The sequence below is a fragment of the Oncorhynchus tshawytscha genome, linkage group LG02, assembly GCF_018296145.1.
Source record: "Oncorhynchus tshawytscha isolate Ot180627B linkage group LG02, Otsh_v2.0, whole genome shotgun sequence".
In the NCBI taxonomy this organism is placed as follows: Eukaryota; Metazoa; Chordata; class Actinopteri; order Salmoniformes; family Salmonidae; genus Oncorhynchus; species Oncorhynchus tshawytscha.
Genome location: NC_056430.1, coordinates 19,375,622 through 19,663,979, shown reverse-complemented (window position 1 = coordinate 19,663,979; position 288,358 = coordinate 19,375,622). Strand labels below are relative to the sequence as shown.

General features: G+C 43.0%; 5 protein-coding genes and 1 long non-coding RNA gene across 18 annotated transcripts in view; 1 reads left to right on the top strand and 5 right to left on the bottom strand.

Moving 5' to 3' along the window:
• Nucleotides 1–56,975: 56,975 nt before the first annotated feature.
• On the bottom strand, nt 56,976–72,617 carry LOC112220106 (ADP-ribosylation factor-like protein 8B-A). The gene is made up of 7 exons (XM_024381760.2): nt 72,346–72,617; nt 61,791–61,871; nt 61,584–61,657; nt 59,704–59,797; nt 59,057–59,124; nt 58,519–58,589; nt 56,976–58,311 (listed from the first exon to the last, which is right to left on the bottom strand). The coding sequence occupies exons 1-7, from the start codon at nt 72,466–72,468 to the stop codon at nt 58,271–58,273; spliced, it is 552 nt and encodes a 183-aa protein (XP_024237528.1). The 5' UTR covers nt 72,469–72,617; the 3' UTR covers nt 56,976–58,270.
• A 3,860-nt stretch (nt 72,618–76,477) lies between these two features.
• On the bottom strand, nt 76,478–80,296 carry LOC112220123 (class E basic helix-loop-helix protein 40-like). The gene is given in 6 exon segments (XM_024381772.2): nt 76,478–77,787; nt 77,790–78,611; nt 78,851–78,962; nt 79,439–79,546; nt 79,687–79,750; nt 79,887–80,296. Coding segments are annotated over 6 exon segments (1,215 nt in total). The 5' UTR covers nt 79,964–80,296; the 3' UTR covers nt 76,478–77,755.
• A 10,635-nt stretch (nt 80,297–90,931) lies between these two features.
• On the bottom strand, nt 90,932–234,644 carry LOC112220132 (inositol 1,4,5-trisphosphate receptor type 1-like). Of its 11 annotated transcripts, none has more exons than XM_042331591.1 (62): nt 234,458–234,644; nt 224,290–224,403; nt 215,533–215,603; nt 205,099–205,214; nt 204,774–204,860; nt 203,509–203,667; nt 201,653–201,751; nt 201,085–201,168; nt 200,828–200,974; nt 200,308–200,403; nt 199,994–200,038; nt 199,855–199,884; nt 197,257–197,411; nt 189,470–189,569; nt 189,219–189,379; nt 188,531–188,672; nt 188,264–188,422; nt 187,949–188,121; nt 187,403–187,522; nt 186,977–187,171; nt 186,557–186,808; nt 186,305–186,446; nt 186,036–186,189; nt 185,621–185,811; nt 185,298–185,430; nt 185,053–185,107; nt 184,757–184,922; nt 184,250–184,414; nt 184,071–184,142; nt 183,821–183,958; nt 183,499–183,624; nt 183,188–183,388; nt 182,780–183,031; nt 180,953–181,078; nt 179,698–179,826; nt 175,257–175,377; nt 174,829–175,013; nt 172,215–172,363; nt 171,132–171,243; nt 170,483–170,518; nt 164,712–164,753; nt 163,710–163,757; nt 162,519–162,648; nt 157,679–157,866; nt 151,685–151,874; nt 151,122–151,387; nt 149,339–149,539; nt 148,851–148,961; nt 142,385–142,480; nt 142,139–142,276; nt 141,487–141,585; nt 140,786–141,020; nt 125,541–125,663; nt 119,617–119,792; nt 118,981–119,145; nt 113,620–113,809; nt 113,300–113,392; nt 111,281–111,429; nt 110,879–111,044; nt 109,574–109,734; nt 95,865–96,026; nt 90,932–94,506 (listed from the first exon to the last, which is right to left on the bottom strand). In XM_042331591.1, exons 2-62 carry the CDS (start codon nt 224,379–224,381, stop codon nt 94,417–94,419), a joined length of 8,355 nt encoding a protein of 2,784 aa, XP_042187525.1. In that variant the 5' UTR covers nt 224,382–224,403; nt 234,458–234,644; the 3' UTR covers nt 90,932–94,416. The 11 variants fall into 11 exon arrangements, with proteins under 11 accessions (XP_042187525.1, XP_042187526.1, XP_042187529.1 ...); XM_042331592.1 differs by having other exon boundaries at nt 140,807–141,020; XM_042331595.1 differs by having other exon boundaries at nt 140,828–141,020.
• Nucleotides 198,732–258,434, top strand: LOC112220148. Its single transcript, XR_002948839.2, has 3 exons — nt 198,732–198,766; nt 201,155–201,203; nt 256,995–258,434. It is a non-coding gene; the product is annotated as an uncharacterized LOC112220148 (long non-coding RNA).
• Nucleotides 250,024–253,643, bottom strand: setmar (SET domain and mariner transposase fusion gene). Of its 2 annotated transcripts, none has more exons than XM_024381798.1 (2): nt 253,472–253,643; nt 250,024–250,941 (listed from the first exon to the last, which is right to left on the bottom strand). In XM_024381798.1, exons 1-2 carry the CDS (start codon nt 253,574–253,576, stop codon nt 250,132–250,134), a joined length of 915 nt encoding a protein of 304 aa, XP_024237566.1. In that variant the 5' UTR covers nt 253,577–253,643; the 3' UTR covers nt 250,024–250,131. The 2 variants fall into 2 exon arrangements, with proteins under 2 accessions (XP_024237566.1, XP_024237574.1); XM_024381806.2 differs by having other exon boundaries at nt 253,507–253,624.
• Nucleotides 258,435–285,327: 26,893 nt separating the features above from the next.
• The window catches only part of LOC112220153 (leucine-rich repeat neuronal protein 1), an 11,049-nt gene continuing 8,018 nt past the window's right edge, over nt 285,328–288,358 (bottom strand). For both annotated transcript variants that reach the window (XM_024381828.2, XM_024381837.2), the window contains exon 2: nt 285,328–287,850. In XM_024381828.2, the coding sequence (XP_024237596.1) occupies nt 285,441–287,603 (2,163 nt within the window). In that variant the 5' untranslated portion in view covers nt 287,604–287,850 and the 3' untranslated portion in view covers nt 285,328–285,440. The remainder of the gene's footprint in view (nt 287,851–288,358) is intronic.

The following is a 288,358-nucleotide window of genomic DNA, read 5'->3' as shown; positions in this document are numbered from 1 at the left end:
GCTTTCCACCTGGCTACCCCTACCCTGGCCAACATCTCAGCACCCCTGCAGCAACTTGTCCAACCCCCCGCCCCCGCTTCTCCTTCATGTTCTGAAAGATCTGCAAAATCTGTATCCCTACATATCAGCTGGGCTAGACAATCTGGACCTTCTCTTTCTAAGATGATCTGCTGAAATTGTTGCTACCCCTATTATTAGCCTATTCAACCTCTCTTTCGTGTCGTCTGAGATCCCCAAAGATTGGAAAGCTCGAAAGCCAAGTTAATAAACAGATCACCAACCATTTCGAATCCCACCGTACCTTCTCCACTATGCAATCTGGTTTCCGAGCTGGTCGTGGGTGCACCTCAGCCACGCTCAAGGTCCTACACGATATCATAACTGCCATCGATAAGAGACTGTACTGTGCAGCCGTCTTCATCAAACTGGCTAAGGCTTTCGACTCTGTCAATCACCGCATTCTTATCGGCAGACTCAATAGCCTTGGTTTCTCAAATGACTGCCTCGCCTGGTTCACCAACTTCTTCTCAGATAGAGTTCAGTGTGTAAAATCGGAGGGCCTGTTCTCCGGACCTCTGGCAGTCTCTATGGGGGTGCCACAGGGTTCAATTCTCGGGCTGACTCTTTTCTCTGTATATATCAATGATGTCGCTCTAGCTGCTGGTGATTCTCTGATCCACCTCTATGCAGACGACACCATTCTGTTTACATCTGGCCCTTCTTTGGACACTGAGCTAACAAACCTCCAAACGAGCTTCAATGCCATACAGCACTCCTTCCGTGGCCTGAAATAGCTGCCAGTTTTTCTGCGCATGTTCTGAGAACATGCCATGGAGTACCATTCGGCCCTGCAGGACAGTTTTAAAGCTCACACATGTAAATGTCCACACACTATCAGGTTGGTAATCCAACAGAAGTAGGCTACAGGTGATTCCTCTCACTAAGAAGACCTCACACTGTTTCTGTACAGTCAGAGGTTTTTTTCCCCCGTATGAGCATCAGTCCAGAGCAGTATCTGTTTCAGGCCAACCTTCCAGAATGTCCTGCTGCTCTTCTGTAATGAGAGAATGTTGCGATTTAAAAAAATCTTTGTCAGCAATTACCATTTTGTCCTCAAGCAGATAATGACCTCTCTCTATCTGCTGCGCCTCAGCGAGAGGGAGTGGCTGGCTGATGAATAAAGGGGTTTGTTCGGAGCAGGCAGTGTCATACAGAGAGTCTCTTTGTGTACATGGGGGAGTGTGGTGGGTTCAGACCGCTGAGAGACATACAGGTAGGTCTGAGGAGATGAAGTGGGAAACGATGACCTGGATGATACCACTCAACCTCTGGGAGGGAGGGGGATGTCAGATCATTCATAAAGAACCCTCAAATTCAACTCTGGACCTCAAAGCCAGTTCCGGTGCTTTTTTTCATTGTTCCCCTCTAATCAGGGACTGATTTAGACCCGAGACATCAGGTGTGTGCAATTGATTCTCAGGTAGAACAGAAAACAAGTAGGCTCCAGATCTTGTAGGGTAAGACTTAATCATTTTTGTTGTATTTGGTCTTTATTAGGATCCCCATTAGCAGCTTCAAAAGCATCAGCTACTCTTCCTTGGGTCTACATGAAACATTACATAATACATAGTACAGAACATTATTAGTCAAGGACTGAACTACAACAAGGTCAAATGTCACACACATCCTACACATCAGTATATACACACAATATCTACTGTAGGTTAAATACATAGTATAATACAAATTACAATACAATATATATAAAATGAGCTGTGTGTCTTCACATTCCCCTTTGTGCAGTAAGGTGTTCTTTTATCTGTTTTTTGAAACTGATTTTATTGCTAGCTTGAGTTACCTGAGGTGCCAGAGAGTTCCAAGTAGTCATGGCTCTATTTAATACTGTGCATTTCCCAGCCTCTGTTGTGGACCTGGGAACTGTGAAGAGACCTCTGGTTGCATGTATTGTGTTGTACCGATGAATGTCCGAACTGTGTGCCAACTGCTTGAACAGACAGTTCAATACCTTGCACAAAGACCAATAGTGGTGCAGTTTGTTCAGGACCAACTGCAATTTACCTATGTCCTTCTTTGCCGCACATGACCACACAGCTGGGCAGTAGTCCAGGTGTGACAAAACTAGGGCCTCTATGGAGCATATAATCATGGAGATGGTCCGGGAGTAACACTGCTTCAGTAACACTGAAACATGCATGAGAGCATCAGCTGTTCCAGAAGACAAAACGTATTCCCACTCAGGAGACTGAAAAGATTTGGCATGTGTCCTCAGATCCTCAAAAAGTTCTACAGCTGCACCATCTAGAGCTTCCTGGTTGCATCACTGCCTGGTTTTGCAACTGCTCGGCCTCCGACCGCAAGGCACTACAGACGGTAGTGCGCACGGCCCAGTACATCACTGGGGCCAAGCTTCCTGTCATCCAGGACCTCTATACCAGGCGGTGTCAGAGGAAGCCCCTAAAAATTGTCAAAGCCACCGTAGTCATAGACGGTTCTCTCTGCTACCGTACGGCAAGCAGTACCAGAGCGCCAAGTCTAGATTCAAAATGCTTCTCAACAGCTTATACCCTCAAGCCATAAGACACCTGGACATCTAATCAAATGGCAACCCAGACTATGTGCATTGCCCCCTCCTCTCTCTCTTTTACGCTGCTGCTATTCTCTGTTTATTATCTTTGCATAGTCCCTTTAACTCTACCTACAAGTATGTACATATTACCTCAATTACCTCGACTACCGGCGCCCCCACACATTGACGCTGTACCGATGCTCCCTGAATATAGCCTTGCTATTGTTATTATTGTTATTATATTTCTTATTTTTTACTTATCTATTTTTTTACACATTTTTCTTAAACTGCATTGTTGTTAAGGGCTTGTAAAGTAAGCATTTCACCTGTTGTATCCAGCGCTTGTGACAAATACAATTTAATTTGATTTGAGATCTAGTATAGTTTGAAATGTCATTGGAACAACCATTCCATGTGTAATAGTTTTATGATCAAAGTACTCCATTTGACCCCATCAAGCAAGGTTAAAACTCAACCCTGAGGAGTAACAAAGAGTATTCCATCTGCTATGAGATACTGAAATGTGAAGTTATAGCTTCTCATCTCTTGAAGAGCGCATGTGTACGTCTGTGGTTACTGATTGAGATGTAGACTGGCAGCAGCTTAGTCCATCCTCCTGATTCAAACCTCCTCCCAGAGCCAGCAGAGCAGAAAATGAGTACACTGATTGATTTAGAGGAGGAGGCTTGTCAATCTGCTTGTCGGAAGCTTCCATCCATCACCAGCAAAGACGAAACAGCCTTACTCACAGTCCAGAGGGAGATGGTCAAACAGTAAGCATAAAATGTATATTTGGGATCTTTACATGCTTTCAAATCATTGCATTACATACTTAGATGTATTGATACACTACTTTTTTGGGGGGGGTATGCTTAACAAAAATATAAACGCAACCGGTAGGGTGTTGATTCCATGTTTCCTGAGCTGAAATATGATCCCAGAAATGTTCTATATGCACAAAAAGCTTATTTCTCTCAAATTGTATGCGCACATTTGTTTACATCCCTGTTTCTCTTTTGCCAATATAATCCATCCACCTGACAGCTGTAGCATATCAGACGCTAATTAAACAGCATGATCATTAGACAGGGGTACCTTGTGCTGGGGACAATCAAAGGCCACTCTAAAATGTGCAGATCAGATTTATGTCCCTTTATTTTCTTTGTTGAATTCTATGATGTATTTTGACCTAAATTGCTTTTGTTTTAAAGATGAGTATTAAATTACATGGCCTCTAAAGGCACATTTAAAAGTGTCCCATACAATATGGGGATCTGCTGTACCTATGTTATGTCTGAAAAAGTCTGTTATAAATTCTTCTGTCTAGATTAAAAACAAGTTGTCATCCAATAGGCTTTGATTACATTTCCAATATCCTCGCCCATGTGGAATTTCTGTAAGAGTAATGTATATTACAATTATTTGATGGTCCAACCGCATTCTGTCCCCTACCAACATTTTTTTTAAACTTTTGTTGCTAGCGAGAATGACATAAGAAAGTCGTTAAGACGACTAGCTTGATTTAGCCTCTGCCCTGTACTGTATATCTCACTAGGTCAGAAGATTTAAGCCTCCATATATCCACTAGTTCCAATATTGCAATGAACACGAGGGGAGACAGAGCTGGTTTCAAGCGCAGGGTGCAGCAGGTGTTTATTGAAAGGACCACAGGAGAAGGCAGGTAGCTTGGTCAAGGTGCAGGCAGAAGGTTATACACAGGGGGTCCAAAAATGGCAACAGTACAGGCAGGGACAAGGCTAGTAACGTAGTCCAGGAGATCAGGCGATAGGTAGGTAACAGGAAATCCGATAGGCTAAAGTACAGGCAAAAGGTGTTGTTAGTGAGTCATGTAAAAACTATCATACACGGCAGGAGTAAATCACAGAAAATCAGAGTTCCGAAAGACGTATGTCAAAAAACAATACCTCACAGTGATGGGGTGCAAAGAACTGAACTAAAGTGTGTGAAATGACATACAGGTGGGAGAACAGGTAATTCGAATTCAGGTGATTGGGATCTGGAGAGTGCGCTGCTTTCAGGGGGCAGGGGGTCTAGGTGTTTGAAGGTGTGAGTTTGAAGCAGATTATACAATACCCTCCACGGGCGGTTCTTGATAGCCTAGGGGGGCCTCCACCGGGGGCGTGGAGTTGGGTAGTCAGGACGGTTACGGTGGAAAGCCAGGATCATGGCTAGGTCGAGGATGTCATGGACGGGGACCCAGGGCCATTCTTCGGATCCGTACCCCTCCCAATCCACCAGGTAATGGATGCGATCACACAGGCGCTTGGAGTCAATGACGGCTTGGACAGAATAAGCCGGTGTACCCCCGACATCAAACGGAGGGGGTGCGCCACAGAACGATGGAGAGGGCTGTACCTCATAGGCTTGAGAAGGGACACATCGAAGGATGAAGAGATCCAGAAGGCTCGCCATACCCTGGAGACGAACTGGGGTCCCTGATCCAAAATTATGACTTCCAGGATCCCATACAGACGAAACACCTGTTGGAACATGCACTCAGTCATTTCCATGGCATTAGGTAGATGCGGAAGGGGGATGAGTCTGCACATCTTGGAGAACCAGTCCACTACCACTAAAACAGTTGTGAAGCCTGAAGAGTCCGGCAGATCAGTGAGGAAATCCATGGCGATGTGGGACCATGGCCTGTGTGATGTAGGTAAAGGCTCGAGCTTACAAGTAGGTAGTTGGCGAGGGCTCTTTGTCCAAGCACAGATAGGACAGGAAAGAACGTAATCTCGGACATCGGCTGTTAGGGATGATCACCAGAATTTGCGTGTCAGTAGCGCTGTGGTCCAGGTGATTCCGGGATAGCCAGAACTCAGCGAGGTATGGCACCACTGCATTAGTTGGGATCTGATGGACGCAGGAATGTAGGTCTTGTCTGCAGGAGCATCGGGAGGTGTTGGGTCGTGGTGTAGGGACTCTTGGATGGATGCTTGGATTTTCCACTGTATGGGTCCCCTGACACAAGCCGGAGGCAGGATGGGCTCGGGAGCTGGGTTAGAGGAAGGGGCGTCAAATAGATGGGAAAAGGAAACAGCCTTCACATTTCTTGCCGGGCAAGTAGGTGATGGTGAAGTTGAAGCGGGTAAAGAAGAGTGCCCAGCGAGTCTGGGGTTGAGCCTCTTAACACTTCTGAAGTATTCCAAATTGCGGTGATCGGTAAGGACAAGGAATGGGTGATGAGCTCCCTCTAACCAGTGGCGCCACTCTTCTATAGCCAGCTTAATGGCGAGGAGCGCTTGGTATCCGACATCAGAGTTCCTCTCAGCGGGTGACAGTTTCTTGGAAAAGAGCCACATGGGTGTAATTTGGGAGATGTCCCAACCCGCTGAGAGAGAACCACTTCCACGCCGACCTCGGATGCATCCACCTCCAGAACAAAAGGAAGGGTAGGATCTGGCTGCCTAAGGATGGGTGCAGAGGTGAAGAGGCATTTCAAGGTCTCAAATGCAGTAAGTGCGGTGTTGGTCAATTGGAGGGTACGGGTTTTTTGACTGATGAGAGCTGAGAGAGAGGAGTGGTTGTGCTGCTGCAGTTTCAGATGCACCGGCAGTAGTAGTTGGAGAATCATAGGAAATGTTGTAGTTCCTTTACAGTGGTAGGTTTGTGCCAGTTAAGCACGGCCGTGACTTTGCCTTTGTCCATGTTGACCCCTCCTGGTGTCAGCACGAACTCTAGGAAGGTTACCGTAGTAACGTGAAAGGCGCTCTTCTCGGCCTTGACATAAAGATGGTGGTCCTGTAACCATTACAGGACCTGTTGCACATGCTGTACTTGTTCTGCAAGGAGTGAGGGCATATCAATATATTGTCAATGTACACGATGAGGAACTGGTTGATCATGTGCTGGAAAACTTAATAATAATACAATAATTTGCCCCCTCTCTGATTGTCCAAGTATGACCCCCTCCCCATGGGTTACTGCAGCTAGTGTTGGCTGCACTGCCACTTCCTGGGTGGGGGTACTCCAGTGTAATTCACACCGGCTAGGTACGAGGTCATCAAGGTTCTCATTAGCAGCTTTGAGAAATTCCTTGTATATTATGCTCATTCATCCAGGGTCTTTGGTTTTGTTGGACCAAACCTGCCAGGCAGGCTCAGATTCTTGAGTGGCGGGGAGTGTCTTGGCTGCTTATAGGGTAGTTGTAGTAGGCCTATAAAACAGATAAGGATTTCCCTTTAGTGTGTGGGTTGCTCAGGAGGGTGTCTAGGGTATAGGGTTAGAGACTGTTTCATCATGATAGGACCATAAATAAAAACACAACACTTGTAATTTATTGATACACACTTGGTTCAATCTCTGTGGTTCAGAAAAGAAGATCTGATGTTTTGGCAAAGGGATCCTGGTCTACTCTGCACCACATTGACTGGTCCCAGGGGCAACCTTTCTGCCTGGCACCAGACTCCCCAGGAGCTCCAGCCTACTCATGCAGGACTGCCAGCCTGTAAGGAACCCTTTGTTCTCCCAGACGTCCACACTGTGCCTGCTCTTGAAGGCAGATGCCAACTGCTCTGCTCTTGACAAAGTTAATTCTCTCTTGGAAGAGGCAGAATAACAACAACCTCTGCTGCTGCCTTTTTCTTCTTCATCTTCTTCATATTCTTAATCTTAATCTTCTTATTCATCTTCTTCATCGTTATTTTCAACATCATCTTCATCATGAAGATCTGAGCCTACCAGACGAGCTAAATGCTTGTTATGCTCGCTTCGAGGCAAGCAACACTGAAGCATGTATGAGAGCACAAGCTGTTCCGGACAACTGTGTGATAATGCTTTTGGTAGCCGATGTGAGCAAGACCTTTAAACAGGTCAACATTCACAAAGCCGTGGGGCCAGACGGCTTACCAGGACGTGTACTCAAAGCATGCGCAGACCAACAGGTAAGTGTCTTCACTGACATTTTCAACCTCTCCCTGACCAAGTCTGTAATACCTACTTGTTTCAAGCAAACCACCATAGTTCCTGTGCCCAAAGAAGCGAAGGTAACCTGCCTAAATGATTACCGCCCTGTAGCACTCACGTTGGTAGCCATGAAGTGCTTTGAAAGGCTGGTCATGGCTCACATCTACAGCATCATCCCAGATACCCTAGACACACTCCAATTCGCATACCGCCCCAACAGATTCACAGATGACGCAATCTCAATCACACTCCACACTGCCCTTTCCCACGTGGACAAAAGGAACACCTATGTGAGAATGCTGTTCATTGACTACAGCTCAGCGTTCAACGCCATAGTGCCCACAAAACCCATCACTAAGCTAAGAACCCTGGGACTAAACACCTCCCGCTGCAACTGGATCCAGGATTTCCTGACAGGCCGCCCCCAGGTGGTAAGGGTAGGCAACAACACGTCCGTCACACTGATCCTCAACACTGGGGACCCTCAGGGATACATGCTCAGTCCCCTTCTGTACTCCCTGTTCACTGCGTGGCCAAACACGACTCCAACACCATCATTAAGTTGGCTGACAACACAACAGTGGTAGGTCTTATTACCAACAATGATGAGACAGCTTAGAGGGAGGTGGTCAGAGACCTCATTAACATCGATGGGGCTGTAGTGGAGCGGGTCGAGAGTTTCTAGTTCCTTGGTGTCCACATCACCAATGAACTATCATGGTCCAAACACACTAAGACAAATGTGAAGAGCGCACAACAACACCTTTTTTCCCCTCAGGAGACTGAAAAGACTTGGCATGGGTCCCCAGATCCTCAAATAATTCTACAGATGCACCATCGAGAGCATCCTGAACGGTTGTATCACCGCATGGTATGGAAACTGCTCGACATCTGACCGTAAGGCGCAGCGGAGGGTAATGCGTACGGCCCAGTACATCACTGGGGCCAAGCTTCCTGCCATCCAGAACCTATATTGTCAAAGACTTCAGTCACCCAAGTCATAAACTGTTTGTTCTCTCTGTTACCGCAGTGAGCGCCAAGTCTAGGACCAAAAGGCTTCTAAACAGCTTCTAACCCCAAACCATAAGACTGCTGAACAACAAATCAAATGGCCACCCGGACTATTTACATTGACATCCCCCCGCCTCCCCATTTGTTTTTACACTGCTGCTACTCACTGTTTATTATCTATGCATAGTCAATTTACCCCTTCCTACATTTACAAATTACCTCGACTAACCTGTACCTTCGCACATTGACTCGGTACCAGAACCCCCTGTGTATAGCCTTGTTATTGTTATTTTATTGTGTCACTTTTTATAATTTTTTACTTCAGTTTATTTGGTAAATATTTTCTTAACTCTTTCTTGAACTACATTGTTGGTTAAGGGCTTGTAAGTAAGCATTTCACTGTATTCGGTGCATGTGACAAATAAAGTTTTATTTCATTTCATTTGAAGACACAGCAGCCCCTCATGCCATATTGATGAAAGTTTCCGCCCAGACAGCATATAGACTTTCTCTGGCTCCTTTGAAGACTATCAGAATCTCTTGTTTTTCTCATAAACCTATCAGGAAAAGAGAAAGATGAAAAACATATTTCCCCCCTGAGGTTTTCAAAGACATCAGAGATATGTGCACGCGTTTTCTCTGACTGAGTTGTGGTTTATAACCCTGAGATGCTTTCACGTGGTGAGGATGTCTCTCGATCTCGCAGAGACAGGAATATTGGAATAAAGGAATACTGCATAAAATGATCAAACAGCGCTGTTTCAACTCTGATGGGAGAGTCTTGCAGTGAGCTGTCCACTTGTCCAAACTCTGAAGTCAGAGGGAAAGGCAAAAATCTTAGCCTTTTATGTTCTCCTACCGAGACTGACTGAGAGCAAAGTTCTCTGTCTCAGTCTCACCCTTCATCTTTGGCCAAAAGGAATATGTCTCGGGTCTCAGACTGTGTTAGTAACTCAGCAAGCAATGTGTCGGGAGATGTTATTGGGCAGTGCAGAAATACAGATTCTGTAGTTGTTCTTCAGCTTGCAAACACATAAATTGTAAAACATAATCCATCCATAGCAACCCTTCCAACTCCTTTCATAGCAACATTTTCAACTCCTTCCATAGCAACATTTCCAATTCCATCCATAGCATCCTTTCCAACTCCTTCCATTGCAACCTTTCCAACTCCTTCCAACCTCTACTGTCTTCTCGTCTTCTCTCCTCTCTTCCTACTTCTCTCTCCCTTATTCCTCTGCTCTCCCTTCTCTTATAAACATAAGATGAGTCAGTCACTCTCCAGCTTATAAACCTCACTCAATGGTAAAGCATCTCTCTCAGCAGACCACATGTTTATACCCTAACCTGCAGCCCATACTTCTCCACTTCAGAGGACTGGGCTCTGGAGTCAATAACTAATCTGGGATTCCCATAGTGGGCGGAGAAAGGAGTGTGGCTGCTCCTCTGCCTCTTCCCTCTGTGACCACCAGCCTCCCAGATCACTTACCCCAGAAACCTTACCCCAGCCAGGCTAGCGGCCTCAGTAAGGGCTTGATTTATTCTATTTGATCTGAGAGAGACAAATTGCAGGAAATGCATCAAGGGGGAAATGGTATTGCAGCCAAATTATGATGCATGCAAATAGCAAGGATCTGTTTCACCTATCCTTGTGCTTGTCTCCACCCCCCTCCAGGTGTTGCCCAACTTCCCCATTATCCCCTGTGTATTTATAGCTGTGTTCTCTGTCTGTCTGTTGCCAGTTCGTCTTGTTTGTTCAAGCCTACCAGCATTTTGTCTCAGTTCCAGTTTTTTCCCAGTCTCTCTTTTTCTCGTCCTCCTGATTTTTGACCTTTGCCTGTCCAGACCCTTTACCCGCCCGCCTGACCACTGCCTCTCTGACCCTGAGCCTACCTGCCGTCCTGTACCATTGCTCCACCTCTCGATTACCGACCTCTGCCTGACCTGACCCTGAGCCTACCTGCCGTCCTGTACCATTGCTCCACCTCTCGATTACCGACCTCTGCCTGACCTGACCCTGAGCCTACCTGCCATCCTGTTTCATTGCTCCACCTCTGGATTACCGACCTCTGCCTGACCTGACCCTGAGCTTACCTGCCATCCTGTACCATTGCTCCACCTCTGGATTACCGACCTCTGCCTGACCTGACCCTGAGCCTACCTGCCATCCTGTACCATTTGCTCCACCTCTGGATTACCGACCTCTGCCTGACCTGACCCTGAGCCTACCTGCTGTTCTGTATCTTGGCCTCTGCTCTGGATTATCGACCCCTGCCTGCCTTGACCTGTCGTTTGCCTGCCCCTGTGGTTATAGTAAACATTGTTACTTCACACAGTCTGCACTTGGGCCTTATCTTGATTCCTGAAATACTATTTGTGTGTCTTTTCTATACATCAAAATGGACTATAAAGAGCTTTTGCTTTATAACTGCATCTTTCTTATTGAGGACAACCATGGGGAGAAGTTCAGGAACAAGCCAAAGATGAATGTATGATACATGGCACTATTAAATGATTATACAGTAATAAGGCATTGATATCAAAATGAGTTATCTATCTATTGTTCCAAGATGGCGTAGCAGTGCAGATGTTGTTTGTCGTTCTCTTGTGTAAATGTTTTATTTTTTGTATTTTTTGTATATATTTCAATATCTTGTCAATCTCTTTTTCAATTTTTTAAATTAAATATACCTTCCGGCAACTCGCCTCACCCAATGTGATACGGATCTGCTATTTTTAGACCTTATAGCCAGAACCTCCATCAAAGGCTAGCCATCAGAAGCTAACCTTCTAATTAGCTACTAGCTATTTAGTAATCGTTAGCCACTGCTAGCTGCCTTTACCTTTAGCACAAACACCACCTGCTTTTAGACTGTATAATACTTGCCAGCCTGCATATTGTACTGTTTTTCTCCACTACCACACCGGATTCCTGCCGTAATCCCTGGACCATTACTCCAGATCATCGCAGCTAGCTAGCTGCCACCGAGTGGCCCAGCCCTGAAGCTAGCCTTGAGCCAAGCCCATCTCCCGGCCTGCTCAGTTGACCCTATGATCACTCGGCTACACAGCTGATGCCTCCCGGACTCTTCACTAACACGACTAGAATCCACTACACCACCAGATTCCTGCCGTAAGATCCTTTTCCAAGGCCTTTGCATCAGATCATCGCTGCTAGCTAGTTGCTACCGAGTGGCTAAAGTGGCTAAATCCCTTGTCCCGAAGCTAGCACCAGTTAGCCGTGAGCCAAGCGCATTTCCCAGCTTGCAAACAAAATTTCTCCAGCTACAATACATATTTTGCCAACTGGCCGGGACCCTTTGTTGACAAGGAGCCCCGCCGTTCCAACACGACTGGTCTGCCAATGTAATTCCATCCGTTGTGCCCTCAACTAACCTTTGCCGGACGTCGGAACAGACGCTTCTACTAGCCCCGGCCTGCTAACTTTTATTTTTAACGCTGTGTCTCCCGCTTGCTAGCATAGTAACGACTACCTGGTGGCTTCCTTGTTTCATCTATTGCTGTTCACTGGACCCTATGATCACTTGGCTACATAGCTGATGCCTGCTGGACTGTTCTGATATCTGAAGATATCCCTCTAGTGCTGTGGGGGCTGTGCTTTGGCAAAGTGGGTGGGGTTATATCCTTCCTGTTTGGCCCTGTCCGGGGGTGTCCTCGGATGGGGCCACAGTGTCTCCTGACCCCTCCTGTCTCAGCCTCCAGTATTTATGCTGCAGTAGTTTATGTGTCGGGGGGCTAAGGTCAGTTTGTTATGTCTGGAGTACTTCTCCTGTCCTATTCAGTGTCCTGTGTGAATTTAAGTGTGCTCTCTCTAATTCTCTCTTTCTCTCTTTCTCTCTCGGAGGACCTGAGCCCTAGGACCATGCCTCAGGACTACCTGACATGATGACTCCTTGCTGTCCCCAGTCCACCTGGCCGTGTTGCTGCTCCAGTTTCAACTGTTCTACCTTATTATTATTGGACCATGCTGGTCATTTATGAACATTTGAACATCTTGGCCATGTTCTGTTATAATATCCACCCGGCACAGCCAGAAGAGGACTGGCCACCCCACATAGCCTGGTTCCTCTCTAGGTTTCTTCCTAGGTTTTGGCCTTTCTAGGTAGTTTTTCCTAGCCACCGTGCTTGTACACCTGCATTGCTTGCTGTTTGGGGTTTTAGGCTGGGTTTCTGTACAGCACTTTGAGATATCAGCTGATGTACGAAGGGCTATATAAATACATTTTATTTGATTTTGATTTGATTCTTTAATCACGGTACTCCAATTTGTTTATTTTGTTTATCTGATGGCCCCAACCTTGAAATCAGGCCCTGTGTGTAGTTAACTGAACCTCTGCCCATTCATCACCATTTTACCTGTTGTTGTTGTCTTAGCTGATTAGCTGTTGTTGTCTTACCCATTGTTGTCTTAGCTAGCTCTCTCAATCAACACCTGTGATTGTTTTATGCCTCGCTTTATGTCTCTCTCTAATGTCAATATGCCTTGTATACTGTGGTTTAGGATAGTTATCATTGTTTTAGTTCAGAACCTCAGAACCTCTTTTGTCCCACCTCCCACACATGCGGTGACCTCACCCAGCATAACTAGTGTGTCCAGAGATGTAGCCTCTCTTATCGTCACTTTACCTCCACTGTACTCGCACCCTACCATACCCCTGTCTGCGCATTATGCCCTGAATCTATCCAACCATGCCCAGAAATCTGCTCCTTTTATTTTCTGTCCTCAACGCACTAGACAACCAAATTTGATAGCCTTTAGCCGTACCCTCATCCTACTCCTCCTCTGTTCTTCGGGTGATATGGAGGTTAACCCAGGCCCTGCGTGTCCCCAGGCGCTCTCATTTGTTGACTTCTGTAACCGTAAAAGCCTTGGTTTCATGTATGTTAACATCAGAAGTCTCCTCCATAAGTTTGTTTTACTCACTGCTTTAGCACACTCCACCAGCCCTGATGTCCTTGCCATGTCTGAATTCTGGCTTAGGAAGGCCACCAACAATTCTGAGATTTCCATCCCCAACTACAACATTTTCCATCAAGATAGAACTGCCAAAGGGGGTGGAGTTTCAATCTACTGCAGTGATAGCCTGCAAATTTCTGTCATACTATCCAGGTCTATGCCCAAACAGTTCGAGCTTCTAATTAAAAAAAAAAGATCTCTCCAGAAATAAGTCTCTCACTGTTGCCGCCTGTTATACACCCCCCTCAGCTCCCAGCTGTGCCCTGGACACCATATGTGAATTGATTGCCCCCATCTATTGCCCCCATCTATCTTCAGAGTTTGTTCTGTTAGGTGACCTAAACCGGGATATGCTTAACACCCAGGCAGTCCTACAATCTAAACTAGATGCCCTCAATCTCATATAAATTATCAAGGAACCCACCAGGTACAACCCTAACTCCGTAAACATGGGCACCCTCATAGATATTATCCTGACCAACTGGCTCTCCAAATACAACTCTGCTGTTTTCAATCAGGATCTCAGCGATCACTGCCTCATTGCCAACATCCGCTATGGGTCTGCGGTCAAACGACCACCCTTCATCACAGTCAAACGCTCCCTGAAACACTTCTGCGAGCAGGCCTCTCTAATCGACCTGGCCCGGGTATCCTGGAAGGATATTGTCCTCATCCAGTCAGTATAGGATGCCTGGTCGTTCTTTAAAAGTAATTTATTCACCATCTTAAATAAGCCTGCCCCTTTCAAACAATGTAGAACTAAGAACAGATATAGCCCTTGGTCCCTTTCAGATTTGACTGCCCTCGAACAGCACAAAAACATCCTGTGGCAGACTGCACTAGCATTGAATAGATATACAACAGTCAGTTAGGAAAGTAAAAGCTAGCTTTTTCAATCAGAAATTTGCATCCTGTAGCTCTAACTCCAAAAGGTTTTGGGACACTAAAGTTCATGTAGAATAAGAGCACCTCCCCCCAGCTGCCCACTGCAGAGGCTAGGAAACACTGTCACCACCAATAAATCCACGATGATCGAGAATTTCAAGAAGCATTTCTCTACGGCTGGCCATGCTTTCCTCCTGGCTACACCAACCCCGACCAACAGCTCCACAGACCCCGCAGCTACTTGCCCAAGCCACCCCAGCTTCTCCTTCACCCAAATACAGATATCAGATGTTCTGAAAGAGCTGCAAAACCTGGGCCCGTACAAATCAGCTGGGCTAGACAATCTGGACCCTCTCCTTCTAAAATTACCCGCCGCTATTTTTAGAACCCCTATTACCAGTCTGTTCAACCTCTCTTTCATTTCGTCTGAGATCCCTAAAGATTGGAAAGCTGCCACGGTCATCCTCCTCTTTAAAGGGGGTGACACTCTAGGCCCAAACTGTTATAGACCTATATCCATCCTGCCCTGCCTTTCTAAAGTCTTCGAAAGCCAAGTTAATAAACAGATCATTGACCATTTTGAATCCCACCATACCTTCTCCACTGTGAAATCTGGTTTCCGAGCTGGTCATGAGTGCACCTCAGCCACGCTCAAGGTACTAAATGATATCATAACAGCCACCGATAAAAGACAGTGCTGTGTAGCCGTCTTCATCGACCTGGCAAAGGCTTTTGACTCTGTCAATCACCTTATTCTTATCGGCAGACTCAATAGCCTTTGCTTCTCAAATGACTGCCTCGCCTGGTTCACCAACTACTTCTCAGATAGATTTCAGTGTGTAAAATCGGAGGGCCTCCAAACAAGCTTCAACGTCATAGAACACTCCTTCCGTGGCCTCCAACTGCTCTTAAATGCTAGTAAAACTAAATGCATGCTCTTCAACCGATCGCTGCCTGCACCCTCCTGCCTGAATAGCATCACTACTCTGGGCGGTTCTGACCTAGAATATGTGGACAACTACAAATATCTAGGTGTCTGGCTATACTGTAAACTCTCCTTCCAGACTCATATTAAACATCTCCAATACAAAATTAAATCTAGAATTGGCTTCCTATTTCGCAAACAAAGCCTCCTTCACTCACGCTGCCAAACATACCCTCGTAAAACTGGCTATCTTACCGATCCTCGACTTCGGTGATGCCCTTTACAAAATAGCCTCCAACACTCTACTCAGCAAACTGGATGCAGTCTATCACAGTGCCATCCGTTTTGTCACCAAAGCCCCATATACCACCCACCACCGCAACCTGTATGCTCTCATTGGCTGGCCCTCCCTACATATTCGTTGCCAGACCCACTGGCTTCAGGCTCTCATCTATAAGTCTTTGCTAGGTAAAGCTTATCCCAGCTCACTGGTCACCACAACAACACCCACCCGTAGCACGTGCTCCAGCAGGTATATCTCACTGGTCAACCCCAAAGCCAACACCTCCTTTGGCCGCCTTTCCTTACAGTTCTCTGCTGCTAATGACTGGAACGAAAAAAATTGCAGAAGTAGTAGACTTATATCTCCCTCGCTCAATTTAAGCATCAGCTATCTGAGAAGCTTACCTATTGCTGCAGCTGTACACAACCTATCTGTAAATAGCCCATGCAATCTACCTACCTCATCCCCATATTGTTTTTATTGACTTTTTTGCTCTTTTGCACACCAGTATTTCTACTTGCACATCATCTGCACATCTATCACTGCAGTGTTAATTTGCTAAATTGTAATTACTTCGCAACTATGGCCTATTTATTACCTTACCGCCTCACGCCATTTGCACACACTGTATATATACTTTTCCTATTGTGTTATTGACTGCACGTTTGTTTATTCCATGTGTAAAGCTGTGTTGTTGTTTGTTTCGCACTGCTTGGCTTTATCTTGGCTAGGTCGCAGTTGTAAATGAGAACTTGTTCTTAACTGGCCTACCTGGTTAAATAAAGGTGAATAAATAAAAAATGCAAACTTTTTTTCGCTCTGCTGGCAAGGTTCCCAATGCTCCCTGCAGCTTCTCGCCCAGAGCATAGCAATCATAGATAAACACTTTTCAGTTATATTGCTACTGACATGGAGCTCTTCCATAGAATTGACAGTATCGGGCAGGGGAGATGACTGTGTGTTGGTCTGTTTGAGACCTCTCTTAGCATCAGGGGTGAGCGCTGAGAGGTTCACAAGCACATCCAAGTGCCGAGATTCCTTCACCCTGAGGGTTCTCATCTGGTCTCCGTATGGGCTCTGATTCTGGGTGGGGCACTAAACCAACTGACTCACACCCAGGAACCCTTGGGAGGGTCTCCTTGGCAACAACTGTGATTGACAGTGGTACTATATGCTACGTACTTATATGATCATAACAGCAATATTAGTTTGGAATGCAACGAAAATTATAAATCACCTTAATCGTAATCCCAATTTAATCAATAAAGTGTTTGGGTAGAGAGAAAATCCCAATACAGAAAAAAATCCTGATTACCATTTTGGTCAGTGTTAAAAGTTAAAAGGGGAAACAAAGAGCCTTGAGGGAGTAGATTTTGGTACCAAACCTGACCTCTACATTACACCCTGTAACTGGATTAACTAGAGAGGGATTCCTCAATGCATCATGGACAACACCCTAATAATCCCTGTACGAGGCCAGAGGATTTATCATTCAAACAATGATTGCAGTTTTTACTGTTTCGCTGAAGGACACCTTACAGAATCTGTAATGATGTCAATATGCCTAATAACTTGGTATAATATCCTTCTTGACTGTTATTGAGACTGAGTGGGACCTGTTCGTACACTGTGGGACCTGTTCGTACACGCCTCCGCAAACCCTGCCTATGGTTTGGCTCTGCTCTAACCTGAGCTGAACGCTGCACACAGAGAAAAGTCTCAGCTAAATCCATGCCTGACAGAGGAGCCACAGGAGAAGATTGTCCTACAGGCCAAAGCCAATCATTTGCCAACCTGAGTCACTCAGCATAGCACTCAAAAATCTCTGAAGAGGTCATAGAGAGACATTACCTAGGTGCAACACACTTTCATCGCCATCCATCACTCTGGACTTCCTGAAAACATGCCACTTTGATACAGCTACGACCAAAAGTTACTTTTTGTAGCTGGGCTAGCATTTTCGCTAACCCTTTTCCCAACCTTAACCTAATTCTCCTAAACTGCTACGTTAAGTATCCTAACCTGCTACGAAAAAGTCACTTTGGTCGTAGCTGTATTGAAGTGGCTTGTTTTTTGAGAATCTCCCATCGCTCACTGCCTGCTTGAATCCCGTTGTGATACAACAGTATACGCCAAGTTAGTCTCCATCCTAGCTTGCCTCATTGTGTGAAAGCTTCAGTATAAAAACTGTGAGTCTTTTATATGATGCCAGTAATTGCTTACCATGCTGGCAAAGTCTCAGAGAATCCATTTGAAACTCCCTATTTATACAGACAAAGCAAATATTCTATGACCATCTCTGTTTAGTCTATAACAGTGGTGTACTAAAAAATACATGAAGGGGGTTGATGAAGGCAATGTCGTAGATATGGAACTGTATAGATTTTTGGGGGGAAGGAACATGGTGCTCAGTCTTGTGTGAGCAGCCTGTGTCTGTGTTAGGGAGTCAGCTCAGCCGGAAGAGACGGGCGTGTTGGAGGACCTGAAAAGCTTTTTGCAGCTAGAAGCATGTTTTCTTTTGGACTGGGGACTTTCACTGCAGATATCTGTCAGCAGGAAGAGGTCAGTACCATCCCTGAAGACCCTTGGGACTGCAGTCTGTAGGCAAGATGGACGGGAAATTAAACATAGGGTTTGTGGGTAGATGCGCGCACAGGCACGCAAATGCGGCACAACACAGAAACAGGAAAAGTTCAGTGATCAATTAAAGGTATTTTCTCTAAATAAAGTTGAGATAATTTCAAAAAACATATCAAATTTCTCTCCACAAGTCCAACAAAACACTTCCATTATTTCATAGAATAGGTGAGGCAAAATTCGAACAATTTTATATGAATCACCCCAAAAAAAACAGCTTGATAAGTTCAAAGAGATTTTATTTTGTATCATTAACTTGAAAAGTACAGTATTTCATTGATCTTGTGTGTGTATGTGTGTCTGCGGACGAGTTTCACTAAACTTGTGGGGACCAGAAGTCCCCACAAAAATAGTAAACCAACAAAAATTTGACCAACTGAGAACATTTTGTTCGTCCCCACAAGGTCAAATGTTATTTCTAGGGGGTTTAGGGTTAAGGTTAGAATTAGCGTTAGAATTAGGTTTAGGGATAGGAGTGAGGGTTAGGTTTAGTCTTAAGGTTAGGTTTTGGGGTTAGGGTAGGGGTTAGAGTTAGGGTTAGGGGTTAGGGAAAATAGGATTTTGAACGGGACTGAATTGTGTCCCCACAACGTTAGTTGTACAAGACTGTGTGTGTGTGTGTGTGTGTGTGTGTGTGTGTGTGTGTGTGTGTGTGTGTGTGTGTGTGTGTGTGTGTGTGTGTGTGTGTGTGTGTGCGTGCGTGCGTGTGCGTGCAACTGTGCGTGTGTCTGGAATCTATTTTTGCAGGCCCAACTTAGTCATGCTTGGCACCAGTTCCTCACCAATTCCAATCCTTTTTCTGCTCTGAGTTTAAGGCTAAATAAAGGAAAATTGCACTGCATGGCCCTGTAGAAAAAGCTTTTCTGAAAACAGGTCCTGTTCAATGCTCCACTCCAGAGTGTAATCACAGGTTACAGGGGACAAACAAAGCCATATTTCATACACCAATAGTTACAACTACATCCATATTCACAACAGTCCAGTGCTCTCAGAGATCATGTGTCAATGCTGTGCAGCAATGCTCTCCAGGCTCACTCCATGGTTTGAGAAAAAAAATGCCATGTCTTCCCATACAAATTTACTGCAACAATTCAATAACATGCAAAATTAAGGAAGAATTACATACAGCATAAAACCAAGAAGAACCGCAACCGAGTAAGATTTCAATGATAATTGCCTGTCATGGAAGCCAGCTCTTCCAAGCAGTTCATCTCTGTTCCAACTTCAGATGTTGCTACTGTAAGATGTTGTTTGGTGCAGAGTAGTTCCTCATTATCTGAGCTAAAAAAGTAAGACAAGAAGATAAATGTTTGGTCAATAATGTAAACAAATCATAATGCTAACGCATGAAAACAGCTGGTGTAATTGGCTCCAGACCCTGGGTACTTGACCTTTTGGTGGCCATGTAGCACATACTGAGTAAACAAAGGGAAGAGGCAGGCAGGCAGGCAGGCAGGCAGGCAGGCAGGCAGGCAGACAGACAGACAGACAGACAGACAGACAGACAGACAGACAGACAGACAGACAGACAGACAGACAGACAGACAGACAGACAGACAGACAGACAGACAGACAGACAGACAGACAGACAGACAGACAGACAGACAGACAGACAGACAGGCAGGCAGGCAGGCAGACAGACAGACAGACATTAATTCAGTCAGGGGATATTGCTGAGACTATTCCAGTTCAACTCTGTCAGAAGATACTAGTCTCCTGTATAAACCCCAGTCTGTAACAGACTAGACTCTCATAAACCATAACCAAAATCAACACTATCGTTTCAGCTAATATCCAACTCCAGGGACAACTGACATATAAGTAGGGCAATTCAATTTGTTGTAAAGGTCATGGGAAGTGCATGCTGATTCATGGTATATCTTGTTCTAATAAAGACAAACATGTAGGCTATACACCTTAGAAAAAAACGTAGGCTTGAGCCATCCAGATCATTCTGACGTCTTGAAGGACCCCATGGCTAAACCCACCATGATTTAGCTGAGAAACACATAAAACATAAATAAAAAACACACACACAAGGAATGTGGTGGCCTCTTAAAAATGGGTCAGAATCTTCAGTTTCCCGAGTTCCATGTTGACAAGGAGCCCAGAGCACAGAGAGGTGACCAACAGGCCGAAGCTTCAATGGACTCAGGCAGCAGGATACGACTAACCATTACAGAGGATGAATCAAATCACATTGTATTTGTCTCATGCTTAGTAAACAACAGGTGTAGACTAACAGTTACATGCTTACTTACAGGTTTTTTCCCAACAACGCAGAGTTGAAGATAAAAAATATAAAATAAAAATATAAATAGTGATACAAGGAATAAATACACAGTGAATAACAAAAAAACAAGTAAAGATAACATGGCGATGCACAGGGAGTACCAGTACCGAGTCAATTTGCAGGGGTATGAGGTAATTGAGGTAGCTATGTACATATAGGAAGAGGTAAAGTGACTAAGCAACAGGATAGATAATAGACATGTGGCAGCAGTCTATAGTATGTGTGTGTGTGTGTGTGTGTGTACCATCAGTATGCGTGTGTTATGTGTGTGGGCATATGTAGTAGTGTGTGTTGGAGTGTCAGTGTAAGTATGTGGGTATATGTGGGTATCATCCAGTGTGTGCATAGTGTCAGTGCAAGAGAGTTAGTGCAGAAAAGGGTCAATGCAGGTAGTCTGGGCGGCCTGTCTCCACAAGAGGGCGAAAGGGGGATTAGCCCCCTAAGTGGAAACTTGTATCGCCAATGTTCTGTCTCAGCACAATGGACAGCGCGCCGCAGTGTTTGTATGGGGGCTATGGAAAGCCACTGGGGTGCTAAGGTATGTCTCACTTAGGTTTCCATAAAAAGTGTGGAAAAAACACTTCTCATCTGTGGTAGGCGAAGTGAATAACATGATATGCCTCCGCCTGTAATATTTGATTTGGATTTATGAAGGCGTGTTCAAGTTTACAGTTGAAGCTGCTTCACTCAACTCTGCCTCACGCCCCACCACTACAGATGTTAGTTAGTGACTTAGCTAGATGTTAAAAGCGTTAGTGTTATTATCCTTAGCCTATTTAGCTAGCTCGAACCAGCTAATCTGCCACTGCCATGATGGATTTCAGAAATTGGCTTCGCCAAAGTATCCAAACGAAGACAAAAGGGGAAGGAGAGCAATGAGCAGCAGCAGCAGCATCAAACCACAGAGGCCGAAGCCAAGCCCAGTATCGAAGATGCTGCCGAGCTCCAACTAGCTCCGTGTGCAGAGCCTACCCACCCTTCCACAGGCGCTGCCAGGAAAATGGCTCCACAGTCCTACCCTAGCTGCAGATTCTTTTGTCTAAAAACGTTCACTGCAGATGCAGCATTTCGAATCGCTGAGCACGCATCAAGCAAAGAGTACTTAATTAAAATGCACTGTACTTTGGAAAGAAAAACAAGTTTGAAGTGCTATGTGAACATCGGTGTTAACATAATGTCTATACAGTACCAGTCAAAAGTTTGGACACACCTACTCATTCAAGGGTTTTTCTTTATTTTTACTATTTTCTACATGGCAGAATAATAGTGAAGACATCAAAACTATGATATAACACAGTTGTGTTGTGACAAGGTAAGGGTGGTATACAGAAGATAGCCCTATTTGGTAAAAGACCAAGTCCATATTATGGCAAGAACCCTTGAATGAGTAGGTGTTGTCACGTTGGTATGAAGAGACTCAGGAGACAGGCGCTGGAATAAGTAAAAGTTTTTTTTATTATACCCCAAATTACGGCATGCCGTGTAAAGACATGGGGACTAAGACCAAACAAACACGTACACAAAACACAGGGTTGAAACCCAAACAAAAGAGCAAGGAGTACCTCCAATACATACACAAGCGCACAATGATTAACACATGGGATGAGACCCGTAATCATCTGCGCAATCCACAAGGGCACGATAGCCCAAAACACACAGCACAGGTACACACACGCATCAACGGACATTGTAACAATAATGGACAGCATCATGGGGAACAAAGGCCACATATATACAAATACAATAAGTGGGAATAGGGGCCAGGTGTGCGCAATGAAGGATCCAGAGGGATCCGTGACAGGTGTGTCCAAACTTTTGACTGGTACTGTACATACATACATACATTACATTACATTACATTACATACATACATACATACATACATACATACATACATACATACATACATACATACATACATACATACATACATACATACATACATGTACACTCCGGACTCCGACATTGCTCGTCCTAAGGCTGCTAGTCCTAAGATTTGTGTGTATTGTTAGATTTTACTGCACTGTTGGAGTTAGGAACACAAGCCTTTCACTACACCTGCAATAACATCTGCTAAATATGTGTATGCTACCAATAAAACTTGATTCAATTTAATGAGTTCACTGTTTCAAACCAGCAACCACTGAGGGAGATAAGGCACGATAGAGTCAAGAGGGAAAGGGGGCATGGAACACACAGTTGAAGTCATTAAAACTCGTTTTTCAACCACTCCACAAATGTCTTGTTAATAAACTATAGTTTTGGCAAGTCGGTTAGTACTTCTACTTTGTGCATGACACAAGTAATGTTTCCACCAATTGTTTACAGACAGATTATTTCACTTATTATTCACTACATCACAATTCCAGTGGGTCAGAAATGTACATACACAAAGTTGACTGTGCCTTTAAACAGCTTGGAAAATTCCAGAAAATTATGTCATGGCTTTAGAAGCTTCTGATAGGCTAATTGACATCATTTGAGTCAATTGGAGGTGTACCTGTGGATGTATTTCAAGGCCTACCTTCAAACTCAGTGCCTCTTTGCTTGACATCATGGGAAAATCAAAAGAAATCAGCCAAGACCTCAGAAAATAAATTGTAGACCTCCACAAGTCTGGTTCATCCTTGGGAGCAATTTCCAAACGCCTGAAGGTACCACGTTCATCTGTGCAAACAATAGTAGGCAAGTATAAAAATCATGGGACCACGCAACCGTCATACCGCTGAGGAAGGAGACATATTCTGTGTCCTAGAGATGAACGTACTTTGGTGAGAAAAGTGAAAATCAATCCCAGAACAACAGCAAAGGACCTTGTGAAGATGCTGGAGGAAACAGGTATAAAAGTATCTATATCCACAGTAAAACGAGTCTTATATCAACATAACCTGAAAGGCCGCTCAGCAAGGAAGAAGCCACTGCTCCAAAACCGCATAAAAAAGCCAGACTATGGTTTGCAACTGCAAATTGGGACAAAGATCGTACTTTTTGGAGAAATGTCCTCTGGTCTGATGAAACAAAAATAGAACTGTTTGGCCATAATGACCATCGTTATGTTTGAAGGAAAAAGGGGAGGCTTGTTAGCAGAAGAACACCATCCCAACCGTGAACCGCAGGGGTGGCAGCGTCATGTTGTGGGGGTGCTTTGCTGCAGGAGGGACTGGTGCACTTCACAAAATAGATGGTATCATGAGGTAGGAAAATTATGTGGATATATTTAAGCAACATCTCAAGACATCAGTCAGGAAGTTAAAGCTTGGTTGCAAATGGGTCTTCCAAATGGACAATGACCCAAGCATACTTCCAAAGTTGTGGCAAAACAGCTTAAGGACATTAAGGACAACAAAGTCAAGGTATTGGCGTGGCCATCACAAAGCCCTGACCTCAATCCTATAGAAAATTTGTTGGCAGACCTGAACAAGTGTGTGCGAGCAAGGAGGCCTACAAACCTGACTCAGTTACACCAGCTCTGTCAGGAGGAATGGGCCAAAATTCACCCAACTTATTGTGGGAAGCTTATGGAAGGCTTCCCAAAACGTTTGACCCAAGTTAAACAATTTAAAGGCAATGCTAGCAAATACTAATTGAGTGTATGTAAACTTCTGACCCTAACTGGGAATGTGATGAAAGAAATAACGCTGAAATAAATCACTCTCTACTATTATTCTGACATTTTGCATTCCTAAACTAAAGTGGTGATCCTGACTGACCTAAGACATGGGAATTTTAGTTTTAATTGTACTGATTAAATGTCCGAAATGGTGAAAAACAGAGTTTAAATGTAGTTGACTAAGGTGTATGTACATTTCTGACTTCATCTGTAGCTATACCCAGGGGAGTCATATGGGTTTTTACATTGGAATTATTTTGAATTCTGCTTATAGCATGCTGTACCACAATAAACATAAAAGTTTAAATGATGACAACATTGAGTGGTTTTGACCAAGAAGTGAGAAGTTGGTGCAGAATCTCCATTATGCTCTATCAGCACCATGGACAACACCCCATACACTAAAACAAGCCGTTTAAAACCTGTGCTGGCTATGGAAGTCTGCCCCTGAACAGGCAGATAACCCACTGTTCCTAGGCCGTCATTGAAAATAAGAATTTGTTCTTAACTGACTTGCCTAGTTAAATAAAGGTAAAATAAAATAAAAAATATGCCAGTCCTGTAGCTTAGCATCCACTTCATCGGACCACTTCCATGTCGGACCACTGGTACTTCCTGTTTGAGTTTTTGCTTGTAAGCAATATGCAGGAGGATAGAGTTATGGTATGATTTGCCACAGGGAGAGTGAGGGAGATGCCTTGTATGCATTTCTGTGTGTGGAGTAAAGGTGATCAAGAGTTTTGCTGCCTCTATTTGCACAGGTGACATGCTGGTAAAAATGAGGTAAAACACATTTCAGTTTCCCTGCATTAAAATCACTGACCACGAGAAATGCCGCCTCTGGATGTGCATTCCTTGTTTGCTTATGCCTGTATACAGCTAGTTGAGTGAGGTCTTATTAGTGCCAGCATCAGTTTGTGGTGGTAAATAGATAGAAGAAAGCCTGCTCCTGTTATTCCTCATGATTTATACCTCAGCAGCTGTCCTGGTGCCATATAGCCCCCATGAACCCAGTCACAAACAAAGAGCCAACCACCTCTTCTGTAACGTGACTCTGTGGTAACAAAATCACCCCAAGCATTACCTCCAGATGAACAGGATAGAGGGGAGCAGGTGGGTATCCAGCCAGACCACATACTGGAACAAGAACAGGGTATGGTGTATGTGCCCCAAGGTCTGATCACCCATGTGCCAACCACCAAGGTTGAAAACCTGATACAATTATTTGTTGCCAACAACAACTCACAGAGATACTCTTAAAAAATGTTTCTATCTAGAACCTAAAAGGGTTATTCGGCAGTCCCCATTGGATAATCCTTTGAAGAACCCTTGTTGGTTCAAGGTAGAACCCTTTTGTTTCCAAGTAAAATTGTTTTGGTTCCATGTAGAACCCTTTCCACAGAGGGTTCTACCTGGAAACCAAAATGGTTCTACCTGGAACCAAAAAGGGTTTTACCTGGAACCAAAAATGGTTCTCCTATGGGGACAGCCGAAGAATCCTTTTGGAACACTTTTTTCTAAAAGTGTAGTTCACAGAGATCTGCTGTAGAATTATGGAGACCTCATTTCCTTCAGTACATTGAGCGGTTCTACATTCTTCAGAGAAAATAAGATAATATTACAGTGGATTAAGTTCACTGTACTTGCCAATTCACACAAGGTACTGCAGTGTAATAGAGGAGTTTGATGCCATATCTATGGGTCCTCTGTTGATTGTGTACTTGGGCTTGTGAGATTGTGAGAACATGAAAATATCAACACCTCAAGGATTACACAAATGTCAAAATAAAACCAATATACCATTTCTTTAAGCCTATGCTACTATTTCAAATTCCCAGAATATTGTGAAACTTTGCCCGCAGCACTGTTGTGCTGTCTCTACACATCCAGACGTTCCTGTCTGTCGGCCCACATAACTAATTTGATAATACCACAAGCATGTATTAGTATGTGACTTTAGCTGTTTAAACCACTACTCATACATCATTATCAGGAGTTTACTTAAAAAGGAGGTTTGAGGGCTTCTGTTCTAGACTAAATCTCATTCAATAAACACACAGAGCTGTGTCATGACTGTAGCTATGATATCAAATCGCAAGCGCACACAAACACACAGGGTTGGGTAGGTTACTTTCTATATGTAATCTGTTGCAGTAACAAGTTACCTGTTAAATTGTAATCAGTAAGGTAACTTTTGGATTACCCAAACTCAGTGACATAATCTGACTACTTTCAGTTACTTTTGGACTACTTTACCCTTACAGTTTTTCTCAGTCGCTTTGGTGCATTTTTCACATCATCCCTAACATGTGCAAAATAACAAGTGCATTTCTCAGAACAATTTGTACAAACTGCAATATACAATAGATATGTTTCTAAAGCTAGTCAGTCACTAAAAATCCTTAGTACATCTCTCAAAAGTAAATATTCATGCCAATGATCATGGCAGTGTCATCATAATGATAAGTCATGCAGTCATTGTTCACGAACAAGGTCGTCAAAATGTTTAGGCATGTTGTCAATGTAACTGTGTACTTTGACAGTATTACCTGATGTAAACTTAGGCTACAGTTTGGATGACAGTTACTGTATTGAAAATGCACAAGGCTGCACTTCTATGGCATATATCAATTTTAACAGTACTATTTACATATTACTGTATGTGGGTTATTGATTGAAAGAGACTGGACAACCCAAGGGGCACAAAGGAAAAAAAACGAAATTAGAAAGAAACACAGGAAACCACCCCTAAGGCACAACTTTGCCCGCAGCACTGTTGTGCTGTCTCTACACATCCAGACGTTCCTGTCTGTCGGCCCACATATTCTCATCCACATCACACCGGATATTTTCCCTTCCAATGCAACGTGGAAAGAACCTTTTGGAATGCCTTATCCATCCTCTGCAGGCGTCTACTGTGATGTCCTCACATGCTGCATCCATTGCAGCCAGCAGGGTCATCTGTGTTTGTGGCTGACGATCGTACACCTTCCACCTCCATGCTGAAAAGAACTCCTCAATTGGGTTAAGGAATGGTGAATAAGGTGGGAGGAATTCTATGAGCATCCTCGGGTGGGTCACAAACCATTGCCTTATGATGTTTGATCGATGGAAACTCACATTATCACAAATGACCACATACTGTATACAGTATACTGCTTATATACAGTAACAGTGCACTGCACATTGGTGGACATACCTGTTCTCTCTTCGAAACATTTGAACTATTGAGGACACGGTTGATCTCCCAATATTCGGCTGCACCCTTCGACCCGCCTCAGCCATTGTAAGGCCATGATTGACAACATGGTCTACAATAATGGCCCTTATGTCATCAGATATGTGCCTATGTTCTCTTCTGCCTCTTCCTCTGTTTTGCCTTCTATCACACATCCTTGCTCCTCTTCTTCCTCCTCTTGGCTATTGACCCTGTTCGTTTCCTGGTCCATCCATTATTGGAAAATTGCAACTCTGTGTTGTGGTCTGTCTATATATGCTTGCCAATTGATTCTTCATGAGATGCACCTTTGAGCAATTTAGACAACTGGTTGATTGTTGGTTGAACTAACACTGTACATTCCTTCATGAGTGAGGGTCAATTTCACCTGCACGATTCATCAATTCACGTTTTTGTACAAAAGGTCTAATAGAAATGTGTAAAACTATGCTTGACAGTTTATGACAAATAGTTCAACAATTTTCCATGTAATGGCTTATGCAAGGAACTAATGCCTAGATGTTTTGAGGGGTAAGACTATTCAACAGAGAACCATCTACTATATTTTGATCAACATGACATGAGCAATTGATAATGTGGGAAAAAGCTGACACTTGTACATTATCAATTGCAATTTGTTCAAAGGAATAAGAAATTGCTCTAATGATGTGCACAAGTCACTATATGATTTGGAATTTGTACAAGTAGTATCAAGAATTGCACTTTTGATCTAAGAAATGCACCAAAGCGACTGAGAAAAACTGTAAGAGGCATTAGAAGAAGACAAAATGGATCCATCAAAGCATTTGGTGTGTCATCTAATGGTCTCTGACTTGTGGTCAGACTCGCTCAGGTGGAACAAACTTGCATCTTTTTTCAAAGCTGAATTGAATGTCATTGAGAAAACAAAGGTGTCAATGTATTTTTTTGAAAACATCCTTTCTGAATTTAAAAGTAATCCAAGAAGTAATCATCTAGTTTTTCAAAAGTATTTGTAATCTGATTCCAATCATTTAGCTGGTAATGTAACTAATTAACGTTTGTTTGTCATCAGATTACATGTAAAGATTACATGTAAAGATCAGATTACATGTAATTAGTTACTCCTCTGCATACACGCATGCACGCACACACACACACATGCACACACACATTCCAGAGCCCCACAGCAGAGGGACAAACAGTAAAGGGCAGGCAGCTCCAGTAATCAGTATTATGAATATACTAGCCAGCCAGGCCCTTGGGTCTACTTACTCTCCCTGCTACACCTGGTCTGGTTACATCTCTCTCCATAGTAGCCTTTGGAGACGCTGGGATATTCTTGTCCATGTTCCCCATGCTGGACCCTCACCAGCCTTCCGGAACCAACCTCCTCTCCCTCCTCTCTCCCAACCACATCACATCTATAACTCACTTCCCTGACAGCCCAGCCTCACTCCCAGGGCTGACAGGGCTGAGGCCCAGAGTTCAACCCCTGGGAAATGTATGGTTATCCGTGTTGTGAGGGCACGTGCCTGTCTGAGTTGTTTATGTGGAAACTGCAAACTGAGGGGTCTGAGGGGATCAACACACAACTTAACGCTCCGTGTCACAACACCAGCTTTCTCAGAAACACTTGCGTAACATCGGGTGTTTTTCTTTTTCAGCGGACAAAAAATAGCTGATAAAGTGCTATTTATTCAGGGAATCAGGTTGAGGTGTCAGGCGCACGCTACATAAAGAGATCTTTGGCAGTGTGAGGTGATGCTACTTGACACTAATTAGTTAGAGAAGCTGCAGGATCAGGAGGAGTGGAGTGAAGTCTGCAGGATTTCAAAGGCATACCTCTGAAAGTGGAGGCAAGACTGAGTGGAAAGCACTACACCACAGCTCCATTATAACTACAGGAAAGGGGTCTTCTTGGAACAAATTCCTTTGCTGTCCCACGTTTCTCTGTTTTATGTTAAATGTGACTCATGGGCCTTTCTCTCTCTCTTTCTCTCTGAAATTGGCTTATATGGCTACTGGAACCCTGGTAGATAATTGAGAAAAATGTGATTACCTCGATACAGTGAGTAACGCCGAGCCACTCGCAGATTCCCTTCTCTGCTCTAGTGAGCAGCAGACTGTTTCTATAAATGTGTGGAGGTTTTTGGGATATGCTCCAGTACAGTGAAAAGAAAATGAGAGTGAGGTCAACCTTCAATGAAGGATGTCTGGTGGGAGCATGGGAATTCCAGCCTTGGAAAAAAGATGGCTGACTGTACAGCCACCTCTGGACTAATTAGACTCGACCAAACCTTCAAATTTACAAACTTCACAATTGCTTTAGTCTGCTGCCTCGTTTCTGACTGCGAAGGCAGAGAGTTTCACCCTCTGCCTTGCGAATGCATAAACAGCACTGATATTGTCATAACCCAGCCTCTGTGAGGTAAGAGTCTATAACGGACAGCCTGGGCGGCTCGGCTCAATAGTTCCCAGTGATAGCACCACGACAGCTGCTGCCAGTACAGTATGACATCGGCCCCAGACGCCGTTGTCATAGTAGCAGGATAGAGGGGGAAAATATCCCTCTATCCCACCCTAGCTCCACTATTAAGCGGGTGAGGAGCGCCAACTTGCGAGGATTATGGGAGTGCCAATCTGTAAGCTTTGAACACTCCAGGTTTTCTGATCCTTGAACCCCTTCCAAAGATATACTGACGGGAGATTGATTTGCCAGTTGCCAGCTCTACCTGTGATCAGCATACAGTATACACACCCATAGATAAGAACATACAGTAGATCTAATTTCTTATTACCAAGGCTAAAAGTGTCATTCCTACTGAACAGCACATTATATGGGGTACATTTAGAATGACTCATCGAGGGCTTAACAAAAATCTATGTGCAGACTAGGGCTGTTACAGTGACGTATTAACGCGACACCGGTGGTCATGATGGCAGACAATTAATTAGGCTTCACCAAGCGCTGATGCTGCTGATGGTCATTAGTAGCCTACAAAACGTGTTAACTGCCTGGTACTCAGTACTCTATTGTCCCTCTAATCACACTGACATCAATGCAAATGTATCGAAAATCTAATCAAACACTTCATGAGAGCCTATGAGCTCGTGTTGCGCAACATTTCTATGGGGTATGCGTTTGTGTGAGAAAACAGAGTTTTGCTGGATTCTAATGAAGAGAGGAGGATCCCATCAGCTTTCTATAGGCTAGGCCTACTATTGATCAACTTTCCTAATGTTAAGCACATTGCTTCGCTTTACAACAGGAGTATAGCCTACCTGGCTGGCATGAAAATGAACCACGGGAAAAGCATCCTCCATTCGCTATTTGAGTGCATAGTCGACAGATTTCTTTTCCCCATGTTCCAAGACAGGTGCATGATAATGGTCCATTTTAAATCAAAACTCATTTCACACATATATTATATAGTGTATGTAAAGACAACATTCAATTAAGATTCTGATGGGTGACAATATTAGCCTATCACTTGGATTATGTACTTTCACTTGTGAATCAAAGGAAATAAAATAGTTTGTCACATGCTCCGAATACAACAGTTGTAGACCTTACTGTGAAATGCTTACTTACAAGCCTAGCCAACAATGCAGTTCAAGAAAGAGTCAAGAAAATATTTTCTAAATAAAGTAAAGTAAAAATAGTAAAATAAAAATATAAAGTAACACAATAAAAATAACAATAACGACGCTCGATACAGGGGGTACTGGTACAGAGTCAATGTAAATAGTCCGGGTGGCCATTTGATTAATTGTTCAGCAGTCTTATGGCTTGGGGGTAGAAGCTGTTAGAACAGCTGAATACTCCCCTATGCCATTGTGTCGAAGACACCATTCCCCCTCTGGGTCTCTCCTTGCCTCTGACGCATTAACACCAACAGTACACATCTATCTCTTTCCCTCTCCTCTGTCATGAAGTTTAAACCTCTCTCTCTGTTTTTGGGGTACTCACTTGCAAATATTTAACGTTAGTAGCTTACTATAAAATGCAATGTTCGCATTGCAGTCCGTCAAATCAAAAAGTTAAGAAATATGATAATTTGATGCTCTCATTTTTAAAGCCTGCTCAGGGTTTACGTTATCTGGCACCTCGTTGTCCAAATTGTATCTGACTTGGTCCAGTGATGGAGCACCTGCATTCAGCTGAGTAGAGCACAGCAGGTTAAGATTGAGGTGGTGCCGTTTAAAATTCAGCTGAAATAGAAACAGTGTGACTACTCGTGTTTTGGTTCATTTGGGAAAAATAGTGAGGGTGGGTGGGTCCAAGGAGTCTTTATTGTCATGTTCCCCATCAGACTCATGTTTTCTCTTGAAGGCACAGCCTAACCAAACCACATGATGAGAGTGCAGTGAATCCTCCCAAGGGAGAGGAGCATTACAGCCTTCACAACTGGCAACCGGTTCATTTTTATGTCACTTCTTAAAAGGAAAATAAATTGAGGAGGGAGGTGCATGGAAACATGAACATTTGTTAACCTTTCCACGAAAAGACTACTGATCAAGATCTATCAATCTTTTAAAATTCCTAGAATGGGATGTTTGGGAAGGAGTGATGTTCAGTCCAGTGTGAACCCTCTGCCTTTCCATCTTCTTTCCATTTTGGGATGTTTTCTGGGGGTTTCATAATGCCTTTGTGGGAACAGTCTATAGGCCTAACACTTTGCTGGCTCATCCCTATTATTCCTCATGTGAAATTAAAAATAGTTTATATTTAGGGTTTCACTGACTGTTATCCCACCACATGCAGAGTCATTGCTGGTGAAGGTACTGTATTTTATGTGCATCCAGACATGTCTTTATTTACAGGCACTGTTATTGTTGCTGCTGTGATGGTAGCTAGCTACTCACTGTAAGTACCTTTGCTACATTTGCTCTAATTATGGGGTCATTTTTTGCCAGGATCCAAATGGCAGTGATTGCTTCTGTTTAGTAAATAACATGTTCCAAAGTTGTTAAATCATTATTTTGGGATTAGAGGTTTCAAATCCCAACCCTGACAGGCATTTGCAAACACCTCCTTCATGTCCCGACATGGGCCGTAATCGGGGGCTAATCACTATGTGTGGATAACACATGATTCAAATGGAGAGTCATGGCACACACATCCTCTTTACTGCTCCACCACACCCCATAAAAGACACATGGTTACCTGGACATTCACCATGTAACAGACAGGTCTAACGTGGTAAAAAACGAGGTAAGCTTTATGCGACAGCTTTTTGAGTGTGAACCCTTCACACCTTTTTATTTATGTCCATTTTGGAGAGAAAGTTGTTGACATGTCAAAAAGCAATAATTCTAATAATTGGACTTAGAAAAGAGTAACCTTTCCTGAGCCATTTTATTATTAATCGTTGTTTCAGATAGCTCCCCTGTGTCTGCATTTACACTTTCAGCTTTCCTGCTTCTGAGTCTCTCTGCCCCTCAAATTCCATTAGAAGTCATAACTTTAGCTCCAGGGGCTCTGATCAAATGGGAAAGGTAATGCATTTTCCAGCTTTTTCAAAGTTCCAATGTACCTCATATTTACATATAGATTGAGTATTTGTCGTAGAGTCTGTGTTTAAAGTACTGTAGTCCATTTGATTGGACCATGTTGGATTTATAAATATTGAATGAAAATATGATGTAGGGAGTGTAATTCTTTGAACATTTGTGTAAACATGGAGTGTTGGATAGAATTAGAATGCAGGATCATGGATGTCTCCACTGCTGAAGTGATTCTACAACTTTATTGAGTGTGATGTGGTCAATCTTGGATGTGTGCCACACTTACTGTACTTTCATGTCCTTTTTTGATCATCTTAATTCCAAGAGAATGTTATTTTTTTTGTTATCAGTTTCTTGTAGCCTACACATAATAGAAAACTAAAAGAAAGAGCCAATTAGCCATCCAGACAGTTAACTTATAGAAATGCAAATATCAGGTTGTCCACCTCTGTCTAGAGCTCCTTGGAGACCAGCTCTTCATTAGAGGGAGCCAGGGACTAAGTCGCACACAGTATATCCATGGGTGTAGGATTTTCTTTTTGTAATAGACCTCCCTAATGACATGTCTTTTTACTCCTATAATAGCTACTAAGGCACCTCCAGCGTCTGATGTCACTGTACAATCTCCCTAGATGTTTGATCTATGTGTTTCTGACGAAGATCATGAAAAGAAGCACTGGAGGGGGAAATAAAACCACTGGCTCCTTTATCCCGCTATAAAGAACACGTTGAGGCCATAGTGAGTCAGTCATCCATGTTCTATTACAGGCTCAAAATGGCCAGAATCAAAGCACTTTCTTCTGAAACTCATCAGTCTATTTTTGTTCTGACAAATGAAGGCTTTTCCATGCGAGAAATTGCCAAGAAACTGAAGATCTCGTACAACGTTGTGTACTACTCCCTTCACAGAACCGTGCAAACTGGCTCTAACCAGAATAGAAAGAGGTGTGGGAGGCCCCGGTGCACAATTGAGCAAGAGGACAAATACATTAGAGTGTCTAGTTTGAGAAACAGACACCTCACAAGTTTTTGCCCCCTCCTTATAATACTGATTCAACTGTGTCACGTTTGAGGGCTTTCTTGCATGCAAGGCCCACTTAAAGTCCCCCCACGGCATTTCGACAGGATTGAGATCTGGGCTTTGACTCGGGCACATTCCATAACCCTCCATTTCTTCTTATTGAGCCGTTCTGTTGTAGCTTTGCTTGTGTGTGGATCATTGTCCTGTTCCAAGATCCATGTTCGTTCAGCTTCAGCTTTATGACAGATGGCCTCACATTCTTCTCAAGAATTCTCTGGTACAATACGGAATTCATGGTTGAGTCAATGATGGTAAGTTGGCCAGGCCCTGAGGCAGAAAAGCAGCCCCAAACCATAAGGCCACCGCCTCCATGCGTTATGGTTGGTATGAGGTTATTCTGTTCAAAGATAGTGTTTCGTTTTCAACAAACATGGCATCTGGCATTGCAGCCAAACAACTCCACCTTTGACTCATCTGTCCAGAGCACATTGTTCCAGTAGTTTTGTACTTACCCAGGTGTTGTCTGGTAAATGTCAGTCTTGTCTTGATATACTCTTTTGAGAGCAGAGGCTTCTTCCTTCCTGACCAAACATGTAGGCCAGTTGACTCATGTACTGACATTGATTATGGCAAGAGAGGCCTGCAGATCCCTTGATGTTACCCTGGGGTTCTTAGAGACTTCTATGAGCATCTTTCGGTCAGCTCTTGGGTTGAATTTGGTGGGACCCACCTGTCCTAGGTAGATTACCAGTGGTCTGCAATTTTCTCCATTTGTGGATGATCTGTCGGAAAGTGTAATGATGTACTTCGAAATGCTTGGAAATGGATTTGTAACCCCTCCCTGACTCATGGGCAACAACAATCTTTCTTCTGAGGGCCTCGGATAGGTATTTTGATCTTGGCATGATGTTTATTTATTTTTTATTTTTTATTTAAATAGGCCATGATGGCAAAGTAATTACAATATAGCAATTAAACACTGGAATGGTAGGATGTGCAGAAGATGAATCTGCAAGTTGAGATACTGGGGTGCAAAGGAGCAAGATAAACAAATAAATAAATAAATACAGTATGGGGATGAGGTAGATTGGATGGGCTATTTACAGATGAGCTATGTACAGGTGCAGTGATCTATGAGCTGCTCTGACAGCTGGTGCTTAAAGCTAGTGAGGGAGGTAAGAGTATCCAGCTTCAGGGATTTTTTCAGTTCGTTCCAGTCATTGGCAGCAGAGAACTGGAAGGAGAGGCGGCCAAAGGAAGAATTGGCTTTGGGGGTGACCAATGAGATATACCTGCTGGAGCGCGTGCTACGGGTGGGTGCTGCTATGGTGTCCAGTGAGCTGAGATAAGGCGGGGCTTTACCTAGCAGAGACTTGTAGATGACCTGGAGCCAGTGGATTTGGCGACGAGTATGAAGGGAGGGCCAGCCAACGAGATCATACAGGTTGCAGTGGTGGGTAGTATATGGGGCTTTGGTGACAAAACGGATGGCACTGTGATAGACTGCATCCAATTTGTTGAGTAGAGTGTTAGAGGCTATTTTGTAAATGACATCGCCAAAGTTGAGGATTGGTAGGATGGTCAGTTTTACGAGGGTATTTTTGGCAGCATGAGTGAAGGATGCTTTGTTGCGCAATAGGAAGCCGATTCTAGATTTCATTTTGGATTGGAGATGTTTAAGAGTTTACAGTCTAACCAGACACCTAGATATGTGTAGTTGTCCACATATTCTAAGTCAGAACCGTCCAGAGTAGTGATGCTGGATGGGCGGGCAGCGATCGGTTGAAGATCATGCATTTAGTTTTACTTGCATTTAAGAGCAGTTGGAGGCCACAGAAGGAGAGTTGTATGGCATTGAAGCTCATCTGGAGGTTAGTTAACACAGTGTCCAATGAAGGGCCAGAGGTATACAGAATGGTGTCGTCTGCGTAGATCAAACAATCACCTGCAGCGAGAGCGACATCAGTGATGTATACAGAGAAGAGAGTTGGCCCGAGAATTGAACCCTGTGGCACCCCCATAGAGACTGCCAGAGGTCTGGACAACAGGCCCTCCGATTTGACACACTGAACTCTATCTGAGAAGTAGTTGGTGAACCAAAAGAGGCAATCATTTGAGAAACCAAGGCTGTTGAGTCTGCCAATAAGAATGTTGTGATTGACAGAGTCAAAAGCCTTAGCCAGGTCGGTGAATATGGCTGCACAGTAATGTCTCTTATCAATGGCGGTTATGATATCGTTTAGGACCTTGAGCGTGGCTGAGGTGCACCCATGGCAGCTCTGAAACCAGATTGCATAGCGGAGAAGGTACGGTGAGATTCGAAATGGTCGGTAATCTGTTTGTTAACTTGACTTTCAAAGACCTTGGAAAGGCAGGGTAGAATAGATATAGATCTGTTTGGGCAGTTTGGGTCTTGAGTGTCTCCCCCTTTGAAGAGGGGAATGACTGCGGCAGCTTTCCAATCTATGGGAATCTCAGACGATACGAAAGAGAGGTTGAACAGATTGGTAATAGGGGTTGCAATAATTTCGTCAGATCATTTTAGAAACAGAGGGTCCAGATCGAGCCCAGCTGATTTGTAGGGGTCCAGATTTTGCAGCTCTTTAACAACATCAGCTCTCTGGATTTGGGTGAATGAGAAGTGGGGGAGGTTTGGGCGAGTTGCTGTGGGGAGCGCAGGGCTGTTGACTGGGGTAGGGGTAGCCAGGTGGAAAGCACGGCCAGCTGTAGAAAAATGCGTATTGAAATTCTCAATTATTGTGGATTTATCGGTAGAGACAGTGTTTCCTAGCCTCAGTGCTGTTGGCAGCTGGGAGGAGGTGTTCTTATTCTCCATGGACTTTACAGTGTCCCAGAACGTTTTTGAGTGTTGAGTGATGTGTTACCACACACCCATGTGGTTAATACCAAACCAGACAAAGTTTCTAATTTTATGGAAGGCTGGACCTTCCCAAGTTACTCTCTAATGATTTTCTAATCATTTGTACCTGATTCTAATGTTAGCCATTTTATGTGGCTGGCCCACTCAAGGACATTCAGAGACTTATTCCGAAGCCACTCCTGCATTGTCTTGGTTGTGTGCTTAGGGTCCTGTTTTACAGATGAAACTCAGAGATCCTGAGCGCTCTGGAGCAGGTTTTCATCAAGGACCTCTCTGTACTTTACTCTGTTCATCTTTCTCTTGATCCTGACTAGTCACCAGTCCCTGCCACTGAAAAACATCCCCACAGCATGATTCTGCCACCACCATGCTTCACCGTAGGGATGGTGCCAGGTTTCCTTCAGACGTGATGCTTGGCATTCAGGACAAATAGTTCAATCTTGGTTTCATCAGACCAGATAATCTTGTTTCTCATAGTCAGAGTCCTTTAGGTGCCTTTTGGTAAACTCCAAGTGGGCTGTCACGTGCCTTTTACGGAGGAGTGGTTTCCGTCTGGCCACTCTACCATAAAGTTCCAGTTGGTGGAGTGCTGCAGAGATGGTTGTCCTTCTGGAAGGTTCTCCCATCTCCACAGAGGAACTCTGGAGCTCTGTCAGAGTAACCATCGGGTTCTTGGTCACCACCCTGACAAAGGCCCTTCTCCCCCAATTGCTCAGTTTGGCAAGGCAGCCAGCTCTAGGAAGAGTGTTGGTGGTTCCAAACTTCTTCCATTTAAGAATGATGCAGGACACTGTGTTCTTTGGGACCTTCAATGCTGCAGACATTTTTTGGTACCTTTCCCCAGATCTGTGCTTCGACACAATCCTGTCTTGGAGCTCTACCGACAATTCCTTTGTCCTCATGGCTTGGTTTTTGCTCTGACAACTGTGAGACCTTATATAGACATGGGTGTGCCTTTCCAGATCACGTCCAATCAATAGAATTTACCACAGTTGGACTTCAATCAAGTTGTAGAAACATCTCAAGGATGATGAATAGAAACAAGATGCACCTGAGCTCAATTTTGAGTCTCATAGCAAAGGGTCTGAATATTTATGTAAATAAGGTATTTCAGTTGTTTATTTTTAATACATTTGCAAAAATTCCTAAAACCTGTTTTCGCATTGTCATTATGTTGAATTGTGTGTAGATTTATAAGGAATAAAAAAAAATGTAATAAGGCTGTAACGTAACAAAATGTGGAAAAAGTGAATGGGTCTGAATGCTTTCCGAATGCATTGTAAGTGTGATATTTCAGTAGTTATTTGTTTAAATAAATTTGCTCAATATTTTTCGAATGCACTGTATCCCAACCAAAAGCCATGGTTTACAGGCAACATCCGCACTGAGCTAAAGGCTAGAGCTGCCGCTTTCAAGGAGCGGGACACTAATCCGGAAACTTATATGAAATGCCGCTATGACCTCTGATGAGCCATCAAACATGCAAAGCGTCAATACAGGACTAAGATCGAATCCAGCCTCGAGTTGCCGAATGCTCCGAGACTAACAGGCGAGTTAAATGCCTTCTACGCTCACTTTGAGGCAAGCATCACTGAACCATGTGTGAGAGCACTAGCAGTTCCAGACGACTGTGTTATCTGGCTTTCCGTAGCTGATTTGAGTAAGCCCTTTAAACAGGTTGACATTCACAAGGCCTCGGTGCCAGACAGATTACCAGGACGCTTAATCAGAGTATGTGCTGACCAGCTGCCGGTTGTTTTCACTGGCATTTTCAACCTCTCCTTGACCCAGTCTGTAATAACTAGACATTTTAAGCAGACCACCATCATCCCTGTGCCCAAGAACGCCAAGGTAACCCTTGTCAAAGACTCCAGCCACCCAAGTCACAGACTGTTTTCTACGCTTCCGTGCGGCAAGCGATACCGATGCACCAAGTCCATAAGACTACTAAATATACTGAACAAGAATATAAATGCAACATGTAAAGTGTTGGTGCCATCTTTTATAAGCTGAAATAAAAGATCCCAGAAATGTTCCATACACACAAAAAGCTTATTACTCAAGTTGAGGGAGCATGCAATTGGCATGCTGACTGCAGGAATGTCCACCAGAGCTGTTGCCAGAGAATGAAATGTTAATTTCTCTACCATAAGCCACTTCCAATGTCGTTTTAGAGAATTCTACGTCCAACTGGCCTCACAACCACAGACCATGTGTAACCACACCAGCCCACGACCTCTACATCTAACTTCTTCACCTGTGGAATCACCAGACCAGCCACCATGAAAGCTGATGAAACTGATGAGTATTTATGTCTGTAAAACTCTTTCTTGTTGGCTGGGTCTGGCTCCCAAGTGGGTGGGCCTATGCCCTCCCAGGCCCACCCAGTCATGTGAAATCCATAGATTAGGGCCTAATGAATTCATTTTAATTTACTGATTTCCTTATATGAACTCAGCAAAATCATTAAAATCGTTCCATGTTGCGTTTATATTTTTGTTCAGTACAGTTAACTAAATAGCTACCCGAACTATCTGCACTGACCCTTTTTGCACTAACTATTTTGACTCATTACATTCGCTGCTGCTACTGTTTATCTATCCTGTTGCCTAGTCATTTACCCCTACCTATGTACATATCTACCTCCATTACCTCGTACCCCTGCACATCGACTTGGTACTGGTACCCTGAGTATATAGCCAAGTTATCATTTCTCATTGTGTTTTTATTCCGTGTGTTATTATTATAATATTTTTTTTCTCTGCATTGTTGGGAAGGGCCCATATGTAATCATTTCACTGTTAGTCTTGTAAGTTCCCCGGCAAGTTAACCAAATAGTGTCGCTCAAATAGAAGGGGGAACTTACAAAGCGTTACTGACCAACAACCAAAACAAAGCAGTTTTTAGGAGGGGTTCTGAAAGACACTCATGGGGGTGTCCACTGAAAGTTGACTAGCAACAACAACTGGAACCTAAAAGACACCCACCATGAGTGCCCACTAAAAAACAAAATAAAAACCCACACCAAAGTTAAAGACAGGAAGCAAACCAAAAAGGTGGAGCATAGTGAAATGAGACAAATAAATTATTTTTTTAACTCCTTTTTTCTCCCCAATTACAATCTTGTCTTATCGCTGCAACTCCCCAACAGGCTCGGGAGGCGAAGGTCAAGTCATGCATCCTCTGAAAACATGACCCGCCAAACCGTGCTTCTTAATTAACACCCGCCCACTTAACCCGGAAGCCAGTCGTTTAATCTATCATATTGTGTCTGGCTCTGCCAAAAGGAACAGAGGTGTGCTCAGTGGCAGTGAACTCATAGCTATTCTAAACACACAGATATTGAGTTTCATTGAGTGTGCTCTTTCCCCCTCACCTCATACTCATATTCATGCTTTAAATCGTGTATTGGGTGAGAGGTAAATGGTCCGTTCATTTAAGTTTCACCAAATTGGTGGCAGAGGTTTCCAAGAGGCAGTTTTTCTTTGGCAGGTTCAAGTTGATGCTTTTCTCAAGCACATTTTCCAGTCATTAATTCTGTGGCAGTGTTGCATGAAGGATTCTCTATTCAACTGCCTCCATAAGTTCATGTATAATTAGAGTTCAACTTCAACAAGATTTGACCAAGGAAAGTATATAGTGTACTGTATTCTACGACATGAAAAGTGTGTGCTGTACACACAATCTAAATCATTTTTACGGATGGGTTACTTCCCAAAGGATAAGGTGTGTGTTGCTGTGTACCTGTGAAGATTGCCATATGACCTGTCCAGTGGTTGCCATGGTGAGTGCTGTGCTGTGAGGTCGTTGTTTATGGGGTGAGTGTGTCTACGGTCTACGTGTCTTTCAACAGATAGGGATATAGTAACAGTGATTAACCATGACTAGAATGCTATTGTCTAGGCATAAAGCACACACAGCCTGAGGGTAACACATCTATTTTTGTGGAGGAACGTGAACCTGAGGCCACACAGAGCACAGCTCTCTATCCCCAGCCCCAGGTGCTACTTAGTGCATCATGGATTAATAATATGCTGTCCTCTGATGACACAGAGCAGATGCCAGCTACAGGACCTCTGAAAGACAGTATTACTGTATGCATCAGCAGTTTAGTTTAGTTTATTAATTCGACCATTTAAAAAAAAAAAACAAGCACACATAAAACTTAAAAGCCATACATGCACATTAATAAAATCATTGAGGATAACACACAATAAAGTCTGGGACTTATTTCCATTGTGGTCCTCTTGAGACAAGATGGCTATACAAGATCGAACACAGTATGGCAGTGAAATAATAAAACAAAAACAGAGAAGAACATCTATCTCATCATTCCAGTTACATCATAGGGGTTATTCATATGGGCACAGAGGACATCAAACATATGTTTACTTTATTTTTAAAGCTGCCCAGAGAGGACGTTGTTTTTATAGGCAGAGGCAACTCATTCCATTCTGAGGCTCCAGTATACAAGAAAGTCCCTTTCCCAACATTACTTCTGAACCTGTATGTACACAGCACCTGTATGTACACAGCACAACCACAGTACCTGATCTGGTGCTGATCTGGTGCTGTGATTGTGTGCATCCCTAACACGAGGAAATCACTTAAATATCTGGGCGCAGGACCATAAATACTCCTGTAAACCAAACCTAGTCTAATCTGGGACACCCTAGCCTCAACAGGCAGCCAGTTTAGTTCCTGAAAGCAGCACCTGCCTATGTGAGTACGTGGACTCACCTTCAATACCACCCTGATCAACTTGTTCTGGGCTATCTGGAGCTTCCCCTTCATAAGTTTAGATAAGCCCCCAAACCAGGAAGTACTAGCATAGTCAAAATGTCATTGAATGAGGGCAGTAGCTAGCACTTTCATGGAGTCCTTATCAAGCAGCTTGGACTTTCGAGACAAAAACTTAGTCCTGGCATTAACCTTCCCTAGCACCTTATTGGCCATGCTCACACCTCCCAAGCTTCCATCAAGGATACATCCCAAGTAGCTAACAGAGGTTTTAGTATTCAGCACCTCACCCCCCAACTCCACTCTGATCTCAGACAACCTACACAATTTAGGTCTGGATCCAAAAATAATTGCTTCAGTTTTCCCTAAGTGCAGAGATAGCTTATTATCTCCTAGCCATTTGCTAATGTTAGTAAGCTCTGTGCTAAGTATGCTCTCCAACAGAGTTTTACTTTTGTGAGACAGCAGAAGTGTAGAGTCATCCGCATAAAGAAAAAGACAGCAAGAACAAGAATCTTTAATTTCATTAATATACAATAAAAAAATATATTTCAAGCAGCTCTCAACACACCGCCTTGTACAGTATCAGAAACATTAAACAGGCACTGTAAACATATGAATCTGATTACAGCATTACGTAAAGACAAACAATGATTCATTTCCCATTAGAAATTGTTTAAAATGCCATACTGAAGGATTGTTTCAATAAGTAATATGTGAAGCATAGTGACATTTTACAAACCAACCGTTTTATTTACCCCCTTTAGATATATTACTGATTGAATTCTACTGCTCCCTCTAACAGAGGGAAATGATTCACCCCTCTCTTCTCTGAACGTCTTTCTCCAGCTAGCCAGAGGTGGATCACATAAAACATTATTTTTGTCAGGTACACCTCAAAAGGACTAATGTTAAGTAAACCAAGATAAATAAATGATTCCTTGTTCTTCTTAGAGCAGTTGTATTTCCCTTGGAATGGTTTCTCAGACCAGATAAGTTCATGGCCTCTGTGGAACAGAGTGAGGCCAGAGACAGATGGAGAGGTTGCCCTATCTGGAGGTTCCCACCTCCCATTGAAGTGCCCATTTCACCAGCTGAGATACAGAACCAGTCATAAGTTTGGACACACCTACTCATTCAAGGGTTTTTCTTTATTTTTACTATGTTCTACGTTTGTAGCATAATAGTGAATAAATCAAAATTATGAAATAGCACATATGGAATCATGTAGTAACCAAGAAAGTGTTAAACAAATGAAAATATATTTTATATTTGAGATTCTTTTAAGTAGCAACCCTTTGCCTTGATGACAGGTTTGCACACTAGTGGCATTATCTCAACCTGCTTCATGAGGTAGTCACCTGGAATACATTTTAATTAACAGCTGTCTTTTCTGTCAGTTGTTGAGACAGTTGTTGAGTGTGCAGCAATGGCTAACACTAATGATGATTGTAATTATCTGAACAGAGACAAGAGGGACTCATTTGTAGCCCAACACAATCCAAATCCAGATGTACAATCAGTAAATCAAAGTGTTTGCAAACTAGTATCGATTTTGCTCTCATGTAAATAAGTGCATATGGAAGGTGTGGGCGTTTACAGGTAATAAAAATATATTAATAAGAGTAAACCGCTGATTGGCCAGCTCATAATCCTCAGGAGGATGACATCATTAAAAAGAGGACCGAGCACGCCTCCATTCTCATAGACTGGGCTGCAGTGGAGCAGGTTGAGAGCTTCAAGTTCCTTGGTGTCCAAATCACTAACAAACTAACATGGTCCATGCACACCAAGACAGTCATGAAGAGGCCACGACAAAACCTATTCCCCCTCAGGAGACTGAAAAGATTTGGCATGGGTCCTCAGATCCTCAAAATGTTCTACAGCTGCACCATCGAGAGCATTGACTGGTTGCATCACTGCCTGGTATGGCAACTGCTCGGCCTCCGACCGCAAGGCACTACAGAGGGTAGTGCGAACGCCATAGTACATCACTGGAGCCAAGCTTCCTACCATCCAGGACCTCTATACCAGGCGGTGTCAGAGGAAGGCCCTAAAAATGGTCAGACTCCAGCCACCCTAGTCATAGACTGTTCTCTCTGCTACCGCACAGCAAGCGGTACCGGAGCGCCAAGTCAAGGTCCAAGAGACTTCTAAACAGCTTCTACTCCTGAACATCTAGTCAAATGGCTACCCAGACTATGTGCAGTGCCTCCCCCTCTCATTACACCACTGCTACTCTCTGTTGTCATCTATGCAGTCACTTTAATAACTCTACCTACATGTACATGCTACCTCAACTAACCGGTGCCACTGCACATTGACTCTGTTTCGGTACCCCCCTTGCTATTTTACTGATGCTCTTTAATTACTTGTTACTTTTATCTCTTATTCTTATCCATATTGTTTTTAAACTGCATTGTTGGTTAGGGCCTTGTAAGTAAGCATTTAACTGTAAGGGTCTACACCTGTTTGTTTTGGCATGTGACTAATAAAATTTGATTTGATCATCCTCTCTGAGAAAATAGCAAGCAATTTTCAAATTGTCTGTTTGAGATACAAGTTTGAGGTGGGGTGTTTGAAAAATAGAGATTTTCACTGGACAGTTACTTTAAATGCTTCCTTATTTCTTTCCACGGCATCTTCCACTGAAATCCCCTAAATCATTATGAAAGCATGGTTACACTTGAGTTAGTCCCACTCCGTTAGATTTACTGACAAGTCCTATTCAGAGTGGTGTCTGCTCTCTGCCAAATACAGAACAGTATGGTGAGGATACAGTACAGTACTCCTGTGACATCACAAAACAGATCCTGGTAACTGCTCCAAAACCCTATCTCCCATACATTCTGACTAATATGTTGGTCAGCGTGTCAAAACACGACTATGTTCTGTATCTGCCTTACACCATTCTGTTGGTTTGGCCGGGAAGGAGGGAGGGCCAGTGTGTGAGCGAGATTGAGTTTGCGCCTGCGCTATTGCCTCCTTTGTGGCTCAGTTCTCTATCTAACCTGATTTGGACAGTATGCTTTCAATAGTGTGCACTCTCTGAAGGAGAGAGATTTATGCCCCCTTCCTCTGGATCTGGGGCCACTGGGAGATGCAGAGAAAAGGAATGATCCACTTCCTGTGATCATCACAAGGGGGGATGTGGAGATGTTACACAATACATCATGAGGACTAAATCTGTTCCATACATTGGTACTGTAACTTCCACCTCTGCTTTGGCAGAAAATGTACTGTACTGTATGTCAGGGTGGAGGTGAAGATGGAAGGATTGAGGATACAACAGAGTGTAAGTATATGGGGCAGAGGTACACTGGGAGGGATAGGGCTGCTCATAGTTTAAAATGTGCTTTGTGTTTTCCAGGCAGAGTTGATTATTACTGCGTACAGTACAGTATGAAGAGTGAAATTGTGTCTTGTTAATTTCATTGGGTCATTTATGATAATAAAAAAAAACTGAATAGTTGTTTTCATTTAACTGAGAGTTGAGAGGTGCTCCTCTGCTTGCTGCTCCTAATGATAGATTTGGAGCTGAGCAGGGACATGAAGTCTTTATACAGCACAAAGTCCTGATTACATTTAGCTAAACATATTTTAATATAGTCAAATCACATTTTATTTGTCACATGCTTTGTAAACAACAGGTGTAGACTAACAGTGAAATGCTTACTTGCGGGTCTTTTCCCAACAATGCAGAGAGAAACCCCCCCCAGAAATAATAGATAAATAATAACATGAGGAATAAATACACAATGAGTAATGATAACTTTGCTATATACACTTCTGTATACACTTTAATACATTAACATCTAGACACACTATTCCATTTACTATGCTCTAATTTCTGAGTGTGCTGTGTATTTATGGAATCGTTTGCTGGGCGATTCTTTGTAGAGGTGAAAACCCAAAACAGATGTGGACAGTTGGTCATGTGCCTGCTGGTTATATAACCATGAATTTTATTAATTTAACCTTTTTTAACTAGGCAAGTCAGTTAAAATAACAAATTCTTATTTACAATGACGGCCTACCCCGGCAAAACTGGGCCAATTGTGCGCCGCCCTATGGGACTCCCAATCACGGCCGGATGTGATGCAGCCTGGATCGAACCAGATACTGCAGTGAAGCCTCTTGCACTGAGATGCAGTGTCTTAGACCACTGCACCACTCAGGAATTCCAGCCAGTTCAGGCGAAATAAACTCATCACATTAATATGACAAATGATCTTTCTTCATGAAGCATACATAAGACAAGACATCAAAGGCCAAACAACCTTGTAAAAACATCTGCCACAGAAGTGTATCTTTCAACTTGCTCCTTCATCATCGTCATCATCATCGTCAGGACCAAGTGACTTTCCAGAGACAAAGACTGTACTCATTGAAATTCAGTAAGGTGAGAGGAGTTCATTTAGTCATCTTAGAAACTAATATGTTTATAGATATTAGGATTTAGATTTAGGAAGGACTGTAGGTTACATACACATCTATTCTAAGATACAGTTTTGCAATTGCCTGAAGACTCAAACGGAATTCTTCCGCTGCTCTATCTATAGCTACATACTTCAGTTTGAGATGGCCATCATTGAAGTCGTTTGTGGTGATGTCAAAATAAGGGGTGTTGTACAAAACAAAGTGATCAGTAATTAAATTATCTCTAACCAATCAGAGTATCAAAGCCATGGACACATTTTCTAAATGTTACTTTACCCAGGTGTGTTTTGGCTCTGGACCAACCCATCTGTTTCTGGCACCAATCAGATGGTCTAGAACATATTTCCATTCAGTAAATCGTAGGGGATGGACTCAGATCCAGACTCATTGCAGAGAAGAAACTAATGTCTGATGACGTGGCATGGCGTTTGGGTAGCCAGGCAAGTATTGCCAGGGAAACAAAGTTCTAAGCAGGCCAAGTATTTGCTTTATTAAGATGAGAAGGGATCAAAGGGTTCATTCATTTGCCCGAGGCTCTGTTATGTGTTTGAACTTGAAGGTGTCTGCTTTCATTTGTCTCCCATTTCAGAGACACTGTTTTAATCTTGATGTCAATGAGCCAAGATTAGAGCCTTTTATGTTCTCTGCATATATCATCTTTTTCGTAGCTTTGTGCTATGATCATAATGATCAAAGTTGAACTCAAACTTGTATTTTTTCAAAGTCACATATTTAGTATAATTCAACGCTCTGTGTGCATCAACTGTTCTTTATTGGTAATGAAGAAGTCATGATAATGTAACACCTCCATGCTGCCACCTTTCACCATTCTCTCTTCCACAGCATCTTGAGACTGAGGCAGTGTCTTGATGTGTCTGTCCACAAACAGTCCCATGTGACCTGGCAGAATGCCCTGCTGCTGCCGCAGTGCCACCCTCTACCAAGGTGACCTGTCACCACAGGCTTTTACGCAGGCCTAATGGGCCAAATGTTGCCCAGGGGAGCTGTAAATGTGTTAACACCATGCCCACTGGACACACTGACAGTGTGCCTCATGGGGTCTGATTACTGCCACCACCACCTGTTACTTATGGCCTATAATCACTGTCTGTCCCTGGCCACCGCCGTGGCTCTGCAGCCCCAGCCTCCAGGACTCTCACAGTCATCTTAGTGGCATTATAATGAATAGCCAGAGGATTTCAAAGCTAAATGATTTCATTTACTTAAAAACAAAGGTTAATGAACTCTTGTTATGTATAGCAGCTAATTATAACTATATTAGTAAGTAATGTATATTTAGAAAACTGATTTGGGAAGCCATGGGAGGATTTCCTGTATAGTGGGTGTGTTATTTATTATCAAAGAGTCAAATACCTGTACGTTAAGCTGCATGTCACTTTTGATTATTTATAATGATGGTTAATAGTTAAATCTCTGCTTTTCCCCTGTAGTTCAAAGTCAGTCCCCTCTTAAATTAGCAAATAATCTGATTGTACTTTCTGTTGAGAGCATATAATTTCATCTTTCTGTCATAGTGTGTGTGTTTGGGTTTGTGGAAGAGATAAGAGATTGATCTTGCAATCAATTCTCTCTCTCTCTAATATTATGTCCACTGGCGATCGTCATGCAAATAACTGCCAGTCTCACGGTATTTGACCGTTAATTTACAAACATGTTTAGCATCTCCTGGCTTCCACACATAGCGTACAAGCCACTGAATCAGACCATTGGAACATCTACATTTTAAAAAGTTAATATGTAGGCTGTATTAAATAAATCAATTTAATACAGCCTACACATCACAATAAATCCAATATTTATTTTAGACAGTTTTAAAGAAACTAAATAACATGTAGTCTATTTCAGAATAACAGAATAGCATACTCGGAGTTGTCCTTATGTTAGGCCCTGATATGGCTATGGCTGTGGGCTACACCTGTTCATTTAGCAGACAAGATTTGATTAGACTTCGGTGACATAATTTTTGAAATTATTTTATAGTATGAAGAATACAACTGAACATAGCTTAATAACATAGAAAGGATATTTTCTCCAAATGATTTCAAAGGAAGTGCGCACATGCGGCTATTCTGTGTTGAGCGGTAAACAAAGAAACTGGTCCTCCTTTAAGCTTAATTTAGTTATTTATTCAACTTTAGTTGTGATACAAACATTGGGCAATATATTTGACTTTTAATACATTCTATGGCTGCATGATGGGACTTTAATGATGATTTGAAAAAAGTCACAAGCTGCACACACTTCATCTGTCTCTCATTCACAATTTGACAAGCACTTGATAATATTCTAAACAGGCCTCAAATTTCCCAGCAGCATCCCCCTTGTGTGGCTGTAATGCCCCCGAAAATAATTGATGCCTTTTGCGGCCAATGTGGCTGTTGTGCCCTTGGGTTGAATATAATAATTATAAATCACTTCTCCCGGCTTACCTCGCTCCGAAGAACCTCTCACTCACATGGCTCCTTCAGATGTAGCCAATGCCGGTCACGTGATTGGTCCATCTCACAGGCATTTCAGCGAAGAAGTAGGCTACAAGTGAATGAAGACATACACATCAAATCACATTTTATTGGTCACATACACATGGTTAGCAGATGTTATTGTAAGTGTAGTGAAATGCTTGTGCTTCTAGTTCCGGCAGTGCAGCAATATCTAACATGTACTGTAATCTAACAATTCCGCAACTACCTAATACACACAAATCTAAGTAAAGGAATAGAATACGAATATATACATACAAATATATGGATGAGCAATGACAGAGCGGCATAGGCAAGATGGGGAGAAAAAGTATTTGATGCACTGCCGATTTTGCAGGTTTTCCTACTTACAAAGCATGTAGAGGTCTGTAATTTTTATCATAGGTACACTTCAACTGTGAGAGACTGAATCTAAAAAAATCCAAAAAATCCAGAAAATCACATTGTATGATTTAAGTAATTAATTTGTATTTTATTGCATGACATAAGTATTTGATCACCTACCAACCAATAAGAATTCCGGCTCTCACAGACCTGTTAGTTTTCCTTTAAGAAGCCCTCCTGTTCTCCACTCATTACCTGTATTAACTGCACCCGTTTGAACTCGTTACCTGTATAAAATACACCTGTCCACACACTCAATCAAACAGACTCCAACCTCTCCACAATGGCCAAGACCAGAGAGCTGTGTAAGGACATCAGGGATAAAATTGTAGACTTGCACAAGGCTGGGATGGGCTACAGGACAGTAGGCAAGCAGCTTGGTGAGAAGGCAACAACTGTTGGCGCAATTATTAGAAAATGGAAGAAGTTCAAGATGATGGTCAATCACCCTCGGTCTGGGGCTCCATGCAAGATCTCACCTCATGGGAAATCAATGATCATGAGGTGAGGGTGAGGTGAGGGATCAGCCCAGAACTACACGGCAGGACCTGGTCAATGACCTGAAGAGAGCTGGGACCACAGTCTCAAAGAAAACCATTAGAACACACTACGCCATCAAGCCAGCGCATGTCCAGGCCCGACTGAAGTTTGCCAATGACCATCTGGATGATCCAGAGGAGGAATGGGAGAAGGTAATGTGGTCTGATGAGACAAAAATATAGTTTTTTGGTCTAAACTCCACTCGCCGTGTTTGGAGGAAGAAGAAGGATGAGTACAACCCCAAGAACAAACGTGAAGCATGGAGGTGGAAACATCATTCTTTGGGGATGCTTTTCTGCAAAGGGGACAGGACGACTGCACCGTGTTGAGCGGAGGATAGATGGGGCCATGTATCGCGAGATCTTGGCCAACAAACTCCTTCCCTCAGTAAGAGCATTGAAGATGGGTCGTGGCTCGGTTTTCCAGCATGACAACGACCCGAAACACACAGCCAGGGCAACTAAGGAGAGGCTCCGTAAGAAGCATCTCAAGGTCCTGGTGTGGCCTAGCCAGTCTCCAGACCTAAACCCAATAGAAAATATTTGGAGGGAGCTGAAAGTCCGTATTGCCCAGCGACAGCCCCGAAACCTGAAGGATCTGGAGAAGGTCTGTATGGAGGAGTGGGCCAAAATCCCTGCTGCAGTGTGTGCAAACCTGGTCAAGAACTACAGGAAACGTATGATCTCTGTAATTGCAAACAAAGGTTTCTGTACCAAATATTAAGTTCTGCTTTTCTGATGTATCAAATACTTATGTCATGCAATAAAATGCTAATTAATTACTTAAAAATCATACAATGTGATTTTCTCAATTTTTGTTTTAGATTTCATCTCTCACAGTTGAAGTGTACCTATGATAAAAATTACAGACCTCTACATGCTTTGTAAGTAGGAAAACCTGCAAAATTGGCAGTGTTTCAAATGCTTGTTCTCCCCACTGTACATATGAGATGAGTAATGCAATATATGTAAACATTATTCAAGTGAAATAGATACAAACCTTGTCAAACATATAGGCCTATCGCATAGGCTACATGAGGTGTGCAACTATGATTTGAAAAGTCACAAAAAAAGGCATGCGCTATTCCTTGTCTCACTGCACAAGCTGAGTATCACCCAAGTCAGACTGTTCTCTCTGCTACCTATAAGCCTTTCTTACTGAAAAAAACTAAACTGTAGATGTGGAGGCACAAAAAAAAGCTGTTCTTGCTGAAAATCCCCCTCTAGATGTGGAGAGACAGTTAGCAGGGAAGTTAAGCACCAAGATTAGAGTTGTGAGACTGTGACCTCTCCTTTTCACAGACTAGGAGTGAAATGGATCACAAGGCAAAATAAAAATATTTTGTTACACTGCCTGGAGGTCAAGTTCACGCATCCATATAGGTCAGGAAATGTGACTGACTTTCTTCTTATCCAAAACATGATACACAGAAACCGGTGTACTTAAACAAAGATTCCCATGTCTTTAAGGATAAGGTTTAGTGATAAGCCCTCTGAGTATCTCCTCATTCAGAAGCATTGCATGATGAATTGCTCCTGTCCAGGGGCCTCAATTATAAAAATGTTCTTGGATTTATACTTGAACTTAGTCGTAAGATATTTTCCGACGGTGTGCTTAACTTCTTATGGCTGCAATCCCGTTAACGGGAGCGATATGACATCAGCCAGTGAAAGTGCAAGGCATCAAATTCAAACGAACAGAAATCGCATAATTAAAATTCCTCAAACATACATGTCTCATAACGTTTCAAGGTAGGCTTGTTGTTAATCCCACCAGTGTCCGATTTCAAATAGGATTTACGGCGAAAGCACCGCAAACGATTATGTTAGGTCACCACATAGCCACAGAAAAACACAGCCATTTTTTCCAGCAAAGGATTTTCCAGACAGAGTCACAAAGCCAATACATGTGTGTTTTGTTTGATAAAGTTCATATTTATCAAAATATGAGTTTACATTGGCGCGTTACATTCACTAAGTTCCAAAAACATCCAGTGATTTTGCATAGCCACATCATTTAACAGAAATACTCATCATAAATATAGATGATAATACAAGTTATACACACGGAATTATAGATATACCTCTCCTTAATGCAACCACTGTGTCAGATTTCAAAAAAACTTTACGGAAAATTAAACCCATGCAATAATCTGAGACAGCGCTCAGAAGTAAACGTGACCATAGCCGCAATGATGGCGTCAACATAAACAAGAAATTACATGATAAATATTCCCTTACCTTTGATGATCTACATCAGAAAGCACTCCAGGAATCCCAGGTCCACAATAAATGTTTGTTTTGTTTGATAATGTCCGTTATTTATGTCCAAATACCTTCTTTTGTTAGCGTGTTTGGTATACATATCCAAGCGCTCATTCTGGTCAGCGTTACATCGGACAAAAACGTCAAAAAGTTACATTACAGGACGAAGAAACATTTCAAACTAAGTACAGAATCAATCATTAGGATGTTTTTAACATATAGCTTCAATAAAGTTAAAACCGGAGTATTCCTTCTTGTCTTCCTGAGCAATGGAACGCAAGTGGGTACCATGAGGAATAAGCGTGATCAGAAAATGGCTAACTGCCAGACACCTGATAAATTCTGCTATCATTCACTCCCACAACACTATAGAAGTCTCATTAAAAGTTATATTGATGGGTGACATCTAGTGGAAGCCCTAGGCAGTGCAACATCATTAATTTCTCAAGGGGATTTCATTGGGGACTCTGGTGAATACATACAAAGCTCAGATTTCTCACTTCCTGTTTTGATTTCTCCTCGGGATTTTGCCTGCCATATGAGTTCTGTTATACTCACAGACATCATTCAAACAGCTTTAGAAACTTCAGAGTGTTTCCTATCCAATACTAATAGTAATATGCATATATTAGCAACTGAGACTGAGGAGCAGGCCATTTACTTTGGGCAACTTATTCATCCAAGCTACTCAATACTGACCCCCAGCCATAAGAAGTTTTTAAGTTAAATTCCTAAAAGATACTGAGCATAAAACACCTTGCTTATACAAGTTCTAAGAAGCCTATTTGTAACTTACGCACCTGTGATCTATAAATCTCAAATGAAGTTAACATTTACGTCACCTGCACTTCAGCAGTCCATTGGTGCACTCCACAACCGACCTTGTTCTGCCGTGTGCCAAATAGTAGCGCATTTCCTCTGCTGTTCGGGGATCGGCAAAGGGAGTGAGAAGCCACGTTTTCAGTGGATAGCCCGTCACCTAATAGGGTAAAAACGTTACAAATGTTACATTATTTTGCAGAGAAGCCACCCGCCTTCACTCTTAGCAGCTTCAAAACGCAGGCCTACTCTGCTGTGGCGCAGAATGAAAGAGTCGTGCGTAGACCCTGGCCACTTGGAGCATACATTGAGTAGTTGCATACGGGCATCGCAGATGATCTGAACATTCAATGAATGGAAATTCATCCTGTTAACATATTCATGTTCATTTACAGACGGTGCACTTAAGGCAATATGTGTATGGGAAATTAAATGAGCGGACAAACTCACCTGTTCCTCGGCTGTAAATGGGAAACTAATGTATCTCGTGGACAATACATGTAGAATTGCCTCGATTACTTGTGGCAGGATGCGGCAGAGATATACCCAACCTGTCACTAATTTCGCTCTGGAATGTCCCAATAGCGAGGAATACCAGAGTGGACAGTAGGCGACTTGGACAGATACGGGCAGTGGCGGTTCTAGCTTGTATGGCTCCCTCAACACCCCCAACACAAATAAATAAGCATAACATTTAAAACTATATAAATAGAAATATACGACTCAAATATCAAAAATAAGTAACAAAAGCAAATATAAACAAATGGTAGTGTATAAACTCAGCAAAAAAAATGTATGTTCCTTTTTCAGGACCCTGTCTTTCAAAGATAATTCGTAAAAATCCAAATAACTTCACAGATCTTCAATGTAAAGGGTATAAACACGGTTTCCCATGCTTGTTCCATGAATCACAAACAATTAATGAACATGCACCTGTGGAACATTCGTTTAGACACTAACTTCAGACGGTAGGCAATAAAGGTCACAGTTATGAAAACTTAGAACACTAAAGAGGCCTTTCTACTGAAAAATTCCAAAAGAAAGATGCCCAGGGTCCCTGCTCATCTGTGTGAATGTGCCTTAGATATGCTGCAAGGAGGCATGAGGACTGCAGATGTGGCCAGGGCAATAAATTGCAATGTCCGTACTGTGAGACGCCTAAAACAGTGCTACGGGGAGAAAGAAAAGACAGCTGACCGTCCTCGCAGTGGCAGACCACGTGTAACAACACCTGCACAGGATCAGTTCATCCGAACATCACACCTGCGGGACAGTTACAGGATGGCAACAACAACTGCCCGAGTTACACCAGGAACGCACAATCCCTCCATCAGTGCTCAGACTGTCCGCAATAGGCTGAGAGAGGCAGGACTGTGGGCTTGTAGGCCTGTTGTAAGGCAGGACCTCACCAGACATCACCGTCAACAACGTCGCCTATGGCAACAAACCCACCGTCACTGGACCAGACAGGACTGGCAGAAAGTGCTCTTCACTGACGAGTCCCGGTTTTGAGTCACACTCTCTACAACGCTCATGGACCTTGTCACTAAACACCTAAATCCATCCACACATTAACTACTGCTTATGCGTACAATAAAACCCAGCAGCTGTTCATTTAAAAGCCGTGTTTAAGAAATTAAATTAAGTTAAGTCTGGTCTTTGAACTACTCTGGGCTTTTCTCTAAAGGGTCTGTACCTTACAGCTGTGAGAACAGGAATCACTTCGTTTCCCCCTACACTTATTCCCATTGTTATGGTAGGAGTTTTATTTCAATATTTTATATGACAGTGAATTTACACACCAAAACCAATGCATTGTGGACTCTCAATTTGTCGTAGCCTTTTATTGTCGTAGCCTTTTATTGAAATATGCAGTAATGTAACGATCAGATAAGGCAGGATGTTTAGGTTGTGTCAAGCCAATATGTCAGATTGCTTCACATTTCTGGGAGATAAACCTTTTTTTGGTACATTTTCCAACAAGTTCACTGGAGATGGAGATACTGTACACCAGATACAGTGGGGGAAACAAGTATTTGATGCACTGCCGATTTTGCAGGTTTTCCTACTTACAAAGCATGTAGAGGTCTGTACTTTTTATCATAGGTACACTTCAACTGTGAGAGATGGAATCTAAAACAAAAATCCAGAAAATCACATTGTATGATTTTAAGTAATTAATTTGCATGTTATTGCATGACATAAGTATTTGATCACCTACCAACCAGTAAGAATTCTGGCTCTCACAGACCTGTTAGTTTTTCTTTAAGAAGCCCTCCTGTTCTCCACTCATTACCTGTATTAACTGCACCTGCTTGAACTCGTTACCTTTGGTCTGATGAGTCCAAATGTGCGATTTTTGGTTCCAACTGCCATGTCTTTGTGAGATGCAGACTAGATGAACAGATGATCTCCTCATGTGTGGTTCCCACCGTGAAGCATGGAGGTAGAGGTATGATGGTGTGCGAGTGCATAGCTGGTGACACTGTCTGTGATTTAATTCAAATGCAAGGCACACTTAACCTGCATGGCTACCACAGCATTCTGCAACGATACGCCATCCCATCTGGTTTGCCCTTAGTGGGACTATCATTTGATTTTCAACAGGACAATGACCCAAAACACACCAGCAAGTGCTCAGCATATGTGGGAAACCCTTCAAGACTGTTGGAAAAGACTGTCGGACAGCAAAGCTGTCATCAAGGCTACTTTGAAGAATATAACATATTTTGATTTGTTTAACACTTTTTTCCATTTACTACATGATTCCTTGTGTTATTTCATAGTTTTGATGTCTTCACTATTATTCTACAATGTAGAAAATAGTAAAAATAAAGAAAAACCCTTGAATGAGTAGGTGTCCAAACTTTTGACTGGTAATGTACATAGATAAATTCACCACAGAGTGACTGTAAAGTCTTTTTGACCCACAAATACAGATGTAGGATCTCAATTTGATCACACCTGCACCGCAGGAAATGCAGATGAGCTTTGTGATTCACATAAATTAACTGAATTACCTGCACTAACACACAATTGTATTCACAGTATTCCACTTTTCATGTAGCCTCCTTTTGACCAGCTAATAACTGCCTAACCACAGATCAAGCCATCTAACCACCGACCTAGCCTTAACACTGATCAAGCAACATTTTTAAAATGTTTTATTTAACCAGGCAAGTCAGTCAAGAACAAATTCTTATTTACAATGACACCCTAGGAACAATTGGTTAACTGCCTTGCTCAGGGGCAGATTTTTTCCTTGTTCAGCTCGGGGATTCGATTTAGCAACCTTTCAGTTACTGGCCCAACACTCTAACCGCTGGGCTTACCTACCGCCCTAAGCTAACATAATGGACTAAACTTCCAAATCCTGTTGCTGCAGGCTTAGAAGGCTTCAATAATATTTCAAGAGAAGGAAGTAGCTTACAAGTTTAGGCTGTGGCAGGGTTTCTCAAACTCGGGTCCTGCCCCCCCCCCCCTCCCTAGCACTACACAGCTGATTCAAATGACCAACTCATCAAGCTTTGATTATTTGAATGAGCTGGGTGGCATTAGGGCAGGACCGTGTTTGGGAAAACCTGGACTATGGTCCCATGACTTGCTCCCTCTGCTTCCAGCTTCCACAGTACGTTGCTTCCCTCTTGTGGACAGAAATCTAATGACTGCCAACATCAGCAAGGCATTTATCTGGGAATGCATTCCCAGCGCTAAATAGCGTAAGTAAATAGAACCTTAAAAAATTACGAGTATTTTATTAAGCAGTCACAGAAGAAAATGCAATAAACACATACAAGAGCATTCACCGGAATACAAATCTTAGTTTCTTATTTTTCTGCAGCTGAATCGATCGGTTTTGCACACAGATACAAATTCACATTGGGGGGGGGGGGAAGTTTGGTGCAACAGCGATATGGTGTCATTCTTCCATAAAATGTCTGGGACAGCAAACATAGGATTAGAGGTAACACGCTTTAACCACCCAATTCTGCAAAAATACATGGTTTACCTGGCCCCCACTTTCAGTATATCTACTAGACCACTATCATTACAAGTATACAAAGAGTGATGCCCCAATACAAAACAACAGAATGTGAGATACTATACTGAGGACATCCTCAAGCAAACTAGATGAGGTGCAGAATAGCTAGTACAGTACAAGCAGCAACGCAGGGATATTTTAGTATTGAAAGCACTTCACATTTGAGTGCAGTGAACAATTTACTGTCAAGGGACAGAATAGAATCTGGTGGTGGGGCATGGCCATGGCCAAATGTACAGTAGCACCGACATTTAGGCCCTCTAAAGCAAATTTCCTGAAATTCCCAAAATGTTAGTTCTCAAAGCTGAACTTATTTTTAAATCTATAGGTCCATTATCTTTTATATATACACTTTGGATCTAGTTTTAGTTTGTTTACACAGAAATAAATGTCCGTAAAACATTTAGGCGGCCAGCACAAGACCTTTCTATTCAGAAAAGAATACTAGTGTGTCATAAGGTCACAATTGGAGAACATTTCAAGAAATAATTGTCTACTCACTGTAGAACTGACATTGACTTTAATATAACATGTGAAACTAAGACAGGTGACATCTTGTGGCTTGCAGCATTTTCCTTGGATCAGTAAGGCTTCACAAAATACATAATTATTCAAGCAAAAGCTTAGAGATGACAAAGCATCCATGTAAAACTCTCTCAGACAACAGATGAGGGAGACTGATCATCATTGTGAGGAATTGAGTGACATCATCTGCCATAACCTCCTCCATGAGTAACACTGGCTGGCTTTCTGATCAATTTAATTATATGACCCTCTGTGGGCTTGATATTCAAGAGTAACCAATGAGACAGACACTCAAAAAGCAGTTACAATCTGAAAAGTATCATCATTATTCATCTTTCACAAAATGTGGCGAACTTCCAGTTTTTCTGCTTCCCCTTCAAATCAAGCTACATTTCATCCTATTTACATCAATGACTTTTCATTATTGAAGCATATTTACACAAGTGCATTAAATAACGTGGGATTCTACAGAGTTGAATGAACATGTCCAGAGACAACTAAGTAAATGACGTGGGTCAAAACATTCATTATGTACAGCATATCTGTATGGTGTGATGATCATCTTCTTGCATGAAAAGCTAATTTGCTCCAGAAATCAAAGAGATTTTGCAGAAGGCACTTAAAACTCTGCAGACCCCTTTTAGGATTGAGCTCAAGACTACAGCATTCCATACAGTCTTACTTTCCATGTCATGTAAACCGTAAGCCACTTCATAAAATACATCATTAAATATGTCCATTGACCAGCAAATCAATTAACGTACAATATATATATATATATCACAGTGTGTCAGGATATAAAGGCATTCACACATGCGACGTGTTTTGGCAAAAACCTTAATTATAATCAAACAATATTACATTGACACCAAATGGGGACATTGAACTGGAGTAGATACTGAATGAAGAGACTGGATTCCACCACCTAAATACAGAGTCAAACTGATATGATGCCAGTGGGCTGGGAGGTCATGAGACTCCCTGAACCCAGTTAGTAGCGTTAAAACCAAAGGATGGACACAAACCCGTAGAACTTCTCCACTGAAAACAGGTATGATGAGTAGGTACTCTCCGCTGTCCTTCATCACTGTATTGTGACAACTGAACGACTAAGCAGTGTAAGCAGTGGTTGGTGTTGTGGTGGTGAATTGAAGACTACACAAACGGTGCAGAATGTGGTGGTGGGTTGAGAGTAGACAGGGCGGTAGAGAACCACTTCAGAGGCAGCAAGGAGGACACAGAAGCAGGCTGGACCTACACTCTCAGCTCCTTCAAGACTTGGAATGCTGGATTAACCACTGCAGAGTGATATCTGAAGATGGGATAAAACTTTGTCACATTATTGCGGAGATAATTAAAAATCACAAAACAGAAGACAGACACCATGTATTACAAAGAGAGGACAAAAACATTAAAAGAATGAGCATAAGCACAGTACTCCATCTTAATTGAATTCGAAATGCAGAAACTGATCATTGGTAGTGGCTGTGTGAATTGCCTCCCTCATACTACTACTCACCTATGTTGTCCTTCTCTTTGCAGGAAACAGAGTAACAACAGATTTCTCTGTCCTGGATGGCTGACAAATTCCTGTAGAGAGTTAAATCAGTAAGTGCTTTGGTTCCTTCTACTTTTGGGGTGCTTTTGTTTTTGTTGTTGCGCGCACCCCCCTTGATTGTATACAGGATAAAAGTGTCTTCTAGGTGAATTAAATATACAGTAAATGTCCTTTTATCACCTTCCAATGATGTGAGTAATAGTCCTTCTAAACCATGCCAAGATAAAAAGGCATTTAAGGACCTGGCAGGGTATTTCTCTCTTCAACCTCGCATCAACCAGCCATCCATAAAAACGTACTCAAGATAAATGGTTAGCAAGAAATGGGCTACAAAAGTTCAAATGTGCATTGGAGTCATGGCCATTTCATTACCCCTGGGAAGATTACCCTGTCAAGATCACATACAAATGAAGGATATATAGGTTAACAGGTCTGTCCTCATTTTGACCAATATGACAAATGGATCATTCAAGGAACAGGGAGAAACAGAGTATCTTACAATTTTTCGATGAGTTGCTTCTCGTCAAGCGCACTGGGAAGATCTCTCTTGTTACCAAGCACTAGAACCTGAGGAGAGAAGAGCGGTCAGTGGGTGTATGGAGACAGAGCAGGCTTTATGACCATCTCTCTCTGTGACTCAGATTTCTCAGCAGAGCCAATCCCACTGGGCTGCCCTTCCCTGTTACTGCAGATGCATCACACCTTCTGGACAGATAATCTATACGTTTTGCATTACCTCTTTGCTATTACAGAACCTTCTCTGTTGGTGGAAAAAGATAACCCCTATATGGCAAGCTGGACGGCAACAGAGTCAGCATGACAAACATTGTCCTGTCAGTTGGCAAGCTGCTGGGCTGGAATCTGAAATCTAATAAAAAAATCTTGGCTGGGTACAAAATTGAGCACTTCCAATGCCACTTAGCCTGAGTAACTTAAACCATTAGTGGCCGTAATTGCCAATCAGGAGTGATGATCAAATGCATCTGATTGGAGTCATTGGACGTTCCTGGGGATGTATGGCATGGGTCAAGGTCAACCAAGATGTGCTGAACATTGGGTCTGAAGAACTCAAGGAAGATAAGTGTCACTGACTGGCCACTTATTGGGATTGATATAGCATTAGATTTGACTGAATAACTGACTTACAGGGATGCCTTGTAGCTGAGGCTTGTCTAACAGGTTGTGGAGCTCATTCCTGGAGGCCTCTACCTTCTCACGGTCTGCTGCATCCACCATGTAACTGGAGAAAAAGACAATGCTCAGACGGAGGTTTTTCAAAACATTCAGTCTAGTAGATCCATATGCAAATGGACACAAAACATATATAAAACTCAAAGTTGAAAGGCATTCAGTAGCATTGCATTTTCTCACTGATCACCATCGTCATAGGGAATGAATCCAGACTTCCAGCGAAAAAGAGGCTGTAGCTTCAACTAGACTATATTTGAACTTAACTGAATAAAAATACAAACGCAACATGCAATGATTTTACTGAGTTACAGTTCATAAAATAAATCAGTCAATTGAAATAAATTCATTAGGCCCTAATCTATGGAATTCACATGACTGGGCAGGGGCGCAACCATGGGCGGTCCAGGGAGGGCATAGGCCTACCCACCTGGGAGCCAGGCAAACCCAATCAGAATATTTCCCCCATAAAAAGGACTTTATTACAGACAAATACTCCTCAGTTGCATCAGCTGTCTTGGTGGCTGGCCTCAGATGATTCCGCAGGTGAAGAAGACGATTTGGAGGTCCTGGGCTTGCATGGCGACACGTGGTCTGCGGTTGTGAGGCCGGTTGGACGTACTGCCAAATTCTCTAAAACAACATTGTGGCGGCGTATGGTTGAAATATCAACATATAAGTTCTCTGGCAACGTCTCCGATGGACATCCCTGCAGTCAGCATGTCAATTGCATGTTCCCTCAAAACATCTGTGGTATTGTGTGACAAAACTGCACATTTTAGAGTTGCCTTTTATTGTCCACAGCACAAGGTGCACCTATGTAATGATAATGTTTAATCAGCTTCTTGATATGCTACACCTGTCAGGGGGATGATGTAAACAAATGTGTCAAATCTGGGAGAAATAAGCTTTTTGTACATATGGGAAATTTCTGGGATCTTTTATTTCAGCTCATGAAACACGGGACAAACACTTTACATGTTGCATTTATATTTTTTTATTAAGTACAGTGGGGCAAAAAAGTATTTATTTTACTACTTATTTTCCACCATAATTTGCAAATAAATTCATTAAAAATCCTACAATGTGATTTCTGGATATTTTTTCTCATTTTGTCTGTCATAGTTGAAGTGTACCTATGATGGGGCGGCAGGGTAGCCTAGTGGTTAGAGTGTTGGACTAGTAACCGAAAGGTTGCAAGTTCAAATCCCTGAACTGACAAGGTACAAATCTGTCGTTCTGCCCCTGAACAGGCAGTTAACCCACTGTTCCTAGGCAGTCATTGAAAATAAGAATTTGTTCTTAACTGACTTGCCTAGTAAAATATGAAACTTTTTTGCCCCACTGTATAAATATCCAATGCCATTTTGCAAATATTGTTGAAAACTACTTCTAAGATATTAGCCACATGGAGTAAAGACTTAAAAGCACAAAAAAGACAGTTGACAAAAAACATGAAAATGCCATCTCGTATTGCTGCAGCAAGGAAAATGGTGGAGAAGAACAGTCAGACGGCCGAGTTCTAAACTAAATGCATCCTGAAAAGATAATAATTATCTCCTGAACCCAGCGTGATTGCTAAAGTAGACCATAAAAGAGCATATCTTTATGCAGCTCTAAGTGTTTTTGGTTCAAATTACAACAGGAACCACAGCGTTTGAGAGGGTAGGAGCCTGCATTTCAGAGCCAAGGGCATATAATGAGACCGGGTAGAGACATTGGTGAGAGGAAACAGTCCTGGCATTGACACACACTGACCACAGCAAACGTTGATACAGAATAGCATGTTATGGTTAGAGTGGAGCCGCAAGGTGGCTTACTCTGGTCCAGATACTTACACAATGGCATTGACTCCTCGGCAGTACCTCTCCCACATGCTTCTGAAGCGAGGCTGTCCACCTATGTCCCAGATCTGCACAGTAGACACAATACAGACAGACAGTAGGTCAATGTGGACACTGCACAGACACTCATCTTTCCCTACCGTTCCCGGGGAGATGCACAGCAGACAGCAATTAGAGCAGAGTTCAATGGCAAACCTTTACCTTAATCGTCACGTTGCCTTTGGTAACCTTCCGCATGTTGAAGCCGACTGTGGGAATCATGTCTTCACTAAACTGACCAGACTGTGAGAAACCAAAACAAGGAAAAGTGAACTAAGGACATGAGGAATGCTTTATCGGCTATATGGACATTTAGCACACAAAGCTAGACACAAGCATTTGGCTACACATTGAGCAGCAATTTGAAAAGTACCATAATGTATTATTGCAGATTTGGGGGATAGTTGGTGGCCAGGCTTGAGCCTGGAACATTTGAAGGACGTTTGCCAACAAAATTCACTACCGATTATGGTATCAACGACTCCATAAAATGTAGGTATGGTCAGTTAAAGGTCACAGAAATGTAAAGGGGTATGATTGTCTACGATATTGTCTCTACATTGAGGCTATTATAAGGCAAAAGAAATTAAAGATTACAACCCTTTTTGGGATGCTCTATATAATGTCATTGTCAGTTGCATGACCATTTTTCCAAAATGCCCTCTTAAAAACAACATTGGCTATGCCTAGAATTTCAAATATTCCAGACACTGAAAATATGTAACATTTTAGAACACACAAAATTACACTTAAAATTGAATTTAAAAAAATATTCTGGGAACATAAGCTTATCAAAATTGCTGAAGGGTTTGGACTTTCAGATGTGAGAACTAAAACAGGAAGAAAGTGACACACTGAGGTTCAACCAAGTTCCCCCCCCAAAATGAGGCCCATTAACATCTGGTTCTATTATGGTGCCTTCCTTGCCACCTGGTCAAATGACACATTCACTTCACAGTTCCCTCTTAGTGCAGGAGGGAGTTCACAAGCACCATCTTGCAAAAATGTAACACCAACAGATTGAGAGGGGTATCCCATGTCTGCTCCAAAGGGGATTGTAGGAATGAGCTCTAGAAAAGCAAAAGTCCAATGACAGGCATCATTGCCATCAGTATAGTTTTATACAAACACTTGAGTAGCAAGGCAAACAGAGGGATTTCAAGAACATACACAAAAAATTGCATTAGAGCTGTGTGGCTGGTGTCGCCCTGCTGACTACGGGGTGGGTGAGAGCGCAGCTTTGTCCAGCTCCAGACCACATCCAGGCCACCTGACCATAACGAAGTGAAAAAGTGCTGCATTCTTGTGATGAATACAAGCATGAGGAAACTATTCCAATCTGCTATTGCAAAGCCTCTTTGGTAATTATCCTCTTCTACTCAGACTAGAGTATCCAATAATTACTGTAAAGGACATTCTTAAGTCAAGCGCAATACCCTAGATGCAGTTGCACCCCTAAAAACTAAAAACATTTCTCATAAGAAACTAGCTCCCTGGTACACAGAAAATACCCGAGCTCTGAAGCAAGCTTCCAGAAAATTGGAACGGAAATGGCGCCACACCAAACTGGAAGTCTTCCGACTAGCTTGGAAAGACAGTACCGTGCAGTACCGAAGAGCCCTTACTGCTGCTCGATCATCCTATTTTTCTAACTTAATTGAGGAAAATAAGAACAATCCAAAATTCCTTTTTGATACTGTCGCAAAGCTAACTAAAAAGCAGCATTCCCCAAGAGAGGATGGCTTTCACTTTAGCAGTGATAAATTCATGAATTTCTTTGAGGAAAAGATCATGATTATTAGAAAGCAAATTACGGACTCCTCTTTAAATCTGCGTATTCCTTCAAAGGTCAGTTGTCCTGAGTCTGCACAACTCTGCCAGGACCTAGGATCAAGAGAGACGCTCAAGTGTTTTAGGACTATATCGCTTAACACAATGATGACAATAATCATGGCCTCTAAACCTTCAAGCTGCATACTGGACCCTATTCCAACTAAACTACTGAAAGAGCTGCTTCCTGTGCTTGGCCCTCCTATGTTGAACATAATAAATGGCTCTCTATCCACCGGATGTGTACCAAACTCACTAAAAGTGGCAGTAATAAAGCCTCTCTTGAAAAAGCCAAACCTTGACCCAGAAAATATAAAAAACTAATCGGCCTTTATCGAATCTTCCATTCCTCTCAAAAATTTTAGAAAAGGCTGTTGCGCAGCAACTCACTGCCTTCCTGAAGACAAACAATGTATACGAAATGCTTCAGTCTGGTTTTAGACCCCATCATAGCACTTGTGAAGGTGGTAAATGACCTTTTAATGGCATCAGACCGAAGCTCTGCATCTGTCCTCGTGCTCCTAGTCCTTAGTGCTGCTTTTGATACCATCGATCACTACATTCTTTTGGAGAGATTGGAAACCCAAATTGGTCTACACGGACAAGTTCTGGCCTGGTTTAGATCTTATCTGTCGGAAATATATCAGTTTGTCTCTGTGAATGGTTTGTCCTCTGACAAATCAAATGTAAATTTCGGTGTTCCTCAAGGTTCCGTTTTAGGACCACTATTGTTTTCACTATATATTTTACCTCTTGGGGATGTCATTCGAAAACATAATGTTAACTTTCCCTGCTATGCAGATGACACACAGCTGTACATTTCAATGAAACATGGTGAAGCCCCAAAATTGCCCTCGCAAGAAGCATGTGTTTCAGACATAAGGAAGTGGATGGCTGCAAACTTTCTACTTTTAAACTCGGGACAAAACAGAGATGCTTGTTCTAGGTCCCAAGAAACAAAGAGATCTTCTGTTGAATCTGACAATTAATCTTAATGGTTGTACAGTCGTCTCAAATAAAACTTGAAGGACCTGGGCGTTATTCTGGACCATGATCTCTCTTTTGAAGAACATAGCAAGACCATTTCAAGGACAGCTTTTTTCCATCTACGTAACATTGCAAAAATCTGAAACTTTCTGTCCAAAAATGATGCAGAAAAATTAATCCATGCTTTTGTCACTTCTAGGTTAAACTACTGCAATGCTCTACTTTCCGGCTACCCGGATAAAGCACTAAATAAACTTCAGTTAGTGCTAAATATGGCTGCTAGAACCCTGACTAGAACCCAAAAATTTGATCATATTACTCCAGTGCTAGCCTCCCTACACTGGCTTCCTGTCAAAGCAAGGGCTGATTTCAAGGTTTTACTGCTAACCTACAAAACATTACATGGGCTTGCTCCTACCTATCTCTCTGATTAGGTCCTGCCGTACATACCTACACGTACGCTACGGTCACAAGACGCAGGCCTCCCAATTGTCCCTAGAATTTCTAAGCAAACAGCTGGAGGCAGGGCTTTCTCCTATAGAGCTCCATTTTTATGGAACGGTCTGCCTACCCATGTGAGAGACGCAAACTCGGTCTCAACCTTTAAGTCTTTACTGAAGACTCATCTCTTCAGTGGGTCATATGAGAGTGTAGTCTGGCCCAGGAGTGGGAAGGTGAACGGAAAGGCTCTGGAGCAACGAACCGCCCTTGCTGTCTCTGCCTGGCCGGTTCCCCTCTTTCCACTGGGATTGTCTGCCTCTAACCCTATTACAGGGGCTGAGTCACTCCTGACCCCTCCTGTCTCAGCCTCCAGTATTTATGCTGCAGTAGTTTGTGTGTCGGGGGGCTAGGGTCAGTTTGTTATATATGGATTACTTCTCCGGTCCTATTCACTGTCCTGTGTTAATTTAAGTATGCTCTCTAATAGAGGTCGACCGATTAATCGTAATGACCGATTAATTGGGGCCGGTTTCATGTTTTCATAACAATCGGAAATCTGCATTTTTGGCCATTTAAAAAAAAAAAACTTTATTGAACTAGGCAAGTCAGTTAAGAACACATTCTTATTTTCAATGACAGCCTAGGAACGGTGGGTTAACTGCCTTGTTCAGGGGCAGAACGACAGATTTTTACCTTGTCAGCTCCGGGATTCAATCTTGCAACCTTACGGTTAACTAGTCCAACGCTCTAACCACCAGCCTCACATTTCACTCCACGAGGAGTCTGACGGTTACGCAAATGCAGTAGAAGCCAAGGTAAGTTGCTAGCTAGCATTAAACTTATCTTATAAAAACAATCATAATCACTAGTTAACTACACATGGTTGATGATATTACTAGTGTGTCCTGCGTTGCATATAATCGATGCAACGCAGGGGGATGATTTAACAAAAGCGCATTTGCGAAAAAACACAATCGTTGCACGACTGTACCTAACCATAAACACCAATGCTTTTCTTAAAATCAATACACAGAAGTATAGATTTTTAAACCTGCATATTTAGCTAAAAGAAAGCCAGGTTAGCAGGCAATATTAACCGGGTAAAATTGTATCACTTTTCTTGCGTTCATTGCACGCAGAATCAGGGTATATGCAACAGTTTGGGCAGCCTGGCTCATTGCGAACTAATTTGTCAGAATTTTACGTAATTATGACATAACATTGAAGGTTGTACAACGTAACAGGAATATTTCAACTTAGCGATGCCACCAGTCAGATAAACGGTTCCGTATTTCACTGACAAACGTTTTGTTTTCGAAATGATAGTTTCCGGATACGACCATATTAAAGACCAAAATCTCGTATTTCTGTGTGTTATTATGTTATAATTAAGTCTATGATTTGATATCGCAGTCTGACTGAGTGATGGTAGGCAGGAGCAGACTCGTAAGCATGCATTCAAACAGCACTTGTGCGTTTTGCCAGCAGCTCTTCACAAGCACAGCACTGTTTATGACTTCAAGCTTATCAACTCCTGAGATTAGGCTGGTGTAACCGATGTGAAATGGCTAGCTAGTTAGGGGGGTGCGCGCTAATAGCGTTTCAAACATCACTCGCTCTGAAACTTGGAGTGGTTGTTCCCCTTGATCTGCAAGGGTAACGCTGCTTTGAGGATCGCTGTTGTCGATGTGTTCCTGGTTCGAGCCAGGTAGGGGCGAGGAGAGGGACGGAAGCTATACTGTTACACTGGCAATATTAAAGTGGCTATAAGAACATCCAATAGTCAAAGTTATATGAAATACAAATGGTATTGTAATGACCTGACTTGATCATAAAGGAACAATTGTCCAGACAGAGGTTTGAGTTTACGAATTGACGGTTTATTAACCCAACTTTACACAGGCTACTGTTTGGCCGTAGCCCATGCCAAATAAATGAAAGATAACCCACAAGCCAACCGTGACCTTCTCTTGTGAAGGCCAGACACAATGCTCCATCCCGCTGCCCAACCCCCCTCCGCCAGGATGCCCGGCATCAGACCATTCCAGGCATTCCCGTGATTGGCAGATAGCAGGTTGATTAGCATGTCAGACCCCGCGAACACTGGGTACTGGTAAGTACAACACAACCACCTACTAGCCTAACACATAACACACAGTTGTCTGTGCGGGTCGCTACAGTACAGAGAGAAATAGTCCTATAAATACTATATTAACTACAACCTAAAACCTCTTAACTTCGAATATTGAAGTCTCATGTTAAAAGGAACCACCAATTATCACACGTTCTCATGTTCTGAGCAAGGAACATAAACGTTAGCTTTTTTACATGGCACATATTGCATTTTTACTTTCTTCTCTGACACTTTGTTTTTGCATTATTTAAACGTTTCATTATTTATTTGAGGCTAAATTGATTTTTATTGATGTATTATATTAAGTTAAAATAAGCATTCATTCAGTATTGTTGTAATTGCCATTATTACAAATAAAAGCATTTTTAAAATTGGCCGATTAAAATCGGTATCGGCTTTTTTTTTTGGTCCTCCAATAAATCGGTATCGGCGTTGAAAAATCATAATCGGTTGACCTCTACTCTCTAATTGTCTCTTTCGGAGGAGGAGGACCTGAGCACTAGGACCATGCCTTAGGACTACCTAGCCTGATGACTCCTTGCTGTCCCCAGTCAACCTGGTCGTGTTGCTGTTCCAATTTCAACTGTTCTGCCTGCAGCTATGAAACAGAGCTGCTGTTTTCAACTCTCTAGAAACAGCAGGAGCGGTAGAGATACTTTGAATGATCGGCTATGAAAAGCTAACTGACATTTACTCCTGAGGTGCTGACCTGTTGCACCCTCGACAACCACTGTGATTATTATTATTTGACCCTGCTGGTCATCTATGAACATTTGAACATCTTGGTCATGTTCTGTTATAATCTCCACCCGGCAAAGCCAGAAGAGGACTGGCCACCCCTCATGCCCTGGTTCCTCTCTAGGTTTCTTCCTAGGTTTTGGCCTTTCTAGGGAGTTTTTCCTAGCCACTGTGCTTCTACACCTGCATTGCTTGCTGTTTGGGGTTTTAGGCTGGGTTTCTGTACAGCTCTTTGAGATATCAGCTGATGTACGAAGGGCTTTCTAAATAAATTTGATTTGATAATGGACACCAGTGGAGGCTGCTTAGAAGAGGACGGCTCATAATAATAATACGTTTGATACATTTGACACAATCCCAATCTTTCTGCTCCAGTCATTACCACAAGCCTGTCCTTCCCATCTAAGGTGCCACCAACCTGTGATGGACACACACACACACTACATGACCAAAAGTATATGGACACCTGCTCATTGAACATCTCATTCCAAAATCATGGGCATTAACATGGATTTGGTCCACCCTTTGCTGCTATAACAGCCGCCACTCTTCTGGTAAGGTGAGGTTGGGCACTGATGTTGGGCAATTAGGCCTGGCTCGCAGTTGGCATTCCAATTGATTTAAAGGTGTCCGATGGTGAGGGCTCTGTGCAGGCCAGTGAAGTTCTTCCACACGGATCTCGACAAACCCTTTCTGTATGGACCTCACTTTATGCACAGCGGCATTGACATGCTGAAAAAGGAAAGGGCCTTCCCCAAACTGTTGCCACGAAGTTTGAAGCACAGAATCGTCTAGAATGTCATTGTATGCTTTAGATTTCCCTTCACTGAAACTAAGGGGCCAGGCTATTATTCCTACTCCACCAAACTTTACCGTTGTCACTATGCAGTCGGGCAAGTAGCATCCTCCTGGCATTCGCCAAACCCTGATTCATCTGTCCGACCACCAGATGGCGAGGTGTGATTCATCACTCAAGAGAACGTGTTTCCACTGCTCCAGAGTCCAATGTCGGCAAGCTTTACACCACTCGAGCTGAACCTTTTTCATGAAGCTCACAACAAACAGTTATTGTGCTGACGTTGCTTCCAGAGGCAGTTTGGAACTCTGTAGTGAGTGTTGCAACCAAGGTCAGAGGATTTTTACGCACTATGTGCTTCAGCACTCCTGTTCTGTGAGCTTGTGTGTCCTACCACTTCGCGGCTGAGCCGTTGTTGCTCTTAGACGTTTCCACTTCACAATAACACTTACATTTGACCAGGGGAACTGTAGCAGGGCAGAAATTTGACAAACTGACTTATTGGAAAGGTGGCATCCTATGACAGTGCCCTGTTGAAAATCATTGAGCTCTTAAATAAGGCTGTTCTACTACCGATGTTTGACTATGGAGATTGCATGGCGGTGTGCTTGATTTTATACACCCGTCAGCAATGGGTGTGGCTGAAATAGCCAAATCCACTAATTTGAAGGGGTGTCCACATACTTTATATACACATACATACAGTGGGGAGAACAAGTATTTGATAACCTGCAAAATCAGCAGTGTTTCCTACTTACAAAGCATGTAGAGGTCTGTAATTTTTTATCATATGTACACTTCAACTGTGAGACGGAATCGAAAACAAAAATCCAGATAATCATGTTGTATGATTTGTAAGTAATTAATTTGCATTTTATTGCATGACATAAGTATTTGATGCATCAGAAAAGCAGAACTTAATATTTGGTACAGAAACCTTTGTTTGTAATTACAGAGATCAAATGTTTCCTGTAGTTCTTGACCAGGTTTGCACACACTGCAGCAGGGATTTTGGCCCACTCCTCCATACAGACCTTCTCCAGATCCTTCAGGTTTCGGGGCTGTCGCTGGGCAATATGGACTTTCAGCTCCCTCCAAAGATTTTCTATTGGGTTCAGGTCTGGAGACTGGCCAGGCCACTCCAGGACCTTGAGATGCTTCTTACTTGCCCTGGCTGTGTGTTTCGGGTCGTTGTCATGCTGGAAGACACAGCCACGACCCATCTTCAATGCTCTTACTGAGGGAAGGAGGTTGTTGGCCAAGATCTCACGATACATGGCCCCATCCATCCTCCCCTCAATACGGTGCAATCGTCCTGTTCCCTTTGCAGAAAAGCATCCACCTCCATGCTTCACGGTTGGGATGGTGTTATTGGGGTTGTACTCATCCTGCTTCCTCCAAACACAGCGAGTGGAGTTTAGACCAAAAAGCTCTATTTTTGTCACACCAGACCACATGACCTCCCATTCCTCCTCTGGATCATCCAGATGGTCAAACTTCAGACGGGCCTGGACATGCGCTGGCTTGAGCAGGGGGACCTTGCGTGCGCTGCAGGATTTTAATCCATGACAGCGTAGTGTGTTACTAATGGTTTTCTTTGAGACTGTGGTCCCAGCTCTCTTCAGGTCATTGACCAGGTCCTGCCGTGTAGTTCTGGGCTGATCCCTCACCTTCCTCATGATTATTGATGCCCCACGAGGTGAGATCTTGCATGGAGCCCCAGACCGAGGGTGATTGACCATCATCTTGAACTTCTTCCATTTTCTAATAATTGCACCAACAGTTGTTGCCTTCTCCCCAAGCTGCTTGCCTATTGTCCTGTAGCCCATCCCAGCCTTGTGCAGGTCTACAATTTTATCCCCGATGTCCTTATACAGCTCTCTGGTCTTGGCCATTGTGGAGAGGTTGGAGTGTTTGATTGAGTGTGTGGACAGGTTTCTTTTATACAGGTAACAAGTTCAAACAGGTGCAGTTAATAGAGGTAATGAGTGGGGTACAGGAGGGCTTCTTAAAGAAAAACTAACAGGTCTGTGAGAGCTGGAATTCTTATTGGTTGGTAGGTGATCAAATACTTATGTCATGCAATAAAATGCAAATTAATTACTTAAAAATCATACAATGTGATTTTCTGGATTTTTGTTTTAGATTCCGTCTCTCACAGTTGAAGTGTACCTATGATAAAAATTACAGACCGCTACATGCTTTGTAAGCAGGAAAACCTGCAAAATCGGCAGTGTATCAAATACTTGTTCTCCCCACTGTATGTATGTATGTATGTATATATATAAATAAGTGTATGGATTGGCTAAATTTATTTTGGGGGGACTGTAACTGTACTCTGCATGTGGTAGAACGCCAACATTGTGGAACAATTAGGGAAAACAAAGGACCTGCTTTCCTTGTGCAACACTATTAGTCCTTCTAAATGACTTGGCAAATCAGGCCCAAAATTATACATGCCTGCCTGTCTACAAGTATATTGCCAAAGAGCAAATATGGACATTGGGACACATTTGATAAGGCTTGTGGAGAGGGAAATGTAGCCTAATCAGCAGTAGGTCAGCTGAACACAGCCATGGTCTGAGAAAGTGAACCAACTCCACGTTCTTAAATACCCTTAAGTACTATGTAGTGTGCACTTTTAAAACAGTAGCCTAGATAGGATGTTAATCTGGTCTCGGAGTTCTCTTTGTAAACTGTGCAATTCTTATAGGCCTAACTGTTGATGTTATGTTTCCATGTGTCTTGTATCAGTGCAGGGAGGCAGTCACTCCCCTTGATATGAATGAAACCTGACTCTTCATCTCACTTGGATGATGTAATAACAGCAGAAGGCTGCCAGAAAAAAACTAAAGTTGGATTGTACAGTTTGGAGTAAAGAATTTTTGCTAGCCTCGTGATTCAGCTCTCAGAAGTAGGGCCTAGCCTATAGCTAGCTAGCTAGCTACTTTCAAATCAAATCAACTTTGTGGTTTAGGCCAAAACAAAGGACTGTGGGTTTAATCATTTCAAATGGTCACACTTCGTTACAACTTGAGTGATGTTGACTGTCCATTTAACGTGTTGACAAAGACAGATTAACGGTTTGTTATGCTTTAGCCATGCTAACTAGCTAGCCAACATTAGCTGACTGCAGAAACAAAAAAGGTGATGCCCCTCAGCTTGCTAACGTTACATATTAACTCCAGCGTTGCCATATGAGAGTTAGATAAATTAATTAACGGATTTGACTTTAGAATACGTGTGACATAGCTAACGTTAGTTACATGATAAAGTAGCCTTATTTATGGCTAAAGTTAGCCAGTCATGATGCTTACTAACTACTAACGTTATAACTGTGACCGATTAAACTGAACTCCAACGTCACATCAAAGACTACTAAATGTCAGCACAAAAATAGCCCAATTACTCACATTCTTTGGGCGCAGAAATCTGTAAAAACATATATAAAACGTATATTTATTTTACGTCCGAGTTACAGTCCGCTCACAGTAGTCGCCACTCAACTCCATCGTAAATCGTGGAGTTGAGTCGGCTACTTGCTAGCTAGCTAGCTGATGACACTGCAGAGCACCTGTACTTACTGCTATGCTAGCATAGCATTATGTTAGCAAACAGTGTATCAGCTCAGATGGTAGCTAACCAACTCAACTAAGCACACAGGTTCCTTACATACTAGCTAGCTGGGCTAGACAGTCCAGCGGCTCGTGGTCTCTTCCTATCCAACACCAGCATGTCAATACGAAAAGAATATATTAATGTGGTGTGGTAATTAAATCCTTATTACTTACTGATATCACATTGACAAAGGTGGTTTTCCCGGAGTACTGAAGTCCAACTAACGTGAGCTCCATCTCTTCTTTCCAGAAGAGAGACCTAAACCAGTCCAAAAGTCTGTTAATTAGCGCCAGCATCTTGATGAGTGCCACTGAACACAAAAGTAGTACAGCAAGACCAGTAACTTCTATTCATAGAGATCCTATTAATTCCTAATGATATGGTTCTATCTGCCTCCAGACAGCTGTTCCGTTCGGCCAAACAAAAGTATGTCTACAGGAAGTAGCATACCCGCTGTCATATGACCATGACGGCTGTGTCTCGAGACTCAATCAACATTACGTGTAGGTCTTATTTTTCACCACAAGATGGCGAGTTAGTATTGTTATTTAGAAAATCTGACATCAAGGGTCACTGTGGTGATCATGATTGAGCGTCTCGTTTAATTATTCATTCTCAGAGGATAGGCTACTGTCTTCTTCTGTATTTTATGAAATTGTGTATGCAGAGCTCCCTTGTAATAAAGAGACGGGTCTCAATGGTGACTCCCTGATTTAAATACCTGGTCACGGGTGCACCTCAGCCACGCTCAAGGTACTAAACAATATCATAACCGCCATCGATAAAAGACATCATCGACCTGGCCAAGGCTTTCGACTTTGTCAATCACCGTATTCTTATCGGCAGAGTCAATAGCCTTGGTTTTTCTAATGACTGCTTCGCCTAGTTCACCAACTACTTTGCAGACAGAGTTCAGTGTGTCAAATCGGAGGGCATGTTGTCCGGACCTCTGGTAGTCTCTATGGGGGTACCACAGGGTTCAATTCTCGGGCCGACTCTCTTCTCTGTATATATCAATGATGTCGCTCTTGCTGCGGGCGATTCCCTGATCCACCTCTACGCAGACGACACCATTCTATTTACTTCTGGCCCTTCCTTGGACACTGTGCTATCTAACATCCAAACGAGCTTCAATGCCATACAACACTCCTTCCATGGCCTCCAACTGCTCTTAAACGCTAGTAAAACCAAATACATGCTTTTCAAACTTTCGCTGCCCGCACCTGCCCACCCGACTAGCATCACCACTCTGGACGGTTCCGACCTAGAATATGTGGACAACTATAAATACCTAGGTGTCTGGCTAGACTGTAAACTCATATTAAACATCTCCAATCAAAAATCAAATCTAGAATCGTCTTTCTATGTCGCAACAAAGCCTCCTTCACAAACCCTGACAGACGTACCCTAGTAAAACTGACTATCCTACCGATCCTTGACTTTGGCTATGTCATCTACAAAATAGCTTCCAACACTCTCCTCAGCAAACTGGATGCAGTCTATCACAGTGCAGTCCGTTTTGTTACCAAATCACCTTATACCACCCACCACTGCGACCTGTGTGCTCTAGTTGGCTGGCCCTCGCTACATATTCGTCGCCAGACCCACTGGCTCCAGGTCATCTATAAGTCTATGCTAGGTAAAGCTCCGCCTTATCTCAGATCACTGGTCACGATAACAACACCCACCCGTAGCACACATTCCAACAGGTATTTCTCACTGATCATCCCCAAAACCAACACCTCATTTGGCCGCATTTCCTTCCAGGTCTCTGCTGCCAGTGACTGGAACGAATTGTAAAGATCGCTGAAGTTGGAGACTTTTATTTCCCTCACCAACTTTAAACATCAACTATCTGAGCAGCTAACCGATCGCTGCAGCTGTACATAGTCCATCTGTAAATAGCCCACCCAATCTACCTACCTCATCCCCACACTGTTTTTATTTTATTTACTTTTCTGCTCTTTTGCACATCAGTATCTCTACTTGCACATCATCATCTGCTCATTTATCACTCCATTGTTAATCTGCTAAATTGTAATTATTTGCTCCCATGGCCTATTTATTGCCTACCTTCTCATGCCTTTTGCACACACTGTATATAGACTTTATTTTTTCTACTGTGTCATTGACTTGTTTATTGTTTTATTGGCATGTTTATTGTTTACTCCATGTGTAACTCTGTGTTGTTGTCTGTGTCACACTGCTTTACTTTATCTTGGCCAGGTCACAGTTGCTAATGAGAACTTGTTCTCAACTAGCCTACCTGGTTAAATAAAGGTGAAATAAATAAAATAAAACATAAAGGTAAATAAGTCCTGACATTTCTGCATTTAAATTATTATAGATTGTATTGTCACTTTTCTATTATTTTATTTGGTCCTATACAACTGTTGCAGGATAACTTGTAGTGTATTTGAGATTTAAAAAGGCTTCTAAAGTTTGCAATTTCCACTTAGAAATTTTAGACTTGATTTTACTTTTCCGGAAAATGTATCAACTGCTACAAAAATGTCCATTAACTATAATCCACATAATAATTCACAATTCCTGTTGCGGCAAGATTATTTTCTTTCTGTAGGAGATGAGCTCAAACTAATATCCTACATCTATATCTATTAGGCAATATGCATTTAGGCCTATACTAGTTTAATATAGCCACTTATTAACCTTTTTTATTGCTGTTGTACTATTTGTTTTTTTGTAATTTCTTTTTCACAATTTTTTTCTATTTTTATTTTTGTAACTTGCTTCTATTATTTTAAAACCCTTATAGGGACTGGATAATTTTTGTTTTTGTTTGTTTTTTATTCTAAAAATATATATGTTTAGCTCGCATAAAAATGGCAAAAACAAATGTAGACATTAATAAATGCATTTCTATAGCTTCCAAAAAATGGTTTAAAAGAGCACCCGTCAGTCATCTAGCGTATAAATAAATCCTTGGGAGAAACGTGCCTCATGTTCACAGCGGCGCTTGCCATGACCTACAGTCTTTTCATGGTGGGGCAGCCATTAATGATATGTTAAACAGATAGCCTATTTCACTATTCAGGTTGACCAGCATTTGCAATGAATTATCTATGTGTGCTGTAAGGTCCCGCTGCCTATGCAACTACAAGTAGCCTTTAGCAGCCCATAATGTAAACAAATATATATAGAATACATTAATATAGCTAGATCCATCACACTTGTTATGCACATTTGTTCAGTTTGGTGCTGGAAGATAGGCTATGCTTTATGCCAGTATGAGATTATTGCTGTGTCTTCCATTGTTATTCTTTAATAGTCAACTGTACTGCACTGAAAATACAGTTAATGCATTAACGGTGGGACAGGTAAACAGATATGATAAACTGGTAGCCTATTGCACTATTCAGATTGACCAGCATTAGCAATGGGAACTGCAATTCGACTTCAACAAGTATAGTAGCCTATAATGTCTCCATATCACTTGTTATGCACATTGTCCAGATCTTGTCCAGTTTGGTGCTGGAAGATTATGCTTCTCTGGGGTTATTTGACGGAGGCTATGCTACCTATCTTTTTGCTTTAGGAATAGGCCCACATGCTGTAGGAAAAAAAGGCTATAGGCCTAAAACAGGTAGGCCTATATTGGTTATGTTGGTTAGTTCTTATTTTCTGATGATTAGGCATATGCCTATATAAAACGTTTTCACAGAACTTTTCCTCTAACTGATAAAACTTACAATCACTCAAAATATTATTGAATATATGCTTGACTAGGCTATCCTTAATATGATGAAGACTAATCAATTTTTTTCTATCAATCAATCCACTAGTTCCAAAAATGTCAGGTAGTCATACTATAATATCCTATCAGTCTGGTATAGAATCCCTATCAAGTTGTGTCGTGTGGAACATGATATTGTAAATGTATAGTTACCTACAGCAACCTGCTTAAATCCAAGTCTTCTTTTTTTTCATGTCTTCTTGATTTAGGTCTACAATAGCAAATGCCATATATGCTGGTCCATTTTTATCCTAGTGGGTCTGTCTAACTTTTATTGTTTTGTTGTTGCACAAAATGATAATTATCTATCTAATAATGGGGGCCCGAGGAAAAAAATGGGATGTTGTGGGGGGCCTCTAGGAAAAAATAGGCCGGTGTGTCAGAAAATGCCAGAGCCGATTTCTAGTCCCAGTCTGCCCCTGACTGCTGCTTTATGGATTATGTGAGTGTTAATGTTATGTAAGCATGTGATGTTATGATGAGAAGCAAGGTTGGGTTGCATTGCTGTGCAACATGCTAGTGTTCTACCAAGATTCAGACCCAAACTCTTATTTCCACCGAAGAAAACTTTATGTAAACAATACTTTATAGACAAAATATGTACAACAAGCAACCTTCTGTTATGTCCCAAAATGAAAATCCCAAGTACCTTATCCTATACAAAACTAACATTTTGCTGTAGCATTACATTCATTCTCCTCTCTTTGCCACAGCCTCAATAATTGATACAAATACATTTCAGCATCTGCCATAATTTGTCTGCTTTAAGCAAAATCAAGCATGAACTACGGTCAGGCCAGAAATTGACCAGACCCGAAATGAATAATGAGCATGATGCAAATCAGGTTTAGCACAATGCTATGTACATGTTCTCTTGGCAAACAGCAAAATGGCCATCTAAAATTCCCTCCCTCTAGTTACAATGCAAATACACTCTATAGGTCATGTATCAAAAATAGAGATGTACAAGTAGTATAACAAAATAATTACAAGACATTACCTCACAAGAACTACTTACACGAATGGTAGTGACTTACAAACTCAAAACTAAAATGCATAACTGAATGCATCATTCCTCTATTTACACGAGTGACACATATCAGGTCCGGTGACACCATCCTGACTTTTTCTAAAGAATAAAATCCAGTGGAGTCCATTTAGCTGCAATGTAGCGTACACTTGGTGGGTGAAGAGGGAGCAATGGATTTTGTGACAACCCTGGTCAACATAAACCAGAGACGTATTTGGTAGCGTTCTGGTCTAAAGGCGGGTCCTTTGCAGTTACAGATGCAGAAAATGTGGATCCTCCGGTCGCACGTCTAAAACACATAGAACCTCAAGCAGTATCTACAGGGGTTTTGTTAAATTCTTACAATCAATACAGACCGGTGTGTGTGCAAAGGGCAGGTCTGAATGGCTGGGGGCTGTGCTGTCTGCTCATCACAGTCAGGGTTTAACTCTGACATTCAACACAAGTGCAGGGAAGCCATCCCCACAGTCCTTCTCTTAACCACTTTTGTCATGTCCTTGTGTTGACCAGCTCTTCACAGTGACTCAGAGCTTTGCAACAGGTCATCTGTGATCCATAGGGTCAGAGATTCAGTTCTAACTGGCTCCAAGGTTGATCTGTGGGCTGGTTTGGAGGGTTGTGGCCACTGGGTTTGTGCGTGACAGTTGTTGTTTGCTCTCAAAGGGAGAGTGTGGGCTGCTGTTGCTGAGGGAGACAAACTGGTGCTCTCGTGTTTGTCCTTGCTAACCTGGACGCCTTCCGGCAGGCGATCCGTTCAACCCCAAACATTCATAGAGCAGGGTGCAAACACAAAAGTGTATCAGTCTTTGGATTCCAAGTTCATGGGGGGGCTTGTTTTAAAGCTTGAAGGAGGGCTGGTGAGTCCATGGGTGCTTGGTAGAGTGTCGGGGAACCTGCCCTGGGAGACATTACTAAGTTTTGAGGTATTTTCTCTGGAGACAAGCTGGCTGCTGAGACATTCATGCCCGGGTACAAAAAGGGCATGCCCCCTGGGAACCAGCACTTCTCCATCATGGGCCACGATGCAGCTGCTTGGGGGATGAGGTAGAAGGGCACGCAGAGGGGGGTCTGGTGTTGGGAGAAGGTCATGTAGCTGTGATGGCTGCTAACCACCTGCCCAGAGGAAGACTCGTCCTCTGAGTAGTCAGATTTTAACCTCTTGGCCTGGGGCTCAGCACCCTCCTGCTTGACGCCACCTCCTGCCAACCTCTCAGCCAGAGCATATTTGAGCTCTTCCTCCTTGCTGTAGTAGCTTGAGCGTTGGGCTTTGAGGTCCCGTTTCTCATGTTCCCCTCCATAGCCGCTGTCAGTGTCTGTGTCATTGCCACTCTGCTCTCCATGTCCATGGGGGTATGTCCTTTGAATGACAGACACAAAGTTCTTGGGGTGACCCTCCTTGCCCTTAGGCATCTGACCAGCAGGCTTCTCCATGCTATCGATGGGTTTGTGGGTGGGCTCTTCGGACCGGGGGCTGAATGGACCCTGGAGCACCTCTGATGCTACTTTGTGGAGGTGGCTGATCATTTCAGAGGGGGTCAGGGGGTCTCTGCTGCTCCCCTGGTTAGCCAGGTACTGGAGGACCTCCTTAGCACAGACATGGAAGCCAGAGTGGAACATCTCCTCACTGTTCTCTGAGCTAACACTGCTCTGATCCCCTGAGAGAAACAAAGTAATATCAGATATTAGGTTCATATTTAATAATGCTACAGTTTTGGCAATGAAACAGGTTACTTGTTTTATTTCTTTTTTAATGGGAAAGATACAATTTTAGCTTTGATTGAGCAGCATCGTCTCGATGGTATGGCCTGTCAATAATAAATAATACTATTGATTGGGGGGAAAGAGTGTAGCCCATAATAAAATGAAACAGTGTAACTCAAGGTATCAAACTTACTGATTTGCAATGCAATGATTTTCTGCTGCTGCTGTTCCAGGAGAGTGCTCAGGGCTTTCACATGCTTCAGGGTGAGTTCCAACACCACAGCTTTCTCCAAATGGCCTAGAGTCTAAAACAGGAAGACCTTGATAAGCATGTTGATCTTTCTTATATAACAGTTTTAGCAGCTGAACAGAAGACAAACTGCCACAGGGTAGGGAGGCAGGCAATCTGCACACCACACCAACACAACACAGTACATTTAAGACATAGTTTATCAACATATTGTTTATGTAAATTGTTTTGAAAGGGTTTGAGGCAATATGCATAGGCAGTTAATTAAATTATTATAATTAACCAAACTTTTCAATCTGATAATATGAAATACTATTGATGTAATAATAATAATAAACAAGTTATTTTCATTATGAAAAAAAAAGAATAATATGTTGCCTTTGTCATAACAGGCAACATTTTTGGATTAAGGAATCAGACTAATCAAGGTATTGATTTGGACAACAAATAAATCATGAACAACCAGGTGGCGCTTTTGCATTCCTATTACACAGTCAGTAGTAGTAGGCTACACGTTAAATTAGTACTCACTGTGAGTTTGAGATGTTCTGGCAATAAATCCTTCAGTTGGGCAATGCATTCATTGATTCTGTCACGTCTTTTCTTCTCAATCAATCGGTGGGGTAACTTGTATGTCTCCTGTGGGAGAAAAAAAGTACATTTGTTAGTAGATATGTAAAATGTATTCAATATATTCAATAGGGTATAAGAAATAAGAAATGCCGACAAAAGTGAACCTAATATGTACAAAATGTTTTAAGTAAAGAACATAAGCATACCTTACTGTCTTCCACGCGCTTCATTCCCTTTCGGTGTTTGCACACGTACTTTGGGAAATCTTTTCTATAGGACAAAAATAATAGAAAGTATTGATAAGTCATGCTTATATTGTTTTAAAAAATATATTATTTACATAAGAATACTATTTTGTTTTGCAGTTTTGTAATGCATACATTGTAAGCTGTTTCTGGGGGCTTACCCTTGCATGTCTGCCATCTCCAGCGACTGGTGTTTTGCCATACAAGGAGGAGGTTGCGCACTTGTAATCCTCTCCATTTTGCGTCTTTATGAAATCCAAATATTGGTATCCAAACAATTCAATCTTAAAACTAGGCTTCAGTTGTCTTTCAATATTCAGCTAATACTGTCATCTGAGAGGAAAAAAAGTTTGTTCTTATTGCTAAAAATATTGTTATGTTATTCTATTCAATAGTGAACACTTTTTCTATAAAGAATATTATTTCATCAGGCTATTGCTTTGCAGAGACTGTCAATGTGATGTTGTCACTCTGAGATCCAAGCACAGCAATAGTTCAGATGCTCTACTCCCGGGTAAATGTGTGATAGAGGGGTGGTTTGGTCTACGTGTTAAATAAACCCTGTGACTAGACACGTCTCTCCGTTGGAGAGCTGATCTACCTCCGTCACATGAGCCTCACGTGTTGGACGGTGCTTTCAAGCCATCTAGAGTACAACCCATTTCTATAGTTAAAGAGGATCTGCACGAGAATGGCCCTCCCTCTTATTCTAGCGGGCTGTGTCCCGTGTACCACCATGCCACAGCTATGCTACGAGAACATAAGACAACTCTAGGCAGAACGAGCAAGTATATGTTTACTATATAGGAAGTCGAGCAGAATTCCTTACACACTTAGCCTTATAGACTACCGTTTGTTATTACTGTATGTTCTACATTCCGGCTTCTGTTCCATGTACAGCATTCATATGCATAATATTGACATGGCATATATAAAGTTATTATAGGAAAGTGTCAGAATTAAGATACAATAGATGCATTATCACATTCCTGTTATTCTATAGTCATATGCAGAATAGTGGTTTATAGGGGAGAGAAGGTAAGCTACCCCTTCTATGGCTTAATTTTATTACAATTCAGAATATATCCACAGAACATTTACAGGGAAGAACATATAACTTTTCTTTCGCGTGTAGCTTCACATATTCAACTTGTGTCAGTGTGAGGGTTAAAGCTGCAGGTATCGGTAGAAGCAATAACAACGCGTGTACTCGCCCCTGTTTCGGTTAAAAAACCTGAGGGATGGTGCTGGAGAAATGTAACCAATCTCAAATTCATAGACAGAGCTATTGATGCAAGAACTGACTATCCATTATAACATTACAGTTTTAACCATGTGTTGAGGCTATATAGTGTTTGGTTACATGTACATTGTTTACAAACATGGAGTAAAACAAGCTTATCGTTTGGGTTGTGATGGGGTATTCCACAGTTGAACTAAGCTCATCGGGTATTTATAAGTTGTATTCTTCAAAAATCAATGGGTAGGCCTACATATGTATAAGTATATTAATGCAAAAGTAATGTATATTAATGTATACGTCCAAAAATAGATGTAGCAAATGCAAATTGCCCATTTAAAATAAAAATGTTTGTGAATGTTTTTTTACCTTCATGATGAGAAAATTGTATTTCATATATTTCTCTTTTAAGTATTATCTTTAGTAGATTTTACATTTTAGGTTTAGATAAAGCCTCTATAGGCCTGCCTGTGTCCATGACAATAATTCCCAATAAACCAATCCACCTAACCTAAGAGTAGACTACAGTCAATATGTAAACTATTATATACAACTGTAATGCCCCGTGGGAATAATTATTTGGTGTGGTGCATAGCCTAATGTTTTATTTTCCCCACGCTGCTCTGTATTCCAATAGGCTCAGAGTGGACACGGTTTCCACACATTAATAATTTGAGGGTACACGTGCACCTGCAGATGGATGATTTTGTTGATCGGTGTGTTACCTGCTGCACTGAGCTGTCACGTTGAGCTCCAACATGGCCACGCGAACCGAAACCAGCTCCCTGCCACTGACGTCATACACTTTAGAGCTGAGCGTGCCGGTCTACCTAGTGGCCACACACCACACACATGTATGTTCCCAGCAAGAACAACATATATTTTCATGGCAGATAATTACAAATAGCATAGTAGGCTTACACTGTAGTATGATATGTCTGGACAATATACCTAGATTAGAAGGTTGATAAATAGGGGAGGACTGGCCATCTGACATTTTGGGCAAATACCAGATGGGCTGGTCCATTTTTAGCCCAGTGGGCCTGTCTAACTTTTTTGTTGTTGTTGTTGCTCAAACCGATCATTATCTGGCTAATAATTGGGGAGGGGGGCTCAATGTTAGAAATGCCAGGTTGATTTTTTGGTCCCATGCCAGGGCTGATTTTTTTTTGGTCCCAGTCCACCACTGTAGATAAATATGGAACAGACCAGTTCTCTAATTTGGAATCCATTAGCCTATTCAAAATATTCCATTGTTAATTACAATATGTTTACGGTGCATTCGGAAAGTATTCATATATATATATTTTAAACTAATCAATCTACACACAATGTCCATATTGACAAAGTGAAAACAGGATTTTAGAAATTTAGCAAATTTAATACAAATATTAAACAGAAATACCTGATTTACATAAATATTATGACTCTTTGCTATGAGACTCAAAATTGAGCGCAGGATAATCTGTTTCCATTGATCACCCTTGAGATGTTTCTTCAACTTGATTAGACTAGACCTGTGGTAAAATCAATTGATTGGACATGATTTGGAAAGGCACACACCTGTCTATATAAGGTCCCACAGTCGACAGTGCATGTCTGAGCAAAAACCAAGCCATGAGGTTGAAGGAATTGTCTGTAGAGCTCTAAGACAGGATTGTGTGGAGGCACAGATCTGGGGAAGGGTACCACAACATTTCTGCAGCTTGAAGGTCCCCAAGAACACAGGGGCCTCCATCATTATTTAATGGAAGAAGTTTGGAACCACCAAGACTCTTCCTAAAGCTGGCCGCTGGGCCAAACTGAGCAATTGGGCCTTGGGCCTTGGTCAGGGAGGTGAGAGTTATTCTGTGGAGATGAGGGAACCTTCCAGAAGGACAACCATCTCTGCAGCACTACACCAATCAGGCATTTATGGTAGAGTGGCCAGACAGAAGCAACTCCTCAGTAAAAAGGCACATGACAGCCTGCTTGGAGTTTGCCAAAAGGCACCTAAAGGACTCTCAGACCATGAGAAACAAGATTCTCTGGTCTGATGAAACCAAGATTGAACTCTTTGGGCTGAATGCCAAATGTCACGTCTGCAGGAAAGCTGGCACCATCTCTACGGTGAAGCATGGTGGTGGCAGCATCGTGCTGTGGGGATGGTTTTCAGCGGCAGGGACTGGGAGACAAGTCAGGATTGACGGAAAGATGAACTGAGAAATGTAGAGAGAGATCATTGATGAAAACCTGCTCGAGCACTCAGGTCCTTAGACTGGGGGTGAAGGTTCAACTTCGAACAGGACAAAACCCTAAGCACACAGCCAAGACAATGCAGGAGTGGCTTCGGGACATGTCCTTGAGTGGCCCAGCCAGAGCCCGGACTTGAACCCAATCTAAGATCTCTGTAGAGACCTGAAAATAGCTGTGAAGCAACGCTCCCTCTCCAACCTGACAGAGCTTGAAAGGATTTGCAGAGAAGAATGGGCAAATCTCCCCCAATACAGGTGTGCCAAGCTTGTAGCGTTATACCCAAGAAGACTTTACGCTGTAATGGCTGCCAAAGTTTTATTTGATTTATTTCACCTTTATTTAACCAGGTAGGCTAGTTGAGAACATGTTCTCAATTGCAACTGCGACCTGGCCAAGATAAGGCAAAGCAGTTTGACACATACAACACCGCAGAGTTACACATGGAATAAACAAACATACAATCAATAATACTGTCACGAGTCCGACCGAGGGTGGCTTCCCTTACCGGTCGGGTGGCGCTCGGCGGTCGTCGTCACCAGCCTATTAGCTGCCACTGATTGTCTTTCCTCCCCCTCCTTGTATGTTTATTGGTAGCACCTGTTTGTAAATGATTAGTTGGGCTTTATTAGACAGCCGGCCCGCCTGTTTGTTGTGCGGGATTAATTATTGTGACCTTCGGCTCTGTAGTAGAGGTTTGTGCGTGTTTGTTCCTGGTCGTGTGTTTCAGTTGTACATTTTTCATTCCCCGTGTTTGGGGCCGTTATTATTGTGAGCACCCTGTGGTGCGTTGGTGCATTAAAGAGCACAGCATTGTACTCTCTGTCTCCTGCGTTTGACTCCACACCCACGACACCCGGAGCATTACAGAATCCCGCACCTAAAAAATTGAATGGAGTCAGCAGGAGCAGCAGCCAACCCTCTCCCATCGATGGAGGAACGGGTTCTCCACCACACCACCGTCCTCCATCGGATCGGATCCGCGATGGATCAAGTCATAGAGAGAATGGACCAATGGGAGAGGAGTGGTCTTCTCTCTCCACCTTCGGCACCCCCGGCTCCGGACTCTCCATCTCCCGACTCCAGCACCCTCCGTCTGACGCTCCCGAGGGCTTATGATGGAGCAGCGGCGGGTTGCCAGGGGTTTTTACTCCAGCTGGAGCTATACCTGGCCACCGTCAGACCCACTCCCTCGGGAGCGGAGAGGGTGAGTGTCCTCATCTCCTGCCTCACGGGTCGTGCTCTGGAGTGGGCGAACGCAGTCTGGAATGGCCCAGACTCAGCGCGGGAGCACTACCCAGAGTTTTCCCGCCGCTTCCGTGCCGTGTTTGATCACCCTCCAGAAGGCCGAGCGGTGGGAGAACGACTATTTCATCTCAGGTAGGAGAGGAGGAGCGCCCAGGACTACACGCTGGAGTTCCGGACCTTGGCAGCAGGATCTGGGTGGAACGACAGGGCCCTTATTGACCACTACAGGTGTAGTCTCCGGGAGGACGTCCGCAGGGAGTTAGCGTGTCGGGACACCGCTCTTTCCCTGGATGAGCTGATTGACATGTCCATTTGACTGGACAATCTGCTGGCTGCCCGCGGGCGTTCAGAGAGGGTCCTGTGCGTTCCACCACCCAGCCCCTCCGCTCCCATTCCGATGGAGTTGGGAGGGGCTGTGCCGAGGGGTACCGGAGGAGGAGGCCTTCCCTGCACCAAATGTGGTCGGAGAGGACACACGGCCGATCTGTGCTGGAGGGGTCCGTCTGGGAGTAGAGATGGCAGGCGGAACGCTTCTCGATCACCCCAGGTGAGTCAGCATCAAACTCGCCCAGAACCCCTTGTTGGCCACTTGTTTGTCTTAACTTTTTTCCTTCACTTTTTTCCCTCTTCCCAGCATAGGGCGCTATTCGATTCAGGCGCAGCTGGGAACATTATGGATCGCGTACTCGCCCTGAAGTTAGGGGTTCCGCTGGTACCGATAGATTCTCCTTTTCCCGTGCACTCCCTAGATAGCCGGCCATTAGGGTCAGGGATGGTCAGGGAGACCACGGTTCCACTGGACATGGTGACGCAGGGGAATCATAGGGAGCGTATCAGTCTTTTTATTATTGATTCGCCTGCGTTTCCAGTGGTGCTAGGGATTCCCTGGCTGGCCCGGCACAATCCTAAAATTTCGTGGAGACAGGGGGTTCTCCAGGGGTGCTCAGAGGAGTGTTCTGGAAGATGTTTGGGAGTTTCCATCGGGGCTACGTTTGTGGAGAGTCCAGACCAGGGTTCCACAGTGTGCATTCCCCCCGAGTATGCCGATTTGGCAATCGTTTTCAGTAAAGTGAAAGTGACTAAATTACCACCTTATCGACCGGGAAGGGATTGTACGATAGATCTCCAGGTAAACGCTGCGCTTCCCAAGAGTCACGTGTACCCGTTGTCCCAGGAGTAGACGTTGGCGATGGAGACATATGTCACGGAGTCGCTGGAACAGGGGTACATTCGGCCCTCCATCTCACCCGTCTCCTCGAGTTTCTTTTTTGTGAGGAAAAAGGAGGGAGGTTTGCGTCCGTGTATTGATTAAAGAGGTCTAAACGCCATCACAGTGGGGTATAGTTACCCTCTACCTCTCATCGCTATGGCGGTGGAATCATTTCACGGGAGCGCAGTTCTTCACAAAAAATGGATCTCAGGAGCACGTATAGTCTGGTGCGTATTCGGGAGGGAGACGAGTGGAAAACCGCATTTAGTACCACATCAGGCCACTATGAGTACCTCGTCATGCCGTATGGGTTAAAGAATGCTCCAGCCGTCTTCCAATCCTTTGTAGACGAGATTCTCAGGGACCTGTGCGGGCAGGGAGTGGTTGTTTATATCGATGACATTCTGATCTACTCGGCCACTCACACCGCGCATGTGTCTCTGGTACGCAAGGTGCTTGGTAGACTACTGGAGCATGACCTATATGCCAAGGCTGAGAAATGCGTGTTCTCTAAACGAGCCGTCTCCTTTCTGGGTTATTGCATTTCCACCTCGGGGGTGGTGATGGAGGGCGACCGCATTAGGGCCGTGCGTAATTGGCCGACTCCGACCACGGTAAAGGAGGTGCAGCGGTTTTTGGGTTTTGCCAACTACTACCGGAGGTTTATCCGGGGTTTAGTCCAACCGAGGGTGGCTTCCCTTCCCGGTCGGGTGGCGCTCGGCGCTCGTAGTCACCGGCCTATTAGCTGCCACTGATTGTCTTTCCTCCCCCTCCTTGTATGTTTATTGGTAGCACCTGTTTGTAAATGATTAGTTGGGCTTTATTAGACAGCCTGTTTGTTGTGCGGGATTAATTATTGTGACCTTCGACTCTGTAGTAGAGGAACGTGTTTGTTCCTGGTCGTGTGTTTCAGTTGTACATTTTTCATTCCCCGTGTTTGGGGCCGTTATTATTGTGAGCACCCTGTGGTGCGTTGGTGCATTAAAGAGCACAGCATTGCACTCTCTGTCTTCTGCGTCTGACTCCACAACCACAACACCCAGAGCATTACAAATACAGTAGAAAAATATATATACAGCATGTGCAAATGAGGTAGGATAAGAGAGGTAAGGCAATAAATTGGCCATGGTGGAAAAGTAATTACAATATAGCAATTAAACACTGGAATGGTAGGATGTGCAGAAGATTTTTGCAGTTCGTTCCAGTCATTGGCAGCAGAGAACTGGAAGGAGAGGCAGCCAAAGGAAGAATTGGCTTTGGGGGTGACCAGTGAGATATACCTGCTGGAGTGCGTGCTACGGGTGGGTGCTGCTATGGTGACCAGTGAGCTGAGATAAGGCAGGTCTTTACCTAGCAGAGACATGTAGATGACCTGGAGCCAGTGTATTTGGCGACGAGTATGAAGCGAGGGCCAGCCAACAAGAGCATACAGGTCGCAGTAGTGGGTAGTATATGGGGCTTTGGTGACAAAATGTATGGCACTGTGATAGACTGCATCCAATTTGTTGAGTAGAAAGGTGCTTCAACAAAGTACTGAGCAAAGGGTGAATACTTATGTAAAAGTAATATTTCAGTTTTTATTTTTATAAATGAATAAGTTCTCAAAACCTGTTTTTGCTTTGTCATTATGGGGTATTGTGTGTAGATTGATGAGGGAAAAAACAAAATGTAGCAAAATGTGGTAAAAGTCAAGGGGTCTGAAAACTTTCCAAAGGCACTGTACATACAAATAATGGTGTCTATTGACAGTATGGACAGAATATGAATAGAAAATGTGTGTACAGCAGTATATAGGATGAGCAATGACTAGAGTACAGTACATACCGTTCATATAATACCATTTCATATTTTATTCTATTTGATATACATGAAGTAGGTGAAACTGTTTGTAAACATTATTTAAGTGACCAGTCTCTAAGGGGCAGGGTAGAGTATCAGGTGGTAGCTGGGTAGAACAGTGACTAAGACTAGTAGCTACTGTTTAACAGTCTGATGGCCTGGAGATAGAAGCTGTTTCTCAGTCTCTCTGTCCCAGCTTTGATGCACATTTACTGTCTCTGCCTTGTATATGGTAGTGGGGTGAACAGGCTGTGGCTCGGGTGGCTGATGTTCTTGATGATCTTCATTGCCTTCCTGTGACACTGGGTGCTGTAGATGTCCTGGAGGGCAGGCAGTGTGCCCCTGGTGATACATTGGGCTGACTGCACCACTCTCTGGAGAGCCCTGCAGTTGCGGACGGTGCAGTTGCCATACCAGGCGATGATACAGCCTGACTGGATGCTCTCAATTGTGCATTTGTAGAGGTTTGTAAGGGTCAATAATTTTATCACACCTATCTTTTTGAGAGCAAAAATATATAACTTGTTAAACTAAATCTATTTCTCTGTGCAATTGTATTACCAAAAAAACAGTGCCTTCAGAAAGTATTTATACCCCTTGACTTATTCCACATTTTGTTGTGTTACAGCCTGAATCCAAAATGGATTAAATTGTTTTCCCCCCTCACCCATCTACACAAAGTATAGATGGGTGAGTAATGACAAAGTGAAAACATGTATTTAGAAATGTTTGCAAATTTATTGAAATGAAATACAGAAATATATAATTTACATAAGTAATCACACCCCTGAGTCAATAATTTGTAGAAGCACCTTTCTGGAGAAAATATTCTTTATTCTTTTCAAAATTCAAAGCTCTGTCAAATTGGTTGTTGATCAATGCTAGACAACCATTTTCAAGTCCTGCCATGGATTTTCAAGCAGATTTAAGTCAAAACTGTAACTCTGCCACTCAGGAACATTCACTGTCTTCTTGGTAAGCAACTCCAGTATATATTTGTCCTTGTGTTATACGTTATTGCCCTGCCGAAAGCTGTTTGGTGAAAAGCAGATTGAAGCAGGTTTTCCTCTAGGATTTTGCCTGTGATTAGCTCTACTCTGTTTCTTTTTTAACCTGAAAAACTCCCCAGTCCAAAACAATCACAATCATACACAACTTGATGCAGCTACCACTATACTTGAAAATATGGAGAGTGGTACTCAGTAATGTGCATTCAGGAAAAATAGTTAATTGCTTTGCCACATTTTTTGTACTACTTTAGTGCATTGTTGCAAATAGGATGCATGTTTTGGAATATTAATATTCTATACAGGCTTCCTTCTTTTCACTCTGTCAATTAGGTTAGTATTGTGGAGTAACTACAATGTTGTTGATCCATCCTCAGTTCTCTCCTGTCACAGCCATTTAACTCTGTAACTGTTGTAAAGTCACCATTGACCTCATGGTGAAATCCCTGAGTGGTTGCCTTCCTCTCCGGCAAATGAGTTACGAAGGACACTTGTGTCTTTGTAGTGACTGGGTTAATTGATACACCATCCAAAATGTAATTAATAACTTGTTCAAAGGGATATTCAATGTTTTTTTCCCCCCAATTTACCAATAGGTGCCCTTCTTGGCGAGGCATTGGAAAATCCCCCTGGTCTTTGTAGTTGAATCTGTGTTTGAAATTCACTGCTCGACTGAGGGACCTTACAGATAATTGTATGAGTGGGGTGCAGAGATGAGTCAGTATTATACAACTGTTTTAAACACTATTATTGCACACAGATTGAGTCCATGCAACTTATGTGACTTGTTAACAACATTTTTACCCCTGAGCTTACACTGAACAAAAATATAAACGCAGCATGTAAAGTGTTGGTCCCATGTTTAAAAAAAAGATCCTAAAGATTTTCCATATGCACAAAAAGCTTATTTATCTCAAATATTGGGCAAAAATTGGTTTACATCCCTGTTTGTGAGGATTTCTGCTTTGCCAAGTAGTCCATCCACCTGACAGTGGTGGCATATCAAGAAGCTGATTAAACAGCATGATCATTACACAGGTGCACCTTGGAAAAAAAAAAGAAAAACAATTACAATTTGATATTATGGGGTATTGTGTGTAGGCCAGTGACATTTGAATTCAGGCTGTAACAACAAAATGTAGAAAAAAGTAAATTGGTGTGAATACTTTCTGAAGGCACTGTAGCTCAGTATTTGTATTATTTATTCTATACATAATCTTTTTTTCATTTTTATCAAGGGTGTCAATAATTTGAGGTGACTGTATTTAGTCACAACCATATTCATACTGTATTGCCTTTGCACAGATTACAAGCATTCACTCCATATTCATTTGTCAGTGTTTAGCAGAGGTGTAAAGTACTACTTAAGTTGTTTTTTGTGGTATCTGTACTTTACTATTAACAACTTTTACTTCACTACATTCCCTTAGAAAATAATATACTTTTTACTACATATATTTTTCCTGACACCCAAATGTAGTTGTTACATTTTGAATGCTTAGCAGGACAGGAAAATGGTCAAATTCACACACTTATCAAGAGAACATCCCTGGTCATCCCTACTGTCTCTGATCTGGAGGACTCACTAAACACAAATGCTTTGTCTGTAAATTATGTCTGAGTGTTGGAGTGAACCCCTGGCTGTCCGTAAATAAAAAACAAACAAGAAAATTGTGACATCTGGTTTGCTTAACATAAGGAATGTTAAAGGATTTATACTTTTACTTTTGATTCTGAAGCATATTTTAGCAATAACATTTACTTGCGATACTTAAATCTATTTAAAACCAAAGACTTTAACTCAAGTAATATTTTACTGGGTGTCTTTAACTTGAATAATTTTCTATTAAAGGTATATTCACTTTTACTCAAGTATGATAAATGGGTACTTTTTACACCACTGCTGTTTAATAAACCTTAGGTATGTGGAAAATACTGCAGGAAAGTCCACAGATGAAGCTGGACAATTAAAAGCTCCTTTTGTGCCTTTGTGTTTGGTTACTCGGTAAACTTGCTGATGTTCTCAAGTCTACAGACACGCACAAGTCTATTCATATTTTATTAACATGCTCTGTTTCACTGAATAACTAAATTGAAACCCTGAGAGGATCTGAATCTCCAACACTCTTCTGTGCACCAGCCTATCCGCATATACTATATACTGTGTATAAATTCTTCAATATTTGTGACAATACTTACAAAGAGTTGACGACAAATAAAGTAATATTTCTTTAACAGAAGCAGACACTGCATAAGTAGGTGAAAAATGTGGGGAAGTTACCTCTGACCTTTTCAGCTAGATTTTACAATGGACTACAAGACTGTCCATTTACACAGTGAGCAGAGGGAAACGAGAAGACTGGACTACAGCTTCCCTTCATATGGTAGCCCAGTAGCATACAGTGTAGTGACCAAATTCAGTGGTGGATGTAAAGGAGAATTACATATATTTTATTAGATAATTCTACATTATTTTACAATTCTAACAGTGCTTAAATCTTTAAAATGAGTCCTTTGCACATTCATTTTCAGTAACACTGATTTTAAATTCCACATTACTTTTCTGAAAACATGGGTCCCTATACAAAACAACAAATGGCTTAAGCGACATAGTGCTTAAGCGACATAAGTACAACAATACAAATCAATAAATAATAATATATCAAATAAACAGCAGAATTGAGAACAGAAATCTGCGGTGAATGATAAAACAAAGGAAAAAGATAGTGGCTTTGTCACAAGTAGTAAATCAGAACAAAAAAGGTCTTAAAGGGACAAATGGCACACATGACAGGTGTTATAATTACAAGAGGATAAACCTCAATGACAGATGCTAATAATATGTAGTGCAAGACAATGTGGAAATATGATTAATAAACATAACAGCATGATGACATTTTTACATAATACATTTGTTTGGATGAAGAAAAGCAAGTATCCTAAAAGCTTTAAATGGCAGTTTTATATAAGAAAGCAAATACCATAAAATAGTACAAGATAGGACACAATCTTATTTGCAGAAATGAAACTGAAAACAAGACCTATACTTGCTCTCAGACAATATACTATCTCTATGAAGTGCATTTAAGACTTTTTATGCAACCTTCTGAAAGAAATAAAACAAGTAAAATCAGAAAGGCCAGAACAATGCTTAATCTGTCTGACCAACTGCTATTCTACATGGAGTCATTTTCATATGTGAAGTCCAACAGGTCCCTATTTCATTTAAAAGCAAAATAATACAAAATAAAGCTCCCATGTGGAAAAAAGTTCTGTCCCTATTAAATAAGACATTACTTTAGGAACAACTTAAATTCACACACCAAGGAGATTGCATATTAAAGTAGTGATATTGCACAGGATACAAAAATAAGACATTAAATACTGCTTGCTATACCAGTAGTAAATACAAAAAGATGTTTATTTCCATGTATCCCAGTGCCATTTCACGTCGGACTACATCTTCCTGTGTCCGGTACAGCTCTGCTGCAGGGCCGGCGCCAGAACGAATCAGTTGGACAGGCATTTCATTTCTATAGGCGGACCCATTTTTTTCACCTCTTGCGTGCACGCGCTTGCACAAATTTTGTTGGTGGGTGTTATAATAAATGCCATAGGCAGCTCGTGAGTTTCAAGTTTGGGAAAACTTACAGTTTATCCCGCCATTTCTACCTATCTGCGTATCAGTTATGATTATTTTGTGGAACAGTTTCATTTCCATAATAATGTTTTTGTTTCTCAAAATTATTGTTACGTGGTTAATCATAAAAATCTGAATTAAAATGACACAAATCTAAAAGTAAAAATTCAACCAATGCAAGAGCACCAGCCTTTGCCAAATGGACACATTGATACACCGTGATCCATTGGCGAATGTATAAAATAAACATGAGCTGGCGCACATCCAGAAAACTTATTTTGTGTGGAGGTGCTGACTAATGGCAAATAAACTATACAAATATAGAGAGTCACGCCGAAACGTTGGTGATTTACCCAATAAATTACTGAGAGTTTATATATGGAGTGTGCGACTCCCTTTATTTTTTATAGTTTATAGGCTAAAGAAATTAACACGGAGTTCAGAGATAGCCTATAGGCCAATGCAGCACCTAGGCCAACAACTTCCATCGTCAACTAAGTAAAATACATAGGCCTAAAGCGACAAATAAAAACTGTAGAAAATATGCTGAAGAAAATTCAGGTTATTTCAATCACATTCATCGCTCTACTGTACCTGCCTCTCTTTCTATCTATCTGTCTTGACTTGCTAGTGCAACATTGCATCAACTCAGCAGGTTGGCGTGCTCAGGCGCTCCCTCAACGTTATCAGGGGAGAGAAACCACTCACATGCTCATTGCTTACATGGAGCACTCCAAACAAAATACAATGACAAAACTCCTAAAATGATGGTTATGAAATAAACCAAAACTTGTTTCTCACAAGTGTAGCAGGTTGTGAACTCTGTAAACAATGTTTCCACTCCGAGAATGAGAACAGTAAATGACTGCAGAAATTAATGTAACCAAATAACAGAGATTAACAGTACATTTACTAGGCCTACTGGTTACATGTGTAATGGGGAATTTATCAAAATAAATGATCAAAGGGAAAACCATTCACACAATGAAACAATGAATGTGCAATAATTCACGGGAGACAGCGGAGCATATTCTGGAGAGCTGAGTTCATGCATTCTGGAGAGAAACGCCCATATCTTCGCCACACCCCTCTGTTTCTTGTCTCAACATTTTAAATTATACTCAAGACACAGTATCTTCACACATTTTAGATGTTTTTCCGCTGACAGCCACAATTCAATAATTAGCTAGGCTTATTGCCACGTGCTCTGCCCAAATTGCTGGCTTTCTAAATAGGCATAGGCCTATGCACTTGTGATTTGAAATAATCCACAGCTATCTAAAAAAAAACAAAAAACGAATGATCCTCTGTGGCTAAGTCATGATCTCTGGTAAGTATTTACTATTATTTTATTTAGACAGAAGTCATTATATAATTTTGGCAAAACATCAATTTACTTTAGGGGAAGCTAACAGTACACTGTTTACCCACTAACTTTTCTTTGTAATTCGGGAAGTGGCTGAAACCAGATGTCTGTATATAATGACGAGATGCTCATGTCTCCGCCCTAACAGTGCGAGTCACTGTGGGAATGCAGGCAACAAGCTTAGGTCTGCATATTATGCCCATAGAAACGCATTCAGGACAGATTTGTGGCAAGAGTGAGCCCTGTTTCACCTCTGCCTCTCTGCTGAAACCATCGAGCGAAACAGCATCACTCTGTATTACTACGTGTAGCCCATGTATCTGATGCTGTCTGGCCAGAAAAAGTATGACATGACATACTCCTTTTGTTCAGACAGCATCAGATACATGGTCTACACATACGGAGACAGAGGGGCGCTGTTTCGCTCGGATGCTTTATCTGAGATTGATGCGTCTTTGACTTCTCAGTCAAATAAATCACCAATATTTCAAGGAGGAACGGTAGGGTGGACCAGGCCCCCTACAGCCCGCCCATAACGCCGGCCCTGCTCTGCTGTATTTCAAGTTCACCCAGTAAAGGCCATGTAATGAGAATTCACTTACATTTTTACATAGAAAACATTTGGCACTGATCCCAACTGGACTGGAAAAAGGATGGGTTGCCTGGGCATGGTGAGTGATTTTGTTTGAGTTATACCTTTGTAGGCTAACCTACATATTACAATTATATGACTAGCTAATTCAATGTGCTAAGCTTCACAAACACATTTGGTAGCTACAGTATATATGCAGGATGGGAGGGAGCACTAAGTGAAGACTCTGCAATCTGTTCCCTATTCAAACACAAAGCAGTAGAAGTAGCTCTCCCTGGGTCTTGTGGCTGGGTAGGGGGGGCGTCCTTGCCTCAGCCTCACGCAGTTTGCTGGGGGTTGGCATGTTGAGGATGCTGAGGATGACCCAACAGTCCGATCCTCTGTTTCTGCTTCCTCTGCTCTGTCATCTAGAGGACAACACACAGGACAGATGCTAGGTTATTTACTCATTACTCATTTCCTGTATCTGTACATCTGCTGCTTTTGTAACTTCTATGGGTGGGATATAGGTTGTCTGTGTCTGACACTTACAGTACCTCCAAATAAGCTGCTACTACGTTTCTTGTTCAGAGAAACAAAAGTATAAACTGCCCGTGCCTGCAAATTTTGCACAGCAATGTGCTGAGAGCTTTTGGCTTTGACGGGAGGGTTTCAGGGTTTCATTTGAAACGTATCCTCTATCCTTTCAGAATGTCATCTCCTCTAAGAACAAGTAAACCACAGGAAACAAAAGAAAAGACCAAAAGACCAAAAGAAAAGACCAATAGTGAAACTTTCAAGCCAGGCGCATGAGTAATAATGAAAGATGTTGGCCTTTATGGCAATAGGGACAACAACCATTTTAAATCAATTAAAGTTCTAAAACAAACAAAATAAGTTTAACAAAAAAACTTTTTCTTTGTCATCTTAATATTGCAACGGCAATGCAAATACCCTCATAACAATGCTGTTGGTCATCATGAGTTGAGCATTATAAAGGAAATCATTATAAGATGTCGGGAAGTGCTAGAAAGAGCAGCATTATAGTATTACGATAGAGAGACATAGGGGTGGCCACTGGCTAAACTCAGTTATAGTAGAATGTGACTCTTTATTTGTGCCACAGCAAACTAATTAAGTCCATTTTCATTGGAATGATGTAACAGAGGGAGCTCTTGTTTGGGTCTGTTGTTTGTGAGACGATGTTCTTGTTTGTGTGCCACTTTTGAGTGCCATGGAGCATGCTCATGAATCTTCCGGGTAAGGGGGGGGGGGGCACTGCCCTGACTTCTGGGAAAATAAGACAGTTAAGCACAGTTAAGTTTGAATTTGTCGGTCAACTAAACTCCTAAAGTAACATTTTCAATTTGGTCTATGTTAGTGTACATGTGAAAGAATTTTGAAAAACTAAGTAGACATTAACCAAACAAAGATTTATTTATGGAGATATGTAATCCTGAAAAATCAAGGGGAAAGGGTAGTTGTGTCCTCATCTAAACCATTAGCCATACAACAACCATTTCCTCCTGTCTGGGTCTAGATACCACCCGTATCCTCAAACACTTCTCATTTCATTGAAAGACCAAAATACTATTTTATTTACAAGAAACAGTGTGCCGAGTTTGATGAAATTATTTATGAAAAATGTTATTGAACTGAACAAGGCAAGTTACCATTAAACACACCAAATGCTACACAAAATATATGGAAAATTAAAATTATTTTCATATCAATATCTATACAGACTATGATCAGTTCACTTTATGAGGCTAGATGGCCCCCTCACCTGCTCCTTGAGCTCGGTCAGTTGTCCAGAGAGGTTGGAGACTAGCTTCATGGTGGACTCCAGTTTCTCCTGCAGGCTCCTGATCTCATTCTGCTCCCCGTCCGCATCGCTACATACCAGGGACATGGCCCGCATCCGTGGAAACCAGTCCAGGTTGTGCTCCTGGTGAACAGAGGGAGGAGATATTTTATTCAAGCATGACTAGAACATTTGTTGAAACACTGTAAATAAGGGCAATACATTTTAATTCCGGTCTCTCATCATAATTATAAAAGTTATAGAAAATATTTGGTAACACTTCACATTACTATGCCTTACACTGTAATAAGTACATATTGTAAAAATGGTGGTTTTTTTAAACACTCAGTGTAAAAAACAGTTGTGTCAAGTTGGCTGGATGTCCTTTGGGTGGTGGACCATTCTTGATACACACTGGAAACTGTTGAGCATGAAAAATGCGCCAGCGCTGGAGTTCTTGACACACTCAAACCGGTGCACCTGGCACCGACTACCATACCCCGATCAAAGGCACTTACAGTTGAAGTCGGAAGTTTACATACACCTTAGCCAAATACATTTAAACTCAGATTTTCACAATTGCTGACATTTAATCCTATTAAAAATTCCTCGACTTAGGTCAGTTAGGATCACTACTTTATTTTAAGAATGTGAAATGTCAGAATAATAGTAGAGAGAATTATTTATTTCAGCTTTTATATCTTTCATCACATTCCCAGTGGGTCAGAAGTTTACATACACTCAATTAGTATTTGGTATCATTGCCTTTAAACTGTTTTAACTTGGGTCAAACGTTTCGGGTAGCCTTCCACATGCTTCCCACAATAAATTGGGTAAATTTTGGCCCATTCCTCCTGACAGAGTTGGTGTAACTGAGTCAGGTTTGTAGGCATCCTTGCTCGCATACGCTTTTTCAGTTCTGCCCACAAATGTTCTATGGGATTGAGGTCAGGGCTTTGTGATGGCAACTCCAATACCTTGACTTTGTTGTCCTTAAGCCATTTTGCCACAACTTTGGAAGTATGCTTGGGGTCATTGTCCATTTGGAAGACTCATTTGCGACCAAGCTTTAACTTCCGGACTGAAGTCCTGAGATGTTGCTTCAATATATCCACAATTTTCCTCCCTCATGAAGTAATCTATTTTGTGAAGTTCACCAGTCCCCCCTGCAGCAAAGCACTCCCACAACATGATGCTGCCACCCCCATGCTTCACGGTTGGGATGTTATTCTTTGGCTTGCAAGCCTCCCCCTTTTTCCTCCAAACATAACGATGGTCATTATGGCCAACCAAAAAGTACGATATTTGTCTCCATGTGCAGTTGCAAACCGTAGTCTGGCTTTTTTATGGCGGTTTTGGAGCAGTGGCATCTTCCTTGCTGAGCGGCCTTTCAAGTTATGTCGATATAGGACTCGTTTTACTGTGGATATAGTTAATTTGGTACCTGTTTCCTCCAGCATCTTCACAAGGTCCTTTGCTGCTGTTCTGGGATTGATTTGCACTTTTCACACCAAAGTACGTTCATCTCTAGGAGACAGAACGCATCTACTTCCTGAGCGGTATGATGGCTGCATCGTCGCATGGTATTTATACTTGCATACTATTGTTTGTACAGATGAACGTGGTACATTCAGGCATTTGGAAATTGCTCCCAAGTATGAACCAGACTTGTGGAGGTCTACAATTTTTATCCTGAGGTCTTGGCTGATTTATTTAGATTTTCCCATGAGGTCAAGCAAAGAGGCACGGAGTTTGAAGGTAGGGCTTGAAAGACATCGACAGGTACACCGCCAATTGACTCAAATGATGTCAATTAGCCTATCAGAAGCTTCTAAAGCCATGACATAATTTTCTGGAATTTTCCAAGCTGTTCAAGGGCACAGTCAACTTAGTGAATGTATACTTCTGTCCCACTGGAATGGTGATACAGTGAATTATAATTGAAATAATCTGTCTGTAAACGATTGTTGGAAAAATTACTTGTGTCGTGCACAAAGTAGATGTCCTAACCGACTTGCCAAAACTATAGTTTGTTAACAAGAAATTTGTGGAGTGGTTGAAAAACAAGTTTTAATGACTCCAACCTAAGTGTATGTAAACTTCTGACTTCCACTGTAAATATTTTGTCTTGCCCATTCACGTTCTGGATGGCACACATACACAATCTATGTCTCAATTGTCTCAAGGCTTAAAAATCTTTCTTCAAACGGACTCCTTGCCTTAATCTACACTAATTGAAGTGGACTTAACAGGTGATATCAATAAAGGACCACAGCATTTACCTGGATTCACCTGGTCAGTCTATGTAATGGAAAGAGCAGACGTTCCTAATCTTTTGTATAGTAATTTTATATTGTATATCTAGGGTTGCAAAGAGAGGGTAAATTACTGGAAACTTTTAAGTTTACTTGTAAACTACAAGAATTTTGTTAACTTTCAATGAGCTTTGGGAATTTTATCAGATGACTTCAGATTATCACAAGTCTAATTATATTTGGCCCTCTGTGTGGCCTTAACAGATGTAAAATATATAAAATAAGATGATTTTAAAATATACAATATAATTAAAACATTATCCTAAATATTAACCATCAACTTAGTAAATACCATATGAGGGATTCAGCATTATTTTTTTTAACACATTTATTTATTTTACTATGTCAAAATGTCTATGTTGTAAATGTTTTGGCGCCAAACGTGGCAGTTGTGAAAAAAATCTATAGTTGGAAGAGTTAATAAAAGAAAATACCATTGTTGATTAGATGCTTTTTTTTCATTAATTAGGCCATTTTCTTTTGAACTATATGGTCTATCCACTAGAAAGTCATTGACAATATGGACACAGATTTTTTTTAATGAAAAAAATACTATATATGAACACATTTTTATAAAAGTTAAAATGACCAGAATTACAGAAGATTCCGGTAACTTACTGGTAAATTACTGGTAGCTGTACAACCCTATTAATGTTCAGAATTGATCAAATAAGCTACAATTTAAACATCAATCAAATCTTTACAATTGCTTGCTCAGGGGAAAAAAATATTTTCATACATGTTTTCATTCATTTAATGCAGTACAATTTCTGATGTACACTTATTTTATTTTATTTCACCACTAACATTCTAATACCCTTTGTTTTTGGGGGGGACAAAGCCTTACACATTAACTGTAACTCAAGTGACATCAAATGTATTAGCTAGCTAAGGCTTCACTTGGTATACATATGCTGCTTTGACTTGTGTTTCTCTCAAATAAGCAACTCTTTGTTTCACTCTCCGTGTGCACAAATCAAGTCTATAATACAATGTAATAGAATTACATTTGGGGACTTTCCATACCAGGGAGTTCCAATTTAACTTCCTTAAAAACACAGTCTGGTCTACCATTTGCCTTGTTGAATGTGTGAGGGCCAAACAGAGAACACATCATTTACTTAGAATTAACCATAGAGATCCTATTAAATTACTAGAACCCTCAAAGTTCCAGAAGGGGTTTAAAATGGCACCCATATTGGTCAGGGAGTAATCCAAACCAGTCTAATTGGAATGAATGGCAGTACAGGCATAATCCTGATTTTACTTATGCAGGAATATAAAAGTAAGGCATGTGATGTCAGAAATTATGTAATACAATGATTAGTTTATACGGGTATTATACAACTTTTTGACATAAATACCCTCTAATATATATGTAAACTGACCATAAATGTGGCTCTTTTCCAGTGGTGGAAAAAGTACCCAATTGTCATACTTGAGTAAAAGTAAAAATGCCTTAATAGAAAATGAAAGTCACCAAGTAAAAAACTACTTGAGTAAAAGTCTAAAAGTATTTGGTTTTAAATATACTTAAGTGTCAAAAGTAAATGCAGTTGCTAAAGTGTACTTAAATATCAAAAGTACAAGTATACATCATTTCATATTCCCTATATTAAGCAAAGCAGACGGCCAAATTTTCAAGTTTTTCTTTCTTTCCGGAGAGCCAGAGGCACGCTCCAACTCTGACAAAATGTACAAATGAAGCATGTGTTAAGTGAGTCCGCCAGATCAGAGGCAGTAGGGATGACCAGGGATGTTCTCTTGATAAGTGTGAATTAGACCATTTTCTTGTCCTGCTGAGCATTCAAAGTGTAACAAGTACTTTTGGGTGTTAGTCAAAAATATTAATAGTATTGTAAAGTACAGATACCCCCCAAAACGATTAAAGTAGTACTTTAAAGTATTTTTACTTAATTAGGTTATTTACACCTCTGCTCGTTTCAGGAAACTGGACATATGTCACACGTCACAGGAGAGCCATTTGCAAGTAATTTTTATTTTATTTGATCAAAATGCCGTCTGAAACAGGTAAACTTTCATGTGTCTTAATAACAAATATGTATGCCATTGTTAAATACGAATACAATTGTTCAATTATGAGCCTAGTTGGTTTAGCCACAGAAAAAGTAAGCAACCTTCCTGCTAGCCCTGATTGGCTGAAATAATGAGTGGGCTGGACATGCCAAGAGATGAGTTCGGATTGGTCTGCCATGTAGCATGCTTCTGTCTATTTGAGCTGGTCAGTATGTGTACTGTTGGTAATCCTGTCTAACATGGCTTTTAAAAATATATATTGCATAGTAGAACAGCATAAGTGCTGCTCTCCACTTTCTGGAGGACCGAGTTTTGAAATCAGTGGAATTAGAGTGTGATAAGGAGATGGAGAAAACACCTGTCTCCGAATTACATCTTCAAACTAAGGGCAACCATGGAATCCGTGACAGAGAGGGAGAAGCATCCATCCATGTATAAGGGTAAGATAGTCTAGCTAGCTCCCATTTTCAGATATTACACGTTTCAAATTTAGTCAGAAAGTCGTTTTTATTTCAAGTTAAAAATGTACTGTTAGCTAGCTAGCTAACGTTAGCTGGCTGGCTCGCTTGCTAACGTTACGTGTATGATTTGTGTAGTAATATTATTCATATCTCAGAGTCATTTGCTTTGCTAGTTATAGCCTAATGTTAGCTAGCTAATATTGAACCTGGTTGGTTAGATACCAGCAGATTCATGCAGGGTAGTAACGTCATGAGTTTAGATTATGGTTCATTGTTTAGCTTGCTAGCTACATGTCTTAACATAAGACTCCACTATGCAAGTATCCATTTCAATAGAATGTTTATGATTTCACTGCGACAGATGTTGATAGACGTAGCTGGTAAATTCGCTTTGGGCATCTACTCCGATTTCACAGCACTCTCGCCTGAGTGTGCCAGAGCGCAGAATAACTGACAAATTTATGAACGCTCAACACCCATTGAATATGGCCTGTGTCAGTAAACGTTGGCAAAAAAGCGTAATTCAATTGTTGACAGCAGCACAGCTGCAGTCACCAACGCTCTGGATAACATAAAAACAGCCTAACCAGCCCTGCTAGTGTGAATAAATGGTCAGTGAGCTGTTCTCTCAGCAAGCTAGCCAAAGTTAGCCAGTTAGCTTGGGTGTGTAACTCGGCAACTCTGTCTTCTTGGTAAGCAGCTCCAGTATAGATTTGGCCTTGTGTTTTAGGTTATTGTCCTGTCCTGTTGAAAGATGAATTCATCTCGCAGTGTCTGGTGGAAAGCCGACTGGACCATGTTTTCCTCTAGGATTTTGCCTGTGCTTAGCTCCATTCCCTTTCTTTTTTATCCTGAAAAACTCCCCAGTCCTTAACAATTACAAGCATACCCATAACATAATGCAGCTGCCACTATGCTTGAAAATGTATCTATCCAGCAATAGGTGTCCTTTTTTTGTGAGGCATTGGAAAACCTCCCTGGTCTTTGTGGATAAATCTGTGTTTGAAATTCCCTGCTCGACTGAGGGGCCTCCAGATAATTGTATGTGTGGGGTACAGAGATGAGATAGTCGTTCAAAAATCATGTTAAACACTATTATTGCACTTATTATGTGACTTGTTAAAAACATTTATTTAAGTTATTTAGGCTTGCCATAACAAAGGGGTTAAACACTTATTGACTGAAGACATTTCAGCTTTTCATTTTTAATTGATTTGTAAAAATGTTTAAAAAACATAATTCCACTTTCACATTATGGGATATTGTGTGTAGGCCAGTGACCGAAAATCTGAATTTAATCCAGCTAATTATTAGAATCAGATGCACTAGATTAGGGTTGGAGAGAAAACCTACAGGATGGTAGCTCTCCAGGAACAGGGTTGGAGATCCCTGTGTTAGTGTAATAGGTTTAATTCTGTATAATAGGCTAATTCTATTGATCCCTTTTCCCTTCTTACTCTGCGTTTTACCCTAACAAGTATAACAGTGTCAGATGCTGCTTGTTGTAGTGAAGATGCCTCAGATGCACAGAGGGGATTGGCGAGATCAGGGGGTGTAGAAGAAGTCAGATAACTCTGACAATGACTGGGACTGACGTCAATGGCAGAAGGATTTAGCTGAAATGTCGGGTTGAAGGTGTAAATTGATGGTGCTTGACTCAAGTCTGCAAGTATCTGTGGCCCTCATTATTATTGCGGCCCACCAATCGCTTCTCCGAGGTGCATCCGCATTGTGATTTGAACTATTTAATATTTTTTAAGATTCATGAGTTCATGAAAAGCTCTCTACTTTGATAGACAATTCATTGTATTGAAAGTTACAATAGAGAAAATAGACAAAAAATAGAATAACACTTTTTTTTTTACGCAACCAATCAAATAATCAAGAGGGCAAAAGGGCAGGTTCTTCAGCACCCCTATGCTCTTAGAAAAAAAGGTGCTATCTAGAACCTAAAAGGGTTCTTTGGCAGTCCCCATAGGAGAACCATTTGAAGAACCCTTTTTGGTTCTAGGTAGAACCGTTTTGGGTTCAATGTAGAACCCTTTCCAACGAGGGTTCTACATGGAACCAAAAAGGGTTCTCCTGTGTGGACAGCCAAAGAACCCTTTTGAAACCCTTTTTGTCTATCTGTGCATAAAAGAGAAAATGTACGGGGCTTTTCCGTGTAAAAAACCCCATGAGCACAAACATATGAAGTTCGTAGGAGCACAGTTTGGAGTCAAATGAAACCTAAGTGTATATAAACATTAAGGACACCTCCTAATATTGAGTTGCACCCCCCACCTCCTTTTGTCATGGATAGAGCAGGTGTCCTTAATGTTTTGTACAACCAGTGTTTATTAAGGAATAATAAAAATTAGGAATAAGCAATGGATTTGATTTCTGGCCCAAGAGCTGGAAAAAATGTCTTAGAAAAAATCTAGCAGAAAAAGTCTTAAAAGGTATTATCAACATTTATATTTAGTTTTACAGAAATGATTTGCCTTCTGTAAGTTTAAGAAATATTGCCTAATGTCTTGTCATTCTGTTACCAAAAAGTTGGAATACCTGCTACTGTCCTCCCTTGGCATACTGTTACGTTCAGCTCATAACTGTTTATCTCTCTTTCTGTCGCATGGTGGTCAAAGCAAGCGTGTGAAAACAGTTGAGACAACTTCTCCCTCTCTCTCTCCATTTAATGTCACCTCTCCCGGCTCTTACAGACCCCTACCCATGAGTCCCCTCTCTTTCCATTTACTGTAACCAGCCCTCTCACCCACTGAGCACCGACCGACAACGGAAGTCTATGGACGCTGAAAAGTAGGTGAAATGTGGTCAGTCCAAATGTATACCAATCATAGACATCTGTTTCACAAGTTTGGACAGCACAGTACAGTAGAGCACAGTACAGTACAGTAAACTTGAGTATGGGTCAGTGCAATACAGTAAGGTACTGTAATGTACAGTAAAGAGTTTAATACAGCAGAGCACACTAGAGTAGATTACAGTATAATTTACTGTATTGTACTGAACTCTACTCTTACTGTACTGAACTATACTCTATTGAACTGTATTTTACTGTACTGAACTATACTGTGCTGTGCTGTACTGGGATGTACTCTACTCTGCTGTGCCTTGCTGTACTCTACTCTATTCTGCTCTGCTCTACTGTGAGGTCCAAACTTGTGAAACATAGACGTCTATGATTGGTACAGATTTGATGCGGCCCGGACCAACCAAATTTTGTCTTGTTTGGGGGAGAGCTATTTAGAATAATAGCCAATGTGTAGAATAATACCCAAACATGCAAAGGAGGACAATGCCTCTTTCTACCTTTGTGTACCTATTCAGGATACATCACCATGAAGAATATGACATTCATAATTATGCATTTTTGTATAGTATAGATCACAGACCCATGATGTCATTCTGTTACCATCCATATGTTACCGGGTGTTGATCCACTTCACTTACTGTAGTTCAATAATCAAAATAGATTTTTTCAAACTCAAGGTGTCATATCATAGCTGTTTTTGGAAAATGTGGTCACATAAAAAACTGAGGGAGAATTTACTGTCATTCTGTTACCAAACTGCACTGTTGTTCCAGTAAATGTGTTTCTGTAACATTTTTGGTGGAAATTGTTCGAAGTAGTCCTTGTGCATAGTGTTGTATGGTTTAACTTGGCAATCAATGGTTTTTGTTTGGCATATGTTTAAAGTGAAGTGAGTCTCAGCGTCATTCTGTTACCGTGGAATTGCTCTACTGCACAAGGTCTGCCTAGTGCACACAGTGTACATACAGTTTTACACGTGGAGAGTATGAGTGGCAGCCAGTCACTTTAGAGCCTTGAGACAGTGAAAGGGTTGCTGCAATCATCCAGGCGAGCAGCCAAGGGTCACTCCAAACGCATTCTTTCACCCCTCCATCTCCTCCAGCACTAGGTCACGACATACCAATGTTATTGTGCACTGTCTGAACCTGACCTCAAACAAGCCAAGGCCGTGTGAATGGGTCTGTCTGGAGTTCCCTTCAACAAAAACACAAGTGCGTAGACACGCACACCATACAAAACAGTCACTCCTTTAGCTACATGCATATGCACTCTCTCACCTTACAAAATAGCATTACGCTATCAATTAGCCTTACTACAGACCCAACAGTAAACAGAAGCACAGTGTTGCCTGAACAGGAGGGTGCTGGGGAGCACCTGCACTGTGGCCTGTGTCTGTTGTGAGCACAGCTGCATGGATGGAAAAGTCCCTTGGTTTCAGTGGTGTAGTCTGAGAAGTGGGGGGTGAGAGTGGCGACTGTAGTGGGCCACAGGTTGGTCCTGGATCAGACAAACAGCAGGACAGGGGAATCACACAGAGACATGTACTCATTCTGAGAGGAGGAAAGGAGTGCTGTGTGCATGCTCCAGTTTCTGAACATCCAAAATCACACAGTGCTGCTGTCCCGCATGTTATCAAGTACATTCTGTATTGGATGTCTGCATACTATAATATACTAGAGACGCACCCCCAATAGACACAGTATACTAGTTTCCTATGCTAGCATACTGCTGAATGTAGAATTAGACCCTTGTTTGTCTGCAATCAATTTCAATCAAAAGTGCCAGGCTAATCTTGGACGAGATGGGAGCAGAGACGTAACGTACAGCAAGATTGCTTAATTCTGCCCTTTGCCATCTGTGTCAAGAGTCAGTTTAACAGCCCAGCCCCCCAAACCAGTGTGTTTGGGGGGCTGGGTGTTTACAAGTGAAAACACTTCCAGTAAGTCTCAGACCGCGTGCGGTCAACGCTGACATTAAGTTAATCTTCAAAATGGTTCAATGGAAATGAAAGAAGTGCATTTTTCATTATTAAAACCACAAGGGCCATGACAGAGAAACAGGAAGCTGTGTGGTTTTGACAGCAACAGAAACGTCACAGGCAAGCCACTACATCTACTATTCTTCTATGCAAATTAAAGACACAGTTCACATTTCAAACTAGACCTAACAATCAAATAGTAACAGTGTGCAAAACACAACAAAAAAACTCCTCACTCTCCCTTCTTCTGAAATGACTCTAATGCATTTTCTTATCAATGCGATTCAAAGTTCAAATCAAGATACGGATGCATCTTGGAGCAGTGAGCGTGGGCCTCAAAAATAATGAGGGAAACAGATTCTGGTTGACCGGAGTCAAGCATCATCAATTTACACCTTCAATCCGACATTTCAGCTAAAGCCTTCTGCCATTGACGTCAGTCCCAGTCATTGTCAGAGTTGTCTGACTTCTTTTACACCCCCTGATCTCTTCAATCCCCTCTGTGCATCTGAGGCATCTTCACAACAACAAGCAGAATCTGACACTGTTATGCTTGTTAGGGTAACCAGCAGAGTAAGAAGGGAAAATGGATGAATAGAATTAGCCTATTATACAGTATTAAACCTATTACACTAGAACACAGGGCTCTCCAACCCTGTTCCTGGAGAGCTACCGTCCTGTAGGTTTTCGCATCTGATTCTAATAATTAGCTAGTTGATAAGATGAATCAGGTTAGTTACAACTGGAGTTGGATTGAAAACCTATAAGAGGGTAGCTCTCCAGGAACAGGGTTAGAGAGCCCTGCACTAACTTTGGGTAGCCTACTGGTTAGAGCGTTGGGCCAGTAACCGAAAGGTTGCTAGATCAAATCCCCGAGCTGACAAAGGTAAAAATCTGTCGTTCTGCCCCTGAACAAGGCAGTGTTCCTAGGCCATCATTGTAAATAAGAATTTGTTCTTAACGGTCTTGCCTAGTTAAATAAAAAATGAATGAACATATTTTGAAGTGTATGTCACATGAGAGGCATTTGTCAAAAATGTTTTTTTGGGGGGCAGAAATGCCTTCTGGAACAGGTGAACTTTCATATGCCTTAATAACAAGCTTACAGTAGCACTTTCTATTTTTGATATAGTGTGTGTTTACCAGAGACAGTAATGTGAAGAACAACATGACCTGCACCAAAGTCAGATTAGGATATAGGCCAAGGACAAAATAAAGTTTTTTCCTTGTCCAAGATGGCATAGCAGCAAGACATGTTTGTTTTTGTCCCGTTTTTGTCCCATGTAAATATTCACACTGACAATAATAGCAGACGATATTGCCACATCTTCAATTTAAGCCTACTAGAGAACGTGTGCCCTCAGGCCTGGAGGGAAGCTAAAGTCATTCCGCTACCCAAGAATAGTAAAGCCCCTTTACTGGCTCAAGTAGCCGACCAATCAGCCTGTTACCAACCCTTAGTAAACTTCTGGAAAAAAATGTGTTTCACCAGATACAATGCTATTTTACAGTAAAAAAATTGACAACAGAATTTCAGCATGGTTATAGGAAAGGACACTCAACAAGCACGGCACTTACACAAATGACTGATGATTGGCTGAGAGAAATTGATGATAAAATGATTGTGGGGGCTGTCTTGTTAGACTTCAGTGCAGCTTTTCACATTATTGATCATAGTCTGCTGCTGGAAAAATGTATGTTTTATGGCTTTACACCCCCTGCTATAATGTGTAAAGATGTACTTGTCTAACAGAACACAGACGGTGTTCTTTAATGGAAGCCTTTAAAATATAATCCAGTTGAAATCAGGAATTCCCCAGGGTAGCTGTTTAGGCCCCTTGTTTTTTTCAATTTTTACTAACAACATGCCACTGACTTTGAGTAAAGCCAGAGTTTCTGTGTATGTGGATGACTCAACACTATACACGCCAGCTAATACAGTGACTGAAATGACTGCAACACTCAGCAAAGAGCTGCAGTTAGTTTCAGAGTGGGTGGCAAGGAATAAGTTAGCCCTAAACATTTCTAAAACTAAAAGAATTGTATTTGGAACAAAACACTCACTAAACCCTAAACCTCAACTAAATCTTGTAATAAATCATGTGGAAATTGAGCAAGTTGAGATGACTAAACTGCTTGGAGTAACACTAGATTGTAAACTGTCATGGTCAAAACATATTGATGCAGTAGTAGCTAAGATGGGGATAAGTCTGTCTATAATAAAGTGATACTCTGCCTTCTTAACAACACTATCAGCAAAGCAGGTCCTACAGGCCCTAGTTTTGTCGCACCTAGACTACTGTTCAGGCGTGTGGTCAGGTGCCACAAAAAAGTACTTTGGAAAATTGCAATTGGCTCAGAACAGGGCAGCACGGCTGGCCCTTGGGTGTACACAGAGAGATAATATTAATAACATGCATGTCAATCTCTCCTGGCTCAAAGTGGAGGGGAGATTGACTTCATCACTACTTTTATTTATGAGAGGTATTGACATGTTGAATGCACCGAGCTGTCTGTCTAAACTATATGCAAAGCCCACAAGACATGCCACAAGAGGTCTCTTCACAGTCCCCAAGTCCAGAACAGACTATGGGAGGCACACAGTACTACATGACTACATGGAACTCTATTCCACATCAAGTAACTGACGCAAGCAGTAAAATTAGATTTCTTTTAAAAACAGATCAAAATCACCTTATGGAATAGTAGGGACTGAGAAGCAACACAAACATTGGCACAGACACATGCATACACACACACGATAACCTACGGCACTATACATACACATGGATTTAGTACTGTAGATATGTGGTAGTGGTGGAGTATGGGCCTGTGCCCTACCTTGTGTTGTGAAATCTGTAAATGTATTGTAATGTATAAACTGCCTTAATTTTGCTGGACCCCAGGAAGAGTAGCTGCTGCTTTGGCAGCAACTAATGGGGATCCATAATAAATACAAATACAATACAACTGGACAGTTTTAGCATTTTAGGAAACGATCTCTTGTCATATACCCATAATGTTCCCACAACCTTAAGAAATGTTTTGGGAGCCTTTGAAGAACAGAAAAAATGTGTTCTGGGAACATTCTTGTAAAATATACATGGTTGAATTATCCACACAACTGTATTGTTTTATTGTTTTGGAACATATGTTTTGTGATCTCCCCACAATGTTCCCACCAGACTGTTCCCACAACCTAATGAAACATTCTGTGAACCTTTAAAGAACAGGTGAAATGGGTTCTCGGAACCTTTCTTGCAACATCAGGTGAAAGTTTTACACAAACATTCTATAATTATCAGCACGACTGGTAATTTTGTGTTATGAGAACATTTACCACAACCAAATAAATGTTCTAGGAAATATCCCAGAACCAATTTTGGTTTGCTGGGATGGCTGCTTTCGGGGATTAACACATTTCATGCCAACGGAACATTGTCTGGATCTTAATTCTCCATGCCAATGGAACATTGTCTGGATCTTAATTCTCTATTCACAAAGCTTACAGATGTGATAATACTTTGGAGGGATTCAATGGTCACGAAGGCAGGGATTACACAACACAATGCCACTGCTTTGGGCCAGCTGCCAATTAATGGTAGAAAAACCTGGCCAGCCATAGCAATCAACTCTCCTCGACTCAGGACCCACATATCCCTAGGTTGAGTTAATTTAGATTAGTAGATGGTGGACTGGGCCATCTGCAGCAAAGCTGTGGAGGAGGACCTTTAAAAAGACTACAATGTATTGGCGCTTATGTGGTTTTCTGTTTCTGAACATGTTTTTAGATTTATTCTCGCCATGGAACAGAGATATTTTACTGCATGCCAAAATCTCTCTATCTAGTATAGGAGCTGACCCTCATTCTGAGGAGACACATTTGATCAAAGCTCAGATATGTGAGCGCTTCTGATGAAGTCATGCAGAACTGCCAACTCCCTGTCAGAGATCTATTTATGACCACATACCTGCCTATCTTGATGTGTATCATCAATAATCTCCTTCATAATAAGCTGTTTTGGCTGGTACTTTACAAGTTATAAGATATCTAGGTCATAATACGCGTAGTAGTCTAGTCGTACCCTGATCATCTCAGCGACGTAGCTCTCTGGTCCTGTGTACTCTGTGGAGTCCTTCACCTTGACCAGCACTATGAAAAACAGGTAGTGCCACATGTTGTGCTCCACCTTGATGTGCTCTTCAAATGTCACCGTCTTGTTGTCAAACTTGTCCCTTTCTAGGCCTGCACACAAAGGGACACACAAAAACAAATTGTCAAACACATGCCGGAACATAAATGCACGGCAGTTACTTAATCTGTAAACAAACAAATGCATGTGTGGCAATAATGAGCCATTCATTATCAGTCTGGTGATTGTCTGTGATGACTTTAGTCATGGCAACTATAGCATGGGGAAGTTCTGTCAGAGGGAGAATAGAATAGGGTCTTAAAGCTGGTTCTCAATGTCTTACATTTGTATTTTACTTGCCCATTTATCCTACTTCATCCCACGGGGCCAGCCATACGTAAAATGCATGAAAAAAAATGTATAGGCTAAGGTAACTAAGGCTACATTAACTAATAGCTTGTGTATGCCGATGTGATACAGTTCATTTCCATTGCGTTGCACTTTGGGAGGAGTGTTTCATGGCTGAGTGAGTGTTGCACACTAACATGGTCAAGAACCTGCATGGTAACAGGAGGAAGTTACTCCTCCGCATCGCATCATCCATGACTAACCACTCTGGTTCTGGGAAGAGGAGGTGTTGTGATGTCTATGCTGCTGAGCGGAGCAAAACAGCCCCCATTCTACCACGGGCCAGCTGTGAGGCATGCAACAGTATACACTAGGTGGTTTGAACCCTGAATGCTGATTGGCTGACAGCTGTGGTATATCAGACCGTATACTACGGGTATGACAAAACGTTTATTTTTACTGCTCTAATACGTTGGTAACCAGTTTATAATAGAAATAAGGCACTTCGGGGGTGTGTGATATATGGCCAATATACCACTGCTAAGGGCTTTATCCAGGCAATCCGCTTTGCGTCATGCAAAAGAACAGCCCTTTGCCGTGGTATATTGGCCATATATACCACACCTCCTCGGGCCTTATTGCTTAAGTAACAGCCTCAGACAGACTTACAGTGCAGTCTCAGGTTAGACCACTCATATGTTCATCCTCATCCAACACTCGCTGGACTGCACCACAAGCCTAGTGTTAAATAGCACTACTTTTCATAGACTCTACAGACCAAATCCACTAGTCATTCCAACCCCAGCTCGAATTGCAGCTATCACCATGATAGCTGAGCATCAGCCCACTGAACACTCGCGGTGGACACAGGCCAGAAGAGCCCAGTCAGACCCAGGTAGGCCCACTCACCACAGATGAAGCATGTTGTCTTCAGGACTTCCTCCTTTTTCTGTTTCTCACTCCTGAGGTCAGCAAAGGTGTCGATGATGACTCCAAAGATGAGGTTGAGGACGATGATGATGACGAGGAAGAAGAAAAGTAGGTCATATATCACCCTGCCAGCAAATAGAGGCTCCTAGCAAATACATGAGAGAAAGGAACAGGAATTTGATAACATACACCTGTACATTTCAACAAGTCAACTATCAAAAGACAACTGCAGCTATGAAACATAACTGCAGCAAAATTGTTCCCTGTTCATTAGCAATAATTGAGATTGAGGTGAAGCTAAACTGTGTTGGTTTCTTCCTCTTTCTGGACCTGTGGGAAATGTAAATGGATTGATGGTGTTCAACATGGGCATTTGCATACCTCTTTGGATGGCTTCCGCAGAACATCCCCCACACCACCTCCACTCCTCAGGCCGTGACTCAGGACAGTGACGATACACATGAGGAGGGAGTCACACGACCGCTCCTTGTCCTCAATCACCACCGCCGACGGCTGGGTGGCTATGGCAGCTACAGAGGGACATCAGGGACATTGTGTATATCCACAACAAATCCAATCCTCTAACTCACATCTACATTTCTCATATACAATACCTCATGGCAAATTCTGTCTTGGGGGGGGGACACGACGATTTAGTGAATTAGGACAATGTTGTGTAAACAAAAGCTTAACATCTCACTCCAAATAAACCTGCAAATCAACCCTACCACAGCCTGCTTCTTCCCAGCACAGGAACCACTGAAAATACCAATGTAACCCTCCGAAAACAGTTCTCACAAAACAACAGGTCACCAGACTAGTGTCATTAATTTGGGTGGTGGTGATGGTGGTGGAAGGCTACATGAGGTTTGAACCCAGACACCGTCAGGCCTGACAAGGTCCAGAAAAGGTTGGCTCAGCACATTAAGGCAGCATTGAGGTCATCTTTAATTTGGGCGATTTTTCTAAAGAAGTCAACAGTGTCTGTTAGAATGCCAGGATCCCAATGAGCTGCCCCCGGCACCCTCTCAGAGCGAACCCGTCCTGTGCCTGATGGCAATTAATCCCTAACCTCTCCTCCAACCTCCCTCTGGATCCTGGTCCTCCAGTAGCAGACACACACGGCAAGGCCAAAACCCCTGTGAGCTTCCCCCAGCCCAGCCAAACCCAGCCAGGCCTAAACCCCTGTGCGCTTCCCCCAGCCCCAGCCAAACCCAGCCAGGCATAAACCCCTATGCTTTCCCTAACCCAGCCAAGCCTAAACCCCTGTGCGCTTTCCCTAGCCCAGCCAGGCCTAATCCCCTGTGTGCTTCCCCCAGCCCAGCCAAACCCAGCCAGGCATAAACCCCTATGCTTTCCCTAGCCCAGCCAAACCCAGCCAGGCCTAAACCCCTGGGTCTGTCAGTTGTCTTTTCCTAATGAGCCCTCCCTAGCAAGCTAGTTTATGCTTGTTGCTAGAAATTTCAGTGTGAATTTGAAACTTGAAGGAAGTTGGAACGTGGGAGTTGAGAATCATTCAGTTTTTATCAGACTACAAAATCAACAAATGTGCTTCAGCTGCCCGTCACCCTGGCCTGAAATTAGCTCCACTATCTATCTTTCCCTCTAAGTTACCTCAAGACAGCAGTGGTCGGCACGCGGGACTCGGGAGCAAGGACACTGTACCATGTGTTAAGTTGCAGGTTTGCAGCGCAAACGCTTGCCATTGAGCAGCAGTAGACTGTATCACCGTGCCATCAAGATGTTTACTACCATTACAAGTTATTTATTGTGTAGGCTGCTCAAAATATAATGGAGTATGGAAGAAATTGGCAACGTCAACTACCGCCAGCGATGTAATACAGCTGCCTAGTGAAGCAATTGCTGCCCAGTGGGAAGCACCTCACAACACCGTTGCTGCATTGGTCATTCACACCGGCTTGTCGTAACGTTAGCTAATTGGCATGTCACGGAGAGATCCAGATTCCATAGGGTGACCAATACTACAAGTTATTTCTCCTTTTCCCATTGAAATAAACATCACATTTTCTTTGACAAGTTTTAAGTTGTGCCATGCTGTTGATGCCAGCATAAACTAGCTACCTGGGAACAAAAGGCTTATCAGGACGACTGACTGAACAGAATTCATCGACTCTCCGCTACACAACATATGTCATCAATTTGGGCACCAGGAGTGTCGGTATAGCCTCTCCCAGCCCAGACAAACCCAGCCAGGCCCAACCAAGGCCTAATCCCATGACTGCCTCATAGTACAGATTTCCGTCTGAGTGGAATTGTGGGAAGCGTCTTCTCTGGGGGAGGACTGGCGCAGATGGTCTGTGAGGACACAGGAGAACCCCTTGACACACATGCAAGCCTGTGCGCACACACATATACCCACACTTTTCCTGGAGCACATACCATCCATAACAGCTTCTGTGGAGCAGTTCTCCCCGCTGTCCTTCCGACACACTCCTGCTGACAGAAAATCACCCACCATACTGGCTCCACTCTCTGCAAAATAGGAAAACAAAAGGTCAGGAGGAACACTCGTGCCTTTGTTGGCTCAATATTGTCTATTGTAACGGAGGGACCCTATTTGGCCTTGCAGAGTTATTTCACAGCAGGAAATCTGGTGTAAGTAATTTTAAAATGTGACAATCAGAATGGGGAGGATAGACAGAAGAAGTTGTTATGTTTGGGAACCCCTAAGTGTCATAGTGCCTGCTCTTTGACCTTACCTAGTGTTTTATTAGGTATCCTGTCAATATTGAGGAGGAAGTCATCTTGGAAGAAGATGTAGCCAACGATGGAGAAGAGGTAGACCAGGATGAGAGCCAGCACGGCAGTCAGCAGGATGGAGCGGCCATTACGGGTTACACTCTTGATCACGTTCAGCAGCGTCTCCTCCCTGTACACCAGGTCAAAGAGCTACAGGAGAAACAAACACAGCTTAGTGGGAGACAGGGGAGGGTGAGTGTGTGAGTGAGTGAGATACACTGTCCCAGTCCCATACAACCAGTTGGGTTCTCAGTACATTGTGCAGATAGGAATAAAGAACTCTCTGGGTAGAAGAAAGGCAGAGGTGTATGTTTGATGATTAACTACTCATGGTGTGATTGTGGTAATGTACAGGAACTCAAGTCCTTTTGTTCACCCAACCTAGAATACCTCACAATCAAATGCAGACAGCATTACCTCCCGAGAGAATTCTGTTCGGTCATCGTCAAAGGGTGTATATTCCCCCTCAATCCGATACCACGACGGATCGCAAGAAAGTACACTGGACTATGTGTATATCCTGAAGCCGCAATTATTGAAGCTGGGGACTTCAATAAAGCAAATCTGTAGTTCTTCGAACACATTGCCTGCAGTACTCGCGGTTCAACAACTTTGGGACATTGTTCTCCCTTCCGGGATGGCTACAAGGCCCAGTTCAGTTATGCCCTGTGTAAGGCAATAAAACAGGCAAAACATCAGTACAGACACAAAGCGGAGTTGCAATCAACGGTTCAGACACGAGACATATGTGGCAGGGATACAAAGGGAAAACCAGCAAGGTCGCGGACACCAACATCTTGCTCCTGGACAAGCGAAACACATTCTTCGTCTGCTTTGAGGATAACACAGTGCTGCATTGGTCATTCACACCGGCTTGTCGTAACGTCAGCTAATTGGCATGTCACGGAGAGATCCAGATTCCATAGGGTGACCAATACTACAAGTTATTTCTCCTTTTCCCATTGAAATAAACATCACATTTTCTTTGACAAGTTTTAAGTTGTGCCATGCTGTTGTTGCCAGCATAAACTAGCTACCTGGGAACGAAAGGCTTATCAGGACGACTGACTGAACAGAATCCATCGACTCTCCGCTACACAACATATGTCATCAATTTGGGCACCAGGAGTGTCGGTATAGCCTCTCCCAGCCCAGACAAACCCAGCCAGGCCCAACCAAGGCCTAATCCCATGACTGCCTCATAGTACAGATTTCCGTCTGAGTGGAATTGTGGGAAGCGTCTTCTCTGGGATTGCACGGACACCAACATCTTGCTCCTGGACAAGCAAAACACATTCTTCGTCTGCTTTGAGGATAACACAGTGCTACTGACGCGGGCCATTCCCGAAAACTCTTATTCTCCATGGCTAAAGTAAGACATTTAAACATGTTAACACTTGCAAGGCCATGCCGGCCCAGATGGCATCCTTAGACGCGTCCTCAGAGCATGCGCAGACCAGTTGGCTGTTTATGGATATATTCAATCTCTCCCAATCCCAGTCTGCTGCCCCCACTTGCATCAAGATGTCTACCATTGTTCCTGTACCCAAGAAAGTGAAGGTAACTAAAATACATTATTATCGCCCCGTAGTACTCACAGCTGACATCATGTAATGTTTTGACAGGCTAGTTAAGAATCATATCACCTCCACCTTACCTGACACCCTAGACCCACTGCAATTTGAATACCACCTCAAAACATCCACAGATGACGCAATTGCCATCGCACTGCCCTATCCCATTTTGACAAGAGGAATACTTGTAAGAATGTAAGAATGCTGTTCATTAACTAGAGCTCAGCCTTCAACGCCACAGTACCCTCCAAGTTCATCATTAAGCTCTGGGCCCTGTGTCTGAGCCCCGCCCTGTGCAACTGGGTCATGGACTTCCTGACCGGTCGCCCCCAGGTGGTAAAGGTAGGTAACAAAACCTCCACTATGCTGATTCTCAACACAGGGGCCCCATAAGGGTGCGTCCTCAGCCACCTCCTGAACTTCCTGTTCACCCATGACTGCGTGGCCGTGCACGCCTCCAACTCAATCATCAAGTTTGCAGACGACACAACAGAGGTAAGTTTGATTACCAACAATGACGAGACAGCCTACAGGGAGGACATGTGGGCCATGGTGGAGAGTCGCCAACAAAACGAAGGAGCTGATTGTGGACTTCAGGAGACAGCAGAAGGAGCATGCCCCCATCCACATCGACGGGGCCGCAGTGGAGAAGTTTCTCAGCATACACATCATTGACAATCTGAAACAGTCCACCTACACAGACAGTGTGCTGAAATGGATTGCAACCTCAGGAGGATGTTTTGAGGTGGTATGCATACTCCGGTTTAAGAAATGTTGCTTGGCCCTAATGTAACAGCATTTGCTTCTGTCCCTCTCCTCGCCCCTACCTGGGCTCAAACCAGGGACCCTCTCCACACATAGACAACAGTCACCTTCGAAGCGCCATTACCCATCCCGCCACAAATGCTGAGGCCCTTGCAGAGCAAGGGAAACAACTACTTCAAGTCTCAGAGCGAGTGACATCACCCATTGAAACATTATTAGCGCACACCCCTCTAACTAGCTAGCCATTTCACACCGGTTACACTCACCCCCCTATTGGCCTCCTCCTTTTCCACAGCAACCAGTGATCCAGGTCAACAGCATCAACGTAACCGTATTGCTTTCATCCCCCTCCTCGCCTCTATCAGGGCTCAAACCAGGGACTCTCTGCACACATCAACAACTGCCTCCCATGAAGCCACAAAAGCCAAGTGAAACAACTTCTTCAAGTCTCAGAGCGAGTGACGTCACCGACTGGTGCGCACCCGGCTAACTAGCTAGCAAATTTCACACCGGTTACACTAAGGCCCCCAGACAATTTTACAGAAGCACCATGGAGAGCATCCTGTCGGGATGTATCACCACCTGGTACGGCAATTGCACTGTCCGTAACCGTAGGGCTCTCCAGAGGGTGGTGCGGTCTGCCCAACATATCACCGGGGGCACACTGCCAGCCCCCCAGGACACATACAGCACCCGGTGTCACAGGAAGGCCAAAAAGATCATCAAGGACCTCAGCCACCCAAGCAACGTCCTGTTTACCCCACTATCATCCAGAAGGCAAGGTCAGTACAGGTGCATCAAAGCTGGGGTGAGAGACTGAAAAAGAGCTTCTATCCCAAGGCCATCAGACTGTTAAATAGCCATCACTAGCCGGCCTCCACTACCACCTGGTTACTAAACCCTCCACCTTAGAGTAGAGGCTGCTGCCCTACAGTTGAAGTTGGAAGTTTACATACACTTAGATTGGAGTCATTGAAACACGTTTTTCAACCACTGCACAAATTTCTTGTTAACAAACTGTAGTTTTGCAAGTCGATTAGGACATCAACGTTGTGCATGACACAAGTAATTTTTCCAACAATTGTTTACGGACAGATTATTTCACTTATAAATACAGTGGGTCAGAAGTTCACATACACTAAGTTGACTGTGCCTTTAAAAACCTCTTAGGGAGGCTGCGAATTTTCGCAGCTTTTTGTTAAAAATCGCGCAACATTTCAGCGCCCTGCTACTCATGCCAGGAATATAGTATATGCATATGATTAGTATGTGTGGATAGAAAACACTCAGACATTTCTAAAACTGGTTAAATCACGGCTGTGACTATAACAGAATGTGCGTTTCATCGAAAAGTGCAGGAAAATCTGATCACTGAAAATGGGAAAATATATCCATGCGCCACTTCAACCCATTGTTAAAAGTGACCAACATCAAATGGGGCCGAGGTTGCAATACCTACAGCTTCCACACGATGTCAACAGTCTTGTCATTTGTCTCGGATTTGTTTCTTGGTCAAACCGAAACAAGGCAGCCAATTTATTCCGGTCTCCGACAGGATGTTTTGGTTGAGACATATCCGGACATGATTTCAAGACGTGAAGCTAAAGAATATACATCGCCCCATAATCATTTTGATAGATTATTAACGTTTACTAATACCTAAAGTTGCATTACAAAAGTATTTCGAAGTGTTTTGTGAAAGTTTATCGTCGACTATTTTAATTTTTAAAAATGACGTTGCGTTATCAAACTCAGTTTTTTCCTTGATTACACAGTCTTGATAGATCGATATCTAGGCTATATATGGACCGATTTAATCGAAAAAAGACCCAAATAAATGTTTATGGGACATCTAGGAGTGCCAAGAAAGAAGCTCGTCAAAGGTAATGAATGTTTTATATTTTATTTCTGCGTTTTGGGTAGCGCCGGCTACCGCAAAATCTGTCGTGTTAGGTGACGTTGCAGTATTTTGGGGGTACATGCTATCAGATAATAGCTTCTCATGCTTTCGCCGAAAAGCATTTTACAAATCTGACTTGGTGGATAGATTCACAACGAGTGTAGCTTTAATTCACTACCTTGAATGTGTATTTTAATGAAAGTTTAATGAAATTATGAGTTTTATCAAAAACTATAGGTGGCGCTCTGAAATCCGCTGAGTGTTGTTCCTGCATGGGAACAGCATTCTGCGTCATCCTTAAGAAGTTAAAGCTTGGTCGCAAATGGGTCTTCCAAATGGACAATGACCCCAAGCATACTTCCAAAGTTGTGGCAAAATGTCTTAAGGACAACAAAGTTAAGGTATTCGAGTGGCCACAAAGCAATGACCTCAATCCTATAGAAAATTTGTGGGCAGAACTGAAAAAGCGTGTGCGAACAAGGAGGCCTACAAACCTGACTCAGTTACACCAGCTCTGTCAGGAGGAATGGGCCAAAATTCACCCAAATTATTTTGGGAAGCTTGTGGAAGGCTACCCGAAATGTTTGACCCAAGTTAAACAATTTAAAGGCAATGCTATCCAACACTAATTGAGTGTATGTAAACTTCTGACATATTGGGAATGTAATGAAAGAAATAAAAGCTGAAATAAATCATTCTCCCTACTATTATTCTGACATTTCACATTCTTAAAATAAAGTGGTGATCCTAACTGACCTAAGACAGGGAATTTTTTACTAGGATTTAGTCAGGAATTGTGAAAAACTAAAATGTATTTAAATGTCCGAATTCAACAGTGTATGCACACATACTCCATACTCCGAAATTGCTCGTCCTAATATTTTTATATTTCTTAATTCTATTCTATCTTTTACATTTGTGTGTATTGTTAGATATTTCTTCACTAGGAACACAAGCATTTTGCTACACCCTTAATTAATAACATCTGCTAAATATGTGTATGCAACCAATCAAATTTGAATTGATTTGATTTGAGAGAGTGAGCGAGCGAGAAGGCGAGTGAGTGAGAGTACAGTTTTTACCAGCAGACTGTAGAAGAAAACATGGACGAAGACACCCAGACTACAGATGATCAGGTAGAGGAGGTGGTAGAGAAACTCTACATCCATGATCATGGCCTTGTAGCCCCGTGTGAACGTCCCTCTGTTCCCCACAAAACTCATCAAGAAGATCATCTTATTGCCCACCTGAGGAACAGTGGAAAACATTGAAGGATTGAGTCAAAGAGCAAAACCTTTACCATGTTCATTTAAAAGTACATACTGGCATCTGTAACAACTAAGTAAAGATATTCAGAACCAATAAAGCACAACAGACTAAGACTCAACAAACTTTTGTTATTTTACAGAGACTGGCATATACGTGAAAAACTTGATGTGCAAGAAGCATTGGTCATGCATCCATCCATCCAACAACAACAAATAATAATGTTTTATTGCACATACACTGGATAGGTACAGTGAGTGTTCATTTGGTCTGGTTGACACAAGAGTGCCACAGCTCTGTGGAATCCCACAGTGACATACTACACGCTTCACCTCACATACAGGTTAGGCAAGGACACTGGATAAGGTATTTGAGGGCACAAGAGCTACTGTGACAGGACCATGTGACCACAAACCACACACACACACACACACACACGCACACACTCTTACGTTAAAGGCCCCTAGCAGGAAGAGGGTGGGCTCCAGGCCCACAGAAAAGATGAGGCGGAGGATGGTGGAGGCGATGAGGACCCGGACGCCGTGGGGCTGGGGCAGGATGATGACGATCGCCAGGGACACCAGCATGGCGATCCACAGCAGGGCTGACAGGTGACCATCCAGAGTACCTGGAAGAAGGAGGGGGAGATGAGAGAGGTGAGAAGGGGGGGTAAAGTTAGAGATGGGGCGTGGATAGTGTTGTCCATACAAGATACCTACATGGAATATTCATACAGTGACACATAGGCCTACGGTAGATACAGTTAAAGATATGTTTATATTGAATGTTGAATCAAAAGACAAAAGCAGCCAACACTACAGGCGTCATCCAACTGCTGTAATGATAGATGGCAACGCATTGGGTCGTATTAACAAGCAAACAATCTGTTCTAGACCTGCAGTGCGGGACATCCCTCTGCAGTAATTTCACCTGCTGGACATGCTCAGGCAAAATATCTCCTCTGGGAGACGAGGCAGAGCTCTAGAACTTCACAATGCTGCCGGTTACAACAGAGGTGAAAGTGTGACACATCAGAATGTTGTGGTTCAGTGAAGCTTTAACATGAGCTTAACTGGCACTAACTTGGTGGCTAAGTCCCAGCTCTGTCTGTGCAAAACAAGGACAAAGTCAGTCGGATAACTGTGTTCGTGCATGTGTGTTAAGACGAAAACAATATCGTCGGTTTTGCCGTATTCACTGCTAGGCCCCAGCCAGAGGCCAGTTTTGCCCCGTCTTCTCCTCTCCGTGCAGAGATCACATGACAGGTGCATGTTACATTACTGGGGCAGCTAAAAATACACCTGGCTCCTGAGAAATTCATGAGGGATGGTCTGGGAGTGATCCCAGGTCTGCCGGCTGACAGCCCGCCAGGGAGCTGGACTCCACAGCCAAGCCCAGGAATGTTTTATAGGAGAGTGCATCTGCCGAGCTCTGGGCAAAGCTCAATTCTGTTAACTCACAGGACCTTTAGAGAAACCACCTTTCAGAGACACAGTATTACAGGTGTTATTTCTCTCTAATCTAATCCTATTATTCCTACTTTTTGTTCACCTATCTCTACACCTGCATAATGTAAGCACAAGTCTTTGCATTTCTCCTGCTCTCAAAAATATATTTCAATAAAACCTTAGTTTATTATCTAAATGTCACACTTCCACACAATATACTTAGGAAGTATTGCTAAAAAAGTTGTAAAAGTCTACCAGGCCACTGAAGTTCACTTCTATTTTACAAGCAGCTGGATTGAACATTAACAACGAGCAGCATTAGAGCTGGCATACATCCAGACATACATTAGTATGGACCAATCAGTTGTATGGGCGTTTAAGATTTAATATGAGCAATAATGATATGCAAGCCATGATGGCTGGCTACATTGTTAAGCTGACATCATTTCCCCATTGCACATCAGCAGACGTGCCCTGAGCCCTACAGTTTGATTCTGATGCTATGCTCGATCGCTAGCTTGTACGCACGCACACACAGACACACAGACACACAGACACACAGACACACAGACACACACAAAAGGGACTGCACTGCTTGACCCCAGTTAGACAGAACAATGTAAAGTTTATGTGAGTCACAATGTGGGTCTTCTCTCTGCATCTGCCTTGGAACAATAGAGGCCTTAATGACTGGGGTTGTGGTTTACACACCACCACAGACTAACACTGCTCTCAGGCATGGAGAGGAGAGGCGAGAGAGAGCGAGAGAGAGAGCAAGAGAAAGAATGAGTACTACTTGTATTATGAATTCATCTTTTTCTTTATGTCCACAGAAATATAGATTTCCAAGCACATTCTAATTTCTTCTACTTTGTTGCTGCTTATCGGACATTAATTATTTGACGAGACTGTTGGGAATGATCTAAGAGCTGAGAGGGACCCACCCCAGTCCTTATCGGTTAGATGTCACTTTTCAAGGTAGACCAAACACTGCAGTCTGCGTTCTGGGCATTATGGTTCCTGCCAGGCTCAGGGTAACCAGACCACATGGAGGCAACACATAGTACACACACACAGCCCAATTTACAAACAATAGAGACAGATACTGTACATGGCAGTGGATCCTGACTGAAGGCTCATCAGTGTCAGCGTGAAGACAGGAATCTGGTGACAGGTTCATTAAGTGACTGTGTGTTAACTTAAGCTCAAACCCTGTATCAATAATCAGCTCATGGCCTGTATCCACAAAGCATCTCAGAAAAGGTCCTAGCAATCCTGTTAAAACCTGTTATAAGACTAAATAAACTCCCAGCTCAGAGCAGATTTTAGGATGATTTTAAGACACTGCCCAGACAGGTACTAGGTACTACGTAGCCTAGCAGTTTGAGGAGTTGGGCCACTAACCAAATGGTTGCGGGTTTGAATACCCAAGTCAACACGGTGAAAAATATGTTGATGTGCTCTTGAGCAAAGCACTTAGCCATAATTTGCTCCAAGGGTACTATACTACTATGGCTGACCCTGTAAAACAACATATTCACTGCACCTATCAGGTGTATGTGACAATAAAACATTTTTTATTTGATATTTTTACCGCAAAGGAAAAATTGTGATTACACTCTGGGTTTCAACTTACTGTTAGAGTCAGAATAGTAGAATTTGACATTTAGTTGTGCATCAGCAGTTTTTCTCTTGTTTTGTCAGTCACTGACAGTCACAATTAACCATGTAGGCTAATAATTATTAGATTTGTAAATTTGTCAGTTATCTAAACTTGTGCTAATCATGGCCGAAAATGCAACATTTTATCTCAGCCAATGGCAAAATGTGTAGGACTGCAGAAAACCTTCTTTAAAACTTTTCTCTGCCATGAAGGCTAGAGCCACCCTAATAGCAACACACTGGTCACTCCCATTTAACAACTCTAAATCACTTTGGCACAGTAGGCATCAAGTCACTAAACGTTTAAATAAGCATGTGTATTGTAAATTACTGTTGACATGTAAAGTATGGCAAAGTAGAATCACAATAACTTCATAAAATGGGTGAACAAAAAAGAAAAAAAAAAGAAAAGGGGTGAACCAGTTTTCACTCCATTCACCTTCCCAAACAGCTTGTGGTTGTGTGTATTATGCATTGTAATGCAGCTCCCATCACATTAATGGTCGCTGTGTGTCATTCGTTCAAATATCATGTTTTGTAACAGTCACACATGTAGAATAAACAGAGAACCTGGTGCAACAGAGCCTCTTCAATCTCAGGAGGCTAAAGAAATGTGTCTTGTCACCTAAAACTCTCACACATTTTTACAGATGCACAATTGAAAGCATCCTGTCGGGCTGTATAACCGCCTGGTACGGCAACTGCACTGCCCGCAAATGCAAGGCTCTCCAGAGGGTGGTGCGGTCTGCCCAACGCATTACCGGGGGCAAACTACCCACCCTCCAGGACACCTACCGCACCCGATGTTATAGGAAGGCCAAAAAGATCATCAAGGGCATCAACCACCCGAGCCACTGCCTGTTCACCCCGCTATCATCCAGAAGGTGAGGTCAGTACAGGTGCATCAATGCTGGGACTGAGAGACTGAAAAACAGCTTCTATCTCAATGCCATCAGACTGTTAAACAGCCATCATTAGCACATTAGAGGCTGCTGCCTATAGGCATAGACTAGGAATCACTGTCCACTTTAAGGAATGGAACACTAGTTACTTTAATGTCTACATATCTGGCATTACTCATCTCATATATATATATATATATATATATATATATATATATATATATATATATATACACTGTATTCTATTCTATACTATTCTACACTATCTTAGTCACTTAATGTTTAAATACCTGGCCTTACTCTTCTCATGTGTATATACTGTTTTCTATACTATTCTACGGCATCTCATTCACATAATAATGCTGACATATCTTGCAATACTATGTTCAGGTGAAGTCGGAAGTTTACATACACTTAGGTTGGAGTCATTAAAACTCGTTTTTCAACCACTCCACAAATTTCTTGTTAACATAGTAGTTTTGGCAAGTCGGTTAGGACATCTACTTTGTGCATGACACAAGTAATTTTTCCAACAATTGTTTACAGACAGATTATTTAATTTATAATTCCAGTGGGTCAGAAGTTCGCATACACTAAGTTGACTGTGCCTTTAAACAGCTTGGAAAATTCCAGAAAATGTATGTCATGGCTTTAGAAGCTTCTGATAGACTAATTGACATCATTTGAGTCAATTGGAGGTGTACCTGTGGATGTATTTCAAGGCCTACCTTCAAACTCAGTGCCTCTTAACTTGACATCATGGGAAAATCCAAAGAAATCAGTCAAGAACTAAGAAAAAAAAAATATGTAGACCTCCACAAGTCTTGTTCATCCTTGGGAGCAATTTCCAAATGCCTGAATGTTCATCTGTACAAACAATAGTATGTAAGTATAAACACCATGGGACCACGCAGCCGTCATACCGCTCAGGAAGGAGATGCGTTCTGTCTCCATTAGATGAATCTACTTTGGTGTCAAAAATTGCAAATCAATCCCAGAACAACAGCAAAGGACCTTGTGAATATGCTGGAGGAAACAGGACCAAAAGTATCTATATCCACAGTAAAACGAGTCCTATATCGACATAACCTGAAAGGCCACTCAGCAAGGAAGAAGCCACTGCTCCAAAACCGCCATAAAAAAAGCCAGACTACGGTTTGCAACTGCACATGGGGACAAAGATTGTACTTTTTCCTCTGGTCTGATGAAACAAATATAGAACTGTTTTGCCATTTTTACCATCATTATGTTTGGAGGAAAAAGGTAGAGGCTTGCATGCTGAAGAACGCCATCCCAACCGTGAAGCACGGGGGTGGAAGCATCATGTTGTGGGGGAGCTTTGCTGCAGGAGGGACTGGCGCACTTCACAAAATAGATGGCATCATGAGGGTGGAAAATTATGTGGATACATTGAAGCAAAATCTCAAGACATCAGTCAGGAAGTTAAAGCGTGGTTGCTAATGGGTCTTCCAAATGGACAATGACCCCAAGCATACTTCCAAAGTTGTGGCAAAATGGCATAAGGACAACAAAGTCAAGGTATTGGAGTGGACATCACAAAGCCCTTACCTCAATCCTATAGAAAATGTGTAGGCAGAACTGAAAATGTGTGCGCGAGCAAGGAGGCCTACAAACCCGACTCAGTTACAACAGTTCTGTCAGGAGGAATGGGCCAAAATTCACCCAACTTATTGTGGGAAGCTTGAGGAAGGCTACCCAAAACGTTTGACCCAAGTTAAACAACTTAAAGGCAATGCTAGCAAATACTAACTGAGTGTATGTAAACTTCTGACCCACTGGGAATGTGATGAAAGAAATAACAGTTGAAATAAGTACTTTTCTCTACCATTATTCTGACATTTCTCATTCTTAAAATAAAGTGTTTATCCTATCTATCTACCTAAAACAGGACATTTTTAGTAGGATTAAATCTCAGGAGTTTAAATATATTTGGCCAAGGTGTATGTAAATTTCCAACTTCAACTGTATATACTGTTTTTTTTCTATACTATTCTACTGTATCTTTGTCCGTTCCGCTCTGACATCGCTCATCCATATGTATATAGTCTTAATTCATTCCTACTAAGATTTGTGTGTATTGGGTATATGTTGTTTAATTTGTTCGATATTACTTGTTAGATATTACTGCACTCTCATAGCTAGAAGCAAAATCATTTCGCTACACCCACAATAACATCTGCTAATCACGTGTATGTGACCAATAAAATGTGATTGATTTAATATTACACATACAGAGATCAGCCATTGATTGGCACAGACACCCTGCAAATTACTCAGATAATTAAGAGACGGCAGATGGGGAGGAAAAGGAGGAAGGGGAGGTGGAGGACAGAACTCACTGACCTCTGCGGATTCCTTCCAGAGGGTAGAAGAAGGCCACCAGCAAGTTCATGAGTACAGCCAGGTTGAAGGAGATGCTGCTCCAGAAGGACATGTTGCGAGAGCACCAGTATAGAATGGGCTGGGCTGGAGAGGGGACGAGGAGTGCCAACACACACAGTCAATAGACAGTCAACAGTATCACTTCTACACCAGACAACCACACAGTGCATTCACTACTACAACTACACCACCATCACAATACTGCTGCACTCATCAAACCAAGTCACGATTCAAAGGAGATGCAAATACACATACAGTATCTATTGCACATGTAAACACATTCGGCCTTCTAGGCAGAGTCCCTCTGTCCAATGTCTGTGTTCTTTTCTCCATCTTAATCTTTTCTTTTTATTGGCCAGTCTGAGATATTACTTTTTATTTGCAACTCTGCCTAGAAGGCCAGCATCCCAGAGTTGCCTCTTCACTGTTGACATTGAGACTGGTGTTTTGTGGGAACAATTTAATGAAGCTGCCAGTTGAGGACTTGTGAAGCATCTGTTTCTCAAACTAGACACTCTAATTTACTTGTCCTCTTGCTCAGTTGTGCACCGGGGACTCTCACTCCTCTTTCTATTTTGGTTAGGGCCAGTTTGCGCTGTTCTGTGAAGGGAGTAGTATACAGTGTTGTACAAGATCTTATGTTTCTTGGCAATTTCTCACCTTCCTTTCTCAGAACAAGAATAGACTGATGAGTATCAGAAGAAAGTCTTTGTTTCTGGACCTTTTGAGGCTGTAATCGAACCCACAAATGCTGATGCTCCAGATACTCAATTAGTTTAAAGGACAGTTTTATTGTTTCATTAATCTGTACAACAGTTTTCAGCTGTGCTAACATAATTGCAAAAGGGTTTTCTAATGATCAATTAGCCTTTTAATATTATAAACTTGGATTAGCTAACAACATGCCATTGGAACAAAGGAGTGATGGCTGCTGATAATGTGCCTCTGTAGATATTGGGCCTCTGTACGCCTATGTAGATAAATCTCCACCCGGCACAACGAGAAGAGGACTGGCCACCCCTCATAACCTCGTTTCTTCCTAGTCCTAGGGAGTTTTTCCTAGCCACCGTGCTTCTACCTGCATTGCTTGCAGTTTGGGGTTTTAGGCTGGGTTTCTGTACAGCACTTTGTGACAGATGATATCAGCTGATCAGCTGGCTTTATAAATACATTTGATTGATTGATTGATATTCCATTAAAAGAAAATCAGCTGTTTCCAGCTACAATAGTCATTTACAGCATTAACAATGTCTACACTGTATGTCTGATCAATTTGATGTTATTTTAATTGACAAGAAATGTGCTTTTCTCTCAAAAACAAGGACATTTCTAAGTGACCCCAAACCCGAACGGTAGTGTATATTTTATATGTGAGATTCTCCAAAGTAGCCACCTTTTGCTTTGATGACAGCTTTTCACACTCTTGGCCTTCTCTCAACCGGCTTCATGAGGAATGCTTTTCCAACAGTCTTGAAGGAGTTGCCACATATGCTGAGCACTTGTAGGCTGTTTTTCCTTCACTCTGCGGTCCAACTCATCCCAAACCATCTCAATTGAGTTGAGGTCTGGCAATTGTGGAGGCCAGGTCATCTGATGCAGCACTCCATCATTCTCCTTCTTGGTCAAATAGCCCTTACACTGCCTGGAGGTGTGTTTTGGGTCATTTTCCTGTTGTAAAACAAATGATAGTCCCACTAAGCGCACACCAGATGGGACGGCATATCACTGAAGAATATTGTGGTAGCCATGCTGGTTAAGTTTGCCTTGAATTCTAAATAAATCATAGACAGTGTCACCAGCAAAGCACCCTCACACCATTACACCTACTCCTCCATGCTTCATGGTGGGGACCACACATGCGGAGATCATCTGTTCACCTACTCTGCGTCTCACAAAGACACGGCAGTTGGAAACAAAAATCTCAAATGTTGACTCATCAGACCAAAGGACAGATTACCACCGGTCTAATGTCCATTGCTCATGTTTCTTGGCCCAAGTAAGTCTCTTCTCATTATTGGTGTCCTTTAGTGGTGGTTCCTTTGCAGCAAATCGACAATGAAGGCCTGATTCGCGCAGTCTCCTAACAGTTGATAAGATGTGTCTATTACTTGAACTCAGTGAAGCATTTATTTGGGCTGCAATCTGAGGTGCAGTTAACTCTAAGTTGTTGCCTTGTTTGTGCCAGCTGAAGCATGATACACAGTAGGGCAGTGTTTCCCAAACTCGGTACTGGGGACCCCAATGGGTGCACATTTAGTTTTTTGCCCTAGCACTATACAGTTGATTCTAATAATCAAAGCTTGATGATAATAGTAAATAGTACTACATAGTTACAATAGATACAGTGGGGCAAAAAGTATTTAGTCAGCCACCAATTGTGCAAGTTCTCCCACTTAAAAAGACGAGAGGCCTGTAATTTCCATCATAGGTACACTTCAACTATGACAGACAAAATTAGAAAAAATCATCCAGAAAATCACATTGTAGGATTTTTAATGAATTTATTTGCAAATTATGGTGGAAAATAAGTTTATACTTTTTCACCTCAGAGCAGTGTTTTCATTTTAATGTCTTTAGAAATGTATCAAATTGAGGGTTAATTCTGCATTAAACTTACGTCCAGGTTAGGGTTCACAGTCAGTTTATTAAATAGCGTAAGGGTATGGTCCATTGGGTAATTTGCAAGGGTCAAAAACACACTAAACAGCAAAGCAAAAACATCACCTAAACATCAAAAGGGTGCAAAGCCAATTAGCATGCTTATTTGGTGTATATTAAACCTATTGGGTGATTTTGGAGTGTGTTCAGTACTGTCCAAACCTGGGGATTTGAAATTCAACTCGTAATCTCAACAGTCAACCCTTTTTTCATTTGAAAAGAGGAACTAAGGGTGGGGACTTTTATAAACAGCAGCAACCGCACTCATGCACCAATGAAATAACATGCTCTCTCAGTCGCTGTGCTGCTGATTCATTCAGATAAGACAAGTGTGCCATGTGTGTCAGAGTACAGTCCCCTCTTGCAGTACAGGGCTCACAGAGGGACAGACAGGCAGAAACACGCTCCCATTGAGGAAACAAAGAGTGCAGTCATACAGCGACCGCAGCCTGAAGGGGGATGAAGGGATCAGATGCTAGGCATCAATAAGGAGACGCCCTACTAGATGTGCAACATGGGGTATGTTGGGTGGGTAGACTTGGTGATGAGAGCTCCAACAATTGCACCATGAGTTACTATTGTAGGACAATGCTTATTCAGATAATGACTCTTCCGTCACAGGCTTAGTGTCTGCAAACAGATTCTGAGAGACATCTCATTTTCAAAGCGTCTCATCCTCTACCTCCTCAGAAACTCCTTTCCTCTCTAGCTCTCTTGAATCACTCTCTCCCCCGGTCACTCTAATGGTGTCTGGATCCCATTCTTCAGTAGTTAGGCCTAATCTGGTCATGTCCTACACAAGGGAGCAGTCCTATAGATCGCTCATGTCAGCAGACTACCTACTCTCTCAGTCTGTTCTGCCTCAACCCTTGTGGGCCTGGTGCCAGCAGATGTGTGTGGAGGGAGTATTGACTGCTCCTGTACTGACTGTCTGCTGGATTCTGGACTGACTCTCTCTGGAAGAGACCCACTCAGACTGACCTCCAATCTCATTACACCCTGGGAGAGGATCATTCCCTATTCTCAGAGAAGCTCAGCCTTCTGCCTAGCTATCTATACTCTCCCTCCTTTACCACATGTACTCGGTGAAGTAAACAATCAGAATATATCCCATGTGATTATTTGTGTGTGTATTATTGGCGTAGCACATATCCCAACAACCCCCGCAAGGTGAGGCAGCCAATGGGGGTTGTGGATAGCATATGAACACATCTGAAGCCATGAAAGAAATTGCATAATTTTCTCTCAGCCTTATGGAAAAGTGGAAAATTAGCTCAGAGATTCTTGAAGTTGGGACAATCATTGTTCGGCAGGTAAACTTCTATTTTTTTTTTTTTTAACTAAAAAATATATTTTGTTGCATTATTTGAGTTTAAAATGTACATTTAGGGGAATTTTATAGGGGAAAGATTTGTTTTGGGAAATTTCAAAATACTTTCAATATTATTAATTTCCATGTCGGCTCTATGCCTGGAAATCCCATTGTCATGAGCAAAGGACCCCCCCCAAAATAGCGGAAAAAGTGTTTAAATAGTTTTTTTTACTGATAATAAATGGATATTAACTGAAAAATGATCTTTACATAATTTTTATTTAACCTTTATTTAACTAGGCAAGTCAGTTAAGAACAAATTCTTACTTACAATGTCGGCCTACCCCGGCCAAACCCGGACGACGGCGGGCCAATTGTGCGCCGCCCTACGGGACTCCCAATCACAGCCGGTTGTGGTACAGCCTGGAATCGAACCAGGGTCTGTAGTGACGCCTCTAGCACTCTTATGCAGTTTCTTACAATAGCCCTCTGTAACTTTAAAGAATATTTCTCTCAAAACTGTGATTCCTAAAAGATGTCCCCGGACATTTGTCCCCGGACAACTCCGTCAGGGTCAGCTATACCATAAGGACCCTTATTCATGTCCTCATTACATGTAGCGCAACAATACCACTCATACTCTGGAAAGTTCTCTACTTTTGATAGATTTAAACAAACAATATTGGATTCACCATGGTTACAACCATAAACTGTCAACTCTATCTGCCTGATATATTTGAACCAAAATGAATATTCTATTACATTTAATTTGGTTTTAGAGTAATAAATCAACTATGGAAACCAAAATTGCTACTGTGTATACCACTTGAAAGAAGAAGAAAAATGTCATTTTGTCAACTCCGTCAGAGTGCTGAAAGATCTGATAGAATGGTTATGTTTTTATAAGGGATTTTCAAATTAATAATTTTCCATATTTTACGAATGTTTGTATTAAACAAAAATACAGTGCCTTCAGAAAGTTGTGTTGTGTTACAGCCTGAATTTAAAATTTATTCCATTTAGATTTTATGCCACTGATTTACACACAAAATCCCATAATGTCGAAGTGGAATAATGTTTTGAGAAATGTTTACGAAATAATTAAAAATGAAATACTGAAATGTCTTGAGTCAATAAGTATTCAACCCATTTGTTATGGCAAGCCTAAATAATTTCAGGAGTAAAATAATAAGTTGCAAGGTCTCAATCGGTGTTCAATAATCGTGTGTAACATCATTTTTAAATGATCTCTGTATCCCACACATAGAAATAATTGTAAAGTTCCTCATTTGAGCAGTGAATTTCAAGCACAGATACAACCACAAAGACCAGGGAGTTTTTCCAATGGTTCGCAAAGAAGGGCATCTACTGGTAGATTGGTGTAAAAAAATGTACAAAAATAAAAACGGACATTGAATATCCCTTTGAGCATGGTGCAGTTATTAATTACACTTTGGATGGTGTGTCAATACACCCAGTCACTACAAAGATACAGACGTCCTTCCTAACTCAGTTGCCGGAGAGGAAGGAAACTGCTCAGGAATTTCACCATGAGGTCAATGGTGATTTTAAAACAGAGTTTAATGGCTGTGATAGGAGAAAACTGAGGGGGGGATCAACAACATTGTAGTTACTCCACAATACTAACATAAATGACAGAGTGAAAAGAAGGAAGCCTGTACAGACTACAAATGTTTCAAAACATGCATTATGTTTTCAATTTGTCACTAAGGCAGTGGTCACCAACCTTTTCTGAATCAAGATCACTTTGAGTCAAAATGCAAGCCGAGAGAACTACCGCTCAAAACATGACTTAAAAAAACGTATGCCTATGCAACATTAACCAATTAAAAGCATTTCTCCCTACCTCCACTGAGAAAAGGGGACGGGCATGTGGCGAAACTTAAGTCGCACTGCATTATGTACCAATTCATGTTGTTATTCCTATGACCAGAGACAGTTAAATATTCCAAGATATTAAAAAAGACACAAGCCACTAATAATCAAAGCACTTTGCTATACTCATTCATTGCGGCTGCAGTGCTGGTTGTAGCGTGAGTGTAACCAAGGGGAACGCAATTTTTATGGCTTATAAAAGTGTTGAACAAAGTGTTGATAGGGCTGAATAACAACTTAAACATGAACTTACTCATAACAACAGCAGCTCTTTGCTGTATTTGTTAATTTTCTCTTCAGTCATGGTTTAAAAAGTTTGGAAATCTCACAGTGTAACTTTGCAGTGTGTTAGAGGCTTCTTTTTACAGTCTATGGCATGAAGAAACAGTGCAGACACGGTGATCAGTGCTATCTGATTGGCAAGTGGTAGGCTTACAAGTGCACTTGCTTTGCTTTCTGGGCCTGTTGGGTAGGCGGGGTTCTACCTTCAGACACATGAAATGGTTCAAAATGGGAACACTTTGCCTTCCCGGCACTAGGGCTGCAAAATCAAGTGCACCCACCGCCAACAGAGCGAAACAATGCTTTATCGTTGTTGTTTTTTACAGAAATGTTTGGTCAACTAGGAATACCGGTTGTTGACCACTGCACTGAAGTAAAACTGCAACTTTCATGCTGAATAGAAACTTGTGTTAGGGGCAAATCCAACACAACATGTGTTGTCACTGAGTTCTTCATATTTTCAAGCATGGTGGTGGTTGCCTCATGTTATTGGCATGCTTATTATCGGCAAGGATTAGGGAGTTTTTTAGATAAAAAAATGGAACAGAGCTAATCACAGGTAAAAGCCAAGAGGGAAAAAAATGATAATGGATATTAACTGAAAAATGAGCATATTTTTATTTAACCTTCATTTAACCAGGCAAGTCAGTTATGAACAAATTCTTATTTACAATGACAGCCAACCCTTGCCAAACAAATCAAATCCAATTTTATTTGTCACATACACATGGTTAGCAGATGTTAATGCGAGTGTAGCGAAATGCTTGTGCTTCTAGTGTCATGACTTCTGCCGAAGTCGTTGCCTCTCCTTGTTCGGGCGGTGCTCGGCGTTCGACGTCACCGGTCTTCTAGCCATCATTGATCCTTTTTTCATTTTCCATTGGTTTTGTCTTGTCTTCCCACACACCTGTTGTCAATCCCATTCATTACCTGTTGTGTATTTACCCTCTGTTTCCCCTCATGTCTTTGTCAGAGATTGTTATTGTCAGTGTAGTGTGATTGTTTGTATAGGTGCGCGTCGGGTCCTTGTACCCATGTTTTGTGTTTATGTACATAGAGTGTTATGGAGCATACTCCGTGGACTTTATTAAAAGACTCCATTTTACACTCCATTTGACTCTCCTGCGCCTGACTTCCCTGCCACCTATTACACCTATGCATGACAGAATCTCTGACCCTATATGAAGTCAGCAGGAGAGGACACTATGCCCATGGAGCTGGAGGAACGCGTTCAGGAACAAGCGAGGGAGCTTGACGTTGTCAGCTCCGTATTGGATCACATTGTCATGAAAATGGATCGCTGGGAGAGACAGGGAGTTTCTCCAGCGCCACCACCACCACAACCGGAATCTCCCGTGAACGTTTTTCCCTCTCCGGAATCGAGGATCCATTTATCCCTACCTACGGGATACAACGGAGATACTGCCGGCTGCCAGGGTTTCCTCCTTAAACTGAACTTGTATCTAGCCACGGCCTCCCCAGTACCATCTGACCGTGAGAAGAGTTACGCCCTCGTCTCATGCCTCACCGGGAAAGCCCTGGAATGGGCCAGCGCTGTGTGTAGTAGGGAGGATGCGGCGCTGGACCATTTTGAGGAGTTCACCCGCCAATTCCGGATAGCATTCGATCACCCACCTGAAGGCAAAGCAGAGGGTGAGCTTCTCTATCATCTGAGGCAGGAGACGAGGAGTGCACAGGAGTTTGCTTTGGAGTTTAGGACCTTGGCTGCCGGCGCTGGATGGAGCGACCGGGCTCTGATCGACCATTACCGTTGTAGTCTACGCGAGGACGTCCGTCGGGAGCTGGCCTGTAGAGACACCACCCTCACCTTCGACCAGCTGGTGGACATGTCCATCAAGCTGGACAACATGCTGGCTACTCGTGGACGTCTAGATCGGGGTCTGGTTGTTCCATCCTCCCGCACCCTCTCTCCCGAACCTATGGAATTGGGAGGGATGGTGCGCAGGGAGACCGGAGGGGGTTCCCGCTCGAGCACCATTCAAGGTCGCGGAGAGCACACTGCTGGTCGGTGCCGGGTTGTTTCCTCTGGGAATAGAGAGGGCAGGCAGGGCATTCTGGCGTCACCCCAGGTGAGTAGGCACCATTCTCATCCAGAGCCCTCTGCTGCACTAATGTTTGTCTCTGTCGCTTTTCCTGATTTTTCACCGCATTCCCAGTATAAGGCGCTAGTAGATTCGGGTGCGGCTGGGAATTTCATTAATAAAAGTCTAGCTCATAGTTTAGGGATCCCTATTGTTCCTGTGGATATGCCTTTCCCTATTCATGCCTTAGATAGTCGACCATTAGGGTCAGGGTTTATCAGGGAGGTAACCGCACCTTTGTGTATGATAACGCAGGGGGGTCACAAGGAGAAGATTAGTCTTTTCCTTATTGATTCTCCTGCGTATTCTGTGGTGCTAGGCCTACCCTGGTTAGTTAGTCATAACCCCACTGTTTCTTGGCCACAGAGGGCTCTCACGGGGTGGTCGCGAGAATGCTCAGGTAGGTGTTTTGGGGTTTCCAATGGTGCTACTACGGTGGAAAGTCCAGACCAGGTCTCCACCGTGCGCATTCCCCCCGAATATGCCGATTTGGCTCTCGCCTTCTGTAAAAAGAAGGCGACTCAATTACCACCCCATCGACGGGGGGATTGTGCGATAGATCTCCTGGTAGACGCTGCATATCCCAAGAGTCACGTGTATCCCCTGTCGCAAGCGGAGACGGAGGCTATGGAGACATATGTCTCTGAATCCCTGCATCAGGGGTTCATTCAGCCATCCATTTCACCCGTCTCTTCGAGTTTCTTTTTTGTGAAAAAAAAGGATGGCGGTTTACGCCCGTGCGTTGATTATCGAGGTCTTAATAAAATCACAGTGAAATATAGTTACCCGCTACCTCTGATCAATACGTTTATTGAGTTAATGCACGGGGCACGTTTTTTCACTAAATTGGATCTCAGGAGTGCGTACAATCTGGTGCGAATTAAGAAGGGTGATGAGTGGAAGACGGCATTTAGCACCACCTCAGGTCATTATGAGTACCTGGTCATGCCATATGGGTTGATGAATGCTCCATCAGTTTTCCAATCATTTGCAGATGAGATCTTCAGGGACCTGCACGGGCAGGGTGTAGTGGTGTATATCGATGATATTCTGATATACTCTGCTACACGCGCTGAGCATGTGTCCCTGGTGCGCAGGGTGCTTGGTCGCCTGTTGGAGCATGATCTATATGTCAAGTCTGAGAAATGCTTGTTTTTCCAACAATCCATCTCCTTCCTAGGGCATCGGATTTCCACTTCAGGAGTGGAGATGGAGAGCGACTGCATCACAGCCGTGCGTAATTGGCCGACTCCAACCACGGTAAGGGAGTTGCAGCGTTTTTTGGGGTTTTCCAATTACTACCGGAGGTTTATCCGGGGTTTTGGTCAGGTGGCAGCTCCCATTACCTCACTGCAAAAGGGGGGCCCGGTGCGCTTGCAGTGGTCGGCTGAGGCGAACAGGGCTTTTGAGCACCTGAAGACTCTGTTTACCTCGGTGCCTGTGCTGGCTCATCCGGATCCCTCTTTGCCATTCATAGTGGAGGTGGACGCATCCGAAGCTGGGATAGGAGCAGTGCTCTCTCAGCGTTCGGGTACGCCACTGAAGCTTCGTCCCTGTGCTTTCTTTTCTAAGAAGCTCAGCCCGGCGGAGCGAAACTATGATGTGGGGAACCGAGAGCTGTTAGCTGTCGTAGAAGCCTTGAAGGTGTGGAGGCATTGGCTTGAGGGGGCTAAACACCCTTTTCTCATCTGGACTGACCACCGCAATCTGGGGTACATCCGGCAGGCGAAGTGATTGAATCCTCGCCAGGCAAGGTGGGCCATGTTTTTCACTCGTTTTGTGTTTACTCTTTCTTACAGACCAGGCTCCCAGAACGTTAAGGCAGACGCATTGTCTCGGCTGTATGACACAGAGGAGCGGTCCATGGATCCCACTCCCATACTCCCAGCTTCGTGTCTGGTGGCGCCAGTAGTGTGGGAGCTGGATGCGGACATTGAGCGGGCGTCACGTGCAGAGCCCTCTCCCCCTGAGTGTCCAGCTGGTCGTCTGTACGTTCCGTCTGCTGTCCGCGACCGATTGATATATTGGGCTCACACGTCACCCTCCTCTGGTCATCCTGGAATAGGTCGGACGATGCTGTCTTGAGGGGAGATACAGGTGGCCCACTTTAGCTAAGGAAGTGAGGATTTATGTTTCTTCCTGCTCGGTGTGCGCCCAGTGCAAAGCTCCTAGACACCTGCCCAGAGGTAAGCTACAACCTCTACCCGTTCCTCAACGGCCGTGGTCGCACCTGTCGGTGGATTTTTTGACTGATCTTCCACCTTCACAGGGTTACACCACGATCCTGGTCGTTGTGGATCGGTTTTCTAAGTCCTGTCGTCTCCTCCCTTTGCCCGGTCTCCCTACGGCCTTACAAACTGCAGAGGCCCTGTTTACACACGTTTTCCGGCACTATGGGGTGCCTGAGGATATAGTGTCTGATCGGGGTCCCCAGTTCACATCAAGGGTCTGGAAGGCGTTCATGGAGCGTCTGGGGATCTCGGTTAGTCTTACCTCAGGTTTTCACCCCGAGAGTAATGGGCAGGTGGAGAGAGTTAACCAGGATGTGGGTAGGTTTCTGCGGTCTTATTGCCAGGATCGGCCGGGGGAGTGGGCGAGGTTCGTGCCCTGGGCAGAGATGGCTCAGAACTCGCTACGTCACTCCTCCACTAACCTCACTCCCTTTCAATGTGTATTAGGGTATCAGCCGGTTCTGGCTCCTTGGCATCAGAGCCAGACTGAGGCCCCTGCGGTGGACAATTGGTTTCGGCACGCTGAGGAGACCTGGGAGGCAGCCCACGTCCACCTTCAGCGTGCCATAAGGCGCCAGAAAATTGGCGCAGACCGTCGCCGCAGTGAGGCCCCAGTGTTCGCACCAGGGGACAGGGTCTGGCTCTCGACCCGAAACCTGCCCCTCCGCCTGCTCTGCCGGAAGCTGGGTCCGCGGTTTCCTGAGGAGAGTGAACGAGGTATGTTATAGGTTACAACTACCCACTCATTACCGTATTAACCCCTCGTTCCATGTGTCTCTTCTCAGGCCGATGGTGGCTGGCCCGCTCCAGGAGGCTGAAGTGCGTAATGTTCCTCCGCCTCCTCTAGACATCGAGGGGGTCCCGGCGTACTCTGTTCGATCCATTTTGGATTCGAGACGTCGGGCGAGGGGCCTTCAGTACCTCGTGGACTGGGAGGGGTACGGGCCGGAGGAGAGATGCTGGGTTCCGGTGGAGGGCGTGTTAGATCCTTCCATGTTATCAGAATTCCACCGTCTCCATCCGGATCGCCCTGCACCTCGCCTTCCGGGTCATCCCCGAGGCCGGTGTCGACGCGCAGCTGGAGCCTCGCGTCAGGGGGGGGTACTGTCACGACTTCTGCCGAAGTCGTTGCCTCTCCTTGTTCGGGCGGTGCTCGGCGTTCGACGTCACCGGTCTTCTAGCCATCATTGATCCTTTTTTCATTTTCCATTGGTTTTGTCTTGTCTTCCCACACACCTGTTGTCAATCCCATTCATTACCTGTTGTGTATTTGCCCTCTGTTTCCCCTCATGTCTTTGTCAGAGATTGTTATTGTCAGTGTAGTGTGATTGTTTGTATAGGTGCGCGTCGGGTCCTCGTACCCATGTTTTGTGTTTATGTACATAGAGTGTTATGGAGCATACTCCGTGGACTTTATTAAAAGACTCCATTTTACACTCCATTTGACTCTCCTGCGCCTGACTTCCCTGCCACCTATTACACCTATGCATGACATCTAGTTCCGACAATGCAGTAATAACCAACAAGTAATCTAACTAACAATTCCAAAACTACAGTCTTATACACACAAGTGTAAGGGGATAAAGAATATGTACATAAAGATATATGAATAAGTGATGGTACAGAGCGGCATAGGCAAGATACAGTAGATGGTATCGAGTACAGTATATACATATGAGATGAGTATGTAAACAAAGTGGCATAGTTAAAGTGGCTAGTGATACATGTATTACATAAAGATGCAGTAGGTAATATAGAGTACAGTATATACGTATACATATGAGATGAATAATGTAGGGTATGTAAACATTATATTAGGTAGCATTGTTTAAAGTGGCTAGTGATATATTTTACATAATTTCCCATCAATTCCCATTATTAAAGTGGCTGGAGTTGAGTCAGTATGTTGGCAGCAGCCACTCAATGTTAGTGGTGGCTGTTTAACAGTCTGATGGCCTTGAGATAGAAGCTGTTTTTCAGTCTCTCGGTCCCAGCTTTGATGCACCTGTACTGACTTCGCCTTCTTGATGATAGCGGGGTGAACAGGCAGTTCATCGGGTGGTGTAGGTGTCCTGGAGGGCAGGTAGTTTGCCCCCGGTGATGCGTTGTGCAGACCTCACTACCCTCTGGAGAGCCTTACGGTTGTGGGCGGAGCAGTTGCCATACCAGACGGTGATACAGCCCGCCAGGATGCTCTCGATTGTGCATCTGTAGAAGTTTGTGAGTGCTTTTGGTGACAAGCCAAATTTCTTCAGCCTCCTGAGGTTGAAGAGGCGCTGCTGCGCCTTCTTCACGATGCTGTCTGTGTGGGTGGACCAATTCAGTTTGTCTGTGATGTGTATGCCGAGGAACTTTAAACTTGCTACCCTCTCCACTACTGTTCCATCGATGTGGATAGGGGGGTGTTCCCTCTGCTGTTTCCTGAAGTCCACAATCATCTCCTTAGTATTGTTGACGTTGAGTGTGAGGTTATTTTCCTGACACCACACTCCGAGGGCCCTCACCTCCTCCCTGTAGGCTGTCTCGTCGTTGTTGGTAATCAAGCCTACCACTGTTGTGTCATCCGCAAACTTGATGATTGAGTTGGAGGCGTGCGTGGCCACGCGGTCGTGGGTGAACAGGGAGTACAGGAGAGGGCTCAGAACGCACCCTTGTGGGGCCCCAGTGTTGAGGATCAGCGGGGTGGAGATGTTGTTGCCTACCCTCACCACCTGGGGGTGGCCCGTCAGGAAGTCCAGTACCCAGTTGCACAGGGTGGGGTCAAGACCCAGGGTCTCGAGCTTGATGATGAGCTTGGAGGGTACTATGGTGTTAAATGCCGAGCTGTAGTCGATGAACAGCATTCTCACATAGGTATTCCTCTTGTCCAGATGGGTTAGGGCAGTGTGCAGTGTGGTTGAGATTGCATCGTCTGTGGACCTATTGGGGCGGTAAGCAAATTGGAGTGGGTCTAGGGTGTCAGGTAGGGTGGCGGTGATATGGTCCTTGACTAGTCTCTCAAAGCACTTCATGATGACGGAAGTGAGTGCTACGGGGCGGTAGTCGTTTAGCTCAGTTACCTTAGCTTTCTTGGGAACAGGAACAATGGTGGCCCTCTTGAAGCATGTGGGAACAGCAGACTGGGATAGGGATTGATTGAATATGTCCGTAAACACACCAGCCAGCTGGTCTGTGCATGCTCTGAGGGCGCGGCTGGGGATGCCGTCTGGGCCTGCAGCCTTGCGAGGGTTAACACTATCCCGGACTACGCTGGGTCAATTGTGCACCGCCCTGGGACTCCCAATCACGGGCGGTTGTGATACAGTCTGGAATCAAACCAGGGTCTGTAGTGACGCATCTAGCACTGAGATGCTCTGCCTTAGACCGCTGCGCCACTCGGGAGCCCGTAACTTGGTTCAATCTGCTTTCCAACAGACACTGGGAGAAAAATACACCGTTCTGCAAGATAATAACCTAAAACACAAGGCGACTTAAGTTGCTTACCAGGACAACATTGAATCTTCCCGAGTGGCTTAGTTACAGTTAGACTTAAAATCGGCTTGAAAATCTTTGGCAAGACTTGAAATTGGTTGTCTAGAAATGATCAACAACCAATTTGACAGAGCTTGAATATTTTTTTAAAGAATAATGGTTCAATATTGGTACAATCCAGGTGTGCAAAGCTCTTAGACAGAGAAAGACTCACAGCTGTAATTGCTGCCAAAGGTGATTCAAACATGGATTGACTCAGGGGTTGAATACTTATCCAATCAAGATACACTAAGTGTACAAAACATTAAGAACACCTTCCTAATATTGAGTTGCATGCACTGTATGTCTGGTTTGAGTGTCTGTTGTCAACTCTGTCAGTGGTTTGTCAACTCAGTCACTGTTGTAGCATATTTACTGTATATTCTGAAAAAATATTTCAAATCACTGTTCTGCAACATACAGTATGATTTATCAACTGAAGAATTAGCTGTGCTAGACCTAAGGGATAATGTTTGCTTTATACATTTTGTTTTATGTTCTAAATCTAGAAAAACATGCCAAAATGCTAATAAAATTAGATTTAGATACTTTGTTGTATCAAAATATATATTTCACATTTTTTTTGTGGAAAAAAGTTGTTTGTCCCATCTTTCAAGAATCCCTGAAATTTAAAACAGTAAAAAAAAATGTCAGCCTCATGGCAAAATGTGTAAAATAGCATGAGATAAGCTATAATACAGCAAATATTTCTCTCCCCATGGAAGAATTATCATCCTTTTTTAAAGGGAGGTTAGATGTAACAATTTATAGATGAAATACCATCGCAGTTTTTAAAAAAGCATTGTGAATGACTCTATAATTAGATGATATAAGATACTGTATAAGATTATGATTCAAATGTATTCTATTGTGGGACGCTGCAGAAATGTGTTTTTGGGTGCCACCAAATCATTGGCTAGTGCCACAAATTGAAAAAGCTAGTGGGACCAGTGACACCAGGGAGATGTTAGTCTGGAGCCCTGCAACCTTACATTGTAAATATCTTAACATTTATCCACCTTATGTTATGTACTTTAACTTAACATATAACCTTTACATGCCCTCTCTCCTCCAGGGTTCAGGGTGGGTCTGTGGCCCATACATGGAGGACCTGACCCAGCCTGGGGAGTCTCCTGAGGGGCCCTGAGGGGTCAGGGAGGGGTGAGGGCATGTAAAGCAGGTACCTAGAATAGAGAGGTAAGGAGAGAGACGCACAGGGGACCGTGTTTGCGTTACCAGTGGTTGGCTCTTGAGTACCTCGCAGCTTCTTCTGCCAGTTCATCTCGTTGAAGAGGTCCTCGGAGCGCAGGAAGAAGTCGTTGATCTTGCTGCCCTGCTCGTCACGCTCTGTGGTGTAGTACACCCGCAGCTTGGACTCGTTGGTGAGGAACTCACAGATGTTGGGCACGGGGAAGACTATCTGCTCCATGGTGCGATCCAGCCGCACAATCTGGGCACAACCACATGCAGCCAGTGCTGCCCATCACAAACCCTCTCTCTCAGGGGGAGGATGGGCAACTCTAGGCCCTGGACTTGGTAGGCCCAAAACTTTATGGTTTGACAGTGGCATGTTGGTGCCTATTCTTCATCTTGGAAAACTGGCTAAGACATGACCTGGCTATAATAGACTGTTATACAAGTGAAGAGGAGTAAAGAAGGTGATTGTTTGTGTGTATAAAAGCACTGCACAACACCTTGAACACTCATTTGATAAGCTCTTCTTTGACAGCATTCTTTCCCTAATAACATACACAATACTGACAGCAGGAAAAGAAAGACAATATGACTGTCACATGACTAGGATAACAAAAAGTGAAAACATATTGCCAAAATACATGTTGAAATCCACCAAAGTTAATACAGGGGTAATAAAACAGAAAACGACATGGTGAAAACAGATGGATAAAATGACTGACCTCAATTTGAGCTGTGTGCTTGGCATAGAACTCCAGGGCATCATCTCCCTCCCCATAGATCTTCAACATGGCCTGCAGCTCCTTGTTGTGGCGGGCCAACTGGATGAACGCACCAAAGCATTGCATGAATGCACCAATGCCATCAGGTGATGTATCACATTATACTTATGAATTTTTATTGTACTGTCATTGCTCAACATTTACAATCAGCGTCTTCTAAGTCACCAACTTCATTTTTTGGGGTTTATTTTTCCTCATTGTATCTGATAGGTGGCATGAAACGTGTTACAGTAGGTGTGTTCTTCCTCTAGCTGCCTGTGGGGACAGGGAACTGACACTGACACCAGATCACTGCAACACCAGACGCATCTGACAGTACATGCCACTGTTTGTGTACAATATATGGACTATTCAGTTTTCACACACTAGCATGCTGGGCATCATGCCTTGGGATCAACATTTTTATTTACATAACTGAAACTGTCTGTGTTGTTCACCCACATAACTACTTGAATAGACTAATAGAATAGAGCTGAATTGCGCCTAAAGGGGGTTAGAGTGGAAGAGCTCTGATGTAATACGTTTATAGGTTGTATAGGAGCTGTTACAGGAGGTGTAAAGCTGCATGCAGTCAGTCAGCGGTCTACAGTACCTGATGAGCCAGGATGTAGATGTTGTGGCCCACGTTTCGTGGAGAGGCAGCATGCTCTTCCTCACCATCTTCATCTTCCTCAGCAGGCTCCTCCGGCTCCACCTCTCCCTGCATGTAGGCCTTCTTTATCACCTCTACCTGCATATGAACGTCACAAAGCAGACTGTCAGATAACTTCCCCTTAAAAATGTCCTCTGTGCCATGCCATGCTGGAGGTATATCTGACTACCAATACATGGCACTCACCAGTTCTTTAGGCCTCATGTTGTACAGTATCCTCTCTGCATTCTCACTGTCATGGCGACTCTCCATGATGGCCAAGAGGAGCTTGGAGGCGTTATTCTGGAACAGAGAGGGGAGAGAGGGGCAAGGGGTTAGGGTTGCACATCTTGGGGAATATTCAGAGGTGGAAACTTTCCGTGGGAATTAACAGGAATATATGGGAATTAACAGGAATATATGTAAATATATGTAAATTAATATTAATACCATTTAAATGTAGATGTGTTTTGCATTGGATATATTTACCACATTATATGGAAACAGAAACAGAAACATTTTACCTCATCATAAGTAGACATAATTGCAAATGATTAAATAACTTCCAACAGAAAATAAATAAATAAATGTAGTTACGAATTTGACCTTAGTTGACTCTTCACATGATTTTAATGAAAAACAAAAGGGAATATTGAATGATCCTCAACGATCCATCGCATCTCTCAAAAAGGTTAACATACACCACCGTTCAAAAGTTTGAAATGTCCTTTTTTTTAAAGAAGAGCACACATTTTGTCCATCAAAATAACATCAAATTGATCAGAAATGCAGTGTAGACATTGTTAAAGTTTATCATTTTAAAAGGCTAATTGATCATTCGAAAACCCTTTTGCAATTATGTTAGCACAGCTGAAAACTGTTGTACCAATTAAAAAAGCAATAAAACTGGCCTTCTTTAGACTAGTTGAGTATCTGGAGCATCAGCATTTGTGGGTTCGATTACAGGCTCAAAATGTCCAGAAACAAAGACTTTCTTCAGAAACTCATCAGTCTATTCTTGTTTTGAGAAATTAAGGCTATTCCATGCGAGAAATTGCCAAGAAAAATGAAGATCTTGTACAACGCTGTGTACTACTCCCTTCACAGAACAGCACAAACTGACCCTAACCAGAATAGAAAGAGGAGTGAGAGGCCCCGGTGCATAACTGAGCAAGAAGAGAAGTACATTAGAGTGTCTAGTTTGAGAAACAGAGAGAAACAGCAAGGGTAGCATTCCAGAAAGACATCAGAGACTGTAACGTTCTTTGCTTCACGGAAACATGGCTCACTAGAAAGACGCTATTGGAGTCGGTGCAGCCAGCTGGTTTCTTCATGCATCACGCCGACAGGGGGGGGGGTATGCCTTATGATTAACGAGACGTGGTGTGATCGTGACCACATAGAGAAACTCACGTCCTTCTGTTCACCTGAATTAGAATTCCTCACAGTCAAATGTCGACCGCATTATCTACCAAGAGAATTCTCTTCGATTATAATCACAGTCGTATATATTCCCCCACAAGCAGACACATCGATGGCCCTGAACAAACTTTATATGACTCTATGTAAACTGGAAACCACATATCCTGAGGCTGCATTCATTGTAGCTGGGGATTTTAACAAGGCTAATCTGAAAACAAGACTCCCTAAATTCTATCAGCATATTGATTGTGCAACCAGGGCTGGTAAAACACTGGATCATTGTTTTTCTAACTTCCGCGACACATAGAAGGCCTTCCCCCGTCCTCCTTTCGGAAAAGCTGACCACGACTCCATTTTGTTGCTTCCAGCCTACAGACAGAAACTAAAACAAGAAGCTCCCGCGCTCAGGTCTGTTCAACGCTCATCCGACCAATCTGATTCCACACTTCAAGACTGCTTCGATCACATGGATTGGGATATGTTCCGCATTGCGTCCAACAACAACATTGACAAATACGCTGATTCGGTGAGCAAGTTCATTGGAAAGTGCAAGTTCACTAGAAAAATGACCAAATACAAACAGTGTAGCTATTCCCTCCGCAAGGCAATCAAACAAGCTAAGCGTCAGGGTAGAGACAAAGTAGAGTTGCAATTCAACGGCTCAGACACAAGAGGTATATGGCAGGGTCTACAGTCAATCACGGATTACAAAAAGAAAACCAACCCCATCGCGGACCAGGTTGTCTTGCTCCCAGAAAGACTAAATAACTTCTTTGCTCGCTTTGAGGACAATACAGTGCCACTGACACGGCCCGCTACCAAAACCTGCGGACTCTCCTTCACTGCAGCCGACTTGAGTAAAACATTTAAACGTGTTAACCCTCGCAAGTCTGCAGGCCCAGACGGCATCCCCAGCCGCGTCCTCAGAGCATGCGCAGACCAGCTGGCTGGTGTGTTTACGGACATATTCAATCAATCCTTATCCCAGTCTGTTGTTCCCACATGTTTCAAGAGGGCCACCATTGTTCCTGTTCCCAAGAAAGCTAAGGTAACTTAGCTGAACGATTACCGCCCCGTAGCACTCACTTCCGTCATCATGAAGTGCTTTGAGACTAGTCAAGGACCATATCACCTCCACCCTACCTGTCAACCTAGACCCACTCCAATTTGCTTACCGCTCCAATAGGTCCACAGATGACGCAATCGCAACCACACTGCACACTGCCCTAGCCCATCTGGACAAGAGGAACACCTATGTGAGAATGCTGTTCATCGACTACAGCTCAGCATTTAACACCATAGTACCCTCCAAACTTGTCATCAAGCTCAAGACCGTGGGGCTCGACCCCGCCCTGTGCAACTGGGTACTGGACTTCCTAACGGGCCACCCCCAGGTGGTGAGGGTAGGTAACAACATCTCTACCCCCGTTGATCCTCAACACTGGGGCCCCACAAGGGTGCGTTCTGAGCCCTCTCCTGTACTCCCTGTTCACACACGACTGCGTGGCCATGCACACCTCCAACTCAATCATCAAGTTTGCGGACGACACTACACTGTGAGGCTTGATTACCAACAACGACGAGACGGCCTACAGGGAGGAGGTGACGGACCTCGGAATATGGTGTCAGGAAAATAACCTCACACTCAACGTCAACAAACCAAAGGAGATGATCGTGGACTTCAGGAAACAGCAGAGGGAGCACCCCCCTATCCACATCGACAGGACAGTAGTGGAGAGGGTAGTAAAGTTTTAAGTTCCTCGGCGTACACATCACGGACAAACTGAATTGGTCCACCCACAAAGACAGTGTTGTGAAGAAGGCGCAGCAGCACCTCAGGAGGCTGAAGAAATTCGGCTTGTCACCAAAAGCACTCACAAACTTCTACAGATGCACAATCGAGAGCATCCTGTCGGGCTGTATCATCACCTGGTACGGCAACTGCTCCGCCCACAACCGTAAGGCTCTCCAGAGGGTAGTGAGGTCTGCACAACGTATCACCGGGGGCAAACTACCTGCCCTCCAGGACACCTACACCACCCAATGTCACAGGAAGGCCATTAAGATCATCAAGGACAACAACCACCCGAGCCACTGTACTCTATCATCTACTGCATCTTGCCACATTTATGTTTACATACCCTACATTTCTCATCTCATACTGTACTCGATACCATCTACTGCATCTTGCCAATGCCCTTCTGTACCATCTCTCATTCATATATCTTTATGTACATGTTCTTTATCCCTTTACACTTGTGTGTATAAGGTAGTAGTTGTGGAATTGTTAGGTTAGATTACTTGTTGGTTATTACTGCATTGTCGGAACTAGAAGCACAAGCATTTCGCTACACTCGCATTAACATCTGCTAACCATGTGTATGTGACAAATAAAATTTGATTTGATTTGAGATGCCTCATGTCTTCAACTGGCAGCTTCATTAAATAGTACCCGCAAAACACCAGTCTCAATGTCAACAGTGAAGAGGCGACTCCGGGATGCTGGCCATCTAGGAAGAGTTGCAAAGAAAAAGCCATATCTCAGACTGCCCAATAAAAAGAAAAGATTAAGATGGGCAAAAGAACACAGACACTGGACAGAGGACCTTTGCCTAGAAGGCCAGCATCCCGGTGTCGCCTCTTCACTGTTGACACTTGACCTTCACTTGAACTCTGTTGAACTCTGCATCCAGCAGAGTAGATAAAGCATGTCTGGTTGGAGGGGTGTATGCTGGGTGAAGAACATTCAGAAATCTCTACCAATACACATTGCCTGTGAGCATCAGAGGTGAACCATTTGCTTACACAGCAAGACATTCATCAGCATTTCTTTGACTACGTTCCTTCATTGAGTCAAAAAACTTCTGATTCCAGGAGGACCATGAGCTGCTGCTATCGATAAGGTGTCTGATTCATAATTTTCACCTTGAATAGAAATAGAGGGACGTTTGTCAGAGGTTGCTAGTTGTCAGTGCAGAGGGAACTTTATGCACTTGGCCAGATGATTCTGCATCTTTGTTGTATTCTTCACATATGATTTGGCACAGTATTTGCAAATGTACACAGCTTTTCCTTCTACATTAGCTGCAGTGAAATATCTCGACACATCAGATAGTGCCTGTGGCATTTTCCTGTAAAGATCATAAAAAGAGTAAGAAAACAACAAATATAATTCCATGTACAGATAAATAGTTGTGCAGTTAGATTAAACAACTCATTTGTAAGATAAATGTTTGATAATTAAACATGTATGGAAACAGGTGAATTAACACTCAAGCAAGCTAAAACCCACATGGTAGCAAAAACTAACTAGCAGAATTTGTTAACAAGTTCGAAATTATTTAAACACACTTTACTGTAGGCTACTATTTACTAGTTAACAAAGAAATTATGTATGTCATATAAAATACACTGCTCAAAAAAATAAAGGGAACACTAAAATAACACATCCTAGATCTGAATGAATGAAATACTCTTATTAAATACTTTTTTCTTTACATAGTTGAATGTGCTGACAACAAAATCACACAAAAATTATCAATGGAAATCAAATTTATCAACCCATGGAGGTCTGGATTTGGAGTCACACTCAAAATTAAAGATGGAAAACCACACTACAGGCTGATCCAACTTTGATGTAATGTCCTTAAAACACGTCAAAATGAGGCTCAGTAGTGTGTGTAGCTCAGTAGTGTGTGTGGCCACGTGCCCGTATGACCTCCCTACAACGTCTGGGCATGCTCCTGATGAGGTGGCGGATGGTCTCCTGAGGGATCTCCTCCCAGACCTGGACTAAAGCATCCGCCAACTCCTGGACAGTCTGTGGTGCAATGGAGCGAGACATGATGTCCCAGATGTGCTCAATTGGATTCAGGTCTGGGGAATGGGCGGGCCAGTCCATAGCATCAATGCCTTCCTCTTGCAGGAACTGCTGACACACTCCAGCCTCATGAGTTCTAGCATGGTCTTGCATTAGCAGGAACACAGGGCCAACCGCACCAGCATATGGTCTCACAAGGCGTCTGAGGATCTCATCTCGGTACCTACTGGCAATCAGGCTACCTCTGGCGAGCACATGGAGGGCTGTGCGGCCCCCCAAAGAAATGCCACCCCACACCATGACTGACCCACTGCCAAACCGGTCATGCTGGAGGATGTTGCAGCCAGCAGAACGTTCTCCACGGCATCTCCAGACTGTCACGTCTGTCACATGTGCTCAGTGTGAACCTGCTTTCATCTGTGAAGAGCACAGGGTGCCAGTGGCGAATTTGCCAATCTTGGTGTTCTCTGGCAAATGCCAAACGTCCTGCACGGTGTTGGGCTGTAAGCACAACCCCCACCCACCTGTGGACGTCGGGCCCTCATACCACCCTCATGGAGTCTGTTTCTGACCGTTTGAGCAGACACATGCACATTTGTGGCCTGCTGGAGGTCATTTTGCAGGGCTCTGGCAGTGCTTCTCCTGCTCCTCCTTGCACAAAGGCGGAGGTAGCGGTCCTACTGCTGGGTTGTTGCCCTCCTACGGCCTCCTCCACGTCTCCCGATGTACTGGCCTGTCTCCTGGTAGCGCCTCCATGCTCTGGACACTACGGTGACAGACACATCAAACCTTCTTGCCACAGCTCGCATTGATGTGCCATCCTGGATGAGCTGCACTACCTGAGCCACTTGTGTGGGTTGTAGACTCCGTCTCTTTTTTTGAGCAGTGTATATTCACCCCCACCCTGTATTGTAATCAAAACTTACCGGAAAGCATGTAGTCCTTGGCTCAGACAGTGTAGTAGTGTGGCCTCAATAGCATCTCATTAATGTGCAAGATCTTGAGAATCAGCTGTACATGTGATGGAAGAGTGCACTGCACAAGTGATGGAAGAATGCACTGTGCCTTGCAGAGGGTTGCAATCCCATAGAATTGGGGATAGTTTAACCAAAATATGCCACAAGACCTAGAATTGCCTTATGTGTATCCAACAAAAAAGGTTCACTGTTAAAAGCTAACTTTATTGATGAATTTAAGCAAAATTCCCAAATTTCCCGGGCTTAACTTCCCATGGAACTTTTCCTGAGAACATTTCAGACCCTTTGCAACCCTACAAGGGATACAGAACACCAGGAGGATGAATAACATGCAGGTTGCCATGAGTGCTGTTGATTAAAAAATGCATTAAACCAAGACAGAACAAAGAAATATGTCAAATGGATAATAAAGGAAAACAAACAGGGTGCAACATCACTACTAAACCAAGACAACCTTGAGCTCCAGCACCAGGTCCATCCTCTTCTTGCCCAGGGGGTTGATGTCATTGAGGATCAAAGCGATGATGATGTCGATACCGTTGCATTCATGAGTGGCGATGCAGTTCTGACAGAGAAACAGACAAACAGGAAACTTTTTGACGTTGTGTTTATGATTGAGTCAAAATATCTCCAGATTAACCGGAAAACATTATTACAAAGGCCTTTGTTTAGTCTGACATGATCCTGCAAGAAAAAGCCATGCAAGGAACACATTTTTTTATATGGAGGTGTGTACTGGGACCTATCTGGGCTTGTAAAGAGAATTTAAAAGCTTAATTAAAGCACTGCCAAATAAGACCAACCCTGCAATTACTGAAATGGAGACAGCAGTTATACGCAAACACTGGGGCATTTGACTACAACGTTTCATGATACTCCATCCACACATAAAAAACATAACTTTTGATCTAGGTAGCAGGAGGTGTGAGTGTGTGTGCCCACCTGGTTCTCATGGCAGGGTCCCTGGCAGTACTCTGTGAGGCTCTCTACTGTCTGGTTGATGAGGCCTACGTTCTTCTCATTGATGTAGAGTCCCAGCAACCCCAGGCCTCCCGTGGTGCTGCCACAGATACAGTCCAGGAACTGCAGCGTCTCACACACCAGGTTGTAGTTGTTCTTGTTGTTCTGACACCTCAGGAAGTTCTGGAGTGGAAAGAGACACACAACTTATAAATTAGAGACACACTAATTCATACATTCACTCTAAACATTATGAACAATAACCTTAGATCCCTCTATGAACACATTTGTTATTCTACTGAAAAACTACAAAAGTACTGGCTTGAGTATAATATTATCAGATAATATAAATGATTAATGTGCTATGTTAAAAAGGCTGCCTGTTATAGTTGCCCACTGCCTAAGAGGCGGTGCATTTGCGTAAGGCCCAGTACATCAGCAGAACCGAGCTCCCTGCCATCCAGGACCAATGCAACAAGTCTGCAACCAACAGGACCTTGAACAGCTTCTAGCCCAAAGCCATAAGACTGCTAAATAGTTAGTTAAATAGTCAATGAAATATAGTTGAAGTCGGAAGTTTACATGCACTTAGGTTGGAGTCATTTAAACTCGTTTTTTAACCACTCAACACATTTCTTGTTAACAAACTGTAGTTTTGGCAAGTCGGTTAGGACATCTACTTTGTGCATGACACAAGTCATTTTTCCAACAATTGTTACAGACAGATTATTTCACTTATAATTCACCATATCACAATTTCAGTGGGTCAGAAATGTACATACACTAAGTTGACTGTGCCTTTAAACAGCTTGGAATATTCCAGAAAATTATATTGTGGCTTTAGAAGCTTCTGATAGGCTAATTGACATAATTTGAGTCAATTGGAGGTGTATCTGGGATGTATATCAAGGCCTACGTTCAAACTCAGTGCCTCTTTGCTTGACATCATGGGAAAATAAAAAAGAAATCAGCCAAGACGTCAGAATTTTTTTTTTACACCTCCACAAGTCTGGTTCATGCTTGGAAGCAATCTCCAAACGCCTGAAGGTACCACGTTCATCTGTACAAACAAATTATGCAAAAAAGAGAGACTGAATATTCATATTTTTTATTTCATTTTTTTTTTGTACATTTTTTGGGAAGCCTGGCTTACCTTGGCATCCATCAATACACGCCACTGGTTGTTTACGAAGCATGTGACGAATCAAATGACATTTTATTCAAGTTTAAATCAATGGCTGGATTATTTAGGGATGAGACGCATCTTTAACTCATGTCTAAACATGTCAATGAGATTAAACCTTGATTAGCTTAGCCCGCTGTGTTTGCCTCAGGATCAATCCAAACAGGCCAAATACAGTGCACAAAACTGATGGTGAGCCATGGTGATTCAGCATCCAGCTATCTGTCAATGATGTGGAGTCTTGACCTTACTCCACAGAGTATGTTAGTGGCGGAAGTTCAATGTCTGTCTGAGATATTGAACCTCCCCATTTAAAAACACAACCACACTTGTCCTCGTACTGAAACCAGACCAACCACTATCAGATACGGAAACAGTTGCATCACGTTGTTCCAACAAATAATGTCTATTTTCACCATCTGGTTTCATTTCTGTATAACGATCTGGTGATGGAAATGGAAATGTACCAATACTGAAACTGTAAGTGTGCCATAGGGCCTGAGCAACCATTGCAGCCCCCCTTTATAACTAACTGGTGCATCGTAAACCACAGTAGTGCCCCTGATGGTGTGGCTGACCAACCTGCAACTCCCTGTTGTGGTTCTCACACAGCAGCTGCATGAGGCGCAGGATGGGCTGCATGATGGTAATGATGACACTCATCTCCCCCTCTTGGTCATCAGGCGTGCTGGCGGGGCCCTGACACTCGGCGGTGGCCAGGTGCTCCTCGGCCTCGGCCTCACGGCGGTACGTGGTGAACGCCTTCTTAGTGACCGTGGACGCTTCCACCAGCTGCTCCTTGACCTCCTCCGTCACCGCAGCAACCGCCACCGTAGCCACCACCTTCCCTGGTAAAAGAAGAACATGAGGAATAAGAAACACTAACAACGGAAGGGAACATCAGAGTAACATAGAGGATAGTCTCACTGTACAGTGTACACAGGAGCAGAGCTGGAGCTGTCACAGACCTTGAACTTCATTATCTGGCCCCAGCTTGCACTGCAGTGTCAAACAACTAGGTATTTGTGAATGACTGATTTATGATTTCTACCATCTTCCGAGTGTAGTAAATTCACTGTATTAACTGTCCCACTTGACAGGACCAGGATGCTGTTCACACCAGCCCTGCTACCCTGACCCCTGACCTTTCTTTCCTTTAGCGGTGGGCGTGTCCTTGTCTGGGGGCTCCTCGTCCTTCTTCTTGCTGCCCAGGTCGCTGGTGTTGACAGTCACAGTGGCCTTGATCTCCTGCTGGGCCAGCTTCATCCTCTCATAGAACACCTTGAAGAACATCTCTGACTTGTTTTCTCCCGTCAGGCGCATGAAGAAGGATTTCTGGAATTGGACAAGAAGAACAAGTCAATGTTGCAGATTTAAGAGGTTTTGTTTCAGACAATTCTGTGTTAATAAGGGAATTGGTAGCTAGAGGTTTTCATAGTGACGTATTATGATTATGTTGTCAGATTATCTACATATGCACATTTCCCATTTAACAAATACAAGGTAAACAGCCTAAAGGTCTAGCATGTTTGTTGTTCCGTTTGACCACATCTACCCTGACAGACAGACAGACAGCCTGCCAGCCTGCCTGCCTGTTATGCAGCCAGAGGCTCTCTCTCTGCAGCTCTGTTACATAACCCTCCTTGTGCTCACCTGAAATCATACCATCTGTTCTCTGCCCCAGGGGCACAACTCTACTGGTACCGTGCAGGGCAGGCTGCACTGTACACTCATTCACACAGAGAACAGCCAGGTACACAGTAATCCCAGCCAGGTACACAGCAATCACAGCCAGTACACAGCCACCCCAGCCAGGTACACAGCCATCCCAGCCAGGTACACAGAAATACCAGCCAGGTACACAGAAATCCCAGCCAGGTACACAGAAATCCCAGCCAGGTACACAGAAATTCCAGCCAGGTACACAACATTCACAGGAAGTGTGTCAACTCAGCATATTCAGCAAGTACTTTAGCAATAATATAACCAAAACAAAACTTTAAATGAAAGTATGCAAACTAATTGACAACTTTTTATTCCATGTGCTACAGGCTGGTATATCCTGTCCCATTTTCCCTTTATTATCCCTCCTTACATAAGGCCTGTAATCAGCTGAGTTGTTTAAGGGAGGGAGTCACCACCACTGAAAGGAGGGAGGAAAATGGAGGAAAATTTTGCCTTACCTTTTAAGCACCAGAGTTGCTCGAAGTGTGTACGTCGTGTGTATGTGGTGTGAGAGGAAAGGTGTGTGTGTGGTGGTGGTGGTGGGGGAGGGGGGGCAGAGGCAGGTGGGTGAGAGGGAAGAGAGTGGGTGAGGTCCACCATTAAGTTAATCAAAGTACTGTAGTTTGTCCCTCTTTCAACAAGGTTAAGTCAACCTTGTTTACAACACCAGGCTCATTCATTGATGGTGATTAGGATCCGAAATCAACCAACAGTGGCTATGTAACCAGGCAAACATCCACCCACATTGCCACACAGAGGGGAAAACTGCCAGAAAGCAACTTTTTAAAAACATTACCTAGTTTGAATGGGAAGCCTTCATGACTGTGACCATAAACAAGTACTTCCATCTCGGATCACTTGGATGACCATCATTATGCCAACACCTGACTGTCGCCTTATGTTCAAGACAACAACAGCAGCAGCAGCGGCAGCAGCAGCAGCAGGAGCAGCACAAGCAGGAACAGAGCCTGCCCCTGTCAGGGCAATTTGCCTGTTGTTCCATCTACACATATCAAGGAACTTGTCAGTTTGCTGGCTTACTTGCTATCAGTTTCCAGTTATCTGAAACAGGTTTAAAATCTATATCTCGGGTACATAACAACATGTCATAGTTTGCAACAATAGCACCACACGGAAGGAAGATTGACATTTTTCTCTATGGGAAAATTGAGGGGTTTTATTATACACTCAGAAAAAAAGGTGCCATCTAGAACCTTAAAGGGCTCTTCAGCTGTCCCCATAGCATAGCCCTTTGAAGAACCCATTTTGGTTGCAGATTGAACACTTTTGATTCCAGGTAGAACCCTTTCTACAGAGGGTTCTACATGGAACCAAAAAAGGGTTCTATCTGGAACCAAAACAGTTCCCTTATGGGGACTGCTGAAAAACCCTTTTGGAACCCTTTTTCCTAAGAGTGTAGACTAGGCATTAAGGTGTAGTTACTAGGTGATACTCAATAGTACTTGGGCATTGCTAAGTGTAATTTCACCAGCATGGCTGTGGTGGTGAGCTTATTTATCCCTCGGCCCTTGATATGCACCATCAACCTGCTGATTCCTTCTTCTAACCACCAGCTTATCCTCTTCTCTGCAGCAGACTAGACCCTATCTGTAGGGCCCACTGGGTGCACTATAGTCTCTGTCTCTCCCCAATGTTTGGCAAAGGGGCCTCCTCCATAAAAAAACAAGGTAATTCTGCATTCCTCTTTCTCTTTTTTATTGTTCTCCCTTCACTGCTATGCTGGCTCTTGGCATCAACAAGGGGCAGTTATGTAAGGTCTATTTATATCGCAGGCTCCCGCTCCCTCCCTTCCTCAGTGAGCGACAGAGCTGTGGCTGTAATCATTGGAGGGCTCCTGCACCGTACCATGCCCACCAGTCGGTAACCAAGGAGACGCGCTCTCACACAAGGCCCGGTCACATACAGTATAAGAGGATAGAAAAACAAACAAATAAACCACCTACCTCCAATCACAACCCCTACCAGCCACTTCCATCAGGATGGTGGAATTGTAGGGGGGAGTTCAGGAGAGTTTGGAACAGTGAGTATGTTTACATGCACACTAACAACACAATATTAAACTGATTACGGCAGTAGGCCGAGTATGGCATTAGTCATGTAAACACGCCTTACTCTTCTCTTAATTGCCATAAGGTCATAATCATCATACGCCGATTAAAATACCTGGATTTCTAAGAAATATTTTGAAGTATTAGGAACACCTTAATCGGAGTTCCAGCGGTGTATTTGATCTGCACATGTGCCAAAACACCAGCAGCATGAGCTTCCTCTGTGAAATGACAGGTCAGTCAGAAGGCAGAGTTGATCCTTATCATCAAAATGGGATGTCAGTTTCCAGCCTCCCGTCCAACGCCCCCTCTCCCTCTGACAATTCTATTTATACTTTTCTCTCGAACTTACAGGCCTGAAGGGATTGGTTTTCTAAGAAGTTCTGTTTTTTATATCACTCTCACAAGACAAAGAAGAAAATAGAAAATAAGCCGGTTTTGCCTTTGAGCACTGATAATAACCAATAGTGGACCAGAAAGCTTGTTCAAGACAGTGTTCCATCATGCAAAGGACAATCAATTCAGACTCAATTAAAACAAGTCAAAAACTGAACAATGACCTAATTTGAGTTTCTACAGAGGAGGAATCAAGTTAGTTATCCCTTGAAATAGCATAATGACCTCACCACAGCCTGCAGGCTGTTCTGGCCACTGTCAGTGCTGTAATAGCCAATAGTGTGGGCATCAACTTCCAGTGTGGGTCAGAGAGCCTTCCAAACAGAGCAAGGAGCGTCACAATCCAATTGGCAGTAGTCACTACTGTCTGACCTATCTGGATGTCTACGCTGGAGCAGAGCCTTACATTGACTTTAAGGCTCTGAACGGGAGTAGCCACAGGTGATAGATATCTCCATACAGGTGACCACCAGTAGCCAATGTACAGTACAAGCCTCTGCTTCCTTGCTCCTGTGGGTTGGTTGGCTCAATACTACAGCCTTAGCCTGCCTGGGTTGCAAAATAATATTCTTAGTCTTAAAAATCTGGATACCTTTTCTGTTTGTTTTTAATATATAATATTTTGAAACAGGGAGGGGCCTGACACACCTCTGTGTTTTCTACCTCTCCTGCACATGCTCTTTTAATTTGCCTTTTAAAAAAAACGTTTTACCCCTTTTTCTCCACAATTTCGTGACATCCATTTGGTAGTTACAGTCTTGTCCCATCGCTGCAACTCCCGTACGGACTCGGGAGAGGCGAAGGTCGAGACCCATGCGTCCTCTGAAACACAACCCTGCCAAGCCACACTGCTTCTTGACACAATGCTCACTTAACCCGGAAGCCAGCCGCACCAATGTGTCGGAGGAAACACCGTCCAACTGGCGACCGTGTCAGCATGCATGCACCAGGCCCACCAGAGGAATAGCTAGAGCACGATTGGATAAAGACATCCCGGCCGGCCAAACCCTGTCCTAATACCGGACGACGCTGGGCCAATTGTGTGCTGCCTCATGGGTCTCCCGGATCTGTAGTGACGCCTCTAGCATTGCAATGCAGTGCCGTAGACCACTGTGCCACTCAGGAGGTCCTTTCTTTTGCCTTTTAAACTCTTATCACATTGTTTTGTATGTTCTTGTGTGCAAATATAAATAAATCATCTTGGTTTTCACTAAAGCACTTCCTCTTTCCCCCTGCAGGGCTGCAGCTCACCTCAGCTCTTTCCCTTTCGCCCTTCATACTACTGGCCCTTCATACTACTGGCCCTTCATACTACTGGCCCTTCATACTACTGGCCCTTCATACTACTGGCCCGTCATACTACTGGCCCTTCATACTACTGGCCCTTCATACTACTGGCCCTTCATACTACTGGCCCTTCATAGTACTCCCTCCTTCCCTACCTCTTTCCCGTTGGCCCGGCAACTGCCCCATATTACCACAAAAAAATTGACCTTAAGAGCCTTTTTGTCATTGAAGAGAGGTCCAGCATTTTCTAAGAGACAGAAATGTGATGCGACTGCTGATATGATTCACTCAGCACCATACGTGATCCCGCAACAAAGCTGACTTGTCCCCTGCAAATTGTGAGTGAAAAAACTATCTGGGATTATGAAAGAAAGAAGCCCTGTGTGTAGTTGTGCAGGCTCCTTGGCTACAATGAGAGAACCCCACCTCCACCCCCTCCAAATAATACATTATCCTGCCAATCTCTTTCCCTGACTACTACCTGTAATGTTTTCCTGCAGGGAGGTCCTTTCCAAGGCCCCAGTGCGTGTGCAGGATAGCATAATGGTGTTTAAGAGTGGGAGTAAATTATGCTTCAACTAAAAAAAGGCATGAGGATCAGCGATCCCCTTACAATAGAAGTCTCAATGAGTAATGGCAGTAATTCCCCGGCTCAACTCTCTCACACACCCACACTGCAGTGAGAAACTCTTCAGAATGAACACTCTTGCATGAGGTTGGTAACCACCAACCAAACACACACACATACAACTTTGCAAATATTCACAGGGCGCAAACTTGACAGGGCGCATCGCCACAATGCCAAAAGAAATACACACTCATGGCACATACCCACTGTTATCTACTATCAGCAAAAGAGGAAGACATATAGCCTTTTGAACCCAATCTGACCAAAACACTCAACAGATCTACATATAAACAGCTGCCCTGGGTGTGTATGTGTGTGATATGTGGATCTGTGTGAGGTGAGACAGTGGGATGGAGGACTACAAACTAGGGTGTGGTTTCCTACAGGTGTCTGGTCTTTCTAGAACATTTGGCTCCCAGGGCTGTTCCTCCTCCCCTTGTTCTGACAGCACAGTGAGACGCAGTTAATAAGGCTCTGTGGTCTCTGCATTATTCAGCCAGTGACATGCTGTGGTTATATAACAGGAGTCATATGTGAGTTCCTTTAAGTAAACTGCCTGTGCAGTGGGAAGCCAAGCCAGGGCTCATCAGGTAAAACCACTATACAAATACAAGCCCTATTACGTAACAGGCCTGTTAACGCATTAACTCACACAGAGATACACACACTCTCAAAAGACGCAGGTTCAAAGTAAGAAAATGCAACTGCCCAACAATCACCCACCCCGCTCCCCACCACTATCCCCATGTTCCTCTCTTAACCTTGCTGTGCGGTCAGAGAAGTAATTGGTTTTGTTGCCATAGCAACCCCTTCTGGCTGGCTGAGAGGAGGGGAGGTAGTGACGCATTGGGGAGCTACTCAGGGCTTAGAGCTTGGACCTCTCCCAGCAGATAGACCATTAGTTCCTGCTCTGCCTCCACTTCTTGCTCTCCTCCTCTGGGCCCAGTCTCTCCCACTCTACCTCTTCTCTAACATTCTACTCATCAACGTTCTACTCATATCACATTGTGCCCCTGGCACGGGTTAATTCTCACCTGGATGACCGTATTCCCGCCCTCCAGCAGGGCGATGGCCAATAGGATGCTCTCCTGGAAGATACGGTCGCTCGTGGCATTCATGATGAGGTCAATTACCAGGTCGGACGCACCCTCTTTATCCAGACGGCACTGGACCTCATGTAGGGTCAGCTCCCCTCGGGCTGCGGCCGCCCCTGAACTCACCACTGGGGAGGGACAGGGAGAGAGAGACGGGGGAGAGCGGGACAGGCAGATAGTCATCAAGAGCCAGAACAAACGAAGGAAGGAAGGAAGGAAGGAAGGAAGGAAGGAAGGAAGGAAGGAAGGAAGGAAGGAAGGAAGGAAGGAAGGAAGGAAGGAAGGAAGAGACAGACAGACAGACAGACAGACAGACAGACAGACAGACAGACAGACAGACAGACAGACAGACAGACAGACAGACAGACAGACAGACAGACAGACAGACAGACAGACAGACAGACAGACAGACAGACAGACAGGAGAACCTGTCACTGTAAATGAGAGTAAAAGTACAATTGCATCATCTCACAGGGATTTCCTCAATCAAGAGAATTGCTTCATGGGCAGATCAAAGAGGTCAGTCTGTCTCTTTCCTGTTCATTGATTCACTGCATAATTAGCTTATTATATAATTTAATGAGATGAATCTTGATGGATATGATCTCTAAACTAAACCAAAAAAACGGATGCCAAAAGTATAGTGATGATCATTCCATGTCTTGAAAATAGCTGTATTTCTTAGCTAAGACTAGCTAGCCTTGTCCAGTGATGCCACCTGCTCCAGCCACACAAGGACGCAGATGTGTGATAATGTTACCCAGAGGGCCACTCTCTGGCTGTGGGAGCAGGTGTCCACACTACACGAAATATTCTAATCAAGAGCTCGTCTCTCTGGTCGCCTGGCAACAACACGGCTTGGCTCAGTCAGAGGAGAGTGCTCAAATGCTGAGGGACAGAGCCTGGGTCCAAAGTCTTAATGGCGGACATGGTGGGGGCAGGCAGGCATGCAGACACAAGCGTGAACAGGAAGGAACTCATTCCTATTCTCCAGGCGTGGAGAAGAGACTAACCATGACTCATCATCCTGATTAGAGTCTGGAACACGTCAACAAGCTTTAATACTCTGAGGTATTGAGATGTACAGTTGGGTCCCTTGATAAAGATGAGCTAGATTGTATACAAAACAAATATATATATACACACAAGCTACCGATCAAAAGTTTTAGAACACCTACTCATTCAAGGGTTTTTCTTTATTTTTACTATTTTCTACATTGTAGAATAATAGTGAATACATCAAAACTATGAAATAACACATATGCAATCATGTAGTAACCAAAACAAGTGTTAAACAAATCGAAATAGATTTTATATTTATTTATTTATTCAAATAGCCACCCTTTGCCATGATGACAACGTTACACACTCTTGGCTTTCTCTCAACCAGCTTCACCTGGAATGCTTTTCCAACAGTCTTGAAGGAGTTCCCACATATGCTGAGCACTTGTTGGCTGCTTTTCCTTCACTCTGCAGTCCGACTCATCCCAAACGATCTCAATTTGGTTGAGGTCAGGTGATTGTGGAGGCCAGGTCATCTGATGCAGGACTTCATCACTCTCCTTCTTGGTCAAATAGCCTTACACAGCCTGGAGATGTGTTGGGTCATTATCCTGTTGAAAAACAAATTATAGTCCCACTAAGCCCAAACCAGATGGGATGGTGTATTGCTGCAGAATTCTGTTGTAGCCCTGCTGATTAAGCGTGCCTTGAATTGTTGTTGAGATGTCTCTGTTACTTGAACTCTGTGAAGCATTTATTTGGGCTGCAATTTCTGAGTATTGTAACTCTAATGAACTTAACCTCTGCAGCAGAGGTAACTCTGGGTCTTCCATTCATGTGGCGGTCCTCATGAGAGCCAGTTCCATCATAGCACTTTATGGTTTTTGCGACTGCACTTCAAGGAAACTTTAAAAGTGTGCCTTGAATTCTAAATAAATCACTGACAATGTCACCTGTAAATCCCACATTATCACACCCCCTCCATGCTTCACGGTGGGAACCAAACATGCAATGATCATCCTTTCACCAACTCTGGGTCTCACAAATCTCAAATTTGGAGTCATCAGACCAAAGGACAGATTTCCACCGGTCTAATGTCCATTGCTCATGTTTCTTGGCCCAAGCAAGTCTCTTCTTATTATTGGTGTCCTTTAGTAGAGTTTTTTTGCAGCAAATCGACCATGAAGGCCTGATTCACGAAGTCTCCTCTGAACAGTTGATGTTGAGATGTGTCTGTTACTTGAACTCTGTGAAGCATTTATTGTAATATCTGAGGCTGGTAACTCTAATGAACTTATCCTCTGCAGCAGAGGTAACTCTGCATCTTCCAGACCTCTGCGTCTGGCGGACCTCATGAGAGCCAGTTTCTTCATAGCGCTTGATGGTTTTTGCATCTGAACTTGAAGGAACTTTCAAGTTCTTGAGATTTTCCGGCTTCATTTACCTTCATGTCTTAAAGTAGTGATGGACTGTATTTCTCTTTGCTTATTTGAGCTGTTCTTGCCATAATATGGACTTGGTCTTTTACCAAATAGGGCTATCTTCTGTACACCACCCCTACCTTGTATTGGCTCAAACGCATTAAGAAGGAAATAATTGACACAAATGAACTTTTAAGAAGGTACACCTGTTAATTAATTGAAATGCATTCCAGGTGACAACATCATGAACTTGAAAGAGTGTGCAAAGCTGTCATTGAAGAATCTCCAATATAAAATATTTTTGGATTTCTTTAACACTTTTTTGGTTACTACCTGATTCCATATGTGTTATTTCATAGTTTTGATGTCTTCACTATTATTCTACAGCAGAGAAAATAGTAAAAATAAAGAAAAACCCTTGAATGAGTAGATGTATCCAAATTCTTGACTGGTACTCTATGTGTGTATATATATATATATATATATATATATATATATATATATATATATATATATATATATATATATATATATATATATACACACACACACACACACACACACACACACACATATATACATACATACAATTGAAGGTCGGAAGTATACGTACACTTGGTTAGAGTCATTAAAACTCGTTTTTCAACCACTCCATAAATTTCTTGTTAACAAAATGTAGTTTTGGCAAGTCGGTTAGGACATCTATTTTGTGCATGACACATGTAATTTTAACAACAATTGTTTACAGACAGATAATTTCACTTATAATTCACTGTATCACAATTCCAGTGTGTCAGAAGTTTACATACACTAAGTTGACTGTGCCTATAAACAGCTTTTTTTAAATTCCTGAAAATTATGTCATGGATTTAGGAGCTTCTGATAAGCTAATTGACATCATTTGAGTCAGTTGGAGATGCACTTGTGGATGTATTTCAAGGCCTACCTTAAAACTCAGTGCCTCCTTGCTGGACATCATGGGAAAATCAAAAGAAATCAGCCAAGACCTCAGAAAATAAATTGTACACCTCCAAAAGTCTGGTTCATCCTTAGGAGCAATTTCCAAATGCCTGAAGGTACCACGTTCATCTGTACAAACAATAGTACACAAGTATAAACACTATGGGACCACGCAGCCGTCATACAGCTCAGGAGATGCGTTCTGTCTCCTAGAGATGAACGTACTTTGATGAGAAAAGTGCAAATCAATCCCAGAACAACAGCAAAGGACCTTGTGAAGATGCTGGAGGAAACGGGTACAAAAGTATCTATATCCACAGTAAAACGAGTCCTATATCGACATAACCTGAAAGGCCGCTCAGCAAGGAAGAAGCCACTGCTCCAAAACCGCCCCAAAAAAGCCAGACTATGGTTTGCAACAGCATATGGGGACAAAGATCATTGAAGAAATATCCTCTGGTCTGATGAAACAAAAATAGAACTGTTTGGCCATAATGACCATCGTCATGTTTGGAGGAAAAAGAGGAGGCTTGCTAGCCGAAGAACACCATCCCAACCGTGAAGCATGCGGTGGCAGCATCATGTTGTGGGGGTGCTTTGCTGAAGGAGGGACTGGTGCACTTCACAAACTAGATGGCATCACGAGGATGGACAATTATGTGGATATATTGAAGCAACATCTCAAGACATCAGTGAGGAAGTTAAAGCTTGGTCGCAAATAAGTCTTCCAAATGGACAATGACCCCAAGCATACTTCCAAAGTTGTGGCAAAATGTCTTAAGGACAACAAAGTCAAGGTATTGGAGTGGCCATCACAACGACCTGACCTCAATCCTATAGAAAATTTGTGGGCAGAACTGGAGGCCAACAAACCTGACTCAGTTACACCAGCTCTGTCAGGAGGAATGGGCCAAAATTCACCCAACTTATTTTGGGAAGCTTGTGGAAGGCTACCCGAAACATTTGACCCAAGTTAAACAATTTAAAGGCAATGCTAGCAAATACAAATTGAGTGTATGTAAACTTCTGACCAATTGGGAATGTGATGAAAGAAATAAAAGCTGAAATAAATCACTCTACTATTATTCTGACATTTCACGTTCTTAAAATAAAGTGGTGATCCTAACTGACCTAAGACAGGGAATTTTGACTAGAATTTAGTCAGGAATTGTGAAAAGGTGTATGGAAACTTCCGACTTCAACTGTGTATGTATACTTACACATATATATATTATTTTATACTAATCCAATTGTTCAGAGAAAAATATTTTGTGTGACATGTAAAAAATAACATCTCAAAAATATAGTGTTCCAAATGACTCCACTGTATACTGTACGTCAGCCAGTTCAGACAAACAGATACAGAGTGTCACAGAGATACATTGACACACAGGTACCTGCTCGAGGTTTCCCTTCTGTTCCAGGGGGGACAGGACCATTGATGAACGTCGTCACACTGTCCCTTCTGGCCCCAGGCTTGATGTTCCCATAGTAACGATTCACCAGAATCTGCCTCAGGGCTTCACCCTGGTGGAAAGAGGTGATGTCAGAGGATGAAGCCTACATCATCATCATGAGATAAACCCTAGAGTCGATGTCTGCGCCCCCAAGGACATCAAATTAGGATAATACTAAATAATCCCCATAACATCTGTCAGTTTAAACTAGAGATATATACGTTTTTTTTGCATTGGATGCGTCTCAATCCCCCGCACCACTCCCCCATCTGCAGTGAAAGGTGACAGAGCTAGAGGGTCCGAACGGGTTTGGACTACAAACTATTATGACCCCTCTATGGAAAGATGAGACTGTCACGAACACAATAGTGTTCTCCATTTTGCTCCACAAGCGTTTGGGACTCGTCTGAAGTCGGTACAGCCGATCTGCCAACTTCTGTCTGTAGAGGCCAAACAGTTGGGCTACACACCAAGACCCATCTGTGGGAAGATGAGACTCTCACGAACACGTTGGTTGTTTTGCTGTAGGATACCTCACAAGACTCGTCTGAAGTCCACCGCTACCCGTTGAATTTTTTTTATGGAAGTATATACAGTTTAGTGCCAAAAATAATGGGTTGAATAGATAAATAATCAAATAAAAAAATAAAACAAATCCTGATCTTTTTTATATCTCACAGATATAGGACAGACACTTCTTATCTGTTGTTCTATGTAGTGAAACTTTTATTCAATGCATTTGTATGGGCTAATAGAAGGCCAAATTAACAATTTCATCAAATAATTTTTTAATATATTTTTTATATTTCATGGGGATAACTTACATCCAAACTGCAGTTCCATCGATACTTGGTATTGCATGAGCCTCGGAATGTTCCAACTCATATTTATACATATCAGTTTTGTATATTCCTCTTTAAACCCATTGAGACGCACACCCAGTGGCCAGTTAGTTAGTAGGGGGTAACCCTGTGAGTAGGTGGGCATGCTGTGGAAGCAGAGTGGCTGCAGGCTAGGGCAGAGTGGTGCATCAATGCATTAAGACAACCAGCCCAGCAATGGTGGGCCAGAGAGAGCAGTGTTGGGGGACACTGGACCAGAAAGGATCAGACCAGAATGGACTCTACCTACCCTCCTCTGGTCCTCCAGTTGCTTCTCGGGCTGGTTGGGGTCAAGCTCCTGAGGGTGGGGTGAGTTAGCAGAAAGCAAATCAAGTCCAAAAAGGAAATTAGGGAAAACAAAAACAAAACAAAAGAGGGGTGTTAATACTGTGCACATTAGTCACTTTCCTGACATGCAGGAAACTGGGCCAAATGACATCATGCAGTTAACAGAGGGAGGTGGGTGGTGTGTTGGGGTGGATGTGGGGTAGGAACGTAACCATGCAGGCTTAGAGACGAGAGAAAAAAAACTAATAACATAAGGTGGCTTGCTGCCGGAACAAAAGGTCATTCATTTAAAACCCTTTTCATTTGAAACATTTACGTTAACAATGTTAAACAAGGCTTAAATATTGCTGCTCACTCCTTTAATATTGGATACATTTCAACCGATAAACTGTACAGGTCAGAGTATCTCCCTTGTTACTTTGCAGTCGTCACACAAATGAAACCATGTTAATTACATAAGGTAGCGAGAAGCTGCCAGGGGCAGAAACACAACTCAAGCCATGAGAAAAAACCCAGCCCTATCCAGGTTATATAATGGAGTCAGTGTTGTGTGCTAGTAAGGCCACGGACACAGTGTAAACCCATGTTCCCATCTGCCGTGGAAAAACACCCAGCGCGCAGTTCCAAAACCCTGCAGAAAGAAGGTCAGGAAACTGGACTGGGATGGAGGGATGAACAGAGGGAGGGAGAGAGGGACAAACATATGTCGGTTCAACGTATTATAGAAAGTCCACAAGCTGGAAACATTGGCGTTTGTTATGTGTGTTTTGGTGAGTCGGACCTGAAAAAGGAAAGACGTGGGGAAGGATTTGACTTGTTCCATCTAGATGAGCGGGGAGGAGTGATGACTACTGTAATGGAATGCGGCCACCACAACGTAGAGGACGGACAATCTACCAACTACAGTATATTCAACAACAACCCATATGCTGAGGCCCAGGGCCAATATGGGTGTTGAACTCACATCTGCAGCAGGAACTTCTGGCTCAGCCAGCGGAGGGGCCAGCTGATTGGATAGATAAATAAAAGGTCTGGGTTAGTCAAGGTGTGGCTTAGACTAGTTAGTCATGTTGTTGCTACAAAGAGCAGAACTCTCCCTGAGCAAATTAACCTCAGGCAGCTCTCAGGTCACCTGCCTCACAGTGCAAACAGACCGATACAAGGCCATGCCGCTTTGCAAAGAAGCTCCCTGCCCGTCTGGCTGGTTACAGTTAATCAGTTGGCCTGTCATGTGCCCAACAGTAATAAAAGCGCATGACTCAAAGCCAGCCACGGAGAAGCAAGGGGACAACAAACATGCCCTTATCTAACGTATCTACAGTATTCTAAGTTTCTGCAGTTATTGGAGCACTCTGTGTCATCACTATTCTACGCTCCTTGTGTTCACATGCCAATGCTTTCGCACAGTTGCTTGCATGTACAAATGTACTGTTTAGTTTTTTTATGTGAAAGGATTAGAAATTTCACGTCCTAACATGAAGGACTAAGGGGTTACGACGGACAAATCAGACTTGCAGATATGGCTTTTAGTGGCATGACAGAAGTACACTACATGAACAAAGGTATTAGGACACCTGATTGTCAAACATCTCATTCCAAAATCAAGGACATTAATATGGAGTTGGTCCCCCTTTGCTACTGTAGTGGGAAGGCTTTCCACTAGATGATGGAACATTACTGCGGGGAATTGCTTCTATTCAGCCACAAGAGCATTAGTGAGGTCGGGCACTGATGTTGGGCGATTAGGCCTGGCTTGCAGTCGGCGTTCCAATTCATCCCAAAGATGTTCGATGGGGTTGAGGTCAGAGCTCTGTGCAGGACAGTCAAGTTCTTCCACACCAATCTTGACAAGACATTTCTGTATGTGGGGGGGGTAGCCCGAACCTTGAAAAAAAGCCTGAGACAGGTGTATAAAATTGAGCACACAGTCACGAAATCTCCATAGACAAACATTGGCAGTAGAATGGCCTTACTGGAACTCGGTAGTGAGTGTTGCAACCGAGGACAGACAATTTGTATGCGCTATGCGCTTCAACACTCGGCGGTCCCGTTCTGTGAGCTTGTGTGGCCTACCACTTCGCGGCTGAGCCGTTATTGCTCTTAGACATTTCCACTTCACAATAACAACACTTACAGGTGACCGGGTTTAGCAGGGCTGACATTTGAGGAACTAACTTGTTGGAAAGGTGACATCCTATCACGGTTGCCACGTCAAAAGTCACTGAGCTCTTCAGTAAGGCCATTCTACTGCCAATGTTTGTCTATTGCATGCCTGTGTGCTCAATTTTATACACCTGCCCACAACGGGTGTGGCTGAAACAGCCGAATCCACCAATTTGAAAGGGTGTCCACATACTTTTGTATATATGGTGTATTAGTGATACAGTGCATAATAATATATGCAAATGAAAAAAAGCATTAAAACAAACATCACAAACAAAAAAACCTAACGCCTCAGCTGACACTCAGACTCATACTCAGACTCAAATGCTTGCTTAAACACCTTGTTAAAAAGGACCTTTAGAAGGAGTAGACAGATGTGATACATTGAAATGGAAATGCAAAGTGAAAAGGCAGAGAGACAGATAGACAGACGACAGTGGGGTTGACTCTGCCCCAGTAGCCCAGTCATGCTGACTGAGTAATTGTTAGACTAGACAAGAATCTCCCCTTATCAGGCCCCCTTTACATAAAACATCAATATCCACAGGAAAAAGGATGATGCATGCAAACAAGGCTCAAATGTGTCAACCCTGATTCACTTGTCTATTTCAATTCAATCACAACGTCATAGAGTTACTTTCAAGTGTATTTCCCATTGGTCACATTTTGAGTGGTGGAGAATGACATTCATTACGGTCCTCATTGGACCTGATTTGTCTTCCATGTTCCAGTGAGCTGAAGGCTGGGGTCGACCTGCCCAAGTGTCTGTGTTAGAGATGTTGACGATGAGTATGATGCGTCTCCTCTCTTAATGCCCAGGAAGCTCAGATTCAAACTCGCATTAGACAGCTCTGCTAGAGTTTTAATGTCAAAATACATTAGTTACTCACCAAATATGCAGTTTCTCTGAGTAACTATGTTCAAATAGTCCCATTACGACCGGTATGTACTTCCAAAAATGGTCTCAATAAACATTTACAAGCACGCACAGATTGGAAGTTTACAACAGCTCAATACATTTCAGGTGCCGAAGAGGCATTTTTTCGGTTGCTTTTTTAGAAGTGCATACCGGCCATAACCGGAGTAAACTAAGATAGGTGCTCAGCAAAACTCCCTATTTTGTGAGTGACTAATATATTTTGACATTCAATGGGAGTTTGAATCGGCGATTCCTGGGCGTTAGAGCCATCTTGAACGCACAGTTACTGGGGCAGGGTCGCCAATAATTTCCCCACGGAACTGCTGGCATCAGCCCTAGACACAGCTCGACCCATGACTGCCAACATTGGTTCCACTTATACGTTTTCTCGGACTACATGACGTTGACTATATAGTAGTATAGTATAAGTATATAGTAGTATAATGGGCGGGATCACTACAAACATTAGGTCATCTGTCACATTTCAGTTACTGCCACATTTCAGCAGTGGAAAGATGAAAGGATTCTGCACTTGTCTCAAGGTGTGAAGATGAATAACACCACCCCCTTCTTTCTGTTTTATATAACCTGCCTGACCTTTCGTGTAGTGACAGGACTGTCATCGGCACCCTAGCAATAACTACCTGTCCCTGGCCCCCATCCCCGCTGATCCCCCTCATTTCCCCTAGCATTATTATTATAGCCTAGAGAGTGCAGTAAATAGGCAGGTAGAAGGGATAATCAAAGGGGGAGGACAGAGAGATGATTTCCTTTGTTCTTGTCTGACACCATTACATCAGTGGTCTTCCGTGAACCAGAGGTGGTCCTGAAACAGTTAACAGGTGTAGGCTGTGCAGTGCCCCCCACCTTGAAACAGTTAACAGGTGTATGCTGTGAAAATGGCCTGTAATCCTGCCCTCCCTTGCTTGCTCGCCCCAGCGCCACCCAACACGAGGCACTGCCAGTCTTTCAGTAAACAGCCCCGCCGCACTTTTACTGGCAATTACTGCTGAAGGTCACACATCAGTGGAGAGTCTGAATTCCAGGGGAAAAAAATAACGTTAGCTCTTATGTAACCGCTGCCTGCGAGCTGGCGGGAGCCCAAGAATCGTGCAGGACGAAGGCAGGCTACATGGAAACTGGGACAGAGCTGCACGGCCAGCAGAAATGCCTATAGTTCCCCCTGTTGGAGGGGATCAGAGAAACAACTAGGGTCCCCTCGCCTCACACACACTGCAGAAGCTCTGGGAATAGCTGAGGACAAGCAGGGACATACTGAGGCAGAGAGGACTCCAGCACTGAGTGATGCAGAATAGCTGTGAAGGGAGAGAAGAGGAAGAGACAGAGAGAAACAGATTGGTATAGAGAGAGAAATAGAGAGGGGGACAGAAAGAGCGACATTGCCAGGGATAATGAGACGATAGCGATCAGCCGGCATGGACACAAACAGCAAGGAAAGGGAGCGAAAGAGTAACACGGCACACACACAGACACACAGGATCAGACCTACAGTCCCCAGTGCTTCCCAGATGACTAGGGGGAGTACTGTACTATATGTCAGGCCTGTAGCGGGGTACGCCACAGAGGAGGTGCAATGTCGGGCAGAGCAGAAATGCGGGCTGAACACAGGGCTAATTTAAAAGCTAACTGACAGACAGCCCAGTGCTGCTGCTGCCATTTCTGCCGCGGAGGGGAAGTGTGGGCTTTGGATCAGCATGGAGCCTGGGACACTGCGTCCCATAGGGGGGCCCTCCTGGGTCCATGCACGTGCCGGATGTGTGGGTGGGGTGTACACATTCTTCAGACACTACGAATGGGAAGGGTCCGTTCAGGCAACAAAGGAGAAGCCGGGGATTTCCATCACTGGATAACACTGGGGGGAGGAATGGAGGGAGGAAAAAGAGAGAGAAGACACTCATGTGAGTATGTGACCTCCTGGCAGACATACAACTCAGATCGTAGACTGATATCTGTGTTTACCTCTCCTTCTTATCAGTCTCTCTCACTCCATTGTTTGCTTTCCTTTTTTTCTGAAAGGAAGTTAGTCTCTACTGCTGTAACTCATTACTATCTTGTGTACATGCTCATTTACTAGACAATACAAGTTGACTAGAGGATGTTATTGTGACCAAAAAGATAACTACAGTAATACTGCAACTAATACTAAACAAAACCTTCTAAAGGTAAAAAAAAAAAAAAAAACGATATAATCTGTGATTGAAGGTTGTGTTCTTAAATGTCATACCTTCTCAATATAGGTTTTGGTCAATGTGGTGTCCTGTACAGTCTGGTGCGTTGACATGGAGAAGGGGAATAATAATAGAACAGCTTCTGAGTAAAAGAGGTGTTCTGTTCTATGACATCAGTGAGAATGTGATGCCACATTAGTCCCTCCCATATGGCACCGGCCTCAGGCTTTCTGAAAGTCCCCTGACAGACGCAGTACAAGATGAAAGGGAAGAAAGAGGATATCTGCAGTTTCCACTTCCTCTAGGGCACGCACAGACACACTCCCTGATGTACATATACAGTACACACGCGCAAAGCAAGAACACCTGCGCACACAAACACCCCGTTACCCTCTATGGATGTGAGGATGATCTGGTTTCCACCACTACGTTTAAGGTATAGTTCCATGTGTATAAATACTCACACACCTGCTGTGGTAATGGTGATGGGGTGCTTAGGGGCAACCCCCCTGCCCCTGTCCCTCTGACCACCATCCAAAGAGAGACTGGGTATGATCAACACCTCGACACCAACCTTCCCCCTTGCTGCTCCCCCCTCAAGCCAAACCCTGGGTGCTGGCTCTTCATGTCCTGCCTCCATTCAGATAGCCTACCACTTGATCTCCCAAAGGAATTTGTTCTGTCTAGCTTCAGTTCTGTGAGGAGAAAGTGGTGAATAAAGCTGCAAACCGAATTGAACTTGTTTCAAAGTTGCTTGTAGTTTGCACAATAAATATCTCCACTTTTCCCATTCAAAGGATACATAAATATACTATATGGCGTAGCACTGCAAATTACTGTACATCTTAAGTGACACAGTGCATTGAACACAAGGGGGGAAAAATGAATCAAGGAAATGCACACAAACAAATGTGCAGATGGAGAAAGGAATGGCACCATTAAGTATTTCACCACAGAAATTCCAAAGCTGCTAAGACTAGAAAGTACATCATTATGACTGAACCATAAAGCCATCACCGTGTTCCAGTTATGTACTAAATGGCTACATCCACTGACGTGTAGACTCATTTTGCTCGTTGTGGTCTATTATTACAGTCTGTATGCACTGTTTCATAAAATAAAAGATTGACAATGTGCAAGTCCATTCTGAAAAGACGCACAACTTCTGACACACTCATACAACAGAAGTACACATTTACCAGCAACTAAACTTCAAGCAGATTACTACAATAAAGACACACAGGAGTATGGCAAGTTGGCAACATTACCAGACAGTTTTTAGCATGCTAGTGGTGGCACAGTTACACAGTACAACTGGCAGCTACTCTGACAGACACAGAGAGAGCATGGGGAAGAGTTCACAGAGGTCAGCAGCACATAATACAGCAAAACTTTAGCACAGGTGCATCTAGCTACACCACTAGTATGAGACGGAAATCAAACAAAAGAAGGAAAATGATCAACCTCAGCCACATCCATCTCATCATCAAAGGCAATGTGCTGGAAGAGAAGAGTATAGTGGCAGAGTTAGTAGAGCGGGGTTAAGGGGAGGGGAGGCTGCTGGAAACAGACAAACAGTTGGACAGAAACACACACCATGTCAGTTAGTAAAAAACACACAAGTTACTACATCTCAAAGCAATGGATTTGTAAGTATCAACAGAACAGCAGAGAGAACAAAGTGCATTAATCAGAGATTAGTACAGAGAGTCATTGGCACATAAATGGTGTATTAGTGTTTAAGTGCGTGTCTTAGTGTGTGATTGTGAATAGCACGGAGGATACCGTATACACACACACCCTTGGCATCCTATTCCTGCAGAAGGGCAACTGCTACTGTAGGTTATAAACCAAGCCAAAAGACTCATCCCATCCAATCACAGACCTGAGTACACCCAGTATCTTGGGGAGGGCACAGGTCAGCAGAGGAAAACTGAACCTCCAACTCCATATTTGCTCTTAAACCCTGACCTCTGCACTGACCTCTGTAAAGACCTACAGAATACCAGGCCTCCTAGTAACTCTGTTTCCTCTCATGATAAATCCCAGCGTAGAGAGAACCAGATGAGTATTGTGAGGTGGTGAAGAGGGCCATTTTAGTGTAGGTAGCTACCTTCTCCCCATAGCCACGGTCTTTGGTCATCATCTCCCTCAGAGTCTGCAGCACCTTGATACACAGCCGCTCCTCGTTCTCCTCCAGCAGCTGCTTGGTGTGTTTGATGAGCCTGGGCAGAGGTCAGAGGTCAGGGGCAGGTGGATCACACATACTGCACTGTACAGAACTGCATACCACAACAACTAAAATATACCCTGATTTCAGAGAGATTCTACTACAGTAATTACTGTTAATCTTGTAGTTTAGAGATGAGGGTAAATGTCTTCTTGGCATAATCGTAATTGATTGGCTTAATTTGTTATTGGCTGTAAATGTTTGGGTAGAGATTTGTCCTCACGTGGGTCTTAGAGCAGTCAATCAGGTTCTGCGTTTTACTGTATTCATGATTAGGAGCCTTTCAATCCAAATTACCAATCCTGTATATGAGTCAAGTGCTGAAGCTTCAATGAATCAGTAGACCCAATCTCTTCTGGCATACAGGCTTTCCATAAAGGTCCCATTGTATTCTACACATTGAGGCTAGTACTGTACTGTATTGCCTTTGTACCGTAAGTCAGTTTCCTGAATCAGTGTGAACTGGTGGTGTCTCACGTGCTCCTCCACATATGAATTTCCCCTCCCTGCGGCCCTTTACGGAGCCAGAGCTCCAGTAGGCTCAGGGTAGGACATGTGAAAACAAAGCCCTGGGTCACTTCCGTACTTAGCCTGTTTGGAGCGGGACGCCCTGCACAATGATGAATTCAGTTACTGTGTAGACTTACAGGGAAAATGTGTCCCAACTCTAGTTACAGTACAACAGGTACAGTATGAAAGAGCTCAGATCAGGTTAACACCATGCATTCCTGAACACTGAGACAGTATCATGAGACTGTACAGACTTTCCAGTCAAACCACAGCTAGGTAATTTCCTAGTGGACTAACCCTTATTTGGTTTACGAATGCTTGGAAGAAATTGCAGAATTTCAAAGAAAATTGCAGACTATGGTCCATCACTGGACATGGCAAGAGGCGTGTCGATTGTTTGCAAACTTGTCAGGGATGTGGGTGGCTTGCCGTGGTTTGTGGGTACTGGAGTCTCACTTGGAGATGAAGCCGCCGCTCTCACATTTCCTGCGGGCGTCTGTGTTCTCAGGGAACAGCAGCTCAGGGCGATGCAGCACGTCCACCAGGACAGACAGCTCAGCCTGGACCAGGGGATGCAGACGGTCCTCCAGGGCTGACACTATGTCCTACAACACAAAGCAGAGAAGAGGACAGGCACGGTTTGAGGCTTAGCAGAAACAGAGATAGGACACAGACAGGGCACAGGTAAACTCAGGGCATTGGCACACTGAGTGTTAGATCAGGGGTAGGTCTGATCCCAACCTAACTGTCTCTATGAGTTTGGTGCCTGGGTGCCAGCCCCTACTGTTGAAGTCCTGCCCCAACAGGGAAGCTGACAAAACTGAAAAACAATGCTGGTCAACATTGTGACCTTGTTGTCTCAGACTGCTCACTCGACAAACATATAAAAGCAGAAGTAAACCATTGTTTACCAAAAACAATGGCTGCCAAGGCAGAGCTACTCTTCCTGGGGTCCAGCAAAATTAAGGCAGTTTATATAAATTTATACACGTTACAATACATTCACAGATTTCACAACACACTGTGTGCCCTCAGGTCCCTACTCCACAACTCCCACATATCTACAGAACAAAATCCTTGTGTACATGTGTGTAAAGTGCGTATTTTGTCGTGTATGCATGTGTCTGTGCCTGTTTGTGTTGCTTCACAGCCCCCACTGTTCCATTTATCTGGTTTTTTTAAAATCAAATTGTACTGCTTGCATGAGTTACTTGATGTGGAATAGAGTTCCATGTAGTCATGGCTCTATGTAGTACTGTGTGCCTCCCATAGTCTGTTCTGGACTTGGGGACTGTGAAGAGACCTCTTGTGGCACGTCTTGTGGGGCATGCATGGATGTCCGAGCTGTGTGCCAGTAGCTCAAACATACAGCTCAGTGCATTCAACATGTACCTCTCATAAATAAAAGTAGTGATGAAGGCTATCTCTCCTCCACTTTCAGCCAGGAGAGATTGACATGCATGTTATTAATATTAGCTCTCTGTGTACATCCAAGGAACAGCAGTTTTGCCACGTTCTGAACCAATTGCCATTTTCCAAAGTCCTTTTTTGTGGCACAACTGAACAGTAGTTCAGGTGCGACAAAACTAAGGCCTGTAGGACCTGCATTGTTAATAGTGCTGTTAAGAAGGTAGAACAAATATTTATTATGGACAGACTTCTCCCCATCTTAGCTACTGTTGTATCAATATGTTTGACCATGCCAGTTTACAATCCAGGGTAACTCCAAGCAGTTTAGTCACCTTAACTTGCTCAATTTCCACATTATTTATTACAAGATTTAGTTGAGGTTTAGGGTTTCGTGAATGATTTGTCAAAAATACAATGCCTTTAGTATTAGAAATATTTAGGACTAACAAATTCCTTTGCACCCACTCTGAAACTACTGCAACTTTTTGTTAAGTGTTGCAGTCATTTCAGTCGCTGTAGTAGCTAACATGTATAGTGTTGAGTCATCCGCATACATAGACACTCTGGCTTTATTCAAAGCCAGCGGCAATTCATTAGAAAAGACTGAAAAACTTAAATTGCCTAGACAGCTGCCTTGGGGAATTCCTGATTCTACCAGGATTATGTTGGAGAGCCTTCCATTAAAGAACACACTATGTGTTCTGTTAGACAAGTAACTCTTCATCCACAATATAGCAGGGGGTGTAAAGCCATAACATATGTTTTGCCAGCAGCAGACTCTGATCAATAATGGCAAAAGCAACACTGAAGTCTAACAAAACAGCCCCCACAATCTTTTTATAGGCAATTTCTCTCAGCCAATCATCAGTCATTTGTGTAAGTGCTGTTCTTGTTGAATGTCCTTTTCTATAAGCATGCTGAAAGTTTGTTGTCAATTTGTTCACTTTAAATAGCATTGTATCTGGTCAAAGACAATTTTTTCCAAAAGTTTACTGAGGGTTGGTAACAGGCTAATTGGTCGGCTATTTGAGCCAGTATAGGGGACTTTACTATTCTTAGGTAGCTGAATTACATTTTCTTTCCGCCAACCCTGAGGGCACATACTTTCTACTAGGCTTAAATTGAAAATAGGGCAAATAGGAGTGGCAATATGGTCTGCTAGTATCCTCAGTATGTTGGCTGAAAAGAAATTGTAACAAACTCTGTATTAACTTTCTTGGGAATTACAAATCTTTCCTTTACTATTGCACTTCCATGCATTCCATTTCTGAGAATGGATTGGCCAATTGACCAGGACTTCCAAAACCTCAGCACCTGAAGTCATGGCTAATTTTCCCAACAACAGAAGCAGGATGTTATTGAATTCAAAATCATAATGAAACTGATTCCCTGATTACCCATATCAAATGTTGTCAGAACTAGGCTTGAACCCACTGGTAGATGCAAAGCTACAGTAAATGTTAACTCCTCAATATATTCCAGAGTCTCACCTGTAGTCCCTCTATGATGTTCCTGTAGCTGACGGACATGGTCAGTATGAAGTCTCACCTGTAGCCTCTATGATGTTCCTGTAGCTTAAACGTGGTTAGAATGAAGTCTCACCTGTAGCCTCACTATGATGTTCCTGTAGGTGATGGACATGGTCATTATGAAGTCTCACCTGTAGCCTCTCTATTATGTTCCTGTAGCTGACCGACGTGGTGGCGTTGGAGTCCCTCCTGGGGGCATTCTTAGCAGAGAGCCTCCAGCTCAGGATGGACTTGGTGACCACATTGTTGGACTTGACAAACAGGTTGTTCACCTGGCTGTCCAGGTCCACAGGGATGGCAATGGCTCTACTCTTGGCTGTGTGCAATGAAACAGTAGGATGCAAACTTAAGAGGGGAGCTCGTTTAACAATAGCTCGTTTAACAAAAGATGTTGAAATACACATATATATATATATATATATATATATATATATATATATATATATATATATATATATATATTGTAGTAGATAGACAAAATGAGCTCATTGGATTTATTTCTCAGACTTTATCAAGACAGTGTTTGGGAAACAGGTGGAGGCAAGTGCAGGTATCTTACCCACATCAGACAGCACCTTAATACAGGCTTCAACTGAGGCCTTCTGTGTGGGGGTGAGCCAATTACAGTGGAACACTCTAAACACCCCCTGAAGGAGCTGAACGAACACCGGCTGGCGAGTCTGAGGGAGAGAGAAAAAAAGAGAAAGAGAGAGAGAGAGCCGATAGAAACAGACAGGAAGAAAGTAGAGGAGATATGAGAGGAGAGAAGATGTCAAAAGATGAGTCAGAAGCTACACAGTAACCAAAGTTAAAATCCCCAGTGGTGATCAACAAAGGCTTTTGTGGTTTATCTCAGACCATAGGGTGCTCTCAGACACAAACTGGTCATGTTCTGCAGTGAGAAACCAGAGAAAAGTTTGAAACTGACAAGGTATTACCTGAATGCTAATTTATGTTTTCTGTTTCAAAGCGTTTTCTCCTGTTTGCCCGTAGAATCCTAGAATCTTTAACCGTATGTGCTGTAGATGTGCTATATTATACACCTACAGTAGATAAGATGGTCTATCACTTCTGGTATGCCTGTTGGTTATCACCAGAATCAGTTCAGGGCGGGGGCGTATGTCTTATGGCCAACGTGACATGGTGTGATGAAAGAAACATACAGGAACTCAAATCCTTCTGTTCACCTGATTTAGAATTCCTCACAATCAAATGTAGACCGCATTATCTACCAAGAGAATTCTCTTCGATTATAATCACAGCCGTATATATCCCCCCCCAAGCAGACACATCGATGGCTCTGAACGAACTTTATTTAACTCTCTGCAAACTGGAAACGATTTATCCGGAGGCTGCATTCATTGTAGCTGGGGATTTTAACAAGGCTAATCTGAAAACAAGTCTCCCTAAATTTTATCAGCATATCGATTGCGCAACCAGGGGTGGAAAGACCCTGGATCATTGTTACTCTAACTTCCGCGACGCATATAAGGCCCCGCCCCGCCCCCTTTCGGAAAAGCGGACCACGACTCCATTTTGTTGATCCCTGCCTACAGACAGAAACTAAAACAAGAAGCTCCCACGCTGAGGTCTGTCCAACGCTGGTCCGACCAAGCTGACTCCACACTCCAAGACTGCTTCCATCACGTGGACTGGGAGATGTTTCGTATTGCGTCAGACAACAACATTGACGAATACGCTGATACGGTGTGCGAGTTCATTAGAACGTGCGTTGAAGATGTCGTTCCCATAGCAACGATTAAAACATTCCCTAACCAGAAACCGTGGATTGATGGCAGCATTCGTGTGAAACTGAAGGCACGAACCACTGCTTTTAATCAGGGCAAGGTGTCTGGTAACATGGCTGAATACAAACAGTGCAGCTATTCCCTCCGCAAGGCTATCAAACAAGCTAAGCGCCAGTACAGAGACAAAGTAGAATCTCAATTCAACGGCTCAGACACAAGAGGTATGTGGCAGGGTCTACAGTCAATCACGGACTACAGGAAGAAACCCAGCCCAGTCACGGACCAGGATGTCTTGCTCCCAGGCAGACTAAATAACTTTTTGCCCGCTTTGAGGACAATACAGTGCCACTGACACGGCCTGCAACGGAAACATGCGGTCTCTCCTTCACTGCAGCCGAAGTGAGTAAGACATTTAAACGTGTTAACCCTCGCAAGGCTGCAGGCCCAGACGGCATCCCCAGCCGCGCCCTCAGAGCATGCGCAGACCAGCTGGCCGGTGTGTTTACGGACATATTCAATCAATCCCTATACCAGTCTGCTGTTCCCACATGCTTCAAGAGGGCCACCATTGTTCCTGTTCCCAAGAAAGCTAAGGTAACTGAGCTAAACGACTACCGCCCCGTAGCACTCACATCCGTCATCATGAAGTGCTTTGAGAGACTAGTCAAGGACCATATCACCTCCACCCTACCTGACACCCTTGACCCACTCCAATTTGCTTACCGCCCAAATAGGTCGACAGACGATGCAATCTCAACCACACTGCACACTGCCCTAACCCATCTGGACAAGAGGAATACCTATGTGAGAATGCTGTTCATCGACTACAGCTCGGCATTCAACACCATAGTACCCTCCAAGCTCGTCATCAAGCTCGAGACCCTGGGTCTCGACCCCGCCCTGTGCAACTGGGTACTGGACTTCCTGACGGGCCGCCCCCAGGTGGTGAGGGTAGGCAACAACATCTCCTCCCGCTGATCCTCAACACTGGGGCCCCACAAGGGTGCGTTCTGAGCCCTCTCCTGTACTCCCTGTTCACCCACGACTGCGTGGCCATGCACGCCTCCAACTCAATCATCAAGTTTGCGGACGACACAACAGTGGTAGGCTTGATTACCAACAACGACGAGACGGCCTACAGGGAGGAGGTGAGGGCCCTCGGAGTGTGGTGTCAGGAAAATAACCACACACTCAACGTCAACAAAACTAAGGAGATGATTGTGGACTTCAGGAAACAGCAGAGGGAACACCCCCATCCACATCGATGGAACAGTAGTGGAGAGGGTAGCAAGTTTTAAGTTCCTCGGCATACACATCACAGACAAACTGAATTGGTCCACTCACACAGACAGCATCGTGAGGAAGGCGCAGCAGCGCCTCTTCAACCTCAGGAGGCTGAAGAAATTCGGCTTGTCACCAAAAGCACTCACAAACTTCTACAGATGCACAATCGAGAGCATCCTGGCGGGCTGTATCACCGCCTGGTATGGCAACTGCACCGCCCTCAACCGTAAGGCTCTCCAGAGGGTAGTGAGGTCTGCACAACGCATCACCGGGGGCAAACTACCTGCCCTCCAGGACACCTACACCACCCGATGCTACAGGAAGGCCATAAAGATCATCAAGGACATCAACCACCCGAGCCACTGCCTGTTCACCCCGCTGCCATCCAGAAGGCGAGGTCAGTACAGGTGCATCAAAGCTGGGACCGAGAGACTGAAAAACAGCTTCTATCTCAAGGCCATCAGACTGTTAAACAGCCACCACTAACATTGAGTGGCTACTGCCAACACACTGTCAATGACACTGACTCTACTCCAGCCACTTTAATCATGGGAATTGATGGGAAATGATGTAAATATATCACTAGCCACTTTAAACAATGCTACCTTATATAATGTTACTTACCCTACATTGTTCATCTCATATGCATACGTTGATACTGTACTCTATATCATCGACTGCATCCTTATGTAATACATGTATCACTAGCCACTTTAACTTTAACTAGCCACTTTAACTAACTGTATCTTGCCTATGCTGCTCTGTACCATCACTCATTCATATATCCTTATGTACATATTCTTTATCCCCTTACACTGTGTATGACAGTAGTTTTTTTTGGAATTGTTAGTTAGATTACTTGCTCGTTATTACTGCATTGTCGGAACTAGAAGCACATGCATTTCGCTACACTCGCATTAACATCTGCTAACCATGTGTATGTGACAAATAAAATTTGATTTGATTTGATTTGAGGTATCAACCAGTTCTGCTGTACCAATGTCTAATACATACAGTATCACCACTACCATCAGGAACTAACAACACCCTGTAAGCAAGCTGCACACAAACCTACAGCACAACATATACCTCGGTCATCTTTCCCAGAATGCTTGCCTGTCATGGGATAGAAGGGAATGAATATCATCATTAGGTGCTTCACATAAATTGTGTACACGCATATTACTGTAAGTGTCCTGGGATGTGGGATGGTGGATGGAGGAGGGAGCTTTTAAGGGTGAGAAAATGACGATGAGAAAAACAAAACCTAATAAAGTCTAATGGGAGTGAAACTATTCCTGCAAAACAGGAAACGCAATTCCTTACAAGCTAATCTTGCATTGGTATTACTAGCCTACACCACAAGTGGTAGGAAAAGCCAGAATAAAGTGGACAAGTCTTCCAAGAAAAGCAATGGGCTACTCCCTCACACGGCACACCTCCCAACCTCTTTAGGCTACAGTAGACCACAGAGTGATTGACCATTCTCTACTTGCTGTTTGCAACCACATCCCAGCAGTGATGGCATCTTGCGAAACAAAGATCTGGGAAGGAACTCGGGGGAGGATTCTCAAGATGCCAGCATTTGTAAAGGGTTCTTGGAAGGTGCTGACTCAGTTCCATATGAAATCTATTGCTAGTCTAGGACTGCTGGTAAGGAACACACCCAGGGGACAGGAAACTAACCACAGCTGGACATTTACCCATACTTACATACACTTGACGCGCCACCTATTTGAAGAAATGTAATATGTTACATGATAAATGTAAGTGTGTGGGCCTTTGGGGATAATGTTCATGAATGCCCTTTATAAAACAATAAGTTAACACAGATCACTATCAACAGAAAATGATTGATACCAGATCTCATCCGACAGCTCAGAATATCCACCATTCAACTGCTTGGATTGTAACATGTTGTGTGTTATGGTGGTTATTTAAATGGTGTTGTTTTGCAGTCATGGTTACCTGCAGACTGGTGCTCTGGTCAGAGAAGGGCGAGCTGAAGAATGTGGTGACGATGCTCATGACCGTCTCTGTCACGTAACCCTCCAGAACCGTGTCTGCATGCTTCCTGTCACTGGTGTTGTTGCACACCTACAGACAGCAGACACAGATATACAAGGTTGACTCATCAGACAGTGGGTAATGGGTGAGCATTCACTGGATCACACTTCCTCCCTTAAAACACTTCAATGAATCTAGTCACACAAGTCATAGATGGTTTTATCTGCTACCGCACAGCAAGCAGTACTGGAGCGCCAAGCCTGGGACCAAAAGGCTTAACAGCTTCTACCCCCAACCCATGAGACTGCTGAACGGAATATTGGCATTGACCCGCTTATTTTATTCTTATTTGTTGCACTGACTGTCTTACACAGGCTCGATGTACGGTCATTGGACTGTAACCACACAATCAGACATACTACACTGGCACTCCAACACACAAACATACATTCATATGGACGCCACACACACACATTCCTTCACACACGCTGCTGCTACTCTCTGTTTATTATCTATGAATAGTCACTTTACCCTTACCTACATGTACATATTACCTCAATTACCTCGACTACCCCGTACCCCTATACATTGACTTGGTACCGGTAGCTTCATTATTGTTATTTTATTGTGTTCAGACATAATAATTTAGACATTTTTCTTACAATTTTACAACTCTGCATTGTTGATTAAGGGTTTGTAAGTAAGCATTTCACGGTAAGGTTGTATTCTGTTGTATTCGGCACATGTGACAAATACAATTTCATGTGCATCCTCAGTGGTCTAAGCCACTGCATCACAGTGCTAGAGGGGTCACTACAGACCCGGGATCGATCCCGGGCTGTATCACAATCGACTGTGATCGGAAGTCCCATAGGGCAGCGCACAAATGGTCCAGCCTTGTCCGAGTTAGGGGAGGCTTTGGCCAGGGTTAGGGGAGGGTTTGGCCGGGTTAGGGGAGGGTTTGGCCGGGGTTAGGGGAGGGTTTGGCCGGGGTTAGGGGAGGGTTTGGCCGGGGTTAGGGGAGGGTTAGGCTCTTGTGATTTCTGGAAAACCTGAGAATTTTGGGAAAGTTACCGGAATTTTGAAACCATAACACTTTATTTGGAGAGTCTCCCTGTAGAACGCTTAACTATCAACAAGCTATCAGTAACATGTCCCCTGCATGTCTGTTGACAAGCCATAAGATATGGAACAGATGTGATGTGTGTTTATTTACCCTGCATATGTCCACCAGGAAGTTCTCAAAGAGCTTCCACATGTGGTTGCTGGTGTAGATCTCCTTCATCTCCACCTCTGTGTCCACGTAGCAGTGATTCAGGAAGTTGATGTAGGCTATCTTCACCTAGAGAGGAAGGTCGGAATTAAAGGGTGACGGCACTTTGTGATTTGGCCTCGTTTTGAAGATTGCTCATTAAGAAATGCTATAGAACTGAAGCCAAGCAGGACCCAAATGAGAGCCGTCTTGGTTGTGTGGGTTGATATGGGTCTGTAATGTTTGCATATTAACTGGTGGTTCGAGCCCTGAATGCTGATTGGATGACAGCCGTGGTATACCAGGGGTATGCATACCACAGATATGACAAAACATAGATTTTTACTGTTCTAATTATGTTGGTAATCAGTTTATAATAGCAATAAGGCACCTCTGGGATTTGTGGTATATGGCCAATATACCACGGCTAAGGGCTGTATCCACACCCCCTCGGGCCTTATTGCTTAATCATACCCTGGCAGGTACTGTTGTTTGTCCCTCCTGAGTCACCGTAGCAACAACATAGCCACTTCTTCAAAATAGTCACTTTGTTAAAATAGTCAGAATTAATCTAAGATAAATCAAGAAATCTGAAATTAAATGTAGACTTTTTGCAGAGGTCTAATTTAGGTGTTTGGTGCAGCATTTCTCACGTAAAAAAATAGCATGGAAAATTAGTCAGTGCACTCCGTACAGTCTATCAAGTCGGGAAAGTCTAGCTACGAGCTCAGGACTGATTTCTGAGAACAATAACAAGTCTATAACATTATCTGCAAGCTGTCATACGATGATAAATAAAGCACAAGCTACACACTGTTTATCAGTTCCCAAAATCACTTGGTAGCTAGCTAAGTTTCAACTCTGATTGTCAATGAAGCTAGCAAGTAGTAGCTACTGTAACAGGCCACAATCAGCTTATCAGGCCACAATCAGCTTATCAAGTCACTGGGGAGAGGCAAAGTGTGTGTTTCGGTGCCATTTAGTTTTTTACAACTTTCTCACTATCTATTATCAGAGTGCGCGTCTGTCTGGCAGTGCTTATAGAGAATCATGTTACAAAAACAGATTGCGGGGAGACACAAGATGCTCGCGAATGCCTGGGTTTTTGGAATATTGACAAGTTGCAGTTGGGATACAAGTGTGCTCTGATCATCTCAATTCAAATTTTTCCCAAAAAACGGGTACACTCGAGTGATAGACGCTATCAAACACATCAGCAAGTGGCCACTTCATAAAGGGCTTAGGGCCAAGGGTTATTTCAATATAATATTGGCGATGTGCTTTCTTATGTAAAATAGTCTGAGGCGCTGTATAATGGGCAGGTCTGTCACACTGTCTGGAGGTTCTGGCTGCTATGATTGGATGGATGATTGGACAGCTGATAGAGCGCAATCAGCACAGCTGCTTCCATACCAAAACCATCCATTAGGTCATGACTAACTCACTTACAAAACTCTGTTTTGGACGAGACTGACTTTATGACCAAAACTATCCTATTTACACTTTGTAGTCAATTTTGACACTAGAATTTATGTTTCTGACTCATATTGATGCCACATAGACTGTTTAAAACCAGAAAAGTTGGTTCTAAGAGACAGTTGACCTTTAACAACTTTAGAGTTACCTAGGTACAGTACATCATTATTCTCAAGAGCCAAATAATTATACTTTAGCCTAACTTGCTTCAAGAAGCATCTGTTCAGATGAGTTCCACAATATACAAATAGGGCTCATCATATCTTTCCAGCGGTCTACCCCGCTTGCCTGTTGGCCCAACCGACATTCACTCACCTCAGGGATGCAGTCCTCATGGGTGACCACCCTCACTATGTCATCCAGAGGCAGCAGAGAATTGCACTTGATCTCTGTGTAAACATTTTTTCCCTCGGTGCAGACGGCCAGCAGCTCTACCAGGTGGATGTGGTACCTCAGAGCACTGTTCTCATCCATACGGTCCCGTTCCGACCGCATCATCGTGACCAGAGTCTGGAAGGATGCACGGTCGTTGTAGAACACCAGCACGTCCTCGCCTGAGTTCACCAGCTTAACGGGAGGAAGACAGACATACTGTTCTTATCAGCTTCTACTGACACACCATATAGTATGGTATAACCAGTATTGCTGGTTTATATTACAGAAATGCATAGTGTGTTTCATTTGCATTATAATCATGTGTGCACTGCAATTATCCTGCCCCACCTCAGCCATGACGGTGTCCTGACACTTCTTGATGAACTTGTTCTCAGCCTTGACAATGGTCTGCAGGAATTTGAGGTACTGTACATGGCGGCCATGCGTCTCGGTGCAATGGACAAAGTGCTGCACCACACGCTCGTTGATTTCACTGCACAGCTGGAAGTTATTCATGAAGATGTGTTGCATGGTGATTGCCTCCAGAATCTGAAGAGAAAGATAAGCATTAAACTAGCTGCTTTATTGGCATTGGAATGATGGAGTACCACTGGTTCTTCCCAGCCCAGCGCCAACCCTTACCCCAGGAGTCCACTCACCCCTGGGTTGAGGAACAGGTTAATGTGCTTGTGCAGCAGGATCTGGTTCTGCTGGTTCCCTGCACAGAAGTTCTGGAGGAACTCATGGGCCAGCTTCATGATCTCTTGCATGCGGACGTCCTCACCCTAAAGTGTTCATCACAAGTACAGACAGACACACAACCCAAGAGCTGGAGCTATCATTCAAACCTTCCACAAATGTCATTGTTGACCTCGTAATTGTACAAGTCTATGTGCTTGCTTCATGCTTTTATGCCTTTTTAGTCTCTCTAAAGCATGAGGTGATGAGAGTATAGGTCTGGCCCATCCTATCTTTTAGTACCTTCTCATAGGGGATCTGCAGTAGCTCCAGCACCACACCGTGGGCTCCCATGTTCCTCAGTAGTCTCTGTTGCTGCTTCTTACTCTTCTTCCCTGACGCTCCCTCCTGGACACACAGCTTACTGAGCCGCAGCAGGATCTGAACAGAGGGGAAGAGAGAAGGGGCTCAGAAACTGACTACCTCATACATATCTGATGTGACTCCTTACAGTGTGTGATTGAACAATGAGAGAAAATTAAGAAGACTGTACCTCTTTCATAACCCTGTAATTATAACTGCTGGTGGTTTCCGTCTTCTTTTTGTCTGAGCTGCCTGAATCCCCCTGCACATGGACAGAGTTAGAATGAGAGCTTGTTCATATTCATGTGAAGCATTCAGCGAAAGCCTTCAGATGATGTACAGTAACCATTAGTTCAGTTGAAACAATACCTTATTTTTATGGTCGGACTCTGAGGGTCCGTCCCCTCCGTCATCATCCCCCTGCCTCTTGTAAACCCACAGCTCAGACTTTTCTACAATGGAGCGCAGCTGGTCCAGGTCTGACTTGATCTGCTTGTAGTTGTCCACATCTTGGCTGGTTACCAAGAGCTGGACCTAAGAGGAAGACATATACCTGAATGTAGACTTAATTGTATTGATTTTTTATTTAACCTTAATTTAACTAGGCAAGTCATTTAAGAACAAATTCTTATTTACAATGACGTACTACCCTGGCCAAACCCTAATGACGCTGGGCCAATTGTGCCCCGCCCCCTGGGCGTTGAATATTCACAGCAAGCTAGGCCTTCAAGCGCCTTTTAACCCAACAACTGCTGCTAATTCATAAAATGACTTTCTAACTAAAGATAAGATTATTGATGGGTGTGAGGAGCAATGATACAGAGCACCTGTGTGTTCTTGTGGCTGTGGAGCCTATGGGTTTGGGCGGTGGTCTACCTGTTTGAAGGCCATGAGGACCTCTTGTCTCTGGCTGAAGTGTCTGAAGAGCAGGTGGAGGGCCCCAGACACCAGGGGAGGATAGTCATGCATGGTGAGGTGTAGCAGCACCCTCAGGAAGGTTCTCCCTCCATGGTCATCCAGGTCCAGAGGGGTGTTCTCCTCACTGCAGGACAACACACCAGGCTCAGACACTGGGGACACTTTCATAAGACCTACGCCAGTGTTAATACAGTGTAATTATGGAAACGGATACTGCATTCCATTGTATCAAGATTTAAAATGAGAGGGTTTACCTTCCTCCAAAGATCGCCTCTGCCTGCTCCTCAATGTTCTCAAAATCTAGAGCCCCTAAAAAAAAATGAAGCATTTACATTATTGTGAAGCCCTTTGAAGGCCATACTTCCCTTCAGAAACCATCAACACCATACATTCATTTAATCATTCTGAAAATGAACATCTGGTATGTCTGTAGGGTCAGTAGCTTGAGGGTAAAAGCAGTAACAACAAAGGACACGGCTCTGGCTGTCAGTATGCTGACCTGTCATATTATTTCCATCCTGACTAGCACTAGATGGTGTGCCATCACTCTGAGGGTTACTCTCATCAAACTCCCGCTTGAAGATACAGAGTAGGCAGGAGATCCTGTAGTCCAGCCGCACATTCAGAATGAACTAGTGGACAGAAACAGAACGCACAATTTAGGCTTTCAAGCTCCCCACTAAGAATAATCATACAGATAAAAATATGTTGTAGATTTTGTATACAATTTTATTTGATACTATGGGAAATCAAAGCCATGATAATTGGATACAATTATCAGACAATCTACATGAGAAGCCATATGAAAAGGGCAGGAGTTACCTGGAGGATCTCGATGATCTTGAGCTTAGTGTCCATCACCATGATGTCCTCCCTCTCCGGCTCCGTCTGGGTCTTGACCACGCCCTCCTCCGGCCGGTGGGTGGGGGTGACGGGTAGGAAACCCCCACCTCTGAGGACCACCTGGGTCATAAGCTCCCCCACCCCGTGGATAGACTTCATCACATTACTGCCTGTGGACGCACACACACACACACACACCTCAGAATTGAAATGGGGCACTTACTCACAGACAACACATTAACCAAACCTTATCAACTCCACCATGATTCATCATAGAAGGGAGGTGTATTGAGAAAGAGTGAGAGAGAGATAGTGCGCCTCAATTACAGTACATCAGTAACATCCAATACCAATTGACAGAAGGGTAACAGACAGGCAGCAGTGTGCTGTTCACCTTGTTTTTCCTCTCCCTTCTCTAGCTTGGTGACGGGGTATATGGTGCTGACATGAACACAGTCCAGGATGTTCAGTAAGATCTTAGTCAGTCGCAGCAGGTCACTGAAGTTGTAGAAGCCAAAGTAAATGAGGTTCCTTGCCAGGTTAACTACCTTCATAGATAAGAGAGAAAAAGGAGGGGAGTACATTCTTCACATATACATTATGCATTCCTACCTCAAAGTAAAGTTGTCTGGTTGACATCATGCTGTTTCCAGGGAAACCTACCTCGAAGGTGAGCTTGTTTTTCTCTCTGTCGTCGAAGGGGATGTTCTGAGACACCACAGACATCAGGTAGTTCTCCACAAACTCCATGGTCAGGCAGAACCTCTCCTTGATCTCATCTCTGGTTGTCCCATCATTGTCGTAGCTTAGAAAGGGAGAGAATATTCTTGTGTAAAGGGTAGCCTGTAGATGAGCTCAGGTAATGTAGAATATCTCTGAAAGGACTCTAATAACACGTTCATCAACCCCACTCACTCCCCGATGGCGATCTTGGAGGGAATCTCAGACCAGAGGCGGGCGTACTTGACGGGGGTGACCTGTTCCTGGGGGTCGCGGTCCACGTGCATGTGCAGCATCATGCGGCAGAAGGAGGCGCGCAGGTCGTAGGGCAGGTCCTCGTCAGACATGCAGCGCAGGATCAGGTCCACGTCCAGCTGGCCAGAGATCTTATTGATGGCCAGGTACTGACGGTCCAGACACATCCGCGCAAACAGGTTCAGCTGGTACCTGCAGGAATGAGAGGAACATACTTTAACATCTGGTCAGGGCCCTAGTCTGAAAGCAGACCTACACATAGACAATCAAATTACTGGTGCATATGCTTCTACATACTGTCATAACACTAACTATCCAACCCAAACGCATTGTGAACCCTGTAAGGCCCTGATCCCTGACCTGTAATAGCTGACCACCTCCTGGTCCTCCTTCTGGCCCTCCTTGGCATCCTGGGCCAGCTCTCTGACACTCTTGCTCCTGATCTCCTTGAGGTTGTCCCTCCAGAAGAGCCACACCTCTTCTTCGTCCTCCTCTGTTTCCACAGGAGCCTCCTCAATTGTTACAGCCTCAATCTCAAAGCGCGACAGCACTAGCCTGGTCGGCGGCAAATAAAACAGACAGTCAACAAAGAAACTGCAGAAAATAATGAATACTGAAACAACACATCTGTGTTTTGTTTCCATAAATCGACAGCTTTACTAATGAACAGCAATTGAGCCAGTCTAATTAGAAAGCATCAGATCAATGTTCAAACACATGCACACACCCACGCTCATGTTTTCAGTGCTAGGGTAAAACAAAATCATCATATATAGGGGGGTATACTTCGTCTCGATGAGGATGTCTGCGTTGGAAGGGTCCAGCACGGCGTTACAGATTAGCTCCTGAGTCACTGGGATGGACTTGTTCATGGACACACACAGGTCAGACAGGTAGTCCAGAAACCTGAAGATAAGAGACGAAGAGAAAGAGAATGATTGTCAATGTACAGGCCCAACTGCCAGTGGCTACACTACAGGCTCCCAGAGTAGGCTTATTCTGGCTCTGTCCCAGTTCCCCGACCAGCTCCATAAGACTCCAGTAAAAGCCCTCTTCATCCAGGCCATTGGACCAGCATGTTTCTCATATCACCAGTAGCATAAGGCATGACTGGAGCTTGACAGCAGTAATGACAGCAATTACCTCTAGTGCCACGATCCCACACAATCCCTTCCTCTGATATCCTCATGCATACAATTGAATAAATCTACATCTACTACATACCTTGGCTGGTGCTGTACAAAAAAAGCTCCTCCCAAACTGCCCACAAACAACCTTCTGAATCAGGCTCATGGCATGCCCCCATCCTATTGCCCCTCCTCTTGGTCTCACCTGGGCTCCCGGTTCTTCCTGACCAAGGTGACGAAGGTGTCAATCTCAGCAGCTGTGATGTGTTTCTCAAGGAGCTTGCGGTTGTTGTGGAGCAGGGCTGTTATCGTGTCCTCAGCCAGAACATCGTAGCCTATCTGTTTCTGCATGAAGCGGAACTGCTTGGCTATGTACTCCTGTAGAGGGGGAGTCAGTGAGGGTCAGCACCATTCTAACGTACAACTAACAGGTCAAGTAAACTTAGCCTTTTAACAAAATAAATTCTGCATCTCTGCATCTGATACAACATCAATCAAGCAATAATTTATGCACACCAACCTGGTTCTTCCTGTAGTCTTGTTGGGAGTGCCGTAATACCCTGTAGCAGAGCCTGCAGATATGCCTGAAGGGGGCGTGGCGCTGGTCACCAAGCTCTTCCAATCGCAGCATGGGACCATCCCCACTGTCCGTGAACGGGGCTTGGAGAAGTTTGAAAATCTAAAGAGGGATATGGATTCCATGTGTAATTTTTAATTGTGATGCTCAAACTGACAATGCAGAGAGGTCAACTTAACCAAGCCCAATGTATTGTACGATGAGGTGTACCTGTTTAAGAATGTTTTGCTCCCTCATGAGTTTCTGTCTCTCTCGATTGGGCTTGTTGACCATGATCTCCAGCACATCCTGGCCAGTGTTGGGGATGTCACACACGAAGAAGACCAGGTCCTCTAGAAGCTTAGTGACAAACCTAGAGACCAAAGTGACAGGGCCAGGGAGGTGACTGGTTCTACCAAGGTACCAGATAACACCAACTCCTACAGCCAGCCTCTCCAGAGAGATGAGCTAGGAACAACAGCTAAAGGAGAAAAACTATCTCAACATGAAAAATAATAGTTCTACCAAATGTCAAAAGTCCAACAACAGCCTTCTAAAAATACTTTCAACCTACCAGATATACTACCGTTCAAAAGTTTGGGGTCACTTAGAAATGTCCTTGTTTTTGAAAGAAAAGCAAAACTTTTGTCCATTAAAATAACATCAAATTGATCAGAAATACAGTGTAGACATTGTTAATGTTGTAAATGACTATTGTAGCTGGCCAGTTTTATTGTTTCTTTAATCAGGACAACAGTCCCCACTGTATTTCTGATCAATTTGATGTTATTTTAATGGACAAAAAAAAAATCTTTCAAAAACAAGGACATTTCTAAGTGACCACAAACCTTTGAACGGTAGTGTAGGTATGATAAAGTAATACAGTAGGTCAAAGGAGTGTGGCAGGGACACACTTTACCTCCTCTCATTCTGGGTTATAGTGCCCCTCTCCAGCTTGCCAGCGATGGATGCTAACACTTTACTGGCATCGTTGGCCAAGTCTAAGTCTCTGACTTCTGCTGGGGGGACAGGCACTATGGCAAAGGCCTCTTTGTCTTCTTTAACCGCTGATGTACCAATCTAAACAGGGACATGTAAAACATACTTTCAATAAATAGATTTTCAAGTCCGACCAACGGTCACACACTATTATCCTTCCCAGCCACTCACCCGTAACATGACAGGCTTCTCCTCCTCCTTGTCAATTGGGTTGTTGGTGCTGTGGACCCATGTGTTGGTGCAGAGGTGCCTGAGCCTCACGAAAGAGTTCCTGAGGGATCAAGACAGAGCAACTCAGAGGACAGCAACAATATTTTAAAAAACACTATAGTAGGTCTTGTATATTCAAAATAATGTCTGTGGATTGTAATTCCTTAGGTGTCAACCTTACAGTAGCTTTGAAAAGTGAGCGTTGCTTAAACATTCATAGAAGTGTGTGGTAATACTGGGGAATACCAGCTGGGTTTACCCTGTTATCACACCTTCCAGCTATAGAATTACTGCCATCGTTGCTATGCTCTGTTAACTTGGATGGGCAAATGTTGTTGTCCTGTTATGTAAACCAAGCCCTGTGAGGACGGGACAGGATGCTCAATAACTCATGTCACCCCAGGAAGACGAGCTGGCTTCATGGCATCAGCTAATGGGGATCCTAATATTATAAAATAAAATGTTATTGATTACTCGTGCTCTGCTCCTGATTCAAGCTCAACAATCTATAACAGTGCATTGTCTGCATGGTCACGCTGCATGGTCATAGATGGCCGAGTCAGTAGTATCCCCCCCTAATAGTAACCTCTACAATAACAACAACACTGTCGTTGCTCTAACGTGATGAGTTATTCCTCTCCCTCGCAGGATGCTTGCTCTTTGAGCGTGTGTTTGTGTGTGTATCAATGTGTTGTTTAAATCACCCAAAACCTACTTAGGCATAGATGATGGTAATAACAGCTACAGAGGGCTCTCACCATTGGTGGGTGTGATGGCATTCTATAACGTCCTCAAACAAGTGTACAGTCATGGCAAAAGGTTTTGAGAATGACACAAATATTAATTTTCTCAAAGTCTGCTGCCTCAGTTTGTATGATGGCAATTTGCATATACTCCAGAATGTTATGAAGAGTGATCAGATGAAAGTCCCTCTTTGCCATGCAAATGAACTGAATCCCCCAAAAACATTTCCACTGCATTTCAGCCCTGCCACAAAAGGACCAGCTGACATCATGTCAGTGATTCTCTCGTTAACACAGGTGTGAGTGTTGACCAGGAGAAGGCTGTAGATCACTCTGTCATGCTGATTGAGTTCGAATAACAGACTGGAAGCTTCAAAAGGAGGGTGGTGCTTGGAATCATTGTTCTTCCTCTGTCAACCATGCTTACCGGCAAGGAAACACGTGCCATCATCATTGCTTTGCACAAAAAAAGGCTTCACAGGCAACGATATTGCTGCCAGTAAGATTGCACCTAAATCAACCATTTATCGGATAATCAAGAACTTCAAGGAGAGCGGTTAAATTTTTCTATAGAAAGCTTCAGAGTGCCCAAGAAAGTCCAGCAAGCACCAGGACCATCTCCTAAAATTGATTCAGCTGCGGGATCGGGGCACCACCAGTACAGAGCTTGCTCAGGAATGGCAACAGGCAGGTGTGAGTGCATCTGCACGCACAGTGAGGCAAAGACTTTTAGCGGATGGCCTGGTGTCAAGAAGTGCAACAAAGAAGCCACTTCTCTCCAGGAAAAACATCAGGGACAGACTGATATTCTGCAAAACGTACAGGGATTGGACTGCTGAGGACTGGGGTAAAGTAATTTTCTCTGATGAATCCCCTTTCCGATTGTTTGGGGCATCCGGAAAAAGCTTGTCCGGAGAGACAAGGTGAGCGCTACCATCAGTCCTGTGTCATGCCAACAGTAAAGCATCCTGAGACCATTCATGTGGGGGATTGCTTCTCAGCCAAGGGAGTGGGCTCACTCACAATTTTGCCTAAGAACACAACCATGAATAAAGAATGGTACCAGCACATCCTCCAAGAGCAACTTCTCCCAACCATCCAGGAACAGTTTGGTGATGAACAATGCCTTTTCCAGCATGATGGAGCACCTTTGCATAAGGCAAAAGTGATAAGTGGCTCGGGGAACAAAACATAAATATTTTGGGTCCATGTCCAGGAAACTCCCCAGACCTTAATCCCATTGAGAGGTTGTGGTCAATCCTCAAGAGACTGGTGGACAATCAAAAACCCACAAATTCTGACAAACTCCAAGCATTGATTATGCAAGAACAAAAATCCTGCTGTCAGCCAGGATGCGGCCCAGAAGTTAATTGACAGCATTCCAGGGCGGATTGCAGAGGTCTTGAAAAATAAGGGTCAACACTGCAAATACTGATTCTTTGCATCAACTTCATGTAATTGTCAGTAAAAGCCTTTGACACTAATGAAATGCTTGTAATTATACTTCAGTATTCCATACTGACATCTGACAAAAAATATCTAAAGACACTGAAGCAGCAAACTTTGTGAAAATTAATATTTGTGTCATTCTCAAAACTTTTGGCCACGACTCTATGAGCATCCATTTCCAAAATTCAAACACTTTTTTGTGTACCAACACTAAGGGTACCGAGCGTTGCTTTCTTGCACAACTATGCCGTCTAGACAAAAAAAGGCAGGAAAATAGGGCTATTGTAAATATAGGTGATTGTGTTAGAACTTGCAGTCCAACTCCTTTGACTGTCATTGTTATGATGCCAAGAATCATAATCACCTATATTCACAACAGACATGGATTATTTCACAATTTGATTAAACAAATCTAAATGGAGAAGAAACTCATGTATTTTATTTTTTTCCTGAGGCCGCTGCAGCATAGTAGGTGCCAATGGCATAGGAGAAGATGATCTGAGGGCCAGCATCAATCCACACCTAGGAACACCACATGATTGAACACGCATACACACACACACCCAAAAACAGATTCTCACACAACAGTAGAAACACAACATGACAAATAATAACTCCTGGGTTTTAACGGGAAAAAACTGCAGTTGAGCAGTCACTCCTTCATGGCTTTGTGCTACTTCACAGCTCTGTTCCCTTCCCTGAAGCACATGCAGATTTGGACTGAGGCTAGGTCTGTGGGAGGTTTTCCTGATTCCAACAGGCTCCATCAGACTGCTGAACACTTAAACTGGACTGACCACTTGGACTGACACTCCACACCTTAGCACATATGCACTAACGCACATAAACACCCACAAACAAATAGACATTAATGCTACACACACACACACACACACACATCACAACTGCTGCTACCAGACTCTTATTATTACAAAATACTGCACAAAAATGTGTAAATATTGTATCGTCCTCTATTATTCTCATGCTACAATGTTTTTTCTGTTCTACTGAGCCATTTAACTTGATGTTTGTTTTCTTATCTTTTCTTATTTCCTATTGTTGTTTCTTATTGTTGTTGTGGCAAGTAAGCAATTTGTTGGACAGTGTATACAATGTGTATTCTGTCCATATGACTAATAAAACGGAAAAAGACCAATATCGTTTGATTAAAGAGCCTTCAGAAAATATTCACACCCCTTGACTTTTTCCTCAATTCGTAGTGTTACACCCTGAATTTAATATTGATTACATTTAGATTGTTTTGTCACTGGCCCACTGCCCCATATTGTCAAAGTGGACTTATGTTTTAAGAAGTAAAATAAAATAAAGCTGAAATGTCTTGAGTCAATAAGTATTCAACCCTTTTGTTATGTGAAAATTTGCAAAACAAGTCACATAATAAGTTGCATGGACTTACTCTGTGTGCAATAATAGTGCTTAAAATGTTTTTTTTGTATGACTACCTCAGCTATACCCCACACAAAAAATGATCTGTAAGGTCCCTCAGTCGAGCAGTGAATATCAAAACACAGATTCAACCACAAACATAAAAGTGCCTTTCCTAACTCAGTTGCCGGAGAGGAAGGAAACAGCTCAGGGATTTCACCATGAGGTCAAACAGAATTTAATGGCTGTGAAAGGAGAAATCTGAGAGGAGATCAACAACATTGTAGTTACTCTACAATACTAACAAACAATTGAAGTCGGAAGTTTACATACACCGTAGCCAAATACATTTAATCTCAGTTGTTCACAATTCCTGACATTTAATCCTACAAAAAATTCCCTGTTTTAGGTAGATAGATAGGATTACCACTTTATTTTGAGAATGTGAAATGTCAGAATAATGGTAGAGAAAAGTACTTATTTCAACTTTTATTTCTTTCATCACATTCCCAGTGGGTCAGAAGTTTACATACCCTCAATTAGTATTTAGTAGCATTGCCTTTAAATTGTTTAACTTGGGTCAAATGTTTTGAGTAGCCTTCCACAAGCTTCCCACAATAAGTTGGGTGAATTTTGGCACCTTCCTCCTGACAGTGCTGGTGTAACTGAGTCAGGTTTGTAGGCCTCCTTGCTCGCACACGCTTTTTCAGTTCTGCCCACAAATTTTCTATAGGATTGAGGTCAGGGCGTTGTAATGGCCACTCCAATACCTTGACTTTGTTGTCCTTAAGCCATTTTGCCACAACTTTGGAATTGTGCTTGGGGGTCATTGTCCATTTGGAAGACCCATTTGCGACCAAGCTTTAACTTCCTGACTGATGTCTTGAGATGTTGCTTCAAAATATCCACATAATCCTTCCTCATGATGCCATCTATTTTTGTAAAGTGCACCAGTCCCTTCTGCAGCAAAGCAACCCCACAACATGTTGCTGCCACCCCCGTGCTTCATGGTTGGGTTGGTGTTCTTCGGCTTGCAAGCCTACCCCCTTTTCCTCCAAACATAACGATGGTCATTATGGCCAAATAAATCTATTTTTGTGTCATCAGACCAGAGGACATTTCTCCAAAAAGTATGATCTTTGTCCCCATGTGTAGTTGCAAACCATAGTCCGGCTTCTTTATGACGGTTTTGGAGCAGTGGCTTCTTCCTTGCTGAGCGGCCATTCAGGTTATGTCGATATAGGACTCGTTTTACTGTGGCTATAGATACTTTTGTACCTGTTTCCTCCAACATCTTCAACTTTGCTGTTGTTCTGGTATTGATTAGCACCTTTCTCACCAAAGTGCGTTCATCTCTAGGTGACAGAATGCGTCTACTACTTGAGCGGTATGACGGCTGTGTGGTCCCATGGTGTTTATACTTGCGTACTATTGTTTGTACAGATGAATGTGGTACCTTCAGGCATTTGGAAATTGCTCCCAAGGATGAACCAGACTTGTGGAGGTCTACAATTATTTTTCTTGGCTGATTTCTTTAGATTTTCCCATGATGTCAAGCAAAGAGACACTGAGTTTGAAGGTAGGCCTAGAAATACATCCACAGGTACACCTCCAATTGACTCAAAGTATGTCAATTAGCCTATCAGAAGCTTCTAAAGCCATGACATGATTTTCTGGAATTTTTCAAGCTGTTTAAACGCACAGTCAACTTAGTGAATGTAAACTTCTGACACACTGGAATTGTGATACAGTGAATTATAAGTGAAATTATCTGTTGGTAAACTACTTGTGTCATGCACAAAGTAGATGTACTAACCAACTTGCCAAAACTATAGTTTGTTAACAAGACATTTGCGGAGTGGTTGAAAAACGAGATTTAATGACTCCAACCTAAGTGTTTGTAAACTTCCGACTTCACCTGTAAATTACATAGTGAAAAGAAGGATGCCTTTATAGATTGAAAACATTCTTAAACATGCATCCTGTTTGCAACAAGGCACTAAATAAATACTGCAAAACATGTGGCAAGCAATAAATTTTTTGTCCTGAATACAAACTGTTATGTTTTGGCTAAATCCAATACATTACCGAGTACGACTCTACATATTTTCAAGCATAGCGGTGGCTGCATCATGTTATGGGTATGCTTGTAACTGTTAAGGACTGGATAGTGTTTCAGGGTAACAAAATAAATGGAATGGAGCTAAGCACAGGCCAAATCCTAGAGGAAAACATGGTTCAGTCTGCTTTCCACCAGTCACTTGGAGAGGAATTCACCTTTAAGCAGGACAATAACCTAAAACACAAGGCCAAATCTACACTGGAGTTGCTTACCAAGAAGACAGTGAATGTTGCTGAGTGGCCAAATTACATTTTTGACTTAAATCTACTTGAAAATCTATGGCAAGGCCTGAAGATGGTTGTCTAGCAATGATCAACAACCAACTTGACAGAGCTTGAAGAATTTTGAAAATAATTATGGGCAAATGTTGCACAATCCAGGTGTGGTAAAGCTCCGAGAGACTTACTCAGAAAGACTCAAAGCTGTAATCGCTGCCAAAGGAGCTTCTACAAAGAGGTGTGAATACTTATGTAAATTTGTTATTTAATTTTAAATTAATTTGCAAAGTTCTCTAAAAACATGTTTTCACTTTGTCATTATGGGGTATTGTGTGTAGATGGCTGGGACAAATAAATAATTTAATCCATTTTGAATTCAGGCTGTAACACAACAAAATGTGGAATAAGTCAAGGGGTATGAATACTTTCTGAAGGCCCTGTATTTTGGTGAAACAATATACCGGTTGGGCTCTATGTGTGTGTCCACCTTCTCTGGCTGTATTCTTGGCCTGGTTGCATAATGGCCTGTTAGGATAACAGGCTTACTTCTACCACACTCACTCTTAATGACTGGCACCTAAAGCCCAGCTTGGCTGCCTTTGTCCTGGCGAATATGGGTTATTTCAGGTAGGGAGGGGGACCAGAGGGCGAGGGTGCTGCCAATGGTAGCCAGCAGGCATGACATAATGCCGACTGACACTACGGGGGGAGGGGGCACACACCTTGTCTTATGTGGCGCTGGTGACAGAAGCAACCACACTATTGTTATTTTAGCCAACACATGATGCAGTCAGGAGGTGAAAAGGAAGGAACACACCAGATGTGAATATAGAAGTATATGCAGTACTATGGACAGGACCTGACTATTCCCACATAGTTGGCAGTAGCACTCTGAAAGATCAAATTACTTCATGGGAAAATATGCCTTCCAGATGATGGTGTGTTTATGGTGTGTGGGTGGATGGATGGTTATGCAACATCTGGCTTCTCTTTTCAGCTGGAAGATATGACTAAATCACGGCATGTTGCAACATCTTCTGGATATCCTGATCCAGTCTGTAGCGCTGCAGTCTGCCCCATCACCATGGTTTCCTGCTTCAAACCATACCGGGACTTTCCTGACTATCATTAGCTAGTGTTAACAAACTGTGCTACCTCCTACAACACACACACACACACACGCACATAAAGGCGCGCACACACAGGCGCGCACACACAGGTGCACACACACGCAGTGGTAGACGGTGAGATATTTTTTCATTAGAAAAATATGAATCACTTTGAAAACAAAAGAGCCAAAATTGGCTCTGTCCTGCAAACTCACTATTCAGATCAAAGAGCAAACAATCGGCCATCCTTTAGCTATCCTAAAATTGCCCTGAAATTATCATCTCTGAATTGTAAATGCTGCTCCTGGGTTTCTTAGATTAACTAGGCTGTGTGATTAGACACCCCCAAAGGCCCTCCTCTGTCGATGCCCAGAAATCTGAAGCCTATGAAATGCCCTAATCCTGTCTACGAAGGGACTGAGCCCAGAGCCCCTGCCAGACAGGAAAGGTGTGAAGAGCAGCCGCATCAACAGCAGTTTCGTATGTCATGGTGGGTCCCCCGTCCAGTCAACACAATGTGACTGTCAGCAGCAGCAGTCTGTAACATGGACGCTACAGGAGGAAGCAGAGCCCCACACATGGCCACCTCTTGCCCTGACGAGACAGATTTGTATCAATCATCACACCCGTGCTATTTAGACCAGGTTGATTGAAGATGCGACGAAAGGCAGATCATAGAATGTAATGCATGTGTGGAGGGGAGTGATATTTGTCTATGTACCTGGGCACCAGGGAGTCACCCCCTCTCAGGGTGGTTGGGTCCAGCTCAAATATAGAGGAGATGTCCATGCCATCAGGGACAGACACCAGTTGGTACATGACTCTCTCTTGAGGGGTTCGCAGACGCGCTCGCAGGGCTTCATGATCCGAGTCCAACTGCAGGTACAGTAGGGAGAGGACGCTGTCAGTTTATGGAGCTTCATACTAAAATCCCGACTCAGCAATTCAGTTCATAATTTCAATGCAGTGATATTACTGTATGTGACTGTGTGTAACAGATGAGGCTGAGAGCATGAAGATGTTGCACACGTTTCCTCCAATCTGTTTATAGTTTGATTTATGCATGGCAACAATAGCTTAATCAATGCTATATCAGTGGATCACATTAAGATGATAAAGCATTGCAACATTGTTTGGATTACCACAGTCGTAAAAGACATTTTCTCATTTGCAGCTTTACATTACAGTAAGAAGAGAGAAATCATCATCGGGAATAATTGACCAAACTTCATCCAGCTTCCTCCAAGACAAATACACCCACCCAAACATCTTTCCTTTGCTGTACTCATCAGTACCAATCAAATGAAGACTGAGCATGAGGTTATATTGAGATTGAAGTCATGCCAATTCAGAGACATTTTCTACTTTTAGAAGAGATAATGTGTGGTTGACTCATCCTGTCAAGTTTACGGATCGAAAAGCTAAGTCAATTCGTGATGTATTTAGCCTCATATGATCATGTTTTATCATCTGTAAGTATTTTTTGAAAGCTGTAAATTCAGTGACGGAAACAAATCGTGGAAAGCAGCAGTGGCGACCCATCATTCAGGTCAGGGAGAGGAGAGGGGCAGACACCCACCTGTTTTGAGCCCAACATTTCTAGCATATCACATATCAGTTTGCAAACAATGTAAAAAAATAAATATAAATATCATTGAGTTAATAAAGCCGCATACAAACATGGTCTCTTTTTTGTTTTATTGCGTAAGACGGCTCCAATATGTAGGTGCAGCCATTGGACATTACACAACAAGTTGAAAATCGCAAATTCAACAATGAGTGGTTTGGAAGGAATCAGTGACAGTGGCTGTGTGGTCCCAAATCTGGGATTAAGGGGCTCTTTTCCAAGTTTAAAAGAATAAACTTTCAACATTGGCCATGCTGTCAATGAAGCATGATTTGTGCCGCGCTCAAAACAACTGTTAACTCGGAACTGTGAAAACTTGACTTCAGTGAGTTCAAGACAGCTGGGAAGTCGGGATTGATGTGAGCTCCGACTGGGGAAATATGTTTTGAACGGTCATCCAACTCAGAACTGTAAATTCGGACTCTTTCTAGAGCTACAACCACAAGCTCAATGACATCATCATGATTCTACCTTGTTTTTTTCAGAGTTCCCAGTTGTTTTGAAAGCACCATAAATCCAGAGAATTGCAGACTTTGGATGACAAAATTTGCCCACGAAGGACCATCCTGCCCCCTTCCTGTTCAAGTGAGCACAGCACAACAAGGTGAGTCCAAACATTTATTGTATAATGCTGCATAAATTATGTAATATGCCAGGGGGGTATATATACTGTAGCTAAGAAAATAATACTATGTGTATGTTGTGTAGTAAGATGTTAATTTAATTTGGTCCATTTACCCTTTATCCATCCTAGCTCATTAATGGCTTAATTGAATTACGGATTGCTTCTTATCCGCTTGTCGTCCCTTATGCCATAGTTTAATGACAATTGAGATGTACAGAAACCCCATTTATTTAAACAAGTCAGCCAAATAAGCTATGCTTTTATAAAGGCAGTAAATGAGGCTGAATGAACTGTTTCGCTGCCAGACAAGGCTCCGCTGATAGCCAGGTGTAGCGGTGGTAAGGTGTTGGGACTGCTGTTGGGACAGCTTTATGTAGGCCCTAACAGTTTGTGGGCACCGTTTGTCACTGTTATAGTGCAATTAATGTATTGTTTAATGTTGTGTTGTTTAGTTTTTTGGCCCCACCAAGATTTACATGCTAAAATCACCACTGGAAAGCAGACCCTGGATTCCACCCCAGAAAATAATATTCTTTGGCATATTCCTTCCATATATACACTGTATAATGACTTCATCCACAGTAATATGGTGTTATACTGCCATCTATATGTGAGCTCTAGTACCATACACAGATCATCTAAATATATGGTGTGCTTACATGCTGTGGTGCTCTCCCACAACTACCACAACTGCCAATGTTACAAAAAGAAACTCTCCTTTTAGAAGATACAGAAATAGCTTCAAATGATAGATGGTAACAGAGAATGTTGAATAAAGGAAAAACCTGCACTCACTGAACTATTCTTTACTTTAAAAATGTTTTGCAGCAGAGATCAGAACAAACGGACAGGTTTTGGCCTCAGCTTTCGACCCCATATAGAGAATTGTTTTCATAATAACCACTCAAACACACTACACACAAACAGTAGCCTGAATTGGGGGACACTAATTTAGCTAAGTTAGTTCTCTTCAAGAGGGTGAGTTGATTATTAAAACATGGTTAAAGAGTCCCTCAACTCATCAGGGAAGTATTTGAGAGGATGAAACACAAGGACAGGCACAGTACCTGGAAGTTAAAGGGAACAAAATCCACCACCTGGAGAGGAAACAAGATCCACCACAGATCAGCAGCAGTAGGTAGGGCAAGACAGCAAACACAACATCGACATGAAACACAGATATAGAGCTGTCTCTGGTTGACTTACTGAGGATCGGGGCTCAGGACATTCTTCCACATAGTCAGGATTCACCTGAAAAGATATCAGGAACCAGAATAGGATACTTAACTCCAACATGTGAGGAAGCAAGAGGTAATACATAGTCCTCTTATAAATTACTATAAAGTCAATCCAACTTAAACTTAATCAAGCCCTGTCGTTAAGACTTTCATATCGCATAATGAAGTACTGCAAGATGATTGTGTGCATTATACTCCCAGGTATAAATCAAATGATCGCTGCAAGTGGTTGACTGGTAGACTACCATGTAATATGCCTACTGTCACTGTAAGGGGACTCACCTCAGCAGCCAAGTAAGACCCTGTGGCAAGGTGTTTGAACCTAAACAGGCTGTTCCAGTAGCCAGCCCCGCCCCGACACGGGTCATGGTGGACCACCTGACAGAAGAATGCAACACCTGACAGCATGAGGACAACATCTGGACTGATAACATACAAGTAAAAACACATTGTAAGATGCAGGACAACCCACATAGTTTCACCTGGTTTTCTCTGTTCCAGGCCTTAAGCTTTGGAACAGTCTACAGAATGTCATGGCAATGCAAGGCTTCCACAATCAAAGGTTGTGTGTAACCATGTCGATAAATATCACTGTATGTGTGATTCACAAGCTGCTGGTGGCACCTTAATTGGAGAGGATGGGCTCATAGTAATGGCTGGAACAGAATGGTATCGAACACATTAAAAACATGATTTTCTTGTGTTTGATACCATTCCATTCACGCCATTGTAGCCATTATCATGAGCCATTGTGTAACATGACTCAGACCATGTATCTACTATCTACTAGTTCTATGCTCACCTCCACTTCCCACAATGCCTTGCTGCTAGTGGCGGAGGTGGCGGACTGGCGTCCTGTAGTCCTGAGAAATACATACTCCTTCTTTTTGAAGTCGTCACATGTCAGGAACTTCTCCTGCTCTGCATGGAACAGCCGAACGACGTCACCCTGGCAACACAAACATAGACACCAGTCAGTATCATGGGGAAGAAGAGCCAGCTAACCTATTTAATGTGTTATTGTGTCTAATACATTTGATCAACTATCAGAGTACCTACCCCTTTAAGAATAATCTCCTTGTTGTCGCTCCATTTCATAAACAAAACTACTTTCCAACTTGTGTTGCAGTTCACGGAGTTCACCTGAAAACCAAGAGGATGAGTCAGGAAAGGCTAAGGTAAAGACATTTATTCACATAATTAAGTTTGGCTTAAAAAAGTGACAAAAACAAATGAGCCTGGGAGTCTGTTGGGTTTGTAAGGAGGAGCACAGTAATGATATAGTCTTTAACTTAAGAGTCAATTGTCTTAATGGCGGTTGAGCCTTAAGAGTGGATTAAGGACCCTCACTTAATGAACTCAAGATAATACTGCCGATGATTAGTATATATGAAACAAGCATAAGAGAGGAGCTAGTTGTACAGTGAATATGTTTCCTCATCTTTGAGAGGACATGAGAATTAAGAATAAGGCACACTTCTCAAATTGGTTAAAACCTGCACTACTTGTGATTTGTGGAAGTGAAATGTGCAGGCACACCTTGGTTTACATAACAATGGAGAATATGGTTGCTGTTACAAACGCAGTCTCCACCCAGGAGACAATGAAGATGAAACATGTATTCTACCTCATTGCATCCTGGGTTGTCTACCAGCTGATGGCTGCTGGCATGAAGGGGCTGTCCAGCGTTCACAGGGTTAAGGACCACCTTGTCTCCAATCACCACCTAGACATACAGGGGAGCAATCAAATAGCATTATTATACACACAGAGATCCATGATCAACTACACACGTTCACACACAGCCACACACGTTCACACACCGAAACACACAGCTGTCCACACTTACTGTACAGAAACCCTCAGAGACACAGCAAACAGAGAGGCTGTGTGATTGTCTTTATCAGACCCATCAGCCAGTAGAAAACCACAAGTAACACTTGTACAACCACTAGTGTCCTCCAGAGCGTGCTATCTGCTCATCTACAGAGGCCCCGGGAGAGCTGTTACGCATGACAGCCCAGAGACACACACATGGAAAGAAAGTAAGGGGTCAGTCCAGTTTAGAGTGCCCTTCAAGATAAACAGAACCTCTCAACTTTTGGCATCAGTTGATTGCATAATATGAGAGAAAAGCTGTGGTATCATACTAGCAAGGTGAAGTCCTGCTGCTGCACAGGATGTACTGCCAAACGGGTCTGAGCACTGCATAATGAATTCCTGTTAACATCCTTTATCCTAATGTTTCCCTAAAGTCTCTGTCCTCAATGTTGTTATAGCTAGTTACTGGTGCTTTGTAACACCAGGCAAATATGATAACACTTTGTTCGACTTGTTCCCATCAGACCATGTTGGCTACCAAGCACTCGGTGCCACACTGGACCTCTCATCAGCACAGGAATAATTCAGCCTGAAAAACCCTAATGACTAAAGCTAATGATGATGACCTATAGTAGCCTACTTGCAATTAAACCAGTACACACCCTAAGGCCAACACAATGTCAAAATAGGAAATTATGTATTAATTTAATCTTACAACTTGTCAATTGCACCACGGCTTCAATTTATAAAGCAGGTAAACTTCAGCGGCATCAAGCGTCAGAGAAGTGCTGTCCTAGAGACCCCTTTGTTAATGATCTTTGCTGTGGTCACTGACGAACGGAGCTTTAAGAATCTCAGGGTGTTTCAATGAATCTCAGGGTGTTTTAAGAATCTCAGGGTGTTTTAATGAATCTCATGGTGTTTTGATGAATCTCATGGTGTTTTAATTCATCTGTTGTTATAAGAATCTCAGGTTGTATACCAGGAGCTTTCGAATCTTGCATGCCAGACTGTTAGGCTGTCACACCCTGACCTTAGTATTCTTTGTTTTCTTTGTTATTTTGGTTAGGTCAGGGTGTGACATGGGTGATGTATGTGTTTTGCTTGTCTAGGGGTTTTGTATGATCTAGGTGTTTTTGTAAGTCTATGGTTGCCTAGATTGGTTCTCAATTAGAGGCAGCTGTCTATCGTTGTCTCTGATTGGGAACCATATTTAGGCAGCCATATTCTTTGGGTATTTTGTGGGTGATTGGTCCTGTTACCAGTGTTCACATTACGGGACTGTTTCGTCTTCGTTGATTTTTGTCGGTTTATTGTTTTGTTCGTTGTTTAAGTATTCCATTAAATGATGGATTATCATCACGCTGCATTTTGGTCCTCCTCTCTTTCACCCGAAGACAGTTGTTACATAGGCTCTTAATCACTCTCTACCTACATGTCTATGGACATATACAACTGGAACCAGCTAGCCTGAATGATTAAATGCTAGACAACCAATTAACAAATTGAAACATTACCAATAACTAAGAATCACAAAAACGAGCATCGCATCTTGATCTTGAGTGGAAAGGCTGTTGTCTGGGCTTCGTTGTTTATCTACAGACACATGACCAGACTTCCTATCTGACCCACACTAAAGCCAACACTGGGCTGGACACTCACACTGTCTCCCAGGGAGCGCAGCTTGTAGAAGGGCTGGATGTAAAACCAGGAGCCCTCGTTGCCTGCAGAGTCCAGCGTCACCCTCATAGCATTCTTCTCCAACAGGGCAGGGAGACGCTTATTCACCGTCAGGTACTTATTGCTTTTCAAGTGCAACAGCTGGAACAGAGTGGCAAACAACAGACACAGTTGCAAGTGCATGTAAACACAATTTACATTTCCAATTAGAGTTTTATCAAGTTTAAATATGTAATGATTATAGAAGTTTGTATATTGGGGTTTAATAGACAGATACTGTTAATGTCATGGTCTGAGTCTATTAAGGAGTATATCTACAGGAAGAGATTGAGTTAGATGTCAAATACTGGCACAGTGGCCATTCCTGAATATCCACAAAAGAATCTGCCATTTGAAAATATCACACTTGAATTCTTTCTGGACCCTTTTCTCCCCCTGGAATTGTTTTTATAATACTCCAAGGCCCTAGTTCAAATATGTTTCTCATGACCTCCTTTGCCCCATAATTTCACCCAAGAAATCAACCATGTTGACTCAACCAGCATCAACCCCTCAAACAAGTATTCAGTGTGATGTCTGGTACTGGGAGACTAGACCTTAACCATCCTTTGTGGTTGTTTATTTTGAGGGAGAATGCAGAGACTGAAAAAACAAGACAACTGTCGTTTGAAATGTCTCAGACAATTACAGATACATGCGTTTACAATGCATGCTCTCAAGTGCTGCAACCACTTACCACAGTAAGCCTGTGGTAAATATCAAACACTGGCAGAGGAGCATAGCTGTACCCTACTGCCCTCAATACCTTACCTGTCATCACACCCCTAAAACACATAAACCCAATACACCTACTGTACCACTTCCGCCAATACAAATATGTGAGCATGTTTAGGACTAAAGTTCAGGAGACAGCTGCCCTAAAATAGATACAGTATATGTTGGTGTTTTTAGATGACAGATATCACAACTACCAGGGTGTTCTGGTTGAGGGTCTGTCACTTGAAATCAACTGACACACTTTAGACCCGTTTCCCTGTGGCCTGATGATCTAATTTCTGCATAGGAGACTATCACTGGTCACATGCAGGGGGTGATAAGGCCTGGATGATAATTCGCTGCATTTATGGAAGAGCTGTATTGCCTCTCTGCTCCAGGCTTTCCACTAACCTTAATGACACTGTTATATTGTGGCTTTACCAAACTCAATCTCCTTGTTACCTTATCACCCCTACTCTTCCTGCTCATACCTGAATGACATTTCCATACTGGATAACAGTTCCTAGCAGCTTTCGGTTCTCTGATTCATTCTGCTTCTTCTCCAGATCAGCAGCATGCTGAAATATAGGGATAAAACGAGATGTCAGAGAATATAATGGCCACCAATTAAATTTACTGCTCCAAAAACACATTAAGAATAAGAAGCCGTACTTTATGGAATATAGATCTGGGTTTATGTTGTGTTATAAACTTGGAGAGTGTTTCACTTGTAATGATTTGCTCGACCTCAGCAACACGGCAATGCATGCAGTTTAGAACCAGCAGGCATAATGAGCCGTGAGATGAGTTACTCACATGGAGTTTGTTGAGGAGCACTGTGTCAGTGGTGCTGTTTCCACCTGGTTTTGCTGCCTTCCAAAACTGTTTCTGTGCAGAGTACCTGTTCATGGGGCACAGCTTGAAAAGGCAGTCTGGAAAGACAGAGAAAACAGGTGAAGATTTATTATCAATTTCATAACATTCAGTACATGACGTATAAAGCAGTGGAAAGTTGCCAAAAGGGCATGGAAGAGTAATAGGCTGTCAGTATAACAAGGACATGACTAGCTAAATAGATATAACAGGATGATGGTGATTTTAGACATTTTGATTCTCTTGTAGGTAAACACATTGGCCTGATCCAATTGGGGATAGTAGAGCTCTTTAGAAATAGCACAGAGCTGATCAGATCTTGAACAGTGTGAGTCCTGACAGAAAACACACTAGTTCCTCCTCCGGTTCCGAGGCTGGCTACCTGCAAAGCACAATGATGGGAGATCTGATTATCTGTGACAGGGGTAAAAATAGCTGCTCCAGACCAGCACCAAGCACACCACAAAAACTTGGCCAACAAACGCCACAGCGTCCAGGGATTAGCTGTCATGGGACGCATGAAGGAAGAGAGGGAAGAGCTGGATGGGTAAGCACAGGAGGAGGAGCCAGACACAGAAAACAGAGCGGTAGAAGAGAGGGCCCGCTATATGAGAGAGGGAGAGGAAGTGGGTTTAGAGAGTGAAGGAGACCAGGTTAGGGGGACAGAATGGGGAGGGTTATATGCAAATGCTACACAGTGGGAAGGAAGGGAATGAACAGTTTCCTTTTTATGAACAGTTGGCAAACTGTGCAGGAAATGGCAGGGTACAGTAGGACGCAACCCAGAGGGCATACACTGAGGAACGGAGACAGGAATCAACATAAAACAGGCGGCCATCGAAATGCTTAAAACAATGCTAGTTTAGATCAAATAAATTGTAGTTTACGCAGGAAACCCACTGTACTAAATATTGTAAAGACTTATTTCAGAATTTTCACATTACTATGACATGCTTTGGATGATCGTGATTATCAGAGGTTAAAAGATTCAACAGGTCACATTCTTCAAATAACATTGCCTTCTCTCCTTCAATCCATGAGATCACAGCTCTCTGAGAAGTGTATAAATACTATCACAGAGAGCAACGAGTCGTCCTAGCAGAGGGTAATATTTCCTCGAGAGACACATCTAACTGTCAGACATGACACCAAAGCAATTACTGTCGCATAGTACCAATTCCAGATCAGAGAGAAAAAAGTGAGGTTTAACATGCTGGGCATATGCTCCCTAGAAACCAGCTTAACCGGGCTATTAATACTCAACAGGGATTTTAGGACTTAGTCTGCTACACTTTCCCTTTGCTCAGTGCTCAGGCCCACTGAGACGTAGCATGGAGTCTCAGTCCTGTTAATGTGACTACTTGGAGGAGTGATGATGAGGCCTGGGAGAGGCTGGAGAGGTGGGGTGAACACAAGTACGCTGCTCCACCCCACATAAACCTTGGAGCACCACGAGGACACCAAGGCCCCTGCAGGTGAAACATGTTCATATCACAGCACCTCCTAGGAGGGTAGTCATGTGTCATCTCGAGGTCATCTCCTCAGTAGGCCGTCCTATTCTTCAAATGCAATGCCTGTCAAACACAGAGAGAGAACGCGATCCTTTCACTGTGCATGTGAACTGTAACCAGGCTTGTTAGGACTCTCAGAACACCACAAGTGCTCGATTGTTCTACACCAATCTCAAGAGTACTTTCTTTGGAACCACAATAACCCTGGTGCCTTGAATCTGCCATAGATGTCCACAATGGTAGAGCTTCAGTAACAGTAGAAACTGCTGACATTGCCTGAAACAACAAAGTAGTTCACTACCTACCCGCATAGTATTCACCTCATGGATTCAATGTAGGCTAATCTCTCATGGACAGACTACATAAACATAGCATCTGACCAATTTACGCAAGATTTGAGTTCTGGGTTAACCAAGATTAAATCTAGGCTGATGTTTTGCTCTGGTCCAACTGCATGTGTCAGATCTGAACTACAATGCAAGTTGCATGCGCCAGATCTGGTCTGGCAATAAACAAAGTGCTCAGAAGTAGTTTATTTCATGTGGTGAAATGACAGCTTAAAAACTTCTGTCAGTAATGCATTTTCACCCAATTTTATTTAGTGACTGGCTTCAATATACCGAGGGAGCTAGCTCAGTGAAAAAAGTGGTGAAGCTAACGCTAGCTAAAATCGCACAGCTAACCAGTTGCTGCTGAATAAAGCCTTCATATTTGTTCCTTTGGTTTGAAACTTGTGGGTCATCTGATTTTTTTAAACAAGATATCTAGCCATCTTTTCATGTTTTTGTATTGTTTTGCTAGGTAGTTCGTTAATTTCTGTAGCTAGTTAGCTTATTAAATAGCTAGAATGAGCTGCAGCCCATGAAAAATGACCAAGTGGAGTGATTGCCCCTTCTGATTTACTTCCAGATCATGTCCCCTAATCTTTTGAATGGGTTTCACAATTCTATAATCACATTTGTGAAAATCTGTCATTTAAGGGGTAGAACGCTGCTTCCTCATCTGAAAGTGTAGTGTGGCAGCTGCCCACTTTGCCCAGGCACTATGGCCTCCTATGCTTACATGTCTTCAAACCAACGCATAGGCTACATGTCACACAGTCTTGAGCAGGGCTTTGCCTATTATTTGCTAGTCAGTTATAAATTCACAAGAAAATGTTATGCCCCTGTTCTTCTGCGCATTCAAAAAGAGATGTGGTACACCTTGTTAGCTTCCATAAATATGGCTCTCTCATTCCACTGGGCAATGATGATAGATTCTAGAATGATGAGCTCACTCCACAAAACACTAGTGCCATCCGTCTCACAGTAAATCAGTTGAGTATTGAACAATCTCCAGCCAAGCACAGTGCTTCTCCATGAGTGTGCCTCTCTGTATGTCAGCGATATTAGGCATGATTTGGTTCCAGGAAATCTGCATAGTGTATTCCTGCTGTACTGTTGCATGAACACACTGTGAACTTGTCTTGCTAAAATACAATTAACCATCTGGTCTTGCATCTCACACCATATTATACAATGGCACAAGACAGGGCCTGGGGGGGGGGGGAAGACATTTCAAGGGGAAGCAGTTTACCAGTGCAAGACATTGTGGTCTATTTCTGAGAAAGGTGGGAAATACTGTATATTATATTCAGAAGAGATGTTTAGAAAATTAAAAGTTCAAGTAGGTAGCCTAAGTCTGTAATTCAGCCTCAAATTGATCTTTTTCCTAAAAATACACACACAGTACCAGTGAAACATTTGGACACACCAACTAATTCAAGGGGTTTTTCTATATTTCTACTACTTTATACATTGTAGAATAACAGTGAAGACAAAACTATGAAATAATACATATGGAATCACATAGTAACTAAACAAATGAACATATATTACATTAAAAATCCTACAATGTGATTTTCTGGAATTTTTTTCTCATCTGTCATAGTTGAAGTGTACCTATGATGAAAATTACAGGCCTCTGTCATCTTTTTAAGTGGGAGAACTTGCACAATTGGTGGTTGACTAAATACTTTTTTGCCCCACTGTATATACTTCACATTCTTCAAAGCATCCACCCTTTGCCTCGATGACAGGGTCACGGCCCCTCCCCTGCATTGCAGCGGCGGTTCCTCCTGCAGGTAGAGGGTCGTTAGTGATTGGAGCCACCTGGGCTCAGGGTATTTAAACTGCTTCACTAACCACTCTTGTCTCTCTCTCTGCTCCTCCAGGTATGATCCTGTTTTGTTTGTTCCTTTGTAGTTTTCACTCAGTCATGTTCACACACACAGATTCACGCATCCCTGCACTTTACATACACCCTGCATTATTATACTTTCACACCTCATTCCTTTGTTTAAAGTCAATAGTTTTGGCTTATAATAAAGAACATTTTTGATTGGCCTATACCTGTTTGTGTACCCTCATTTTTGCCACAAGCTATGAGCCGGCCTGTGACAAGCTTTGCACACTCTTGGCATTCTCTCAACAAGCTTCTTGAGGTAGTCACCTGGAATGCATTTCAATGAACAGGTGTGCCTTGTTAAAAGTCCATAATTACTTTAAGACATGTCAGTCAATACAGAACATTTTAAGAACCTAAATGAAGGATAGATAAATAATTAAAACATTCAAAGTTCTTAAAATTGTAAGTTTCTTCAAGGCAAAGGGTGACTACTTTGAATAATCTAAAATATATTTTGGTTACTACATAATTCCTTAATTATTCTACAATGTACAAAATAGTAAAAATAAAGAAAAACCCTGGAATCAGTAGGTGTCCAAACTTTTGACTGGTACTAATATATATATATATATATATATATATATGTTCTTCCTCTGCATATATGTCACCAGTTAAACAGCATGGCCAAATAAGGCACGGAGGTCAGTGGGAAAAATCAAAACAAAGTTTATTGGTCGTGTACGCAGATGTTATCGCAGGTGGAGCCAAATGCTTGTGTTTCTAACTTCAACTGGACAGTATATGAATAGAAAATTTGCAGTAGTTCTATAGGATGAGCCATGACTAGAATACAGTATATACACACACACACATGTAAAACAGTATGTAAACATTATCAAAGTGACCAGTGTTCAATGACTATGTAGATACAGTGCCTTTAGAAAGTCTACACCCCCTTGAACTTTCACATTGTTGCATTACAATGTGCAATTGAATAGATTTAATAGTAATTTGTCATTGATCTACACAAAATCCATAATGTCAAAGTGAAAAGAATTCTACACAATTTTACAAATGAATAAAAATTAAATATCTAAAATGAAGTTAGATACGTATTCTCCCCCTTTGTTTATGCAAGCCTAGATGTAAAATTTGACAAATCACATAATACGTTATATGGACTCTGAAATAATAGGGGTTGACATTTTAATGACTACCCCTTCCTCTGTCCCCCAAACATACAACATCTATGAAAAAAGGTCCCTCAGTCAAGTATTGAATTTCAAGCACAGATTCAACTACAAAAGACCCGGGACCTTTTCAAACACCTCATAAAGAAGAGCAGTGATTGGTAGATGGGTAACAATAACAAATCATTCATTGAATATATAGCATGGTTAAGTTAATATTTATGCTGTGGATTTTGTATTAAACCACCCAGACACAAAGTTGCAGTCGTCCTTCTGAACTGAGCTGCAGGACAGGAAGGAATCTGCTAAGTGGTGTCACCATGAGGCCATTGTGGATTTTAAAACAGCTACAGATTTCAGTGGCTGTGATGGGACAAAACTGAGGATAAATCCACACTGTAGGGAATCTACAACAATGTCCTAAATCAGGGTTTCCTGAATTCTGTCCTTGGGCCCTCCCTGGGTGCACGTTCTGGTTTTTGCAATAGCACTACACAGCTAATTCAAATAATCAATGCTTGATGAGTTGGTTATTTGAATCAGCCGTGTAGTGCCAGGGCAAAAAACAAAATGTGCATCCAGAGGGGGCCCTATGGCAGAGTTTGAGAAACCCTGACCTGAGTGACAGAGTGAAAAGAAGAATACAAATGTACAGAATACAAATACTACAAAACATGAATATGTATGCAACAAGGCACGAAAGTAATACTGCAAAAAAATCCAACAACACATCCCAGAGTAGCTGCCTCATTTTCAAGTATGGTGGTGGCTGCATCATGGAATGGGCATGCTTGACATTGGCAAAGACTGGGGAGTTTTTCAGGATGAAAAAAAACAGGATGAGCTAAGTACAGGCAAAATCCAAGAGGAAAACTTGTTTCAGTCTGCTTCACACCAGACACTGGGAGGGGAATTTATCTTTCAGCAGGATAATAAACTAAAAACACAAAGCCAAATATACACTGGAGTTGCTTAACAAGAAGAACATGAGTGTTCCTGAGTGGCCAAGCTACAGTTTAGACTTAAATCTGCTTGAAAATCAAAATGGCAAGACTTGAAAATTGCTCTAAACATAATACCAAACTCCTTGACCGAGCTTGAAGAAAAATAATATATGGGCAAATATTTGCACAATACAGGTCTGCAAAGCTCTTATGAGACTAATGTTGAACTGTCCTTACCACGGGTGCTTCCTGTTAAGTTTCTGCCTATAGGTGGGGAGTAGCAGAATGGAGGCATGATCTGATTTGCCGAAGGGAGGGCGGGGGAGGGCCTTGTAGCCATCCCGGAAGAGAGAGAAACAATGATCCAAAGTACTTGATGTGCATTTGTTAATAACATTTGTTTTCCTCAGATTTCCTTTATTAAAGTCCACAGCTACAATAATTGCGGCCTCAGGATATGCCGTTTCCAGTTTGTACATAGTTTAGTGTAGGCTTGGAGGGGAAATATACACGGCAGTGACGATGACCAAAGAAAATTATCTTGGGAGTTAATGCGGTCTGCATTTGATGGTGAGATATTCCATATCGGGAGTTCCTGTAAGTTAACACAATCACACCATGAGTTGTTAATCATGAAATAACCCCCTCCACCTTTCTTTATCCCAGAGAGTTCCTTCTTCCTGTCTGCGTGATGGACGGAGAACCCCACCGGCTGAATGGACGGGGACAATATATCCGGAGAGAGCCAAGATTCCGTAAAACAGAGTATGTTACAGTCCCTGGTGTCTGTCAGGAAGGATATCGTCTACCTTATTGTCCAGGGACTGAACATTAGCGAGTAAAATAATCTGAAGTGGTGGATGGTATGCATGCCGTCTGAGTCTGACTAGGGCCCCACTTCTTCCTCTTCTCCGGCGCTAGCGTTTTTTTATTGCAACCCCCAGGATGAATAGAGCTGCCTTGGGAAGTTCGTTCAAATGACCCATTTTTGTGCAAATTTTGCTTGAGTGACTGCTGATCTAATGTCCAAAAGCTATTTTCTGCTGTAGGTAATGACACAAGAAACATTGAGCAAATAATGAAAACAAATAATGAATAGAAAATACTTCAAAGTTGGCTAGGAGCTAGAAACGGGGCAATCGTGTCTGTCAGCGCCATCTTAAAAAGGAGTTGGAGTCTACCAATACTATTTAAGGCCTACCCCTCAGACAAACTAACTCCTCTGACCTATAACATCCCAATAAACCATCAGTCCAGATAGTTGCAGCAATGGGAGTGACTGAAGTTAAGGTTCCAAGACTAGATGATTAAATAGATTCTTGTCCAGTAGTGTGCATGTCTAATGTGGCTATTTGGGGAACTGAAACAACAGCCGTGCAAATAAAAACTGCTCACCATTTTGACAATTACATGCCATTGAGCAGAAACAATTGTGGCTAAAGACATTTTACGTAGGCCTGTTTTCTCAGTCCAAAATGAGAATGAAAAGGAACATAAAGATAGTAAGGTATCCTGCTGCTTTAGTAGCTATTGATTCCTCTTCTCTCAATACTAAGCAGTGACATATTTGGGCCAGTCTTGTTAGAGGCCTAAAGACAGTGATGGTGCTGCCTCCTGAGTCTACTGAGCCTCTAGATTGAGACTGAACAGCTGCTTGACATGAAGGAGTTACTGTATCTTGGGCTCCTGCGCCAAAAACAAAAACCATCTTTTTAGCAAATCACACAACTAACCAGAAGCAATACATTTCCCTGAGCAACAACAGGCATGTCTCCTTACATTGAATCATCTTCCATTGTGCAACAGTGCAGGACAGTACAATATACTAGAGGAGTTGTGGTGTGTTTCATTACATCTTCATTTTGTCACCATTGTCACTGAAGGTTGACATAATATAGAGTGATTTGTGTGACAATGACACAGATGTGCTATATAAAGTAAACTAGGGCTTTCATTTTCAGGGATAAAAAGGTCCATTTAATTTCCATGACCTTGATTCGAATAAATGAAACTCACATTGGCAATCACGTCATTTCACTCAAAAATGTATTTTCAAAGGTCTGCACTGGAGGCCTGCCAAGGTGTTGTGCTAATTTAAAAAGGGCTCCATTAGAGACCGAGACAGTATGCAGCCAGAGCTTCCAGGTGCCCATCAGTAGGAGTATCACAATCACTCCCAGCTGGCCCGCCCTGCTGCTATCAGAATCGTTCTGCACTGACCTTGCGCTAAAGGGAGGACTGTAAAATCACTGTAAAAACACTCAGGTTGTTTTGCTGTCTGACACATCCCTGATCAGACTAGAATTCTTAACGTCTTGGCTAGGTTGTATGGTTGAGTGCGGGAAAAAGTTAGATATCGTCGCCAAGACTGAGAATAAAGTTAAACACAGAAGCTTGATATACAGTAAACCCCAACCAATCATACAAATCCATAGCTGGTAGATAGCTTTTTCTCCAAAATATAATCTAGTTTCAATCAAAGTGCTACTATACATGAGAGTGTAGTCTATTATTATTATCATGATCATCATATTCTGTACCAAACACAGTTCATTATGAAATTCAGCATTTGCATTATGCATTAATTAAGCAGATGTGTTCCACATGAGCTAAAGAGACAGTAGCACACGTAATCCACCATTGAAATCTCCACCTGGGAAAGGCCAATATGTTGTTACTATGGCAATAGGATTGACCCGGCTCCAGTTCAAACTGACAGACAGCCATGGCAATTAATGACGGACACCAGTGAAGGCACGAATCCCAGTGTACTATCACCTCTTTAATCACAGTAATTGGGCGTTGTTGAATGACTATACAACAAACCCATGGCATTAGATGTGTTGAAGCAATAAAGGTGAATTCCAAAACATCCAAGTATGAAACAGCAGTGGCATCAAAATACACTCGTAGAATGATTTTTTTTTCGGAGGAGGAGGATAGTGTTGTTACTGGATTAAGATGCCTCTGAAGATATGAAGCTCTAGTTAAAGTGAAAGCAAAGTAAACAGAATCTCACATCAAACAACTATTTTTGTTGCTGCCTCAGCCTGCTCAAATCCAAACCCCAATAACAGCAAGCTGGGAACAAGGGTTTGCAATCAACATCAAGAAATTGTCCAGGGCTCGCTTTAGGGACAAATGGGCCTCGAAACCACCAAATAGTTTGACATTTCACAGGCAACATTACTGTAGGCAAACCCTGGCAACACACAGGAGTCCAACACCCAGTAGGATGTATCATCGGCACTACTGCATCAATCTATATGATTTGGAATGCTAATCTGTTCATAGAAACACTTTGAATATGAGCAGTGAAGCCTGTCAGACCTGTCATGAAAGATGTACTGTATGTAGATCAATCAGATCTAATGCATGAACCCTGAGCACGACTCGTGACCAGGCTATATAGTAGCTTAGTCTTGTAGTCAAAGCGCTTCTCTGTTCTGGCTCTCCAATGGTGGAAAAAGCTTCCGTCTTCTGTCAGTCCCTGCCCATCTTCTGAAAATGTCTGATAGCCTATCTCTTTAAAGAGTATCGTAAATAAGTCTCACGAGTATCTTAAAAGAAGAGTATCTTAAATAAGTCCCCCCTCCCCCCTGCTACGATTGTGATGCTGTTGTCTCACCTAGCTACCTTAAGATGAATGCAATGTAAGTCGCTCTGGATAACAGCGTCTGCTAAATGACTAAAATGTATTGCTGACAATCCTAAATGCCTTGAGAAACTGTCAGTAAATAGCCTACTATCTCTTACTCACAGAACACACAAGCCTGTTCCAGACTTCTAGACAGTCTCAGAAACACTAAACTCTGTTCTGGCGTAATCCACACTGCTTACATTTGCAGGAAATGGACTGCATGAATCAGCCTCAATAATGAAAGTAACATGGCACTCTGCCATCTTTTCATAGTCTGAAGACATTAGATACATTTGCCAACACCTTTAATTTAAAAAACAAAACACTGCCACTACCAGATACAAGTATAAGGAACATTTTAGTTTAGCGGTGAAAGAACAAAGGGCATCGGAGTTAACCACCCCAGTCAACACAGGCCTCTCACTAGGTGACACAATGTGGTGTATTAACTGTACTGTAATGTAGCCTGTACTGTAGTATAGTCTAGTGCCACATTTCAGTGAGGGGAGGCAGGTGAATACAAGGTTAATTAGCTTCAGTAGAGTTTAATTTCCACAGACATCAGTTCACATGTCATAACAAAGGATCAGGGGTCATGGCTCCATGTCTCAACATACCTTTAAAAACCCCTCAGTGTCAACTACTGATCTAATGCTTACATGGAGCACAAACCACTGGGTTAAACCCACAGTACTTAGTTATAATCCTCTTGCAATGATGGCCTCAGAGTTGGAAGAGATTCTACAAGGCCTTTTCCAGCTGACATCATATCCATTGTAATGACATCTGAGCAGAGATTGGACTAAGAGAGGAAACTAGAGTGAAAAAAGGTCACATGCCATAACTCCTTGATCCCACAGTATGGGTTGGACGCTTGCATTTGAACAGCAGCCTGAACAGAGTGATAGAAGGGGTGTACTCATTACCTCTGAACTTCTTGGGCGGGTTGTTGAGGTCCCCTGTATCTGGCTGTACCACACAGCGGTCATCCACAAGCCTGGGAACAGGAGGAGCAATGACAGCTGTCAATCAAACACTCATCCCTCTAACTACACATACATCTAGCCTGCAGAAACAGACAAACAATACATCAGCCACAAGTTTCATTCTGAGCAGTGAATGCTACTGGTACACACACAGCACAGAATGCTGTTGAGTCGCTCAATACTGTAATCTCCATCCGGATTTAAAACCTCTCTTTTACTCATAACTACAACCTGTTTGATCTATGCTACTCCTAGCCTGGCTGATGCAACTCACATGGTCAGCGAGGGAGAGCTGACACACCGGTCTGGACAGGAGGCCATTGTAAATACAATATTTGCACAGATTTGTGCTTATTTCTTAATGAGCTTTGATTGGTTCTCTTAGACGTTTTCTTTTTCTGGGGGGGGGGGTTGAGACCTCACGTTGATTGGATTTGAAAACACAACAACTGTATTGGAAGGGGGCGGTGCTCAGGGCTTTGTGTGGCTGTCCATGTGGATGTTTGAGTGCGAAAGACACAAATGAAAACCAATCATGATCAAATTTTATTGGTTACATACACGTGTTATTGCGGGTGTAGCGAAATGCTTGTGCTTCTAGTTCCGACAGTGCAGCAATATCTAACAAGACACAAATTAAAGGAAAGGAGTTAAGAATATATAAATATATGGACGAGCAATGTCAGAGCGGCAGACTAAGATACAGTAAATAGTATACAATACAGTATTTACATGAGATGAGTAATGCAAGATATGTAAACATGATTAAAATGACACTATTAAAAGTGACCAATGATTTCGAGTCTGTATGTAGGCAGCAGCCTCATTGTGCTAGTGATGGCTATGTAATAGTCTGATGGCCTTGAGATAGAAGCTGTTTTTCCAAAGTCCCAGTTCTTATGCACCTGTACTGATCTCTCCTTCTGTATGATAGTGGGGTGAACAGGCAGTGGCTTAGGTGGTTGTCCTTGATGATATTTTTGGCTTTCCTGTGACATCGGGTGCTGTAGGTGTCCTGGAGGGCAGGTAGTTCGCCCTCAGTGATGTGCTGTGCAGACCGCACCGCCCTTGAGAGCAGTGCAGTTGCCGTACCAGGCGGTGATGAAACCCGACAGGATGCTCTCAATTGTGCATCTGTAAAAGTTTGTGAGGGTTTTAGGTGCAAAGCCATAATTCTTCAGCCTCCTGGAGGTTGAAGAGGCGTTGTTGCGCCTTCTTCACCACACTGCCTGTGTGGGTGGACCATTTCAGTTGGTCAGTGATATGTACGCTGAGGAACTTTCCACCTTCTCCACTACTGTCCCGTCGATGTGGCTAGGGGGGGTGCTCCCTCTGCTGACGTCCAAAATAATCTCCTTTGTTTTGTTGACGTTGAGTGGGAGGATCATTTCTGACACCACACTCCCAGAGCCCTCAACTCCTCCCTGTAGGCTGTCTTGTCGTTGTTGGTAATCAAGCCTACTAAGGTTGTGTCGTCCACAAACTTGATGATTGAGTTTGAGGCGTGCATGGCCAACGCAGTCATGGGTGAACAGGGAGTACAGGAGGGGGCTGAGCACGCACCCTTATGGGGCCCCAGTGTTGAGGATCAGCGAAGTGGAACTGTTGTTTCCTACCTTCACCACCTGGGGATGGCCGTCAGAAAGTCCAGGACCCAATTGCATAGGGCGGGGTTCAGACCCAGGGACTCGAGCTTGATGATCAGCTTGGAGGGTACTATTGTGTTGAATGCTGAGCTACTGTATAGTCAATGAACAGGATTCTTACATAGGTATTCCTCTAGATGGGATAGGGCAGTGTGCAGTGTGATGGCGATTGCATCGTCTGAACCTATTAGGACGGTAAGCAAATTGAATTGGGTCTAGGGTGACCGGTAAGGTGGAGGTGATATGATCCTTGACTAGTCTCTCAAAGCACTTCATGATGACAGAAGTGAGTGCTACAGGGCGATAGTCATTTAATTAAGTTACCTTTGTTCCTGTACCCAAGAATGCAATGGTGGCAATCTTGAAACATGTGGGGATGGCAGGCTGTGATAGGGAGAGATTGAATATGTCTGTAAACAGACCAGCTGGCTGGCGTGTTTACGCATGCTCTGAGGACATGGCTAGGGATGCCGTCTGGGCGGGCAGCCTTGCGAGGGTTAACACGTTTAACTGTCTTACTCACCTCGGTCACGGGGAAGGAGAGCCCATAGTCCTTGGTAGTACTGTGTTATCCTTATCGACCCATCGTGCCGACAACATCAAGAGCCTTTCCAGACTCTGAAGTCAGGAGGACTTGGAGATAGGTGGCAGAGAGACTATGTTAACCCTGCATGCATCACCAATCAGCATCACAGTGCATAATGGCACTACTTCATTGTATCAATGACAAGATTATTGGTCAAGAGGCGTAGAGGGCAGATTGATGGACAGTTCCCACAGCAAACTCAGTATGCCTAATTTTGGCCGAGCAGGGCACAGTGCTCTCTGGAGGCCGCACATTGAGAGAAGCTACAGTGTAAGGACATAAAGGCCTGAAATCAAGCACTCTAATTAGTGGATGAACTACAGTGCCTTGCGAAAGTATTCGGCCCCCTTCAACTTTGCGACCTTTTGCCACATTTCAGGCTTCAAACATAGAGATATAAAACTGTATTTTTTGTGAAGAATCAACAACAAGTGGGACACAATCATGAAGTGGAATGACATTTATTGGATATTTCAAACTTTTTTAACAAATCAAAAACTGAAAAATTGGGCGTGCAAAATTATTCAGCCCCCTTAAGTTAATACTTTGTAGCGCCACCTTTTGCTGCGATTACAGCTGTAAGTCGCTTGGGGTATGTCTCTATCAGTTTTGCACATCGAGAGACTGAAATTTTTTCCCATTCCTCCTTGCAAAACAGCTCGAGCTCAGTGAGGTTGGATGGAGAGCATTTGTGAACAGCAGTTTTCAGTTCTTTCCACAGATTCTCGATTGGATTCAGGTCTGGACTTTGACTTGACCATTCTAACACCTGGATATGTTTATTTTTGAACCATTCCATTGTAGATTTTGCTTTATGTTTTGGATCATTGTCTTGTTGGAAGACAAATCTCCGTCCCAGTCTCAGGTCTTTTGCAGACTCCATCAGGTTTTCTTCCAGAATGGTCCTGTATTTGGCTCCATCCATCTTCCCATCAATTTTAAACATCTTCCCTGTCCCTGCTGAAGAAAAGCAGGCCCAAACCATGATGCTGCCACCACCATGTTTGACAGTGGGGATGGTGTGTTCAGGGTGATGAGCTGTGTTGCTTTTACGCCAAACATAACGTTTTGCATTGTTGCCAAAAATGTCAATTTTGGTTTTATCTGACCAGAGCACCTTCTTCCACATGTTTGGTATGTCTCCCAGGTGGCTTGTGGCAAACTTTAAACGGCACTTTTTATGGATATCTTTAAGAAATGGCTTTCTTCTTGCCACTCTTCCATAAAGGCCAGATTTGTGCAATATACGACTGATTGTTGTCCTATGGACAGAGTCTCCCACCTCAGCTGTAGATCTCTGCAGTTCATCCAGAGTGATCATGGGCCTCTTGGCTGCATCTCTGATCAGTCTTCTCCTTGTATGAGCTGAAAGTTTAGAGGGACGGCCAGGTCTTGGTAGATTTGCAGTGGTCTGATACTCCTTCCATTTCAATATTATCGCTTGCACAGTGCTCCTTGGGATGTTTAAAGCTTGGGAAATCTTTTTGTATCCAAATCCGGCTTTAAACTTCTTCACAACAGCATCTCGGACCTGCCTGGTGTGTTCCTTGTTCTTCATGATGCTCTCTGCGCTTTTAACGGACCTCTGAGACTATCACAGTGCAGGTGCATTTATACGGAGACTTGATTACACACAGGTGGATTGTATTTATCATCATTAGTCATTTAGGTCAACATTGGATCATTCAGAGATCCTCACTGAACTTCTGGAGAGAGTTTGCTGCACTGAAAGTAAAGGGGCTGAATAATTTTGCACGCCCAATTTTTCAGTTTTTGATTTGTTAAAAAAGTTTGAAATATCCAATAAATGTCATTCCACTTCATGATTGTGTCCCACTTGTTGTTGATTCTTCACAAAAAAATACAGTTTTATATCTTTATGTTTGAAGCCTGAAATGTGGCAAAAGGTCGCAAAGTTCAAGGGGGCCGAATACTTTCGCAAGGCACTGTATGTTTCATCCTCTACCTGCTGTAAGGGCATTCATAGGAATACTAAGCCAGTCTGCTCACTCAGAACTAAACCAAACCTTCTGAGCTAAAAATAAAACGGAGCAAGAACAGCTTTAGCTGAAATTTCCTCTGAATTCCTGGCTGAAATGTGTATTAAGGGGGTTTTATGAAAATAAATATTTGGTTTGGGAGAAGCTGGTGAAATGAGGAGTATTAAAGGATTGGGGCTGTGCCTGTAAATAAAGCTTTTAGGTGGTTAAAACTCTTGGGTTTCAAGGGCTCTAGAATTGTTTGCATTATTATTACATGGCTATTCACATTTAACCTAACTTTTAAACATCTAAATCCATTGAGCCTTATTAAACTTAAGAAAACACAGCTGACTTGAGAGGCACTTGGAATTTGAACACCTGAACATCTGTGAATGGCATTCATCAAGCACTCTAATATATAATAATATATGCCATTTAACAGATGCTTTTGTCCAAAGTGAAATGCAAACTTGTAGTGTATTTGAGTTTTGAAAAAGTTAGTATAGTTAGTATTTCCACTTTGAAAATTCAGATTTGATTTGTCCTAACAAAAAAATGTATCAACCCCCTACAAACTATTCCAGTAATTATAATCCACATAATTTCCATTTCCTGTAGCTGCAGGATTATTTTCCTGCTGTAGCAAACTGGCTCAAATTATATTGAACAAAAATATAAATGCAACATTTAAAGTGTTGGTCCCATGTTTCATGAGTTGAAATAAAAGATCACAGAAATGTTTCATATGCACAAAAAGCTTATTTCTCTCAAATTTGGTACACAAGTTTGTTTACATCCCTGTTAGTGAGCATTTCCCCTTTGTTAAGATAATCCATCCACCTGACAAGTGTGGCATATCAAGAAGCCAATTAAAACAGCATGATAATTACACAGGTAGTACACCTTGTGCTGGGGACAATAAAAGGCAACTCTAAACTGTGCAGTTTTGTCACACAACAATGCCACAGACATCTCCAGTTTTTAAGGAATCTGCAATTGGCATGCTGACCGCAGAAATTTCCACCAGAGCTGTTGCCAGAGAATTTAAGGTTAATTTCTCTACCATACGCCGCCTCCAATGTTGTTGTAGAGAATTTGGCAATAAGTCCAACCGGCCTCACAACCGCAGACCATGTGTAACCACGCCAGCCCAGGACCTACACATCCACCTTCTTCACCTGCGGGATGGTCTGAGACTAGCCATCTGGACAGCTGATGAAACTGTGGGTTTGCACAACCGAAGAATTTCTGCACAGATTGTTAGGAACCGTCTCAGGGATTGACCTGACTGCAGTTCGGCGTCATAAACGACTTCAGTGTGCAAATGCTCACCTTTGATGGCCAGTGGTACGCTGGTTCCAAAAGGGTTCTTTGGGTGTCCCCATAGGGGAACCCTATTTGGTTCCAGGTAGAACCCTTTCCACAGAGGAGCCAAAACGGGTTCTCCTATAGGGACAACCAAAGAAGCCTTTTGGAACCCTTTTTTCTAAGAGTATGCGAAGGAAATGTCTTGCGCTGCATGAGGCAAATGGTGGTAACAGATACTGACTGGTTTTCTGATCCACACCCCTACGTTTTTTTAAGGTATCTGTGACCAACAGATGCATATCTGTACTCCCAGTCACGTGAAATCCATAGATTTGGACCTAATGAATTTATTTCAAATGACTGATTTCTGTATATGACCCGTAACTCAGTAAAATCTTTGAAATTGTTGCATGTATTTTTTGTTCAGTGTAAGAGCCTACATCTGTACAGTCATGCATGCATACCTTTTACGTACAGGTGGTCCGGGGAAATCAAACCCACGATATTGGCGTTGCAAGCGCCATTCTGTACCATCTGAGCAACAGAGGACCACTCTCTGTCTGATTCCTATTTTGGTGCAGCCATGCAAGATTGGGACTAAGTCCTCATATGGATCATCATTCTGCTGAGCCATTAACACGATTGGTGTCTGATAAGAGTTGTTGCTCTTATAACCTGTGTAGCAACACATTACACAAGGCACAATGTTGTATTGACATGTTACATAGTATTGTTAAATAATAACATTTATGGAGTTGAATGTTTATTGTAATTACACAAGTGGAATAGAGACCGTTCCTTATTCTACTTGTGTAGTAACACTCAACTCCCTTCATTTGTCATTATATAGCACACTCAAAGCACTTATTAAAATAATATGTAACTACAATGCTGTTACTATAGTATTTACAGTGTTACTACACAGGTATAACACCCATGGAATAATCCATTTCATAAAAGCTCAGTCCATTATAGGCCTCAGATTTACTCCTGGCTGCAAAACACAGGATGCTTGGCAGGTAGTCGGAAAGATAAATATGACACCTCAACGGGGTTCTGGAGCCAGTCCAGTCAGCATTTTCCATTTATAGCCTGTGCAGGCTATGTATTGTAGGACATTATTATATTGTTTAAATTTTAAAAAACACACTGTAAGCATATCCCCAAGGGAAATGAATTGGGTTATGATTGCCTAAAACTATTTGTTTTATTTAATAATATCTTGTCCATGCATCACATGGATGACCTGAATTGTACTGATCATGGATAAATGTATCTGTATGAATTACACATTATTTAAACAATACAATAATGTCCTACAGAACAATACAGCCTACACACTACAAGGAAAATGCTAGACGTCATTCAACTGAATTTCTATGCAGAGCCTGTAAAGAGGTGTAATAATGTAAAGAGGTGTAATAACGTCAATGTAAAATCAGCAAAGGGCAGCAGTCTTGCTCTGTGCTCCAGGAAGCAGCCAGCCCAGGCCAGACCCCTGGTACAGTAGTGAACAGAACTGTCCTCTCAAAACCAGCTGCAGACCAGGTGGCTCGTTACAAAGCTTTAAAATGGTCAGTATGATACACAGAGACAACCAACAGTATCACAGCCTCCTGTACAGTGCCTGCTGTTTCTAAATATAGCTCATTCCCTTCAGCTCATCTCCTAACAGAGGGCAACCACAACAGAGAGGGGGACCAGGGGGAGAGAAAAAAAATGATTACCAGGCTGGCAACTTGACAACCGAGTATGGTCAAGGTGCTGCTCTTCAAAGCCATGCACACATTTGTTTCCATGGCCTGGTTACGCAATTTGTGTAAGAGCAGGGGCTTCTTGAGAGATGCCAGGGCAAGGCTTGAATGGGGGCCCAGCAAAGGGCCAGATAGTGACGATGTATGATTAAGAGGCATGGATGACAATGCTAAAAAGGAGGCTAAGAGTGGAGATGGCAACACAGATACCGTGTTCATTTTCACTGAGGGAAAAGAACAACAAACAGGCAGGAGCAGAAAATAGAAGGGAGGAACAGGAAGGAGACGAGGCAGTTTCGCAGCTCTGACACCAAAGAACTAGAGGCTGAAGTGTTGTCAAGCCCATCAGCCTTGTTGTGAATTCAGCTCATGCTTTAGTCAATGATCTCCCTCAACCCTCACTGAGCCGTGATGAAAATTTAGGCGTGAAATTCTGTTAAATGGGTGTGATCACACAGGGGAAGGACGAGTTAAAATGTACAGTTTCATTTGAGCAATCGCTTCTGTATAAATGTATACAGCATAAGCTCTCAATATTAAAATTCAAACACAGGAAGCAAAATAATTTAAGCCACTTAGGACCATCATTTCATGGTTTTACTAATGGTACAACTTGGAAGAGACAAAAAGGACAGCCAACACATCCTATAAACAGCCAACACATCTCCTGCTCCGTATCCCACTGACACTATCCCATTCAATATAACATTTCACTTGTTCAAACACATTCCTCTCTTCCCTGACACTCACCGTCCCTACTGTTTCACTTTCTCCTCCCCCTCACCTTTAACCCCCTCACTTCTGTGTCCTCAGTCCTCCCTCTCTACATCCTCAGCTGGACTCCAAAAATGTTCTGTGACCTCTGCCTCTCACACTCCAGCTCCAAACACTCTCTCCCTTTCCATTTCTCAAAATGTCTTCTAAGGGCATAGAACATTATCACCTCAACGACAAGCATTCTGCAATCGAGCTTTTATTATTATATATTTATTATTATTATTTTTATTATTATATGCTCCACCACTTCAGCTGAAACCGGTATGAAACGGCATTTCTTTAATAACAATGGAATGAGTAAGGGTTTATTCTGCTAATAACACTAGAGGAGCAAACATTATTAAAGCTTGTGAAATAAAGCCATGACTCTGACTAAGCCATTAAATAAACCCCTACATTATTTGACATTATCACCTTGGCAGCAGTTTCAGCCTTCTCCCTGGCCCCAAACACCAACCAGGTTCATTATTTCACTGGTACCTGGCTCTGTGTGTATGTGCATGTTTATGTGTAAATGTACACCAACCCGTGTCTGACATTGGATGTGTACTGTGACAGACATGAATCTATGAGCATGTGTGTCTTTCAAGTTGAGAGGGATTGGATTCATATGCAGCAGTATAACAGTAGGCAGACAGACATACCCTAAAGTGCTGATAAATCCACTGGTGGAGCCCTCTGCATAGAGAGAGCAGATGTCCCCGATGTGGAGGAAACTGGACATCTTGTCTGACATGTTGCCTCACCCTGGACTGTGCCTGGAAAAGATGGAAGAGACAAGAGTTGGTGTGATAAATATAAACGGAAGAATATAAATATAAATATAAATATTAACCTATAGGCCTAGAGCTATTACCATGTAATTACAAAGTGGTTCCTATGTATAACATTGTTACTATAGATAGATTTTTATTTAGACTCATGCCTAGTTGCAGTGTACAGTAAAATTATTGCGCTCCGAGCTCCAATAGTGCAGGTGTGAATAAAAAAATAAATACATATAGTACACATGCATTTACAACTGTTTTTTAATTATTATTTCACCTTTATTTAACCAGGTAGCCCAGTTGAGAACAAGTCCTCATTTACAACTGTGACCTGGCCAAGATAAAGCAAAGCAGTGCGACAAAAACAACAGAGTTACACATAAACAAACGTATAGTCAATAACACAATAGAAAAGAAAAATGACAATTTAGCATTAATACTGGAGTGATAGATGTCAAATCAAATCTGATTTGAGTGATAGATGTGCAGATGATGTACAAGTCGAAATACTGGGGTGCCAGAGGGTAAGTAATAATATTGGGATGAGGTAGTTAGGTGTGCTATTTACAGATTGGCTGTGTACATGTACCGTGATTGTTAAGCTGCTCTGACTGCTGTCGCTTAAAGTCAGAGGAGGAGATATAAGACTCCAGCTTCAGAGATTTTTGCAATTCGTTCCAGTCATTGGCAGCAGAGAACTGGAAGGAAAGGCGGCCAAAGGAAGTGTTGGCTTTGGGGATGACCAGTGCAATATACCTGCTGGAGCATGTGCTACAGGTGGGGTTGCTATAATAACCAGTGAGGTGAGATAAGGGCTTTACCTAGAAAAGACTTACAGATGACCTGGAGCCAGTGGGTTTGGCTACAAATATGCATTGAGGGCCAGCCAACGAGAACATACAGGTTGCAGTGGTGGGTAGTATATGGGGCTTTGGTGACAAAACGGATGGCACTGTGATGGACTACAGCCAGTTTGCTGAGTAGTGTGTTGGGGGCTATTTTGTAAATGACGTCGCCAAAGTCAAGGATCAGTAGGATAGTCAGTTTCACAAGGGTATGTTTGGCAGCATGAGTGAAAGAGGCTTTGTTGCGAAATAGGAAGCCGATTCTAGATTTAATTTTGGATTGGAGATGGTTAACGTGAGTCTGGAAGGAGAGTTTACAGTCTAACCAGACACCTAGGTATTTGTAGTTGTCCACATATTCTAGGTCAGAACCATCCAGAGTAGTGATGCTAGTCGGGCGGGAGGGTGCGGGCAGCCATCGGTTGAAGAGCATGCACTTAGTTTTACTAGCATTTTAAAGTAGTTGGAGGCCACGGAAGAAGTGTCGTATGGCGTAGAAGCTCTTTTGTAGGTTTGTTAGCAGAGTGTCCAAAGAAGGGCCAGATGTATAAAGCCTTGGCCAGGTCGATGAAGACGGCTGCACAGTACTGTCTCTTATTGATGGCGGTTATGATATCATTTAGGACCTTGAGCACGGCTGAGATACACTCGTGACCAGCTCGGGAACCAGATTGCATAGTGGAGAAGGTACGGTGGGATTTGAGATGGTCGGTGATCTGTTTATTAACTTGGCTTTCGAAGATTTTAGAAAGCGCGGGGGGTGTTGGCCAGGGTAGGGTGCTGAGATGTTGCTGCAGGGGGTGCTGAGATGTTGGCTGGGGTAGGGTAACCAGGTGGAAAGCATGGCCAACCGTGGAAAAATGCTTATTGAAATTATCATGGATTTATCGGTGGTGACAGTGTTTCCTATCCTCAGTGCAGTGGGCAGCTGGGAGGTGGTGCGCTTATTCTCCATGGACTTTATAGTGACAAATGTGACAATGATGGTTCGAGCTCTGGATGCTGATTGGTTGAAAGCCGTGGTATATCAGACCGTATACCATGGGTATGAGGAAAAATTTATTTTTATTGCTCTAATTACATTGGTAAACAGTTTATAATAGCAATAAGGCACCTCTGGGGTTTGTGATACTGTATATGGTCAGTATACCACGGCTAAGGGCTGTGTCCAGGCACTCCGCATTGCATCATGCTTAAGAACAGACCTTAGCCATGAATATATTTGCCATATACCACACCTCCGTGGGCCGTATTGCTTAAATATAAAATGTACATTGGGGTGTGGGCAGGGTAATTGTCCATTGAAAGGCAGGGGGGGTAGTGGCTATTCAGTAGTGGCTATTCAGCATGATAAAATATCCATTGGGGTGGGGGCAGAGTAGGATGTCTGTAATGCCAGGATCTGAGTGATGGAATTGGGGAGAACAGGCCATGGCTCGGGTGGCTTAGGTTCCTGATGATCTTCTTCGGAGAGGGTCGAGTGTCGGGAAGGAAGGAGGTGATGTGGTCTTTGACTCTCAAGGCACTTCATGATGACGGAAGTGAGTGCTAAGGGTCAGTAGTCATTCAGTTAATTTACTTTCCCTTTCTTGGTCACAGGGATGATCTTGAAACAGGTGAGGATAACGGCCTGAGAGAGATTGAAAATGTCCAAAAACACAACAGCTAGCTGGTCTGCACATACTCTAAGGGCACAGCTAGGGATGCCGTCTGGTCCACAGTTTTTGATTTGGGTAAGTTTTCGAAGAAACCATTGGTATCACATTATGCATTTTTTCTAAATCCGGTGTCTGAGTTGGTGTATTCATTGATGTTATAAGGGCGGCAGGTAGCCTAGTGGTTAGAGCGTTGGGCATGTAATCGAAAGATTGCTAGACTTAATCCCCGAGCTGACAAGGTAAAAATCTGTCGTTCTGCCCATGAACATGGCAGTTAACCCACTGTTCCTAGACCATCATTGTAAATAAGAACTTGTTCTTAACTGACTTGCCTAGTTAAATAAAAAATACCCAGAGGTGACCCGGAATATACTCCAGTCCACATGATCACCACAGTCTTGGTGCTTGGATTCTGATTGGTCAGACCAGCGTTGTACAGACCTGATTACCAGAACTTCCTTCTTCAGTCTTTGTTTGTAGGAGGTGGGGATCATAATGGTGTGGATGGGCATATAACACAAATGTCTAGCAACCCAAAAGGTTGAGTGTTCCAACTTCATCATGGACAACTTTAGCATTTTAGCTAATTACCAACCTTGCAACTACTTACTACTTTTTAGCTACTTTGCAACTACTTAGCATGTTAGCCATCCCTTTAACTTAACTCCTAACCCTAACCTAGCTAATGTTAGCCACCTAGCTAACATTAGCCACAACAAATTGTCATTCGTAATGTATCATACGTATTGGAAATTCATAACATACTGTACGAATTGGAATTTGTGCATTTCGTAACATAAACAAATTTTAATTTGTAACATATACAAAAAGGATGATGGTCATCCACAAATTAATACACCCATACGAAACATAACATATCATACTAAATGGAGTGTCTAGGAATAAAACGAAACGCTATGAGATCAGGTCGCAGAAGCTTGCACTCAAAATTAAATTAAATGCTTGCTACCTTGGTTAAGTCTGTTTTCAACAAATCAACTATTTTAGGACTATTGTATATTGACCAAGCAAGAAAAATAAACATGCAATTATTACTGAGTGAATGAAGAAAATAATTTAGAAACAAACGCTTCCAGACGTTTAAATGGCCTGTCGAAGTGAATGTGTTAAGATCAGGATTAATAGTATTAATGGTTAGAGTTCCTGCCTGTGGATCAGAACAATGCGGGTTTCCCTCTTGAAGGAGATACACTACATGGCCAAATTAATGGATTTTGCAATTTCAACTGCACCTGTTGCCGACAAATCTCCATAGCAAACATTGGCAGGAGAATGGCCCGTACTGAAGAGCTCAGTACATTCAAAATGGCACCGTCATGGGATGCCACCTTTCCAACAAGTCAGTTGGTCAAATTTATGCCTTGATAGAGCAACCCTGGTCAACTGTAAGTGTGGTTATTGGGAAGTGGAAACGTCTAGGATAAACAATGGCTCAGCTGCGAAATGGTAGGCGACAAGCTCACAGAACGGGACTGCCGAGTTCTGAAGCACGTAGTGCGTTAAAATCATCTGACCTCGGTTGCAACACTCACTACCGAGCTCCAAACTGCCTCTGGAAGCACCAGAACTGTTTGTCAGGAGCTTCATGAAATGGGTTTCCACAGCCGAGCCTAAGATCACCATGCACAATGCCAAGCGTTGGCTGGAATAGAGTAAGGCTTGCAGCAAGTGGACTCTGAAGAAGTGGAAACGCGTTCTCTGGAGTGATGAATCACGCTTCACCATCTGGCAGTCCGAATGATGAATCTGGGTTTGGCACATGCCAGAAGAACGCTACCTGACCCAATGTATAATGCCAACTGTAAAGTTTGGTGGATGAGGAATAATGGTCTGGGGCTAGTTTCTCATGGTTCGGGTTAGGCCCTTGAGTTCCAGTGAAGGAAAATCTTTACACTACAGCATACAATGACTTTCTAGACTATTCTGTGCATACAACTTTGTGGCAACAATTTGAGGAAGGCCCTTTCCTGTTTCAGCATGACAATGCCCCCATGCACAAAGCGAGGTCCATACAGAAACAGTTTGTCGAGATCGGTGTGGGAGTATTTAGAAAAATATTTCTTTAATAATTTTAACAGCCCCTCCCGACACACACCCATTTATTTTAATTCATTAGATGGCGCTTAAAAAGAGCCTTTGGGTTTCTGGAGAGGCAGACAAATGGCAGTGTGGGGTGTGTACTACTGCGTGCATTTTGCTAGAACGGAGGAGAGACCAGGGCCCGTCTCCACAAAGCGTCTCAGAAAAGGTCCTAAGAATCCTGTTAAACCCAGTTAAGACAAAAAAATCTCAGAGTAGGTTTTTAGGATGATGTTCAGTCACTGCTCAGACAGAGTCTGAGTTAGGAGTAAAATCAACTGTCAACTCTTAGTAATGACAGTTTGAGGTACCGCAAAGGAAGTGATAGTGATGACGGCTCATAGCAAATTATGGGGAATAACCAATCGCGATGAGGCATCGCCAGCTGTGAAATGTGTAGCAGGTTTCAGACAACCACGAGTGTGACTATACATCAAATGTTACAATGGTAAAAAGTTTGATATCATTTTCACCTGAAACAATCACTTTGCTTACTCTAAATAGGTTGGCATGCATATTTCTTTCTTTTTTACCAATCCCAATCATTTTTATAATGTGATAGACACATAATAATGTGATAGGCATTTATCACTGAATCATACAGTATAATGGTTTAAAAGCAGAATATCTACACACTTGTCAATACTGTTAACCAACTCAATTGTTTTGGCACAGTAGTTACTTGCCGATAATGTGGGATAAAACGTTTGAAAGGTTTATCATTTTTACCCAACGCAATTAAATGTTTTCAATTACCCACTTATAGGCATCTTTTATAACAACGTGATATTCTGCTTGAAATAACACGCAGCTTAATGAAATAATTGAAGGAAAAGCTGACTATTTATTAGTCTAGTGGTCGTAAGTATTTAGGCATACTGACTATCCTACCGATCCTCGACTTCGGCGATGTCATCTACAAAATGGCTTCCAACACTCTACTCAGCAAACTGGATGCAGTCTATCACAGTGCCATCCGTTTTGTCACTAAAGCACCTTATACCACCCACCACTGCGACCTGTATGCTCTAGTCGGCTGGCCCTCGTTACATATTCGTCGTCAGACCCACTGGCTCCAGGTCATCTACAAGTCCATGCTAGGTAAAGCTCCGCCTTATCTCAGTTCACTGGTCACGATGGCAACACCCATCCGTAGCACACGCTCCAGCAGGTGTATCTCACTGATCATCCCTAAAGCCAACACCTCATTTGGCCGCCTTTCGTTCCAGTACTCTGCTGCCTGTGACTGGAACGAATTGCAAAAATCGCTGAAGTTGGAGACTTTTATCTCCCTCACCAACTTCAAACATAAGCTATCTGAGCAGCTAACCGATCGCTGCAGCTGTACATAGTCTATTGGTAAATAGCCCACCCATTTTCACCTACCTCATCCCCATACTGTTTTTATTTATTTACTTTTCTGCTCTTTTGCACACCAATATCTCTACCTGTACATGACCATCTGATCATTTATCACTCCAGTGTTAATATGCAAAATTGTAATTATTCGCCTACCTCCTCATGCCTTTTGCACACATTGTATATAGACTCCCCCCTTTGTTTTCTACTGTGTTATTGACTTGTTAATTGTTTATTCCATGTGTAACTCTGTGTTGTCTGCTCACACTGCTATGCTTTATCTTGGCCAGGTCGCAGTTGCAAATGAGAACTTGTTCTCAACTAGCCTACCTGGTTAAATAAAGGTGAAATAAAAAAATAAAAAAATAAAAAAAGGCATACGTCATGAGAATAAGGCCTCATAAGAAATCAATGTCAAAAGTGCAAGCGGTACTGTTGCATGTAGGTCTAGATTATTTATGGGTTGATCATGAAGGAATGTTTTGATATTTCTATAACTCCAAAGCAATTGCCTGTCTATGGTGCAGGAAGCACTGAATCTCTGCCTTTTTCTATTATCAAGACACCTGCTGGTACCTCTTCATTAATTGGTTAGGACAGCTCATGAAGTGTCCTAAATAGCTGTTGACTCGGTGTGACTTATTACTGAAGAGGCTTCATGCATAGCTTTTATTTTCACCCGTAAGAGTAGGAATAAAATGTCTCTATTCTCAGCACTTATGACCAATTGTCTACTCGGAGACACTTTGTGGATACGGGCCCAGCTCTCAGACTCTCATGGAAGAGGTCATTTCCATCATCCGTGAGATGAACGCCATCCCTACCGTACTTCCCGGGGACACAGTGCTTTATGTCTGAGTGGAGGATTGTGGGCATGCACCTGTCACAGAGAAATGCAAACACCAGCTGGTTGACAGAGCGCCTGGCCATCTCTATGTGCTTGTTGATGTCCTCGTCGCACTGGAACATCTAATTCCTCCACTGTGTGCTGTCAGAGTAGATCACCGTTGTCCCGGGGAGAATTCAGCTGGACTACCTCCAAAATCAACTCGCATCTGACGCACCAGGGCTGTCCCAAGTCATTTCCACCGAGGAGGATGACTATGATATATTCAGTCACACCTCGCCTTGGCGAGAAAGAATATTTCAGAACCCTTCCGATGAGAACAGCTCATCCATATTTCGCGCTCTTGTAGTCATCTAGCCAGCTCCATTGTGTAATCGCATAGTAAATATTTGCTTCAGTCTTTGTTTCCTTGCTCTCGCCAATTTGCTTTGAGCAATGATCAGTAGGATTATGAGCTGGGATATTCAATAAATAAAATATAAAATGCACAACATTGTGAGGGTTCACAGGGAGAGCACGTGTTAAGCTGTATTATAATAGTCACCTTCCAGTGTAAAAACCATGGAAATTAAAAACAAAACAACAATTTAAGTGAGAATAGGCATCGTCTGAAGCCGAAAAAGGAAATTCACATGAGCACCACAAAGCCTATTCCACCCATGCTCTACCAAGGTTTTCCAGCACACAACTTTGACCTACTACAGTAGCTATATTGGTATTGTAGTTCAAACTATGTGTAGGCAGGTTGCTTGGGATTCAAAGCTTCTCAAACAGTCTAATTTATACTCTTCAGAAGGATAATGGACTTTACAGTGTTCCGCTATTAAAATTATATATACCAGTTTTATATTCATACATCCTTTGGCTGTATGCATTTTTAGATATAGGCCTATTGTAAATGTGTATTATTTTAGTGACACCGTATTTATTGCAAAAAGAAATACAAGTACAAACATAACTTTAAGCTACATATTATTCTGACAGAAGTAATGAACTGTCCATTGATCAGCACAGCAATTTATAAAATAGGACCATGTTTGAAAGTGTTTGTGAGCTTATGCCAATATTACACAGGTAAGCTAGTAGTTACAGAAATTAGGAATGCAGACAGGCTCTAACACACCACCCGCCATTGTTATGTTTGGCACCTAATGACCAAAAAAGGATGTTATTATGCCCCCCCCCCCATGACATCTATTGCTGAAATAAAATACAGGCATGCACCACATTACCACAAGACAACACAGCTCAATCAAGCCTGATGGTCTTGTAAGTATGAAAGCAAAGCTTGCTTTCTTTCATTTAATAAACATTTTAAAAACATGAAAAAGGTAGTGTAATGAGATAATGTCTTACTGTGGTGTGTGAAGATTCCAATGCTTTACCTTGTATACGGTACAAATCCCATTATTATGGAAGCACCTCCTCTATAAAAACTGTTTGAGAAGGTTTGAATCCTAAGCAACCTACCTACACATAGTTGGAAGTACAATATAGTTACGGTAGTAGGTCAAAGCTGTGTGTTGGAAAACCTTGGTAGAGTATGGGGGGGGGGAAAGACATTGTGGTGCTCATATGAATCTCACTTAAAATGTATTTTTTTGTTTTTAATGCATCACCAGCTGAGTGAGCTCTTTTATACTTTGCACTACAAGACACCATGTAACCTTTGAACTAAAGCTAATCTCAATCGTTTTTGCATTAATTAACTGAGGTCATTTGGCAAAGTTTATTCCCCAGTTCAACATGTAAATATCTCTGGGCTTTTGCATGGGCAGTTAGTCCATGACAGTATTCCTTTGATTGGAAATGGTGACACACTCAAATTCTGTTGCGCCACAGGGCAGAGGTCCTCCTTTATATATCGGTTTAGGTCAACTGAACTTGAAATTAATGGTTTCAAATGATAGTTTTCAACACAGCTCATGCAGGTTGCTGGGTAGTGATAGGCTACGGATACAAGTAACTGCCAAAATAATGGAAACACTTCAGTAAATTAGGGACATAAAGTATATTGAAAGCAGGTGCTTCCACACAGGTGTGGTTCCTGAGTTAAAAATGCTGGGCAGGCCATTATTGTGGCTACGCCCATGCCCACATAGGATGACAATGCCCCTATCCACAGAGCACGAGTGGTCACTGAATGGTTTGATGAGCATGAAACCAATGTAAACCATATGCCATGGCCATCACCATCACCAGATCTCAACCCAATTGAAAATGGATGTTTCTAAAGTGGCGCCTGAGCCACCACCATCAACAAAACGCCAAATGATGGAATATCTCAGAAGAATGGTGTCGCATCCCTCCAATAATAGAGTTGAACAGATTTGTAGAATCTATGCCAAGGTGCATTAAAGTTGTTCTGGTTCGTGGCGTCCTAACGTCCTATTAAGAAACTATGTTGGCATATCCTTTATTTTTGGCAGTTACCTGTACATGAAACCTACACTCAAACAAAACATAGCTTCTGAATGTTTTTAAGTAGGCCTCACTCTTCATGGAATATTCTGAAAAACCTACAACTCTAATTACCTAGTGTCCAAACTGAAATGTCTGCAGACCTTTCCATTAGTAAAAATCCTGCCCAAATCCCCAATGTGAGAAACCATTGTGCCTCAACATCCCCAATATAAAAATTATCCAAACAGAAGGGAATATTGTAGCCATCTAGAATGTCTAACTGACTCCATCAGAACCATCTGACAATGCTTGTTTTTACTCTTGGTTTGTTGGCCTATTCTATCATTGATGTAGGCAACACGAATTGTCTTGGATAGGCTCCTAAATCATCAGGATAAAACAAATTTAGTAGTTTATATATATATATATTCAATTGATACATTATCATTACATTGTTAGGCTACATTGTCAGTCTTTGCTTGTTGCTTAGGCTACATTGTTACATCTTTCATTTCCTGAAGTCAAATGTAACCGAGTCACATAAACCAAAAATGTATCGGTGGCCACCTTGAAATTTCTCACAGCTCATTCAAAATGCACTTGTCTAAAAACAATCTGACATTTTAACGTCTGAAGTTCCAGGTTTTATTCCACGATACAGACCAATTTTGGTGGTCTTGAAAACACAATGCATTAAAGACTATAGAAGACATAGCCTACTATATCGAGGTAGACTATAACGCGTGGGTTCCTTGACAATTCATGTATGACGTTAGAGGATGATGCTCCTCTCAAAACTATGCTACAGGGTGAGAATCTGCATAAGACTTTACCTTCACAAAAGAAAGAATGAGGCGAAAAAATGATCGAATCGGGCTGGATCAGCAAACGTGAATTTCCACTGCGCCGTCCTCGTTTAAATCCATGATCGCCGACTGAAACTCCAGTTAGAACAAAGCTTCTTTGACAGCTGAATTTGTCCTCAGTCGCAATCCGCTTCTTACCTCCTCCACATGCGCTTTGAAGAAACGCCCCTTTTGCTTATATTATATATATTTATTTATAAATATAAGCAAAAGGGGCGTTTCTTCAATGCGCATGTGGAGGAGGTAAGAAGCTGATTGCCACTGAGGACAATATATATATATATATATATATATATATATATATATATATATATATATATATATATTGCAGTGTTTGGGAAATGTTATTTCAATGATACAAACTGTAGGCTTAACTTGTAGGCTGCGATCCATTGTATGGTATTGACACTGAAGTTTGCAATTTAAAAATAGACATATTAATAGACTTATGTGTAGAGCTGTTTTACTATTGCTGTGATGATTATTTTAGCTTAAAAGTGTATTAGGCCTTCTATTATAAACTGTGACACTATGAATAACTTTGTAGACTAAAGTGTAGGCTGAAGTGTGTCATTGTGAATAAACAATCTATTAAAACTGCAGTCTCTTTTTGGTAGTGATTTGTCCACAGACAATTGGACCTATGTGGGTGTCTAGCGTCAAAATAAATAGCATCAGAATAGCAACAGATTAATAGCTTAAAACTGTTCCTGATCTAAGCTAGTGTAGTATAGGCCAAAACGTCTGACCACAGGAGGTTGGTGGCACCATAATTGACTGGAGCAGAATTAGAAAATGGTTAGACTGTAAACTCTCCTTCCAGACTCACATCAAACATCTCCAATCCAAAGTTAAATCTAGAATTGGCTTCCTATTTCGCAACAAAGCATCCATCACTCATGCTGCCAAACATACCCTCGTAAAACTGACCATCCTACCGATCCTCGACTTTGGCGATGTCATTTACAAAATAGCCTCCAATACTCTACTCAATAAATTGCATGCAGTCTATCACAGTGCCATCCGTTTTGTCACCAAAGCCTCATATACTACCCACCACAGCAAACTGTACGCTCTCGTTGGCTGGCCCTCGCTTCATACTCGTTGCCAAACTCACTGGCTCCAGGTCATCTACAAGACCCTGCTAGGTAAAGTCCCCCCTTATCTCAGCTCGCTGGTCACCATAGCAGCACCCACCTGTAGCACGTGCTCCAGCAGGTATATCTCTCTGGTCATCCCCAAAATAAATTCCTCCTTTGGCCGCCTCTCCTTCCAGTTCTCTGCTGCCAATGACTGGAACGAACTACAAAAATCTCTGAAACTGGAAACACTTATCTCCCTCACTAGCTTTAAGCACCAGCTGTCAGAGCAGCTCACAGATTACTGCACCTGTACATAGCCCATCTATAATTTAGCCCAAAATACTACCTTTTCCCCTACTGTATTTATTTATTTATTTTGCTCCTTTGCACCCCATTATTTCTATTTCTACTTTGCACTTTCTTCCACTGCAAATCTACCATTCCAGTTTTACTTGCTATATTGTATTTACTTCGCCACCGTGGCCTTTTTTTTGCCATTACCTCCCTTATCTCACCTCATTTGCTCACATTGTAGATAGACTTATTTTTCTATTGTATTATTGACTGTATGTTTGTTTTACTCCATGTGTAACTCTGTGTTGTTGTATGTGTCGAACTGCTTTGCTTTATCTTGACCAGGTCGCAGTTGTAAATGAGAACTTGTTCTCAACTTGCCTACCTGGTTAAATAAAGGTGAATTTTTTTTTTTTTAAAGAATGTCACATGACATGGAATTTACCATGCACATGATGATGATGATGGAGGATGAAATCCCTGATTGAGTGATATTTTGACCTTATTATATACTGTATATGTTTTAATGTTGTAATAGAAATGTTTTCCATGTCAAAAACAGAAACGTCAAAAACATCCACTCTCCCTTGTAGCTAGGCCTCATGCTGTATATGCCAGTCTTAGAAGGGAAATTAGAGAAACACAGTCATTGTGTGGAAACGCTGCTGCCAAAAACAAACTCTTCAACTCTGTCACTAACACTGTTCAATGAATTGTGTTTTATGAAAATGATTCAACCGAGTCAGACACCTCAACAATTGAAACTGCATGGTCTATTTCCTCTAGGCTGTTGTTCATACAGAAAAAGATAATCATTCCTTGCCCTTGATGGAATATCCTGAAAAATGCAACTGTATTGTAACCATGCTGCAACTTAGAGAGCATGATGTGTTTTGAAAAGTATCTTCAGCTGTGGTGGACAATGAACATGAACAAACAACCAGAGAAAGGAATTACAATTTGGTTACGATAACGGTAATTTAGTTTCTGTCCTCTCTCTTTCAGCCAGCAAGCGCTCTCTTTGCTTTCAAGTTTTGAAACTCTGACGTAGTGTGAGTGATCTAGTTCAGTTTAATATGCCCCATTAAAGTCTTGTCTTTCTATTTTTTTAACTTCTGGAATTAGAACACAGACTAATCAGTGTACTCTGTCTAAAACATTAAGCATCCATGCAACATTAAAGCCAGTAAAACACTTCCCAGATGAATTTAATACATTTAAGTGCTCCCCTGGCTGTTTCCAGATCCCACGTATTCACTTGTTGATTGTTTAACAAAAATAACATTGAGATCACTTAAAGGTAGAATCTTTAGTTGAAACAATAACAAAGTGACACCCCGCTTCTCTTTTGGTAGAAAGTTGAGGGATGGGCCTGGAGAAATGTAAGCACTCTCAAATTCATAGACAGAGCAATGGATACAAGGACAGACCATCCATCTATACAGTGTTTGTTTATATTTACATTGTTTACAAACATTGGAGTAAAACAAGCTTGTGTTTTGGGTTCTGATGGGGTACGACAGTTGAACTAAGCTCACGAGGCATTTATATTCTTCAAGAATCAATGGATATATCAATCATTTACAACTCCAAAAATGAATGTAGCAACTAAGGATTATAATTTTAATTAACAGTAAATAGCATGGTTTGAGATTGTTTCACTTTTCACTGGAATTCAGTGGCGCACTAAGATGATCAGTTGAAAAGCTTGTAGCATTTGCCATATGTTTTTCAATATCAATGACTTCAGGATAAGGTGCATTTTTTAAAATCTATGTCAGCATTTTTACATAATCAACTATCACACCACTTACGTCCACTCAGATTCATGAATACAGCGCCTTCAGAAAGTATTCATACCCCTTGACTTATTCCACGTTTTGTTGTGCTACAGCCTGGATTCAAAATAGATGAAATAGACTTGTTTTCTCACCCATCTACACACAATACCCCATAATGACAAAGTGGAAACATGTTTTTAGAATTGAAAATTTATTGAAAATGAAATGCAGAAATATCTTATTTATATAGTGTAAGTATTCACACCCCTGAGTCAATATATGTTAGAATGACCTTTGGCAGGGATTACAGCTGAGAGTCTTTCTCAGTAAGCCTCTAAGAGCTTGGCACACCTAGATTGTACAATATTTGCACATACATTTTTTTTCAAGCTCTGTCAATTTGGTTGTTGATCATTGCTAGACATTTTCAAGTCTTGCCATAGATTTTCAAGCCGATTTAAGCTAAAACTGTAACAAGGCCACTCAGGAACATTCAATGTCGCCTTGGTAACTCCTGTGTATAGTTGGCCTTGTGTTTTAGGTTATTGTCCTGTTGGAAGTGAATATGTCTCCCAGTGTCTGTTGGTAAGCTGATTGAACAAGATATTCCTGTAGGATTTTTCCTGTGCTTAGCTCTATTCCGTGTATTTTTATCTTTAAAAAAAATCTCTAGTTCTTGCCGATGACAAGCATACCCATAACATGATGTAACCACCACCATGCTTGAAAATATGAAGAGTGGTACTCAGTGATGCTCAGATACTTTAATGCCTTATTGCAAACAGGATACATGTTTTAGAATATTTTATTCTGTACAGGCTTACTTCTTTACACTCTGTCATTTAGGTTAGTATTGTGGAGTAACTACAATGTTGTTGATCCATCCCCAGTTTTCTCCTATCACAGCCATTAAACTCTGTAACTGTTTTAAAGTCACCATTGGCCTCATGGCGAAATCTCTGAGCGGCTTTCTTCCTCTCTGGCAACTGACTTAGGAAGGATGCCTGTAGCTTCGTAGTGACTGGGTGTATTGATATACCATCCAAAGTGTTATTAATAACTTCGCCATGCTCAAAGGGATTTTCAATGTCTGCTTTTTCATTTTTACCCATCCACCAATAGTTGCCTTTCTTTGCGAGGCATTGGAAAACCTTCCTGGTCTTTGTGGTTGAATATGTGTTTAAAAATCACTGCTTGACTGAAGGACCTTACAGAGAAGTGTATATGTGGGTTACATAGTATTTTATTTGCCTTTATTAATCAGGGAGTCACCATTGAGACCACAATACAGTGGCATAGTATAGAATACAGTATATACATATGAGATAGGTGATGCAATATTTACACACAATCAAAGTGACTAAGATACAGTAGAACAGTATTGAGTACAGTGCATACATATGAGATTAGTAATGCAAGATACGAAGACATTATTAAAGTGGCTAGTGATCCATTTCTAAAAGTGGCCAGTGATTCCTAATCTATGTCTATAGGCAGCCGCCTCTGATGTGCTAGTGATGGCTGTTTCCACATTGGTTCAATATCATTTAATTGAAATTATGTGGAAACAACGTTGATTCAACCAGTGTGTGCCCACTGGGATTTGCCCAATTCTCTATACGGCTCTGGGTCCACTTTCTCATCTGGTCTGTGATATTCTCAATACTATATTATTACCATGTATTTAAGCACCCCCACACACACATAGAATCACAGACACAGCAACAGAAACAGACACAGCCACACAGCTCAGTTTCTTCACATCTTGTTGATAGATCATGTTACTTTGAGAACTGCAAGTTCTAAAGGGATGATGAGTAATGTTCAGCTTCTGTGCATCTATTAACATATGAGAGCTTCCTTCCACATCCACCGTACACTCTGATTTCGATTAGTGCACAATAAGGAGGCCATTGAGAGGCCTTTGAGATGTAAATAGTTGCAGATCGCTCTGTAATACATTTTGTAGTTGATGCTTTGAAGTTCATTTAAATGCTGTGTGGTAGACCTTACTGTAGCATCACTTTGATCTGTGTGACCCAAATGCATTGGGAGTGTCATGTAACACCAGATCACTTTGACACATTTGAAAGCATGATGGGAGTAACACTCCTGAAGGGACCCAAGTGGCACCTGCTGTCTCTTCGCACACTGCAGGGTGTACTCAAGTTGCTACACTGCAGGGTGTTCTCGAGTTGCTACACTGCAGGGTGTACTCGAGTTGCTACACTGCAGGGTGTACTCGAGTTGCTACACTGCAGGGTGTACTCGAGTTGCTACACTGCAGGGTGTACTCAAGTTGCTACAGTGCATGGTGTTCTCGAGTTGCTACCCTGCACTGTTACACTGCAGGGTGTACTCAAGTTGCTACAGTGCAGGGTGTTCTCGAGTTGCTACACTGCAGGGTGTACTCAAATTGCTACAGTGCATGGTGTTCTCGAGTTGCTACACTGCAGGGTGTACTCGAGTTGATACACTGCAGGGTGTTTTCGAGTTGCTACCCTGCACTGTTACACTGCAGGGTGTAATCAAGTTGCTACACTGCAGGGTGTTCTCGAGTTGCTACACTGCAGGGTGTACTCAAGTTGCTACACTGCAGGGTGTACTCAAGTTGCTACACTGCAGGGTGTACTCAAGTTGCTACACTGCAGGGTGTACTCAAGTTGCTACAGTGCATGGTGTTCTCGAGTTGCTACACTGCAGGGTGTACTCGAGTTGATACACTGCAGGGTGTTCTCGAGTTGCTACCCTGCACTGTTTCACTGCAGGGTGTACTCAAGTTGCTACATTGCATGGTGTTCTCGAGTTGCTACACTGCAGGGTGTACTCGAGTTGAAACACTGCAGGGTGTTCTCGAGTTGCTACACTGCAGGGTGTACTCAAGTTGCTACACAGCAGGGTGTACTCGAGTAGCAACACTGCAGGGTGTACTCAAGTTGCTACAGTGCAGGGTGTTCTCGAGTTTCTACACTGCAGGGTGTACTCAAGTTGCTACAGTGTATGGTGTTCTCGAGTTGCTACACTGCAGGGTGTACTCAAGTTGCTACAGTGCATGGTGTTCTCAAGTTGCTACACTGCAGGGTGTACTCGAGTTGATACACTGCAGGGTGTACTTGAGTTGATACACTGCAGGGTGTTCTCGAGTTGCTACGCTGCATAATGAAAATGTATTATTCATCACAAAAATACTTAAGTTGGTCACACTTGGTCCACCTATTACCTTTCCCCTGGAAGTATTTCTCCTTTGAGCACAAATAATCAAGGAAGTGCAATTGCAGTGTTGTTTAAGTGCTAATGCCCGAGAAGCCAGTGTTTGGAGGATATATTGGCACGGTGTTGGTAGGCCCGAGAAGAAGGCGAGGGCTGGCAAACTGTGTCAATATATCCTCCAAACACCAGCTTCGAGGGCATTATCACTTTTATACAACGGATTACCAAAATATTCAAATAATGATTGACATATTTTAATTTAAAACATTATTTTGATTAATTTATTCATACAATTTCATCCTTCCACAAGATATAGTCCCGACACAAATCTAGGGTTGGTACTCAAGCCGGCTGGTTGTTCGTTCTATTGGTTCGCTAGAGACGCGACCCAGCCGTTCAGTCTTTTTGTTCTGTATCTGTGGAAGCAACCCATTCGTTCATTCTAAATGTTCCATTGCCATACTGGCTAGCATCATTCTTATCCCTTGCTTGCTAGCTAGCCAACTATGGCTAACTTACAGTGACGTCATAAAGTGAAGCCAGAATAACAGCCAAGTAGCTGCATTTGCATTTGTTTGAAGTTGTTTTCTACATTTCATTTGGATACATCCATAACAATGAGCTATTGAGGAGTGATTTCGCCTGGCATAGAAAATGAGCTCACTAGTCAGTACACTGTTGTTCAGAGGAGCTAGCTAACAACACAGCTAACACTCCAAACTGAAGCTGGAAATACTGCAAAATAGCTGGAAAGACTGCAAACTTAATTTTGGTTTACCTTTTTTCAATTGACATTTCTTTGTTTATATCCATAAAAATTATGCCAGCTGATTCATGATTTCGACTGGTTGAGAAATGCTGCCCCCCTGTCTGTCTCATCCCGACACGTTCATTACTATGGGACAGCTGGAGATCGAATTTGAATATTGAAACAATGTCGGAGATGTCAAATGTCGGAGAAAAAGACCCAGACAGCAAGGTGTATACAAATCTCCGCTGTTGAAAACTAAATGTTAGTCGAAAAGAAATGTGAGATAATGTCTAGATGCTTTTTATAGTAGAGATCAAGTTTATAAATTGTTTGGCTGGTCTGATGAGACAGTGGATTGCACAGTCAGGTGGAATAGAGTAAATCGGCATTTTAACATCATACTGTAGATTTAGCCAGTGGTGACTTGTGGTTTAGACAACGGCTGGAATGCGGCTTTAACCAATCAGCCTTCAGGATTAGACCCACCCGTTGTATAATGTTAATTGTAAATTGGATGAGGGAGCCCTTAATGCTGATTGGCTGAAAGCCATGGTATATCAGACCGTATACAACAGGTATGGCTAAAGATCTATTTTTACCCTGCTATTAGGTTGGTAACCAGTTTATAACATCAATAAGGCACCTCTGGGGTTTGTGGTACATGGCCAACATACCACGGCTACGCGGCACTCCGCATTGCGTTGTGTTTAAGAGCAGCCCTTAGCCGTGGTATATTGACCACATACCACACCCCCTCGAGGCTTATTGCTTAAATAAGGCCTTTTATCAAGAGAGCAGTCAGCCCTGTTTCTAATAAGAATCATATGCTTATAAGCATACAAAGGAATAGGGATATTTGGTAGTGTTTGCTGTATCCAAAGAGTTATTCTTCCCACAGCTAAACTAAAACAACAAACTGCTCAGACATCGAGATTATTTTATCAGTAAACGGTCATAGACAGGGAGCTTAGCGACAGTGACAAAGCCAGAAACACTGACAGTCTGGCTTATGGTGGATATGGCCTTTATTACTCTGGGATATGTGTCTGTTTCTGATAGGATTTTCTGTTCCTTTCTGTTCTCACACAGAAAAGACTGCAACAACTACTTAATGCACAGAATGTTAAACAGAGTGGGATGACTAAATGCATTCTCCATGTGTGTGGGTGTATGTGAGATTTGAGGGAATGTGCAGTATGTGTGTACGTGAATGCTTGTGTGTGTGTTTTCAGTTTTAGAACCACTGTGTCTGACTGATCCTGCCTGACGCCATTCCTCTGCCAACGTTGTGTGTGGGTGTAAATGTACAGGTAAATGCCAAAATAATGGAAACACTAGAAATGTAAGTAATTGAAGGATAATGTACAAAGTGTATTGAAAGCAGGTGCTTCCACACGCAGGTGTGATTCCTGAGTTAATTAAGTAATTAACATCCTATCATTCTTAGGGTAATGTATAAAGATTCTGGGCATGCAATTATTTTGGCTACCATGGCTTTGTATGAGTGGTCACTGAATGATTTGATGAGCATGAAAATAATGTCAACCATATGCCATGGCCATCTCAGTCACCAGAACTCAACCCAATTGAACACTTATAGGAGACTCTGGAGGGTTAGTGCTATCTGGGATCCCTACCCTAAACCCTAACCTTAAACCTAATCCTTACCCTAACCCTTACATTAAACTTTTTACATTTCAACTTCAATGGGGTAGGGATCCCGAATAGCAAGGGAGATTCTGGAGCGGCGCATGAGACTGTGTTTTCCACCACCATCAACAAAACACAGAATGATGGAATTTCTTGTGGAAGTAGGTGTCACATCCCTCCAATAGGGTTCCAAACACTTGTAGAATCTATGCCACGGTGCATTGAAGCTGTTCTGGCTCGTGGTGGCCCAACGCCTTATTAAGACACTTTATGTTGGTGTTTCCTTTATTTTAGCAGTTACCTATAGATTGTTATCTTTATTCACAAGCCTTGTCTGAGTCTCAAGGTTGTTATTTCTGTGTGGGCCCTGTCTCTAATCTAATCCTTGTATTGATCAAAATGATGATAGCGAGGCCAAACTCAATTACAACCAAAGCAACAAAGAAACTCTGGTATTATGTGCAGCTATTGCTTTCATTATTAGGAAATAATTATGAGCTTCCTCTCTGATATATTCCATAATAAAGACGTACTGCCTTTGTTTTGTGTCATTATCTGGTGAAATCTGTCTCCATTTGGAGTGGATGACCAACTGTAAGCCCTCTTGAGTTTTCTCATGTAACTAGATGGGCACTACTTTCTGATTACAATATTTTTTTGGCCCAGGCCAGCACACCATAAGTGATGTGCAATTGATAGGAGAAATACAAAACAACTATATGGAAAGACATGGTAATGGATATGAAGAGGGAGCACTGCACTAACACAAGGATGTGTTAGCTTCTCACCATCTCCTGTATCTGGTACAGTGAACCATGACACTGCTGGGAGCAATGACTCCAGAGACAGTTCCTCTCTCCTCCATTCCTCAGATTTAACATTGCACTACCTTTCTCTAGCTTCTGTGTATGCAAGCTGGGTCAAACCTTCTGTTTTTCAGAATGTGCCAGGTTTCAAGGTCAGTAACCCACTATATCCTATCTTCTCCATGTTCTGCTCTACTGATGGGGCTTCTTGGCATGAGTTAGTTTTTGTGACGATGTCAAGCTTACACTACACAGTGAATGTAACAGAGCAGATCAGGTTAGACCCAGGAAAGGCTCTTCAAACACAGAAATATTCATTCCATCAGGGTGTTGTACTTTTGACCCTAACACTCTACCAGAGAACCACTTTGATTTTGCTCCCGACAGGCGAGACACATAACTGTCAACAGTCTCTATGCTGCTTTCCCCATGCAGCTCGTTCCACCTATGACGTGTGGTGTGCAGACTATGAATAAGCTCTTTCTTCAGAGGAGCCGCTGCATGTTCAAAGCTAATGGAGTTTACCAGACTATAGCAGCCAGCCCCTTACACCTCTGTTATGAACCATGTGGTTCAGATCCCAGTGAGACAGAGGACAGAACATGGCTGGTTGGTTTATCTATCTCAGAAGTGCCCCCCCCCTACATTACACTATAAGCCATGCCTACATGGGAGTACTGAGCTCTCTGAAAGCAACTTCCTTTCCTCCCTGTCCTCCCTTCATTTGCATCCCATCAAGTCAACCAAGCCAGAAATGTAAAAATAAATGCCAGATTAAGTAGAATACCCCCATTGATAACATTGGATGTTTCAAATGCTATTGGCTAGAATGTGTCGTAGGACAGCAGCCTGCGGACAGACAGGTTTCTGGGTTTGGTTGCATGAAGATGCGAGTGACAGAAACAGGACAAAAGTTGCTATGAGGATGTTGGGAGAAAAAAAGAACCCTTGTAATTGGAGTTGAGACCAGATGACAATTTAGGATACATATATTTTTATGCCCAACAGATTCAAGATGCGGTTGCTTTTCAAATGTCTAGTGACACAGCACGTTCTCGTGAATTTCACTGCCCTCTCCTCTCTTCAGAGTAGGGTTCAGTTTCACTTGGGTCTTGTTGTCAAAAGAACAGGAACTGATGCTGTGCCCTACAGGGTAGAGTTCTTTCTCACTAAAAATAAAATACAATTATGCCGGTATAATGGCTTCGCTATCCCCTACGGAAACATGCTTATTAAACCAGCTATAGAGACATTCTAATTAGGCCTACTGGTTTGTGCTATTATTTCTGTTGCTGCTCTCAAAGTGTGAAAAATGATTTTCACATCATGGATTTTCCTACACATTATTCTTTGCAGGCATTTAGAATTGACTTGCATCTTTGGTAAAAGGAAATACACAGCCCATCACTTCAAGGGTGACAGAATAAATGCTTGATATCATGGGACATTCATTCTGCTCATGTGTACAGTATATTGTCATACCATCCACTCATACGCATTTTGTAGACCAAAATACTAATGTCTCTTCACCCCATGCTCTTGATTTCAGCATAATAGAGATGAACTAGAACATATTGTCTACCAGGTGGTGTTTGCCTCAGATTGTCAGCATTTAAATTAGTGGACCTAAAAATGGAAGAGCGTGATTCTCCACATTTCAAGAGTGTGATGACTGCACCAACGAGCCCCTCCTTTGAACAAGGTGAATATCTAGAAAGCAATGCAGGGGTGATGATCAACTCACCTATTTAACCCATAGAACCAGATCCCCCTTTAACAGCAGGTAATTCCTTTAGACCCAGTCTGCCGACTAACCAGACAGAGCTACAGCCTCACTGACAAGCTTTCACTGTCATGCTTATACATACTAACGTTACATATGTTCAGTATCTGTTGTACTGTCCCAATGTACATATGTTTCCATGAATATACAGTAGACAATCCATCTACCAAAACAGGGACAATTCAAGGCACAGGAATGTGTGAAAACATCACACAAAGATGTTCCAGTCAAACACCAAATGTGTTATATTATCAGAGATTGTCACGGACTGTGGTGAGAGAGAGAACACTGGTAATAGGATTGTTACATCTTAGAGAGAAAACACAAATGTTTCGATGATACACAATTTTGTCACATTTCTCTATACAAATATCTACAAAACAACTCCAAAGCCCTGAAACACTACTAACTATTGTCTTGAAATTAGATTTCTTATTCTCCCAGCTGTGGCTCCAACAGATCTATTTGTATCTGTGTTGACTCGATAAAAAAGAAATTGGCCCCAAGTTTGGTGGCAATGACATCTGTTCCCTCATTAGAGAGGTGCTCCACTTCAGAGATGACAGGCTGCCAGGCCTTATTACTACACTGGTGATTCATCCTGAAATAGACTCTACAGTCGCTTCTTGTTGTCTCTATCACGTTAAAGTCATATTGGCAGCCCTTTATGTACCTAGCATCAGTGGAAAACAAGGCACTGCAATGGCCAGTTAAGAGCTGTAAAATGTGGAAAGATTGTGTCATTGGACACTCACACAAAAGAAAGTGTCCAGAAAGTGTACCACCACAACACTGGCTTCAATATTCCGCTGATTATATGTATGGAGCTCACTATGGCAAGTCAAGTTTTTATTTTCAAGACAAACTACTAGATCAACCAGTACTATGCATCTAGGACAATAACACATTCTCCCTGAACTCATAAAATAGAGCACAATATACATTTTCTTACTAGGCAATACCATGCTCATTTTAGATGAAGAATTGAGCAAAACATTTGTCCCTATACATTTTTCTTGAGGTCAAAGAGAGTTCAAATGGTACAGGTATGACCTACTGTATATTGTAGACAGAAGGACAGTACCCAGCTAGCACATAACGTTCTGAGAACCATATGTTTCTTAGAGCTTGGTGAGAGCGTGGTTGTCCTATGGTTATTTAGCATACAACCTTCCCATAAGGTTTCCTACAGGTTTCCTCATGGTTCTATTTAAAGTAATGTTCTCAGATTATTCAGAGAACGTTAAGAAACAACTTTCTTCTGTAGAAATTTCAGTATTTCAGCATAACATTTCTGCCAGTTTCCTCATGTTTCTATTTAAAGTCATGTGCTCAGAACATTAAGGAAACTTTCCATAAAAAAACATTAGTAATGTTGAAAGAAAATTATAAAAATGTTATTTAAAAACATATACATTCCGTTCTCAGCATCAACAAAACTATCTCTATCCTCTATCTCGTTAAGTGTGTTCAGGTGTCATCTTAATGAGTGCTTGTTTCCTTTGAAATTGAGTCTGTTTAAATAGACTAAAATGAACAGTTTCATATGAGTTTAAAAAAACATGGCACACTAGCTCCATCCTGGTGGCGCAGTGGACTAATTCCCTGGATAGAGAGTAGAAGACCATAGGTTTGAATCTCACTGATGTCATAGAACAATAAAACATTTGATCTGTTTGCATGATTAATGACTAAACAAATGAATTCCCATGTGTCCTCTCTGTGCGTGGAGTTCAAAACAGTTAACCTAAGCTAGCAGTGTTAATAAAGTTCTTATTGAAACAATTTCAAACAACGTAATTTAATTAGCTTCAAATAAAATAGAATTTCCGATCTCAGAACGTTAACAAAGCCTCCCAGGAAAACGTTCATAGCAAAACGTTCATAGCAAAACGTTCACAGAACCTCCCTGCAACCTAACAATTAACATTCCCAGAACAGGCGAAATTTAGAAAACGTTCAGTTTAAAGGTCAGGAAACGTATGGCTTCGTATCCAGAATAAATGGGAAAACAAAAACATACATTCCCACAACTTCCAAGGAATCAAATGTGCTAGCTGGGTATAACCTCACTGTAGTCTACAATAAATGTCTGTCCCTCTTAAGTGTTGTGACTAGTGTGACTGTCACCAGGGCTGTGCTGTAGCAGCTGACCACTGTAATCACCAGGAGGAAGTTCATATCATGTGGTTAACTGCTGGTTGCTAGATGACTGTCCAGGGAATGAGGCACTGAGTTCCAGCTCCAGTCCTGAACAGTTTGTGTGGAACACTGCCTGCCTGCACCATGCCTACAACCGGTGACTGCAGATGTAAATTAGCTGTCAGCTCAATCTGGTGCAACACATCACTTCTCATACACTGAGACGTATGTTTTGTTGTACATTGTCCATCTCAAATAAACGTAATAAATAAATAATCATTGGTGTCCAATCACCTGTCCAAAATAGCTGTCACCTGCTAACACATACCAACCAGACCTCTACCTTGATTAAAGCAAAATGTCACTGGTCAAAGGTGTTTCTGTGATATACTGTGCCACCTGTGATAGGAGTGGGATGACAGCAGAAGGGTTGCCATGGAACATTTGGACCATAACCAAACATAACTAAACAAATAGAGCAAAGGGAACCCTCATACGTTAGCTGAGAAAAAATCTAGGTTGATGCATTAAAGTTCATCTCTCTCTCTAACAAAGAAAAACAAATCCACCTGATGGTTAACTCTGATTGGCTTAGGCCTTCCATCTCCAAACCATGGTAGAGAGGATGGGTGCATTCATTTCAGCTCGTATGGTGCCTCGGCTGGGCAAAGATTTACTTCAGGACCAATAGGACGGTCTAAAATGTGCCAATTCCGCCAACCCTTTGTCCTGGGTGAAGTAAAATGAGTCCACCCAGTGGTTGAGCCACGCTGCTCTCCTCCGTCCCCCAACGTGACTGGAGTGCTGGTCTTATTTCTGGATGGAACACACCACGGTCTCTGTGCTAATTAACCTAGATGTGGATATTAATAAGCAGCTGGGATGAAAGCGGGTCTAGACTGAAAGTGGGGCAGTTTGAGAGGAGGGGCTTGATTTAAGAATGGTCACAGTAAAGCAGGACACCTTGGCACCTCCCGTGGCAGGGGAATAAGACCCGTTACTATATTAAAATACCCTCCGGCCCTTCTTAATTGCTCACACCTCTGGAGATTCTTGGCTCCAATGAAGAGCTGAAGATACCTTCAGGAGGACACTGTGTTGAAAGACCACAGAGATATTTGTAAAGTTGAGGGATGGAGACAAGATACCACCAACATGTATGCTATATATCTTTTAAGGTTAAATGGACGTCTTTTGAGAGAGAAATGTCTTTGCATACAACATTGTTGTGCCAATCTATGAGCACATATGATTCTTATAAGTATACAAAACCCTACAAAGCCAGACCCCTCTTTTGCTGTAGTCAATATCAGTCTGTGCATAGTTAATATAAAGAACTGCTAGATGAATCTGCTGTCAGTGAGATATGGGGCGAGGGCTTATATATAGGCCACTTGTGGACTGAAGTGTTTTGATAGCTAGGTCTGGTGGGACGTGCCCCACATAGCACAAGTACTCTCTGACAGAGAGAGCTTTTAGCTGGTCTGCACAACAGAGATGAAGTTTATACTTTGTGATAGAAATGCTGTATCTTTATATCAGATTAGCGATGCCATCCAACAGAAAGTGGGTGGGGACAGTGAGATAGCAGGCAGCCGTGACAGAAAAGTGGGTCATCAAAAATGGCACCCTGGCACTTGTTATGGTAAACAGCTGAGAGTTGGGGCTGTATCCACTCTAAAATTGATAGAGAGCTACTGACCATCAATTACATTTTAACCATGTTTTGAAACTATACCATGTTTGTTTAGAATTACAGTTTGTTTAGAATTACAAACAGGCTTATAGTTTGGGTTCTGATGGGTTAAGACAGTTGAACTAAGCTCATGAGCCCTTTATAATCAATGACAGTATGAATACAAAATGGATGCACCAATCCCAGATTTCCCCTTTATTCTAGATGGAGGCACCAATCCCAGATTTCATCTTTAAGCCAGATGGATGCCACACTGGTAAGCATAGGATGAATACCCCAGAAGCCTGTGTTAGTGATTCAACAGAGAGTTGTATTCAACAGAAACGACAAAAAAAGGGTTCAGTGCAAAGTGTCTCTCCTTTCCAGTACAACATGATCACTTCAAATAACAAAACATCAATGTATAAACATTTACCAACATTTACCAATAAATGCATCCCTCTAATCTAATTGTTGAGAACAGATAAATCCAGTGGCAGAAATTGGGAACAGTTCTGGGCACCACAGTGGCATGGTTTCCTCTGGAGGGTACCTGTCTCACTGGCCTCTGTCCCAGGGTCACTCTGGACCAACCTCTCCACAGAGGGTGTATTGCTATAGCCCCCTGAGTAGTCAAATGTGAGCTCCTCCTGAGGGGTGATGTCCCTGCCAGCAAACAGGGCCAGCCTGGGCACCAGGGAGTGCACCCGGACAGGCACCATGAACAGGTTGGGTTGGCAGGAGTGGTTCAGAAAACGCCCCACATTCCCAACCACAGTTGGGTCCACAAAGGTCTCACTGACCGGGCCCTGGCCAGCATACTCCCGCACAGCAATTATGTAGTTGTTGTCCTCAAGCCCCTGAGCAAGCTGTCTGCGTCTGGCCTCCTCAAAGCCAATCACCTCCCCGGCATACTCACACACAAAGGTTCCACAGGGGATGGGCTCCAGCGCTCGCATGCCCCAGCCTCTGTCCTCTGTGGGGTAGACACACAACTTGAGCCCCAGGCCTCTCTGTACCACCCGGTTACAGCAGGCCTCACTACAGCCACACAAGGCGTTACACTCAAACACAGGCCTGCAGTAACCAGTCTCCGTATCCCCCTGGTCTTGGAGTCGGCCGTGGCTGTCGTACGTTTGTCTGCATGTCTGTCCGTAAGTCTGCATGCAGGAGCAGCTCTCTCTAAGGCAGGAGTGGGCGTAGCAGGAGCATCCAGGAAGAGTCACCTCACTGGGGTCTATGTCACATCCCGGCCCCTGGATGTTCTCTGGAGAATACTGAAACCAAGGAGACAGATGGAGGAGAGGGGACTGAAGTTTTTTATCAGATACAAAGGTAATCAGACCAATTGTTTTTTAAATAAAAACAACCACTCAAGATATTAGGCTCTGGGGAATTTCACTTGTTTAGAGGACATAGTTACAGAGAAAAAGCTTATTCAATCACACATAGAAGCTATGTTTTTTCCCCCCTGTAATATCATCCAATCCTGCATAGCTATGTTCCTTTAAGCAAGCCGTTTTGAAAATCTCAAAGAGAAAGACATGTAAGGAGATTGTAAAGTGGTGCAGTTCTGAAGGTTCAGTAGTTACAATAGCCTATTTCAGATTCTCTCTATTTGACCAGAGTGGAGGCCAGTGATGATATTGTGCTGCCACCAGCTGGCAGAAAACAGTTTAGACAGCCTGAATGAAGATCTACAGCCGTTCTTTATACTGGTGTCTACAGCAGGGGTGTCAAACTAATTTTGCCCTGGGGACCGCATTTGGTTCTTCAATGAGGTCCGGAGGGTCGAACTGAAAATTGGTTATAAATGATTTCCTTGCCATTAGAATTTGAAAAAGATTGTCCTCTAGCCATTGTATTTGGAATTTGCAATACTCCCTGACTGTCTAATTTCAATTTAGGTGATTATTAGTGAGCTGGACACAGTCAAGTAACCGTATAAATGTAGGCCCATTATTATTACCACACAGTTTCCAATGGGTTTTATTGATTTTAAACAGTGGAGGATCCTCAGAAGAGGAAGTGGAGGACCATCCTCCTCAGTGAATTTCATAAAAATAAAATAAACATCAAAAAAGTGATCCTTTTAAGATGAAACTCTACTAAATATAATCACGTCACCAAATAATTGATTAAAACACACTATTTTGCAAAGAAGGTCTACAGTAGCCTCCACAGCACTCTGTAGCACCATGGTGTAGCCAGTGCAGCTAGCTTCTGTCCTCCTCTCTGTACATTGACTTTAATACAAAACTTAGGAGGCTTGTGGATCTCACCCCCTTCCATAGACTTGCACAGTAATTATGAACTTCTGGAGGATGTCCTACAACCTATCAGAGCTCTTGCAGCATGAACTGACATGTTGTCCACCCAATCAAAGGATCAGAGAATGAATCTAGTACTGAAAGCATGAGCTACTGCTAGCTAGCACTACAGTGCATAACATGTGGTGAGTAGTTGCCTCAAAGAGAGATAAAGACAATAGTTTAACAGTTTTGAAAAAAATGTATTTCTTCCAAAATGAAGGAGAAGCAAGAGAGACTTTTTTTCCATTTTTTTTCCCACTTTCAGTTTCATTGACTTAACTAGCAAATGCAGCTAGCCTACTGAAACACCCTGCTCAAACAGAGGGATGCTATGTTAGCTAGCTGGCTATGACATCAAACACAACACTGGAACTCTTCCAAGTCAAGGTAAGCTTCTGGTTTTACAAATTCATTGCCACCGGGGCCCACTGGTGTAACTGCTTACTGACTGTACACTAACATTTCTGCATGATTGTAGCGGGTATACTAACGAGTTAATTATATTAGCTATGCTGACTATGACGTTACTTTAGCAAATATGGTGACAACGATGTAGGCTGTATGTAGCGGTTTGGCTTGGAATATTTTTGCCTGGTCACATACAGCTGATGTGTTGTGTATTGAAGTCCACAAAGGAAGGGAAGAGGTGAGAGGAGGAGAGCGCAAGCGAGAAGTAATACTATGAACGTGAACTGTGTTTACGTGTGATATGGAGTGTATTCATTCCGCTAATTCTGTTGAAAAATGTTTCTTAAATAGAAGCAAATGGAACACAATGGGGATAAACATACCTACATTTGTCCAATAGAAACTCTTGTTTGCAACTTTTGGACTAATGATTACACCCTATATCAGCTACATGCAGGCAAGAGTGCAAGGCGGTATTGAATGTCACCGTCAGGGTGTCACATATGTTATAAACTTTAATTCATAGGCTAGGTTGTAGCAACCTCATGATGGGTATAGGGAAAAAGTTAGTATCATGTAGTAGCCTAAACCTATCGCTGTTACATTGATTGAACTGGGTGAATGGAAGATGAATGACAGTCATCCTTATGCTATAATAGAAAGAAGGCCATGCTCATTAAAAAAAAATTCGTCCTCCCTCATCTTAAACGGCACTGACCGCAACTGATTTTAGGTCCTCGCCCAGACATGATGTTGCTAATTCTAAGAAAACATTTCTAAATGTTCATATTGCAAAGAAATTAGGTTGTTGCACCTTTTGTTATTTCCCCCCGAATATAAAGAAAACTGCTACTTCATTGACTTCAACATGGTTCTCATCAGAGCATTGTTTACAAGCACCAATGCAAGAAGATGCAATAGTTTCATTATCACAGTGTAGCATAGGCCAAGTAACTATGGTTTATCCATATAAACAATTACACACGTGGAATAATGGTGCCTAACAATTTCTAAGTTAGATTGCTGGCTCGTTGTATTGGCATGGGCTAACCAGTCAGCTACGACTAGCTACAATAAAGCATTTTACCTGAAATTCAGAATATTCTTCTTTGCTGACATTACCTTCTCGTAAAACTGGAACATTTTCGAGACCCTTGCACAAATAATGATCAAAAACCTTTATTATACTCATATTTTCTCGCTAAATGTTCAGCTCTCAAATTTAGCAAGCTAGAGAAACATGTCAACCGAGAAAAGGCACTACAACACTCAAAGAAGAGACGCTTCCGGAAAGTCTAGTGTGAATGTTTTACAATGTCGCCACCTAGCGGCCTTGGAGCACAATCTCACTATGCATTTATGCAATTTTTGCGGTATGTGGCGCTGTGAGACTTGACAAAGTACAGTCATCGCGCAATGAATCACGGTAGGCCATTGTTATCGAGCTAATAAAACATGGCCGTAGGAGGGAAACGTGTACTGTGGTTCCCACATCATATGAGCACAAACAAATTAGTTTGAACCCAGCTGGAGAGTGAGGGGGACAACCTGACACATGCGTGAATGAGGAGCAAGGACCTTCCCTTCCTCTCAAATCAAATCAATTTTATGTGTCACATGAGCCAAATACAGCAGGTGTAGACTTTACCGTGAAATGCTTACATACAAGCCCTTAACCAACAATGCAGTTTTGAGAAAATAGAGTTAAACAAATATTTACTAAATAAAATAAAGTAAAAAATAAAGTAAAGTTAAAAAAAATAAAGTAAAAAAAAAGTGACGCTGCATAGATAATAAACAGCAAGTAGCAGCAGTGCAAAAACAAAGCAGTGGGGGTCAATGCAAATAGTCCGGGTGGCCATTTGACTAATTGTTCAGCAGTCTTATGGCTTGGGGATAGAAGCTGTTAAGGAGCCTTTTGGACCTAGACTTTACACTCCGGTACCGCTTGACGTGCGGAAGCAAAGAGAAAACACACTATGACTTGGGTGACTGGATTCTTTGACCATTTTTGGGACCTTCCTCTGACACCACCTAGTATATAGGTCCTGGATGTCAGGAAGCTTGGCTCCAGTGATGTACTGGACCGTACGCACTATCCTTTGTAGCGCCTTACGGTCAGATGCCGAGCAGTTGCCATACCAGGCAGTGATGCAAGCAGTCAGGATGCAACAGGTTGACCAGTGTTACCTTGGAGATAATGACACACCAAATGAACAACATTGGAAGCAACCCTGCCATCCTGCCAGTGAGTGACATCATCCATCCTGTAATGATGGGGTTTGGAAGCACCACGCTCCATCTGTTCCTCAGACCCATGGGGAGGGGATAGGAAATTAAGAAGGAAAGTCGTGATTCCAGGCTTCTGTTTACCTTCTTCCTCAGTCACTATCCTGTCCAATATGGTGTGATACTGCTGGGAGAGATACTGCCTGGCCTTAAAACAAACAATGCGGTCATCAGGATTTCCTTTAAGTTCGCTTTTTGTACAAAGGCATAGATGTTGGACAGGATGCAGAATTTTTTTTTATTTTCAGGGGAGTAATTTTGGCAGTTTTCAGCTATATCCGTACCATGGCATGATGTTGTTTTCATGTTGTCATACATAATAAATGCATAGGTTTGGACTCAAGTGGCTGAAGGAAGCAGATGGAGAGAGGTCACATTGCAACATTGCTGGCTGGCATCTCAGCTGCACACACAACTGACCGTTTGTCCTCTTCCTCTGAGAATACTCCCGCTATCCTCTCTCGTTTACAATATCCTTGTGAAAAAACTCAATTCGTGATTTTGAGTTTTACTGAATTTCTCCTGGGAGTGAAATACAATGTAAACCAAATGAATGCCGTTAGGGCATTGAAGAGGACAGTAGTTCACTTTTTAGGGAAACTGACTTTAGATATGGACAGAGCATTTAAGATTATTGATGGCTGTCATGATGATTAACTGATCGATGAGCCCAGGTCTGTACAGTCAGCAAATGCGGTATATATATTTTTTCTTATGTCCTCCAATCTCTATAAAATATTAACTCCCATCAGCACATTTGTCCTCTTACTGTGTGCCCCTGCCTCCCTGTCTGCTGAAAAATAAGCCAACAGTACAGGTTGAAATAGTATTTAGCTAGACTGTATAACATTCTACCCGCACAGCTTGAAGTTTATCTCTCTGGATTCCCCGAGTGCTGCAAACTCAGTCCACACAAATACATTACATTTACCAATGGGAGTTTGCTATCCAATAAAATAGAGGGAGATAATGTGCACTGAGAAAGAGGGAATGTGTTTTGAGTGGACTTCCCATTTGAAAATTGGTGCTAAAGTACCAGAAGTACCAGCTTGTTTTTCTTAATTAAGGTCTCTATGTAATTAAAATGACTTTACATTGTCTGGCCCTCACAATAGTGCTTGACAATAGGATGAAGTACATCCCTTACCTTCTGTTCTCCTGTTGACAGAGCTTGTTGGGGATCTTTAATGAACTATTTTGTGTTTAATGAGAAGACAACATCACAGAAGACCTGGACTTTGAAGGGCATAATACATGTGGTTGGACAGCCAGTGAATCAAAACCATGATAGACCATGTCCTCTGCTTCTCTGTTGATTGACTTGGCTTCAAATTGCCAGTGATGCTGCTCTCAGCTTGTGGGGAAAGTTGCTGTGGCATGCTGCTCACTGTCTTGTTTGACTTTGGAGAACAAAAAAACAAACATTTCAAAGGCTACCCCCGTTTCCCTTTGTTAGCCTGAATGGGCTTGATTACTAGGACTCTGCCTGTGCCATTTCCCTGTGCTTCTCAAAGGAGCCTCCCATCACGGTTCTCCCAGTGCATAAAAGGCCACAGACCCACTGCCAATGAAACAAAGAGGAGCACAGTTTCTGGAAACAACAGAGGTTGTCAAACAAGAAGGATTGGTGAAAGGTCAAAAAGAAAGAAAACATAGAAACAAATATAGAATAATTAAACACATTAAGACATGGAGGTAATGTACATTGACACAATGTACAAACACGTTGACAAACTTTTCCTCCCTCTCCAGTGAAGTGACATGAAGGTTGTGTGTAGAATGGCTTCAGCTTGAATTTTCACGCCCTGGAGCAGGCATCCTCAGAGACGTGTCAAAAGACTTCCTCTGCTGCTAGGCAACAGCAACAGCAGCATGATTTACTCACATGACAACATTTCACAAAGCAATTAGGTAGAGTCAGGCATGGTCATCCTCCCCCCCAAGGTTTGCAGTGTTTTTAAACCATCACTGTTGGAGCACAAACTCAACTGTCTATTACAGTCGTGTGAAGTCTGATGACTAAATTGTTACCCAGCTAAATACAACTGATGATGAACATTACAACAGCAACAAAACAGCCGACTAGATGTTCATACAGTAGTGGAATAGAGGACACAAGAGTCTTTCATGTTAACGCAGGGGGAACCAAGGGAATCACATGCCTGGTGTTGCAAGTCTGTACAAGCCACTGGTGAGAGACTCTCTGAAGGTGTCATGATGATATTTCTTCACAGAAAAACCCAAAAGTCACGTCTCACCCATTACTCAGCTCCCTTGTCCTCTATTATCTCTTCTCTTCTTCTCTTCTCTTCTGACTGCAGGTTACTGCTGCCTGCCCAGGAGGAGGAGGCCCAGGGGAAGGAGGAGAGGAGAGAGCCATTCCACAGATTTGTCTCTCACAAAGATGGAGAAGAAAGGTTGAGGTCATAATAGAGCACATTCTGCTGATTTGAAAATAATTGAACCCTTAATCTGTCTGGAATTGAAGTAATGGAGAGGGATGGACCTTGGCCTTCGTGTACTGTGGTTGAGTGTCAGGCTAGAAGGATGAAGATAGGTCTGGGTGAGTGCAGAAAATAGAAGCACAGGCATTGACGTTACAGCTCAGACAATAACAAAAATAAACAATCAATAGAACATATAAATACAATATAATATATACATTCAGTTATCCTATGAAGAGGATAGAGAATGCACATTAAATACATGCTAAAATACATCTTGAATAGTTTTTTATTATATCAAACTAAATAAGTATAATTATTTTCCCGTCCTATGGCCTTGAGCAATTTGCGAGCAGCGTGCCCAGCCAAGCTCAAGAGTCTCCACTCCCTGAAACTCCCTGAATCCAATCGATTCATTTTCAACTTCCACTTACCCTGCTATGGATCAAAATCCATGTTACAGATGGGATATAGTAAACCTTGTTAAGTTGTGGAGAGACAAAAAAATATATTGCCTCATTTGTCGGGGTTTGAACTTAACATTGTTTTAAAGACATATTGGACTATGCTCAGTGGGATGTCAAAGGAGTCAATCCTCAGAGTAAAGTAATCTATAGCATCATTAGCAACTGAACATGATGTTAGATACCCTGGAGAGATTCTATGGTTTCCCCCATCATGGAGTCCTACAGCAACTGTTTTGCTCACCATAGTTTTATTTCTGTTTACAGTAACATTGATATCTCTAAATCACTGGCAGTTGAAAAGATAACTGTGAGTGCTATTATGATGTTTAGATGTGTTCCAGACATATTTTAAAGCGAGATCGATGCACTGACAAAATAAGTCATGAAAAATGGTGATATTTGTCATCTGAGGTATTTCTCGGTGACAGAGCAGCGATGATGTCAAGGAGAGCTTCACCTCAATCCCCTGGTAATAAAACACAGACCCAGGAGCAAATTTAACTGACCTCAGACCCTTTGGAAGCTTGAAGAACGATCTGGCCTTAATGGCCCTGTACTCTTATAATATCTGCCTGGCACAGCTAGAAGAGGAGTGGCCACCCCACAAAGCCTGATTCCTCTATAGGTTTCTTCCTAGGTTCCTGCCTTTCTAGGGATTTTTTCCTAACCACAGTACTTCTTTTTTTGTGCTTTGGGGTTTTAGGCTCGGTTTCTGTATAAGAACTTTGTGACAACTGGTGATGTAAAAAGGGCTTTAAAGATATGTACATTTGATTTACTGATTGTTTTTTAACCTCTGTGTCCACGAGAGAAAGAGAGAGAGAGGGAGGGGGAGAGAAAGAGAGAGAGAGAGAGAGAGAGAGAGGGGAGAGAGAGAGAGAGAGAGGGGGATGGGGAGAGAAAGAAAGAGAGGGAGGGGGATGGGGAGAGAGAGAGGGGGGGATGGGGAGAGAGAGGGAGGGGAATGGGGAGAGGGAGGGGGATGGGGAGAGAGAGAGTGAGGGGGATGGGGAGAGAGAGAGAGTGAGGGGGATGGGGAGAGAGAGAGAGTGAGGGGGATGGGGAGAGAGAGGGAGGGGGATGGGAGAGAGAGAGAGTGAGGGGGATGGGGAGAGAGAGAGAGTGAAAGAGAGGAAGAGGGAGAGGGAAGGGAGGGAGGGGGAGAGGGAAAGAGAGGAGGAGAGGGAAGAGAGGAAGAGTGGAAGAGGGAGAGGGAAGGGGGGATTGGAGAGAGAGAGAGTGGAAGAGAGAGAGGGAGGGGTGGGGAGAGAGAGAGTGGAAGAGGGAGAGGGGGATGGGGAGAGAGAGTGAAAGAGAGGAAAAGGGAGAGGGAGGGAGGGAGGGGGATGAGGAGAGAGAGAGTGAAAGAGAGGAATAGGGAGGGGGATGGGGAGAGAGAGAGTGAAAGAGAGGAGAGGGAGAGGGAGGGGGATGGGGAGAGAGAGTGAAAGAGAGGAGGAGAGAGGGGAGAGGGGGATGGGGAGAGAGTGAAAGAGAGGAAGAGGGGAGGAGAGGGGGATGGAGGGAGAGAGAGAGAGAGAGAGAGAGGAAGAGGGAGAGGGGATGGGGAGAGAGAGTGAAAGAGAGGAAGAGGAGAGGGAGGGAGGGGGATGGGGGAGAGAGAGAGAGAGTGAAAGGGAGACGGAGGGGGGATGGGCAGAGAGAGAGAGTGGAAGAGAGGAAGAGGGAGAGGGGGATGGGGAGAGAGAGAGTGAAAGAGAGGAAGAGAGTAGTAGAGCAACTAGTGGAGCACAATCATTGTAAATACAACCTATATTTATCAGTGTATTTATTTTTCCTTTCATATTTCAACTACTTGCACATTGTTACAACAGTGTAAATAGCCAATAACATAACAGTTGAAATGTCTATATTCTTAAAACACTTTTGTGAGTGTAATGTTTACTGTTAACTTCTGATGGTTTATTTCCCTTGTTTATTTCCCGTTTGTTTATTGTCTATTCCACTTGCTTTGGTAATGTAAACAGGTGGATGGGAAGGGGGTGAGAGAGAGAGTGGGAAAGGGAGGGAGGGAGAGAGAGGGGGGGAGAAAGAGAAAAGAGGGATAAACACTGTATATACACTGTATAACAATATATACACTGTATAATATGACATTTGAAATGTCTTTATTGACCAGATAGAGCAGCAATATTTTGTGACCTGTTGCCACAAGAAAAGGGCAACCAGTGAAGATAAAACACCATTGTAAATACAACCTATATTTATGTTTATTTATTTTCCCTTTTGTACTTGAACTATTTGCACATCATTACAACGCTGTATATAGACATAATGTCTTTATTATTTTGGACATTTTGTGATTGTCACATCGTGTATGTAGGTGGCAGGGAAGTCAAGCGCAGGAGAATTAAACTTGGTATAATTGGAGTATTTTAACAACTTAAAACAAACTTCAAAACCAAAGTCCATAATAAAATAAATGTGGGTACAAGAACCCATCGCACACCAATCCATAAAACACAACAATAAACAATCTCTGACAAGGACATGAGGGGAAACAGAAGGTTAAATACACAACACTTAATGAATGGATTGGAACCAGGTGTGTAAGAAGACCAGACAAAACCAAGGGAAAATGAAACATAGATCAATGATGGCTAGAAGACCGGTGACGTCGACAGCCGAGAACCGCCCGAACAAGGAGAGGCATCGACTTCGGCAGAGCCGCGCGTCGACACCGGCCTCGGGGACGACCCGGAGGACGAGGCGCAGGGCGATCCGGATGGAGACGGTCAAACTCTCGTAGCAGGGAAGGATCTAACATGTCCTCCACCGGAACCCCTCCTCCGGACCGTACCCCTCCCAGTCAACGAGGTACTGAAGGTCCCTCGCCCGACGTCTCGAATCCAGGATGGGTCGAACGGAGTCCCCCGACACATGGAACATTAATACGGTAATTGTTGGGAAGCTGTAACCTAAAACATACCTCGTTCACCCTCCTGAGGACTTTAAATGGCCCCACAAACCGCGGACCCAGCTTCCGGCAGGGCAGGCGGAGGGGCAGGTTTCGGGTTGAGAGCCAGACCCTGTCCCCCGGTGCTCACTGCTCCAACTTTCTGGCGCAGAACAGCGCGCTGAAGTTGGACGTGGGCGGCGTCCCATGTTTCCTCCGCGCGCTGGAACCAGTCGTCCACCGCAGGAGCCTCTGTCTGACTCGGATGCCATGAAGCCAGAACCGGCTGATACCCCAATACACACTGAAATGGAGAAAGGTTAGTGGAGGAGTGGCGGAGCGAGTTCTGGGCCATCTCTGCCAGGGCACGAACGCTGCCCACTCCCCCGGCCGGTCCTGGCAATAAAACCTCAGAAACCTACCCACATCCTGGTTCACTCTAACTCACTCTACCTGCCCGTTACTTTCGGGGTGAAAACCTGAGGTAAGGCCTACCATGACCCCCAGACGTTCCATGAATGCCGTCCAGACCCTTGACGTAAATTGGGGACCCCGATCAGACACTATATCCTCAGGCACCCCGTAGTGCCGGAAGACGTGTGTAAACAGGGCCTCAGCAATCTGTAGGGCTGTAGGGAGACCGGGCAAAGGGAGGAGATGACAGGACTTAGAAAAACGATCCACAACGACCAGGATCGTGGTCTTACCCTGTGAAGGTGGAAGATCGGTTATAAAATCCACCGACAGGTGCGGCCACGGCCGTTGTTGTAACTTACCTCTGGGCAGGTGTCTAGGAGCCTTGCACTGGGCGCACACTGAGCAGGAGGAAACATAAACCCTTACATCTCTTTCTAAAGTGGCCACAAGTACTTCCCACCAAGACAGCGCACCGTCCGACCGACCCCATGATGACATGTGAGCCCAATAGATCAGCCGATCGCGGACAGCAGACGGAACTTACAGACGCCCAGCTGGACACTTAGGGGGAGTGGGCTCTGCACGTGACGCCCACTCAATGTCCGCGTCCAGCTCCCACACGCCACAAAGCAAGAGACTGGGAGTATGGGGGTGGGATCCATGGACCGCTCCTCTGTGTCATACGCTGGGACAGTGCGTCTCCCTTGACGTTCTGGGAGCCTGGTCTGTAAGAGAGGGTAAACACAAAACGGGTGACAAACATGGCCCACCTTGCCTGACGAGGATTCAGTCTCCTCGCTGCGCGGATGTACTCCAGATTGTGGTGGTTAGTACAGATGAGAAAGGGGTGTTTAGCCCCCTCAAGCCAATGTCTCCACACCTTCAAAGCTTTAACAACAGCCAACAGCTCCAGGTCCCCCACATCATAGTTTCGCTCTGCCAGGCTGAGCTTCTTAGAGAAGAAAGCACAGGGGCAGAGTTTCAGTGGCGTACCCGAGCACTGAGAGAGCACAGCTCCTATCCCAGCCTCGGAGGCGTCCACCTCCACTATGAAGACCAAAGAGGGATCCGGATGAGCCAACACAGGAGCCGAGGTAAACACAGCCTTCAAGTGCCAAAAAAATCCCTGTCCACCCCAGCTGACCACTGCAAGCGCACCAGGCTCCCCTTCAGCATTGAGGTAATGGGAGCAGCCACCTGACCAAAACCCCAGATAAACCTCCGGTAGTAGTTGGCAAACCCTAAGAATCGCTGCACTTCCTTCACTGTGGTGGGAGTCGGCCAGTCATGCACGGCTGCAATGGGGTCACTCTCCATCTCCACTCCTGACATGGAAATGCGATACCCTTAGAAGGAGACAGACTGTTGAAAGAACAAGCATTTCTCAGCCTTGTCATACAGGTCATGCTCCAACAGGCGACCAAGCACCTTGCGTACCAGGGACACATGCTCGGCGCGTGTAGCGGAGTATATCAGAATGTCATCAATATACACCACTACACCCTGCCCGTGCAGATCCCTGAAAATCTTGTCTACAAAGGATTGGAAGACTGATGGAGCATTCATCAACCCGTACGGCATGACGAGGTACTCATAATGCCTTGAGGTAGTACTAAATGCCGTCTTCCACTCTTCTCCCTCTCGGATACGCACCAGGTTGTACTCACTCCTGAGATCCAGTTTAGTGAAGACGTGTGCCACATTGTCTCAATCGCAGTGGCAATAAGAGGTAGCGGGTAACAGTACCTCACCATGATTTGATTTAGACCTCTATAATCAATGCACGGGCGCAGACCTCCATCCTTCTTCTTCACAAAAAATAAACTCGAGGAGATGGGTGAAGTGGATGCCCGAATGTACCCCTGTCCCAGAGATTCGGAGACATACTGTATGTCTCCATAGCCACCGTCTCTGCTTGCGACAAGGGATACACGTGCAACGTCTACCAGGAGATCTATCGCACAATCCCTCGATGAGGTGGTAATTGAGGTGGTAATTGAGTCACCTTCTTTTTAAAGAAGGCGAGAGCCAAATTGGCATATTCTGTGGGGATGTGCACGGTGAAGACCTGGTCTGGACTTTCCACCATAGTAGCACCAACGAAAACCCCTAAACACCTACCTAAGCACTCCTGCGACCACCCCGTGAGACCCCTCTGTGGCCAAGAAATAGTGGGGTTATGATAAGCTAACCAGGGTAGGCCTAGCACCACTGGATACGCAGGAGAGTCAATAAGGAAAAGACTAATATTTTCCGTGTGACCCCCCACGTCACCATACTCAAAAGAGCGGTGGTCTCCCTGACAAGCCCTGACCCTAATGGTCGACTATCTAAGGCGTGAATGGGAAAGGTACATCCATGGGAACAATAGGAGTCCCTAAACTATAAGCTAACACTTAATCAATCAAATTCCCAGCCGCGCCTGAATCTACGAGTGCCTTATGCTGGGAACAAGGGGAAAAGAAAAAGTGACAGACACAAATATATGTGCGACAAAGGGCCCTGGGTGAGAATGGTGCCAACTCACCTGGGGTGACGCAAGAGCGCCCTGCCTGCTGCCTCGATTCCCAGAGGAACCAACCCGGCACCTCCCTCCCAGCTCCATGGGTATCGGAGAGAGGGTGCGGGAGGATGGAACCACTAGACCCCAATCTGGACGTCCGCGAGTAGCCAGCATGTTGTCCAGCCGGATGGACAGGTCCACCAGCTGGTCGAAGGTGAGGATGGTGTCTCTGCAGGCCAGCTCCCGACGGACATCCTCACGTAGACTGCAGTGGTAATGGTCAATCAGGGCCCTGTTGTTCCATCCCACGCCGGCAGCCAGGGTCCTAAACTCCAGAGCAAACTCCTGCACGCTCCTCGTCTCCTGCCTCAGATGATAGAGACGCTCATCCGCCGCTCTGCTCCCAGGTGGGTGGTCGAACACTGCCCGGAAAAGGCGGGTGAACTCCTCAAAATGGTCCAACGCCGCATCTTCACACACGGCACTGGCCCACTCCAGTGCTTTCCCGGTGAGGCACGAGACGAGGGCGAAAACCTTCTCATGGTCCGATGGTGATGGTTGGACAGTGGCCAGATAAAGGTTTAATTGGAGGAGGAAGCCCTGGCAGTTGGCAGGACTTCCGTCGTACCCCCGTGGCATGGGTAGACGGATCCCACTGGGTTCAGGTGGTAAAGGGGCGCCCAGGATATACCCCGGTTGTGCTGGTGGAGGCACTGGAAGAACTCCCTGTCTCTCCCAGCGGTCCATATTCTGGACAACGCGATCCAGTGCTTGTCATGTTTCCTGTTAATTTTTTGGGTTTATTACCTATTTCACTTGCTTTGGCAATGTAAACATATGTTTTCCATGCCAATAAATTGACATTGAAATTGAAATTGAGAGAGATAGAGAGACCACAGCATCACCAGCCACACCCCAACCAGCTAAGACCACCCCAAGCAAACCCTGGCCACACCATATATAGGCCCCCCCATATCATACCTATGCCCCTTCTGCCCACCCCATGCCCCCCACCCATGCGGCAAGGACATCAACATGACAGCAAGACATATTATGCCCAGGCCGTGAGCAGAGCAACAGGCCCAACCCCCACTATTACACCCGCCCAAGCCCTATCCTGCGACCTAAGAGGTATGTATCAGATGCTCAACATGCTCTGCTCACACCTACTGTGATGGTCCAGGTCTAAATCACACAAAAACAACACTAAACACTATGGAACACAAAACTTTTACTATCTCATCCTGGAATACACAAGGTCTGAGGTCATCTGCATTTGGCCTAAGAGCAGGAACCCAGAGTTCATCAAAGAAACTGGCAAAACAGACATTGTCATCCCCTGCAAGAAACATGGTAAAAAGGAGACTGGTTGCCCTCTAAGTTACAAAGAGCTGGTAGTCCCATCAACCAAAAAAGCAGGTGTGAAACAGGGAAGAGACTCAGGGGGTATGCTTATTTGGTACAGAGCAGACCTAACCCACTCTATTAAATTAGTAAAAACAGGAACATTTTACATCTGGCTAGAAATTAATAAGGAAATTATCTGAACAGAGAAAAACATCCTCATGTGTGCTACCTATATCCCCCTATAGAATCCCCAACCATTTCCAGGCTCAGGGACATGTAATAGTCTGTGGCGACCTAAATGCCAGAACTGGACAAGAACTCAACACCCTCAGCACACAGGGAGACAAACACCTACCTGGAGGTGACAGCATTCCCTCCCCTATATGCACCCCTGGACACAACTACGACAACATAACCTAACAAAAACGGGTCACAACAAAAACGGGTCACAACTCCTGCAGCTCTGTCGGACGCTAGGTATGTACATAGTCAATGGTAGGCTTTGAGGGGACTCCTATGGTAGGTACACCTATAGCTCATCTCTTGGCAGTAGTACTGTAAACTACTTTAACACTGACCTCAACCCAGAGTCTCTTAGGGTTGTCAGTGGACTGACTGAACGCTCTATCAGATCACAGCAAAACCACACTGTCACGTCCTGACCTTTTGTATGTTACATCCTTTTGTATGTTTCTATTTTAGGTTGGTCAGGGCGTGATTTGGGGTGGGCAGCAGGGTAGCCTAGTGGTTAGAGCGTTGGACTAGTAACCAGAAGGTTGCGAGTTCAAAACCCCCGAGCTGACAAGGTACAAATCTGTCGTTCTGCCCCTGAACAGGCAGTTAACCCACTGTTCCCAGGCCGTCATTGAAAATAAGAATTTGTTCTTAACTGACTTGCCTGGTTAAATAAATAAAAAATGTTTTTGTTCTATGTTTGGTATTTATATGTGTTTGACCTGGTATGGGTCCCAATCAGAGGCAGCTGTCAATCGTTGTCTCTGATTGAGAACCATACTTAGGTAGCCTGTTTTCCCATTCTTGTTTGTGGGTGGTTGTTTTCTGTTTAGTGTATGTCACCTTACAGAGCTGTTTCGTTTTGTCCATTTCACTTTGTTATTTTGTTTCGTGCGTTCAGTTAATTAATTATGAAGAACACTTACCACGCTGCATATTGGTCCGATCCTTCTTACTCTTCCTCAGACGAAGAGGAGATTCGTTACACACACACTACTCGAACAGAGCTTTGCTTAATCATGAGGCATAAAAGCCAAAGGAATTTAATAATATTACCAAAAGCTATAAATAGAAATCTACCATCTACCATAAAACAATATATTCATTCCCTTCTAGACAATTTCCTGGAAATTTACTTAGCAGTGGAAAACCTCAACAGTATATTTGACCTCTCAGCTTCCCTATCAAATCTAAAAATATCAAGCAGACAACCTAAGAAAATTAACAACAATGACAAATGGTTTGATGAAGAATGCAAAAACCTAAGAAAGAAATTGAGGAACCTATCCAACCAAACACATAAACATCCAGAAAACCTGAGCTACGCCTTCATTATGGTGAATTACTAAAACAATATAGAAATACACTACGGAAAAAGAAGGAACGTCACATCAGAAATCAGCTCAATGTAACTGAAGAATCCATAAAATCTTACCACTTCTGGTAAATTGGAAAACTCTAAACAAACAACAACACAAAGAGTTATCTATCCAAAACGGAGATGTATGGATTAACCACTTCTCCAATCTTTTTGGCTGTATAACAAAGAACAAACAGCAAAAACATATACATGATCAAATACAAATCTTAGAATCAACTATTAAAGACTACCAGAACCTACTGGATTCTCCAATTACATTGAATAAACTACAGGACAAAATACAAACCCTCCAACCCAAAAAGGCCTGTGGGGTTGATGGTATCCTGTCACATCTGCTCCCGCTCCCTCTCTCTTGTACTCAAGGCTGCCTGGCTGCTCATCATTACACACACGTCACCATCTTTACATGCACCAGTCATCAGACTCACCTGGACTCCATAACTTCATTGATTGCCTCCCCTATATCTGTCACTTCCTCAGTTTCATCCCTGTGTCTGCATTGCTGTTGTTTTGTTTCTCTTGTCCAGATGCTGTTCTTGTTTAGTTTCATGTCTATTCATTGCTAAATCCTCACCCTGTACTTGCTTCCCATCTCCCAGCGTCTGTCGTTACGGAACCCTTACAGTATCCTAAATGAAATTATAAAATATACAGACCACGAATTCCAATTGGCTTAAACTCTTTAACATCCTCCTCAGCTCTGGCATATTCCCCAATATTTGGAAGCAAGGACTGATCACCCCAATCCACAAAAGTTCAGACAAATTTGACCCCAATAACTACCATGGGACATGCGTCATCGGCAATCTTCTGCATTATCATTAACAAAAGGCTTGTACATTTCCTCAGTGAAAACAATGTACTGAGCAAATGTCAAATTGGCTTTTAGCCAAATTACTGAACGACAGATCAAGTATTCACCCTGCACACACGAATTGACAAAAAAACAAACCAAAACAAAGCTCATGCTTTGTTGATTTCAGAAAAGCTTTCGACTCGATTTGGCACGAGGGCCTGCTATACAAATTGAAGGAAAGTGGTGTTGGGGGAAAAACATGACAGTGTGTGGTTAAAATTGCCAAAAAACACACACTATCAGAACTCAGGATAAGACCCAGATGCAGACAGCTAGAGTCACAGATGCATACTGACCCAATCAGGGGGCAGGTAAATGACAGGTCAAAGGCAGGCAGAGGTCCATAACCCAGGGCAGAGTCAATAAGGTACAGAACAGCAGGCAGGCTTGGGGTCAAGACAGGCAGAGGTTCGTAAAGGGGTCAGAGTCAGGAAGGTACAGACAGGCTCGGGATCAGGGCAGGCAGAATGGTCAGAACCGGGGAAACTAGGAAACAGAACTTGAGAAAGCAGGGAGACAGGAAAACACGCTGGTAAGACCTGAGAAGACAAGACGAACTGGCAACAGATCAGGGTATGACACACACATTTCTTTCCACAGGGCCGGGGGGTGAGACAGGGATGCAGGTTAAGCCCCACGCTCTTCAACATATATATCAGCGAATTAGCGAGGGCACTAGAACAGTCTGCAGCACCCGGCCTCACCCTACTAGAATCTGAAGTCAAATGTTTCCTGTTTGCTGATAATCTTGTACTTCTGACCCCAACCAAGTAGGGCCTACAGCAGCACCTAGATCCTCTGCACAGATACTGTCGGACCTGGGCCCTGACAATAAATCTCAGTAAGACAAAAATAATGGTGATCTAAAAAAGGTCCAGTTGCTGGGACCACAAACAAAAATTCCATCTAGACACCTAACAACAGTGGTGAAACTAACCAATACACATTTTAGTACTATTTTATTTCTTCATTCTGTGCTGCGACTCTTGCTGTATTTTTAAAAATGTTTTTTTATGTTTGAGACTTGTGGAGCACACAAAAAACTATACATACTTCGACCTAAACATCAGCGCTACAGGTAACTTCTACAAAGCTGTGAATGGAATGGAACATAAAATTAGACATACCAATTAGGATCTAGCTAAAAATACTTGAATCAGTTATAGAACCCATTGCCCTTTATGGTTGTGAGGTCTGGGGTCCGCTCACCAACCAAGAATTCACAAAATGGGACAAACTGTAACGGCTTCTAGAGGTAGTGTGTGGAGGAGTCAGGCGCAGAGAGCAGGGTAGTTCAAAGATGTGGATCTTTTATTTCCAAAAAACAGAGAGACGGTCACGCCACACACACAAGGGCACACAAAGACCCAGTCCAACAAACAGGACGAAACTGTTCAGAAAAAAGGAATCCGCTGGAAAGATGGCTGTAGGATCGATGGACCGGTCCTCAGTGTCATGGAGACGGGACAGCGCGTCGGCCTTAGTGTTGAGGGAACCTGGTCTATAAGAGATCGTAAATCTAAATTGGGTAAAGAACATGGCCCACCTAGCCTGACGAGGATTCAGTCTCCTCGCCACTCGGATATACTCCAGATTGTGGTGGTCAGTCCAGATGAGGAAAGGGTGCTTAGCCCCCTCAAGCCAGTGTCTCCACACCTTCAGGGCTTTTAACATAGCTAGCAACTCCCGGTCCCCCACATCATAGTCCCGCTCCGCCGGACCCAGCTTCTTAGAAAAGAAAGCGCAGGGGCGGAGCTTTGGTGGCGTGCCCGAGCGCTGTGACAGCACGGCTCCAACCCCAGCCCCGGACGCATCCACCTCCACTATGAATGCTAATGAAGGATCCGGATGCACCAACACGGGCGTGTCAGTAAATAGCGCCTTCAACTGGTTGAAAGCTCCCTCTGCCTCGGCCGACCACCGTAAATGCACCGACCCCCCCCTTCAGCAGTGAGGTAATAGGCGCCGCCACTCGGCCAAACTACCGGATAAACCTCAGATAGTAATTGGCAAACCCTAAAAACCGCTGCACCTCCTTTACCGTGGTCGGAGTCGGCCAATTACGCACGGCGTTAACGCGGTCACACTCCATCACTACCCCCGAGGTGGAAATGCGATAACCGAGGACGGAAATGGCTTGTTTGGAGAACACACATTTCTCAGCCTTGACGTATAAGTCATGCTCCAGCAGTCGCCCAAGTACCTTGCGTACCAGGGAGACATGCGCGGCGCGTGTGGCAGAATAGATCAAGATGTCATCAATGTATACCACCACACCCTGCCCGTGCAGGTCCCTGAGAATCTCATCTACAAATGATAGAAAGACGGCTGGAGCATTCTATATTCCATACGGCATGATGAGGTACTCATAGTGGCCTGATGTGGTACTAAACGCTGTTTTCCACTCGTCTCCCTCCTGAATACGCACCAGATTATACGTGCTCCTGAGGTCCAGTTTCGTGAGAAAACGCGCTCCGTGGAATGATTCCACCGCTGTAGCGATGAGAAGTAGCAGATAACTAAATCCCACTGTGATCGAATTTAGACCTCTAATCAATGCACGGACGCAGTCCTCCCTCCTTTTTCCTCACAAAAAAGAAACTTGAGGAGACGGGTGACATGGAGGGCCGAATGTACCCCTGTCTCAGAGATTCCGTGACATATGTCTCCATAGTCAACGTCTCCTCCTGTGACAATGGGTACACGTGACTCCTGGGAAGTGCAGCGTTCTACTGGAGGTTTATCACGCAATCCCCCCGTCGATGGGGTGGTAATTTGTTCGCCTTTTTTTACAAAATGTGATAGCCAAATCGGCATATTCTGGGGGAATGCGCACAGTGGAAACCTGGTCTGGACCCTCCACCGACGTGGCACCGATGGAAACTCCTATACATCTACCTGAACACTCCTCTGACCACCCCTGAAGATCCCCCTCTCTCCAGGAAATGAGGGGATTGTGAAGAGCCAGCCAGGGAATCCCCAACACCACTGGAAACGCAGGTGAATCAATAAGGTAGAAACTGATCCGCTCCCTATGATCCCCCTGCGTTACCATGTCCAGCGGAATCGTGGCCTCCCTGACCAGCCCTGACCCTAATGGTTGGCTATCTAAGGAGTGCATGGGGAAAGGTGGGTCTATCTGCACCAACGGAATCCCCAACGGGCGAGTCCGCGATCCATAAAACTCCCAGCTGCGAGAGAGAGAAAAATGCTGGAGAGAGAGAAAAAACACAGGGAAAAATAAAAATAAAAACATGTGACCAACAGGGAGCTCTGGGTGAGTTTGGTGCCTACTCACCTGGGGTGGCCGAGAAGTGTTCCGCCTGCTATCTAGACTCCCAGACGGACTCCTCCAGCACCGGTCCGAAGTGTGTCCTCTCCGGCCGCAGTAGGTGCAGGAGGAGCCTCCTCTCCCGGTCCCCCTAGATGCAGCTCCTCCCAACTCCATCGGAGTTGAAGTGGGAGGGCTGGGAGGTGGAACTGACAGGACCCCCTCTGAACGCCCGTGGGCAGCTAGCAGGTTGCCCAGTCGGATCGACATGTCTATAAGCTCGTCGAGGGAGAGTGTGGTGTCCCGACAAGCTAGCTCCCTGCGGACGTCCTCCCGGAGGCTGCATCGGTAGTGGTCCATCAGGGCCCTGTCATTCCACCCCGCACCAGCAGCCAAGGTCCGGAACGCCAAGGCGAAATCTTGCGCGCTCCTCGTCTCCTGTCTGAGGTGAAACAGTCTCCTCGTCTCCTGTCTGAGGTGAAACTCCGGGTAGTGGTCCCGAGCCAAGTCCCGAGCCAAACTTAAGGAAATCTTTGACTATATACAGACTCAGTGATCATAGCCTTGCTATTGAGAAAGGTTGCCGAAGACAGACCTGGCACACAAGAGAATACAGGCAATGGGGCACACTGCCCACAAAATTAGATAGAAACTGAGCTGCACTTCCTAACCTCCTGACAAATGTATGACCATATTAGGGACACATATTTCCCTCAGATTACACAGACCAACTTTTCCACAAGAAAAGGGCAACCAGTGAAGAACAAACAGCATTGTAAATACAATCTTATATTAATGTTTATTTATTTTCCCTTCTGTACTTGAACTATTTGCATATAATATATGCATATTTGCATATAATATTAATTTTTATTGTTTATTTCACTTTTGTTTATTCTCTAGTTCACTTGCTTTGTCAACATGTGTTTCCCATGCCAATAAATCCCTTACATTGAATTGAATTAAACTGAGAGAGAATTGACAGAGGGAGAGAGGTGGGGGTGAGAGAGAGAGAGAGAGACAGAGAAAGAGAGAGAGAGACAGAGAGACAGACAGAGAGAGAGAGTGAGACCCTAAAAATAGTAGCCGGTTTCCCCAGAAATATGGATAACATAATGGGTTGATATTTATTCATGTCGATTTTAACATATTTTGACAGCAATTTCACAAAGATATAAACAAAACACAACCGGTGTTGCCTATAACAAATAAGCCTTTGAGGTGTGTAATTTACAAAGTTAAACAGAGCCAGACTGATCTTTCAATTGTTTCTGCAGGTGACGTTTATATGATGCACATGAAATTGAATGCACAAGGAATGGGGCAATGCATTACCACTGGAGGCAAGAGTTAGAGGAAGCATGTTTTCAGGTTCTTTTAGAAAACATGGTTAGCTATATTTGTTGCTGAGAGCTGTTGCCTGACACCCTGAACTTGAACAAATGTCTAATGATAGAGAGAAGCAAGCAGTTTGGCAATTACTTCCATATACTGTACTGTTCACAAAATGCTATTCATACACTAGAACTTTATGATTTATCAGTGTATAATAGTTTTTATTTTCCACATGGATAGACATAACTAGGCAGAGGCCAGCTACAGTATGTAGTACAACATAATGTGTATAAGGCAGATTTAACATTTTACTTAACCTATCACGCTTCACCTCCTGGGGAGCTAGATCAAAAATATACATCTGTGTATCGTCAACCTAGGGAGTATTACAGTAAACTTCCCTCATGAGTGCCTTGCCTAAAGAAGTCCGTTTAAAAAAAAAATCTGCCACGTTAAGAATAGGCAACCCCTAAAGTGATGGCTTTATAGAATTTTTAAAGAGTCTCCTTGAGTGTGGGCAAAATGTATGTACTGTATCACTTATGTCAGATTGATCTAATTCCAACAAGGTGATCTCATTAATAAATGAACAGATATTGCAGTAAAGATTAAGAAGTGTTGATTTCCTATCAAAACATCCTTTCGATGTCCAGGAGATTGATTTCCTTCTGGTAAGTACTTTCATGGCACAGAAGCCTCACTGGGTCAATAGCTGCTTTCCTCCCGTCCTGTTGAGGCCTTTTACTTTTCCACTGATACCTGCTCAGAGGAGCTCAGTGATGAGAGTCTACTACTTGTGTTGGGAGTTGAAATACCAGGAAAAACAGATATTTAGCCATGCACTAATAATGATGATTGTGTTGTTATGGCAACATTGTATATGTACTGAAAAGCCTTATGGCATAAAAAGTGTCTTTCAGTGCTTTTGGAATATTACGTTCCAACCGGTCACCAAAATAGGTACACATCACTGCTCTGGTAGAGGGCACAGCAATTACTAAGTAATTTACCACTTTCTGAGCTCTGCAGAGAAAACACACGGAGAGAGAGAGTCTCTCTTCCTTTCACTTTCTCCCTCGCCCATACTGTAGCTTGGTGCTGAATCCCTCAGTAGAGAAATGGGCATTCACAAAAGACTGTCAGATCAGTGAGCAATCAACAGTAACTGTTGGATAATTGACAGATGATCACTTGAGTTGCATGCTTGTTCCTGAATACAACAGAAAAGGAATTGTTCCGCGACCATATTGGTGAAGATTCTATAAGCAGTTCTCTTGGTCGAAAGGGAAACAACCCTGCTGTACCCTGTATTGTACAAGTCATGACCTGCTGATAATACATATTTCACAAAACTGCTCTGTCTTAGCCAATTGGCTCATGAAGAGCACTCACAGACGCTGTCAGCTGAATCAATATTTAACCCCAGTCCACAGAGGGGACTACCAGCACTTACAGAGGTTAAGAAACCCATGTTTGATATCATATTCCATTATTCATATTTTGTACCAGTATAGTGCTTGTTAAGTGTAGAAATTAAGCAATGAGTGATGATATACAACTTTGTAGTCTATGCTGAGCATTGCTCATTCTTCAATTATGATTTTGCAATCATTGTGGCTCCATATTTCTCCCACCAGCCTGTCAACTGCCCACACAAACCACACAGGCATGAAATGGACTGTCTGGGAGAAGTCAATTTACACAAATTACAAAAGGAGAATGATTGCTACAGCAGACAATAGCAAAACATTGGGGAACATTCTCAATGTCATCACATCAGTACTGTACAGCTCTAGTACATTTTGTGTAAAATGAGAAAGAAACACTTCAGACCTGTTTATCACAAGCAATGCAAATAACATTTGTTCCATATTCAAATTGAAAACATAATGAACTTGGCCCTTTGGCTCAAATCTGTAATTAAGCTGAACTGTTATTTTTTAAGAGAAACAAAAGAGTAACTGCACAGCCTCACAGGTGACAATTTTCACATATGATTAAATAATATCTCTGGGAGAGAGTGACAACCTTCAACATGTTTCCTGGCCCGTATACTGCAGCCTTGTGTCTGTGGATACTTTTCTTGGCGGTCAGGTATATCTTCATTCTTGAATCACCTAATTGTTGTGCCTTGGGCTATAATTCTAGATAGAAAGTACCTTATTTTATGTAACAGTTTAATTGCATAGGGAGGTTTACATACAAATGAATGGATTAGAAATTATAGCAGATGTTTTGTGACCTGCTTTTTAATTGCCGTGGTCAGTGAGTGAGGTGAAAACTTAGAAGTGACATAAGAACTGTCAAAAAGATGCTGACTGTAGTAAGGAATTTAGCTGAGGTTGCAAAAACTAGGGCCTGTAAGCACACACACACACACACACACACAAATGCACATGCATGCACATGCATGCACACACGATGAGCTGATAAATAGGTTTCCTTTCTATCAGTAATTAGGCCATCAGAAGGGTGATGGAGTGGAACCATCTTTGATCGTATCCTCGGGCACATAAATATGGCAGGAGCAGCAGGAGAGGGAGACAGCCTATGAAGAGGGAGTTCAAGGTATAATGGGAGGTGTGGATTGATAGCTTTTCCCTCTGAGAAGTGGCCGTTTTACAGACAGACCTGTATTAACACAGATTCCCCAGTCACTCTCATTGATTCCAGTGACCATCCAGGGATTTAAGGCTCCTGTTTTGTTTTATTGGACATCTATATATATATACATATATATATAAACATATACAGTATATATATCCATACCAAAAACAAATCCTACCAAATTAGTGCACTAGGTCTTTATTACACCTGTATGAGTGGAGGAAAATACCCACTCCCCCCTCGACAGCAGCCCCACCCCAAAACATCTTCCCGCAGCAATGCACACACTGCACCGCAAGCCAACTGATTATTTTAATGAGGCCTTGGGAGAATACAATACAACAGTAAAATCAGTCCACCCGATTCATTATGAATTTAACAGAGGATGAACGATTCTGAAATAAAGTACACTTGGTAGTTTCACTGAGCTAGTACAGCTAGTTCACCCCCAATTAACTCTTCCAAACACAACAAAGAGTGCATCACCACAGAGACCAATCTGTGGGCAGAACTACAACAACATCAGTCAACAGACACAACCATGAGAACATAAAACAAAGTAGTAATTTATATGAATGTTTTAGCTGATTGAATTTTTTTTATTTCTTTCTATCTCCTTTATCTATTACAAAGTATAAAGAGACAGAGAGAGAGAGAGTGTAAAAGAGAGAGAGATTGGAGATCGTGTCGGGGGAGAAATCATGTCATACAAATAGGGTTGCAAATATATTCCCATTAATTCGCACAGAAAGTTTCCACCTCTGAATATTCCCCGAAATGTGCAACCCTACATACAAATTAAGTAAACAAGCAAATCCAGTTTTAGTCTGGAACCACCTCTGTTATAGTAGCCCATTACATGTCCAGCTGTAGACACAGGCAGACTAAGGGCCCCTAAATGCTTCCATGAGAACTCCGGAGTGTTTTCATATATCACAGCAATTTGAAGGTCAATTTAGCTGTCTCTGCCTAGAAGTTTTTGCTCTGCAGAGCTACTGGGTCTTTGATGTGTCCTTCATCTCTGTGTCCTGTGTTCACTTAATATCCATCTCTCTTACCTAAGTTGACTACAAGAGCAAACCCTTTAACTTGGGAGACCTATGAAAAATAATACAAATTATGGGGGTTCATTCTTAGACTACAATACTGTATATACTGTTACGTTCCCCAGCAAGAAACCCAAAAATGTCACCCAAACAGAAGGGGGAACTAACAAAGAGTTATTGACAACAACCAAAACAAAACAGGAGGGGATTTAAAAGGGGTTATAAAAGACACTTATGGAGGTGACCACTGAAAGATGCATAGCAACAACAACAGCATAGCGACACCCACCATGAGCGCCCACTAAATTATCCCGCTAAGAGGCAAACAAAAGAAAAACCCACACCAAACTTATAAACAGGAAGCAAACCAAAATAATGGAGAAAAACGAAAACAGGGAAGATCAGATAAAGGATGATTTTTCTAGAAAACTGATAGGGAGAGCCCTAAAGGTGTTAAACCTCCACTTCTCTCAAGACCACTGGAGCACTGGGCCAGACGTTCTTGAATATCACCTGGGCCAGCCCATACCAGACAGGTGTAACACATACTAACTAAGGAGGTGACACAAATCGGTGTGCCCCGCATGTTAACGTGCTAACGTCCAACCTCAAAATATATATGGAAAACCAAAGCCTGTAACACCTTCCCCCTTAAGACAACAAATATATCTGATATTTTTATAGGACACATTTGCTCACCACCAACAGAAAACAACTTCCATCTCACAACTTAAATGTGTCACCTTCTCCTATAGAAACATGGTGTCTACTGGCTGTCAAATGAGACATGAGACAAAACCACCACATTTATTGTTTTTGTAATATGCTGAACAACATGCAGCAATTTCAAAGATTTTACTGAGTTACAGTTCATATAAGAAAATCAGTCAATATAAATAAATTCATCAGGCCTTAATCTATGGATTTCACATGACTGGGAATACAGATATGACAGCCACAGATACCTTTGAAAAAAGGGGAGTGGATCAGAAAACCAGTCAATATCTGGTGTGACCACCATTTGCCTCATGCAGCGTGACACATGTCCTTCACATAGAGTTGGTCAGGCTGTTGATTGTGGCCTGTAGAATGTTGTTGCACTCCTCTTCAATGGCTGTGTGAAGTTGATGGATGAATGACACGACAATGGGCCTCAGGGTCTCGTCACGGTATCTCTGTGCATTCAAATTGCCATCAATAAAATACAATACCCTCTCACACATGACGCCATACATGTGGTTTGCAGTTGTGAGGCCGGTTGGGTGCACTACCAAATTCTCAAAAATTACGTTGGAGGCAGCTTATGGTATAGAAATTAAGATTAAATTCTCTGGCAACAGGTCTGGTGGACATTACTGTAGTCAGCATGCCAATTGCATGCTGTGACATTGTGTTGTGTGACAAAATCACACATTTTAGAGTGGCCTTTTATTGTCCCCAGCAAAAGGTGCACCTGTGTAATGATCATGCTGTTTAAGCAGCTTCTTGGATGGATTATCTTGGCAAAGGAAAAATGCTCCCTAACAGGGATGAAAACCAAATTGTGCACAAAGTTGGAGAAAAATAAGCTTTTTGTGAGTATAGAACAATTTCTGGGATCTTTTATTTAATCTCATTAAACATGATTATATATATTTTTTCCTTTTTATAGTTGCCTGAAAGTTACACGTTTTTAATAAATGGGTAAAATCACGTACATTTCTATAACTCTCATCCCCTTGGAACGAGCTCAACCAAAACAAAGTTAATCTCCAAAATGGAAAAATGTGCCGTCAAAATAAATTGTGAGCCAGGGCTACGCAGTGACTAAATACAAAAGACAAAAACATATTGACTGCCCACTGTTGGATTTTACCTTGGAATATACTTATTCATGTTACCAGAAATTATAGATTACTTTACATGTATATGTTGGGATTTATTTAATTAACTAGGCAAGTCAGTTAAGAACTAATTCTTATTTACAATGACTGCATACCCCGGCCAAACCCTCCCTTATCCAGTTGTGCTCCACTCTATGCGACTCCCGATCACAGCCAATTGTGATACAGCCCGGGATTAAACCCAGGTCTGTAGGAACACCTCTAGCACTGCAATGCAGTGCCTTAGACCGCTGCGCCACTTAGGGTTCATACACATCTGATCCAACATTTTGTTTAGAAGATACCCCCGTCCCAACCAGAGAATTAATGGTCTGGAGTGCTCTCACAAGAAGAAATTTATGTTTCTCTCTCTCAGTTTTCTGTTTCAACTTAGGAAACTGAGAGACAATGTGTCCTTTCTCTCGGCAGTAATGACAAACTGGCAGATACGAAAAACCAGTTTTCTACCCATCTTTATCTTTGGGTGCTGTAGAAAAGGATTGTAACCTCACAGTAGGAGGTGACTTCTCTGGATTGCTTTTTGCGTAGGGATAACTACTGGGTGCTTTGTTTGTGAAGGTAGTTTTATGTGTCAACACAAACTCATCTGCAACTCATAAATGTAGGTAGCAACCCGTTCGTGAAGGCAATTCTGGAACTGCTCGAGAAGTATGATTTTCTTTAAATCCTCCAGGTCCTTGACCTCTTGAGAACCACAACACCGATAAAAAAGACAAGCTTGTTCCCTTGCGAACTCAACATGGCTTTGTGATTCTGTCTTTCATAAATGACTAAAGACAGAATGCCTCTGGGATCAACTCGTAAGCCCGAAAGATAGCAGCTTTAACAGTGTCATAATCTGAACTCTGGTCAAGAGATAAAGCGCCGTACACTTTCAGAGCCTTTCCCACACGAACACTTTGGAGGAGCAGTGACCAAATGCCACGCGGCCATTTTAGGGATGTGGCAATCGGCTCAAGTAAAATATACATCCACCTCCTTTTCGTTGAAATTCAGTACAAGCTGACTGCTCCGACCAAAACCAAACTGTTGAGGGTGCAGGATGGCCTGACTTGAGTACTTCCAGATCTATCTCCCTTTGTCTTATTTCCAGCTCCAACTCTTTCAATCAACTTATCTTGTCTTTTCCTGTGCTTCAACTCTAATTTCTGTTGCTCCCATTTTGGCTTTAGTTCTACCTCTCTCAGTTGCACGTATATGGGGTGTACTCTACCACCCGTAGGACCCTTTTCATCATCCTCCCTCTCCCGAAGGATTTCTTCCTCCACCAAAACAGTACAGATCAACTCTTTGACTACTGCTTTTGGATCACCAGATGTCACCCTGATGTCATAATGCTTTGTAATGAGGAGCAGATTTACCTTCATACATTTATCTAGTATCTCCCATGTAGGGGTTTCCAGAAATTCTTCCAACTTAAAGTCCATGGCTTTTTAAAAAATTAGCCTGTGTTATGCGACTTTCAAAATGTTTCAATCAATCAATCCCCTCGGGATGGATGTCAGTCACAGAAACTCAACCACCAAATGTGTATTTTGAACACTCAACTATCTGGGCACAGCAAAGCGTCAGAGTAGGTGATTAGAGCGACTACCATACTCATGGGAAACAAGATACGAGCCCCCATTTTGTTACGTTCCCCAGCAAGAAAACCCAAAACAGGTGGGGTTTTAAGAGGGGTTCTAAAAGGCACTCATGAGGTGTCCACTGATAGTTGCATAGCAACAACAACTGGGACCTAAAAGACGCCCCCCATGAGCACCCAATAAATATGCCCACTAAGAGGCAAACAAAAGAAAATCCCACACCAAACTTTAAGACTTTAAGGAAGCAAAACAAAATAATGGAGCAAAACAAAAACAGGGAAGATCAGATAAAGGATTGTTTTTCTAGAAATCAAATAGGGAGAGCCAACTAAAGGTTCTAAACTTCCATATCTCTCAAGACCACTGAAGCACTGGGTCAGCCACTCTTAAATGGAATGGTATCAAAGAAGTAGTTTCCATGTGGTTGATACCATTCCATTGACTCCATTCCAGCCATTATTATGAGCCGTCCTCCCCTCAGCAGCCTCCACATACACATAGTCTATTAATGTCCAAAATATCGGAAACAAATCTGCCAGCAATACAGTATAAGCTTCCAAATCCTTATTTTAATGGCCTGATACATGATACTCCATAATTATCCCTCGTCTAAAATGGGGTTATGTTCATGGACATAAATCTGATGAGCATTAAATCAAAGCCCATTCACAAACTCTTTATATGAACAAGGTAATTGTATTCGTTATCTAAACAATAATTATTAAATAAAATCCCAGGGGGAGACAAAGAAATCAATGTTGCCATGGTAACAACTCCCCCACACCCACACCTTGTGCTGGTGGTGACAGGCAGGTCACTTGAGAAAGAGAACCTTTCGATTAAAGGGAGGGAAATGTTACCAGCTTCACTGTTAAAAGTGACATTATGTGTCTAGGAATTTGTAATGTGCTGTCATTAATTTAATCAGAGTGAGCAATTCAGGGATGCTAATAAACATGTCAAATCACTTCTCCAATGGATTTGGAGGAAGATTAATTCACAGTCCCGAGTTATTTGCATACAATCATTGTCATTATTTAGATTATGACAGAAATCATGATTCATATCTGTTAGGCATAAAAGCCTTCAGATATGAATGAGTAATTGCTCTTTCACTCAAGATTCCATGAAGGTCAATCTGTTGTAGCATAAGGCACAACCATTGGATTCAAGGCAAAGCACAGCCTTCATTCCAGCTGACACTTGTATCTGTAACTTTATGGAGGCATTCTGAAAACAAATCGAGTTACCACGAGTTTCATAAAATGTGTTTTATGAAAATGCATTTAATGTCAATCATACAATGTTATATTTAAATTGCATAACCTTTTGTGTTGGCTGAAAAGCAATTTTAGAGAAAGTTAAGCCACAGCAGTTGCTGCTCAGTAATTTCTCATGCTCGCTGTGACTTCCTCCACCCAGCTATTTTGATCTTCATTTGATAAACTTTCTTATTATTATTTATACAATAGACACCTCTCATAAGTTGAAAACCTCTTCTTTGAAATAAAGGAACCTTATCCCCTTGCCGATAATCATCAATTGGCCAAAGTCAGCATTTATATAGGTGTACCTAGGCTCTACTGTATATCCAGTTTCCCTTTAATGTCTACTGAACGCTGCTGAACAAATATGTGCCTACAGGAAGTTACTTCCTGCCTCTTAAAGGAGCTACTATCTCTGTTAAATGGGCCGGTCTAATAGAAAGTGTCAGGTCCTGGCGCAGGCCTTGGCTTCCTCCTCACGCTGAGCAGAAAGATTACATTTTGATTAATTTCTCTCAGTGAGCGCCGGCGGCCATGGGCCTGTTGGGGGAGAGCTGATAGCTGGGCTGTGAGTCGAGGCAGAGACAGAAGGTCACCTCAGCTTTGGACTGCTGCACTGCTGCCAGCTCCACAGTCCAGTAGAGCAGCAAAGAGAACTCAGACACCAGCACTGACTCACCAGCCACCTAGAACATGCTCTGGGCTGAAACATGAATATGACAAATCTCCAGCTGTATTCCCACACACTATATGCCAACAGACAGTATTAGGCTTATATTTCAGTCATTAGGGAGCGCTTAATCTGGTTTCAGTTATTGCTCCAGAGCCTCGCCAAATATATCTCTTTAAATTTGATCTCCATTTGTCGCCATAGATTTAGGGGTGTCCCCATTCTGTCAGATTTGACAAATGAAAAAGATTTAGGCAATATTGGCAGAAACACAGACACAGCCAACCTGTGCATTGGCATTTATCTGTTGCACCAGGAATTGTAAGAATAATCCAACGCAATGAAATCACAGCTACTCTCAATAAATTCTTGTCTTGACTTTGATCCATGTAGTTCTTTCAACGCTCCTTCAAAAGCATGGCTTATTAACACATTGGGTCAGCATGCCTAGCCTTAAGTGTACGTATACAGGCCCTCTAATGCCAAGGCAACTGTTTTTTTCTCTCTACACACCTGTGAAAGTGTACATGGTGTTTTTGTGGTCCCCTCCTTCAAAAGGTGTACTCAGTTCGAGGGTTGTCATGGAAACAGGCCTTTCGGATGGGACATGGCGCAGACTACCACACACATTTTCAAAAGAACTCATTGATTGGCATCACAGTTCCATTCCGATCGTCAGATGCCCATAAACACAGCCTTGCCTTGTGCTCTGTCAGCCCCAACACAACACAGGACATAAGTCTCCCCAAAGGGTCTGTGACATTTAATGACATTTCCTCACAACTTCTCCTGGCATCTCACTAGTCAGATAAACATAGAGGAAGAGAGAGAGAGAGAGAGAGAGAGAGAGAGAGAGAGAGAGAGAGAGAGAGAGAGAGACAGGACACACCTAGTGCATGTTCTGAGGCATAATGGAAATGGAAATAAAATGTTAGCCAGTTTTGTTGCAGCAATTCAATGACAAATATAAATGTAACATGAGTAACAACATTTCCTAAATGGATTCAAAAGGTTTGACAGGAAACAATAGGACACGTGTTGTTATGAATATGTCCTTGGTGGTGCTTGCAAGGTTATTTTACTGATATCTAGGTGAGAGATCTCATAATGTTAGACAACACCAATACTTGTTCTCAACTAGCCTACCTGGTTAAAAAAAGGTGGGGAAAAAAACACATTGACATAATCTCACATCCATTACATTCATAAAGATTCTGTAGCAGATATACTACGTCTACTGCCCTGTTTATTCATTTTTCTGCAGTGAAGTAGTACATTAGAGTTAGATGAGATGGTCTCTGATGATACAGATAGGGAGGGACAGTTAGAGAAACTGAGAGAACAGAGGGATGAACATGTTATCAGGGGAACACCGACTGAGATGGTCTGATTGCTCTACAAAGCTCTGAGCTGTCAATCAACATCAAACACCAACATAGCCTTCCTGCACGATCAACTCCCAATAGGCCCAGACCTTCCTGGAGACAGAGCCAATGAAATTGTGATATGAACTGAGGTGGGTTTTTTGATTTTCAATGAGAAAGCTGTTGAGTGACAGGGGACACATTCCTTTCACACCACTTCGATACAGCTACGACCGGAAGTGACTTTTCGTAGCAACTTAGGAGAGCATTTTCGCTAACCCTAAAACCCTTTTCCTAACCTTAACCTCAGTCTCCTAACCTGCTACGTTAATTATCCTAGCCTGCTGCGTAAGTTCTCCTAACCTGCTACGAAAAAGTCACTGCATTGAAGTGGCAGAGGATTCATCATTAACATTCAACATTAACCTTAATTTTCCCTCCTCCTCTTCACCTCCCAGTGAGCTTATTGGTGAAAGAGCAGTTATTGTGGATGAGAAACAGACTGATGTTTGATTCCATCTCTACCATGGAAATCTACATTAATGTAAAAACCAAATGGAGAACTACACATAAACACAAAATCCTTCAGAAGGCTCAGTTATGCACCTCTAGACCCCTGTGAAATTCCATCTCATACTGTATTAGGAATGCAGAGAATTGGAAGCTGCTAGCATCTGTCTGATTAAGGCAGGGCTGCTGACTGTTAGAAATGCAGCAATCTGTGCTGCTTAATTGTGCCCATTATCCATAATCACTTCCTCCTTTGATCTATGCTCGGCCACAGCATATTCTCCTCTCCCTGCTCCCCACACCCATCTCATCTCATCCTGGTGACTGGACAAGACAAGGGAGGACACTGTTGCCCTACATGTCATTAATGGCAGTGGGCAGCATGTAAACCCTGAAGATCTGTCATCTGTGTCCAGTGAAGTCTAGGAGTCAATCAGCTTGGGAGGCTTGTCTTGACATTTATCCCCATATGTCTTCTTCATGGTTTTCAGACTTTTCATCTGTGGCTTCGGAGGGTTGTTTGCTCCTCGTAGGCTTTTTACAACAGTATTTGGAGACTAAACGGGCAGATATGAATTATGCTCTGATAATTGCTTTTAGCAGCATTTCAATCTCTGTCGTTATATCTCTTCACTCTCTTTAACACAATCTACACTGTGCCTACACCTACTCTCAAACTGATTGACATTATGTCATCCTGTAAAACACATTTTTATCTCCCCGCAGAGGATGTTTTCATTTTTATTCAAGTTTGATAGTCATATGGAATTATGGTAAATTAGTGCATACTAATAAATACATTTTCTAAAGTAGATTGTTTCCTGTTTTAAATATCTGATGTAGCATAGCCTGCAAATAATGACACATGGCCTGGAAATAATGACACATGGCCTGGAAATAATGACACATGGCCTGGAAATAATGACACATGGCCTGGAAATCGTATAAAAAATAGGAGGAAAATACATTTTATTTTTGCTTGTTCCTCAATATACAACATATTTGCGTGTGTAAATCACAACAAAATCAGTGATCGTTGACAGATTCTAGCAAAATGAAATAAAATATTCTGAGAATTTAAAAAGCCTTATGTCTACTTACCAAGTTAATAAACATTCATATTTATATTGCTGGTTTACAGTGTTTTCTCTGCAAACTTAAGTTCTAAATAAAAAAATAATGTTTACTAATGTCAAAAAAGTTGTTCAAATTATAGTTGATACAACATTACAGAACGATTGCTAATGTTATTCAATAGACAGTATATCAAGTCTAAACGTACTTTGTCAGCTTATATTGGAGTCCATGGACAAATTGGTTTATATATTTCAGTGCACAACAGTTAACAGTTAAAACTGTTTTACGAGAAAAAAAACATTGCATTCTCTAAGAATAATGCCAGAGAAAGAAATCTAAATGGATCCAATTCCAGCTCCTGCAAGCTGATCCAGACTGAATCCTTTACAATACCCATGCTGTGCTATTAAAACAAGTACTAAAAATTAAGCACAGTGACTACCAAGTCCTGGGAACTAAACAAAGTTGTCATATTGAGTGTCAAAAAGGGAGCATGAGAAGAAAGGCAATGTGCTATGCTAAAAAGTCTGAAATACTAGTCAGTCCTCATATGAACAAAGCAGAAAACAGAAGAAAAATAAGTAATATTACTGTCACACAAAGAAGCAAAAGAAATGTCCTTGTGCTCCTATAAGAAAATGATTTCTGATTTACCCCACATGTTGTGTCTTTCACCATATAGTAGGGTCATTCCACGAAATGAGTGCCTTTTGCATCCCTTTGATATTTTAAGTAGAAATTTTGGAACAATATTTAATTTTGAAATTCTGTTTATTAAATGAAGTGCCCTTTATATAGACCACATGGAAAATTAAATTAATCTGATTTTCTATATGAATAAAGACTTGCTAAAGTAAAAACAATCAGCATTTTTACATGACCCTCTGTGCCCCCTCGGTGACCTGACTTCTAGGAAGATTTGAACCCACTTAACCCCAACATTTCTACAAGTTTTCACCATCATTGTAAAGTTATACATTTTTTGGCTATTGGTACTTTGACAAAGTCATTTCAAAAGATTTTTATTTATTTAATGTGATTAGTGATTCATTTTCATCTGTCCCTTATTTTTAAGGTCAACCTTGTTACGTAAACTGAACTCTCCTTTTATATATATATATATAAAAAAGTGTAAAAGCAGGTGAGCTGTTTCTACTCTTTTTGGCCATTCTCTGGTGTTTTGGGGTGGACAACTGAGCGGGTGGAAAACTGAGCGGGTTGAAAACTGAGCATGTTACCAATAGACAGGCTAGAAATATTTTAACAACTTCAATTTTGTTGTGAAGCTTGCATTCCCTGTTGTACACAACATGCTTCCATTCCCCCTGTCACAAGGGGATTTATGGCTGATATTAGATGAAATCGTCAACCCTGTTACCGTCAACCCTGTTACTTTATTTGGCACTTAATAGACACTTACCATAGTAATTTTGTATTTAACCTTTTGAGATGAGAAAATGTGTTTTTAATGAAGTTCACATGTGCTCTTTATGACAGAATGATAATATTAGGTGAAATCAAACATTTTTTTTTTACCAAGTTACACTTCTCAAAAGGCACCGAATTGGTGGAACGACCCAGTAGCTATCACCACATATAGTAGCTCTGTGTAGTGTCCACTTGGCTGGGTTTGGTCTCTGAGGAGGAGGACACCTCTTTGTCCTTCTCACTGTCTACCTCCCACAGGTTGATGAGGGGAGGGTAGAGCTCATTGAGTGGGATGGAGGATGTTTTCTGCATGTACTTTTTCAGGGAGTGATTGTAGTTTTTCCTCTTCCACCGCTTGGCAATGTACACAGCCATAGAGGCCAGGCTGATGATGCCGAATATGGTTCCCATGACAGCTGCGAGAGCAGTGTTAGTGCCTTGGTCGGATATCTCCACAGCAAAGGCTGCATGCTTCGTTGTGACGTTGACACAGGACTTCTGCGTCTGCTGGTGGATGTTGGAGACGGTGAGACAGACCTCATACTTGGTGGCAGGCTGTAGGTGTGTGAGGTTATACTCATGGACATCCACCGGGACCCTGGCTGTGTAGGTGATGTGGGGGTTGTCTATCTTCATGGTGGCAGATGACCACTTGAGGTTGGAGGTCATGACATTGGAGTTGACCTTCCAGGAGACTAGGATAGAGTGGGACTCAGTTTGCTTCACATAGATCTTCATCAGCTGGGTGCTGTCTAAGAGAGTACCATTCACCCTAACAGCAGTCACCCGAGTGTCTGCCCCCTCAACATTTTGTGCCACACAGGTATACCTGCCAGAGTCCTCTACCTGGATGTGAGAGATGCGCAGCGTTCCTTCACTACTGAGGCTGTACTTCTCAGACATGGTGTCTATCATCACCTTGTTCCCCATGGGCGTGACCCAGTAGATCTCCGGTTCGGGCTGGGACATGGCTCGGCAGTCCAGATCCACAGTCATGCCGATGTCCAGGTTCAGGTGGTTGGGAAATGTGTCGTGGGAGATCATCGGCAGGCACTGCTCTGCTGAGTCCTGCTGGAGCACCTCCCTCACATGCTGCCCTCTGACCTTGGCTGGCATGGCACAGAGCATGGAGAGGGGCTCCATGAAGCGGATGCTGGTCTTGTTGGAGCTCATCCACTGGATGACGCAGTCGCATCGCATGGGGTTGCTGTGGATACTGATCTCACGCAGGTTGGGCAGGAAGTCCACAGTGGACTGGTAGAGGGCGTTAAGGGCGTTGTTGTTCAACATGAGACTCTCCAAGGCGGGGAGGTCACGGAAGGCCTGGCGGTTCACGTAGGAGAACTTGGGGTTGTTAGTGGCTTCCAGCTTGGTGAGCTCAGGGAGGTTATCGAGGGCAAAGCGGTCAATGCAGGCCAGCTCCCCCATGTTGTTAATGCCCAGCTCTTTCAGCCTCAGCATGTTCTTCAAGTCCCCCTCTTGAATTTTGTGCACAGGGTTTTTGTTCAAGTCCAAGAACTTGAGGTTAGGTAGTTTCTGAAGAGCGTTTTGAGGAACTCTGACTAGCTTATTGTCGTAAAAGGAGAGACTCTCTAGGTTATCTAGTCCCACAAAGGCATTTCCAGGAATGTCTGTTAAATCCATTCCAGCCAGAACCAAGCTTCTCAGGTTTACAAGAGGCTTGAAGTTAAACTCCAGAATGCCAACTATAGGGTTTTCCCCGATCATGAGGATCTCCAGATTGGGAGTAGACTCAAACCAGCGGCTGTTGATGGCCTTGAGCCTGTTAGAGTTTAGATGGAGCCTGAGCAGGTTGTGCAGGCCAGAGAGGGCATTGGGGGAGATAATGTTGATCTGGTTATGGTTGATGTAGAGCTCTTGCAGGTTGCTGAGGTCCTGCAGGCAGTAGTCAGGCATCTCAGTGATCTGGTTCTCCTCCAGGTGCAGGGTGGTGAGCTGGGACATGTTGCTGAGGCCCACGTCACGGATGCTGCTGAAGTTGTTCTGAGACAGGTCCAACTCTGTCAGGTTGTATAGCTGCTCCAGTTCCTCACTGGTCCTGGCGATGTAGTTGCTCTGCAGGAGGAGCACCTGCGTGTCACTGGACAGGTTGCCTGGGATGCGTGTGAGACGGAGATCGTTGCAGTCCACCGTCGTGGCTTCTCTGTAGGTGGACTGAGGGGTGAACCAGGGTCGGATCTCGCATACACACTGCTGGGGACAATCATTATCTCTCTGGATTGAGGATAGTCCAACGGAAAACAGAATCAGGCCAGTGAACAACTGGCCTAGTAGACAGTAGATAAACCTCCCTCTAGCCATGTTGTCTGTCTGCGTTCACCTGTCTAAACCCACAGGGTTGGATACCAGAAGGGTTAGATGAACTTGGAGGGAGCTGTGTGATTGTCATTAACCAGAGGGGGTGTTGACCTGTAGGTGTATCCCTCTAAAATGATCCAGATGGAACAATATGCCCAGGGGGTTCCAATCAAACAGTTCCAGTGCTACAGTGAGTCTCCCACTGTTCAGAGTTTTTCTTTCATCAATACCTCAGGACTGCAAGGTGAGTCTGTAAAACAAAGACAAAAAAATGCAAAAAAAAGACTGAGTCACTATAGTTTAGTTTAACACAAGGACACAAAGGAGCACAAATAGCATAACAAAATGATATGTATGAGACAAAGGGAGTTGATGAAAACTATTGTCAGGGGTACACTGTATCATACGTCCAGTCACATAATATTACCGAAAGTTACATGTCAGTCATGTTAAATAAAACATGATTGTAACACAGCTCCTGATGATGTTGAGAGCAAGCCTTCTGTTTACATCTTCATCTGAGAGATTGTTTATATGAATTATGCAGCATCATCAGTTATGAGGAAAAATTTGAAATCAGCTCGTTTTAATGCATGTACAATAATACAAAAAACACCCATCAGAACTTGTATATTTGGACAAAGATCAAATTCCATTGAGTGCTCTCATCTATCCAATCGGCCCATCAGGAATAGATCATTAGCTTCTTCACACATCATTAAATACTCTGAGATACGTACGTATATATTTTAAAAAAA

Excerpts from the sequence above, each read along its gene's own strand:
- LOC112220106 (XM_024381760.2), bottom strand. The coding sequence starts at position 72,468 with ATGCTGGCGCTAATTAACAGACTTTTGGACTGGTTTAGGTCTCTCTTC. Across the intron at positions 59,798-61,583 it reads CGAGGAGTCAATGCCATTGT|TTACATGGTGGATGCAGCAG; the intron begins GTAAGTATCTGG and ends CTTTTTCTCCAG. Across the intron at positions 58,312-58,518 it reads CAAAGAGAAGGACAACATAG|ATATCACTCTGCAGTGGTTA; the intron begins GTGAGTAGTAGT and ends TCCCATCTTCAG.
- LOC112220132 (XM_042331591.1), bottom strand. The coding sequence starts at position 224,381 with ATGTCAGACAAGATGTCCAGTTTCCTCCACATCGGGGACATCTGCTCT. Across the intron at positions 164,754-170,482 it reads ATGAGATGGATGTGGCTGAG|CTGGCCCCTCCGCTGGCTGA; the intron begins GTTGATCATTTT and ends CTATCCAATCAG. Across the intron at positions 162,649-163,709 it reads AACTGGAGGACCAGAGGAGG|GGTGAAGCCCTGAGGCAGAT; the intron begins GTAGGTAGAGTC and ends TCTTTCCACCAG.
- setmar (XM_024381798.1), bottom strand. The coding sequence starts at position 253,576 with ATGAGTATAATAAAGGTTTTTGATCATTATTTGTGCAAGGGTCTCGAA. Across the intron at positions 250,942-253,471 it reads AAGAATATTCTGAATTTCAG|TATTCTCCAGAGAACATCCA; the intron begins GTAAAATGCTTT and ends CCTTGGTTTCAG.